This window comes from Lutjanus erythropterus, chromosome 6 (assembly GCF_056507025.1).
Source record: "Lutjanus erythropterus isolate fLutEry1 chromosome 6, fLutEry1.hap2, whole genome shotgun sequence".
NCBI classification, from domain to species: Eukaryota; Metazoa; Chordata; class Actinopteri; order Lutjaniformes; family Lutjanidae; genus Lutjanus; species Lutjanus erythropterus.
In genome coordinates, this window is record NC_139322.1 from 36667480 (window position 1) to 36955837 (window position 288358).

Consider the following 288358-nt stretch of genomic DNA (forward strand, 5'->3'; position numbering starts at 1 on the left):
CTGCATGGTGTTTTTTGAAGGGCTAATGCACTGAGAGAAAAAGACTGCAGTGAGTTTTGTTTCTTCTGCAACAAATATATTGACAATTTCTAACTGTGGACAAAGTGAGTTAAAATAAAGCTTTTCTACATTTTACTCGTAAAGTGTTACCTTCACTTTATCTGGTTCACTGTCTCCATCGCTGCCTTTCTGCTCTGCTGTGTGTGTGTGTGTGTGTGGGTGTGTGTGTGTGTGTGTGTGTGTGTGTGTGTGTGTGTGTGTGTGTAGGAGCTGAGCCCTTCCCTCGGCCAAACATACAGAGGAGAAGGCAGTGAAGTTAGCACAGCCATAAAAGACAGCAAAAGGCGGTAAAGAACATTCTTTTCATTTTTGTCTCTGTTGTTGTTGTTTCTGTTTTGTCTGACATATAAAGCAGCCTTCATTCATTCACTAAAGAAACAAACAAGACCATCACAGGATGTGAATCGTTTAATAAAATCATACAATACATCACAGGTTGGATGAATTAAAGTCATGGCCAGGATTACCTGAGCTTATCCCTGTGTTCTTAAAAAAATACAAAACCATTTAACTCAAAAGCAATAAAACTCCATCAGTTCTTCTTTCAGTCAGAGATCAAAACAAGGACGGCCCCTCTGCACTCCATTCATCTCACGTCTGAAACTCCTTTCCTTTTTCTTCCCAGTCCAACAAAAGCAGCAGAGGTTCGGACGTAAACTGAATCTCACATTCAGATGAAGGAGGAATGACCCTGAATGGATCTGAGAAATACTTTCTGCTGATGATGTAAAAGACTGAATTGAAGGTGCACTGACTCAGTCCATGAATCTAATACCCACACTAACTTTTTCAAAAGCTTCGCTGTAGCTGTGCAGAATAATAAAGCAACTTTACCAGATGATACACAGGATAAATAGCATAATTATAAAGTTTTAAAAAGAAGGCATGCTAACAGCAAATCAGCTCTCTCATATGTCAAAACAGGAATGCAACAGGTGCTGCTCTTAGTGCTAAAGTAAGAGTCTTCATCAAATAATTGTTTTACCCTTTGCCTCTCTCTCTTCATCCATGGTTGACCAGGAGGTTCTAGGAGAAAAAGAGAAAAAAATAACTGAGAATTAGTCCATTCGAACTTCTGCCACACCCTCTGACCTTTAAGATGCTTTTAGGTGTAAGAACTGTCTGTTTTCAGCAAACTTTCATGGCTTTAATTGACCATAACTAGAAAGGTCAGACGTGGTAATAGTAGGGATTATCTCAGAAATGGAGAGAAATGAATCTGTTGACTGATGTTACGCAGCCCCACATCGCTGCTCCACAGGCTTTTTCATGTTGCAACAAACTGCAATTAGAGGAGGCAGACGAGATGAGAATTTCCTGCTTGGTTTTTCTCGTCCCTCTCTGTTGTTGCAGCCTGTTTTTAGCATTTTTTGTCAGGATTTTAAAGGACTGCTCTCCTTTACATACTGAGTAGTTTTGCAACAATCTGTCAATAAAAATTGATTAGATGATCAAAACTGGCAACTATTTTGATAATCGGTTAATTGTTTCAGTCATCTTTCGAGCAAAAATGTCAAACAGTTGCTAGCTTCTTCACTGTAAGGATTTGCTGCTTTTCAGTCGTTACTTTGAGCTCTGGGAAATTATGACGAGCATTTTTCACATTTTTCTGATGGATTATTGGTCAATTAGCCCTACTGATGCAGCCCTATTTGTGCAAGGACGTTTTTTTTTAATCTACTTGATGTCTTGTGCTACTGTGCTTTTTTTTTTTTAACAGCCGGTTAATTTTGCTCATGACACCCAGCCTCTTTATCTGTTTGCATAAGGTGGGTCTTATCATTGTATGTCTGTCAATATATTTCCCCTCATTCCACCACATTCCCAACTCTTAAAAATACCAGATTGTGTCACTGGCTGGCATCAAACACACATCAATCATACAGCTGTACTCATTTTCTTTCATGAAAGTGCAGTCCACACAAACGCATACACCATATGTCTCATAGTGGGAGGACAGTGACACTCCAGAAGATTTTTAGAAGAGAGTTTTATTCTGAACGAAAGAGATTCACACAATAACCCTGTGCAGCTCTAACCTTGTTGTAGCAGAGCCCGACTGATACGGGAAAATGTGAGACTGAAACATTTGATAGTAAAAAAATCCTGGTATTGTATGAGCTGTATAAGAGACATTTTACAGTTCAGTGCTCTCTGTTGGACACACTGTAATGGCAATAGCATTTTTAAATTATCATAGGTGTGTCTATGACAGCTCTCTCCTGCAATTTTTTCTTACTCATTGTCAGACATAGTGTGTATTAAAAACAATATGTGAAATATCAACCAATAATAATTGTCAATTCATCAGTTACACTTTATTTTGAAAAGCAATAAAACATTGTAAGTTTCCATAATTTAACTCTCAAAATCACAAGTGTAAAGTAGAACCATTCAAAATATTTTCTTGTCCCTATAGAAAATCTATTTTTAGTGCTGAAAAGAGGGACTTTAACATTTTAAGCACTGTGAGGTTCCTGAATTTGGTGGCCAAAGCAGATTTTTGGTGGCCCATGTGTAAACGTATGTAAAAGCAATAAAGAAAAAAAAAAAAAAATTAATCTGTGACCCTTGTCATCCACTTTTCCCATGGATTCAGATGTGATGTTTCCTGAAGGCACTGTTTCTGATGAAAACCGAGCTCCTTGGCTAGTTGAAGAATCTGACACCATGCACTGCAGCACATTACATCTTTGGATGTGTCATATTCCAGCATTTAAACTCCTGTTTCCATTCACTCCTAAATTTACGTATTGTTTTTTTTTTCCATAGTCCCCCTTTGGTGTTTCTGGTTCTTCTGTAAGGATTACATTAGCATTTGAGTAAACTTAGTAAAACCCATACATCAGTAGCCCCGACAAATCAGCAACTAGCTGGCATCATATAGTTTCTGCTGTTGTAGAATGTTCCACTAAAAGGCATGAAGGAATTGGGATGATTGTGGAACTGGAACTTTGGGTTGGTGAAGGATTGCAGTACAGGAATAAAACTCCTATAAAACCATAGGAGGACACCTACATGAAATATTTGGAGGCCACCGAGTAACATTTCGTGGCCATTGGACATGGTAAATGTCGAACCGTGGCTGAAAGGAATATTGTTTTATTCTAACTAGAACTAAATAATCAGCACTCCTCGCTGTGCATAAGACCTACCTGGAACCCATTTAAGATAGATTCAGGTAAATTCTCATGTACAATCTCCATACATCTTAGCATTCTGTTCCACTAAAGAAGATTCCATTACTACCACAAGTGCCATAGGCCATCAGGCCTACCTAGCAGCTACATGCAATTGATCCAGGCAGTTCAACCTCCATCTTTCAAGCAAAGATCAATTAGGGGTTTGAACCCTTAACAACTTATTGTCCCTCTGAGACCATGATCCCAAGCTACAGTGTACAACCTTGTCTTAAACTCTGTCATTCAGATCATGTGCTCTCCCAAGAAACGGTTATCATCAATTAACACCTGGGAACATGATCCTGAGAGGAGACAGCCCATCAAGCCAAGGTGATAACTTGCCAATCTGAATGGAGCCTTGCCGTTATGCACCCTTGTTCCTATAACCTTGCAGTACAACCCATCAAAATGATCAATAAAAGATAGGTGATATGCAGCACCTTGTTAGTGAGATGGTCTCGACAGGACATATTGAGTATAAATGGGATGTTCATGGGCATTTAATAGTAGGAGATTGGCCTTCTATGTGAGGGTCAATAAACTCTTTGAAGCCTTATTAGTTTTTACTTATGCTTTCTAAGAGAGACAATATCTAATACGATGACTCCCAGGTATGATTATATAAGCTGATTACAACAGGGAGGCTTGACCCTGACTACTTCAGCTTTAACACAGAATAACAATGAATGGAGGGCCAGATACAGTATTGCTTTTTCAGATGCAGATGTGACGCATGCAACTCCAGACACATGCAGTGTACTTATCAATCATGTGCACAAGCCTCTAGTCCCAGTTTGTGGGTCTTTTTGTTGGCAAGGTGTATGTCTCTCAGTATTGATCATTTAACAGACAAACCCCAAGTGTGCTCCTTTTCCAACCAAGACAACAACAAACTTATCGCCTTAGCTGCTTCCAGCAGAGTGCACAACATGTCGTCAGCCATGAGCTTCATCACCACTAATTGTCAATATTGATCAATATGAAACTTCACTGTGTTGATAGTGATTTTTTACAGGCCTGGTCTTATGCAAGAAGGGTCAACAACACTAGTTTTGCTTACAGAAACTAAAATTGTTGTGTCCACTAAAAACGCTCTTAAAGAAGCACTGCAGCAAGATTATAGGAATCAAACGGGTTGGTCTGTCTGAACTATTCAAGAGACAAGTGCTGCTGAAAGCCCAGGCCATACTTGTTGATGATCATCCACTACATGTAGGGTTCTAGACTCTTCTATCAGGTACCTGTTTCAAGGTACAAAGGATTACAAACAGCCACAAGCACTCATTTGTTTCCAGTAGACATTAGCTTGTTAAATAGATAGGCACTCACACTTAACTGTCCTATTCCATCACTGTAATGCCTTCCCATGCAGAGTTTGAGTGTTCTCCCCATGGGACTTAACGTTAAGATAATTCTGCTGTCAAGTAATGGTTTCGAACTGGAGTTGGTCCATGGGCGCCGTAAATGCTCCTTAGCACGAGAAAAATGCAGAGATCAAATTGCACAATACATTGTACACCTCATGACTGTGTAAGTGACCAAGAAAGTTGATTCTTCTCGAACTCGTCATTCAACAAACTGAACTCTCTAGAGACTCCAACTGCACTATTTTTTTCTTTTGATAAGAGGTTAACAGTGAGTGCGTTCAACACACCTCTCTAGTGAGATAGTAGTTGTATCAAAAGCATCTCAACCTGATGCAGTCTGAGCTGCTGGACCTTTTCAATCACTCCTTCACAAGTTGTGGTAGCTTGTGTATATTGTGTGCCGTTTGTGCGTCCTGCTATATCACTTCATCTCCTTTTCATTTCCCATGAAATCTGCTTGACCTCTATTGCATTAGAATTTAAGACTGTAATGTTATCATTTTATCAATAAAAGTTTTATCAAGTGGAGATGAAGTTTGGCTGAAGTAAATGTTTTGGAATCATGATCATGATGTTATCTCTTTTCTGAACTTGGTGTTGTCAGACAAAACCCACTATTGAATCTAACGTGCTAGAAGCCAGTTTTAGGGATGCCAATATAAGGTGGTTGGAATATGTCAAAAAGTAATAGATGGATGACCGTTAAGGTTTGCAGAAAAATTCATGGAGGATATATTCTCAAGAATATGGTGATTCCCCTGAGTTTTCCTCTTGCTCAGTCATGAGTTTGACATTTTTGGTTGTGAATTAATTGGTTCAACAGCTATCGGAGGGTTGGACATGAAATCAGGTACAGATTCATCTTCCCCAAAGAACATAACGTTGTTCATAAACTTTTTATCTGGCACCATAATCAGGTTAAATTTTTACATTGTCCATTACTTCATTGCCTGATGAAATACCTGCCAACGACATCACCATCAGCCTCAGTTGTACTGGTCTGCCAATTAGCTAATGTTTGGCATCCAAACACACTAAACTACAAAGGTGAAGAAGGTAAACAGAACCTGCTGAACATCAGCATGTTAGCATGTTGTGGCAATGAACATGGTGGGATTAGCATTTAGATTTACTACAGCCCACTGACCTATACAGAGATGGACAACACCTAAAAACAGCTACCCAAAAGTGAAGTCAAAACATGTCGCCCTCTCTACCCTCCATGCTAGCAGATGGGACATGGGTAAAAAGTTCTTGTTAAATTAATTTTTCTAAAAGACGTTTTTTTGTCATTTTAGGTAATTCTTATTACGCTGATGTACGCTCAAGTGTTAATTTTTGTTTCAATTTGGTCTTGCTAGTTTTTTGATGCTCTAAAAAATAAGTTTCATGTCATGATTGACAGCTGAACTCTGCTTGGGTTTGAGTCAGCTGACTGTATGGGTGAGAACCTTAAAGCATGGTTCCAACACTGATCATCACTGCACAGGCTCCAAATGAATCACCAGTGAAAGATGGGAGTAAGAGAAGACACGGCCTCCATCTTCGCTTATGTCAAAGGAACAGCCTCATATAGCTGTTTGCCCGGATGTAGATTCTTAGTCTTGATATCTCACCAATGATTTACTGTATTTGGAAAACTGAGGAAGACATAAGAATAGTCTCACCGACTGTAATTCTTATGGCAAATATTTAAATTTATGCTTTCCTTGATTAAGACAAAAACTTAAGCCACATCACTCATTCCATTAATTAATACAAGAATTACATGTACTTTTAATCCAAGGTTCTTTATCATAAAATCAAGCTAAAATCAAAATCTCTGGTGAATTTGCTTTGGTTCCAAGATCAAAACAGATCAGACTCAGCCCTGCTCGGCTTCACAGGCTGGACAGCAGCAGGCAGGAGGGCTGTTTCAGGATGACTACTGGTCCCACTGACGTCCTGTAGCTCCAGCAGTCCATGTGGAACGATGCAATCAGCTAAATTGACTGAAGACCAGGGGTGCATTGACCTAGAGCCAGCTGGTAGAGAGACAGGCCGAGTGTAAGTGCATGTATGTGTGTGCAGACAGGGCATGGTATCCGTTTTCAGCACTGCAGAGTTCACTCCAGCTGTGAAACTCACACCATTAAAACCACAGCGAGACTCACAGGGCAGTGTGATCAATATGGCTCCCCTCCTCTGTCCTCTCATCTCATCCCTCTGTTTTCCTCTCCTCACTTTCCATTCACTCCTCTATTTAATATGATAGGTGTTTATATACAGTAATAAACCTGAGAAAATATCATCTCTCTTTTTTTTAATCTTAATAAAAAAAAATGTTTCAATTAACTTTGTGTGTTCTGTGTGTATGTTCAGGAGTCACTACTCTTGACCACTCAAAGAAAAAAAGTAAAAAGTAAAGTATAAATGTGTTTTCATGCAAATACAATCATAAACATTGAAGGGCAGGAGGTGGTAACATCTGACCTATACAATCATGATTTCTATGTGTTTGTCAGTAAGTCACCCATGTCTTGCATGTTGCCTGCGACTCTCAAAGGATTTTGAGGAATCTTTGCTCACTGTTCTTATTTTTTCCATTCATCATCAGCTGTAGTAAACCTCCATTTGAAAAGCATTCCTGATGTAAAAATGGTCTTTGCAGCAAAATGCAATTATATGTAATTTCTAAGGTCAAGAATCAACTTTCAACCTCTGCATTTAAGCGAGCATGAAACGTGCTCGGGAAGATGGAAATCTGAACATCTACAATTCTCCGTGACAACTGGAAAAACTTCACCAGCTTATGAAAAATCTTGATATGACTGAAAAACTATATGTTCCATTGGCATAGTTGCATTTTCACTACATGAAATTTATTAGTTTGCTTGAAGGACAGGGTTGGTATTTGTCTGTATTTTTCTCATTTTTAAAAATGTTCATGAAGACCTTAACCAACAACATGTGAGTAAGTGTCTCAGCATTTTGCGACTTCTCTTTCCTGTCTGTTGCACTCAGTTCAAAGCTAAATGCTTCCTAATGAAGACATAAATCATTAAAAATGGTAATAAAAATTTTGCTTCTATTTTTAAGAAGCTATTTCCTAAAACAGCTGGACACTAATCTTTAAAGTATTAAAAATAAGACAAAATAGTGTGTTCTGGGGAGTATTTTCACATGTGGATTAATGCACAGTCTGGCAGGTTCTAGTAGCATCTGACAGGACAGTGTACGTGGAACTGAATAAATAAAGAACAGTAGCCATGTTCATTGTAATGACGGGACATGTCACCGAGTGACAATGGAGCTCTAAGTCACAGATGAAAAAGCTCTATCAAGCTCTGGAAACCCAGACAACGAATTAGTTAGCAAGATAAATTCATGGTTTTGGTAATGGCATTTGTTGAAAAACACAAAATATCATCACCTTATCCTTTAATTCCTTTATTAGAAAATATGCGTGTGTTCACAAAGCAAAAAGGAAAAAAAATGGCTCCACCAGTGGAACCTGACATCTTTGTCTCGCACTAATTTGTTTGCTTCAGATATGACCATAATTAGTGAGTACTACAAACGTTCCATGTGAAGAAAAATGTCCGTCTGGCAAAGATTCAATGCCATTTGACAAAGGAGACGGCGAAACGATGAAGATGGAGAGGAAAGTAGAGGAGAACAGAGCTGCAAAGATTGTCTCCACTAACAAAGTTCATTTCAGGCTACTTAGATAATCAGCTTCTTCCACCTCTTTTAAAAATACAGGAACTAGGAGAGCAATTACTGAACACTGTCATTATCTATTCATCTGTTCATTATTTTTTCAATTAATCAATTACTCCAAATCACAAACATACTGAATTTGTGATGATACAAAGCAGAGAGAAGCAGCAAATCCTCACATCTGCTTAGACTTTTTTGCTGGATAAACAATGAATCACTGATCAAAATACTGGTCATTTTGACCTCAGGAAGACTAGCCTCTGCTCTGATGAGTCTAATAGGGTTTCTTATTAATTAGATATATGAAATATAAAATGCTTGGTACCCCAGGCTATGCTTTGTGTTTCAGCTTATGAGCTTCTGTATTAATATAATTGTTTAATAGTACACTGTTGACCATGGCATGAATAGCAACAGTGATTAGTGTTTTGACAGATTGTGGTATTAACGCACTTCTATTGCATTACAAAAAACGGTAAACAACTCACCCACTAGCAAACTAATGGATTTCTCACCTGTTGGTCTAATTGAAGATTCACCCGAGTTTAAGAAGTCACTCACTAAGACGAAGACTTGCTGGGGTTACATCACCCTGGCTCACAAATAGCGCATCGGTATCTGGGCTTTTACAACGACAACCTATTTTCACTTCATGTGGCTCCGTCCAGCGGATCAGAGAGACAGAGTGAGGGGAGCGGAGAGGGAAGAAGAGGGACAGAGGCCGAACACAGTAGGAGATAGAAAGAGAAAAACAAATAACAAACAGAAAGAGGTAGAGGAGCAGCAGTTCTCCATTCTGCCTGACCTAGCCTGGGAGCCTTGACTCAATTGGAAATCCATTTTATCTGATGACTGGCAGGCAATTGGGGCTCCCAGGTGATAGGCTGAGGCTCTGCAGTTGATAGGCCCGACCACTCCACTGCTGAGGGATGGAGGGATGGAGATGGAGGGGAATGTGGAGGAGAACACGTACCGCAAAGACTGTCTCCACGAACAAAGTTCATTTCAGGCTACCTGGATAATCAGCTTCTTCCACTTCATATCAAAAATACAGGAACTGAGAGGGCAACTATTGGATTTTTTCATTATCTATTCATCTGCTCATTATTTTTTCAAATAATCACCCACAGGTATTCAATTTGCAATGATATAAAACAGATGAGAGCAGAAAATCTTCACAGGACACATGATGAGAATTCTTGCTTGATAAATGAGTTAAACAATGTCTTGTCAAAATTATGGTCAATCAGGACATAGACTAATCAATCATAAAATTCATACAGTATAACTTAATCAATTTGTGCTATACAGATTAGGCTTGGGTGGCATCAAGGTATTACGTTACAGCAGGATATTAAGAAACTCTAAAGGTATGATTTTCAATATTGTCAAAAATACTGACAGGGTTCTGTCTATTAAACTGATGTATTGTAGTGCAGAGCATGTGCCACTAGAGGTCAGTTTCTCTTACTGATGGACAAGGCAGCACAGCTTAGCTGAGAAACATGGCGTCTGGGGAATAAAGTTTTAGGACTATCAAGTTAAAAAGAAAAATGCCTCTGTCCTCAAGAGTATTTTGGATTTAGTGGATTTAGTGAGCATGAAGGAGGGCGAGTAGCAGACTAATTATTGTCTATGGTGGCAGAGAGTGATGGTCAGTGCGTGCTGAGTGGAGGAAAAGGTGAGCACCGGAGTTGCCCGTCTGTCAGTAAATGTACAGCGACAGCGCTGTAGATGTACAGCGTAGGTTTGAGTTTAGAGCTGCAACAATTAATCGATTATTAATTAAATCACCAACTGTTTTGATAATCGATTAATCAGTTTCAGTAATTCTTTAGGAAAAAAGTTCATCTTCTCTGATTTCAGCTTCTTAAATGTGAACAGTTTTTGGTTTCTTTACTCCTCTCTGACAGTAAACTGAATATCTCTGGGTTGTGAGTAAACAAGACATTTGAGGACGTCATCTTAGGTTCTGGCAAACACTGATCAACATTTTTTCACCATTTTCTGACGGCTAATAATCGATTAATCAAGAAAATAATCGACCAATTAATCGCATATGAAAATAATTAGGCTGCAGTTTCTCAAGACCAAAGCAGAGTTCCCGTGTGTGTTGTTTCCCAGATGAAAGAAGAGCGTCACTGCGTTCCGCCTGCGTTAAGGGAGCACAACAGTGCAGAATGAGTTGAGCCATCATGCAACTTTTAAAAGTCGAGATTAAACATTTCACCATGACATCAGTCACTTTCCTTTCTCTCTTAACATCTGACTGTGGTCTAGTTACTGGTTTGATAACGTTACAGGCTTTTATTTTTACTTGTCTTATGAAGGTAGGGTCTTAGGGTCTCGAAGATCACAACAGTGCCCTTTCATTTGCTCCCCACTGTTGAAATTGCCCAATCACAACATTGTAGGTGAGAGTTAAGAATAAAGGTAAATGCTCAAACAGAAACAATTCACAAAACATGTTGCCAATCGGAAAAACAGGCAATGGCAACACTCAAAACGGAGTGAAAAACTTGCTGTCGGAGAGAGGGGAAGAGATTCTATATCATTTAAATGCAGAGAGACATTGCTCAGGTTCCACTCTGAAAAAAAAGAGCTTGAAAAGGAAGTTTGAACCCTGGCTCCCCTCCTCACCTCCGCACAGCTGGCCAATCACAGTGTGAAGTGGGCGTGAATGTCAGATTATCGGTTTTGTAAAGTTACAGAAATGTCAGACACCCCCTAATCCGACGTTGGAAAGGTGCTGGGGGAAGCAGGTTTCCAAAGCTATTCAACCACCCGACAAGAATTTCTGACAGAGTATGCCGGCAGCTTAAGGACAAAACCTTGCTTTGCCACGGCCAAAAAAAAAAAATAAATAGCTTCAGTACATCTATGAAAAATGGCAACAAGCTTGAATGACAATGATATATCAATCAAAGTAACAACTCCTAAACACACAAATATTCTAGGGCACTTGCAAAACAAGAGAAATGTAGCACCACCGGAAGGTCAAAGTTTTTATATATAAAAATATCTCAACATCTGCTGGATTGATTGGCATGAAAGTTTGTACAGACGTTACAGATTTCTCCATGAGTCCAAACGACATTAGCGGTCACCTGAATTTATTTCTTTAGTGTCACCACAAGGTTCTCATTTGTGCTTTTTCTACAATAGCCCCTGTTTGGAAGTTAAGGGTGAGATGAGTGATACTCGGTGGCAATCTACAGCCTAACCCCTCAATGCCACTTTAACGTAGGCATGTTAACATTTGAACTGTTTGCATGCTAACATTAGCAGCTAGCTCGCAGCATCGCTGTCCCTAAGTACAGCCTAACCGAGCATTCTAAATGAGTCGCTTTAGACTCTCAGTCATCTTATATAAACTACTGAGGGGTTCATTTTTCCTGGAGAACAGGAGACTTTTGATTTAGAATTTCATCTTACTGCTTGAAGTGTAACCTTAGCCTCTGGCCACTAAATGCACCATGCAGCAGTGTGGGGAAGTTAGCATATACAGATGTAGCAAACAGATATAGCTGACACTACCCTCAGGCTAATTGTAGGGCCACAATTTTAATTACGTTACTTGGAAGCACAAATGAAGAATGGACAAAAAAAGAAAACATGTCAAGTTCTTTCGTCATATTTTTAGTACAATACAAATAAGCAGATGCCTTTGAAACATTTGCTAGACAAAGAATTGTAAATAACTGCAGTAAAACTATAAAAACAATTTCAAAGTTTCACATGAAAGTGAACTTGTCAACACAGCTCTGGGAGCAAACAATAACACAATGGTATTTATTTATTTACAAAAAGGCCAGAGAAGAAAAAAAAATCAATCTCTTTGGGAGTACAGGGTGTGAATTGGAGCGCAATCACAAAGGGGAGGCAGGCCTCAACTCATAAAGAGAAAGAGGAGGTGGAGAGACGGATGGATTGAGTGACAACAGGACACAAAAGAGAGGCTGGTACAAAGTGGACTGTTCCGATAATGTTGCGGCTGCTTCGAGGCAACAAAAGCCAGTGAAAAACCCACCTAAAAGCCCTGCTGTTGTCCTCTCTTATCCCAGCTGGTGGTCTTGGTTCCACAAAACCTCTTGCTAAGCGCGCAAGAGAGGGGGCGATAAAATTCTGACCGGAATATCGGTGTGAAATGTGTGTGAAAAAAAAAACAACTAAAAAAAAAAAAACAACTGTGTGCATCAATTGCTTACGCAGCCGAGGAGGCTTTCAGCTGAACACAATACAGGGCTGTGTTCAATTATTATCGGGACCCCCATCAGAGCGCGCAGAAAGACTGGGAGAGAGCAGGGGGTCTGGTGGCGCGAGCCGACAGGCGTGGTGGCACTCTGAAAGGTCAGGGTACAGTGTGCGAGGGGTACAAAAGCCGATGGAAATGCCTCCCTCAGGAGGCAATTGTGAGTACCCTCAACTCAACCCCCTCCCCTCCCTGTCTCCACACAACCCCCCCCCACGACTCTCAACTCGTTTGAAAGCTTTGAGGCGTCTGAGGGCCACCGGGGGCCACGAGGCGGATGAAAGAGGAAACAGAGGCTCTAGATTTGGCTTCATGTGCTGTTCGATCGAACACTGCAGCGCAACAAAAGACGGGGAAAGGGAAATGTGGGAAAGGGAGGGTGAGAAAGGAAGAATGGGGACAGAGAGCGGTGGCAGATAGAGACGCAGCAAGTGTTATATCTCTCAAAGAGAATGGAAGAGGAAGTTCTGTGTGTAACACAACAGTGGTGAAGAGTGGCGGGGATATGTGCATTCATTGTCAAAGTCAGCTCACAAACACAGGCACACACACAGACAGTAGAAGTTTAAAGGAGAAATCTGGAACATATTTTCTGCATTTAATCATAAAACAACCGTGACATGTCATCAGAGATTGAGGAAACATGTTAAGTTGAGATAGTTGCTTCTAGGACTCTACAGCCACAATGTCTCGCTGGAATAACTGTTTTTGTTTGCCTGTTTCAAGTTAATTAGAGCTCAAATTAGTGCCGAATGTTTGCCGAATGAGTGAGTGTCCATTTATGAGGCGTAAGAAATCATTAATAATCTTTTAGAAGGAGTAAATGTTTATAATGGTTAAATTAGGCAATAAGTTAATGGAGTCTGGCAGGCAGTGAGACTTGCAGTGACCTAACTCCAACTCCAGAGTAGTGAGCTTTTGTTTTCAGGGTAATGTGCTTAAATTAAACATTGAGAGACGATAAACAACTTACGGTGTACTTGTCCTCGTCCTCGAGACTGGGGAGGAGGGGGCAGCAGGAAAAAAAACTTGCGTAACCACAGATAATCGTCCTGCTATTTGGACTGCTGTGCTCGCACCACTGCTGCATGTTGCTCCTTTAATTTTACTGCAACAACAAGAGTAAGGTTCTGACAAGTTCTTATGAAAGTTTTGTGAAACAGATGAAAAGCTGAAGGCCTCTAAAGAAAACTGTGTGAGCTATTTTTCACAACACTTAAGATTTTTCACAACACTTAAAAGAAGAAGAAAAGAGAATGCTCTACCTTAATACCTAAATGTACAGGGCTGTTATTTCACCGGAGTGCTGAATCGCTAGATTAAAAAATATAACCCACAGAGCACACAATACAAGACAGACGAACAACAAAAGAGAAAGAGCGAAAGCAGATAATGACGCTTGCTGGTGATTGGTTGTGATCGGCTCTACAATGATCAATGCCGGCATGAAAGGAGGCAACGCTGATGGTTTATGACGGAGGGAACAACTGCCAACAGTATGAAAATGAAATCAATAAGTCAACCGCGGAGCAAGGAGAGAGAAATGAAGGAAGCGGCCGGGGAAAACGGAGAGAGGGGTTTAGAAAAAGAAAAGGGGATAGGAGAAGACTGAATAAAACAAGAGAGACAAAGAGAGCGGAGTAGACACAGAGAAAGGGGGAAAAAAGAGTCGCAGACAGACGCAGAAGCTAGATGAAAGGTGTTGGTTTAAAGAAAGCAGAGGCAGAAAAACAAAATTGACAGATGAAGGAAGAGTCATTAAAGATAGATAAAAGAGGCTACAGCAAAAACAAACTGACGAAAAATCAGATAAACCAACTGACAAAAACTTTTCGGCAAACCCTCTGCGCCGGTGTAAGTACATGTGTGTTGGTGTGACTGAATTTTCAGGTAACCAGAGAGTGAACATCCATCATGTGCACTTCAACAAGCAGGGAAACAATGACTCCTTTTAAAGAGAGGAATTACTTAAGAAAGGAGAATTAATCTAGAGCAGTATAAAATTCATAATATTCCGTTTAGCAATCTTAAAAATGCAATTAAAGAAATAAATTGGAAAGAGCATCTTTCACATAAAAGGATGGTTGATAACTGTAATTCTTTCATGGCTGAACTTCAAACGACTTTATGAGGAAAGTGAAAAGTGTTTTTTTTTTCCCCCAAGGTCTGCAGATACACAGCCAGACCCACACACTGTAATGCAGGAGTTTAAATAGTTAGATATAGGAACAGATTTACATCTCACATTCAAAACACGACTTTAAAAAGCTGTGAACAGAATCAAACTGAATTTAGCAAAAATTAGACACATTAGAAACAACAGGGGCCTTGAAGTACACATACACACACACACACACACACGAACCACTGTCAGGCAGAACCAATCAGAAGAAAGACTTTACTGTGGGCTTTGAAATCAAATTAATATCATTATTGTAAAATTTGAATTAAATTTGAGTTTTTGTAAACTGGGAAAATTTGACAAAACTTGCAAATATTTTCCACAGCTTTCCGTTAGCTAGCAGCTCTCATAAATACAGTTGAAATGCCAAAATAAACAGTCGAAAGCGTGGCTGTGTCTGACTCCAAAGCATTTGAACGGCCTTTCCTCGGGTTAACAAATATGATCATGTTTCAGCAGAAGAATTGCCAGACTTTGAATCCGGATTTTGTAGAATACCAAGAAAAATCAGCTTAGTATTTATTTTGCTGTTATAAGCACTGTAATTGTTATTCAGTGCTAAATTAGTTCTGTTATTTAGTCAGGAAAAGAGAGACGAAATACTCCACTGGAAGAACTGGAAGTTAGTTATGTTTTATTTGTAATGTGAAGATGTTACATAAATTGTGTTCATGTATATTTATATATTTAAGTAAACTTTTAACTATAAACAGTTAGTATATGGTTAAGGTCATGTTTTCTTTAGTAATGCAAAATATGTTGCTTAATATCTGCTTTGTCTGTGCTTATGTTTCTTTGAATGTTGTTTTAGGGCTGACAGTCGATGATTCCAATCATTAGTCGGAGCCCCCGTCATTGACTGAGATTCTTTCAGTCAAGCAGTCGTTCTTTTCTTTTGTCAGTGTACACAGTCAAAGGATAAAACAGAAGAACCTTTCAATGAGGAATTAAAGGGAATCATCAATAAATTATCAAATTAAAAAATATCCTCAGGAGCACGTGCACTGCCGGTTGACTTTTATCTGTGCCGCTGTGCACGGAGCAATTAAACAGCATGACAGGCTGTAAACTTTACAAAGAGAGTCTCTAAATCACCACAAACCATAACACTAACTGTGATGGGAGAAAAGAGCGACAGAACCGCAGAGCAGCGTGACACACTGTCAGCCACCTCATCCATGCAGGCGCACCTATGGAGGGCACACAGCAGGCGGTGCTTATTTGTTTGCTGGTTGTTTGTGCCTGTTTTTGCCACCGGCAGGCTCAGATTGTTACGTGAGTGAAACTGCTGTTAAAATGCTCTCGCCAAACACACCGGAATCCTAAAACTCACCAAAAACGTCTTGGTTCATCTTTCCACTCTCCCAACAATCACCAACTCTGGTTTGGTCGAAATAAATCCTTAATTCATGGCGTAAAAGAGCATGGAGGATGCAGCGCAGGTGATGCTGGACAGCAGCTGCAGCCTCGGGAGAGAAGCTCCGCAGGGCCGCTGATTTTATAACTGAACTACAGGAGGATGCACACTTTTAATTTCTCTGACTGTGTGAAAATCTGGTATTTTCACATCACAGATGACAAAGAAATGCATTTAAATCATGTTTCATGTCGGCTCATATAGGAATTTAGTGTGGCGTTCTGCACTGTAAAAACAATAAATAAATAAATTTTAAAATATTCGTATAGGACGACCAAATAAGGAAAATCTTAGTTGGGGACAGATCTTGTTATTTTTAAACGTGTTTATAAGCCATTAACCTGCCAAGGACTGCAGATGAAATTAGCCTCAATCTGGCACATTTACAGGGTGGACTTGTGTGTTCATGTTAATTAATGCACATTGTCCCTTATTAAATAAAATAAACAAACACATTTATTTGAATTCCTTGAACAGACATGTCCCACACAGTATTTCAGCTTCAAGGTAATTTTGCCTTGTTTCTTGTCTCCTGTCTTTCTGTCAGGAAAACTGGATTCAGAGGTTCACCAGTTATGGCCCGCTGTGTGTGTGTTTACACTGACATTAATGACTGTCCTGAACTCTGTCCCTGCGTCCCTGGCTGATTTTCAATGAGACAGAAACCATAACACACACAGAAACACACACACACACAGGCCATTCAGTCAAAGTACTGTGACAGTCTAAAAATTCACAGTCCAGGACACACAGGACAAAGGTGTTAAACTACTGCTGTTTCATGTTTATTTGAATTTGTGGCAGCGAACACCATAAATGAAACACAGAGCAATGAAGAAGAGACGCTTACTAAAATTTCATACTGGGGGCAAAGTATGATTGAGAGATTTGCAGTAGAAAAATCTGAACACCCTTGTAATCGCTTGTATTGTGTTTTTGGTGGGATGAATTCGATTTGTTGAACATATGCCTCACAAACCCAATCAAATAAAAACCAAAGCTCACATCACTGTAACAAACCCAATTAGGCTAAACACTGAGTGCTTTGTTTTCCACTTTCTCTGTTGTAGGCTTTCTTTTTCACTAAACTCCCTCCTGCTACCAGCAGCCTTCATTATGTTTTAAGTCAACACTTAGCTTGTAAGAATCAACCACGCTTGCAAAATACAACCTTCCTGAGCGCTCACACACTACTGCATCATCTCCGCACGACTTTCCATGGCAACTGGCCCAAATTTGCCACACAATCAATCTTACACTTCTATATCAAAGTCACATGAACCACCTTGCTGCAGGGTGTGGAACGGCTCAAACATCCTCGGTTAATTATTTGGATATTTTCGAGCATACTGGCGGATCACCGAAGTGTAAAAGCGAGTTGAAAATGTTCTAACTTGAGGAAGAAATTCATGCTTATTCCATGGGTATGTAACTTCACTTCATGAATGTACAAAAGGAAAAGGGAGGCTAACAAGAAAAAAAAACGACAGAAAGAACTGCAGATCAGAGTGTGAGCTGTAAACATATACAAACACATACGGGATGCTCCCATAGCTCAGTTGTTGGAGCGTTCGCCCCATGTACTGAGGCTGTTGGTCCTCTGCAGCGGTCGCTGGTTCGATTTCCGCCTGTGACCCATTTGCTGCATGTCATTGCCCCTCTCTCTGCCCCCTTTCCTGTCATATCTTCAGCTGTCCCTATCAAAATAAATGCAAAAGCCCAAAAAATAATCTTTAAAAAACAAAAACAACAAACACATATGGATAGTCAGTACATTGTGTTTTGTGGCAAAAACACAGATGGTACAAAACAGTCTAGCGGCCGAATTAGTGCAAATGAAGCAAAGTGGAAATTAGGCATTCAGCTCCGGGTCAAATGACTCTGCAGTAGACAAGGGTATTCAAAGTCTCCACCTCTGACCGGCGGTGCTCAACACTTTACATCCTCTCATTCTTCATAATGAAAAGTCCCTCGTTATTTTGTTTTCTATAAGCTTTTATTATGAATCGATGTGTGTTACTGCAAAACACCACTAGAGGGGACAACAGAGAATTCAGACCATAAACAGTACGTGGAAACAAAAGATGCTTTTCCATCATCTTCCACCGTGCATGTACATAGCTTAGAACTTATCTGTTGCCAGCTGTTGCGGCAGGATTGTCTGTAGTTGGGGGTCGATGTGGACTTGTTCAATGAGGCTGTCCTCAAACTTTCCACCATTGTTGTTGCTGGTAACTATCTCCTTACTGCATTCTGCCCCTGTCGGTCATGTGTGTCGCTTCTTTGCGGACGTGAAGCGTTAATTCCTGAGGACGTGCACAACCAACGCTCCAAATGGACCCAAGATACGCAAAGCAGAAGTCGTGTGTAGGCGAGCACGTAGTTAAAAGCAAGGATATCTCTGACTCCTATCAGCTGAAAGTAAACACGAGACAAGCCATTTCAGTGTGAGTGACAGGAAGAAATAGAAACAGAGTGTCTGACAAAAGTTCAGGTCAAAACTGTGCAGCAGTGCGTCATTTGCAGCCAGGACATTCCCATAGGAAACATTTGTATTTAAACTCTTTTGTATGACACGAATTGAAGGAAATGGTTGGATTAAATTTCCCTGTGATTGTACTTTATATGATAAACTTGATTGATTCATTGAAGACTTCTGAGGTCACCTGTTGGCTTGTCACTCAGAGAGGCAGCAGATCCGTGTGAATGAATGAAAGAGCGTCTGTCCTTCATACTTTGAGATTGGGCTGTGTGGGTTAGGCTCTAATTAACTCAAACAAATCACATAAGATTTAATTTTTTCATTCTTGATTTAAAAAAAATAATCTGACAGCCCTACCCTTGATTGTTTGCCCCTGCAGTAGCAACATCTTGACCCGTATCAACATGTCAGGATATTTTTATGTTCTATGACCATCAAAGTTCCATGAATGCAGCATTATTATGCCCATACTGGTGCAACCATCCACCGTACCCTGATTGCTTCCTCTGTCTATATGATGCATCAATAATCTGCACGTTCTAAGAACATCAAATGAGACATGGTTGGTGGGTTTTGCACTTAGAAATGGCCATGTAGATAGTTCCAATTAGATTTACAGCTGCAATTTGTTAAAAAATAAAGCTTTTTTTTTTTTTTTGGCACACATCACCGTATATAAATAAACACAAGTAAAGAATGCAGAATAACTTCGTTCATTGGTGCATTTCTAGGAATAAAAAACATGTAAAAAATAAAACTTTTGGTCAGCAGACCTTCATCACTGCACTGTGCTTTCTACCACTGTGTTCTGGTGACTCTTAATCAACTTTTGTGCAACACTGTGAGCTGGGGAGGGAAAAAAAGTTCAATGATTCTTTAAAGTTTTTTTTTTTCCCTGTCTGTAGGCAGTCACAGCTAATGAGGCACAAACAGACCTTCCACTGAGAGCAGAAGGGAAACAAGAATCAGACAAATATGTTCTCTAAATGAATGTCACCTTTTTAAAATCAATTCAACACCTTTGCGAAAGCAGCGGAGAACAACTACTGAACAATTTGTTAAGATTTAAGATTTTTTTTTACTTATAAGTTTCATTCCTGTTTCCTCCAGCGGGCAGGAAATCACATTGGTGAAAGCACAGAGTCACAAATAGAGTGTCAAAGGATAAAAAGTGCTATCTGCTCCATGGTACATCAACTTTGTAGAAAAGTTCTGCACTTTGAAAGAGGGTATAAAGACACCGCAAGACTTTAGCCCCAATTAAAGCAACCTACACTTATTTAGAAGCTTGGTGTGGAACTCCAGAGTTTTTAATCTGAGACATTTTCTCTCAGAACAAATCTGAAAATTGAGAGAAACTCTGTTCCTTAATTAGGCCTGGTTTAAAGAAAGCTACAAGACACTTTGTAATATTTATTCACGCATAGCAATGAGGTGAATGTGGAGTTCGACTTCTAGTTCGCCTCATAAATTTTGTGTCAAAAATTGAGTACAAGCTTAAATGAAAGTGTGTGTGAAACTTTCTGTGTGTGTGTGTGTGTGTGTGTGTGTGTGTGTGTGTGTGTGTGTGTGGTCAGCAGCAAGTCCAGAAAGCAGTGATAGCCCCTCATTCTTCTTCATTAGTGTCGACTGCTGAGGGGCCTGCCATCTCTTTCTCGCTCTCTGCATCTTTTCATCCACTGTCCATCTCTGACTTCCTCCATAACCACTTATCTCCTCATGGTATCCACCCATCTTTCTATCCCCCCCCCCCCCATCTCCAACTGTCTGATATGTCCTCCACCTTTTTGTCTCTCTTACTACCCCATTCTCCCATCATCTCTCGCCTGCCTCAGCTTCTTCTCTTCGGGTGTACACCTCCTCTTCCTCATCATTCTCTCTTCATTTCCCCGTTTTCTCCCCTCGCTTCCTCACTGCTCAGCGTACGCCACCATGTTTTTTATACTTCCTCTAGATTTTACTTATCTTTTTCTCTTTCTCCATACTACAGACTCTTCTGTAGAATTTTCAGACCATATTTGACATCTAGCTTTTTTCTACAGTGTGAAATCCTTCCCCAACCAGACTTTACATTAAGGATTGTAAAGTCAGCCCTCAGAATACGTCACCCACTGTAGCTGTTGAGTTCATACTCTTATGCAGAATGTTGGATATTCAACTGTCATATATCTCTGCCCAAAGAAGAAGAAAACCTACACTCATATTATTTTCCCTTAACATATTGAATAAAAAATATTATATTATTGTCCCCCCTAGGGTTGGGTGATTGGATGAATATATCGTCTATCAACAGCAGGCTGAATCCATCGCCGATTGCTTTTTTGGCCGATTTTTAGGACGATACTTGTCATTTTATTTTACTAATGTAATAGTCTGCAGAGTGACAGCCTCTGCTCTGCACTGCGCTCTCATCCAGCGGCGCAGTTCACACCCACTCAGCCGACCATGAGTGAGCTGAACTGGGTGACGAGTGAGAGGAAAACAGCCTGCAGTCAGACTCTTTTCAGGCGGTGAATTAAGGATTTATTTTGACCAAACCAGAGTTGGTGATTGTTGGAAGAGTGGACAGACTAACAAAGATGGTTTTGGTGAGTTTTACACGAGTTTGAATTAAGTGTGTTTTCCGACGATTTAATGAGCCAATTAATGCCGTCTTGTTCGGTAAAAGAGAGAAACTTGAATTCAGAAAGTGTTCTCCATTTAAAATGGAAAATAAGTGTAAGAACATGTAATTTCTAGACACTTTCTAAGTTTATTTTGTCTACTGGACGCAGCGAACAGACACAGCATACGTAACATGAACGTGAATTCCCAGCTGAGACTGGAGACAACGGGAGGAGGTGGGAGGGGGGACAAAGATATTGCCAATCGACGATGGATGGGCTGACAATGGTCATTAGGAAAATTTTTAACACACTGCCCAACTCTAGTTCCTCACTCTATTTTTTACATTATATTTTATTCTCTTTTACAGATAAAAACCAAAAATATGCGGAAAAAAGGTTTTCACAGCATCTGTGCAGCCTTGTTTATTCACTTTGTCCAGGGAAATGGACACAATGAATGCAGCAATAAAGGTTTAGTTTCGTACACAGAAAACATTTAACTTCTATTTTATAGTAATCGCTCCATAACTCATAAATCGGGCTTTCTAGATAGAGTAACCAGCCCCCAGTCTGAGGCCACGCCCCCATGGGGAAAATTCTGGCTCTAAAAGCATAACCTTGGGGGCCTCTGGTACATTCTAATGCCTCTCTTAAATCTTCTATCAAATGCACTGATCAAATGAATTATTACATAATTTAATGAGTTTGCCAAACCAATTCCAAACATGTAGAGAATTACTGTCAGGGTTCAACATTAATGTCTTTTTCACTTGCCCTCGTCCAGGAAGTGCGTCAGAAATCAGCTTGCCCAACATCAGTTTTACTTGCCCCTGTACAAACTGTTTTATTTATTAGCAGTTATCAAATAAAAAAAAAAGACTAAAGTTGATTATCATGTTTATTCAAGAGCTGTGACATCTGTAAAATGTCAAAAAAAAAATCTCTCTCTTCTCCTCTTAGCTTTTCAAATTCCCAGGTGATGTCTTTAAATATCTTGTTTTGTTAGTCTAAAACCCAGAGATATTCAGTTTAATATGACAATACGATGGGAGAACTGTTTTAGAGGCTGACAACTGCATTGTCTGCCATTTTTGGGTGAAAATTACATTAATTAATCAAAGAATTAATTAATTATCAAAATAGTTTATTTTTTTTTACAACGCAAGTCAGTAGCGACTGTAGGTTTGCTAGCTCGACATGACTTTTTACTTGCCCCAGACAAGCAGACAGACCTAACTGCTGAGCCCTGATTGTTAAGGAAAACTAAAGCTCTTGTGCATTTTAGGCCACACATTCTGTAATAGCCACATTATATATTTTAAAAACACACCTATCCCTGACTGATCAGAACTTCTGTAATTCAGAATCATTAAGCCATGGTTCAGGTCATCTAACTGATCAATGACAATAAAACAAAAGTGTTCTACAACACTTTAAATAAATGATAGTATGAGTCTGAGACACAGCCTACATTTTACCAATGACATAGGCGTGTTACTTTGACAGCCTTGCCTGTTTTGGTTCGACATGAAAAACCCTCTCTTTGTACAATTTTTTTCTCAGAACTTCTGTTTCATATTTTATTAAACAGAATAGAAGCAATAGGCTGGAATCAAATTTTTTTTTTTCAGACTCTCTTTTCTTTGTTTCCATACTTATCCAGCCCTGGAAATACTAAAATCAAATTTCATACTTTTATATACTGCATAGAAACTCTGTTGTAACGTCTCTCCATCAGTTCTTATCACAAGGTTCATGTCACCTTTTTCTTGACTCTTTTTTTTATCTTTCATACTGCCTATAGAGGAAGCCTGCTCCATTATTTGTTTCACTTGAAGCGATCTCCAGCTTCTGCCTGTCAACATTTAATCTTAGCCTTCACTTTAGACCTAATTGTTTCTTCTTTCACTGTGCTCTCGTCATGGTTTAGCGCTGTCCTCCTCTTCTTCCTTTCCACACTTATTTTTCTCTGTCCAGTGTTTCTGAAGGCCTTTCTGTTTACTTCTCCTTGGCTTTCACATCTACTGCCTTTATCTAACAGTCTCGAGGTCTCTGTATATCTCCAGCGTATGTTTTTCGTTCTTCAGCACAGCTCTTTGTCCTCAGCCTTTCTCTTTGTGTTTTTCTTCAGGTTTGTTTGTCTATATTGTTATCTGCCAGCAGAGTAGCTGTGCTGCTGTGATCTTTGTACCGGCATGACTCCTGTTCAATCAACAATAAAACCGAAGGTAAAAGAAAAAAGAAATCAATATTAGGTTTTATACTGCTGTGATTCACTGGCTTTGCGAAAAGTCGGTGTGCATTCAGATCGGCAACAGATACAGATTTATTATCAGCATATCAGTATTGTCAATAGGCTTTTTCTTTGAGAATGGACTTATCAAAACTTGATGAAACTATTTTCTCTTTCCCCCTTATCTTCTGCTGTGCTCTCCACAGGGAATCATACTTGCACACTAAGCATGCCTCAGAAACAGCACACAGGCTCCTGCACGATGCTGCTGGGCCATTTTGAATCACAACAGTGATCCTAAAAAATGCTATACCATCCCTCTGTGGGTCTGTGGAAAGCTCCCATGCATTAACCACAACACCGCCCTGCTCAAATGGACAGAATATTGCAAAGACCTCTCTCTATAATGTAGTGCAGCACATATAACCCCAATAAAACCCTGCTATTGGTTATAAGAGGACATTACCACATAAAAAAGTTGATTTTAAGTGAGGGATTCATGTGCAAATTCTGCCATTTTTAGAAAAACTTTGTCTTTTAATGCAGCACTTATTAACCTGTAAAGTGGCCGACACGTCAAACCTCCTACCCTCTACTGTACCTACCCGTAGCTCTGGACGGCGTGACTGTCAACGACTGAATGGCTAAATTAACAGCTAAGCACAAGGAAGGGGAATTAGAAGTGCATATTAATGCCCCTCACGCAGGAGGACAGTCAGTCTTAATGCGCTGGGTAATTTTGGAGAATGTCTGACAAATCTGACATCTCATCAGCAAGTCCTCCTACCCCTTCACTCCCTCCGCTTGGCTGCCAGAGACTGAGGAGTTCAACAACTTGGACAGCTAACCAAGAACACCTCAATAGAAAGATTACAAAAATCTAATTGAGACATAAACAGAAACATTTCTGTGTAATTGTTGGGATATTTCCTTTCCTAATCGCCTTATCTCTTGATAAATATTATATATATATGTAAGTCTCCAAACCAACTGCTACCCAGGCTACCTTGCTATCAGACATGTTTTTCTCTACTGTACTGCGAATACTTCACCGTAATATATTGTCTTTTGTCAGGCTGATGTCTTGCTTTCACTGTAAAGCACAAAATGATCATCCAGCGAGCACCACAAAAGAAATTCTGGAAGCACACACCTTTTTCTGACATTCCAGATATGCAGTAATCAATCGGTTCAGACTTCTTCAGCTCTTACAATTAATATAAATACAACAGTCGCATTCCATTTATATGTTGAAAGAGTTATTGGTCTCTGTAATGTCACTCCTAGGTCCAATGTATATCCACTTTAGGCAGATTTGACTTTTTGGTGGTGTTCCAATCAACATGTGTATTACACTTATTATTTACATTTATTTTTCATTTTTAATAAATACTCAACATTATTATTCATGTTTATTTTCAATATGCCTCACTGATTAACATTAAAATGTGTTTTTCCCCCTTTATTACCCAGTTACATGTCTTTCATTATCATCTGTTATTAGTGAACATTAGAGTACCACACAGTCAAATAAAGAGCACAAGTGTCCTTTTGCACCTGGGTGAGAATAGGTACAAAGTCTCTACACACAAAGAGATTTTGGTAGATGAACGACTTAAATGCAGGCCTCTTGCATGAGGAACTGACACTCAATTCCAGACCCGATGTGTGTGAAAGTAAATTACTTTTTTGGCCTTAGTTAACTTATTCTTTTCAGTTTGTTTAGTATTATTCTTCTTCCAGGTATGAATAGCATCCTAGCCCAAATTCTAGTGTCTGACAGCACTGCCAGCGTTGACCACGCCGGGTGGCGGTAGATGAAGTAGCTTAGCTGACTTTCCTAGCATTCAGTGCTGGAGCTGAGAGCATCGGAGCATGCTGTTCTTTTACAACAGCATGGATCGGCAGGGGCTTCCTGAGCGACTCTGTGGATCATCGAAGTTTAGCAGGCAAGAAACTTGTAACAGCAAGGAAATATTCCTCCAATGTGGCAGCAAAGAACACAGTCTGGAGAAGCACAAAGACAGCATTTTGTGCTAAAAAGAATAATTTGGCTGTCGGAGCCTATGGAAGCCTCATATTGGCTTTGGATGAACTTTAGAATGCATTTTTTTGCAAGGAAAGAGGACTGCAGATGTCCCTCATTTCTTACAATGTGGTTGGATGGTCAGTAAGAAGACGAGGAATGACTGCAGCGACCAATAGCTATTTAAACACACACTTTCATTTCAGTTTAATTTATTCTGTTCTATTGTGTTTTTGCATTTCCAAAATCACATCCAAACGCATGAGAGCAAAACATGGAAATGGAAAGACTGTCTCACATGTATCAAGACAAAAGAAAATATCCAGGTACACAGAAAGAGTGTTTCCAAATCTCTTTCTAAATCACTCTGCTGCTTCTCAGCACTCTCTAAACTTTGTAGCTTCAGGTTGTGCCGCACTCTCTGATTCTACCTCTGTTTGGCTCTGTTTCACTCTGTCTCTCCAGTCTGACAGGCAGCTTTTAACTTTAGGAGGAACTCCCTGGGTATTAGACCCGAAGCCTTCTATGTCTGTACTCCACAGCGGGGCTCCGGATACATACGTGTGAGTGTGTGTGTGCACCCCTGTAGTAGGCCTTGCTGAAGGGGAAAATAACAGCATTTAAAGTTTCAGAGGTCTCAACTTGCAGCTGGCCAGATCCCGACCTCACTGCAGCTCCACGTGCATCCTGTGATTGGACATGCTGCTGTAACAAACTTTTTTTTTCTTTGTTTTTCCCCAATCTCTTTTTCTGTTTAAACTCTTTTTTTCACATTGGTCAGTTCTTTACATCTCTGCTCAGATTTTTTAAAATCTCCACTTTCCCAAATCTCCTTTGTACCTCTTTCGCACTCTCCCTCATTTTTCAGCCTGTCTTTTCTTTATCTCCTCTCTCCATTGTGAGCCGCGCCTCTGACATTGATCAGCATCAGAGCCAGGCTCTCTCTCAGATTGGCGCTAAATGACTTCAGAATCCCACCAGGCGTGTAGACAGTGCATGTGCGCGTGTGTTGTGTACGTATTTGCATGTGGGCAGCGCAGATAAATGACTGGAGGATCCCACCGAGTGTCTGAACAGAGTGCATGTGGTACATGTAGCAGTGCCCACGTCAGGCTCAGCCTCCCAGCGGATAATGACTCGAGGTTGTCTGCTCCGTCTCTGCGAGCTCTGTGGGATCCTCCCCTCATTTGCCATCAAACACACGAGCACGTACACGCGCACGCATAAAGACGGCAGCGTAACCCAGCAGGAAGACGTCTGTGATATGCGGGCCTGTCCACTGACCCGCTGTGACACTGATCAAAACACATCACAGTCGCTTCTGCGAGTCTGGAAAGACAAAACAAGAACTGAAACAAATTCAGTCCCAATGAAGTCCTCTTTCACTCAGTTAAAAGCTCGGGAATGAAAAGTCATCGTCTGTTTGTTGTCGCCCCACGCTTTCTTATATTGTTTCATTCTTAACTTTGATTAAGTGAATACGCAGCGGTCTCTCTTGTAGGCCACTCAAAAAACTTAAAGAATTAAAAGTTATATTCACAAAACAGAAGACATCACGCATCAACTGTGCTTAAAAATTAGATGAAAACAAATTTTCCCCAGGCTCACAGCACACTGACTTTCCTTAAGATGCAGTCATTTAATATGCATTACAAAGACGAGTTGAAAACGATGTTTGGCTTTTATCAAATGCACACAGTAGAATTATCACAGCATCAATATTTATGCTTTAAATGATTTAAATGAATACAAAATATTTTCCTGCACTTCTGATATAGTGTTGAACAGACTGCAAAGGCGTGAAATTTTAAAAGTCATGAGCTGGATTCAGCACATGCTGCACAGTTTAGCTCACTGGAAAAAAGTTAAAGGGGCACGTCACCCCAAATCAAACAACTGTTTTTTCCCTATAGGCCCCCATTATAAAAGACATGGCTGTAAAACCTTTGACAGGATACCAAGAACTACAAACAAAGTCAGTTATGACTGTATCTGTAAAACTTTCCTCGAGCCAAAAGGAATTTAAAAGTCTGTGACATCACCATTATGTAAACTCTGTGGGCCTAGTAGGGAACTTGCGGGCAGGGTACAAGAACTACTGCGCATATTCAACAGGCTGTATAGCCAGGAAGTAAACCTGGAAACTAGAAAACTTTTTCAGCTTATGCACCAGGCAAACAACTCTCACTGGACTGAATGGGCACCATTATCTAGTTCATCATGTGTTTGACACCCCAACATTACAGAACAGAGACAACTTTTTTCCATGATTTTTGGACCTTATTTTATATACTTAGCATTTTTTTTAATCGCTCAAATTTGGCTTGGTGGTTAATAACGCATGTCTCTGTGGTGTGACAAACTCAGAACACACATTTATTGTTGCTTTACACGATTTTTAAGTCTAGAGTGAGTGCTCCTAGAAAATACAGTAGAAGTATTAAGGTATTAATTAGCACTCATCACTTCATAGTAGTTCTGTGTAAAAAGCTTATTTTGTTCTTAAATACAGTAATGTAAACATTGTGAGCTGCAGTGGTTTTCTGTTTTGTCCCACAGTGTGTCAGTACATTTAGTATGTTTGCAGCCTACGCAGCGTCTACTACACAAGAAAAAAAAAAGTAATCAATGATAACCAAAGTAACTGTGACAGCTTTTAAAGACACAAAATGGAGGAAGAACTTTATAAACTTTCAAATAAATGGGGGGAAAGTCAGGGAGATGCCTCAGGGGCTAATCAAGAGGCAAGACCTTGATGTGTAAGTTGTAACGTGGCAAGCTGTTCACGCACCACACACACACACACACACGTAGACATATACACATATTGTGTATGATCTGCCGTGGTCTTTAAAAGACAGTCTTCAAAGAATCTTCACTTCACTCCTTGTTATCTCACACCAGCTAATATGAGGGAGAAACACATGCACAGGCGCACACAACCACACACACCACACCGATGGATCTCATACGTGCAGTATGAGAACACAAACATAGGATCGGCTGTGTGTTTGTGTCTGCATGAGTTTCATGCAAGACAGATACAAAGCTACAGATGCTATTGAAAGTGCACACACGTAAAGGCAGCCACACACACACACACACACACACACACACACACACACACACACACACACAAAATATCAGTACAAGAGCAGAGGAATCAAGTTTCAGTGAGCTGATTATCACATGCTGTATTACTGTATGCCAGGGGAAGCCTCAGTGCCCCTGAGCAGCGCAGAGGAGATGTGAGCAGAGAGCAGCATGAGGCAGAGTAATACGCTGCTCGGGTGCATGATGAGCAGCTACACCTTCAAATGCCTCTACTGTACAAACTTTGGAAGGGCAAGTTTCCAGCATTCTGTCCTCCAACTCCCCTCCTTCTTCTCCTCCTCCTCCTCCTCTCGCATATTTCCTCGCTAACTTTCTGTGAATTTGTAACTTAAAACTGCTGCAGCGATGCACAGGCGCGAGGAGAGGAGCTTGTCTTTGCTTTTGAATAATACAGCCGTTGATCCAATTGAGGAATGCGAAATGCCGGAAACGAAAGCACAGAGGCTAGATTTTACTGAGTGCATGCATAAGTAGTGGTTCTTAACTGGTTTTCACCACGGATAAAATGCAAAAAAAAAAAAAAAAAATGACAAAGAGCAAGAGGCAAGATCTCCTGACTCCCATCTCTGGAGTGAATACATAGTTTATAACCTGACTTGACTGCTGAAAGACAAAAACAGTTCTAATGGAAAAAAACAAAGGCAAAAGTACAGCAACTACATTTCCATTTCTTCGGAAAAGAGCAGGAAACCACGATTATCTTACTCAGTAGAACTGCATGTGCTGTGTTGCTTTGTCTATGAAGCCCCATGACATGTCAACATGTTATTATACAAGCCAAAATTAGAAATGAATACATAAACAAATAAAACTGTTTGTTAATTAAGATGGAATGTAAAAAGATACAACAGTTTATAACCTTTCATTTAACCTCCAAATAAAATATTTTTATCTAGTTTTTTCTGCAAACAAGTTGCAAAAAAATATATTAAAACTTTATTCATTTAACACTGGAAAATACAATTAGCATCATAATAAAAATAGTACAAAACAGTAAACAATAAATAGTTTGAATTTATTTTACAAACTTATTTGAAGCTAATTAAAAAGTAAGAGCACTTTGAATTTTTTTTCACAATCATTTTAAATTTGTTAATCAGACAGATAGATGTTTTATTAGCAGATAGCTGTTTATAGTTTATTTAGCCTCAGGGGAGAAATTATTTTCATACATTATATTGCATACATAAAGCAAACAGTTAAGAGATATGGAATTATACAGAATACGGGATTTACAGGAATACTTAACTACAGGGGTCACACAACAGAGACACTGAGTAACACTCGACACATCACACACTCATTTCTAATAACTTGAAGGTTCAGTGTGTAAGATTTATGGGGATTTATTGGAGGAATTTGGCAGCAACTGCAGAAGAAAAGTAAAACAATATTCTTAAGTATGTTTTCATTATTGTATCATAACAAATACAAAGAAGAATTGCTGTGTTTTTGTTACCTCAGAATGAGCTGGTTATATCTACAGAAGACAAGGGTCCCCTATCACAGAAGCTGCTATGTTTTAACGCCATGTTTCTACAGTAGCCCAGAATGGACAAATCAAACACTAGCTCTTGATGCATCCTTTCACGTCTTTAGCGAGTGTGGCAGTCACTGTGGGCTCTCCTACATGCTTGGAAGGGGAGAGTGGGAGGAGATGTTCGCTATCTGCAGGCTCACCACTAGATGCTGCTAAATTCTACACACTGGCCCTTTAAGGCAAGGTTACTTATTGAAAGCTCAAAGCTCTTGAGCTTTCTGTACCTTGAGCGTCTATTAGGGCTTTTGCACTGTTACTTTTGGCTGCACTGAGTCAAACTGTGCTGTGCTGATTTGCATTTCTGTGCAGATCTGTGCAAAATGATGCCAGAGATGGACAATCTTTGGAGTGAAGTGCACCTGACCTGCCTCCAAGCGTCAGCGTCAAGCGTGTTCAGCTCTCAGTACTTTTCTAACTGAATCTGTAGTTTGAGGTTCAGTTTCTCTTGTGAGGCACTGTTTGTTCTTTCAGGTATCTGCTTTGCTTTCCTGTTTCATGTTCACTTTCAGCTGTGTGACTTGTTTTAAATTACTGCTGATGAAAAGCTAACATTGCCTGATTTTACAGCCTCAAAATAAGTGTTTTTAAGTAACACAGGCCTTTTATTGTGAAGAATTTATGAGAAATTAAATGTGTTTATCCATGATTTTACAACTCAAGCATTCATTCATCATTTGTTAAAGTGGGTAGACTTGTTGTAATGGAGATGCAAAGCCCTGCTGTGCAAACCTGAGTCAAACCAAACTTGCACATGTGTATGAAAAAAGGGGCTTATATCTGTTTCCAGAAGGAAGGGGGGTAATATGCTGGTAGAGCGGATGGTCTGGATCGATCATGACGTGTGATTGTGAATGCTTTGCAGATCAAGGATGAGGGGGCACAATCTGATAAGTAGGGGGTGGGAATACCAATGAGTTTGCTAGCTACATGAGTCATTTTTAAGAGTTTATTCTTATTGGTGACTATATTATTTATTGATACATTCAGCTGTTTTTTCTGATGAGCTTTTATTTATTTCTGTTAGTTCTCGAGCTCCATATTTGCTAGCATTTGTTTATATTTATCGGTCTCCATTAACTCACAAATCTTCATTTAAAAAACCCAAGACTTAATAAATAGTTAGGTCTGCTTTGAAATTTCCAGTCTCACATCACAGAGTTGTACTATTTACAATGTCAATCAGCAATGGCACATTGTCCAAAATCCAATCCAAAATCTTACTTCACAGCTAAAAAAAAAACCAGCAAAGATAAATATGAATATAAATATGGGTCATATCAACAGCATTACACTTGTATATACAGTATGTCCTCTTCTTTTGCTATGATGAGGGACTGGGCTGAACGATGAGTTTTCAAACTTGAAGAAAAGCAGAAGCCTAATGCAAATAAACAGGAAAAAAAGTATTTAAACAGGGCCTGAGATTATATAATCCTGTTTACAGTCTACAGGGCAAGAATTCTGCTCTCATACACTCCTAGAATTGATGAGGCTGCAGACATTATTGCTGCCTCTGACTGGACGATCCCACCAGTCTTGTTTACTTGAAATCATCTGTCCTACTTTCAGGAATTCTTATTTTTCAGTTTTGAGATGGTTTTCTTCAATTCAAAAATTAATAGAACACAATATATCAATGGAGATGTTTATATGCTTCTATATTCGGAAAATGTCTAGTTTGACTCCTTATTTTCAGATAACAACCTGCTTTACTTTCTGTCTCACTTACTTTAAATGATCCTGTGTCTGTAAACTACCTAAAATTAGAAATAAGAAATGGTGAAGGCTGCAGTGACAAGCTGGAGTGCCGCTGAGGACTCATTTCACAGCATCCCAAACTGTGTTTGCCTTTGAAAAGGTGTCATTTTCAGTATCGGTAGGAAAACAAGTTTGGTAGCACTGCAGAACTTGGATTTCGTACTTTTACATCAGACATTCACTCTGAAAGCTGCTTCTAATGACAAGATTTTTCTCTGTGTAAAAACCTAAAGTGACAGCACTCAAAATCCTATCAATCTGATTTTTTTCCACTCCTTAACTACCCCAGAATAATCTTGAGAACATGAAAAGAAATGAATTTCTTTCTTTTACATCAGACAGAGTGCTGCTCTGAAAATAACAACATATCTCTCCATGGAAAACTTCAAAAGCCACCAGTCAGGCTGGATTGTTATGTCACAAACTTCCCCAAATCAGAGCTTCTTTAAGGGGCCATATGAAGTACAATATGATATTATGAACATTATTAACATATCTTTATCATGTTTGACAGAAAGTTGCTATTGACACAGCTTTAAAAAGCGATCTTCATAATAGGATGTCTTTCTTGTCAGCTTTCTTGTCAGCTTCACAGGAGTGGTGACACAATAATACAACTTGCTATAATGCTCCTGTTCCAGATATATTAATCCATCAGATCTTTAACGATCTCCCAAAACTCACACATTACAGATTTGAAAAAAGCTCTCACCTTCTTTGCAGCATTGATACACTGCATGTATTCTTTGGCCAGGTCTGAACACCTTAGGGTCTGGTCCCTGTTTTCCCTGTAACAGGATAAAATCTGAGCCTGCAGGCCAGCACACACCGGGTCTATATTGCGAGACCTGCAAAAGACAGACACACAGATACAGAAAGATGAAATTAAAAAAACATTAGTACTGGTCCTCCCTTTCTCACTGACAGTGTAAATTTGGGCTTGCAGACAAATAATGCAGACTGAAAAAACTAGAAGTGCTTTAAAACACCAGTGAAATCAAAGAACTGATGAGCGTCAACATGTGAAGCTTGAATATTGGACCAGATGGATCAAATACACTGAATCCACTGTAGATATCACTTTGGCTTGGGTTTGTCGAGGATTTTTATTGGTCGCAACAAATAAATACACCTGAGTGCACTGAGATTAGATCTCAGCCAAGCAACAGATGGCGAAACACCTACTGCAATGCCACCACAGCTGGCAGATGCAACCAGTGGAGAGTCTCAAAGTTTTTAATAATGTGTTTTTGTGTAGTTTCATCTCAGTTTTCTTTAATGATAGTGTGGCCTAATGGTTTTGCAACCAAACATCCTGGGTTTGCCCAATTGATAAGGTAACAAAAATTGAATGATATGTCTTTACTTCTCAATTTAAAAGACCAGTGTGTAAGATTCAGTGGCATCCAGCAGTGAGCTCGCAGATTGCGAACATGTCATCTAAACTTTAAAGTGTGCGGGAGAAGCTACGGTGGTTGAGAAATTTGCGTAAGATGTGAAAGATCATATCTAGACGGTGATTGGTTTGTCCATTTCGGGGTACAGTAGGAAAAAATGTTTTTGCAACATGGTGGATTTCATGGAGGAGGAACTGCTCCCTCTGTGGATATGAGTGGCTCATTCTGTCATCAATATAGCTAGAGAAATCTACATTTTTGGAGATACTCACAAAAACTAAAATTGAAAATAATTTACACTTGATGTTGCCTATTCATAGGTCAGAGCCTGCATGTCCCAGCCTATTCAGAGGGTTGATGTTTTGTCACAGAGTTGATTAGATCGTCCCCAGCAAATCAATTTCATTCTAACATGTCTCCACTTGTCAAGTTTCAAAAAATGATCTCGCTACAAAGAAACTGCTACAATGGGATGTAACATCATCACACATGAGTACATCTGGGCTCAGCTTTCTTGACATATCCAATCTATACAATTCCAATACTTTTTTAGAGACCCCGGTATGCACTATTGGAATACATCATTTATTCCAAGCCAAAATTAAGCCTTAACCTTGGAGCATTACTTAACCTCCTCCCTGACAAGCTGGCATGACATGGTTGGTACTAGTGGATTCCTTAGGTCATCTAGTTTCAAAGGATAGACACTAGCTTTAAACAGAGCCATCTACAGCCTATGAAACACAGGCCAAATGCAAGATCCCGTCCAGGTTTAGACACGGCAGAGATAGTAAAACCCCTGACTAAAACAGGAAGAAAGGACGGAAGGACAACACTTGGGCCACATTTTTTTTTTAATTTTCATGTCTATATATAGCACATAAATATTAAATCAGCATTTATGTTGGGCTTAAAAATCTGCATAAGTTTAAAATTTTCTAGCAGTGGATTACTGATTAACCTGTTCATCTGTTGAATGAAGGAATTTTTTTGAGAATTCCACAACTTTCCCAGTCCTTTGTCTCAACTTTTTTGAAACGAGTTGCAGCCATCAAATTCAGAATGTGTGTATATTTATTAAGAAACAATCATCATCAGTTTCAATATTTATTTGAATAGAAGTCGAAAAATATTTGCACATTGTTACATTCTGTTTTTATTTATGTTTGACACAATGTCCCAGCTTTTTTGGAATTGGGGTTGTACATATATGGTTTCTATCACCCACTCCTAAGAAAGAAGTAAAACACTTTTCTCTTGTTAAAAAAAATGGAGACATACCTAACAACAAATGTAACAACAGCCATTGAAAAAGTTTGTAATAAAAGCTTTGTACCGCTGGTACAGTTCACTTCATGCATGTCTTAGCGACAACAGAACAAAAGAAAATGAAAAAACTATTAAAACAAAAAAAGAAGAAAAATATTCATAGGAAAGAAGAAGTCTGATGAAATGAGGCAAGACACAGATGAAAAACAATTAACAACCTCACCCACTGCAACCTGTTTAACAACCAATGGTGGGTATAGAACGTGCTTCATTGCAAATCATGCAATTAGGGCTAAATCACATTTAATTGAGTGGGTAGGATCATTCTGATCAAATACAGCAGAAAAGTGTGCTTTGAGAGATTGAATCAGCCGTGCTTAATTTGATATGTAGGCTGTATTATAATTGGTCTTTGCCTGTCTATCTGTGTGATTGTTAACTATGACAGGCTCGCTGCCTGGGTGCCTTGCTGTAATGGATTCTGACTGATTGAAGCAGAGACAAGCGAGTTATGTTCGCCCACGCAGGTATAGAAAGGCACATGCACAAATGCACGCAACCCACACACAGCTGATAGGACACCGTAAACACGAAGGCACGCTGAACGTGCGCGCGCACACACTAACACACCGACACGTCGATCACCCCTACACCGCGCCCCTGCACACACACGCTCTCTGTGAGGAGCATTTAACACCGGATTTAATTGAAAGCCAAATTAAAGGCTCTTTTTGGCTTTGATTCACAGAGGAGAGCTGACCCCAGCGTTTCAATTACAGCGTATCCACATCCACACAGGCGCACAGACACTTTATCAACAGTATCATAGCTGCGATGACTGAGTTTATCTGAGCGCGGGTGATAGAGGTTAAAGAGGAAAATGAACAGAGACAGAGAGAAAAACATATAAAGGAAGGAAGTGAGATAAAATGATGAAAGGAGAAGGAATGAAGCATCCATTGGTGTTCTCTCACAAGACCATTTTAAAAAGATGACAGCCTATCAGATTCCTCTGTTCCCCCCACCCCACCTCCAATGTTTTATCTCGCCTGTTTAATCTGTCTACTTCCACTTTTTGTCTCTGTCTTCTCTCCAACTCGCTCTCCTTTCTTACTTCTGCCTCCTCGCCCCCTCCTCTCCTCTCATCACATTAACAACGTAGAGAGGACGATGCCGAGGCACGCCATCTTTATCTCTCTCTCCGTTTGAGGCCGCCGAAGATAAGGAACTCTCCTTTAATTTGAAATAAATGGCCTTCATCAGGGAAGCCAAAGCCTCCTGATAGCGCTGCATGGTTTATTAAAGGCGCTTGAAGCAGAAAATTGGTTCAGCCACGGCAAAAGCTAAAGCTCTGTCCACATGCTACACCAAATTGAAGGTGAGGTCTTAAATCAACAATATTAACTGAGCCGCTTACAAAAATAAATAAATAAAAATAAAGCGGGAGAGGGGGAGGCATTGGTTTTTAAGCTGGAACGAGGTGAAGCAGCGTCCCTGACAGCCCGTCGAGCCATGTATGGGGTTGTTGTTGTTAATGTGTGTGTGTGTGTGTGTGTGTGTGTGTGCGTGCTGCGAAGGCATTTTAATGTGTGTGGGAGCAGTCATTTTTGGGGGAGCTCTCTACGCATCTGTGAGCGGTAAATATGACAAAACATAAACAGTTAGATTAGTTGCTTAATTAATGGTGCTGCCCATTATTTTTAATCTCCGGCAGCGAAGGCGGAGGCGGACGGAACACAGAGGCCTCAGACTTCTGGACCACGCAGACCAGCTTACCGAGACAAAGAGAGGGGGAGAGAAATGAAAGGGGAGAAATTGGAAAACGGAAAAGACACAAAACACACCAGAAACTACAAAAGCCTCCGGCAAAGCTACGAGACTGATAAGGAAGATGCTTTTATCGCCTCTAAACCATGCTTCTCTCGGAGTTAGAGTGATGTTTTTTCGTGTTTTCCTTAATGGCCTTGGCTGCACATATGAAGCATTGTTTGTCCTACATGGCATTTTATTTCTATCCTGTCAACTACAAAGTATTGGTATCTCAAATGTGTTTCAGGCGACTAATTAGAAAATCTTGTTAACATCTCACAAGAAGTAGCGCCCAAGGAGGAAAAATGAGGAGAATCCAATATTGTGACTGACTTGAGGGCTGCACACAATTTCAGTGGAAGTCTGCAACATCTTGCCTGCGTGCCGACACACTGGGCGTACAGTTGTATTACAGGTTTTGATATGTTATGAATATAGTGTGTCCTCTACTTTTTTAAAAATAATTCTTGGTTCAGGCATTATATTCCAGTATTAGCTTGAAACAACTGCATGTTTCAATGTCAAGGCAAAACATTAGAGGTAGTAAAAAGATTTGTGTGGCACAAAACTCCTAATCGCGATTCAGACGGCTCGCCAAGTGGCAGCCAAATAGCTGACTACCTGCTTCATTCTGGCAGCCACTTTCCCTTAAAGTGGTTAAGTCACACTTTGGGGGGAGAGGGAGAAATCAGAGCAAAGAAACAAGGTTACTGACTCAACTTTTAACTGTTGTTGTTTCTTGTTTTTGTCATGTATGTGAAACAGAGCTCATCCTGTGATGCAGGACAGTGTTAAATGATGCAGTCTAATCCTAGTCAATTTGATGAGCAACTGATCCTTCATCTAAACCAGTTTAATTACCAGCCTTGACTCTCACAGCATTGTCGTTTGGCTATTATCATAAAGGGCTGTTAGAGTGCATAATTGTTATTACATGCAATTTGTTGGCAACTGATGTCGTACCTAGGTCAGATCAAATCTCTGAGCCCGTCGATTTAGCCGATGCTTCGGGGCTTCTGGTGCAGCCAGTGGATATCCAGAAAATGAACTTCAAGTCATTGTTCAAAGTCTACAAACAAATCTGCATATGATTTTTGTTTTAAAAAGCTAATAAAACGCTAAATTACAATGAGACAACAGCCGATGGGTTCCAAGAGTGCATTTCTCTCTACATATGGATTGTTTACCTACATGCGACCGAAGCTTGTTGTGAATGTGATTGGTTAATTCTACTTGGACTACAAACAGAAACCAGGATCCTTCAGATACCAAAATCATGTCTCTTACCCACGGATTCTACATTCATATGCAGATATTTTTATCTATTAAGTCAGCAGTTTAAGTGAAATTTTAAACTCTGATTGAACCTGCTTTTTCTGCCAAGATGAATCCCAGGTGGTTCTATTTAGCAGAGTTAGTTTCAGCGTTCAAAGTTCTTGAATCATTCAATAATGAGGTTTAAGCTGAACCTCAAATTTTCTATTCCAACTATATAAAATAAGACTGAATAAAATATTATTTCACTCATTACCAGGGTAAAAAAAAAAACACATAACATCAAACAAACATCAAGACATTAAGTTAATGTGTGTCAAAATCACAAAGGCAATGTAAATGAGAGAGCCATCAGTTTATCTTGAAACTTGTCTGCCTACTGCACAGCCACTGGCTTTCTCCAAAAAGTCCTGCAAGAAATGTCTTAATATCAAGGCACTGCATGTCTCTCAGACCAGACATCACACTCACATCACCAACCAGTACAGTAAAGCATTTTCTCTATCTTTGTCTACCTTCTATTCGTGGAGTCTAACGCTCCTCTTAGTGAAGAACAACTTGAGCCTACACTGTCAGGATTAACATCATGTTTGAAATTCTGTTTTACACCGTCCTCTATTCCTCCCTGTACAACTCTTGTGGATCCCTTGTCTAAGCCCTCCTGTCAAGGAGGCTTCTGTTTTTGTTGCTGCTACACTTCTCTCTGCAATTTTTTAGCTACCCGAGTATACAGGCTGTTTCTAGAGGGAAAAAATATAGCATACACAAAGTTAGCCACAGGTTACTCCACTTGTGTTCATATGTGGATGTTCAAGTGAAAAACTGTGGCAGACAGAATTAAATACAACTACATTTGATGATCCAACATTAAAGGAGACAGCTAACTTGTTAAACATTTCATAAAACATTAAAACATTTCTGTGGCCTAAATGTAATTATCTAAAAAGAATACAGAGAAGGCAATTTAACACAACTCCCTGCATGTTCTCCACAGAACAGAGCAGACAGACAATTCTGGGACATGTTGCCACATTGCAGGTGGAATAACAAGTGCTATGTAGCATGGCTGCGATAAGCCCCATGATGCAGCTGTGCCCAGTGGAATCAACCAGTTAGTAAATCCGTACTATGTAGCCCTGATATATTAGTAAATATTTGGTAACAGGTACTGTTTGCTGTTTTTGTAGAGTGCTGAACTTAAAACTGCAAAGGAATCAGTATGTTTGCTACAAAGAAACTTTTTGATGGTCACGGGCCATCAGGCTATGGTAATGTTGAACCCTAGACTGGAAGTACAGTTTACAATTTCGATTAGCAGGCGCTTTTATCCAAAGTGACATACATCTGAGGGCTGATACAGCACAAGCAAGGATCTAGTTGGGAAAGAACAAGTCTAAGGAAAGCTCAAGTCTGATGGGACATAGGTGCCTTTAGGCAGTGCAAGAGATAATACATAGGGTACATGCAGGGTAGGGTTCTTTTTTTGCAGCCAATCAAGTTCATGAAAGAACTGCGTCTTAAGCCTTCTTTTAAAGAGCAGAGGGACCCTGCAGATTGAACAGAGTCACCACTAGCTAGCAACCAAGGGCCCTGTTGTGGTGGCTGAATCAGGGGCCTTTCCTTGGCAGGATGTAGTGAGCGGGAGGGAATGAAGCCCTGAATGAGGGAGTTCATGTAGGTGGGAGCAGTTTTGAGTTGCCCTTTTGTAGACGAGTGTCAGGGTTTTGAATTTGATGCAGGCAGCGACTGGAAGCCAGTGGGGCGATTTGATCAGCGGGGTGACACATGCTGACGGGTCGCCATGTTCTGGACCATCTGCAGATGTCTGAATGTACATGGTGGGAAGCCTGCAAGTAAGGAGCTGCAGTAAGTAAAACTTCCAAAAACTTGGCCACAGGGGACCACCGACATATAATATTTAGTGATCACAGTAATAGCAAGTAGGGGGAAACAGCTAGCTGTTGTATTTTATCTGGCTGTAGCTTCATATTTAGTGTACTGACATGACAGTGGTATCAAAACTTCTACTTTAACTCTACATGAAAGTGAATAAATGTATATAAGTCTTTCCATTAGCTTAAATCCATCTTATAGAAGTGTATGCTTTTAGCATTGTTTGCACCATTCCAGTGATTTGCTTAAAACTGGATAGGTCCTTGATGTTTAATCCCTGGTGTAAAGAGAGAGAACGATTCTCACTCTCCCAAAAGAAACCCCGACACTCTGTAGGGAGCACTAGAGAGTCTGAGGTAAACAGGTCCATCCTTATCTACTGAGGCAGGAAATGGCATTTGACATGTCAGAGGGTCAGAATTCCTTAACAGACTGCTTTACCATTACCGGCTTGATTAATACTGGTGCAGTGGTGAAGTAAAAGAGAAAAAGAGAGATGATAACAAGGGAGAAAGAGGGCAGGAGAGGTGAAGAGGAAAACAGCTAGAGAGACAGAGTTGCCTCTTATCTCTTGCTTGTAGCTTGTATGCACCTGCACCCTGACAGCTTTTCAATTGACTGAGGGCACACATCCTCTTCTCCCCTATCTTGTATCTCCACACTCCTTCACTCGTCCTCTCCCATCTCTCCATCCCTATCACAGCCGAAACCAGGAAGAGAGGGTCCTCTACGTACTAGCACTCAGACTTCACTTTGTCTCTCATAAAACACTGGAGTGGAGGGAGAGAACTTCATTTCTCCCAGTGCCTCACACATTTGCCACTCCTTTGTCAACGCTCTATTGGTGAATATATTTTGTCTTAGAGTTCCACAGTGGCTCTGATGAATATGCAAAGCTTCTACAAGTGGTAGAAACATTTCCATGACCTTAAAATAGTTCCCGCTAAGAGTTCGTTTATGTTGTTTTGCTGCTTAGAAATGTTGTAAAGGGGTAAACAGCCTGCTTTCCATCACATTCTGACACATTGGGGATAAGAATACTGTAAAGAATGATGTTCCCTGACATTGCCATGTATGAAATATTCATTTACTGCAAATCAGATCTTAAATACATTAACCCCATCTCATTTAAAATGAATACCTCAATCTATCTTCTGGTTTTCAAAATTATATAAATTAAATAGAAATGTTTTTTTTTTATGCTTTTCATCCTCAAACCGTTCTTTTAATCAACCAGCCACTTGTATATCAGACTGCAAACTGCTGCCATCCATCACTTTATAAAGGGAATCAATCTCATCATCCATCTCTACATCCATCGCTACATGCCCCTATTGATACTTCTTTTCTATCTTCACCCTTTCCAGGGTAATGATTCTCTTTAAACATTAAACATGCCATCATTGCTCTCCATAAAATCAAGGGCGCGATCAATGCTGTTTGCAGGCCTGACGTTTATAGATTTTACAAGCCATATGAAGATTTCATCTGTGAGTTAGCAAACCTACAAAATAAAACACATAGGTGGTTACCCAGTTGCATATATATGTTATATTTTGGACAAATTCTTTGTTTACAGTAATTTAAAACTAATCAAAAGGTAGTTATATGTCTAATATAATTTGTACACTTGGATCCTTGGATCAAATAGTGAGCCCCTATAAACTACTACTATGCCCAATTGACTTCCCTCCCAAACAATCACATCTTCAAAACAATCTTTCTAATGAAACCACTCACCATTCAGCCTCACTTCCCTGTTTTGCCTGTGTACCCCATGTTTTATATCTACAGCAACAGTATCCCAGCCAGCCTGGACCCTCACCAGCTTGCATTCAGAACCAACAGAGCCACAGAGGATGTGAAATCCACTGCCCCGTACTCAGTCTCACTCACCTACACCAAAATATTTGTTGATTTCAGCTCAGCACAATCTCCCCCATGAAGCTGACTGGTAAACTGAACACTCCTGGCCTGAGAACCACACTCTGCAACTGGATATTGGACTTCCTCACAAACAGGTACCAGACAGTTTTGATTGGCAGTCTCACCTCATCCACTCTAGTGTTCAACACCAGAGCCCCCCAAGGCTGTGTGCTCAGCCCCCTCCTGTTCACGCTGTACACCCATGACTGCAACACCTGACATGAAGAAAACTCTATTGTGAAGTTTGCAGAAGACAAGACTATCATCGGCTGGATTTTAAAAAACAATGAGACTTCATGTCGGGAGGAAACCAACAGTCTTGTAGAGTGGTGCACAGAAAACAAACTACTGCTCAAAGTCAGAAAAACCGTGGAAGGACGCAAAAACGCACACTCATGTCTACATCAGTGAGGCTGAGGTGGAGCAGGTGAATCTCTACCCTGATAAAGAAGCCTCAGAAACAGCTGTATTTTTTAAGGGAATCTAAGGCGGCAAAATGTATGAGCCATGTTCCTGTCCGCTTCTACAGAGGAGTAATTGAAAGCATCCTGACAGGACACAATCACAAACTGGCATGGGACAGAAAAAACCTCTACACCGGGTCATTAAAACCATCCAGAACATCACTGGTACCCTTCTGTTCATTTTGTTACCAATGGACAGGAGATACAGAAGTATCTGCTGCCGTACCACCAGCATGAAGTGCAGCTTCTTCCCCCTGTGAGACTGCTCAATTCACCCTCAGCACTCCACCATATTAATTAAATTGTTCTATATTATTATTTATATTTTACCAATTGTTTAAAGAGGGAAATACAACTAAATCTCATTTTACAACCTTGTTGTTAAATGACAAATAAATCGCCTTGTATCCTTGTATAGAACCTTCCTCTTTGATTGCTTTACTGATATAAAGTAGTTACCATTCTCCAGTTGTCATTAAAGGCTTGAACAATGTTGTCATTAGACTTACTGCAAAAACACTCCATGCACTGCAGAGGGAAGCATTTATTTATTTTGTTACATAACCTGCAGGAGGGGAGCTCCCTACAGGTTAAAGGGGCAGGCTTGTGACAGGAAAGTCGGTGGCTTAGTCGCCTGCAGTCCTATAATGCTCTCATTAAAAAAACAATATGCGGCTGAGGTTATACTGAATACTGGCCTGGGGCCTAATATTGATCTATGTGATGAAGTGTGTTGCAGCAAAAGCCCCATTTATGCTCAATGTAAGTAGAAATTTAATATAACATTTCTGTTAAACAAATTTATGTGTATATTAATTTATTTATGGGGCATTTTTTTAAGTTTAGCTACAAGTTAATTAAGATGGCAAAATTATTTGGTAACAATTTATTTGAATGGGTGTGCATAAGATTACACTGTCATAACCATGTCATAACACCTGTCATGAACAAGAATTAGCCTTTATCAATGTTTATGACTGTTGCCATTAAGTGTCATCCAGTCAGTTCTGCCATTTTTAATGCCAAATTGACATTGTTTGAGATGTCTTTGTTACGACAACCTGACAAACCTTAGCTTATGTGGTTGGTTTTGACACTGGCACTTTTGACAATGGACCTTCATAAGTATGTCATTCATTCATAAAGACTTCTTCATGTTTATCACAGGTGTAATGACATTGTAATGACAGTGTAATGACGTCCCCCTTCAAATAAAGTGTTATAAACTATTTCTGTTTACCTAGTTTGAAATGTATTTGAGTACAGGTTGCCTAGTACTAATGACAAGACATATTCTTTGGTTGCATTCACTAATTCTAATTCCTGCAGTGTTTGTATCCTGACGGCCCCCTATGTAACAATATTCATTTTGGTAACTTGACTTTCTCATATTTATATCTTGTGAGAGAGGCTTGGTCACGTTTGCCATGTCAGACTGAGGAAATGCTGCAAATAGTTATAACTTGTCATTGGAAAAGTTGTGGGTTCATCTGGAGTTGGTGTGGAACTTCGCTTGAGTCCCCTTGATGACCTCAATGGCATAGCTTTTTTAACACTTTTCCCCTTTCCACCCAAATCAGGTTGCTATATAACTGTTCTCCTCAAGCTGCCGGTTGAATGTTCAGTGGCATGAAATTTACCAGGGTCAGTGAACCACACACCATGTTTTTGGTTGGCCTTTCTCTTACAGCACAACAATAATTACCAAGTGGTCTGCTTTTTAACTCAGACTCTGAGCTTGTCAATGTTTCCAGCCTTATCGCACAGTAATCTCCGTCGGCTGGTATCCTCTGACACAGGCTGGGAGGATCTGACAAAGGCTGGCTATTAAGGCTAGTTCGACCACGACTGTAACAGACAGAAGGGCTTGTTAAAATGCCTTGGATGCTGACCTGAGCGGTTTGACGTGGGTATCTCGCCTTGTCCGTCTCCATCTCGCTCCTGTTCTATTACTTTCAACTCTGAAGAGGAGGCTGTCTCCCTCACACTCTGGTACATGAAATGTATCAGGACCAAAAAGACAACTGCTTCCATCCTCGTGTCTCTTTCGCTCTATCAGTAATTCCACAGCTAGGTACAACCTGTCGAGTTAGCAAATGCAAATTGTCTCTGCATTTGCCACCCTCATTAGTCATACTTGGTAATCAGTGCTTCAACATAGGTCAGTTCAAGAATGGCCTGCTACCATGGACCACTGGTAAGAAGCATCTTTTTTTGTGGTGGCTGACCAATAGAGGGTGCAAATGACTCACCCCACCAGTCATAAAGCTGAGTAGCTGTAATGACCTATTGCCGAAATCCTGTTTTAGTTTGTTGTAGAGCTAATGACTGATTCTCAGCACAAGATTCTATCTCAGTTTGACTTTCAGTGTTCATATGTACAATACTAATGGCCAACAGATTTGAGGCCCATTTATGCTCCCTTTATGTGCAAAAACAGATATGTTAGTTTTAAAAAATATAACTGTCACTGCCCACTTTTTTCCATACGTCCTTTACATTGGTATGGATCTTAAACAATACAGAGTCAACATCGCACAAAAGTCAAAAGTTAACCTGAAGAAGAAGAGTCAAAAGTTTCCCTGAAGATGAGGAGTCAAAAGTTGCCCCCAAGAAGAGTCAAAAGTTTCAGACCTGGTGATGCTGGAAGAGGCTTCAATAACAAACCTCTTGAGAAGGATGCAAAACAGACACAGCGTTGTAGATGGAGGTGGTCTGTGCACCATTTAATACATCACAATGTGTGGACAGGGATTTTTGACACTGCCTATTTGACAATGAACGTTATTTATGATACAACTGGACTTTAAAAACTTGTCTCGCAAGTCTCACTTGAACTACTGGCTACGCTGCCCCCACTACTACCGGAGGTACCGTTCTGTTCGAACCATATCCACAAGCCCTCAGAGAACATGCAGAAGTACAGACGAAATGAACATAGAGTATGGAGAGAAGGCTCCGTCTGCATCCATATGCGTAACTAACATGGAGCATAAATAAGCCTTTAAAGTTATTTCAGGTGCCTTGACAAAGATTACAGCTGTATACTATATCATATTTTGATGATGCCAATGTGAGATCTTGTTCGGACCCGACTCAAAGTGAGAGAATTCACATCTGGCATTATAATATATCTCAAAATGCACCTTGAGTTACTACTTGTGATTGGATCTCACTTCTTTGCTCTATATGAAAAAAAACCCCATCCATTTAGCCATTCCATGTGAAGATTCACAAGGTTATTTAAATTTCTCCTCAACAACTCTAAACTCTAAATCGCTGAAGGTAAGAGCACCCAAACACATAATTTATATTACAATGAACCAAATGATGTACTTGGAGGATGCCAGCTGAGTGGGCGGTCCTTCAATGTGGGCACATTGCACACACACATTACTAAAAGAATGTGGTCATCTGAAGCCCAAGGGCGAGCCACCTGTGAACGCGATCTGAGCGATTGGACCTCGCGTGCTTCCCGGGTGTGTGTTTACACCTGTACTTAGAGCTGTCCAGCTGTGTGACTACTGACCCATGTTCCAGTTTGTTTTAGGTCTAAGTCTAATCAATTTTATCTATACAGCCTGATCACACAAATCACAATTTGTCTATTTGCCTTAATGGGCTTTACGACCTGTACAGCCTATAACACCCTCTGTCCTTAGACCCAAAATAACAATTTTAAAAAGCACAATTATTTTTTTGCATTTTAGCTAATTTTTGGGTTAACCTTGTCTTTTTAAATACAATATGTATTTCCTTTTCTCTAGTGTGTTTTTGTTTCTGTAGCCGATATTGCATTTTAATGATTGCAAATTTACATAATTGGTTGGTCATGTGATTACCACATATTTTATCTATGTATATAACACCTGTGATAATACTCTCAGTCTGATAAGCAAAGCAAAGGCTGACATTCACTCCAAAACAAAGAATAAAGAATTTATTTTTAGAGATCTGGTGTGCAGTGAACTTTTACAGTATGGGAAAAAAAATACATCTGTGCTCTGGACAAAGAAAGCAAAGCAAACAGAGAGAGTAAGGGAAAGAAATAAAGAGAGGGAGAGAGGAAAGTTATTGAGGCTGGTTTATCATGCTCCATTGAGTTTGGCATTTCAGAGTGCTACAGGTTGTAGCCTTGTGTGCTCTGTTCATGTTTCTCTTTCTCTCATACACACACATACAGTACACACATGGTACAGTGACACACTAGCCCTATGCTCTGTGGTTTTCCACAAACCGTCGCTGGCAGTGCTGGCAGCCAAACCCCACTTTTCATTCCAAGGATTAAACTGTGGATTAACACATCACACACATGCAGTTTAGGCATGTATACACACATACAGAGCACATAATAACACAGACAGTGGAGCCAGAGCACCATGGAGGATGGGGTTGGAGGGTGGGGCGGCTTGGGATTCATCCACATCATATTTTACAGTAGCTTTGTTCTACAGCTCTGCAGCGAAAGAAACTTCACTCAAACATACATAATACCAGAAGTTTCCTACAGATTACACAATAGTTTTGGCAACTGAAAGTGTTAAAACACGGCACTGTCTGTTGTTCTGAAATACATGAAAGATTCAAAGTGTCTCTCAATGCCCAGACTCTGACTCTCTATTACTAACACTATATCAGACTCCCTGCGACTTGCATTTTATCAATTTAAGACGATTCACACACTAATCAAAACTACAATGGATGCAGCAGATGCTCACCCAATTTGTGCACTTGTTTTACAGGTCCACAGTGTAAGACAAAAATCTGAATAAATGGAATATAATATTCACAAGTATGTTTCAATTAGTGTATCATGACATAAAATAATAAGTGTTGTCTTTTTGTTACCTTGAAATGAGCACTTTATATCTACAGAGGGCGCAGCTGCTCTTCCATGCAAAGTGCTATTTTGCACCGCTATGTTTCTACTATAGCCTACCAACATCGGGGCCTTTCGCTGGAATCGAAGGCTTTATATGCTTGGAAGGGGACAGTAAGGAGAGTGGCAGTTGGTTGCAACCTCATCATGAGATGCCATTAAATCCTACAGCCAGCTGTAAATTAAAATTAATCTGCTACAACCCAATATTAAGCCTGATTCACTGACTATAAGTATCCTGGATGGATTGAATCATGGTCACAGTGACAACGTAACATCCTACAGCTGTAAGTCATAGTTTTTTGTTGTTTTTGATTGCTGGTATCCCAGTTGATATGTTGCAGGGTTTCCCTTGATATTCTGCAGTGGAGGCGGAAAACCTCCCCTAATAGAGATCATGTCCCAACCTTGTAAAAAGGGGCATAGGTGCTACTTCAAACAGCAAGTGCCACTGAATTAATTGAGCGTGGCTGCACTTTATGCTGCCATCGACTAACTAAACTGAACATGAGATGAAATGCTTCAGGGTGGTTCAAGTTTCCCAGTAGATAACCTGTAACTTGTCATGGACTTTTCTCGCACAGCTTTCCATAGAAAAAGGGAAGCTAAGCTATGTACAGCTTTAGACAGGGTAAGTAGCAAAAAAGTATTTTAGCCACCTAAATAAAATAAATATCAGTTTATGTGTATGCTATATTCAGAATATTTTCACCTTGTTACTTAGCTGTCAGACAACCTTTTCTTATGGGAAACTGCCATTATTTATGCCAAATATAGCTCTCTCCGAAGCCCCCAGACTCATCTGGCAAAAATAGTAATTTTACGTTACAGAACACGGGAGTTGCTCATCTACCTCAATCTGCCTCAATCAGTTAGTTTTTCTGTATTATTGTGTGACCTTAGTGAATCCAAACTGGCCCTTTAAAACACAGTAGTGCTACACACTAGCTACCAACAAACCAGGGGTGGAACGGATCGTCGTCTACTCATTGTCTGTAAGGATCAACTGCCACGGTTCCGCCCGCATGTGATCCACGGACTAAATGAAACCATCATAGTGTGAAACACAGTTTTACTGTCACTGTTAATTTTCAGAGTAATAATTCCCTGAATCTCAAAGCAGAGCTGAAAAGACAGATGAAAGGATAGATGCACGTTGTGTTTTATTCTGTGGCGGATAACAGCGGATTCTAACAAAAAAGGAAGGCTGACTGATTTAAAAGCCGTTACATCGTTTCTATTGAGTGAAATCATAACCAGGACGTCAGGCTTTTTTAGTGGTGTAACTGCCAAACTGCTGAAACTTTGGCAATATCTGCTGTCTTAACTTCAGTTACACACAGCTCTGCTGAGCTCACCAGTGCAGATCTCTGTCTACCAGTCTACGACACAGCCTTCAGTGGTGATTGGCTATCACATGTGACTTCTACCCAATCAGACAGTGCTGTGGGCAGGACACTGAACCAGACTACAGAGTGTTGAAGTGTATTACACATTAGTAAGGTGATGACGATGAACAAAGAGAGGTAAAAACCATGTGCATTTTTTAAATAATTTATCCATAATCCCACTTTTTTCCCCTTTCTTTTTCCAGTAGAAAGTCTTATAGCAAACACTTTGACTTATTCTAATAGGAAATGCACGTGTTATTAAAAACATTAACACATAGAAGTGAACCATTCTGTAGCCACTTAAATATACTGGTCAAATACACCTCATTTAGTTTGTAAATTTTGCCACCATACACACAGACACACTCTTGTCCTCACACCTTAATCCTCATTAAAGTAACACCAGTGAATTCCCCGGAGGTTAGGGTTAGACCAGATTACAGAATGAATGGGAGCCTAATCCACTTTCCTGCAGAAGCAGTATATAATTGACCATAAAGGTAGTGCCATAAAGGAACCTCAAATCGTTTTATCTTCTCTGATAAAACACCCATGGATTTAGAATACCTTCCGCCCCCCTCCACACACACACACCCACACACACACTACATCCCAACAAGGAGAGGATTAGCAGTATTACTGTACAGTATTCCCCAGAGGTGGCCTTCAGCATCAGCACAGATCAAAAACATGTTGGCACTGCTTTAAATCTGACGTTAATGGGGTCTCATAACACTAAGCTGCTGATAACAGCATTCAGTCACTCCAGATTACCATGGAAAGGTTGTATTAACCACAGGGCTGGCACACAATCAGTTGTGCATGCATGTGTGAGCGCGGGGGGCCCAAAATTCTTTGTCATCGCCAGCTTTCGAGAAATGAAGCGCAGGGCTTTGGTGTGAGTGTGTGGTCAGCAGGTGATCCTCCGTTCTGTGGGAAATACGTACCATTTTCTATTCTGTTATTTTTTTGGAGTCATTCCAGGTAGAACTGACTGACCATGAATCTTCTTAACCAGTAATGCTGTGTAATGCTTCCTCATGTTTGCTTACAGGGAGCTGCCCAGTACACCCACAATACTCTACTGTGGAATCTTCTCCAATGAAACAGTACAGGACTATTTTTTAAGGAATAAATTTGGTTGTTCACAATTAGGGTTTTATTTAGCAGTTTTGGCCATCATTTGGGTTGGTTATAAACACACTTTACTCATGAAAGTATATGCTGAGATCTGGAAATATGGCAAGGTTGCCACAAACTCCAACAAGCCAGGAAATAAAAACTGGCAGGTTGCTGGACCTAAAATCCAATGAGAACAATCCAAAAGATTTAAAAGGTAGCAAATCTCAAGTCTCAAAACAGACGCAGTTTAGGCAGTTTAGTTTTACTTGATGGTGAGAAAAATGAAAGTGTTCAAGAATCAGAGTAAAACAGCACGTGAGACAGACAGGCAGCTTAAGCAGCATGGCGGGAATTGTACCGGACAGTGGAGGCTCTTGATTTGTAATCAATCGATCGCAGCTGCAAGCAGCCAAAATGAGGAGCTAAACTAACAGAATAAGGAGACGAGGGGAAGGAGATCAGACTTTAAAAGCTGATCCTTCACATTGAAAGAAGTAAGCTGTGCAAGAGCTGCAGACACAACACTGACATATTATCACCTCTGAAAGTTTAGATGGCGAATGTGTCCACAAACAGTGGCTAACATATTTACTCATCATGCATACACAGAACAACATTAGCATTCATTTGGAGTGCTAATCGCGCCCATCTGGTGAGCATAAGTCAAATATTCACTCTATTTTTCATTCTTTCTTTCTCTCTACAAACTCCTGAGTAGGGGTGGGGGAAATTTCTGATTCTTAGATGCATCGCGATTCAGACGTGGATGAATCTGAATCAATTTACAAACATCCAAATTTTGATTATTTAAATCTGTTAATTAAAGTAATACAGAAGGTTATAAATAATGCGGAACTAAGAAGCGCGGTACGCGTCATCTCCGGGACACTTTGGGATGCGCACCTGGAGCGGACAGGCTGACATGTGCACAGAGGAAAACAAACATGGCTGACCACCAGCTACCTCGCTGTGAGATCCGAACAGCTCCTTCTAATTTAAAAGCAGATGTGTGGAAAAACTTCAGCTTCTACAACGTCGACGGCGGAAGCGAACTGGACAAGAGCCACGTTATATGTAAGCTGTGTCGTGCTAAAATAAAATACTTTGGCAACACAACAAACATGAGAAGCCATGTAACTCGATTTCACCCGACGGAGGAGTCGGGGAGACGGCAGGCTGTTGTTACTGCAGCTACTAGTGGCGTTACTGACCAGAGAACAATCTAGGAAACAATGAGAAGGCTGCCACCCTCATCGGAAAAGGCACTGTTTTTAAAAATTGCAAGTGATGAATGCTCATTCAGTGAGACAAAAAGAAATGTGTGTTGTGAAAAAGTGCATCAATATACATAAATTAAAGATGCATCAATAATCGTTTTATAATCGAATCGTAGCCCCTGAATCGTAATCGTATCGGCAGGAGCCCAAAGATTCTCACCCCTACTCCTGAGGTACCTATCCGTTATTTTAGCTGCTAAATACTCACTAGTTAGTTAGTTAGCAGGTTTTAGAGCTTTTTCAGTGATAATAGCTACCTGCTGCTGCCAAAAATGACCCTGATGAGGGTGAAATGACTTTTGTGGAAGACCGTAAAACCAAAACAACGACCAAAAGTTGCTAAAATGCTCCACAGACCTGAGGGAAACTGGCATTAAGAACTATATAGAAGTGACTTCTCACTGATGGTCTGACTTACATAAATCATACAGAGGCATCAGAATTTAAGTTAAAATACCCAGTTCAAATCATAAAATCATTATTCAGCCAGGCATAATTTCACCCCATACTGTGTGATACCAACATTTCCTCAGTTTGTTATCATTTTGACTGTGAAATAAGTACACAAATCTATATTTACATTTTCTCAAGTTTATATCCCTATATTTAATATTTCATCTTGTTTATATTGCTCCTATCTTTTATACTCCCTCCTGTTTATTATTATTTTCCTCCTGTCTTGTTTACTTACTCATTATTTGTTTTTTTTAATGATTCCATTTCTATCTTGCTATCCACTTTGCTGCTCTTACACTACAGATTTCCCTGTTGTGGGATTAATAAAGGAGCATCTTATGTTATCTTATCTTAAAAACTCATTTTAGTTGCTTCAGATGAATGCTGGGACATTAACTTAAAACACGGATGAACTTTACTAACAAAAAGCTGGTCACAAGCTAAAGGCTGTTGTCAGGGATAATGACACACTGAAGGACATGCATAAACAAGCATTTGTTATTTTGTCCTCCCCCATAAATACTCGCGCCTTTCAGTTAGCTGCTCTGATGACTCTTGTCATTGGTAAGCCTTGTTACTGGTGTTACACAAAATTTAACAGCAAGTCAAGGCCGGGTCTCTAATGTGAATTTCAGCTGGGTGTTTTACAGACTGCAGTGGCAATAATTAGCTACCTTCTCCCTGGCTGTGGCTCATTACAAGTCCACAGTGAGAAGCGAGGATGGTGAAACAGGGTATTGTTAAACTCGGCTTAATTAAAGCAGCCAATTAAAACACTTATCACATTAGTCAGGTGTGCTCTAGAGAATGTATGCATTTAACTGGTTAAAAAATGAGGAAAAGAGCAGATCACTATCTGTCGCTGCTTATTAGTCTGCTGTGTGCGTGTCCGTGTGTGAGTTGGTGGGTGTGTGTCAGAGGCTCCGGGGAATAACATCGCCTCACTTTTGGAACTGCAAATTAGTTTGTGAACGTGTGTGTGTGTGTGTGTGTGTGTGTCTTACCTCACGTTTCCTTCCGTCTTGGAGGCAGCTTCGTGGAATTGCTCCTTGCTCTGTTTGTATCTTTCCAAATTCTGAAGACATGCAGGAGGACAGCACAAGAGGACAAAAAACAACAATCATTAGCTGAGCCTGTTTTTCTTCAGTTTTTAACATGTACGGTAGTGTGTCCCGTTTTCTTTTCTGTCTTAAATGGACAAACAATTTAACATTGATTTATTGCTCTGTATGTTCACAGCATAATCACAATGTTTTCTTGAGCAGCGGCTTCATGCGGTTCACTTTCTTGTCCTGTTTTTGCGCCCATGAATACAACATCTGAGGTCCAACAAGTGTAAAAAATGGTTTATTGTCTTACAGCCACAAATGAAATGTCTTGTCCTGGTTGTCCATGAGTCAGAGATACAAATACTTGTTTATAGAAACCGTGAAGAGACCTATTTAGAGTAGAATGAATACATAAAGACACATTCGCAAAATATAATGAGATATTAAGGATGGCAAAAAATGTCACAATACCATACCAGACTGTGACAATATCTACTGGGCTAGTAATTAATAATTTTACTTTATTATTTTTGTTTAAATTCATAAACAAACTGCTGCTGGCTGTTTTTGTTTTATGACTGTATATCCATAATTAAAGCATTCACTGCCAAAGACAATTAAAAAAAAAAAAAAATCACCTGCTTACGTCATCGATTGCTACTTTTACTTTATATCTTCAAAGAAGGAAAGCAGAAACACTTTAAATTAAAAGGAAAAACAAATTTCATATGACAAAAATGTATACATCAGCCTTATTATTTAATAAAGTCATCAAGTTTTTGCTTTTCTTTGTTTTTTAATACTGCGATAAGTATCAGATCATGGAATTAACACAGTATCACTGTACCTTGAGTTTTTAGTATTGTTACATCACTTCCGAGATTAAAAAACACTTTTGAATAAATAATGTTGGGGAATTTGTACATATTTTGGCGTGATGTCCAATATTTAAAATAACATCGAGACAAAGTTCTGGTAAAACAAAAGTGTTTTACTACAACATTTAAAGGCTAGGTTGGAAGTTTAGGAAACCTGCTTCTTTACTTGCTTGCACGAACATCAATGAGAAGATAGAAACCTCGCTGTCCGTTAAATATGAAGTTACAGTCAGCAGTAAGTTGTAGCCAGTTATGACTGGAATCAGGAGGAAACAGTGAGCACGGCTCTGTCCAAAGCTAAGAAAACACTTCATCAGCCCCACTAAAAACACAACCTTCTGTTTTTATACTTCCATTTCTATATGTCTCAAAGAAAACAGATATACAATGTCCCTTAGTGAGCTCTAGAGGTGCTGGTAGTACTTTTTGACAGAGCAAGTCAATTTCTAGTCTTTATGCTAATGCTAAGCTAACTAATCTGCTGCTAGTAGAAGCCTCATAGTAGCCTCACAGACAGACACAACAGTGGAACAGATCTTCTGATTTAACTCATATCACTTCATATATTTAACAGCATATCTTTTATTGAGACTTTTCTGCACTGTGAACATACATACAAGATACTAACCACTAAACCATCACAGGTTTTTAAGTAATCCCACCCTTCTGTCTCTTCTTCCTCCTTAAACTCATATTTCATTGGTTTATTCTTTAGAACGTCCCCGTGTGTGACCAAATAACTTTTTCCTCTACAGCATTTCTTCATCTTTCTCTTTCCTTCACCTGTAGCAGCTTCCACTTTGTGCCTTTCATATTTTTAAGTCTAAACCACTTCGTGAGTTATCAACTTGGAATTTCATCAGTTTTTGTTAACCGGAGTACTAGAACCACAAAGGAAACCCCGGGTCCAAATTCACTAACACTCCTCGAAGGAAAAGTTGCATCTTCATCCATAGACTTTGCCATTCCACCCTCTTTTAGCGAAACTAAAGCTCGTCAGTAATAAGTTCCAACATACATTTTTTTTTAAGAAATCGTGATTTCTGCCTTTGCAGCTTGCCCGGTGAGCACCAAACCCCAAGCAAGCAGGCAGCGGTATTATGATAAAACAAGCAGCTAATCCACAACAACTGCAGCCTTTCCTCTGCTGATCCTCCTTAGGCCTTCCTGCGCCAAGCATCCCCCCTCAAATATTTAACCAGCAAACCGCACCAGCTGGGGAGGGAAGGACGGTGGGGGGAGAAAAGAGAGAAAAAAAAAGCTAGAAGGGAGGTAAGAGAAGAATAAAGGAAGAGAAGCAGCAGAAGGCACCAAGGTAAGAGGCGAGAGAATAGAGAGGGGGGATTTATTTATTTATTTTTTTGCAGGTAAAACAGTTTGCCCTGACTACTTAGGGCTGGATTGGGCTCTGTGTATAATAAGTCTGTGCATGTTTACATGTAAGAGGGTATGCAAGGTACAAAAGGAGCCCTGCTGGTGACAGATGTATGCTGGATTGCTCATACAGGGGCAGTTAAAAGGGATTAAGCAACACTGTGTACGGCTTATGATGGCTGAAAGAACATTTGAATTTCATCAAGTCTTCCACAGTAGTACCGCTGGTCATGCCACGACTTTTAATTTACTCTTAGTTATCTCGCTAACTGTCTAACACAACAAACGCTCAATTACAGGATGATTTGCAACTGTGCTGCTGATAATAAAAATAGGATGGTTACCAAGATAAATTCATTCTGACAGATGGAACTTGGAGAACTATGGAGAAACGAGTTGCACTTGTTAAGTAAGAAGAAAGTAATTAAGGAAAGAGCATTGACACTAAAGGTCATATTTAAGATGTGCAAAGGTGGTAGGTATGGTCTTGTGCAGGAAAACCAGTCGTAACCAACTGGTCAGGCACATTTCCAATCTGAGACTGCAGATTGATCAACTTATCTGGCTGCAGGGGTTTAATGAAGTTTTTCATACAGGCTAAAGCAGCTGTGGGCAACAGATACTGGAAGAAACACGTATTTTAATTTAAAGATAAACGCAGGCCACTTAACCAGCGCTCTTGCTTTAATTGTATTAAACGCTATGTTTAATACAGACTGTTCACCTTGGCATTATTGTGTTATTTATGCTTATTTGCTCAAAGTAGTTTGACGCTTAAGAGATTGAAAACATGCACAGCATCTTCGACACGTTTTCCACAAAACTGCCAATAAAAAAACAATACGTCTTGTTTGAATAAACCCGGTCTTTAAACCCATTGTATATCATCTGATGACAATTTAGCCTCTGGGGGCAATGGTCGGTTCAGAGACTCAAGACAGTTTGTATTTAATGAATTTATGTGAAACTATCAAACACTTTATCAAACTACGTTCTTATGGCTATTGATGACATGTCTACTGGCGATACATATCACTATCATTTTATTGCCCAGGCCCAATAACAGATAACGGATATCCAAGCCAAAACTTCCTCGTCCAATTAGCAACCTGGCGTGAGAACAGAGTTGAAAGCTAATCCCTATAAACAGATATCTCTGTATGAATACATATGATTTAAAAGCTAAATAGTCTTCAGGCAATATCTGATGTGTTCTGGTATTGCATTTCGGCCAATGCATTCCGCCCGTTTTGCTCTCCACACGGAGTTTTTAAATTGCATGACACCAAAGCCAACTAAAATGAGACTTTCAAAACTCAACCTGAAAGCATCCAATGCCAAAATCTTGGCCCTTGAGATTCTACATTTATATGCAGCGATCTGCTTACAGAGATTAGAATGAACCTCACACCTGTGGCACGGGCAAAGCCAACTTCAGGGTCAGGAAAATAGATGGTCGGAGCACTGCTTGCGTTTGCTGTTGCAAAGCTATGAAAAACAGGGCTCTTAGCCTAATCCACTCTTCCTCCGCCTTAGGGAACGAAGGCGGAAGAACTGAATGAGGAAATAAAACATCCAGTTTACCTTTAATACCCATAATGATATTAAACATTCTGGGGCCAGGTGTAGCCTCAAAGCTACACTCTTAGTCACAAAGAGACAGAAATACTCTACAGTATGTACTATATCTGCATGTTTCCTGTTTTAGAAATCTCATTCATTGCGAAACCCGCCGCATGTGTACAAGGCCGACACAGTTTTCAATAAATGAACGTAGACATTCCCTCAATTAATCACACATTTGCATATCAACACATCCGCCTGCTCTGCCGCTCATTAGACCTGTAAGTGAAAAGGAGAGGAAAGATGTAGTTCAATTTCACCGTTTGTGTCACATCGGGAAGGTTCTACAGTAATGTCAGAGCGGCTGTCATTATGAACGACACTTATGTACATCTGAGGCTATTTATAACACCCACATCGTTAAATCACTGCATTTGTATTTACCAGCAATATATCAATACATTAATACAATAAAAATGCATTATTAACACATACTCATACAACAAAATGATAACTCCACTGTCAATGAAACAGTAAAAAACATAGTAATGGAATCTAAATTAAGATTAGATTAGATTAGATTGATTTATTTATTCATGTCACCCTGTGCTCCGTACAAAACCATGTGTATGATCTATGGTACAACCTGTTCATATAAATAACAATTTCTGTGTGGTAAAATGGTGCAAGCATGCTTTTCTCCCCTTGTTTGCACCACTTCCCATGATGCACTGGTGAGAGTTTAAGTTTGTTATTTTATGGTCCAGAATGCAAATCTTACTTTTTTTGCTACTGCTTGTAAAATGTGTTTGTTCAGAACATAGTGAGTTCATGTTTGTACTGGTTTATTGATACACAGTAACTGAGGTAGCTGGCACATTTTTTCACCCCAGCTGTATATTTGATCGATCATTTGGGAGACAGATCCTTTATGGTAAGTGCCAAAGTGAACATGACATTCAGTTTAATGTTCATCATAATTATTTTTAAGTGCACAGGTCTGAATTTAGATCAGAAAAGGGATCCGTCATGTTGGTCCAATATCCGAGGAGTAAGATATGTCCGTATCGGCTTGGGATCAATCTCTGATCAGATTGATCGGTCCTATCTCTAGCCTCAAGGCCATGGAGAGATAAATCACAAATATTGACTGACAAGGAGAAGAAATGTTGCATGCAAGGAACATACTGTAAATGCTTTGATTTTACAGAGTTAAGGACATTTTGTACTACTGTCATCCCAGTACATTACTCGCATCAGTGTTTCATTTTTCAGTTCTGGTATGTGTCTTGAAAGTATGTCTTACATTTAAAGCCCAAAGACGAATAGTCAAAGTCACTTTCCCTTTGGGATGAATCATTATTTTCACCCAATTCAAAAGGGATAAAAAAAATATGTGTGGCATAACTGGTTGCCATGGTGATGCTAGTGAATTAAGGGGTGTTTACTGGGCTTCTAATCTAGCAGCTGGCATCTGCAGTGCTTACTTTTTACACTGGCGCTGAACTGTCACCATCCCCCTCTTCCTGCTGTTCCACATACCACTCCTTTTTTTATTTGGATCCTTTTAAAGGTTTTTCACCTCCATGCACAGATTACATACTGTACCCTTTTCTACAATTTCCACCATTCACTGTATTTATTTTCATTACCCTCTGTGATGTACTACTGTATATTTGCCACAAAATTGTGCAATTTTGCTATGCAATAAATTGGTAGTTAAGAATAAGAGGAAAACATACTGGCAAAAAAAGCTGTCTGCCACCATTTCCGTCTCAGATAAATACATAAGTAGCTATTCTTTGAGAACCAGGAAAAACTTTATTTAAAATGTTTTTATGAATCTGGAAATCAAAATCAAATAATGACAGGAGGATGAAAAGAGGACTTTTGTGAATTCATTTTGTTCGTTAATATCTGTTGCTTATCTTCCTCCATCCACGCTATTACTTCTTTCTACTTTGGTCCTGCCACTGTTCAAATCTTCAAACTTACTTTCCTTTTCAACCTGCACAGAAGCTCTCATCAATGACAGCTTACAATGAATTAGCAGATAAAGAAGTATCTTGAAGTATCTTGCTAGATGAAATCTACAACATTCAACATGTATCGCTGAGAGCATTCTGTGCAACTAAACCTGAGTCACTCATTTGTCAGAAGTCTTCAAGGGTTATTATGTGTAATGCCCATGCAGATCCAAGAAGACTCGCGATCAGACAGCGCTGACCGTGATCGAAGTGGTGTGTGTCTTGTAACTCAGCATTGTAATTCAGCAGCTACAAGCAGAGTGCAAAGTGCATCTGTGGCCACAAGGTAGTGCCAAATGACCTGCACCAGCGACTGTCCTGCACAGGTGAGGTGTCAGAGAGCAGAGGTCAGCAATCGTTATTACACGGCAGAAACTGTCCCGTATAAGTTTATAGTAATAAAGTAGTCTGTACCGTATGGAAAAACAACTTGAAACTATAGTAATTCTTTTTTTTTTTTTTTTTTTAATTTACTCATGATATTTTGCCTGTTGGTAATCCGGACTTCCAGCTGGCTACCTGAGGCTGCTGATACGTGAACAATGGGAAAATGGGGGAAAAAAAAGTAATTTTCTCTCAATTCAAACTTAGTCTCCTAGAAGTTTATGATAAACTCCCGAAATGATCCAACAAGAGTGAGCAGCAGAACTTAAGGTTCTTCAGGTTACTTATGTAGTCAAACAAGAAGAAACACTTCGCTGCCACCGTGAGCAGGCCCTTGGTGTTTAATAACTTTATGTTCATGTGATAAAAACACAATTGTTAATTAGATGGTAATCCACATGAGTAATAAAGACCAACAAAACAATTTTGTTACAGTAATCACTGCTTATGAAGATCAATTTGACCTGGCCAGACGTGCTCACTATAAGATCTGTAGTTCAAAAGCAAGTATTAATAAATACCTCATCATTTTGTATGACATTTCGATACCCATGGAGTAAATCTCATAAGTGCTGGTGAGAAAATAAGCACGCAGCATGCTTGTGCCAAGTTCTAATAATGCTGCTGATTCGCCCTCACATTTCATGTTACAGAGGAATACAGGAAAAGCAAAACAGATATGGGGATCACTGTTTGATTTTGTACTGCCAGCAAATTGTCTGCACCAATCACCTGCACAGAAAACTCTGTAAAGTAAGCGCTGCTTATCGACTAGCCAGTGCAGCTAAGACGTTAGCTTGTCAGTGAGTCCGTTCATCTAAATGTCCACTTAGATGGGAGTCCCAGTGCATCCTCTCCTCGCCACCTCGAGCGTTTCTGACAGCATGCATGGTGTTGATTACAGAGCAACAGGTCAAAGTAGAGAAACACCTCAAGCTGATCAGACCGGCCGTAGCTGCTTTTTGTGAAAGTCACTAACACTATTTCCCAGTACCACAAACATCACCTACATATTCCTCTCCTCTTGTTTGGATTAGATGGTCTATTGTTTATTATTAATGCTCCTTTTGACAGTTATTTATATTTCTATATAGTTTAATACTGTACAGATATTCCATTACTCTCTTCATTTCAATCCAGTTAGGTTCAGGTAAGTGCGCAGAATAAAAAACAATGACTTGTTGCTAAAGTAGCTGACCATAACTGTTAGCTCCCATTAGTGGGCAACAGAACCAGAACCCAGCAGCCTCCCATTGCACATAATCAGTCAACAGGATGGACACAATGTCTGTGAGGGACAGGAAATGCAGTACATGTTCTTGCTGGATTTAGCTCCTAGCATTCCAGTGCTAACCAAACTAACCACGGAGCTAACTTACTTTAGGTCAGAACTCCCTGGCTAACTGCAGTTAGCTTGGTTACCATCGACTCAATCCTGGGCTGCTTCAATTCAAACCCAACGAGAACACCACTTCCACACTGTAGTCTATTCTCCATCATCAAATTGGCCTCGGAGGACATGTTGGTCTCGGTATGGCCGTGTTCACTTGGAGCACTGCAACAATTAGCTTGTAGCGTTGTGGTGGAAACTTTCAGGACAAGTATTTACTACATGTGTGCCCAGTTTTTAACCTGACAGGACCATGTGGTAATCCCAATGATTTCCATGGAACAGGCGATCAGCACTAATTATTTAAGACAAGGAGACATGCACACTCACTCTCCGTCATATTCACCTTTGTAAACTTTGCTTAGTTTCCCTTTTATGTCAATCTAGCCTTCAGCCAAAATAAATGCTCCAAAAATCACGGCTTCACTGAGGCTTCCTTCTGTATGCTTTCAATCTGAATACTCCAGTCACGATTATAGTGGTGTATGGTCGATATTTTGACAGAATGGATAATTGCTGGGCCGGGGCTAGGGATAAAAGCGAAGAGAAAACTTGTGTGTATGGTATAGAAAAAAAAATGAACGATGATGCAAATGTCTATGATGGAAAACCACTGTTCATTATTTTCAAAGATGGCCATCAAAAGTAGCAAAATATTTACAGAATTGCAGAGAGCCAAGCAAATGTGTGGAGTGTCATCAAGCTTGTTAGCTGTGAAAGGTGGCAACAGCTGTACTTTACAGTCATCAGCCATCAATAGCCAAACACATTTCTGCCTCCCTGCTGTTGATGATTGCAGCCATTCTCCCCAGCTGTCTACACATGTTTACAACTACCCCTGCAACTACGGGAATTGGAACATTTCGTAAACTCTGTGCTTGGAGAAGGTTGGAGTCGATGGCAAGCTCGAAAGTAATTAGGCAGATTTATTTTTACTGTTTATTTCTGTGGCTGCTGCCTCATTAAAACGACGTCATTTCAAAGGTACTGCTGAATTGGAAAAAAAATAAAATTTGAGGCTACAATTGGTCAGAGTGGATCATCGATAAGGTTGTTGTGTTGTGGTCGGTGCAGTGACTTACAGTAAACACACCGCAAGGCAAAATGAGAAAATACACAGGGCACATGCCAAAGCAACAAAAGGCTTAATTTTTGCAGACATCACAAACATTGGTCTACACGTGGGTGGTAAAAAAAAAAAAAAAACACACACACACACACACACACGCACACACTGGTTGCTCTTTGATCCAACTGTAAAAGGAGCAGTCTTTTAACCCACACACACTCCCACTTCATCTAACCTTTTGGTCTGACCTGATGGTGGCAGCGGCATTCACTGAACAACACAAAAGAATTCTCTATGGTGTCATACTATTGACCCTGGGCCCCGTGTGGACCTGTGTGTGTGTGAGCTCTGACAGATATGTCTGACAGTCACAGTCTGTGTCCTGTATGTTTAAATGTATGTACTTGCATCTACTTAAGAATTCTTCTTTTGTGTGTGTGTTATATTCTTCTCTTGGTCTGCAGCCATTGAGAGGTCACGGCAGTCACTAATGGAACACCTAGAAGGCTGATGGTTCTGACTAACAACTTGGTGACATTAGCTGGGACCCTCCAGCACACAGACGATAGCCATATGCATGTTGGTATCAACTCTTTTCAGCAGTGCTTCAAATTCTAGCAGGATTTAGCTTGTTTAGATGTTTGAGAGGTAGGACTGGGACAGGATTTACTTCTTAAAATTAAACTTAAGTCTTCTTGCATGGTCTGCTTTGTAAATTGCATTACCCACACTCTCTTTAAGGAAAAGGATCATGACAGTGCCTCGGACTGGGCGATACATCATTATTATATCGATATACTATTTTCCCCGTCTTCCAGTCTCTGTGGTGAAGCTAACCATTTCCTGACTGAAGCTGCATATTAAGTGCATAGAAATAAGAGTTTTATCCATTTTTTATTTACTCTCAGGAATAAAGAATTTCCAAAAATGTCAAACTTTTCCTTTAAAGGTGCAGCATGAAAAATTGGAATATGTCAAAATGCTAAATAATATTCCCATGTATGTCTTTCTTAACATACAATCAACTGAAAACAGGAATCATGTTTTTGTTGGAATGAGCCTTTGATATCTACAGCTGGTGCACATCCTCTTCCAGTGTCCGCCATGTTGGACCTCCATATTCTACAGTAGCCCAGAATGGAAAAACAAAACACTGCCTTAAGATAGATAGAGCCTTTCATGTATTTTTGCAGCATGCAATCTGAACCCTAACTACTTGCTGCTACTAAATCTTGCACATGGGTCCTTTAAATTGTAACTCCGTCAGGGAACAAGTAACCTTCATCGTTCTATCAGCCTGCAACACACCAAAAAAGAAGAAAAGAATCAAAGAATGTGCAAGGGAACTTTATGTTGCACTTTGTCTTTCTGAAAAAGTAACATCCAGGGGAAAATGTGCACCTCTAATGCGCTTTTTTAAAAGTTAGCTTGTTACCTAGTTAGCTAAAGGACGAAAAAAATTGCCTGCAAGTGAGTTGAGATGTTAAATTATGTGGTCTTCATTTGTCCACATCACTGCTAACACACTTTCTGTACTTAGCTTGTCAGCTAAAGTTACCAGCATAAGCCAGGCTTCAATGTCAGTGGGTTATTTTTCCACTTGCCCAGTTGGGGAAATACAACTGAATGCTTGCTTGCACTTCAGCTAATAAATTTTACCCACCACCATTTTCTTGTGGGTGCCTGTTGTGCCCCCTGCATGTGCAACTCTGTAACTTCTTCCATCATCAGCTCCAGAAAAAACAATTCTTTTTTCCCCACTGAGTTACTAGGTGTACTAGACCAATGCAACATTTTACTTGTGTCCAGTAATCCTGATTTTTGAGGCCTGTCCACCCACTCTTGGCTGTCCCATAGCAGAAAAGCCGACTTGCTCACAACTGCGGTCAGCGCCATTCCCCATCGCTTCAAGAAAATAATAAACAGGACACGGAGGTGTAACATTAACACAGTGACCAGCAGCAACATTTTCTCTCCAAAATGTCAGCAACGGAACTTGGACAACAGCTCTTCCCCTACGGCAACTCTGAGGGAACACACTACCTCAAATACAGAAGGTTTCTTAATCACAATGTTATGACGGTTAAGGCTGTCAGCCCAACGCTTTCATCCACCTGAAACTTCAGAAAGCTTAAAAGTTACACGACATACAGTGTAAAACCTGTTTAAGCAGCAGCAAGTTCTGACCATGTAACAGCACTGGGACTGTTAGCTACGTATATCACTTCGCTTTATAGGCGTTCTAATAACCATTATTACACGGTTTTGTTAAATTCTCGATTCTGATTGGTCAATTACAGCATTCTACGATCTGTTATTTCTGTATAGCAGACCATTGCTATGAAAAACATTCAAAAATTGTTTAAAAATTAATACTCTGTCAATTTTTTGCGTAAATAACCATGTAATAAGCATGATAATGTACATTATCCCTTACAAATGTTACATTACTGAAATGGGACATGATAGTAATCAGGAAATGGCTGTAGTTTATTAGCAGTTTCTATTATTATTTAGCCTGTTTTCTGTCACCTGCTTACATTGGTAATAGCTAATAAAAGAGACTGAAATAAAAGAGTGAATGACAGGGAAAAGATAAAAGTAAATTAAAAAAGAAAAAATGAGCAATACGAGCTTACGTTAAGTCCCTGGTAATCACCCTGTTGGTATATATTTTGCCAGTCCAAATGGGCAGTTGTTTAACTTTTTCCCTTACATGATTGTACGATGCAGAAGTTAAGTTTCACAGCGCTTTGTTGAGTCCAAAAACTGAAGACAAATCCGTCACAATCCCAAAACAACAGTTTGCTTTGCTTGTGACTCACACAACCCTGTGCTGTATGTGCACTGTTGGTGTAGCCAGTAAAAAGATACATTCACCTTGAACTGTCAAAAAATTTAAACATGGACATTCAGTCCATTAAGAAGAGTTAATAAAATCTTGAGGCAGTTTTATGGATGCATCACAACAACTAACTGAGAGCTCTGTGGTAACATGTAAACTAACACAAAGTAGGTATGAGGCTAAGGTTAGTGTACTGGAAAATGTTTGTGTCGCTTGGCAATAGTACAGTCCAAGGCCAGTCATGGAAATATCTGTGTAGAAAGAGCTAAAGAAATGAGTAAATAAACAAATAAATCATAATCTCTTGTTGCTACTGTAATATTAAATGGTGTTTGTAAAACTGTTGTATAAAAGGTCATGCTGTTGTAACTGAATTTCAGCACGGCTGTGATTATCTTGAATTATCTTCCTATGACCAAATCACACCTTATATTCACTACAGCAGCACCACTCTGAAAGTGATTTTTCTTAAATAAAACACATTTTCTAGCCAAAAAGTGATAGAAGCTCTTTGTCACCATATTTTTTCTGTGTCACAGTGCCTTCATCTGGACACTTTGCACTAAAATCACAACAAATGTAGCTGGATGGATCTCACTGAGTGTTTACCACTGTTTGAGGAATGTACACAAGCACTTTTTTTTTTTTGCTCAGGCAAAATAATGAGGCAACTGGAATGTAAGCCGCAACTCTGCAATGTTTAGTAATGTTAACTTATTATGAAATTCATATCTTCATCTCCAGATGGGTGCAGCCTCAGTGGAAATATTGCTAACAAGCTAAACTAATAAGCAGATCCGAAGCCCTCGCTGCAGCATATTGAGCAGATAGCTTTCCACAGGATGAAAGCGTTAAACTTTGACTCGGTCTACATAAGGCCCAGAGTGTATGCATTTCCATAAGAAAGTGCAACACAGCAGAAAAGTGAAGTTTTTAATACAGAATTACAAAAAAAAAAAAAAAAAAAAAAAAAAAAAAAAAAAAAAAAACTTGAGTTCCAATCAGAGAGCCTACCTACCTCCACCGTGTCAGGAACACACACACACATCCAGTATGTATGTGCATATTCATGTCAATATATGTGTGTGTGTGTGTGTGTTTGCGTGCACGCCATCTTAAATAAGTCCTCTGCCTCTCTGTTTGGCCAGGAAAAAAGGTACTGCCATTGGCATTATTTGGAGTAAAGGTGTGTGTGTGTGTGTGTGTGTGTGTGTGTGTGTGTGTGTGTGTGTGTGTGTGTGTGTGTGTGTTTAGTGTGCAGATATTTCTGGTGCACTACATTGAGTCCCCTGCTGACAGCGTGTCAGGCAACCTGTCAGACTTGGAGGAGGATTATTATCTCCTTCTGTACGCTCTATTTCCACCAGCTTCAAACTCTACTCTACTATGACAAGAGTGTGTGTGAGAGAGGAAAAAGACAAAGGGGGAATTAGGCGGTAGTGAAAGCTGCATATGAAACCAACAAATGCTACTATATATTGTATATACCCCCTCAAATAAATGTTACTACTGCTTTTCTTGACAGTTTGCATTAAATGGAAAGAAGGAGATAATCCAACAAGTAGACTTCTGGATTGTCAAAACAGTGGAAAAGAGAATCTGAATAGTTGGTGTTTCAGGTCTTCTGTGTCAGCCAAACCTCAGACTTCAATACAAAAACTAGCCCGGGGACCAGATGAATCTGCTAAGCTCATCTTTTCTTTTGCTCTGGCAAATGAGTCCGGCGCTCCCAACCAATCAGACACGGGGGTCGGCATAAACCGTGGCCCAAAGGCCCATGTCAACAAAGTTACATTGTGGCCACTGGATATTCCATGTAGGTGGGTCACAGTTAAGGAGGCCCGTGTCAACTTGTGCTAAAATCCTTTTTCTTCTTGTTTTTGCATAGGTTTGCATTTTGGCCACCAAAAATATACTTTGGCCACCAAATTTCAGAGGCCAATGCTTAAAAATATTAGCGTCTATCCCCGCAGACAGAACTCTACCAGAACTGCATTTGGTCACAACTGTTTATTTAATATGGGGTTGGTTTCTATGCGATCCTTGACAGAGAAGCGTCACCAGTCCAGATGTTTCGTTGCTCTGATTGGTTCTGGGTGTACCCTTTCGCGTCCAATCAGCAGGTCTGTCCAAAGCAACACCTCAGGCTCACGAAAATCAGACTACTAAGCAGTGCTGATGAAATGAATCAAGATTAAGTTACTACAGTTCCTATTTATTACCTCAAATGCTCTCATAAACATATATTAATGTACTGTTTAGCAATAATATGAGAAAAATTGCGACCAGGAAGCCACCATTTTGTGTCCTGTAGGTCTATCCAGTTGTGTCCAGAGGTATTTTGGTCTACAAACACTGATAACTCCTCTTGGAAACTGAAATTAATTCACATTTGCACATTAGTCTCATAATGCCAGGCCAATCAGAAACACAAGAAGCATTCAGCAATATCCTAATCCACCACTCATCGAATGCATTTCCGTACACATTTCTTTATGTTACCCAAAGGATAACATAAAAAGTAAGACACTATGTCTTACTTTGTTAAAAACCAACCAACAATACTTTTATTTTTAACATCATTTCCACTCAAAAACAGTCATATTTGTTAGTTTTAGTGGTCTGGTTTAAAATTATTTCCATCCAGTTTTTCCTCAGTTATAAGACTGCAACTAAAAAAATCCCCACCCAGGACATATGTTAATGTAAAGGGTGAGATAACATTAACATAAGCACAGCTCTGTTTGACTTGACTCATCTTGGTTCTGCTCAGCTGAGTACTTTGAGGAAACTAAACCTCGAGCACTGAGAACATTTTGAGCAGTCAAACAGACCAAAAACCGAGGCATTATGTGGCTTCTGGTGCAAACACACTGTGCCTGCAGATAGACACACAAATCCCCGCATTTACATATACAGTACATGTGCACCTGAATATACAGTATGCATGCAGAACACATCTCTGTCCCTCTATGACTGTCTGCCTCTCTGCCGCGTGCACACACTCGCACACAGAGGTCTGTCTACAAACATCCTAAGCCCAACAGCAAACACAGCTTGTGCCACCCGTATGTCAGCCTGCCAGTCTTCTACTCCCTCTGCAAACCCAACCTGTTACTAATGAGACTTACACAAATAACCAGGCATCTGACACTAAGACCTGTGTGTGTGAGTGTGTGCATGTTTGAAATGTGTGTAGACACTATTGATCAAGGTAATAAATGTTTATCCAGAGTGACTGCATGGTAATTACAATACAGATATTGTGTTATGGTGATGTTAGCCTGTGTGTGTTTGTCTGTCTTAACCTGGACATCTACAGAAATGGAAGGAAGGAAGGAAGGAAGAACACAGGAAAGAAGGAAGACACAAAGAAAGAAAGAAAGAAAGAAAGAGAAAAGGAAAGAAAGACCTCCCTCTTGTCTTCTCTTTAGCAGGACAGGATTGGACACGCCATGCCTAAAAAGCCCAAACTTCAGATTTAACCAAACAGAAAAAAGCTTATTGCTCGAGTCAGTGGCTACCAAGCAGTCTATCCGCTTATGTTAGCTTATGGCAGACACTAAACATAACCTCTACTAGCACACGCACACACACATTTTGCTACCGACTGGGCTGGCCATCAAAGATTCATTCCAAACTTGGATAGATACTGTTTTTTTCTTTCAATTTTCCAGCAGCAGTCACAAACAAACGAAAGACAAAATGCAAATCAGTACAAAAGCGAACAAATTAAAGGCCGAGTGAGTGATTGAGAATAAACAATGTCGCCTCTTGTGACTCTAACTGCTCCTTGTTTCAGGCTAGACTTGAATTAGCCACAGTAAGCAGAACATAATACTAAGATTTTACACATAATGTCCTGTAAAGGTCTCCTCCATCAGAGAACTCGGCGAGGGCTTCCCCCGGAGAGCCCGTGTAAAGGTCCTTCTTGTGTGGTGCCTGGTGAGGCCGAGACGTAACTTGAGACCAACAGCTTCCACACCTTTCCTGCCTGCTAAATGTCAGACAGATGAAAGGGAAAGAAAGGGCTTGTAAGGGCTCTCTGGAGATGCTCAGGCTGGCTAAAATCCCCTTTGAGTCACATTTACAGACAAATCTTGCACAGGGCTTCTCCTACAGATTTTTCTGTGTACTATACTTGCTGTAATAGTCAGCTGTGGCATCTACTTGAAATGTGCTTCAGACATGTTTATATGTTCAGAAATATATGGTTGCTGCAGTTTACATTCATGTCCTCCATACTCATAAAGTGTGAGAATGTAAAAGAAGGTATTTTTGGGATAAATGTAAGTTATGACTATACTGACATGTCTGATTTCAGTGAACAATTTCCACTGAAATTCAACATATCGTCTTTACTTTACAGAGGAATACAGAGAACTGATAGGATCCCACAGTGAAGTTGACTTCTGAGTGTATGAATTCACAAGTTATGGCCAAGAACAGGTTTTGCGAGGCCACAGTGATCTTAACCTTAAATCTCCAAATTCCAATCAGTCCAAGTGGACATCTGTACCAAATTTGAAGGAATTCCCCTGAAGGAGTTCTTGACATATCACATTCACAAGAATGTGACGGATGTGAGGCCACAGTGATCTTCATCTTTAACCTTTGACCACCAAAATCTAATCAGATCATCCTTGAGTCTAGGGCTGGGCGACTGAATAAATATATATCGTCTGTCGATGATGGGCTGAATCCATCGCTGATTGCTTTTTTTGGCCGATTTTTAGGGTGATATTTGTCATTTTATTTTGTTAATGTAATAGTCTGCAGAGTGACAGCCTCTGCTCTGCACCGCGCTCTCATCCAGCGGTGCAGTTCACACCCACTCAGCCGACCATGAGTGAGCTGAACTGGGTGACGAGTGAGAGGAAAACAGCCTGCAGTCAGACTCTTTAAACTCTTTTCAGGCGGTGAATTAAGGATTTATTTTGACCAAACCAGAGTTGGTGACTGTTGGAAGAGTGGACAGACTAACAAAGAGTTTGGTGACTTTTACCCCTGTTTCTGTCCAGTTTGAATTTAGTGTGTTTTCCAATGAGTTAACGAGCCAATTAAGGCCATCTTAATTCAGTAAAAGAGAGAAATTTGAATTAAGAAGGTGTACGGTTGTATTTTTCCATTTAAAATGGAAAACAAGTATAAGAACAAGTAATTTCTAGACACCTTGTTAGTTTATTTTGTCTATTGGATGTAGTGAATGTATGCAGCACGAGTAACATAGTGAATTAGCAATTTACGCACATCTCCCAGCTGAGACGGGAGAGAACAAGAGGAGGTGGGAGTGGGGATGATATCACCAATGATCGATGGATGGGCTGATTGCTTGGAAATTTTTAACATATCACCCAACTCTACTTGAGTCTGTATGGAATTTGACAAAAAAGCATTTTGAGATATCTTGTTTGCGAGAACGGGTCAACAACATAAAGCTTCCAGCCACAGCTGTCGCCGGTGTGGAGGCACACAAATCCTCAAGGGCAGAATTGCTTTTATGCACAAAGGGATGAATATCGACAAGTGTCCTCCCATCTGAGAGGTTTCAGCAAACTGTGATTGTCACTTTCTGTCATTTCACAGCAGCTGAGAGAACATGCATAAATCATGAGGATAATTATGGTGGGGTGTAAATGCTTATGTTGAAATGGCCTGCATTTGTGCGATTGTATAATAGTGTGTGGGTTTGTTACCCCTGCCAAGCAAGAATCCATTAAATTTTGGTGCAGATTAGAGCTGCAATGATTAATTGATTAATTGATTCTTAAATGAATCGTTTTGAGGGCTTTTTTTTAAGGAAAATAAAGTGAATTCATGATGCATGACTGAACCCAATAATTAAAGTGAATGCTGTGTCATGACTAAACATACAAAATAGCCACCTCAAATATCACTATAGAAACAAATGCAGCAGGTTTCTAAGAAATAAGCAATCAGGGATGTGTTTTTTCTGGATAAATCCAGAATTGAAGATTTTCCAACCTGAAAATGTGACCTACGTGAATCATTCAGATCCTTAATCCTTCATGTTCATGCTAGCTTCTCTGACCTCTCCTCTACGTGCTTGACAGCAGAGCAGGAAGGCTGCAGTTGAGACTGTGAACCAGCCGAAGTGAAAAAAAAAACAAAAAAAACAAACACATTTCCAGGCTTTGTCCTGAGCTGCTTTTGTTACAACCACAGCAGGCTTGCTAGGCTAATAGCAAGGTGTTAAAAATAATGTGAGACGAAAGCTGGCTTCATGTAGCCAAACTGGAGGGGCTAATACTGCTGCTCCAATTTATCCAGTTTAGGCATGAATATATACACAACTATTCAAAAGTTTCACCTGCCACAAAAGCTTGATCCAGTAGTCAGATTGCTGAGAGGACCACCCTTTGTATCGAGGGTTTGCAACAAAAGCAATGCTTAGTACATGGAGAACAGAACGATGTACAATGGTTCAATCAGACTGACAACTGAAAGGGTAGAAAGAGAAAAAGACCTCTGAACAACAGTTAAATAAGAATAGAACAAATCACCAGTCACCGGTTAAAGAATTTGGAAGCTAAGCACCAAAAATCCCTACAGAGCTTCAGTGTCAAGCAAACAGTCATTCCTATAAAAAGCTGGAATTAACAGGTGTGTTGTTTTAGCAAAAGTTTTCTTAAAACTAAAAGAAATAGAGGTCTAAGGTTAGAACCATTGGAATTGGATCACAGAATATTAGCTGAACATACCACCATCTAACCACGGAGTAGACTACAGAGGGCCCAAATAAAAACAGGTTCCCAAAATATTTAGAGCCCAGTTGCACCATTGTGGTTCAATAATGACTGAGGGTCATGCTTTTATTGACTGGAAAATCAATTCAAAATCTAAGGAGATCAGAGGGAGAAACAATTACAGCAGCATTCTCCTGTCATGCAATACACGGGGGATACTGACTAAAGGGAAGTTTTAATCAGTTATTTATTCTGCTTTGGAGGCTGAAATTGTTTCAAATGCAAATAATAAATTTGGTGTCTGAATTATGCTGCTCTATGTTAAAATAGCTATTATTGAAAGAAAGAAGGACATCAAATTAACAGGTGATTCCAGACTATTGCAGGGTAATGTTCGTGTGTGTCGCAAAATTAAGTCTGTAGACATTGTGCATGTGGGTATGCATCTTTAGTTTTGTGCATGCAGTATGTATAACTCTGGGAGTCTGTGAAGGCTTCTAATAAAGTCTTTAAAAGCCTGTTTGTGTTTGTGTGTGTGTGTGTGTGTGTGTGTGTGTGTGTGCATGAGTGTGTGTGTGTTTGTGTAAACGCTGTACCCTCTCCTCCAGTTGTGCCAGCTGCTCCTTGTAGAAGGCGTCCAAGGCTTTCAGCTGTGAATCTTTCTTCTGTAGCTGCTGAGCCTGCAAGACAGCACACACATGGACAAACACAGAGGAGGGGATTAAACACTGTGTAACGCTGTGTTTTCTCACTATATGGCAGGAGACTGGTGAAGTTGTTATGCTGACTTTTGGTTTTGTTTTGTTTTCTTCAGTTATTAGTAAAGAGGCATGATAAATACCAGGACAAATAAATTACAGGCTGATATTATCCATGACAGCATTGGTCAATATCAGGATACATTAGCCAATAAATACTGACTAAAACATTATTTGATTTGATAGATTATGTCAAAGTATTTAAACTGAATTCTTAAGCAAAATGCTCTATAAAGGGGAAAGTATATTTCTGAAGTTTTTGATGAACCTTACTAGAAAAGAAAGTGAACAAAGTCAAAAAAAAAAAAAAAAGTCAAAACTTTTTGTTTTTGTCGTCATGTCAGTTAGATTTGGTTTGATCAGAGCTGTGGAATATTAAATCATCCATCTACTGTGTAAAACTTAAACGAAAAGAGAATGCAGCTGAATACAGTACAAAGATAAAATATTTAATGTTCAAACTGATTAACTTCATTGTTTTTTTGTGAATAAACTGACACGGTCATTGTGAATTTGATGTCTGCGACACATTGAGACAGGGTTTCCCTCTGTGTTACATCACATTTTCTCTCACACTAAGTAAGCGTTGGGAACCTGCGACACTAAATGTTTAAGTTTTGAGAGTGAAATTCTTTCAAACTCTTGCTTCATATATGACTTCAAGCGCTCAACAGTGTGGGGTCTCCGGTGTCGGACTTTGCGCTTCCTAACGCACAACAATTCAATGGGATACAGGCCTGGACTGCAAGCGTTAAATATTTTTTGGTTTTTACGCAGCGTCCCAGCTTTTTTTGGAAATGGGTTTGTGCTTTAATTTAGTCAAAGGAAAGAAAGTCAACAACCATTTTGTTTAATGATAGCTAAAGTGAGGGGCTCTGAGCTAAAAAAAAAAAAAAAAGGTTTAATCCTCCACAAGCCATTAAGAATGGCAGGTACCCATTTATTAAAGAGTGAATGAATAAAACCAGTGTGGATGAGGAGAAAATGGACACAGAGCACATACATACACACATCAGTGTGAGAATGAGATCAAACCAGTGCTGAAAGAAAATGGAGCATGTTCAACACATCTGAAACGAAACTTATGGATCCGCCTGCACATTCATATACACACTAGCATGTCAAAGACACCCAAACAAGTGGGCCGACACACACACACACTCTTTTGATTTGGCTGTGTAAACTCCAGTAGTAAGGCACCCTGCAGTATAAAGAAATCCCACAAACAGCGAGCCTCAACCCTCAAATTATACGTCTTTGAAAATCTTCGGTTCCCACCTGCCACTCTCTATTCAACCGCTCATCTATCCATCTATCTCCATCCATCCATTGTGCCTGTGTTTGTGGTGGCACAGAAAATCATGCCACACGCTGTCTCACCACAGATCATATGTTATTTTCAAGTAGTTATGAGGCACTGAAGGTGACAAGCATTCACATGTGTTCACAAAAAACATGCGCATGCACACATGTTAGAAAGCATGCTGACAAACGGGTTCGTACGTTCACATGCAAACACAGTCCATGGCGACTGACTGACAAGTGAAAATAAATACAGCATCTGTGGGGCAACTACACAGGAGAAATGAAAAAGAGAAAAAGAAGAAGACGAAGAAGAAGGAGAAGAAGAAATAGAAGAGATGAAGTGGAATCACAGATGCATTATACATTTTTGCCAGCTATAATTTGTCAGTTTGCTTTCCGTTAGCATTTAATTCAATAACAGCTTTGTTAAAGCAAGATCATGCAATTTTTACCTTAAAATAACACCTCTAAAATCATTTTGATGGTACACTGATGCCTGTTCTCACTATGTGTAACTTGGGTCTTCAGTCTTCCATGAAAAGTGCGTCTCATGGCTAACAGGACAGCTTCTCAGGGTCCTGGGTGCCAAAAGTGATCTAACCTCAGTTCCATCTCACACTATCATGCAAGTAAATAAAGTCATGTCATGCCCAAAAAGTGTGGGTTAACAGGCCTTAATGCATTTTTTAAAATAATGTTCTTGGTGTACACTTTGATTTACAACAATGCCGCAGTATTCACATAATTTTCTTGCAACTCTCTGCAACTTAAAAATTATGGGGGGAAAAAAAGTTTTAGCGAGGACAGCGGGACAGACAAACAAAAGTAGGGAAATATGTATTCAGGATAAAGAGGGATGAAGAGAGAGAATAAAGAGGGACTGATGGAAGGATATGTAATGGTTAAACAAGTGGGAGGAAGGGGTGGAAGCATTTGGAGAGAGGGGCAGAAAAGAGAATGAAAGGAGGAGACATACCGACAGAGAAGAGCGGAACAAAGAATAAATGTGAAGAGGAAGGAAGAGAACAGGGAGGGGTTTCACTTTGCTTTTGGATGGACGGATGGATGGACTTAAGAGTAGTGCTATGAGGTTTACGATGAAGCTTACCATTGCTTTTATCTCATCTGTAGACTAGAGAGGTTGGGAAACAGAGAGCAGACAAAGAAAGAGAGGAATAGGTAGAGAAACAAAGCAGGAAAAGAAAAGGAGGGAGAGAGAAGCATAAAGAGTGAGAAAATACAGCACAGTACCTGGATTAGGGCTGTTAAATGATTATTAATTAAATTGCAGTTAAAAAATTTTTTGAAAAAATGTAATTAATGACAATTAATCACATTAACGACTAGATGACACTCCAAGACAACACAATGCTATTGTGTTCATCTGTTCAAAATGTATTTAGTATCAGAAGGAATTCTGTTATCAGAGGTATAAGAAAACAATGTTTGCATTTGTTTGTGTTTTATTTGCAAGGCCACAGGGAGACGGATGTCCAAATGGATTATATGGAAATGATGTTTTAATGCAAACTTATTTAATTTGTTTAAAGATTAACTAAGATTAAAAGAACAGCTGCAAGAACACATTTACATATTCATGATGTTTGGCCAAATTTTTCAAACCTGGCAGAAAATATGTTGCATGTTTGCTTTGGATATTCCCCTCGGTGTCAGCACCATGTAGCTTCAATAAAGTGCTGGACAGAGCAAATAATAAATATGTATATGATAATGCATGAATAGTATCAAGAATGTTTGAAGTGTTGTACAGTATTGTGTAGAATGTTAAAGATCCGCTCTAGGCAGGAAAACACTCTGCTTTGAAGCATCTGATATGTTTTTTTTTTCCCACAAAAAAGTTAAATTACCAGAAAGTTTTAGAAGTACATCTTCTCCTTATCCCTCCCTGAAAAATTCTGACTCTATGAATAGGCAAATAATTTTCATTTCAAAAGTTGAACTGCTGAGTGAGATGTCTCCCACTTCACTGCATAGTCCATTCTCTGTGTATGTGCCCCGAGGGCTTAAAGTTTCCACTTGTGTAAATTGCATATACTGGACCCAGACTGGCTTCCAAACTAGTTGCGATATCACAAATACTGTTCAGACGTACTCTCGTCTCAAACTCAGATTTTAAGGTGGTGAGCGGAGAGAAATCTTCCCTCCACAGCAGATGCATACGAAAAGAGTGCCAAACTTTGCAGGTACATCAACTGCACAGTGAAGTTCAAACATATAAATGAAGTAACTATAAGCAAAACATATTTTGACATTAATTTGCTGGGTGTAACATTTAGTACATTAGAGTACTTCAAATAGTGTCTAACACAATGTCAGTCTTAGAGGTAGTTTGCAGTTATTATTTCAACAGCAGTGTTTCCCCTACGTGGACTGCTTTAGGGGGACAGGGCTGCTTGTGTGCGTGTGTGTGTGTCTGTGTGTGTCTGCGTGTGTGTGTGTTAAATGTTGATTCTACCACCTACCATCACAATGAGGCATAAATAGGAGCCAACACACGGCACTTATTTATCACAAGAAAACTTTTAAAGCTGGTTCATTTTTTACTTTTGTTTTTTCCCTTCATCCAAAACAGTGGTGAGGAACAGCAGGAACAAATGACAAGCGTTTTAGTTTTCATTCAAATGGTGTCGACTGGTGTGTTAACTGAATGCCAAATTAATCAGGGCACACAAGGGCAAGGCTAATGCTAGTGAACATGCAAAGCCAACAAAGACGGTGAAAACCACACATATCTCCATTAACAATTTATCCGATGAGATAATTAATCACCTAAAGATGTCAGCAAAGTTTTGTTGTCCATGGGGGGGTTAAGTTACACTGTTTAGATGCTGGCTGCGAGGGTGTTAACGTTTTTTGCTGCTGCTGCTGTGGGGGACTTGGCTTTCAGGCAATGAAAGCGGTGCACTCTTACACTTTTAGTTTGGTTGATTTTGGTTGGCAGCTTTGCATTTTACTTCACATATACTTTCATCTCGCTGCTGTCAGGATTCACTCACTCCATTCGGTGACCGAACAAGCTGCCGCTGCTCACTCTCACACCATTCCCTCTCTTTTTCTTTATACTGTCTATTACTCTCTCACCCTGATGAACTCCCACGTATCAAAGTTTGGCACCGATTGATTTGACAGGAATTGGTACATAGTGGTACCAGTTTAATCTGGTCGGTACCATACCCTAGCACCGTCACTCACAGTCTGCTGTGCTTGCCATTAAAGGAGCTACACTAAGCTTTTAACAGCATCCTTCAATAGAGTTCAGTAAAACCTTATTATCTGGGCAGTTGTGTTAAACCACCATCTGGCAGGAATACGTTGTGTGATTCAAAAAAAAAAATCCATACATTCACACCCCTATTTTGGCCTATTCTAAACACAACACATTGACACAAACAAATGACTGCACTGATTGCTTTTATTTGTTTCATTTCAAATGTAGTTATATTTCTCTTATGCTTTACACCAATCATTGCCAAAGCCTAGGTTGGGACCCACGTGTGGGTCACAGGAGATTTTATTTGGGTGCCCAAATAAAGAAGACTATGAGGGAAAATTTTAAAATTTATAATTTATATCTGCAGTCCAACTTTTATAAAGCATTTAAAGTCTGTATACTGTTTTTACTGATGAGAAAAAAAAACAAAAGCCTGTTAAATCTGTCAAAATTCACTTATTTTGTCTTATTTGTGAAGTAGGGTAAAATGTCCAAGGTTGTTTTTCTAAGGGGAAATAAAACAAATAAAAACAGTGAGATGGACTGTTAACTCATGCAGAAATGGCAGTAAAAATGGTTTAACTTTAATTTAAACATGAACGAACTCTTCACAGAAGTTACTGATGAGGCCAGATCACAATGGTTTGTAATTTTATTTCATTCATTTACAAAGTGGATCCCAAGGAAAAAAACAAGTTTGGGAAACACTGCTTTACACTTTCCGTATGCAATTAAGGCTACAGGTTAATAGATTTTCTGACTCAATTCTCACTGGTCAAACTGTTGGCTGTTGACATACTCTCAGAAACAGGTCATTTGAGATAAGTTAAGAAATGAAAGTGCAGCAGTTGTACCTGAATAGCATTCAGCCTGCATACACAAGGCTCCTCTCTTTGCAGTGCTTTGCCAATAAACTAGACTAGCATTTTACCACCGTCCCATCAGGAGATGACTGCTCAGCCTTGAATCTTGTTAAGCTGTGCCAAACCATATGGCATCAGAATGTATCAACACTTGGTAAACTTTTGACTTTTGATTATTTTGACAACGGATAGATGCGTTTGTCACACAGGGAAAGTCAACATGAAGGAAGTCGAAATAATAACTGCAAAGCATCTCTTAGATTGACAGCGTGTCAGACACTATTTGAACTACTCTAATGTACTAAATCTTACGCATCTGGTACACCCTGCAAATTAATGCCAATCAATATCTTTAAAGCTCTATTGTGCCAGGTCTGACTAATGGCACTGTGGCACCGAAAGGGAGCATCAGTGGAGAAAGGTGAAGAGAGTCTACACGCACACATGCGCACACACAGAGAGGGAGGAAGATTCATCATAATTATCAGGGCTGCTGAACGCCAAATCAAATCAGAGCAGATCGTCTGTGTTTCATAAACAGACCTTAACTGAGGAGAGACAAAGAGTGAGAGGGCTTCTGATGTGAGAGATACTTACACCGCCGGGTGAAAGCTGCAGCCGGCGCATGTTAATGCAGGTGAAAAGAGGTACTGAAGCTGTTCGTGTGCTAATTTTATATGTTAGGTGAGGATCTGCTTGGCGGGGATTGAGTAGAAACAGAATGGATTTAATTAAAAAAAAAGAAAAAAAAGAAAAGAAAACAGCTTCCTATCTGTGTCTCTCTGTGTTGGTCCTGTTTTAATTTGCAGTCAGGGAAGAAACTGCAAGTGAATCAGATGACTCCTCTGGTGTCCCTCCAGGGACCTGTGAGTCTATGGTAGATAACAGCCAGCCAGCCGTGACTTTACAGAGAACACACCACACCAGACACACACACACACACACACACACACACACACCCACACACACACACACACACACATGCACACACACCACGGCACAAATGCACACGGAGGATGGCTAAGGCTTACATGCTCATGTTTGTTTAGTCTCGGTTGGGATACCTGGCACTGTCTACTTGTGTCTGTCATTCTTTTTTTTTTTTTTTTCTAATTTTTTTGTTTCTGCTAATGTGCGTCATTGAGACCATCTGTAATTCAAATTTCCTGCTTTAAACCGTGTTTAGATCAGCATTAGCACTTCCAGAAAAGAAAAATTAATCATTTATTTCAATGAAACAGTAAACCACTGGAGCACGAGGCTCCACCAAAAAAATTAAAGTTGGCACAGATCTGGTCACACACAACAGTCAAATATATGCAAGAAGATGTTGTGTGAAGACTGTTTTGGAACATTAGTATATGATTCTACCTTTTACCTCAAGACAGCAGATAAAACAACCGGTGTCATTGTAACTTTACAGAGTTGTAAAGTCCTTCCTCATTACATAAATCTGACAACCCTATCAATTTTTATGATTATTGGGTAATCTCAACAATGACTGGATGGATTTCCATGAAATCCTGTACAGATCCGAAGTCTACTAAATTTTCCTGTAGCACCAACATCAGGTTGTCTCAACACACAAAAGTGGTGGTGTTTTCACAGTAATAACCACAACATGTCGCGTCACAAATGAAATGATCTAAATAAAAATCTCGTCCACAGCGAGCGTTCCATTTCAGCTTTTGGTCCTTGACCATTTTCGATCAGTCAGGTCAATCAGGTCAGTGCCAAAAAATACCAATGTTCGATATCTAATCTCACTTGCAGCCAAGCGGATACTCTCAAGACTTTTGAAATAAAAAAAAAAAAAAGCTATGGAAGAAAAAGTCAATTTAAACATGACGTCTCTGTCATCTACTATGGTACAGCAGCAGCATAGCTCTTGTAGGGATACACAATGAAAGAAGTTTTTACTCAGAATGATGAATAAGCCTCACAAACACACTCTAGTCCACTCAGGATCACTCGCCTCATTATCTCAATCTAACACATAAACTGAGTGTGAGAGCTGTGCATTTTTTCATTTTATAAAGCCTGTTTTGTTTAACTCCTGTATGGTATCAGAATCACTGTCAGCCTATTGGCCAAGCAAGCCTGCACACAAAAGAAATTCAATTTGATGGGATGCTCAGTCACAAAGTGGTGTAAAATTACAGGGATATCAATCAATGTGCTTTTAGACATACATAAAAAATAGGCACTGTTGTAACAAAAGAAGTGTTTCATTTTACTCTGCACTTGAATTAAAATGGATAGAAAATGCAGCTTTAAAAGCACTATTAAGATCACAATAGACAAACTATACCAGAATACAAACTTGTTTAGCTTTGCAATATCAAATTAGCTGCTTGCATTTAAAGAAAGACTTACTATGTTTACTTTTATTTACTTTTTATGATACTGAACAATTCCTGTTTACCAAACAGGATATCAAATTAATTCTCTTGGACTTAGAAAAACTGCTCTAAAAATATTACAAATGATTAAAATGAAAAACAAAAGAGATAAGAAATCATCCCCACTAATCACACACAAGAGGCGGGAGGAAGCCCAAATACATAACAAATGTAAACAAAAATAACTTGAGTTATTACGAAGGTGCATAATTGAATAAGGCAGCTGCTAGCCATGAGCTAAACAGGAGATTAGCTTACAAACGTATTATCGCACATTCTTCCTGCTCCAGGCACCTTCTGCATATGAATCAATTCAGTACACAGCTAGAGGTGTGAAGCATCTATTTAGAAGCTCCAGACAGAGGGGGAAAAATGTGTAAATGTAAGAGACGGAGAAAGCAAACAGGAGTAAGTGAGGGAAAGATAAGCTGAAAATGAGACGGAAAAATGAGAGACAGGTTGAACAGTTAACATCTATCAAATAAAAAAAAAAAAAAAAAAAAGACAAAGTGAGACAAAACAAAATCACAGCTAGAGTGAGTGAGCGAGTGGGAACAAGAGATGAGAGCGTCTGTTGTGGAAACATCTCCCAGCAAAAAACTCAAATCTAGCAGAAAGGTTTAGGCAGTCCTTGTTGTTTGCAATGCAGTTTTGCTTGTTAACTGGAGACAAAAAGAAGTGACAGCAGGACCACATGTCTAAAAGCTCCAACAGCAGTGCCAGGAAGTTTAACATGCTCACCAAATGGACTAAAGGGGTCTGCATGCAGGCAGACATCCAAAACAACCAGTCAGCGGAAACTTCTGTCACTGCTGACACCCTGTTGACTTGCTATAGACATTGATTGGCATACAGTAGCCAACAGCACTGTGTGTTACCCTCCATCCCTACCATTTAACACTAGGAGGAAAGCAGTCATATTAGCAGTCATATTCCCAGTGAGTAAGACCAGACCAGGACCAGAACAGCTTCAGAGACCAGTGGAGGCCAGGTTGATGACAAGGAATAGGCTGCATTACCGAGCTTCCAGCACCGAGTCATGGCTAACCAAGCTTATGCCAACTTACTTTAGCAACAAGTAAATATCTTCCCATCAGGAAACACTGGAAATGACTGTCAAAGCTATGTTGGTCATAGTGACCACATTCATGACACCAAGCTCATTCATAGATCTATGCGGACCGTCTGTGACCTCACTTCAAACTCGAAAGCTTCAAGTTTTGCCACATTCTATGTTGTTTAGTATTTATTTTGCAGGCTATCCTGTTGAATTTGGCGTTAGCATGTTGCACATTATATCCATGTGATAGTGGCATAATGTTGTAATATTGAGGGACAGTCAAGAGAAACTGTTGTTAACGTTAAATCTCATTTGAAGCCAACTAAATATCAAGTAGTTGGTCAAAAAAGAAAAAAATGGAAATCAGAATCAGCCAAGAAAATTGGAATCAGTGCAACTCTACTATAATTGGCTATTGGTTGTGATGGCAGTTGCTTACAAGAGAAGTACTGTACTCACACAAACTGACAGATTTACAGCTGATGGCCAGCATCCACGGATCGACAGTGCTGCTGTACCTATGCAGAGAAAACGGTCCAGCAGTGAACTGCATACACACCACAGTGACCATAAATCAACCTTAAACCAGTTCTGCTCTGTGATCACTGGTGTGTGTGTGTGTTTGTGTGTTTGTGTTGCTGCTGTATGTAAATTTACATGATAGTCATAACCTGCAGGTAATGATATAGCTACACATGAAAAAGAAATCGTCAGACTGAAGGAATTCAACCTGCAATGTGTAACTTGAATTATTAACATATATTTAGGCTGACAGACTACATTTAGTGCACTGTGGCCAATTTGGTTAATCTAGAGATACTGTGAAGAATTTCATTCCCCTCATTGTCCAATGGATTGGTTGAGTAGTAAGTAGAATTTCCATCGACCGAGATTTTCTTTGGTTAACTGTTGCCCTAGTAAATTCTTGTTCCATCATAACAAGAGATCCCAAACTATTGTCTACAGCAAGGCACAATGTTTTTTAAACACAATGACTCACTTTGTATTAAATGTAAAAGGTTACCTTATTAAAATGATATGGAAGAAGTCAGTGAGAAGTGTCATACTGTTTCATTTCAGCTTTGGCCATTCATTGTTTCATCTTTGCCAGCTGGCTGCAGCTGTCCGACTACATGTGCCCCTGCCAGTTGCATCTTGGCATGGACCAAGCAACCACACTCAGAAGTTGGTGTCGGTCCGCCTCCAAAAGAACCTCTGATGTGGTTCATTAGTGGTAAGAAGACAACCAGCTCTGACTGATATGTTGGACTTGTGGGAATTCAAAAGTTAAACAAATCTGATGATGTCCCCCATCATGTTCTGGTGAGACATGCTGTCTGCCTCGTCTGTCTCAAGAAGCCCATCATCATTTATAACAGAGAGAGTCCACTTGGAGTCTCAGCTAATGTTCATATCCAGCTGGGATCTCTTTGCTTTGTCTGACCACCAGAGAGGACACATAGAGCCTTTGATCACAGTAAAGTGCAGCATTACCTGCTGTCGAGCCAGATGAATAAACCTCGTTTTGATCCCCCCTGATTTGTCTGTGTAGCACTGATGACAAGGGTCATTAAAGCCATCCAGTGAATGAAATACCCACAAGTCTAATCGGGCTACTGTAACCATGGATTTATATTAAGAACTGCATACCAACGTCCAGCCATTCACTTCAATGAAAACTGCACACTGAGCAGCAAAAAGAGGTTTTACAGCTTGCACATTTTCCAATGCACATTAAAACTGCTTTCATCTGCTCTGAGAAAGTTTTATAAAAATAAAACCTCCATGGATTAAAAGGTCATACTACAGAGATAATTGACCTTTTTTGCAGTTGCAGGTGTCCCATCAACAGTTGTAAAGAAGTCTCTTTTATAATGGTGGTCTGTGGGGACTATGCTTTCTGGGCTGCAGGGCACGGGCAGCAGTTGGCAGCTGTATACAGCTTTCTTATGTGTTTAACCCATAATCCTAAGACACAGTGTACCTCTTCCTGCTTTGGTCCAGACCAAGATAACTGAACACACAACCATATTGTACCAAAATGGTTACAACAAAATACCTTAACATGTATTTGGTGCTAACAAATTGGTTGAGTATCAAAAACTGTCAAGCAGAGCTGATGTCAAATTTATGATTAGTTTCATAATTTTCTGTAGCCTACTTATTCTTTGATCAGAACTTATTTAAACTGGACTATTTTATTTAGGCAAAGTTCCCGTAAGGCTGCCAGTATTACAAAAGTGACATTTAAGAATATTGGCTTCTTTTGTTCAACGACTATGCTTTCTTTTTAGTCAAATCAGATTTGGCCATCAAATACGAATATTCGACATATCTGCCTAAATAGATTTTACCAGTAAGATCCATGTTTAATGTCTTTTTTCGTTATCTGTGATGTGAAAACATGTGTTTCTGAATCAAGACGTTTTTGGTGAGGTTTATTTTGTTTCAGTCGTGTTCGAAGGAGTCTGACAAGTTGCGAGAGCAACAAATCATCAGTTTCTGGTCAAACAAAATGTATCTTACTCGTAAGAAAAAGGTCTCACACCGTTGCGGTCCTTTCCATAATGTTGCCAGACACTTAAAATAACAATCTGAGCCCGTCAGTGACAAAAACAAGCACAAGCAAACAACCAAGTGTTACCTTGAAGAAAGTTTTAACACATCTATATTTCATTCAGAAAGGTATTGAAAATTACATTTTGGAATTGTTAAAGAAACAGAAAAGGTATTGTATCGGTGCCAGACTCTGATAAACAGAGCCAAACCAAACCACAAACATAAATATTCTACATTAAATGTGCCCACTACTCAAACTCAGTTAAAGCAGAACATATTTTTTACAGTGCTTCAGCTCTGCTCTACAACAGCCATACCGTGCTGCAGGTTTTGAGGCTAAGCTGTAGGGACAACAGATGGCGGCTGGCTGAGCTGTTAGTCAGTGTGTCTGCCGGGTAGACATCACAGTGATATCAGTTATGGAGGGCCAACTCCCTGATCCAGTACAGAAGGAACACATGAAGAGAGCATCTGAGGGCAGTGCACCAATGTTAATAGTCCAATGGATCATCAACACAACACATGGGCATGGAACACTGGTGTTTGGGCTTGCAAGCATGCCTGGGACAGACAGACACGTATAAATATAAACTCACACGTCTCACTCTTCCCCCGTGGGCAGCGTGTGCGCTGTGTTGCCATCTGATAGCAGCAGCAGTCTGTTCTCCCGTTCCCTCCTTCCCCCCTCTCTTTATTTACTCTGCTGCGTTTATTTAACACATAGCTCCCAGCGAGGCAATAAATTAGCACTCAATAATAATCTGACTGATAATTACAGCCAGGCAGCTACACAAAAGAAGGAGTGGGACAATATGGGCCACTGGCCCTTCTCCTCCTCCTCCTCCTCCTGCTCCTCTTTCCTGCTCATCCTCCTCTCCTCCATCTATGGTTTTACTCCTTTTACTCTGACTGCTCCCTCTTTCCTATGACACTTATTCCTCTTTAATGTTTATATTTGTTTTAATACTTTCTAAATGACTATGAGACGAGGTCTAATGTAGTTCTGTGGGGTGAAGAAAATCAGCAATATTAAAAAGAGTTTTTTTCAACTGGAAACATACTGTATTTTAAATGTACTACCAAACAGGGTTAACTGCTAAAAATTATGATGTTGTTCTTGCCTTTTTTTTCCATATTGAGAACCTCAGCAGCCACAATCAGGATCTCAATCAGAGTGATCAGAGCAGTGACTGTATAAAGATGGAAGACAGGCAGGGCAGGCCGATGTGACTCATAAATAGTAGCTTTAAGTTTTTAGGCTATGATATACAACATATTTTATTTCATTTTATTTGAATTAGGGCTAGGCAAGACAAAATATCACAATCTTTTTGACACAATATCACAGTATTTTTGACAATACTGAAGTGATGACTATTGGTGCTTCCATAAAATATTAATACAATGGAAATTTTGAGAAATAATCATTAGTGATGTGGATATAATGATTAAGGCGTAAGTTCAGAGAATTACATCACTTGACTGTGATGCAGCATTTAAAACCAGGAAAAGCCAACGTAATTTCAGCAACTGCCAAACCAAACTGGTCACATTTCAGGAAATAGCTTAGCTCTGTTCGATTCAAGAGTGACAGTGAGTCAGCATGTACAAAAACTGAAACTCTGCCAACATTTATTGATTATTTACACCTGTCTTTTTCTACTGTGACATGTCAAAGTGTCCTATCTATTCAGCTGCAATGTAATATAATGCAATTTAACTATATCCATTTGAGTTGGTATTTTTAGTGGCTCGTGATTCATAATGATTTTACGATCATTACCAAAATAAGATGCTGCCAACATTGCTTTTAGCCAGGAGATGTAGTGCTGAGACCATGTGTTGGACAGGTCTCTGATCAAAATGACATTTAAGTTTCCAGTATGAAAGGATTTTTTGTTGACAGTGTTCATGTGAAACATCTTCATGTCTACTCATGACTGGTGTTCAAGATCAGGCTAAGTTGGCATTAGTTCGGTGCAATCGACAGTCAGATAATCATTACAGTCAGCGAGAATTAAAGAATTAGACTGTCTTGCAACAATTTAATCTAAGTTTAGTTTAAATCAGAATTCAGCAAAACTAGGGTTAACAGGAACAAATGCAGATGCAAAATTAAGTAGAACTCTGTTGCAAAATTAAAAACTTATTTCTGTTCAGTGAATGCAAATGTCTTGATGTAAACCAAAATTAAGTAGCATTTGATCAATACGAAGACACTTTCTTACTTTCTTATAATTAAACGGGGAGGGGGAATGTTAAATTTCAGTATAATCTCACATCTGACAATAAATATTTCCTAGCAAGATAAAAAGTAAAAAACAAACATTACATTGCCTACTATTGTTTGCTAGCTAGTTTAAGTAAGTGACCTAATGTCGTATTGTTAGACAGCTAGCTAAAAAGTTAGATAACTAAGATAAGTAGGCTAACTTAGAGCTCTATTTTCTCCTCCTTTGAGAACAACAGATTAATGAAGCAATATGGCCAAAAAAATTTAAAATTAAAAACGGAAAACAGCACAGTAAGGAAACAAAGACACTCATGAAACTTAACTGGGTTGAGTTTATCCTGTAACTTTCTTCAATGAACTTCATTATTTGGTAAATCCATCTCAAAAAGGCAGTCATTGTAAAAGTTAAACCTCTTCAAATGTAAATTTGAAGTTAACACTGGATCACATTTTGAATTGGAGTTTTGGTGCAACAGAATTAAATTTAATATAAGTTTAGAGTGAAAACTAAACTTAGGTTTAAAAAGGTTTAGATTTAATCTTTCCCAATTTTAAGCTATGTTAAGCAGTTTAGTGCAATGTAATCTAAAGTTAAACCACTATTTCATCAGGTTTAAAACTTAATCGTTGCTGGCATAACCCAGGATTAGAGACTTAAGGAACAGATCCAGATGTTTAGTCATGGTACTTGTGGAGAACACTGATTTTGCAATCATAAAACGTGCGTCCTAGTCCAGTGAGGAACACCGTGACTCCTTTAAATTCTCCAAGCTGTATTTACATTAGTTTAAAAATATATTTAGCATGATGACACAGTATTACCCATTACCTGCTTCAATGAGCTATAGCATACTCATCCCTTATGTGAAAATGTGACTTTTCGTCAATTACAGACCACTGTAAGTGTGCTAGATTCTGGCTGATTTTGCAGCAACGTTTTCTCTAATAATTGTAGATAAAAAGCCAACTCTTATGTCCGCTCTTTTCTCAGCACTGAGATTTACTGGACTCCTCATCTGTGCGCCTGCTCACTCAGCTCATCTTACCCACCGACTATCTGACAGTGCAGCGAGGGAAGCTGGCTTTTGAGCACACAGCCAGTTTAATAGCTTTACATGCAGAACCATGTCAGCTCCTGCAGATTACAATTACTGATACAACTGCAGGCTTATCTGTACCCCACCTTCACTCACCTCTTTCCCTCCATTTCCCTCAATGCCACTCCTGCCATCTCCCCATCAGTTCTGCACCCTCATTTCCCAACGTTCCCCCTCCTTCTTCTCTCTCTTTTTCCAGTCCTCCTTTCTTTTTTAACCCCTCTACTGCATTGCATCTTCTCTTTTCCTACCTTACCCTTTGCTGTTCTTATTTTTGTTCCTCCTCGTTTTTGTTGATTGAGATAACATGGAGGTAAAGGATTAAACACATAGAACTACAATTACATTCAGTAACAACTGCTTTTCTTTGTAATGCCAACTCCAATACAGCATCCAAAATGTGTTGCAGGATGTAGAGGGTCTCTGGTTTTGGCTACAAGAACCAACACAAGTGAAGTGAAAGCCCAGTGGATTAACTTTATTTCTGATGGAAATGCCCCACTACAATTGAGAAATTCTTACGCGTGTTAAGTTTTCCATTAATTCATACGTTTTTAGTACAAGGGCCTGTATTAAGGGAAGCGTCTCATGAAAACTGAAGTTCAATCAATTGATCGATACTGACTCATCAATACAGCAAATCAAAGTACAGGTCATTTTCATGAGAGCCAATCACAAAAGAGGTGGGTTTTACAACAGGCAATCACAATACCTTGGAATTTTCCAACAGTCAGTCACAACACAGTTGTTTTTTTTTCCCAACAACCAATCATAAAATGGAAGAAATTTTCCAACTGCCAATCACGGTACAGGGAGATTTTCCAACAGCCAATCACAGCTCATGGGCATTTTCCAAAAGCCAATCACATCACAGGGGGACTTTCTAACAGCCAATCACAGCTCACGGGCATGTTCCAACAGCCAATCACGACACAGGGGCATTTTCCAACAGCCAATCACATCACGGGGCATTTTCCAACAGCCAGTCATGTCACAGGGGGATTTTCCGGCAGCCAATCACAGCACAGGGGGATTTTCCAACAGCCAATCACATCAAAGAGAGATTTTCCAACAGCCAATCAGAGTACAGGGAAATTTTCCAATAGCCAATCACATCACAGGGGATTTTCCAACAGCCAATCACATCACAGGGGATTTTCCAACAGCCAATCACATCACAAGGGGATTTTCCAACAGCCAATCAGAATAGAGGGGGATTGTCCAACAGCCAATCACAGCTCAGGGGGATTTTCCAACAGCCAATCACATCACAAGGGGATTTTCCAACAGCCAATCAGAATAGAGGGGGATTGTCCAACAGCCAATCACAGCTCAGGGGGATTTTCCAACAGCCAATCACAGCACAGGGGTATTTTACAAGAACCAATCACGTCCCAGGGGGGTTTTCCAGCAGCCCATCACGGCACTGGGGGATTTTCCAACAGCCAATCACATCACAGGGAAATTTTCCAGCAGCCAATCAGAATAAGGGGAGATTTTACAACAGCCAATCACTGCACAGGGTGAATTTACAAGAGCCTATCACAGCACAGGGGGATGTTCCAACAGCCAATCACATCACAGGGGGATTTTCCAATAGCCAATCACATCACAGGGAGATTTTCCAATAGCCAATCACAATATAGGGGGATGTTCCAACAGCCAATCACAGCACAGGGGGATTTTTCCAACAACCAATAACAGCACAGGGGCATTTTTCAACAGCCAATCACAATATAGGGAGATTTCCCAATAGCCAATCACAGCACAGGGGGATTTTCCAACAGCCAATGACGGCACAGGGGGATGTTCCAACAGCCAATCACAGCATAGGGGAATTTTCCAACAGCCAATAACAGCACAGGGGGATTTTCCAACAGCCAATGACGGCACAGGGGGATTTTACAACAGCAAATCACTGCACAGGGCGAATTCACACGAGCCTATAACAGCACAGGGATTCTCCAACAGCCAATCACAGCAAAGACTGTTTTTCCAAAAGTCAATCACAACACAGGCGGATTTACAACAGCCAATCACAGCACAGTAGGATTTTCCAACAGCCAATCACAACAGAAGGGTATTTCCCAGCAGCCAATCAGAGTAGAGGGGGGGGTCTTCCAACAGTCAATCACAATACAGGGGGATTTTACAACAGCCAATCAGAGGGCAGGGAGATTTCACAGTGGTCAATTACAGCACAGGGGGATTTCACAACAGCCAATCATGACACAGATCAGGTTTTTTTTTCTTTGCCAAATAAAAGCTGTTGTAATGTCTAGTCTTGTCTAACTCTCACTCACACTACTCCTACTACTCTGCCCAAAACACATGTAGGCCCATATCTCATTTTAATCCCTATTTGGAGCCAATAAACAAGTTTTTTAAAATCATGTTTCTTTCATAAGATAGGTTCCCTTACATTACCAATAGAGTGAAATTGAGTGGTGTATACCTTACTATTACTGTACTGTACATATTTTATTTTCTGCTCTATGTATCCATATGTATCCATATTAAATAAAAAAAAGCATAGTGTGTTTCACATTCACACAGCAATAATCCTTAAATGGCTTTAAGGATGTAGATTTATTGAAATTCAAGACAAAACCTGCGCGCTAAACAAAGCAACTCATTTAAACTGTTTTTCACTCATCTAAATGGCATAATAGCAGTGTATTACCATATGTCTGACTAAATAAGCAGTCAGAGGAGTACATGATAAAACATCAAGCTACTCACCAGCTCATATGTACTGCTATAATGAAGCATGTCCCCATCTGCCTCAGTCTGCTTCTCTCCTCTGTGTGTGTGTGTGTGTGTGTGTGTGTGTGTGTGTGTGTGTGTGTGTGTGTGTGTGTGTGTGTGTGTGTGTGTAAGTGTGTGTTTGTGTGCATGTGAACACAGCTGTTTCTCTTACACCCATAACCAAAGTCTGAATGAATTTCCTGAGTGTGTAAGAGAGAGACAACACCATCGCTCCATCAGCACAGAATCTCCAGCTGATTACATGGGTTTAGGTATAAACAAGAGAGGCAGGTTTGTCCAATCAGAGCCAACATCTGGCTCATTCCAGCAGGGCTGCTTGACAAACAGACAAACAGACAAGAGGGATCCCAGCCCTATCTTGCTCTGGAGTGGTGCTGCCGTCTCACAATCCCATCTGGGAGTAAAGCACTAAGAATTTCGCATTACGTTTGGCCCTATTTTGGGTTGGTGTAAAACAGCAGTTTGTGATGCTCAGGGGAATACTCCTCAGACGTGACGGGTATTCTGTGCAAGTGCTTTTGATACATAGTACTTAGATGACAAGTACATCAATACAGTAGATATGTACACAGAATAATCTAAACAAGCACAGACTGTGTACAGTCCCAGAACACATTTCTAACAGTGATGATTACGGGAAAATATAGTGAAGATGTGATATATTTTCACAATAACTCATTTTTAAACCAAACACAGGACCATAATGAAACAAAATTATGCAGTAATTGTGATTATGTCATAGTGATGTCATCAGGTACATCTTTAACAAACGCTTGCATCACAAACATGGAAAATTAGAAAGATGTGGGCGTTCACCAAACAAGGAGGGTCTAATTGAGGATGCTACTGATTTGGACTATAGGAAATGTAGGATATAGTGGTTTGAAGCTTCACCCATACTAGGAGCTAAAAATGGAGATATCTTGGGGCTTTGACGCTTTGATTTAAACCATTCTTTTGGTGTCGTGTTAGTTTCCCAACTTTATTACAGCACAATACTGGACGGCTGCAGCAGCCCTTTAAACAAACTCACTGGAATATAATTATTTCACTGAATTTAGGGCTGGGCCATGTATTTATCATGATAAAAGATTTTCAGTTTAGTAGATATAGATAATTATTGTTAATTTTTAAATACCTGTTTTTAATAAAGAAGGAAAAACAGGTTGAATTTAACCATTTGATACTGAATTTAACTGCCTTACTTTGAATTGAACCACTTTATTTACCAAGGCACAAAGGTTATATGAACTGACTTTTTTCATTAACAGTTTCCTCACTGTCAGCACTCATTTTGTCACTCCACGCTGTTCCCATCACATGTCGATGGTGCTACTGAACAACACGTCTGTTATACGATTGCCTGTCTGAGTGTCACTTGTAGCTCATGCTCCATTATCAAGGGATATGAATGGCTGTCTATGAGCCAGGGGGTATTTGTTATGTACTTTTATGGTGGTTTGCATTTAATGCATTTAACTGAAACTTTTGATCACTTCATTAAACAATTTTCTAATTGATACTGGTGCCATGTCTATTGCCAATACATACTGTATAACAATTGTTTTATTGCCCAGGCCTAAAAGCTCACTAAACTCAGGTGGCCTACACTGAAAACTGTACTTGAACACATCCCAAGCACTGAAGTTGCTGTTCTGCTACCCTGCTGCTCACTCTGCACCTTCTATGTACATATGATGTGAGTCTTTCACCTTATTGTGGCAATTGTGTTGGAAGTGCAGTTGTTACTAATAAGTTTGAAAGTGGGCTGACCTCCACAGCCAAATGTATGCAAATGAAACACTGCTGTCTGAAATATTTATCAACAGAAAGCTAACTTTCTGTGACTCATACAAGGAGTGTTATTAAGCCAACAAAGAATTCCAAGCATACACAAAGGTATGGACCGTCACAGGTAGTGAGAGCAGTGAAAACACTAAATTAATACTAATTTAAATAAAGCTAATTACTTCACATGGAACAATACAACATTTTTATAATCCCTACAAAAGCAGATGAGACAAAGAACGTCAACGGCTCTTGGCATCTGGCAACGTCCCTGAAGACTAAAATAATAACACTACAATAAAATACTCCCTGTCACGGTGCCACTCTACTGCCAATCCTGAAGTAATAAAAATAACAGGAGAGATGAAAGGTCATTGTACGAAGAGCGATTAGGTAGATTAAATTAACATGTGCAATAACATTTGTGACTGGCTTTCCAATGAGAGAATTTCACACTTGAAATTTAACTTAATGTAGTGCATGATGGGCAGAGAGACAAAGCAATAAGAGAGAAATAAAGAGAGATAGATGCTTCCACCTTGATGCAAAATCAGTGAAACGTGGAATAGGCTTTTGTTGCCATCTAGTGTCATTTGGAGGAACTGATGATCCAGAATGTTCAACAGATGTGTCATTGAGAAAACATGCAGTAAATAATAATTTTGCTGGAACTGAACTGAACCTTTGTCCTTGGAAATCAACACTTCATCTGTGTCTTTATCTCTACAGTCTGTAAGCAGTTCTTGTATCACCTCTCACATTACACTGTTCCCCTGTGGTTTACATGACAACTCTGATTTCAGTACCTGGGAGAGCGCCACTAGCTTGCGAGCCTCTTAAACTGTGCATCGTGTGGAGGTTCAACATTTAGAATGCAACAGGCAACTGTTGGTGGAGGTGAAATTCACCCCCTGTTAAATTCACCTCCAAAAGTTTACCCTCATGGGTGTAGCTGTCAGAGACAGCTGAGCTTTCCTGTCAATCTGTCCCAGCCATAACATTTAAAATGGAAGAAATAACCAACTGTTTAACAGTCACCACTGGGAAAAAAATTCTTACATATGTTCATAAGGTATTGTAATGTACATAATTTGTATTAAAAAATGCAAATTTCAGGATCTTGCACTACCCATAATGCATAACATTTTTGCCAAACTCCCTGACTGCTAAATCCCCAGATTAATGAAACACAAAAACCTCAGTTTGTAATGCAAGATTCAATCCAATTCAAACTTTAGTACAGACTCAAAGTCCAGATAAGACTTTATAAGACTTTAAATCTAACAAATTACAAGATAAAAAGCACAATAAAAAGCCAAGATTAAAAGAGTTATGTTGATAAGCTGCTATGATCAATAAATTCATTGACAATGACAATGTGAAAACACAGTGACAGGGATCACCTGAAGTGTTGAACCTACAGAGAATTATCACCAAAATCTGAAGCTCGCCTCACCTTTAAGCATTATAGCGTCAGTCAGCTCATTGTTTAGCCTGTCAGCAACTTCACTATCCTATGGGCAGCTGTTTTCAGGAAAAAAAGGCTCTAAAAAAACAACTGCACATTACCTGCTCAGCACTGCTCATTAAACACCAACCAGCAGACACAGTTTGCCACCGGCCAGTTACACAGTGGAGCATTTAGCGAGTAAATAATCAGATATTTCCTTCAGGAGTTGGTGGAAACCAAAACTGAGCTACAAGGAGAGTGAATATTAGGCCAACGTGGCCAGAAAATGACATCTAATCAAATAAAAAGTTGATTGATTTACCATTAAATCTAAAAAATGCTGAAAAACAGTGAAAAAATGCCTGTTTGCGTCTTTTGGCCAAACACAAAGACTCTTCACTTACTATCATAAATCACAAAGAAAAGTTACATTTAAGAAGCTGGAAACAGAAACTGTTTGACATTTTGGCCTGAACAAAAATGACTGAATGACTTTTCTTCCAACTGACTAACCAGTTAATTAAGTTATCATTGTAGCTCTATTTTGTAACTGCTGGATGTGTAACTAAGCAACTGTTGTCAAGTTTGGATATCGACTTTAAGGTTGGGTGAATTAATAACATTTTTAGTTTCATAACATTCAGTATCTTCACATTAGTGTTCCTGATGTATTCAAATCCAAACATTTAAATTAAGGTCGAAGTTTGTCTATTTTAGCGCCGAAATGCTATTTTTCCAAAGCTCTACCAAAAACGTTTTTCCCCGTGACCTACCGTAGAATTCTGCGTGATGACATACATATAAACTCCCTAGTGCCCATCAGTACTACAACTTACACCACTGCAAACAGCTGAGAGGAAGTTTCCATTTGAAAAGCACAGATGGAGATGCCCTTTAAAAAGATGATGAACTGTCAGTGTTGGGTAATATCAGTTAAGTGCCTCTAGTTTTAATATGTGAGGCCCTAAAGAATTTTATTAGACAGTATTCAGGTGTTGGACGCCATAAAATAAGACCAGAGCAGTGGTTTTCATTTTTTTGTGCCCAAGGCACATCTGTGTTCATATGCTAAATAGTCTTGATAACCAACTTCACCCATGGAGACAGTGAGTTGCATAACAGCCAATCTGAGTGCAGGTAGTGAAAAACATTTAGGCATTAATCAATCAGGGCCTTTGATGAGGCATACTGTAATAATGCCCACCTTCAGACAAAAACTAGGGTTCACTTTGACGGAAGGTTTTTAAAGGAATGTATTTTGTAATGGTAAAGAATTTACCTCTGAGTCGAAAAAATAGTGCATACAAAAGAATGACATAGCAAATCAAAAAATCATTAACAACTGTGTCAGAGCTGCAACGATTAATCAATTATCAAGCAATTATTAAATGAATTGCCAACTATTCAAATAATCGATTAATCAGTTTGAGAATTTTGGTAAGAAAAAAGTCAAAATGATCTGATTTCAGTTTCTTAAATGTGATTATTTTTGTGTGTGTGTTCACTCCTCTAAGACAGTAAAATGAGAATCTTTGGGTTGTGAGTAAAATGAGAGAATTGAGGACCTTCAGGAAACTGACTGACTTTAAAAAAAAACAAAAACACTGCAACTAGAGTGCACTGAATTTCTCAGGAAGCGTTTCATTGATTTTCAAACAAACAAAATATGCTATTAGCATAATAATAATAAAAAAATAAGCTATTATGTACGCACAGCAGCTTTAACCAGCTCACATTTTTCCTTGTCCCATTGTGTCCTTGTAAGATGCAACCGGTTCACTTGTGCTTTACAGGTGTGACTCAGGAAAGCATGGATGGCATTTTGTATAAGCTGAAGCTCCATCAGAGGAAGTTAAAGGGCAACTAATAAAATAGGCTTCCTAATTGTTCTGCAAGAACAGAGGCAGAGGGAGAGAAATTTACCATATGCTAATGTGACTTATAACCTTTTTTTTTTTGCTTTCAACAGGCACCAAAAGGCCATTAATACATTATAAAAAGAGAAAATCCCTTTTAGCCTTTTAGTTCGACTTCCTTTCTTTCCATTCTCCCGTTCCCCTCTCTCATTCTGAAATTAATCTGTGGAAGATTTGCTATTAACAAAGACCATTCACAGAGCGCAGCGCAGTGGGTGAGGGCCTTGGCTGAAAGATGAAGAAAGAGCCAAAGGAATAGCAGGATCAGGCAGTTCACTGGGAAGAGGACAAAAGACAGGAGGAAATGAGCGAGAGAGTGAAAAGACGCAACTAAATAGCAGATGCCGCGCATCATTGTCTAGCTCTCTCTGACTTGTGACTCAGTGCTGCGCCCACGCGTGCACAGGACAGGAAGCACTTAGTCACCTGTCTCGCTTCTCCTCACACCTTTGTTCCACACTGAGGTCTAAACTCTGGACCTTGTCTGTGTTCGCTCCTCAGCCTCCAGCGTTTCTTTACTGACTGACTGATTGGCCGCACATCTATGCTATCTTATTTTAACTATCTCCTCCTCTCATGCATCTCCCACCACTCTTCCCATTTATCTGAAATCTGCAGGTCATCCTCCGCCTCCTGCACCTCTTTATTCACATCATCACCCCCTTTTCCTGCACTTATTCTAAAGAAAACAATTAGTTCTGTTACAACTAGTCATCATAAGTATGATCTGTCAGTCTCTGTAGCTGGATGCCACCACAGGAAATTATACTCATCTGTCAAACATCATCTGATTCTAACTGGGGGTGGGTATCATTTAAAAAAATTGAAATTTGAGTACTTAATTTGATCTATTTCTTTCAAAGGTTCTTTTTTATGAAGGACACTTGCAGTGATTGGCTGTGACAAAAACCAGATTTTTCTAGATCTGGGCACCAAAACGATTTAATGCAGGTATTGTTTGACTGGAGAAGTTTTGAGACATACTTGGTACTGGATTGTTTCTGCCAGCTCTAATACTAACCCTCCTTCTCATCTGTTTACTCTTATTTCAAAGTAAAAGACTCACAAGTCAGTCTCTAAGGACTTATAATGAATTAGAGCAGTTATTTTTTGAACAATTATTTTTTAGATGAGTCAAATGCAATTATTTAGAAATTAATTGCAACTGCTGCCTTTTAAGAGATGAACTCCTCCCTGTTAACTGCTGACAACTCTAGCGTGTGCGTGCTGTCGACTGTCCAGGAGTTCTGCCTTTTTTCACTACGTCGACATCACGTTAATTTGCATTTAGAAAATCGATTTCTGAAATGTATGAATCAATGCACCTAAGAATCAAATATTTCCCTCACACCTTACTTCAGATGATGGCGGCGAGGGTTTGTTTGCTGCAGCTTGATCTCTTGATCTCTGACCCATCTGTGCAGGTTATGGAAATCTGCATACTTCCAAAATCGATGATGCTTATTACGTTAGTGAATCACCCCAACTGCTGCCATGATGAATCAGTGTATCGATTATTAAATTGATTGTCTGAATACATTTTTTAAGGAAGAAAAAGTCAAATTTCTCTGATTTCAGTTTCTTAAATGAGATTTTTTTTTTTGGTTTCTATACTCCTCTATGACAGTAAAAAGAATATCTTTGGGTTGTGGACTAAACAAGACATTTGAGGACATCATCTTAGCCTTTGTAAAACACTGATTTACATTTTTCACAAAAACAAACAATTATAAATCGATTAATCAAGAAAATAACTGACCAATTAATCACTTTTGAAAATAATCATTCAATAATACATTATTAATCAATACATTATTAAGTGTAACTTTTTCTACTCTGAAATAAATGTTCGATTGATCAACAAGTTGTTAGTGACACTGTAGCTGGAGATCATTCACAGTGATCCCGTCCCCAGATCAATGAGGTTTTATTGCGGCTATTGTTGACATCGTTGTCATGGCAACGCTAACTGCTGGACTGACTGGTCAGTTCATGCATTAACTTTACACAAAAGAATCTGCAATCAGCTCCTAAATCTCCTTTCCTCCGACAAGGCTCCAATGTATTTTGACTATACTGAGAGACTGAGGACAATGTCCCAGCTTTCCTTATTAAAACTGGATGTAAACAATGACAGAGTTTAACCAAATTCTTTAGCGTGGCTCTTCATATTGGGGGGGTGATATGCAGAAGTTGTGTGTTTAAGCAACTTTCCTGTCACTCTTGTGTCTCTCATCTATCGAAAACCTGGGGGATCTGCCATTATTTCTCTCTTTCCTCCTCCTCCTATCCTTTCTTTTCCATCGTCCTTGTCCACCATAATTGATCTGTTCTGTCAGCCACTATTTTTCACCCTGCATCCTTCCTCTCCTAATTTTCTAAGTCCTCTTAATTGTACAGAATGCTTAGTCATCTTGTAAACTTCTTTTAAATCCTATTTCACCCCCTCTTCCCTCATTCATCCTCCTGAAAGAGTCAACTAAACATCAGTGATAGTCACTCCTTCTCATCCTCCCACTGTTGCTCGACTCTTCCACCTCCTCATGATCCTCCAGGAAATGGTAAATCACTTGTGAAGGTTTCCTTTTCACCCTCTGCTTCATTCCCTCCTCTTCAGCTCAATTCAGGAAGCGCGTGTCATCTCCTCTTTCGCTCCCATTCATTCACGGCTCCTCGTCATTCTTCATCCTAACCCCTTCGCAAAATGTTCAGTCACTTCTTTTTCATCCTCACATCCTCCTCCCAATTACTGTGTCAATGCTTAATCAGCTGTCACCTCTTGCTTCGCATATGTTCAGCCTGTCTCGTCATTTTTTCCTCCAGGCAGTACTGCATTACTCTTAACTTTTCTCTCAAAGCGTGTGAAGCGAACATGGTCCATCTGTCAAATGTAAAGTTGGTTCAGACCATGGCAGCTCACTAACTTTGTCAAGATACCAGCCATGCTGACACTTCAGCTCATTTTGGGTGCTCTATTATGTTGAATTCTTGGTATATAAAAAATTCACATACATGACCAGGCAACTGACAGCTGTTTTAAGACACAATGAACATATTTACCATTCATGGTGATCTTTTAAGCAATATTTTCATAGGAACATTAGCTCACATTACTGTATGTAATGTGAAACAAGTCTTTTTTAAATTTTATTTTATTTTATGGCCCAGACCTTCAAAGTTTTGGTCTTGCTGCTCTCATCAACCTTATTAACAACTGTAGCCTACAGCTAGTTTCAACAAAAAAAGGAAACACGTCTGTGAAGAGTATACTACCAGCCCAGCACCAAGCAGCAGACAATGTGAATGTAATGCAGAAGTTAAAAGCTCAAGACCAAGTTAGATTTCTCAGGAGTTGGAGACCAAAACGGAACTAAAAGGAGATTGAACATTAGATTTACTTTCATCGGGTGGTCAGAGGCACAACTCGAAATAAATGTTTATGTTGCTCCATGTCTGCTGGATGTTCAAGCAATTTTTGCAAATAACAACTTTACAAGGCAAAAATATGTCAAACCAACATGATGTTCTGCTTTTTGTGGAATTTGCTTTAGAGCGGTAACTTAACTTTTGGGCATGGTGGGTCCTGTTTAGCAAGATTTACTTGGGCTTGCCCTAAGTTTCATCAATAACTCTGTCTGCTTTACTTGATGAAATCAATGATTTCCCCCCACCTTGGTTAGCTCTTAACTGTCGGGTGCCCTTTGGGGAATATGGGTAATTTAGTAGCACTTCACATTGCAGCTCATAACAAAGAAAATAAAAATGTAATATCTTGGTAATAACATCATTTTAAAAGGAAAAGAGGGTAACAGCTGGGTATTAATTAGGACTGCACAGTCTCATTTTTTTCATACTGATAATTACCTGCTTCTCAGGGCAGATAGTGATAAGATAACCAATAATATCTTGTATGTATGTTTGGATTTTAAAACAGAAGTTCAGATAACTCATGTCACTTGCAGAAATAAAGTTCTGACTCTTCAACAGTTCATCAAAAAACTTTGGCTTTTATAGAGCATTTTGCCTAAGAATTCAATTTAAATGTCTTGACAAGCTGTCATATCAGACATTAGATATAGATCCTTATAGATGGACAGGTCATCAGCTGGTAATTTACCAACCTTGATAGTTATCATGCATCCCTAGTAATAATAATAATAATGGAGTAATATCCCCAAAATGTCTTAATTCACTATAGAAATCCTGCCTCCCTATCCATTTTAAACATTTCCTCTTTTGTCAACTTAAACTTCAAACACCTTCATGTCTAAATACAAGTCTGTTTACATAAAACTGACAGTTTCAATGTTTTAATAATGAATCAGAGGTAGAAAATACAAAACTTATTGTTCACTCTTCATTTTATCATTATAGTATTTTAAAGCAAAGGGACGTTACATGGAAACACAGATGGTAGTGTCTGTAATATCTATGACTCAGGAATACTTCATTTTGATACATATACATGTTTAAAAAAATTCTCTCATCTCAACAATATCTTAGCTTTAGTGATGGGAATCTGGAGGAGATGAGCACAAAACATCCACTGTGGCACAAAGAACATAGAAAGGGCCACCTGAAAACTTTTCCTGCTTTCACTTGAGCCCAAAGGGTGTCATTTTTTTTAGTCAGTGCTGATTTGACAGGGCCTCCATTCCCAGAGTTTGAAGAAAGTGCCCTAACCCGTTGTGTTGGTGTTACTGAGCTGTAAAACATCACATTCTCGATAGTTTAGTAAAGCAGCTGTTTTACTTGCTTAACTACACAGTCATTTTGCAGGGGTTGCATAGGACAAAGAGCCGTAGATGATGGGGTGATCATGCCCACTGATGCCACAACAGGGAAACGAATCTCATTTGAGATGAGAATATGAGCAAATCTGCCCACATTTCACGTGGGTATATGTATTCATAGCACAAGAAACAGTAATTACAAGGAGCCCTCAGCATCAGGAGGTCTGGTCCCGCTCGACCGGTCATTCTGTTCACGACGTCCCTCCAGCGGCTTTCTATTAGCGGTGTGGGAGTGTGTTGGAGTCGAGATAAGACAAGCACTACAGCGTGTCTCAACACGAAAGGGGAGGAGGGGGCAGCGGGAGGAGGAGTCACGTGAAACAGGCGCCGGCTGGTGTGTAAAACAAGCTCTCCCCTTCCGATGACTAAACCTCCAACCCCGCACCACTCCTATCTCCAGCTCCAGGAAACTCTCAGGGTGCAATTTACCGCTTGCACTGCGCTGATAATACTGTCTCCAGGGCAGGAAGGAGAGAGTGATGGGCTGGGATAGAAAAGAGAGAAAGACAGAGGGAGATAGATGGTTGGGGGGGGGGGGGGTCAGACAGCAAGCAAGGAAACGAGGGAGAGAGAAAATGTAAAGAGAGGGGGAGATAGGAAAAGAACATGGATGTAATAGGTGAAAGGAGGAGGAGAACAAGGAAGAGGAGGAGGCAGGAGGCAGGAGAAGAATCATCATGGAAATTACAAAATCCTAGACCCAAGATCCAATTTGTGTCTGTGCAAAATCACACGTGATTAAACCAGAGAAAACCTCACGGGACTGAATCATAACTTGACCTGACACAAACTTATCTCCGGCTACTGAGAGACACTCAAATTAATCCTCTTTTACAGCTTTATCACCAAACTCGCTGCATGTCAAGAAAAATAAAGGTCTTCAGTCAAAAAAGTGCCTGGGAGACTCCTGAACAAAACTCAAAGGGAACGGCGTCATTACACACAGACTGCAACAGCTCCGCCAACAGGTCACTCATGGATGTAACAGTGCAAAGAGGATTTTTTTTTATATCATCCAGCATTTCAATCAAAGGACACATCTGAATGACAGACATAACACAGAAGGGCTGTCCCACTGTCAAATCATCAAGTCCATGGGGACTGTCTCACAGACTTTTTGAGCCCTTTACACACACTCTCCAGAGGTCCTCATTTCTGCAGACTTTGCTTTAGGGACATTGTGACATTAACAGTGAACTCCAGAAGTTCATAGATGACAAAGCTCTTGAAGATCTGATTAATTCAATTATTCAATCTGCAAAGCTGTTTAGTTAGAAACAGAAATATTCTAAATCAATACCATAGATCTCTATTTTTCTCTTAGAACTGAATTTTGTACTTAAATCACTGGTTTCATAAAATGAAAACAAAAGAAATAAGTGTTGAAAATTTTCCCTGAAACCTCAGACTGATATTTTTGTATTTCTGCACATCTGTACCCTTGTTCTTTTTAATTTTTATGTGATTGTCTTTTAATATCTTCATTTTATGTTATTCATATGCTATTTGTGTCATTGTGATATGTCCCGAAGTGTTGTCCCAGTCCTCATTCTACCAATGTAGGGCTCTTGTAGCTTTAAGCACAAGTCTGTTACGGTTCAGTGAGGGAGGACGTTGGGATCAGGCCCAAGTATAGGAAGCTAAGTGATGTACTGCTGTGTTCAGGGTCAGCAGCAAAACATACTTTAGCCACCTAAAAAAAAAAAAAATCTATCAGTTTAAGTGTACGCTAGATTTAGAATATTTTCACCACTTTACCTTGCTGTCAGACAACCTTTTCTGACAGGAAACCAATAGCCCATATATAATATATGAGCCAAATATCACTCTCTCCAAACCCACCACACTCCATTGGCTAAATCAGTCATTTTACTTTGCAGAATACGGGAGTTGCTGGATGACTGCCTTGACTGTGTTAATGTGTGACTTTGGTGTTTTAAAAGTTTAGTTTGGAGTCACTTAAGTCACACAATAACACAAACTAACCAGTTGAGGAAGCAGCAGACTGAGTCCAAGTTATGCAAGGTAAAATGTTTTTACCAGTGGAATCAGGTTGGGTTGGAGAGTGCGATATTTGGCTTATATAACAGCAATTTCCTGTCAGAAAAGGCAGTCTGATCAAGTTAAGTGATGGAAATATTCTAAATATAGTGTACACTTTAGAGGATACTGATTTTTTCCTCTCTAAACTGGGGGGTGGGTTGACCACCATCTACTGTAGGTAATACACTTACTTTCAATAAATACCTCATACAACCCCACCTCAAATAATCCAAACTATCCTTTTAACCAATAAGGGCACTGTTTGCTTAGTCATACAATTCTGTGTGTCCTGGGAACACAGAACAGAAGGACAAATGTCACCCAAACATTGACCAAAAGTCGGTGACTGTTCACAGCTTGAGGTCTTTTCCTCAGGCAGCAGCACAAACTGCAGGGGTGTCACAGCTATTCTAGAGCTGCCAGGGATTGTAAAGGCAGCGCCGCACCGGGGGGGGACAACATATTAGCTTCAAACAAGGAGATCAGAACTTAACTGTATTCAACATGCTTTAATTCATAACCACATTCATTAAAGAAATGATATTAGAATTTATGTTTACCTGTTGTAGCTGGTGAACAAACTGCATGGAAATGTAACACTAAATCATTTTATTAATAATCAATTTGACAGAGGTCATGCTCATTAGCATGTTCTCTGACCCGCTACAGGGGGCTGGGATGGAGCCTGCCACTGTGTGTGTGTGTACTTATTGTGCCCCATCTGTTATGGGTGTGTTATTGTGCTGCACACCATGCTTTAAATTGATGAAATGCACTTGGATGTTGGGTCTGCATTAAAATAATAGCATGTACGTTTTTCTCTCAGAGATATTTACATTTTTTTGTATTCAATTTTAATTCTGGAATTTCTGGTGAAATTTATTTAGATTCAGATTCAGTCAATACTAAATTTAGTTTCAGGTCATTTGGTGATTTCTTTTCTTTTTGTTTTGTTTTACTTTGACCTGTAGTTCAATCATGATGTCCTAGACTGATGTCTATGGGTGTGCAAATATTTTGTGTTTTCTAATAATGGACTTTTTCAGTTCAAGAAAATGTACAAAGAAAGAATAATTAGACTAGTATGACATTGTCGGATAGGCTCACAGCACGCAGTCTGCACACACTGTTATTCTGCTATAAAGGAAAGGAATGGCTTTTTCGTATTTCTCTAAACCAGTCAGTCATCTTGGGCAGCGCAAACCCAGGATGCAGCGGTGCCTACACTAAATAACGCTGTGGGGAAACCTGTGTTAGTAGGACATTTGCAAATTGGGAGTCTGACCTGACCTTAAACGGCATCACGTCTAGCTTCTAGCTTCCTTCATTTGAACCGTCAGCGACTCGGGTGCTAATTTGCCATTTTCAGTGAGTAGACTGATAGATGTGTTTATGTGCTGAATTTCGTGACTCTTGTTTTTTTGTTCTTTGTTCTTTTCTTTTCTTGTGTTGCTATAAGAACTGATAGTTAATGAGGCTGTCAGTGGTATTGATACTTCGATACTCATTCAGTGCTACATTTGGAACAATAAAATATCTCTTACTTATAGTGTAAAGAACACTCAAGCTACAAAAAAAGAAGACCTGAGTGTTCATTTAGGACCTTAGTCTTTATCTGCTTAGGATTTGGCATAAAGCATTTTTTGTTGTATCAAGGGTTGAAATTGTGGTATTGTGACAACTCGAGTTGTAAAGTAACCTTAATGGACAGACCATCCATTTTATTTAAGTTTAAACCTTTATTTAAGGTTTATTTATGTTTGTCATTAGATGTGCAAATGGATTTGTGTTATGATAGTGACCTACTTTTTTTTATTTTTTCCTTCTTGTTGAGATGTGCCTTACATTAGCAGAACAAATGGAAATGAGTTAATGAACATATATTTACGAAAAAAAACAAAACCTAATTCAGCAGCCTGTTACTCTTACTGCTGATTTCTGATTTGCTGATTTCTGGTGTGACTGGTGTTCTTTGACCTGTGAGTGAGGATCTTAGAACTGCATCACCCTAACACATCACCATCTAAAGATCACCGCTTTCACAACTCTAAAAAAACAGGTACTGAACATCATCAGCAGCAGCAGCCAGTGTCTCATTTCACTGCATTTTGAATTTTGCTACTGATATGTAGATATGGGTTTGTGTTGTTGAAACATGCTTTAGACTAACAACCACAGCTTCAGGTACTTATGGATTCTCAATGCAAAAATAAAAATCCCATCACTACTTAAAAGTTATGTATGCTGTCAAACTCCCATATATGAATATGACTGAATTAATGTTGAAAAAAACAAAACAAAGAACAGTTACTTTGCTGATTATACTTGGAGAGCAAAGCTAGCTTCCCTGCCTTTACCGCAGTAGCACAACTGTTTATCAATATTATGCAATATTTATTCATCAATGACCATCATGCAAGACAGCAGTGACATGAAGTGATTTTGTGTAGCTGTCTTTTAAACATGATGGTCAGATATTTGAAGTCACAATGTCAGTGTTCAGGGGGTATAAGACAGAAAAGAAGACATAACTTTAAGTTGGGGACACGAGATCTGTTTGACCAATTACACAAATATGAGCTTCTCTGAGGGTGCACATTTGTGTATTTGTGTGTGTGTGTGTGTGTGTGTGTGTGTGTGTGTGTGTGTACCAGTTGCTTGGCCTTCTCAGCTTGCAGGCGTGCGCGGTGTTTTTCCCTGCTCATAGCTGCCTCACTCTCTCTCTGTGCCACCTTGACCCACTCCTCCTTCAACAGTGACTGCTGGCGTTCGTACCTGAAACACACAAACACACATGCACAAATAATAATGCTGGCATTCTTTACATATCATCAGGTTCTGCTTTCCAAAGTCCTCCTATTGCAAGCAATATGCTTTACACATAATCTTCCACTAGGTGGCAGCATATACCATATTTCATCAGAGCAGTCAAATACATGTATCTAAGCAAGATGTGCTCTTAAAGGACAATATTATTCCTACTACAATGAGAATAATAGTGAGATGGTTGAGAAAATAGCAAAAGTAAGGATGTCCTGAATCTGTTAGGGTTCAGTTTGATCTGATACAGAGTTTATCAAGATAACTACAAGTTTTATCAAGTGAAATTTAAACTTTCCTTTGTTCGTTTTTATCAAAACCAACATTTTAAATCTTCAGTTTGTGTTGATGGTTGCAATGAAGCATCATTGACCCTGTAGCCAGTTTAACCTCCATCTCTTTAATGTCAATCTGTGCTTCCCCAGAGTTTGAACACTGAGGACAATCTGACCCCAAACATCTCACTCTCAAAATGTAACTGCAGATTTTGGCTCCTTTACATAATCACTCATGAGCCCCTTGACATCACAACACTTGTTCTTCAGTAAACTCGCATTTCCCAGGAATCTGTTAGCAAACTAGTCTAGACTGTGTGTGAACATGCATGCATTTATATTACACTGAGCCCCATGGCCCCACAAACAGGAAATATGGCATGTATTCATACAAGACAGTATGGAATAAGTAACTTGGAGATATTCTCATTGTATTTATCCTCGCTTAACAGGTGAATTTTTGTTGTCAGCAGTTTCAGTCTTGCACACCTCAGAAACCTCTTTATACTTGCTGAATTTCAGAGGAAGCTCTGCTATGTCCCAGGTTGTAAAAATATGTCTCTGAAACATCACAATGTTGCATGGAAGCCATTGATTTTAGTTTTTCTGACTAAGCCTCTACAAATATGCATGTACCACCAGTACTGCATTGAAGTCTTTTTGAGCAGGGCAAACAAAACCAAGGATCTTAAAGCAGACAAGGGGCCCTGTTACCTACAACAAACAATGATAGTGAATTCTAAGCAACACATACAGCTATGATGTCTATTTTTATACATTAACCTTTAAAGTCACTTTTATCATCAAATGTGTCAACCAATCAGAATTTGTATCACAAACGCATGTTGTCTTTGACTCACCTTCTCTGTTCTTCCTTGGCGTAGGAGGCTGATTTGCCTGTGTTAGACTTGGGGCTGGACGGGGGCCGGTGCTGTGGGCTCTGCTTGGGTCGGGGGCTTGAGTCGGCGCTGTGAGAGGCACCTGGACAAAGACAGAGTGGATATCAAAAGGCAAAAAGATGATGAGCTGATATGAACTGTGGCAGCTTGGTGACTTAAAGTATTATAGATTTTTTTAAAGATTATTTTTTGGCTTTTTAGCTTTTATTGAGCTGTCTATCTAAAGCTGTAAAGGAAATCGGGTGGTGAGAGGGGGGAGGCACGTGGCCGCTGCCGAGGACTGATAGCCTCCACACATGGGCCGCACCCTCCACCAACCAAGCCACAGGGACACTTGACTTAAGGTACTATCATTTAAATATAATAAGGATAAACTTAGTACATAGTGTAATTAAATGTCCCAAAACTGATACCTGATAACTGAGACAACAATGTTCGGTGTTCTTTCCTTGGGAAAACTGTTGTGAAGAAAACGCTGTAAGCTGTGTGATACCTGTGTCTGTCTTAGGGCTTGAGGTTGATGATGGTGTGCGTTCTGGAGCAATGTTGGCAACTCCTCTCATCCTTTGGAGGACATCTTCTGAGAGCTAGACGGACACACAATAAGACAAGGATGTGTAGGCTACAGACACATAATCAACACAGAACTGAGAACCTAGGATTATTCCAAAGGTTTTTCAATCTTTTGTGGACGTTTACAAAAAGTTTATCCATCTGAACATTAAATATCTTTTCTTTTGCTGATTAAATAGGTCTAAAGGGATTTGCATTTGTTTTAATTTACATTTTACACAGCTTCCCAACTATTTTGGAATCAGGTTATAACTGAAAACAAAGCTATATACCACTACTGCCCCCCTTGATGGTACAACATGAGTTCTTTAGCACATGATGCAAGTAAAGTGGCATTTCCCAGGAATCAGCTATCAAACTGGTCTAGACTCTGTGTGTACATGCTTTATATTGCACTGGGCCCCACAGAAAAGAAATACGGCATATATTCATACAAGACAGTAAGGAATATGGATATTGCATGAAAGGTTTTTTAATCTCCACTCAGTTTTCTTTACAACATAAACAATGAGAAGCCTTTCTACAAACTTAAACATAGTTTGCAGTATAAAGTACATCATTAACTCCATGCGGTGCCATTTTTATTCAAATATCATTTTAGCCTATCTTTTTTACCGCTTTGGGGAGGACAGAGTAACGTTGGCCTGAGACAAAACACATGAATCAGCAAAGTGTGCCAGAAAACAGTGGGTCACTACAGCTCTATTTTAACTGTATGCATTTGGGTGTGTGTCCAAGGAAATGATTAAACATAGCTACACCAAAAACCACAGTAGGCAGCACAAGCTACTGACTCACCATTTCTATGACTCACAACATTTGAATGTGCAGGCAAGGCTGGTAAACGCGATAGCCTGCAAGTTTTTTATTTTACATTTTTACATACATTTCTACAAAGTTTTTCACAATCACTATCATGCATGGAAGTACCACAACTATAAACTCTTAACTTGCTTGAACTGAATTTGTTTATCTTATATATTCCAGAACTGGTATACTTTCCTAGCTTTCATATGGCTGGGTCTGAAGGTGCCTTCAAATGCCACGGGAAATTTGGAAATTACATCCAACAAGTTCACATACATCTCAGAAAGTAGATATGTGTGACGGCTGCAAGCACAATGCAAGCATTTACACATTTTCTGTGAGTGTGTGCGTGCATGTTTCTGACTTTAACTATTCGTTTTGAAAGCAGCCTGTAATCAAAGATTAAAGATAACATCAAGCTGAAAAGCACTACGTCACTGACCTCACCGAGTTACATGTTTCTCTGTGTTGCACCTGTTGGGTGTGGTCAGAAGAATGTTCTACCTGTAACCACATTCAACAGGCAGTCAAGGTCAGGGTGCACTGAGTACAATTATACATCTCTACTGCAAGGTGAGAGTCTTAACCACTGGAATTCAGCAGAAAAAGACAAGACAAGACAAGCAACATTTTACACTGGCTTGGTCTTTACCAGTTAAAACAAACCTCCATTATTTAACAAAACCAGTGAGGCCACAAAGAATATTAAGTCTTCACAGTCTATTTTGGAAATCAATGAAATTACATTCCATTATCTAAGCCAGGTGAGAATGCAGAGGTGACAAAAAGGTGTATTCTGTGAAGAAACTAGTGGTTTTCACTCAGTTTAAAAGTTATAGGATATTGTAATTTTTTTGTTTCTCTATTTGTTGCTCATGTTCATCTTTTTCTTCCAGTGTCACACAGTCTTATTGTTCCTACTACGCCTGCCAGTACACCAGTCTCCATGTAGTGACATGAAGTCTTGTCCTTTCTAATCAAGTCTAGGATTAGGGGTACTTGCTTTAATGCAGCAAATCTCTGTAATGCAAATGCAGCAGAATCACTGTCACGTTATGACTTGACTGCATAGAGGTAGCCTATCAAAAGACCCTATTCACAACAGCTGTATGGATATGAAAGGGGAGGGTAAACAATAGGGTTGCAAACTGTAAGCACTTACCTTAATTAATCATTGGTGGCATAAGCAGTCAATTAATTTGCCCCCCCCCCAATCAAAGCCATACTTCCACAGCAACACATTGCATATTCTCTAACAGCATTACAGAGCCTATGAAACTTATTAAGACCTTCCCACATAAACACATCTGAAAATAAGATAACATGCACAGAACTCATGTTACAAAATATATATATATATCATATCTTTATTTTATAGTAGATTGAGCAAAATTTTACTCAATCAATTAAACTCAACCAATTAGTTCATCATCAACTAGTTGGTAGTAACAAATTATAATAATTAAGGTCTTGATCCATTTAATGTACCAGAGCCTTTCCAGTGTGTCAACATGCACAACAGCAGCACCCTGACACTGCCTGACATGCATGGAACAGAACCTCAATTAATTATTATCACTGGTAACACCTGTGTTACATTTTACCCTACTGTTTAATGCCCAAATGTCTGCAACCCCCCCCCCCCCCCCCCCCATTATAATATGATTTATTGTACAGCCTCAGTGAAAATAAGCATAATTAATATCACTATTAATTACATTAAAAATTACAAAACACTGACTTTTTTATATTTTTAGAGATGCGTATAGTTGTATTACAATTTCATATGTTGGTCATGACTTGCACTAGTAAAAATTCCGACATTTACAATGGTCCTGGAAGGCAGCAGTGTTGGCCAAAAAATAGTACGCCAAACTTCATTCGAAATCTGTCAATTTAAACGTAACAAGGAAAAAATGTTCTCATGCACTGGCTACAAAAACATTTGAGGACGTTGAGATATCACTGTGAATCTCTTCTTGATTCAGCAATACATCCACTGAGCACTTGACAACTTGTTTCAACAAAATAATAGCGAAGGTTAATGATTGGTTTGCCTCCTGGCTGCTAGCTGAACGCTGTTAGCCAACGCTAGGCAGCAGCAAGTGAAATGTGAAAAATGTGGGATTCATAATACATTTAGAGCTGCTTTATGGATGTGGTATACGCCGAATTTAGCAGAAGACCGTGGTGGTTTCTAAAATATGTTGGTCACCTGTTAGATATGTTCCTTTGCTTGATAAATAAAGCATATTTCTACCTGTCGCTTATTGTGACTGAAGTTTGGCGTGACGAAAAAAAGGGCATGTTTCAGGTCGTATGTCAAGTTGACCCAGCCCCTGCATCCCTTTCCATCCTCCTCCTTCACGGGTCGTATACTTAACGTTAGTTCAACCCATAAAAATCCGTGAGAGTGTTGCTGTGTAGCAACAAGCTAACGGCTAGTTAGCGCTGAGCGTAAAATTTAAGTTACGTTAGCATAGCTTATCAAACGCTAGCTAAAATAGCATTACCTTGACTCCACGAAGAATCCTGACTCTGTCCTCATCATCCACACCGAAAGACACTTTTCTGGTCGTACTCTCTCCGGAGCCCATGGTTTCTGGTATTCTATAACAGCCCTGCTAATAACTCTACGTAGAGTAATGTTACTAACATGAAATAATGGTAGTGTCCTGCCCAATGACAGAATAAGTGACAGATGGGATCTGGGTTGCCAGATTCTTCATAAACCATCCTCCTTTCACAGATCTGTGTAAATCCAGGAGCATTATTTCTTATTAATTTATTGATGAGATGAGGCAAGTAACTTAAATCATTCATAACACAATATGTGTGAAAAATTATGTGTATATTATCTGTTTTACGTGTGCATTTGGGTAAAATAAAATCTGTGAAATCGCTGTTAGTTATCTATTTACAGCCCAACCTGGCAAGCCCAATGTCTTACACAAAAGCATGCTGAAATGAATGAACTGTCAAGAGCCAATCATACAAATACTGTCACACACACAACTACAGATTCACAGCCATTTTCTCAACAGACACACAAACATTATCATCAGTTTATTTGTAGCATAAATACAAGCATGCCTCATATTGTTTGTGCACATCATTGTTTACTGTTTACAAACACAAAACTTTCAATGGACATTCCATTATATTCCAAAATACAGACAAATGGAAACTAAATGTAAAATAAAAAAAATCCCCAAATTCTCTATACTTCACAAAACTCATCCTAATCATGAATAAAAGTTTAAGTTTTGTACAATGTGATTAAAATGCTATAGTTCTGTTATGTATTAATTCATTCATTCATTCATGAATATGTATTTATATTCAGATAGCAAAGAAACACTTTTGTATAATAACATGGCAATATAAAGCATTGTTGGGGCTGAGAATTTATTTGTGGTAGCCAAAGTTCTGAATTACTTTTCCATAATTTCTGATTAAGGATGTAATTCTTCCACTACAGTACAATAATATTTAGGGTTGTTCCAATACCAATACCAGTATCAGTACTGGTCCCCAGTAATGCCTAAAATGCTGGTATCTGTATTGGTGAGTATGTGTCTATGCATCAGACCAATGCCACATATATACGCCATGTTTTTTGTTGTTGTAATAATAACAGCAATCACATTACATACAGGATTAGTATAGGGCTGCATGATATGGTAAAAAAAAAATCATAGTCTGATTATTTTTGACAAATATTGCAGTTGTAATATGATTTGCAATTAGTGGGGATGATTATTTTTGCATCACAATCTTTATTTTCACTGAAACAAAACCATAAAAATCATGACGATGTGACGTTTGTTGGTGTCTGTACCAAACAAAGAAACAAAAAACTGTAGGCCAAAACATCTTTGCAGCACTACAGTACTTACCTTAATAAAAAAAAAAAAAAAACTGCAGCTTCTGCAATTTGTGATAATTTTTTATCACAAATTTTGCTAATGCACTGGTATCGGATCGGTACTCAGTATAGGCCGATACACCAAGGTCAGGCACTACAATCATATTGGGAAGTGAAAAAATATCGGAACATCTCTAATAAAATAATTACAATAATAATAAGAAAATGTATTTATACAGCACTTTTTTAAAATCAATATTACAAAGTGCTTTAAAAAGAGAAGTAAAACCAGAAAAAGCAGATAAAATGAGAATAAAACATGAATTACACATGAATGCACAATTTTGGCAGAATTGTGAGTCAGTCTGCACCTCTCACTGTATTTCCATTCACCATTTTGGAAAAAAAAAAAACAGAAAATATAAAAGTACAAAGGATTTCACAATTTACTTGCTTGAACACTAGGGCTGGTATTGGTACTCAATACCTTTAAGGTGTTGACCAAAATAACCCAGTACCAAGTAGTATCAAAACTTCTCCAGTCAACTGATACCTGTACCTGCATTCAATCCTTTTTGTACCCAGATATAGAAAAAAATGATTGTTTGTATGGTTTTGCTCACAGCCAGTCACCACAAGGGTTATATGATTTAATACAATGTGTGGTTGGCCCACTCCTGCAGCAGTCAAAAAGTCAGCAGCAGGAGCAAAAACTTTTTAAAGTACGACTATACTACCTGGCATCTGATAACAATAAATGCACAAAATGTGGAAGGATCATTTCTGGAATTATGGGTGCCGAATGAAGCAGAAAAAAGGCATCAAATTAAGGACTCTCTTGGTATCGGCATCACTTCAAGGGTACTGGTACTGAAATTTTTAAACAATAACTGGCCCTACTGAACACCCAAATAAATTGTATGCATGGGAAATATTAAACAACAGAAGCTGTGTTCACACCCCGCTCTGCAGTGTGATCCAGGACTCTGGTGTGTTTGAATGGATACTGAACGCTGGATAAACTGGCTCCTTAAACGCAGCCCTGAAGGTGTGGAGGTGCTCCCTGCGCCCTTTGGTGCTGTGGAACATTAATGTCCCCCCCTCGTAGTCCAGCGCTATCTCAATTCTCAGGGGGTGATGGGCAATTTCCCCCAGAGCCACGTTACAGGAGGACTGACACACCGTCAGCTTGCCGTTCTTCCACTGCAGGCGCCAGGACACGGAGTTGTGTCCTAGACGACTGTGGTCACCACGGCGAGGGATGCTCTTGTAACAAACACCCAGAGACCACATGGTGTTGGCACCCACCTCTACCACCCACACATGCTCGCCACTCGAGAACCCCTGGCTGCACAAAACCTGGGGTGCGCTTGTGAAACGCTCCGGGTGCTCCGCGTACGACTGCTTGGAAGGGCTGTACTTGACTGTGCGCAGATCATTGGAGATTATCAGGCTGGGGTGGGCGGTGCACAGGTTGAAGGTGAGGTCCAAGGGGTTGAGGAGGATATGGAGGGAATCCAGGAGGCGGATCATTTCTGAGCGGAAGTCTTGAGTTTTGAGGCCTGCCTGGAGACGCTTGGTGTTGATCGGAGCCGTGAAGGGGATCTTGGAGGGAATGGCGCCTGTGACAACTTCTCTCAGCTTGTTTTCAATCAGAACGAACCTGGAGGGCAGAGGAATGTCCTCAGTTGATCTGTATTGTTTTACCATGCTACCTCATGCTTTGCTTTGTTAAATGGTATCAACATGTTGTAGGCTGTGTGAAAGCACAGGCATATCTTTCCATTATATGTAAAGAATGTGTGTAGTCTTATATTTCCATACTGTATATGTAAAATCCTTATACTGTATGAGCACTAATATACTCAACAAAAATATAAATGCAGTACTTTTCCCACTTTCCATGAGTTGAAGTAAAAGATCTAAGACTTCTATGAACAAAAAAGGTTTAGTTCTCTCAAATGTTCCTCACAAATTTGTTAATTTTGTCTTGTTTCAATAAAAAAAAACTGCATGTCAGAGTGCTCTTTTATTGTGACCGATCCAAAGCACACCTGTGCAATAATCATGCTGTTAAAAAAAAAAAAATATTTTAGCTTTTATTGCATATTTTGGAAGGGCAGAAATCGACTATTTAGAAAAAAAAGTACAGTATAGTTTCTATTATATAGATTATAAAGATTATGTTGACTATTAGAAAATCTAGTTCAGATCATTTCTTAACAGAACGTTGGCATGGCAGATCACATTTGATTGACTCCCTCAGGAGTCCCAGCACAGAAGCTAGGGGCGTTTTCACATCTACCTTGTTTGGTCCAGTTAAAACAGACTGTGGTCACTGTGTTTTTTTTTTTTTTCTTTTGGTCTGGACCAAACGAACCAAACTACAGGTGTGAAAATAATGTAGTTACAGCAGTGTGTGGACCACTGTAGACACGGGCTGCAGTTAAATGTATTTTAGCCACCTCAAAAAGGACCACAGAAAAAAAAATCAATATTGGTGTAAGTGTATGCTATATTTAGAACATGTTTGCTGCTTTACATTGTAGTCAGACAGCATTCTCTAATGGGGAACTGAAGGCGCCGTCTTCAGCTCTCTTCACAGCCACAAAACCCCGTTTTAGATTGCTGGACACGGGAGTTGTAGGACTACCACTGCCCTGATCTGTTAGTTTGTTTGTGTTGTGTGTGACTTGGGTGTATTAACACATTTGTTTGGGTCAAAACTAGCGGACTGAGGTGGACCAGGAACTCTTGTGTTCAGCAAAGGAAAACGAAAAGGACACAGTTGGCGGCCTCAGTTCCTCGTCAGTAAAGGCCGTCTCACAGCAGCGGTGAAAATGTTCTGAACAGGCTTAAACCGATATTGATTTTGACCAGGTTAAATCATTGTTTGTGTGATATAAAGGAGTGATATATCGGCCTCAGCTCCCCGTTGTTGACTTGTCTGAGTCAGAGCAGCTGCAGCAGCGGGAGCAGAGACGTTTTATTTCACCAACATAGCAACTGACATAGATTTTTCATGATGGGTTTGTGGAATTACTTGCATAATTTTTGCAATAAACCTCAGAGAACGAACCTTCCAAATTCACTCCCAATACAGGAAAGTATACAAAAACTACATTTTTTCTGATTTTTAATACTTTTTATATGCTTAAGTTTATGTACATGAACCCATAAATTACACTACAGTTGAATTGGGTGTCAAATTGCGGGTCTGTGCTCTGATGTGCATCTATTGTGGGAATCCTTGACTTGTAAAAGTTTGGGAGGCCGTGCTCTAGAGAGAAGTTTTGAGTTATTCATATTTCTGTTGTACCTGTTAATGAATATGCATGTGTCTGTCTCCTTCAGGGCCTGTGTGGCACTCTGCTGGGCCTCCAGTAACTGGTGGTGATGCTCTTCGAGTGCACCCAGTCCAAGCTGCCAGCTTTTTCTGCGCTGCCCTCTCTCCTCCTCCAGTAGCACACCCAGGCGCTCCCTGTACCTGAACACAACACAACAACAGCACATCAAGAAGGATAAACTGAGAGCTCCAGTAACAAACGTCGTCATAATGGTTTTCCACTGACCACTCATTCTTGAGAATTGGGACAAGACCGTATTTTGAGGGGGTTTCGATTGTCACTCTTCAATTATACTAAAAAATATATTTCAAAAGATCAACTCAAAGGTTGCTGATAGTTCTAAAGCTAACCCTTTTTATGGCTGATCCAATCATGTTTTTGTAAAAATCTGACAGAGCTGATGGAAATCTGGGAACCAAAGGGCATTTTAACTTATTCATACATTCATTTGTTGACTGCATGATTGAAAATGCTCTACAATGTTTAATTGCTGCAGTGGAAATTCCTCTCTAGCTGAGCATATAGAGAGCTAAAGTGAAACTTCTGGGTTCTATTCAAGAAGTAAGAAAACCTCACTTTATTCAATATTTATGATTTGTCTTTTTTAGGGTTTAGGGTTCTTTAACAGATACAATTTCCCATAACATCAAAAATGATTTTACAAGAGAAGTTTGTTAAGTTTTATGGATATTGTTACTTGTTTTATTGATATTCTATTATAACTGTAGTTTTTTTCGTGCTCACAAAGCACTTGTTTTGTTTTTTTTTTACTTTGTTAAAACTGCTGTAGAGGATGCAGATTCATCTTAGAATACATGCTAAGTAAACGCACACATGAGTGAAAGAAATGCTGAATGAGAGATTACAAAAGGCTAGTGGAACAGAGGCTAACCCAGAACAGACGTCATTACTGTACTAGCGCTTACCATTATTTTTCTGTCTCAGTGATGCACCATCATGAGGCTGACATTTGTTATTTTGAGGTAAATGTCTCAACAACTATTGTGTGGGTTGCTATGAAATTTGGTGCGGGTAGTCATGTCACCATCAGGAAGGTTCCAGTTGGTAGCATGTCAAACTACTTGATTTTTAAACCAACATGCTTCAGCTCTGGCCTTCATCAGGGACATCCAGAAACTAGACACCCCTACCTGGCTTAAAGGCTTTAACAACTCTGGTGATGCTTGAACATTTAATTTAGCACCATCATCAAGACAAACTTTTAATTTATCCAATGCTTTAGTTTGTGTTTAGTGCTAATTAGCTAATGTCCTCATGCTAATATATGAAAATAAATAGTGAAAATTTTACCTACTTACCGTCAGTGTTAATTATGTCAACAAAAATTTTGATGATAATATTTATTGATGTCCTTTTATTTCTTGACAACAACATAAATGTAAGAAATGTTGACAAAAAATGGGACAAATTCTCTGTTCATGATGCACTGACAAGTAAAGACGAGGCAAAATAGTTGACCCTGTCTGGGACAACATGATAAGATCACAGTAATGAGTTATCTCAAAGCACTGATAAATCTAGCAAAGTATGTCTCATCTTCGCCAGTGGCCTATTAGGTGGAAAGAAAAGAAAGAGATGACCTGTCTGTATTTAAACCAAAAGAAAGATGGGTGTTATCGTTCCTAATTAATACAGAGCACATTTTGGATTAAAGATGTGCAGAAATAACACAAACAACACCTGGTAACACACCATTACATGTCGAACTAAAGTAATGTTAATGTAGTTCTGTGTGGATTCAGGACGCGATGTTAAATTTAACAGAGCTCACTGTGAAATATCTAATCCTAAAAGATCATTTATGACTCTCATGATTCATTAACAGACACTAACTCATTTGGTGAACATTTAACATAATTCAGTGTTTGGTTTTAGCTCCATTAAAAGTGAATAAAAAAAAATAAAAAGTCTGTTTCATCAGGTAATAAACATTATTAGTGTCTGATAACCAATACTGAAGCGTCAGTAATGAGTTGTGCATTCATTCTTATGTGACAGGGGAGACCTACAATGGTAGTAACACTTATTGTTTGAGCATCCATATCTCAGTGGTTATTTAAACTTTTAAACATAGTACCAGATTATGTGAGTTCATGTCAAATATGAGGAGTTCAGTGGATACAACTTGTTCTACTTCCGGGGACAGATTCAACAATGAGAGGTAATTTGCAGATTTAAGATCCACACTATCCACCTCATGAAAGAACTTGCCCTTCACTTTTGAACCAAGAGAACAATTTAAAGTGACCAAAAAAATAAATTAGATTAATTAAATTAAATTAAATTTAAAATTTACTAAAACAAAACAAAAATAAAACTAAAAAGTGACTTAAACTTACTAATTTTTTTTAGTAAGCCACAAAGACTAAAACTAAACTTAAGATTCATGTCAAAATTAACACAGCTTACTATCAGAATATTTGCTGTGTCATTGTTAGCATGCTGATGTTAGCAATTAGAGGGGAAAGCTTGTGATTTAATAAAACTTCAGAATACTAAATAATGGGATAAACTTAAAAAAATAGTTGAGCTGTTCTTGAATAGTCCATGACATTTTAACATTATTACTTTGGTCATTTGCTGACAATCTAAAGATGCTAATCACGTTACATAAAATAAATACTACACTGAGTTTTGGAATGCATTATTATCTGCAGATGTCACTGCCCGATCCTGATTTTCAAGTCTGAAGGAGAAACTGGTAATCTGATGCACATCCTGCAAACTGTACTGTCACTGACTTTACACATAAACTGTGATTCACAACACAGGGAGGATACTAAATGAAATCCAGTTCGACCAACACACAGAGTTTACCCAGCATTTTTTTTAACTAGCACAGTACACCTTCTTACTAATTTTTGACATTGTGTTTTCTTTTTGTTACTGTCTACTTATGCATTTATTATCCTCTTAAAGCCACTGAAAACATGGTTTACAACATTAAGTCCTTAGATATTCTTCATTAAGAGTTTCACTATCAAAAATGTATGGGTAAATTTTTTTCAGATTTGATTAACATTAACAAACAAACAACCCCACAGCCATTGGTGCATGAAAGTATGTGACATTGCCTTTGTCCAACTAAGTTCTGCCCACTTGAAAACCAATAAGATGAAGACAAAGAAAACACAACAGGCTCACTCATGTGAAATCACCAAAACTGCTGGGCAGAAAATTGTTACTTTAAAAAAGCAGCATCACTCTCAGCAAACATGCAGTGTATTACCTGTCCACCAGTGCAGCCATGCTGTCCATGACAGTGACAGCCTTGTTGACCAGTTTGTCTCCGACAGCTTCAGAGGCTCCTTGCTCCTGTGCTGTCTTCTGTAGGAGACTCTCAGTTATCATCAGCCTGCAGGAAACCACCTGCAGACATAGATTTAATATGTTTTTATGCAGATTTGTGTGTTTATCACTTTAATAATAAAATCTGGACTAACTGGATGTAGCCTATTCTTCTTGTGCCGAGTTGTTGAACAGGCATTCAGCACCGATGTAATTTAAGCATTTTAATTAGTCACCTGGAACTGAGAACTCACTTTAACCCTGTCAGATGTCATTGCGTCTTTCTTGTCAGCCAGACAGCTTTAACATTCTTTTCATTAATCAGGTTCAAAGCACAGTGGCAGTGTGCCAGATTGTTGTCAGCCTTTTATTCAACTTCGAATGTCATGTTTTCAGTGTCGGTTCCCACAGGCATAATAAAACCTCATCATTATTACTTAGCAATCTGCACTGTGTTCTGTTTGGTAACAATTAATTGTACAGGTCCATAATAATACATCTTAATACATTTAGTGGAAAGAGCAATATAGTTTAGTGCTAATTAAATGGGAAAAGAGAAATTCCTTGAAAGAAATGTTTGATTTAAACAAATGTAAGCATTCAGTCATTATTAATTTATTATTGGAAACATTATTCTTCATGTATGTAAAACTGTATGTTTACCTGTAGACAAATCTAAACCTTTGTGCATGTTCAGCTGACCTATACTGAGCTAGAACCTCAAGGTTACCAGTTCAATTTAATTACTAACAAATAGCATAGTTCTTTCCATATGCAGACATAAATTTTATATATAAATTTTAACACTGCCCAGCACCAATTCCCAATACTATGGCTGTTAGCTGTAGAGTGCAGCAGGACTGAGTCCTAAAATGCAGAAATGAGTCAGCATATTTGCATCTCTGGTTCAAAGTCAATGGGTTTTTTGACAGGGTTTTTGGTTAGACGCCTAAAATTAGGTCTGTTTAACACAAAAGCTAGAGTATGTCACATTTCTACATTAAAATGTCTAAAAATGTGAGACATATGTGACATATTTTGTTGAGTTGGGTACTTACATTATTATTATCACAAATATTTCCAACAATTTTCAAACGCAGTTTTCTGCTAGCTAAAAACGAGGGATAAGTTGACGAACATAGTTAAGTCATGTCAGATAGATTTTCATTGGCTGTTGTGCCTGTTTAAAAATGATGAAGATAACAACTCCCATGTTCCCCCACTACTTGACAACACAATTAAACTCTCTTTTGTTATTCTTTTAATGTGATTGAGATCCCTAGTGACAGAGCTTAAATATTGTGCATTTAAGAGATTTTAACATTTTATTCTAGGACATAAAATACACAAGTAGATACTCTTCCTCCTGAATTCTGATGCTTGTATGTGTTTCATATGAAATAAAACATATAGCTAAATTATACACTAGTCATTTATTTTGATAGTGAAGTCATGCAATCGTGGTGTAGTTTATTTATAGCCCTTTCGCTTCAAATATCCTAAAAGTGGTGTTCATTTGTGAAGATTATCTTGCTGAACAAAATGTGTAAACATCATTAACTTTTGCTTACCGAAGAGCTTATTTTCTGCACCAAAGCAATGCTAACTTAGCCTCCAACAATACATCATCCCTACAGCACTCTATAGCTGTCATCTCTCATGCTACAAAACAACTGTAACAAGAACATCTGTGGAAGAAAAGTTTGGTCAATGTAACTGAAACAACAACATTACCTTGGTGCGGCTCTCCAGCGCTCGCCTCATCTCTTCCTCAGCTGCACTGAAGGTGAGAACATCGTGGTTCTGGTGATGGCCTTCTATGAAGCACGTGGCGCACAGCAAGGTCATGTCGCTGGAACAAAAGTACTCGAGGGGACGGTGGTGGACGGAACAGCCCTTCATCCCCGGTTCGTTCAGGGGATCCACCACAGTGTGTGTCCTGAAGGACTCCTTCTCTTGGTGTCTTTGAAAGTGCCTGGAACACAGCGACACCTCACACTTGAGGCAGGTCTTCACAGCCAGCGACTGCTCGTCTATACATTGGTCGCAGAAAACCTCCATCCTCTCGGGCTCAGCCTGCGTGTCCAGCTGCGGTGCGCTGGCTCGGAAACCCTCGATGATGCTGCAGAGTTTGAAGTTTTTCTGCAGGGAATCCACACCGTTGTACTCCTCGCGGCACTCCGGGCAGCGTGGAAAGGTTTTGTCATTTTTGATGGCAGTGTTGGCGGTTTTACAGATACAGGCTCGACAGTAGTTGTGGCCACAGGGAAGAACCACCGGGTCAGAGTAGAGCTGAAGGCAGATCGGGCAGCTCAGCTCGTAGGCTAGTTGCTCCACCGGCTTGGACAAAGACATGGTGAGAAGTGATGAGGTTGGTAGCTTCTTTAGTTGATTGTCGGTTATTTCTCTTCTCGTCACTGTTTTTGTCAAAACTTCCAATCCATCTTACCTAACCAACACCTTTTGTCTTCTTTCGTCTTCACTCTGTCTCTTCCTCACAACCGGCAAGGCTACAGGTGAGTCTGCAATGACAACAGGTAATACTGGCAGTATATAGAGCAAACAAGGAAGTCAGCAGACTTACCTATTTATCAGAAAGGCTGTAGGTGTATCCACAAACATGTGCAGGACTGCATTCCTTTCTGAGAGGCCCTGTTGTCTGTGCTACCAGGAATTCACACTGCCATAGGGGTAGTTGTTGATGGTAAAAATACGCTACAGATGACAGTATTATACACAAGTCATCAGAACACTGTTGGTAATTGGAAAGGAAGTTGAGTTTCAGGACTCTTCTTTACTGGAAAACCACAGAGGAAGATGCACAAGCACATCTTATTCAAATTTTAGCCATTTTCCCATTTGAGCTTTAGTATTCCTCAAAATCCAACTCATCTAATGTATAAAGCTCTTCAGAGACTATAAGAAATGTATCTGAGAAGAGATTCAGGAACAGCATTGTTATTCGGTTCATTGTGGGCATGTAAGGTAAGTTGGCAGGTGTGTGTATCGTACACAGAAAGAAATCACATGCGCTGATGTCTCCTGTTGACTGTAAACTCAACAGGGAGAAACACTCATCGCTTTCACCTCCTTTACTGATATGTTGATTTATTTAATAAAGAATCTAGACAGTGTATTCAAGGGACTTTTCATTTGAAAAAACAAGGTCAACTACCAAGAAAAAGACAAGCTGTCAAAAGCATTTCAGTAGAAGTGAAGAACATTCTCTGAAATTGGACACCAAGCTGTTTGAAAATGGTGGCTTCAACTGTTTTCAAAATAACAGGAGGTACTGTATCCTTAGTCCTTGTTTAACGAAAACAACACATCTCATGAGTACTATATTTAAGCATTGAACAACTTCTATTTATATCTGCTAATTACCAGGGCAGAGGCCATGCCTTTTGCAAAACTTGTAGGGTTGATTTTCTCAAAAATGAAGTGAACCATGACGGGTTGATGTATTTACCAGTATTTTTTTTAAGACTCCCGTATTTTGAAACTTATAAGTTAGCTGGTCAGTCACACTGTGTAACATTGCTCATGTGTCTCACACCTTTCCACTGGCATGTTTGTCTGCAACTGTTGACCAAGTTGAGGGATCATTGCATCATGTATATATTCACTATTCTGTTTATTATATTCTGTATATTACATGGCTTTGTTAAAAACTCAATTCTGATTGGCCAGTTACAGCATTCTATGGTCTGTAATTTCTGTAGACCAAATCAGTGCAATGAATAGCAGATCGTTGTCCTGAATCTGGACACAGTTCTGATCATACACTCTGGAGGAGCAATAAAATCATTGTTAAATCACTAAAATCATTTTATAATTAATATTTTGTGTCAAATTATTGTTTGATGTAATAAGCAGGATAATGTACAGTGAGCAGGTCATGATTATAAAATAAAACACATCACCCTGTTGGGGTTTATTTTGCAATAATGACCTGCTCACTGTATATTATTGCTTATATAAAGAATATCAGTCAATATTTCACTATCAGGATTTTGTGCTCCTTAATATCAATATCAACATGTGCCCCCCAAAAAAGGCCTTGTTTACATGTTTAGATGCCATGAATTACAGGCTACAGCGCGCAATGGGTCAGACGCCTCATAACCTCTGCTGTGTCTGATTGATTCATTATTTATAAAGTTGGTTAGGTGTACCAGAAACACTTCTCTATTGCTGGGCTTAATTATGACACCAGCTTTGCAATACTAGTCTTGAACTTTAGAGAGGCAAAGCTTTACTATTTGGTGATACTGCCAGCCTCCTCTACTAATGAGACGGATAGTTAAACTGCTGTTTTGGTAAGGTAAATGTAACAAAAATATGTTTCACACAAAGGCTGTTAAGACAACAGAATTTAGAATGTCCATACAATACTAATTAAATACACAATACTCGACTCTTTAAATACAACAACAAAATAAAAAAATACACACACACACCCAAAATAAAACAATGCTGTTTAAAGAGATTTTCACACATACATTCAGGAAATGTTTCCCTGTTCCTGTTAAAGAGTTTCTTGCAAGTAAAGTGAGGTGCCTGTCACCATCATGTCACAATCCCACCCTCTGTGAAAAAAGGCCTTTAGTCAATTGGCTGGTAGGAGGGCCATTCCTGGAAAGTATGCCCATTTCATATTTTTCAGAATTCTCTGCAGAATCCAGCATAGTAATTCTCTGAACAGATCTCCCACAGCTCCCTCTTTCTCTTCCAACATAGCCAAAAACAAAACAAAAGCACACTCTTGATTGGCTATCCTACAGCATTTAGATTATTTTTGTGTTTCAGGCATTAAAAGTAATGTTTTGTAATCAACAAGTGACTACTGAAACAGCCATCATATTTCAAAGCACAGTACACATACCTGGCATGCAGACAGTAGCACTGCAAGCAGGTCATCAGAGTACACACTTTTTTAATAGATGTGCAGCTAGCTACCTCGTATAAGCTAGTTACTGCGTCACACAGTGATTCACAAATTCAAGCTAACAATACAAACAAATACAATAATGTTAAAAAAGTTACACAAATGGCAGGGGAAAAAAATGAAAAACTTATTGTAACGTTGACATTAGTTCACTAATGACATTAGCATACCAAGCTAAAGTTAGCAAACTCATGAAGTTAGTACAAGCAGTATTAAAGTTGTATTGTTAACTTTGGTGTTATTTGTGACCTTTAATGTGGCATGCAATCCTTGGTATTGTCCCCTCTGCTGTACACAACTTCAGACATCACTTACTTCTCCATGCTCATGACTAGAAAATGTCTGATGACAGGGGTGGACCTGAGTCCGGAGCTCTGCAACCAGACCCTTCTTGCTTATTTGGAGCTTTTGACTTGGTCTTCATCAGCAGATCAAGTTCGCTAAATTGACATGGAATGTCTTGGGCCCTTGGTGGCTTAAATACGGAAAGTGTTTGTGACAAGAATTCTGGTCAAAAGCTCAGAAAAAAGCAAGGAAGCAAACGCTGAATCAAGATTATATTCCTAAAATTTGTTTTGGACAAAAAAGGGATGGTACAATACTTAAGAAATCAATCAATCGATCCATCACCAAATAAACTCCTGAATCAAAAAAAAGATCTGTTGTGAAGTAGACAACAGAATGGAAGTGCTGCTGGGTTTCTGTTGATCATATACAGGTGCTGTGGATACTTCAAGTACACTGAGCATCCTCGTGAAGGGCTCATTGAAAAATTAAAATGTATTTTAATTTTGCACAAATCCCACAGCATGCATTGGCTTGTTTTTTTGAAGGGAACTTGCCTTTTTGTTCTGTTTTTTAATTGAAACTGGGCTTTACCCATGTAATGAGCCCTTCACAAGAAGAATAGATTTATTAAGACTTGATAAATAATAAAAATGAAGCATCAAATAATCAGTGAAACCTATAAACCAGTTTGAAAATGCAATTTTAGGTTGTAACCCTAAACCTAAGTCAACAAACATACTACTGTGTGTTGTATGTCATGTAATTGCAAATAGATAGAATCCATCAGCACCACTAGTGAGGCGTCAGGTATCATCTTTGGCTCCACCTTGTGTATTAAAAGAGTCAGTTCAACCACATCAACAAAAATAAAAATGGTTTCTCACTTACTTCTTACCTACCTCAAATCACATATACACATAAATATATATGATGATCTTAATGTTTCTTTTAAACGGGTGCCACGGTTTAAAAACTTTGGTTAACACTACTCTAATTTATATGTGCTAATCAGGAAGCTTTGAGCTTTAGATTAGGTTAAATTAGAAAACTTTATGAACCCCCAGTGGGAAAACAGACACCAAATCAATTCATACACACAACAAACAATATAGACAGTGCACAACACATAAATAACACCACGCAAAAGCCATTTGTGGATACATTTGCGGTTCTTGGTAATATTAAAAGGAGCCAAGCTTTTTCAAGGAGAGTCTCACCTGAGCCTTCTTGATGCAACCTCAGTGTTCTTTTTACAATTTAATTTACTGTCCAGGAAGACAATATTTTAAGGCCGGACAATCTCGACCTGCTGACCTTTAATCATCACCCAAGCAAAACCACCAGAAAATCAAAAAACAGAATCCTAACAAAGCTGGCAGTTGTTCCCAGATGGCTGTACTTACCTATGTCATCTACTCCCACTCCACACAGGTGACCCAAGACAACTGCAATAATAGATCTGATATCTTTCCAAAGGCCCCTTGTGTTACTATCTATTCTGTCCTTTACGCTGTCTGAATATTGCTTTCAGCTTCTTTTGAGCAGTTGTAATTTTATCTCTGTCACAGATAAAGAATGCCTAACTCTATTAATAAGTACTAAATTCAAAAATGTCTTTCTCTTGCCCTAATATTTATTTTAATTCCTCCATTTACAGTAAAAGAAAAATACAGTTCCTGAGTTCCTGCTTCCTGATCTGTGGAGAAATCTCTGTAATTGAATCAGTTTGTAAAGAGTTTGTTCTCCTCTGGGGATCTCATGCTAATGACTCAGTAACAAAAGGAGATGGGCTGAGGAGAGTCTAACCCACCCTAGCCCAACCCTTTGGCAATATTCCATCCATCAGTATATTTTATATTTGTTCAAATTTCAATGTATCCTGGAACAAAACACTTCTTTTATCCAATTATTCTGAACTGTTGAAAATACCAGCACAGTTCAAATGACCAAAAAGGGTTGGGGTTCAAAAGGTTTGCTCCTGATCGCTGGTGACTTACATTTACATGTACTCTTTATTCATGAAAATATTTAGTAGACCAGTGGAACATTATGGTGGTGGAAATGTTGGAATATTGCCAACAGACCCTGCAAAACCACATTTCCTTTGGTTATCAAGTCACTGTGACTATCACTGACACCACTAGTGTGACAAATGCTACTGACACTACTGCACTTTTTTTTAAATTCCTTTCAAAGTTCAATACATGAATCACTTCTCATCAAAATAAGCTAAAAAAGAAAGTCTGGTTTTGTCCGGATGTTTTAGATCAGTGGTTCCCAACCTGTTTCCTTAAGAGACCCCTTTTCTATCACTTGGAAAACTGAGGGCCCCTGACTAAGTGACATTTGATGGATATTATGTTACGTTCTGAACTAAGGCCTGGACCCCGGATGCAGAGACTGAGACTGAGAAAGAGTTCAAAAAGGTTTATTTTCCCACACGGGACAAAAAGACAACAAAAGGTGAGGGCAGGTGCAGGCAGTGGTTGGCTGGCTGGCGAAGCAGGACAAAGGCTGAGCAGGCAACAGCTCTGGAGCATGAGGGCTGCATAAACGGCTGGACAGCACAAAAACACAGAAGAGTTAACGTCTCAAAAACACTAGTAACCCACGGGAGCGCAAGAGAAGAGCTATGCTGCTTTACCGACTGGAACGGTATAATCCGGCACAGGAGTGGTGTCTTGACCAGGCTTATATTACGGTAGGAATGAGCAGATAAGAGCCAGGTGTGTCTGATTGAGATGAGCCAGCCAATCACTGCTGCCGCTGCACACACACACTGCCCTGGAGACAAAAAGGAGGGGGAAAGGGAGACAGGGAAAAAACACAAAACATGCCAGACAAAAAACAAAAAATCCTACAACCATGACATATTACATATATTCAATTAGGGTGACACAAATATTTTTTAAACAACTGATCTGTCAATTATCGATCAAGCTAATGATTATTTTTAATTATTTAATTATATAACAATTCATTTACCTAAAATTCACATAAAAAACATGTCTCATTAATGTTTCAATATTTAATTCAACCAAGATCCTGAAAAATAGACACATAAAGCACATTACAATAATGATAATAGTGGCATATTTTAAAATTAGTCCATTTTCCACACGATTTAATAGACTCCATGTCAGATTCCTGATCAGAAAAATACTGGACCTCAAACCAAACAGAGTTATGATGCATGCTAATTTAACAACTAATCATTGTAAAGCCTTCACTGAACTGACCATGACATAGAGTTATTTCATCACTGGAGTCATATGCAGGTATGACTCCAGTGACGACCACTGGCAGTGTATTTTTGCACCAGTGTGGGCCAAAGAAAACAGGTTTTTTTTTTTTCTGGCAACTGAATTACAGACATCTGTAACATTAGTTTTAGCCATTTTTGTCTCACACGTGGCTGATGGAGTGAATTGAAAGTACAAAATAGTAGAATAAGACTGATGACGTGCGGTGTAAAGTTAACAGCAATGGTGCACATATCACTTCACAAGGGGGTGACAAAGAAACATCTAGAAAATCTATCTTAAGTGACTTCAACTAAAAGAAACATGTTTCACATTTTGACATTCTTCATATATCATGTTTGGGTGCTGACAGAAAGTAAACAGGACAATGCTGCTGCTGCAGCCTCAGGAGGTGGACAGGTCACTCAGTGCTTCACTTCCAGCACTTGTGCGGAGCAGTTTGTCCTGCTGTGATGTGTCACATCCAGCTTATGGAGCTAAAGAAAACAAAACTGTTGTGTCTCAGTCCCTGCTCTGACTGGGCGTACCAGTTCATAATGACGCATCGACACATAATATGCAAATCGACAAATTTTCGTAATCAATTACGGCGATTATGTCAACTTGTCGCCCTGAATTCAATGAATTGCAATTACACAAACCTAATGAAATTAACCCAAATAATGAAGTGCTCATACACATTTTAAAATCAAGAACGTCTTGCAAACCTCCATGAAACTTTGGTGACCCGAGAGGAGTTTGGGACCCCCAGATTGGGAACCAGTGTTCTGTGTTTTCCATGATGTGGGTGGATAGATGAAAGAGAGAAGTGTTCCCTTTCGATCGGTACACTCAGTACAACACATGAGTATGGGGATTGCATCCTAGCAAGACCAACCTGAATAACTTTATCAACACGGCTGTCAAAGCCAATGAGACTGTAGAAGGCAGGGGAAGCCCCGCCTTCCCCTCGGAGAATAAAACACCCTGCTCAGTCTCATCCCCTCAATCTTTTTGCATTTCATCTTGCAAACCTGACATGGAACTCTTGCTAGCAACTCAACTGTTCTCCAGGAGGTGAGCTAGCTCCCTACCCAGGGCGTCATTAGCAAGGTTCATTTTGTGCCGTGGTTTAGCCTGCTAACTGGCCGTACTTTTAACCGTTTAGCCGTGCTAACGGTGTATTAGTTTAGCCACGCTAACTAATACGCTCTGCCACACCACTCTCGCCTGTTTAGCTACACTGACACGAGACTGGAATGGCCCCGGAGAAAAAGAGAGGCTCACCTAGCGCGTCTAACCAAGCTAGTGTGTCTAGAAAGCCCAAACCTCGTCTCTGCCTGAGTGCCTGCGGTTACTCTCTGTCGGAGACGGACACACACAAGGTGTGCCCTGTCTGTCCTGGCAAGTTGCACGCTAAGGCGGCACTTGCTAACTTGTGCACACTGTCTCTGGCTCCATAAATCAATTCTGGAGAGACGCATGGCTTTCTTGATGAAAGTGTTAGGAAGCCCGGCTGCTCAGGAGGACCCCATGCTGTCCAAAGCCACCGAGTCCCCCGCAGGTATGGACCTGGCAGGTGGAGACTATGAGTGTGGAGCGGGTGTGCTTTCCGATGACAAGCTGTCTCTCGCTGCCTCAGGGAGTTTCTCAGAGGGAGAGGCTGAAGCTGGAGGGGAAGATGATGGAGAGGAGCAGTGCCAGGCCATCGACGCCGGGGATTTTCCGACCGAGGCGGACGGCTCCACCCCAGCTCTGGTCGACTTGTGCCGGTAAGCGGCTGAGCGCCTTGAGGTGCCGTAGCCTGCCCCTCCTCCCCGCCAGCAGCAGACCCGGCTCGCAGGCAACTACTTTCTCCCGCAACAACCAGCAACGGTAAGGCACAAGCTGCCAATCTTCCCCGACTTTACACTGGAACTGTCGCGGTCCTGGGTGCCCCCCAAGTCTCCACTCTCCCAGACAGTGCAGATTTTCTGCCTCCCAGCTGGAGAAAATTTACCACGCCCAGGGGCTCACCACCTGTGCACTCAGTACAGCCTCCATGCTGCAGGCTTTCCAAGCAGAGAAGCTGCGGGACCTGCACAAGGCTGTTGCAAAGAAGGAGAGTGTGGCCGGACTACTAGATGAAGTACGTAGGACAGCCAATTTTATTTTGAGGCTTTCTAGCATTGCAGCGGTGGCTCTGGGAAAGGGCATGGCCGACACTGTGGTCGCTCAGCGTCATCTGTGACTCATGCTGACCGAGCTCCCCGAGGCGCAGTGCTCAGAGTTCCTCCACCAGGCGCGCTGTGCATATACATAAACCATACACAGGAGATGCAGCGGATGGACCAGCTGTTCGTCTGCTTTGCCAAACCAGTGAAGGAAAAAGCGCTATCCAAACAACGCCTCTCACTGGGTGGTAGAGGTGATTTCCCATGCTTACGCGTGTAAGAACGCACAAATGCCCGGTGGAGTGCACGCCCACTCCACCAGAGGCATGGCAGCGTCTTGGGCTCTCTTTAAGGGAGTGTCAGTGGAGGATGTCTGCTCTGCCGCAAGCTGGGCCTCTCCTCATGCGTTCATGAAATTTTACTGCCTGGATGTGACAGCACAAGATGTCATTCAGACTGTGGTCTCAGCAGGGAAGTGAAGTAGCTACATCGCGGATACTGCTGTGCCAGGGCCGGAACTTCTCAGTCTAGGTGGTAGGGTGCCTCGTGGCGTGATGCTAGATCCCCATACTCATGTGTTGTACCAAATGTACCGACCGAAAGGGAACTGGGGGCTATGAATATAATCAATGTTCCCTGAGGGAGGGAAATGAGGTACAACACAGGTTGGCCCCTCACCACCTTTTTCTCTGTGAAGTGCAGTTTAGATTGAGGGGATGAGACTGAGCAGGGCGTTTTATTCTCCGAGGGCAAGTCGGGGCTTCCCCTGCCTGCTACAGTCTCATTGGCCTTGACAGGCGTGTTGATTAAGTTCTTGAGGTTGGTCTCAAGAGGACGCAATCCCCATACTCATGTGTTGTACCTCGTTTCCCTCTCTCAGGGAACATTGGTTATATTCATAACCCCCAGTTTTTCTTCTCGTAATTAAAATAAGGGGGAAAATTAAGAGTTGGAAGATATTTTAAGATTTTAAAAAGGAGAATAGGGTTTTTTTTGTTTCCTTATGTTTTTTGTTTTAGATAAAAGGAACACATGTAGGAAATAATTTCTACTATGACAGCAACGACTAGTTAATGTAATAAGCACTGTGAAACAAGAAAGAAAGTTGCAAAGAATTGGAAGATTGATATACAAAGAAGATAGTTTTTTGTTGTGTGTTTTTGTAAAGGAATGGAACAGGGGCAGGAAAGACTTACAAGAATTTCTACAACTACAACAAATACTGGTTGAACTGAGAACCAAGTAAGAAATTTGGAACAAGTTGGAAGATTTTTAACATAGTGTGTGTCTGTGTGTCTGTGAAGGAAGGGATCTTCAACTTCATCTATCCAGATGAAAAATATTTGAGCAGTGTGAACAGGAAGGATAAAGAAATGGCTCAGGAACAGAGGGAAAGGGATTGAGGAGGGTCCAACCCACCCTAACCCAAACCCTTTGGCAATATTTCATCCAATAATATGTTACTTATTTGTTCATATTTCAATTTACACTGTAGCAAAACATCACTTTTATCCAATCATTCTCAACCATTGAAAATTACCACTTGAACTCAAGTGTTTTAAACTGGTTCCCCTCAAAATGGCTCAGGAGCAAAAAAAGTTAAAAATTCAGGGGTTCAAAAGTTCTCGCTCTGGTCGTTTCTGGTTTAATTTGGGTACTGCGTCATTTTTCATTCCATCATTAATCAATACATTTAGTAACCTGGCACTGTCAGACTAATTCACAAATATGAGTAAGTCTGGAACCTCAAAGTTCATTTTTCATTTACAAGGATTCCCAGATTATATATTTAGACTATAGACTGAAAACATTTTGGTGAAACACTGGAAAATTATTATATTGCACCTTTTCTTAAACATACTATATTTCTTAATGATCACTGTTGGAGGAAACCAGTTTGAATGGAATATTGCCAACAGACCCTCCAAAACCACATTTCCCCCTGTTATCAAGTCACTGTGACAGGAGGACAACAACAACTACACTACTACACAACTACTGGTTAAAGTGTTGACTTGAGCCAAGAAAGAAAGCTGGAAAGAGTTGGGAAAGACTTAACAAGAACTACTACAACTACGACAACTACTGACTCAACTGTGAGCCAAGAAAGAAAGCTGGAAAGAGTTGGAAGATTTGGAAAATAGAAGATAGGATTTTCTGTTTTTTTTTTTGTTTGTTTGTTTTTGTTTTTTTTATGGAAAGGAACAGGGATAGGAAAGACTTAACAAGAATTACTAGAACTAAGACAACTACTGGCTTACTGTGAGCCAAGAAAGAAATGCGGAACAAGTTGGAAGATTTGAACACAGTTTGTGTCTGTCTGTCTGTGAGGGAAGGGGTCTTCAACTTTATCTGGATAAAGAGGATAAAGAAATGACTCAGTAACAGAGGGAAAGGGATTGAGGAGGGTCCAACCCACCCTAACCCAAACCCTTTGGCAATATTTCATCCAATAATGTTACTTATTTGTTCATATTTTGATTTACACTGTAGCAAAACATCACTTTTATCCAATCATTCTCAACCATTGAAAATTACCACTTGAACTCAAGTGTTTTAAACTGGTTTCCTCCAAAAGTGCTCAGGAGCAAAAAAAGTTAAAAATTCAGGGGTTCAAAAGTTCTCGCTCTGGTCTTTTGTGGTTTAATTTGGGTACTGTGTCATTTTTCATTCCATCATTAATCAATACATTTAGTAACCTGGCACTGTCAGACTAATTCACAAATATGAGTAAGTCTGGAACCTCAAAGTTCATTTTTCATTTACAAGGGGCCTCATCAATACACAGAGACCAAAATGCCTCTGGACACACTTGGATAGACCTACAACCAATCAGAGCACAGAAACGTGAGGTAAAGGGACTTTGTACGTTTCCAAGCACCACACAAAATAGTGTCAGCCTGGTTGTGATCTCATATTAAAGCTTAATGGTCCAATAAAATACGTCTCTACAAACATTTTAGGAAGAAATAGAAAATACAGTAACAGATTCTTGATCCACATTTGACCAGCACTGCATAGTTTGAAAGTTTGATCTAAGTGTTGTGAGTTTGAGGTGACCTGCTGACTGGTCACAGTGGGACAGATCTACAATTAATCAGAGCAGTGAAACATGTCATGCCACTTTTCATGGCTGGTGAAATTCTGTCTGAACTGACGGGAAAGGGAAGACAAACCTAACAGAGTCAATGAAAACACAAGCTCAGCAGATTTGCCTGATTCCCAGATTATATATTTAGACTATAGACTGAAAACATTTTGGTGAAACACTGGAAAATTATTATATTACACCTCTTCTTAAACATACTATATTTCTTAATGATCACTGTTGGAGGAAACCAGTTTGAATGGAATATTGCCAACGGACCCTCCAAAACCACATTTCCCTCTGTTATCAAGTCACTGTGACAGGAGGACAACAACAACTACACTACTACACAACTACTGGTTAAAGTGTTGACTTCTGTGAGCCAAGAAAGAAAGCTGGAAAGAGTTGGGAAGACTTAACAAGAACTACTACAACTATGACAACTACTGACTCAACTGTGAGCCAAGAACAAAAGCTGGAAAGAGTTGGAAGATTTGGAAAATAGAAGATAGGATTTTCTGTTTTTTTTTTTTTTTTTTTTTTTAAGGAAAGGAGCAGGGATAGGAAAGACTTACAAGAATTTCTACAACTACAACAACTGCTGGTTAAACTGTGAGCCGAGAAAGAAATCTGGAACAAGTTGGAAGATTTTAACACAGTTTGTGTCTGTCTGTCTGTGAGGGAAGGGGTCTTCAACTTTATCTGGATAAAGAGGATAAAGAAATGACTCAGTAACAGAGGGAAAGGGATTGAGGAGGGTCCAACCCACCCTAACCCAAACCCTTTGGCAATATTTCATCCAATAATATGTTACTTATTTGTTCATATTTCAATTTACACTGTAGCAAAACATCACTTTTATCCAATCATTCTCAACCATTGAAAATTACCACTTGAACTCAAGTGTTTTAAACTGGTTTCCCTCAAAATGGCTCAGGAGCAAAAAAAGTTAAAAATTCAGGGGTTCAAAAGTTCTCGCTCTGGTCGTTTCTGGTTTAATTTGGGTACTGCGTCATTTTTCATTCCATCATTAATCAATACATTTAGTAACCTGGCACTGTCAGACTAATTCACAAATATGAGTAAGTCTGGAACCTCAAAGTTCATTTTTCATTTACAAGGATTCCCAGATTATATATTTAGACTATAGACTGAAAACATTTTGGTGAATCACTGGAAAATTATTATATTACACCTCTTCTTAAACATACTATATTTCTTAATGATCACTGTTGGAGGAAACCAGTTTGAATGGAATATTGCCAACGGACCCTCCAAAACCACATTTCCCTCTGTTATCAAGTCACTGTGACAGGAGGACAACAACAACTACACTACTACACAACTACTGGTTAAAGTGTTGACTTCTGTGAGCCAAGAAAGAAAGCTGGAAAGAGTTGGGAAAGACTTAACAAGAACTACTACAACTACGACAACTACTGACTCAACTGTGAGCCAAGAACAAAAGCTGGAAAGAGTTGGAAGATTTGGAAATAGGATTTTTTTTTTTTTTTTTTTTTTTTTTAAGGAAAGGAACAGGGTTAGGAAAGATTTAACAAGAATTACTACAACTAAGACAACTACTGGCCAACTGTGAGGCAAGAACAAAAGCTGGAAAGAGTTGGAAGATTTGGAAAATAGAGGATAAGATTTTTTTTTGTTTGTTTGTTTGTTTTGAAGGAAAGGAAAGGAAAGATTAAAAAGAACTTCTACTTCTACATCTCCCGCATGTAAGGTGACCAAGGTGACCAGCTCAAAAAAGCGTACAAGTCCGGCTGCCGCCGGTAAGGCTCAGGCCAGAGGGGCAAATTCATAACATCATCAAGATAAATAACCTCATCCTCTCCCTCAGGGCTGGGGGCCCGGGGGCTAGGGTACCTGTCTGGGAGGAAAGAGTTATCAAGACTGAACCTGTTTTCCTCAAGCACTCTTGATGAGGTGCCCTGCTCCTCGCCTTCATCCTCACTGTCCTCAGTCTGTTGAGATGGAGAGGGGGAGAAAACAGTGTGTGATTAGGCAGAAGCATTGTAGTTACTAATGCTGAGGGATTTAAAATTATTCCTTCCCAAAAAATAAAAAAATAAAATGATGCTTATTTTAATTTGCTGTTTTTTCTTTAATAGTTATAGCATTTTTTCTGCTTCAGTGTATGTGGTAACAGAACAACAGTTCCATTTAAATTTGCAGTATTTGCAGTAGGACAAAGACTCTCAGTCACCTGCTGAAAATGAAAATGTCCTGACAGTTCTGCTGGAGCTCATAGTTGACTGAGGACAACTATGTAACAAATTAGTTCACTGTACAAACTTGAAATCTGTGTGTAACTACTCACTGGTCTTGTGTTTAGAAAAACACAAAACGTTAATTACCATTAGATCCCCACCAATCTCGTTGCTTTCATATGATACAAATAATTAATGACATTCCCCCTTACCACTGCTAAACAGGCATTTAATCAAGTCAAAGGAAAGTCCTATATAAAAATTGGATTACAGATGTACATGGAAACATCACTGGTGGGTCTCAGTAAGTTAAAGTGTTACAGACTCTGTCTTATCCATATTTTATTTGAATTTTCAAGACATTTCAGGCAAAATTGTAGATAAACATGAAAAAGGTAAAACCTGACATACACAAAAGCTTAATTTTCACCATAACTATGCAACATTTGCCTGCTTTAATGTGACTTCTAGTGTAAACAGAAAAGAGAAAACAGGGACAGCTCATTTTTTGTTGATCAAATATAGAATTATAATCATTGTCTTTGTGCACTTCTACTGGAAAGATGTCTGTCCTCTCTCAAATATAGGTGAACTAGATGGCACTCAGCTTGTGGTATGAGAAACGGCACAAAAATATGTAGGAACTATTTTCTTACTGTGGTACCAAGAAAGTAGCTCCTACATGAAACTGCTCACAACAAAATCTGTGGATTATCTTGAGTAATCGTGTCATAATTTCTAGAAAGACATGTTGCTATTGAGTTTATTAAATGTATTTCTGTGTGCTTTGAGCACCACAAGCTGAGTGTCATATATTCAAAACAAGGCAGATATCTCTACTGCCAATATCTCCAGGATTTGGCAACTCACACCAAATATATATATATATATTTATAGTATATATATTAATCTATAAATAATTATTCTATGTGTTTTTGCTGCAAATGAATACCTCGTGCATGTCAAGGTATCTGTCTGAGCTTTCTTGATACATTTGTTCATGTTCTTGAATAAATGGTTACTTGCATGAACATCCCTCCTTCTGATATTTTCATAAATGAACTATTTCAGTTGTATCACTTTTTAGAAGACCATCAGATCTTCATGGAAGATCAATTCACCTATCTATGCAAAGCTCTGTGTTTCATTCAGGTACACAGCAGGTAAGCCCTCATGAAGATCAACATAAATGTTTTAAAGGTTTTTGCAATACATGCTTTCATGTCAAACTATTATTTGTCATTTGCATGAGAAATCATGGCTTCCAAAACAAAATTTAAAATTAAACAACATTAAATTGTAAAAACAGTTTTCTGACAAGTCAGCAACTAATCAATCATTCATTAACTCTCTCACTTAAAAAAACAGCAGTCAAGTGAAGTGCAGGAAAATGAAAATACTATAAATTCTCAAATGATGGCCGTGGAACATGGTTTGTTCCAGAGTGTAAGGTTCTATTGAAGTCTGGCATACAAGATATCAAATTAGAGTTGTTCTAAAATTTTCAAGTTTTCAAAGTAGTCTCTACAGACAAGGTCATGTTTAGTCCATATCTGAACTGGACGATGTAACTTCTATTTATGTGGATCTTTATCAACAAATGAAATGGTTTGTCTTAATTATTGAGTTCTTTTTGTTATACAGGGAACAGCAGAAAACATTGTGCATGAGGACCTGAAAGCACACAGCATCAGGATCTATGCTTGTGAACCAGATGTGTTTCTATCTCAAAGGAATACTTCACTTTTAGTGAACTTAACAGTGCCATCACTCAGCTTCCTTATATATGAACTGACAAAAGTGATTGTCCTCAGCCAGTGCATGCAGCCTTTTCCTCACAAGAGAAGAATATGCATACAAAAAGACATCACTGTGAAGGTGTACTAGTGGGCTGCATTTTTATGCCAATTTCAGCATTTCTGATATGTAAACTGTTTAATGTTAAAATGTTTTAAGGATTTATATATATGCACTACTGTAAAGGTGCTCTAAGCTGCACTTATAAGAAGAGTTTAGAGGTTGGACAGTGTATGGCAGTATTTTTTGGTGCTGTTCAATAAATGTAGAAGACAGTTACATCTCTTTTCTTAAAGTTTAAATGTGTATGGTTATGTTTTCTTTAAATTTATGGCAATGCTAACTAATTGTGTATTATTAAGTGTATTAGACTTAAAATATTTAAAAGATAAGAGTCGGTCAGATATTTAGTACATTAATTCAGTGGATATAAATTATGGGTATTTGTGACTTAATTTAATTGAGTGTCATGTAGTTAAATGCTGATGTTTTTGACAATGCTTAGACTTGATTTGTTTCCTGTTTCCTGTTAGATTGTACTAAATTTTTTTAGCATACACTCAAATACATTTTACTGAGTTTAGTCAACTCAAAATACTGAAAAGTTCACTAAACTTAAAAAAAGTGGTTGGAAAATGTTACCTTAATTTTTTTGAGTTACATCTAAGTAACAGTTTTTACAATGTCCATCTCCTATTAGATATAACAGAGACCACAGTATGACTTATTCTTAAACAGAGCAATCCAATCACAGACACTCTTTTTCCTAAACATTACCACAGTGTAATTCTCGTAGTTTGCTTATTCTGTGATAGAATATACTACTAATAATAATACTACTACTAATACTACTAATAATACTTACTCAATTTAGGCAATATATATAAAAAAAACTTTTGATTACTTTTTAGGGAAAAGCTTGTCACGCTTTTTTGACTTCAATTTCTCAGTTTCAGTTAACCAGTCACTCACTTTACATAGTAAATTACAGAAAAACTTTTGCACACACATATGTAATGAACTGAATACAATATGTGCATTTTATCAATCATTAGTTACATTTTCAAGTTATATTCCTTTTCTTTTGTTTCAGTGCTAACAATAAGAATTCAATAAAATCAAAGAAACAGACTAGAAGCTGTAGAACTCACCGGCACAGCCATGTGTGGTCCAAGCTGTGGGACAGCTGGGGCAGATGAGCTGGAGTGAGGAAGAGCTTCCGTCTCCTATTAGAAAGAACAGAGACCATAGTATTGTGTATTCTTGAAAGAATAAACCAAACACAGACACACTTTTCCCTAAATATTAACACACTGTAATTTTCATCACATTCAAGGGTCTACTTTTGAGGTGTGTCAACTTTCCCTGCACCTGCTTATTCTGTAATACAACATGCTAACATTTACTAACAGGTAAACTGATGGTTCACTTAATTTAGGCTTTTGATCCTTAGTTGTGTATTTTATTATTTTGATCTTCTGAGTTAGTCTGCATTTGTTAAAGTACTGTGAAATTGTGAAAACTTGGAATCTACTATAAAGGTTAACTGAAAGATGACAAAACTCTGTTCTCAGATAAGAAACTCTGTACATTTTTTAAAAGATTTTTCGAATGAGTTTTAGATTATCTCCATTGAAGAACATTTTCGGTGTGGTCTACATGTTTAGCGGTATGTCAGAGCTGCCTGCTCACCTCCATGCTCATCTGTGGGGCAGAGGTGGATGGCTGGGGCGAGGGCTGGCTTCTGTGCAGGGGAGCATCATCAACAGCGGTCCTTTTTTGTGGGGGCTCCTCGAGGGTGTCCTCCTCCCGCTTCCTCTTAGTCCTTACTGGTGCCTATTGAAGATGGAGAGAGGGGGAATGAATCTGTGATCAAGGTCAAAACATTGACTAAAACACAATCACATTGACTTTTCTGTCAGTAGTATGGACAACAGGAGGGTTGGGACATACACAAATGAAAAAAATGCTGCAAGAATAGCAATGGTGTTTAGTGGTGAAGGGAATAGAGGCTATTAACTGCTGATAATTAAATGCTTGAGCAAAATAAGCAATGAACAACCTGAAATGAAAAGATTACAGAGCAGCCTTGCCATGCTCAACGCAACAATCAGCTGAATGGGAAGTGGTGAACTTTGACAGAGAGGAAATGCACCAAATGGGACCAGTTCATGCATCATTTTAACCAAATTAATCCAGTTAAACAACCAAACGAACATGAAATAAGTTCTGTATTTTACTTTGTGTAAATTTAAGACAGAGAGCAAGAGGGACAGGAAAATTTAAAGCCTAAACAGTCACAGTAAAAGAGAGGAGGTGATAAAGTATGACGGACGATTCACAACCAATTAGGAAAAACTCACCTGTTAATGAATTGCGCAAAATACCAACAACAAAGCTTCAACGTCCGATACAGAATTCTGTTTACCAAACCGGTTTGTTCGGTATCGATTCCTGACGGCTGAAATGAAAATGCATAGAGTATGAATATTTCTTTCTCGCTGTGAATTGTAAAAGTCCTCGCACAGTTCAACATTACACAGAGGTCCCAAGTCACCGCTTCCACAACACTAACTGTGAATCAATTGCAGACTGACAATCATATCAAAGGCAAGGCTGAGGTTTAAAACCAAGAAATTATGATCAAAATTACAAGCCAAAAAGCAATTCACAGTTATTACTGACACATCTGAGAGCTAATGTACAACCAGCAACACAGTTAACAGATATTTACATAGAAATTCATGATTTTGACTTTCCTGTAGCTTTAACATGGCTCCAGCACTGCTCAGTTCTAATATAAAAGACTGAATGTTGCTATAATATGAAATTAATACTGAATAAAATATGTCCATTTTATGTTATCAATCATTCGCTACTTTCTCAAGCTTTGTTCCTTTACTTTTGTGTCAGAGGTTACAATAAGAATGAAATAAGAATCAAATAAAAAGCCTAGAAGCTGTAGGACTTACAGGTGGAGCCTGAGCTGGTGCAGATGAGCTGCTGGGAGGGGGAGCCTCCGTCTCCTATTAGAAAAAAACAGAAACCACAGTATTATTTATCATTAAAAGAATGATCCAATCACAGACACTGTTCTTCCTAAATATTAACACAGTGTAATTTTCATCACATTCAATGAGCTACTTTTGAGATGGACCAACTTTATCTCCACGTGCTTATTCTGTATGACATTTACAAACAGGTAAACTAATGGTTTACTTACTTTAGGCTATCAGTCAGTAGTAGTGTAGTTTATTATTTTGATTTTCTGAGTTAGTCTACATTTTTAAAAGTACTACAATTCCCACAACTTTGTACCATTCTAAATGTTTCACACGTCTAATTTCCCTTTACTTTCTCAACACTCTCATTTTATTGATGACATCTCGGCAAACTGATATCCAACCAGCTACACAGTTAACAGATATTTACATAGAAATTCATGATTTTGTCTTTCCTGTAGCTTTAACATGGCACCAACGCTGCTAAGTTATAATATAAAAGACTGAATGTTGCTATAATTTGAAGTTAATACTTTATAAAATATGTCCATTTTATGTTATCAATCATTCGCTACTTTCTCAAGCTTTGTTCCTTTACTTTTGTGTCAGAGGTTACAATAAGAATGAAATAAGAATCAAACAAAAGGCCTAGAAGCTGTAGGACTTACAGGTGGAGCCTGAGCTGGTGCAGATGAGCTGCTGGGAGGGGGAGCCTCCGTCTCCTATTAGAAAAAAACAGAAACCACAGTGTTATTTATCATTAAAAGAATAATCCAATCACAGACACTGTTTTTCCCAAATATTAACACAGTGTACCAACTTTACCTCCACCTGCTTATTCTGTTAATACTGAATACAATATGTACATTTTATGTAATCAATCACTTTCTCAAGCTTCTCTCCTTTAGTTTTGTTTAAGAGGTTACAATGAGATATAACAAAAGGCCTTGAAGCTGTACAACTCACCTGTGGAACCACATGAGGTCCAGCCTGTGGTTCAGCTGGAGCAGACGATGCGGGGCAAGGACAAGCCTTCATCTCCTATTGGAAATAACAGAGACCACAGTATGACTCATTCTTAAAATAATAATCCAATCACAGACACTCTCTTTCTTAAATATTAACACAGTGCAATTATCATAGTTTGCCTGTTCTGTAATAGAATATACTAATGCTTACTCAATTTAGGAAATATGTAATAAAACTTTAGATTACTTTTTAGGGGAGAACAGGGCATCTTGTCACACTTTTCACTTCAATTTCTCAGTTTCAGTACATCACAGTCACTCAGTTTCCATATTTAACTGCACAAAAAATCTTGTGCACACATGTAATTAAATAAATTGTTGCACACAAATGTGTAAAGTGTTTTTTTGTTTGTTCGTTTTGTTTTTTAAATGTATTTATTTTTTATATATTATTTCTGTGACAGACATTTTTGCTCCAACATCACATTCACTGGCTCAAATAAGTCAGTGGAACATACAGGCCTTTTATTTTTAAAACAACTAGCGTAAAAACTCACAATTTTAACCTAACGTTAAATGAATCACATTTAACTCAGTCTTTCAACACTGAAAATGGCATTTAATGGCTTCTTTTCGCTGTAATGATGTTACTAGCTAGCTAACGTTACATTTCAACGTGTACAAATGTTGACATTTAGGCTAAACGTTTAAGAAAACTTTAAAAAAATAAAAAATAAAACATACCTTGTCCATGAATATGTAGTTGCAGTGATGGAAGTGATGGAAGAGGGTGGCTGAACGTGGAAAAAAACTCTGGTTTTTGATGAAATCGTCGAGTGAAAATCTTTATCCGTCTGTGTCTCTGCGAGTCTCAGTGGAAAATCTTTCTTTTCGAATCATGTTCATCTGAATGATGCGCGTGGAAGGTGACCGTGGAATGACGTCAAAGATTCTGAGACGAGACGAGCTGCAGCAGCTGCGTGGAATAATAACTTCTACTCGAGTACAAGTACTGTCACGTTATTTAAATACTACTCAATTACAATTTAAAGTACTGGTGCTTGAAAAACACTTAAGTGAAATTTCAAAGTATTCCTCTAAAAATACTCAAATACTTAGTTACTTTGTAATCGTTTAATCGGCTGCAACTAACAATTATTTTCATCATTTCATTTCATTATTTTCATCACAGGTTTGGTCTGCAAAATGGTGAAAATGACGTCCTCAAATGTCTTATGTCCAAAACACAAAGATAGTGAGTTTACTGCCATAAGAGGACTCAATAAATCAGACAATATTTACATTTTAGAAGCTAAAATTAGAAAATTTGGACACTTTATAAAAAATGACTCAAAACCATTAATCAATTATCAAAATGGTTGGTGATTAATTTAGCAATGATTAATAACTGATTAATCGTTGCAGCTTTATTATCAGTTACTTGAGCAGAAGACAGTTGCTAGAATCTGCAGGTAGACTGCAGAAATATTTTTGTTTTTGAGGATGGAACAATTTTACATAAATACAGGGAGTCTAGACCAGAGGTCTGCAACCTTTACGATCAAAAGAGACACTTTTGGACAAAAAAGGGGGAAAAAATCTGTCTGGAGCCGCAACTATTAAATATTCTCCCCAAGAAGACGAGCCACCATCATAATTTAGAGGAAAAGACACAGAGCCGTAGACATAGTTTTTGATATTTTAGTTAATGAAATATTAACACATTTTTTGATATTTGGTGTACAACATACTGGAATAGATTTTTGAGTTTTGTGTCCAACTCAAACTTTTACAAACTTTCTGCTGACCTTTAGTTGACACAATTTACAATTTTTCCTTAGATACATTTTTAGTAAAAGAGAAACTTAAAGAATATGTTTTTCAAAATTTAACAGTGAACCTGATTTGTTACTATTTTGTTGCCTAAAAACTAAATTGTTTATGCTATAATTTTTTTAACTACAACATTTTGGGGTTTCTAAAATTCAAATATTTAAATTTATCCAAGGAAGGAAAGTAAATTATCTAAACAAAAGATCAGTAGTTGGTAAAACTTTTTCAAAACTGAAGAATTTGACTTGGGCTCAAAACTGATGTACTATGTATGGAATATGTTGGCTTGAAATTTTGAGCTTTTTTGCAGAAATCAACAGCCAGTCTCAAAGCACAAACTGGGTCTTCTTGAAAGGCTCAGGGAGAAAATGATGACAAGAAAGGAAAACAAAGAAAGTGGAGAGGAGCCACAAACCTCTTAACCTCATTCCAGACGATAGTTAACTACACGGACTATTGAGATAGGTTGGATACACCAAGAAAAAAATGAAACCAAACAGGTTAGAGCCAAACAGGGAGGGGACACCAGAAAGGTTGTTCTGGACATCAGTGCTGGATTTAATGAGATCCTGAAAGAGGGGAAGAGTCTTTTTCCCCCAAAACTCATCCAAAACCATGATCAGGTGAACATGCCTATAGCACTGAACTCAAAGGAGGAAACAATTTAAATAAAATTATATGTAAGTAAACTTGTGATCAGAGCACATTAGAGAAAGATTCAACATGAACCTGAAAGCACACTCAGATCAATAATAATGTCAGTAATAAGGATAAAAACATTACATTCTGAGAGTGAGGGAACTACGCATCCCACACTCCATTGTGATTCCCTTAATTCATTGCGAATGATCTCTTTTACAGCTTTTAAAATACACACACACACACAGCGTTTTAAGTGCACTGGTGCTCATGGCGAGATTCAGTAAGACTATCCAACAATTTGCCAACTAAATAACCTATAAATTAATGACAGTGGCATTTGTCCAACATTTACTTCACATATACTTGTATGTATAGCCTCTTGTATGTATGATGAAGGAAACCTCAGGTTGTGTCGAATGTTTTGTTTTATTGCAGGATGAACTTCCAGACATGTACGGCGCAGAAGACAATCTCAAGACTGTAGACATGGATGAATTGGCCCTTTGTAGGGAGGAATGCACCCCAAAAAGTCAATATCCATGTGATGAAACTGTATTTGATCTCTGCTGTCTTCTGATGCAGAAAAAGGGATGGGATGCTCCTACAGATGCATTTCCCGCTGCTGAGCCGTACACCTTATTGAGAACTGAAATACTGCAAAGTATCTGAGGGTAGACGATTCTCTCTGCACAAAGGAGAAACATTAGTGTAGGTTTAATTATATTTGGGACTCACATAGGCCACACAATCAAAGTACGGTTTCCTCTAAATCATCTGATCCAGACCTGAACTGAAAAGGAACGTCCAGTCAGTGTTGATGGTAAATGTATCAAGTGAATTTGTGTAAACTTTCACCTTTGTTGCATTGACAAACGTTATGTAATAGTATCAGTCTGAGAACTGATTATTGACTGAACATGTTGTCTCACTAAAGAGTCAAAATAACCACTATGGCAATTCTAGTAGTGATGGAATTCTGTTATCCTAGTGTAAAGTGATGAAAACAAATAAATAAATTATTGAAAAAAAAAAGTTTTGCTCACAGCCATTAATAAAGAACGACCTTTTAAAAAAAAAAAAGGTATCAAATGAAGTACTCTATTGGTATTGGTATCACTTTCTTTTAGGGATGTCCCGATACAACTTTTTCACTTCCGATATGATACCAATATTGCAGCCTTGAGTATTGGCCGATACCGATCAGCACAAATCATACATACTTTTATTACTTATTTTGTAGTGTGGAATGTTAGAAAAGGCTTGATCAAGTGATGTTACTCAAACAGAGAACAATAGTCAGCAACCAGAGTCACCTATGGATAGAAGTGCTGGAGCGGAAAATGGACTGCTTATCAGAGCGCTTATATCAGAGATTTTAGATGCAGTCCGATAAAATCCCATACTCGTTTTTTGGCTGATATCGGACCGATATCTGATATCAATATCGGACCAGGACACCCCTACTTTCTTTAATGATACCCTGAGAAGGAGGGGAAGTGGGTGAATTTTACCCATCTTCACAGCACCCACTCCCACAAAATAGTTGCAGTGTCCCTGAGATGGTGTGTTGTCAACAAAGAGGATTTCTTATGCAACTCTTAGGAAATAAGCATCATCAACACAACACTTAAGCCCTTTAAATTCCCCCCTGCTCACGCTCGACCCCGCCGGGTCCTGCTGTGGAGAAGTGACACCTGACACTGAATGAAAAAACCTCTTTCACTTCCAGGTGATTAGGTCTTTCCTGTCTGCCTCTGTGATCTCAGTAGCCATTGGCTAGCTCCTGGGTCAACATGTGAGGCTCTAGCAGGTCTGTCAGCATCTCAAAAGCAGCACCAGCACATCCGTCAGTCCCTTATCGATGGCCTTACTCGTGTTAACATTTGTAGTGAGCAGCTGCTCTCTCCATGTCTCCACCGGCGAGGCGAGATGTTTAAGTGATTATAGAGGATGTTAAAGTGCATGAAGATGAAACTGTACTCGAAATGTTGTGAGTGAAGCCAGAGTGCTCGTAAAAAAACAGAATTACCACCTCGCAAGGACAAGTTGCTGTTTCACCCACTCCAGAAAATCGGGACAAACTGAAAAAACTGAATTTCAACATTTGAAAATATATTCTTCAATGATTTATATATTGTCACCTTCCTAAAATAATGGCCTAAGTCATTTTTTCAGAAAACACAATAATTGAATTAAATGAAACGATTTTAATAATTTCACTCAAAAGGTTATACTAATAACATGTCACTTATGTAACATGAGAAATAAATGACTTGCCTTTGTGACTTAAGCAATTTTAAACCTTTACATTTTTTGTTTAATGTATTGTCTACTCCATCTGAGTCTTGGCCTGGCACATGCTGCTTCATGGACTTAGCTATTTTGCCAACTAAAGAGACTAAATAACTACGCCATATTTACAGACAATATTAGAGTAAATCTCATCACTTACCAATAGGGGACAAGCCCTGAATCATGGAAATAACTTCAGTGGCTGGGTAGATTTTCTTTCTTCTTGAAGTAGCTGCAATCTCGAAAAGCTTATAAAATTGCCTAAATCCCATCGTCTTTTGACTTATGCAAAATAAAACAGCCTTGACATTATACTACTACATTACACTACAACAAACTTTTTTTTGTCAAAAAATGACTTAGGCCATTATTTTAGGAAGGTGATGATATATGAAATATGTGTAATTATTGAAATGTTTTGGTTTGTTTTAATTTTTTAATTTCTAAATTTGCTTTGTGCCAGAAAACATTTTTCCAGACAACAATTCAGTTTCAAACAATTTAAAAATGTGTAAAAAACGTTCAAAATCAAAATCTAACAATATGTACTCATAATGTTGGTATAAAAATGTGCTTGATCTCTGTCAACGTTGCCAGATTTTTTTTTACAATAGCATGATTTAATCAGGCATAAAAAGGGTCAGCTATACCTTAAGGTCTCACTTTCTGGTTTAAAAAAGGTGGAAATACTGTTCAAGCACTGGTAAACTTTGTTTTTCAACAAATTCATTAAATCAGATGTGTGTCAACCAGAACATGTCAACTCTGTAGCCCTGCTAAATAAGAATTATGGTTTAAAAATTAAAAGGCTGCTCACTACTTTGTCAACTCTGGAAGACATCAACTCAGACAGATTTTCCATCTGACAGTTTACATTTAACAGAAAAATATAATCACTAAGAGGTTGGCCTGTTACAAGGTTTAATAGTCAATGATTTTTTTTTTACATATATTTTCCAACATAATTGAGTAGAAATCAAAACCCTCTCAAAATATGGTTTTGTCCCAGTTCTCAATAATGAGTGATTTGCATCCATGTCTGTCCAGACTCATAATGTCTGTAGTGAAGACAGAGAATTTAATGAGTGTGTTTTTTGGCAAAATAGAAGTTATCATCAACATGTCTGATTCCAGTGAGAAACATGCCGTCTTCACTTGGAGACTATTTTTTACAGAGGAGGACAGAGGACTGATAGAGAGCTGGACATTATGTCACAGTGAAGTTGACCTTTGACCTTTTGGATATAAAATGTCATCACTCCATCATTTTATCTTATTGTTAAGTGAGGTCACTGTTTATTTTTGAGTTCAAGTGGTCATTTGAAATTCCCTCCAGGAATTCTTGAGATATCACATTGACAAGAATGGATGACCAGTGAATACAAAAGCTGGGGGCTGTAAATAAAACTAGTTGACGATTATAGAATTTCACTTCTGAGTTATTTCTATACCTCAGTGCCTTCAACCTGACTCTCTATTGCCCTCTGAATATTTCTGACCGCATTAAATCCTTGGTTGTAGTCAGGTGAGACAGAGTCCGATTCATTACCAACTTGAATTTGTACAAACTTTCATCTTTGTTGCAGTGACAAACGTTATGTCATAGTATCAATCTGAGAACTGATTATTGACTAAACATGCTGTCTCATTAAAGGGTCAAAATGACCACTTATGGCATTTCTAGTAGTGATAGAATTCTGGCACAAAATATAATGTGTAATCTGTGGCCATAAAACATAAAGGCATATAAATCATAAAAAAGGGTTTTCAGGAATTCTGAATCACAGAGGTCTTTCAGTACAGTCATGAATGTACACCAAAAAAATTGGGCTGATCAGTCCTGGAGTATTCGAGATTAGCTGCGGACACAAACACACACACACACACACACACACACTCACACACACACACACTCACACACTCACACACTCACACACTTATACATGTTCACTTCGCAGCTTATGATGGACAGAGACAATAACATTTTTGACATTACTGCAGTGTTTAACATGAGACCAACAGTGAATTTCAGGCTATCTGGAGTCACTCTACAAACGATGTCTTGTGAAGAAAACGGCTTATTGTGCTGTGTATCAAACTATATATGACATATATAACATACAGTTTGATACTCAACATCTGAGCCGTTTCCCAAATCCTGGGAGTGTCGGAGGTATAATGTAGAGGATAAAACCTAAAAGTGGCAACCATGAGAATACACAAAGTCTCAGTCAAGAACTGAAAGATGTTTCTGCACAAAACTGCTGTTTACACGAGGCTCACGCACAGAACACGTTCATTTTAAAGACTTCTTTAATGGAGCGGTCACTCCTGTACAGCCGATACCATAATGACTGAATTTAATTCTTAAGTGTAACATGAAGGAACAAGACATACAACAACTTTGCAAATATAAAAAATAAGTGAGAGTATATAACACACCATTAAAGAGGTCATATAAAAGAGGCACTTAACAGTTTTTGCTGTTTGTCATTTTACCACTTTAGAAAATCTAAGTACTGCACCTGCCTTTTTGACAACACAACAATAAAAGACGACAATCTTGGCTAACTGTACATTATATTTATGCATTTATAGAAAACGATTAAAGAAATATTACATGGTTTCTTGCAAAAAGTTAGATGAGAAGATTCATGCTAATCTCATATCTGTACACTAAATAGGCCTGTGAACCTAAAGCCACGAGAGCGTTTGCTAGGCTGAAAAATCAAGGACTGTACCGAATCATAAGCGGTTGTCCCAAATCCTGTCCTTTTAGTCCTGAAAATGAACCCTTTTAGTAACAGATTATATTAACAACGTAGGAATTTGTGAAAATATTCTGATCAAATCACTTATGTAGGCTTTAGCTTCTGCTTTTAGATATCAAAATGTCCTGTTTGTTTTTGTTAAATAGGTCAGAGTACGTTGATACATTTTCACTTGTCTGTTGCACTGGATTGTGGGAGTGATTGATCCATTCTAAAGCAAAGAATTGGTGAAATCTAAAATATATATATAGGTTTAGGAAGATTACTTTAAAAATGTATTCCAATACAATTACTAATTATCTGTTAAAATATGTAGTCAGTAACGTAGTCCAAGTATCACAGTATTAAAGTGATGTAAACTGATAGTTTCCCATTACTTTTGGATTATCTCAATATAAAATATGGTGAAACTGTTTAGCCTAATCCAGGGTTTGTTGGGCTGAACACAATCTATGCTATTTAACCCAAACCATGAGTTTTTTTCCCCTCTTAACCTAACCAAGAAGGGCCTTCTGGCAGAAGGCCTTAAAGGCAAACTTCTCCCAACAGCTCCTGTTTCCAGTCTTTATGCTAAGCTAAGCTAACAGCTGCTGGCAGGAGCCTAAGTTTTAAAGATATGAGAATGGTATCAATGTTATCATCTAACCATTAGCAACTACAACAAAAAACATTTAAAGTGACAGTTAAATCTCAATGTTATACATTCTTTCAAAAAAATATTTAAAAAAGACATGCATCATAAGAAAATCATAATTATGAGATAAGAATTGACTTTTTTATCTCATAATTTTGCCTTTTTTTTTTTTTTTTTAAATCATATTTTACCATATAAAAATGACTGATCTGTACATCAGATTTCTTCCTCTTTTTTTTTAGGTATGCTGAATGAAAAAAATGATTGTAAAACATAATGAACACATCTCATATAAGCCATAGGTTGTACATTATACATTAGATAATACATACTTAGAAGACTTCAGGAACACACATCAGTAGTATACAATTGGATTACACTTTCTTTCAGTACACTCTAAAAAATAAAAAAAAATAAAAAAGCTGCGACAACTAAATTTCAAGGCAATGTACTGCTATAGATTTTTGAGTTCTGACAACCTGTGATCTTTAGTTGAGATAATTTAATTTTCTTCTTGAGTTTTAGAAACTCAAAAAAAAACAAAAAACTGAAAAGGTCACAGGGAGCTGTGAACCTGATTTGTCATTGTTTTGGTGCCTGATAATTAAATGGGTTTATCCCAAAGTATGAAAAGTTTTTACCATTCACTTTCACTTCAATAAATTACACAAGTTTTTGAGTTTCTAAAACTCAAAGATTTACATTTATTTTAAGAAGAAAAGTACATTATATCAAAAGACTGGTAGTTGGTAAAACTTTTTCATTTTTACACTCTACAGAAGTGCATCAACATGTTGTTTTGCCTTTTGAGAAAATTTACAATGTTGTTTGTTTTCAACTCATATTTCAGATTATGCATAATTCATGTGATTTTTGCATCATTTTCAATTTATATTAATCACTTAAGCAACTTTCTGCTGCATCCAAAGATACTTTACAGTAATATTGTTGGTCTGTAGGACTTTTTTGGTAAAGTCTTTCCAGAGTTGCATGGAGCTGGGTTTTATGGAAGACCCACTTTGCCAGGTTAGATTTTATTTCAGTCAGTTTTAAACCCAGTTTTGGCTCACCCGTCTTGGTCCGGCACCAGGTAGTCCTCATCGCCTTGCACTCGTCCTGGTGGTGCCGCTGTGACGCTTTCAGATGTGGTTTCGTGGCTTGCGTGGACTTCAGCTTTAGTCTGAGAGACTTCAGGGACGGGTTCAATGTCGTCGTAATTCTCCTGCGGGTCGTCCACCTCGTAGGTCACCCCATCTGTTAAGAAGAAAGACAGCTGCAAGTTAAAATGAGCTGGTCTAGCCTCTGATATCACATCTGTCCACAAAAGTGTGCCTCAGGGCTCTGTATTAGGTCCACTTTTATGTACTATTTTATTGAAATCATCTGGGTCATAATGTGCCAAATGCTAATTCCCAACTTTATGTGGATGACACTGTATAAAGTTATGCGACAACTTTTGTACAGGCCGCTGAATACTTGCAAAGTGTTTTTATTGTTATTAAAAATACACTGCTTGAACTAAAACTTGTTTTAAATGCAGGTAAGACCAAACTTATGTTGTTTACCAACTCAAAGCACTGGTCACAGTATATACGTTCAGTGATCACTCTTGATGGAAAGGAGATTAAGGAGAGGTTGTCAACTCCTACACATCCCTGACTTCCTACACCGATAATCCTGCTGCTTCTCCAAACTGGAGTTGTGTTGACCACCATCTACTGTAGGTAATACACTGACTGTGGGTAAAAATCTCATACAACCATAAATGAAATAATCCAAATTATCCCTTTAATCTGATTGGTGTCGATGTGAGAATTTGAACTGATACTAAAGTGTGAAAAAGATGTGATCAAACAAAACTTTCCTGTGCTTTGGTCGAGGGTACCATCTTGAAAGAAGCTGTCTATTGGAGCGCCAGCTTTAGAGGCGGCCGGAGAGGTCAGAGGCCGAGTCTCGACCGCTTCATCAATATCATCGTAAGGTAAGGAGGAATTGCTCCGTGCGTCACTCTCCATGAAGACTTCAGCATCTGGTCTGAACTCTATATGAACAACAGGAACAGAACATTTTTATAAATACTTTTACACTGCCTTACTTTTCAAATTACTACACCTTTATGACCCACTATTAAAACATTACAACTATTATACGTCTGTGCCTTTATTTACTTTGAAATCAAATTTCAATATAAAGAGAGGACCTCACATGTTACAACAGCACAAAGATAGAGAAACATGAAAAACAGATAAAATAAAAAATAAAAATGAGATTTAAACAATTAGAGAGGTGACATTAAAGGGATAATTAGGACTGTTTGAAGTGAGGTTGTATTAAGTATTTATCCATAGTGAATACAATGACCGCCAACAAGCCCCTAGTTTGGGGAAGCAGTAAGAGAACCGGTGTAGGAAGCTCAGCAATGTACTGCTGTGGACAGGGTCAGCAGCAAACTGTATTTTAGATAACTAAATAATAAAAAAATCAATATGTGTATGCTTTATTTAGAATACGTTCCCCGCTTTACCTTACTGTCAGACAGACTTTTCCAGTGAGAAAACCTTTGCTACATAAGCAAATATGGCTCTCTCCCCAAAACTACCAAACTCCTTTGGAAAAACTGGTTGTTTTGCTTCAGAGAACACCGAAGCTGCTGGTATATCACTGACTTGACTGGTTTGTTTGTTTGTGTTATTGTGTGACTTCAGATAATCCGAACTAACCATTTAAAACACAGAAACCACATGATAAAAAGAACTAAACAACCAATCGAGGCAGCAGAAGACAAACAGGTCCCCTGTTGTGTGAGGTAAAATTACTGTTTTGCCAAAGGAGTCTGGTTGCTTGGGAAAGAGTGAAATCTGATTTATATAATGACATTTTCCTGTAAGAAAGGCTGTCTGACTGAAAAGTAAAGTGGTGAACACTTAAACTGGTGTTGATTGTATAGGCTAAAATACATTTTGCTGCTGATCCTGTCCACAGCGGTTCATCGCTTAGCTTCCTACACCAGTAGGCTTCTCCAAACTGGGGGCATGAAGTGAAGTCAAAATATCCCACATACGAATGAAGCAATTACCAGCATTTGAGTTGTGGTTGATTCCTGCTCACATGACCAACTCAAATGCAATCATAAAACCCTACTTTTTACATCATCAAATAACTAATGAAAACCAAACCAATTGGAAAAATAAATGCTTGAACAAACATCAGTATAAGATCTAAAATGATAGAAACCGCCATCTGGAAAAATTTCACTTCTGGGTAGCTGTGATTCTGTCCTGGTGTCAACTGCCATCCACTGCGGGTAATACACTAATACACATCGACACTTCAAATAAACCTATCCCTTTAAAAAAGTGTTTTAGAGTACAGTAGACAATAAAAGTGAATTTTGCAAATATTTGTGCAAAAGAAATCAAGTAATGCAACTATATTTGATATACATAATACAACAAGAAAGTATAGAACGTTATATAAAATGTATGTGCAGTATTTATAATATACACACTAAACATTTGAAGTATATATCATAGAAATCTAAGAGAATGCTGTGATATAGACTTTATACAATGATATAAAAGAACAGAAATAGCAATATTGTAGTAATGTAGTATTATATAATGATAAAAGTTATAAAATAACATTTAAAACTAAATAATGCTTGATATGTCATTACTTCTATGATCCTCTTCTCATTGTAGAAATGATACCAGTGACATATAATTAAGGACAAGGAACAGTCTGTGATTAGGGATCACTATTCTTAAAACTGTATGAAAAAAATTGAGAAAAAATGAATACATGAACAAATGAATGAATGAATATCTTGTGAGACTCACTGCCACGACTGAAGTCTTCCATTTCATTTGCTTTGTTTGTGACGTCTTCGTAGTCGCCACTTTCAAACTCTTCTACTTCTTTTCTTGAAATCATCCTTGCTACGTTGAAAGAGCGTCAGACAGGTATTGTTATTAATATTATTATTATTATTATAATCTCACACAAATGTAATAGAGAAGAGCCAGAAAAACAGTAAGAGCACATCACATATTACAGCTCTGGACTTTTTAAAGAGTGATGTACTGCCATTTAAATGTCAAAGAGTTTCTAAGAGCTGAAACATAAACTCTGGAGACAAATGTGGTCAACCTGCAGAAAGACTGGCCTCTTGTGGCAAACAGGCTCCATTACACCTTTTTTAAGAATTTATTAATTCATCATTATTATTATAAACCATTAATGAAAAATATTAATACCAATATTCTAAATGAATTTCTTTATGAAAATTTAAACTTTAAGGGTATATATATATGGAATACATAAAATTTAGGAAAGGTTTTTGATTGCTTTCATTTTTTTTTAATTTTTTAACTTTTACATACAACTAGAAAACATTCAAAACAAAAACTAACATAATTTTTTTAATGAAAATGTGGCCCTCTAAAATTGTGTCTCAGGTTTCTGTCAGTTCTGTTACAGTTTTATGTTATGTTAAGGGCTGGATCTTTTAAAATATAATTTCCTAGTAATTGAGGAAAAATCAAAACCTCTTCAAAATCTGATTTTGTCCCAGTTCTCAAGAATGAGTTATTCAGTTTTAACTGAGGCAATAATAACTAGCAGAAGGTATGTGTAATAGAACAATATACTCACACGAGGCATTCATGGCCCTCTTGGCTCTCCTGGCTCTCCTGGCAATGTAGACTCGTACGAATACAGCAATCAATATCACCAGAACCAGAATAAGTCCTACTCCCACGATAATAGGCACGATGGGGGGCGGGGGCGGGGGAGGTGTTGGTGGGGGGGGCAGCACATAACCTGAAATCAAACACAGCCATGTTGCCTTTACTGCATTTACTCACAGAGTGTGACTGGCACTTACTGATACAAGTTATTATGAGCTGAGTTTTATGTTAAATAAGTTACAGAATACAAAAAGCTGATTCTTACAATACACAACTGATATGCATGTTTTGAGAATCAGCCTGACTTGTTGGGAGAGGCTTCATGGTTTTGGTTACCGTCACAGTAGATCTCAGCTGGTACTTCTTTACAAGTCCCAATTTTGACACAGTACTTGTAGTCCTTGTAGTCCTTGTCGCAGACCACTGTCTTCTGAAGGGTGAGCGGGGACAAAAAAGGAAAACTTTTTTTTAGACTCGGCCCAATACATTTTTCATGCAGCATACAAAACAACAGATATTTACCTAATTGCTAAAACTGAGAGCTGGATGAATTATTTAAAAAAAACATACAGTGAAACAGAACAAGATCACAGTTATATTATATAGATGTCATAAGACTACTGAGGGAGCTCTTGTCACAAACAAACAAAAATACATGCAAAGATTTACCTTTTGTTCTCTCTTCTTTGTGACTTTTCTTGCAACGGTTCCATTGTAACTACCACACCCAAGGTCTTTACACAGGTTATCCCTCAAACGATTGGGAAAATCACACACTTTTTCCAGCTTGTCTTGATAACGGACTGATATCTGACCTCCACATTGTTCTGTGGTGTTGAATTTGACAGTGTCTATAGAAAAAAATATATAAAAATAATTCAACCTCAACTTTGGGAAATAGTGGTTAAGAGAGTAGTTTTCTCTGGCATGTAGAGCTATTTGTTCATCTAGATAGTTTCGGTGTGAGATGCCAAAATTTGATATCAGTTTGTGGTCCACAAAGCACCAAAAAATAGATTTGAAAAACTCAACATCAGTGTCTCTTTCCAGTAATCATGACCTGGTTACTTAAGATAATCCACAGACCTTGTTGTGATCAGTTTCTTGTAGGAACTACTTTCTTTTTGCTGTAGAATCTACTGGGCTTTTCTCAGAACTCTCGCTTTTCTAGTAGAAACAAAGTAGTATCTACAAATACTGGTCTGTGAATTATTTTGCGTAACTGAGTCATGAGTTTTGTAAAGAGACATTGCTGTTTATAGCAATAGTCCTGACACACCTCCTCTGGTGCCCTTTGACTGGCTGGCTGCATCAGCCGGGTACCACTTTTGCCCCTTTAAACCTGGAACATCTCCTGGTGGTGACTAAAGGCACCACAGGCTGAGTGCCATTTCATCCCATTGTATTAGTAAGAATGCAGTCATCTTTATGACCGATATCTCTAAAACTCTCCAACTCACACACACACACACAAAAATCCAGATGTAGCACTACAATACAGTACACTACAGTAGCACTACAGGCCAGGGGAAAAATATGCATTTTTGGTTTTGCAGTGAGCGGTCCCATCAAGCTAAAACCAACCATTTTCTACCAAAGTAAAGGAGTGAACAAACCAGGTGCTGTAACATATCAATGTGTGAGCTTTATAGCTGCTGATATACTTATTCTTTTTTTACTTTTAACTTTGGAGAGAGCCAGCTGTTTCAACCTGCCCCGTCTTCATGCTAAGCTAATTGTTCTTAGTTATGCTAATTGTTGACAAAATAATTAAGAGTAAGTATATCTTGCAAATTGTCTAGAATTTCTGTCATATAAGTAACTGAATAGATTTATTTTTCTTCTGAATATGAAAATTTGACAAAATGTATGCTTGCTTATAAAACTAAGTGTTTAAAATGGAAACATTAACATTTAATAGGCAATCAAGTAAATTAGACAAAATATAATGAATAAAAGTTACTGGCGAAAAGCAGATGTTAACCATTAAAACGCTAAATCTGAGTGAACAACTGTGCTGCCTGTGTCACACTCTGTCTCCCCACAATAGTTTTCATCTAGAAAGCACATGCATACATACTTACCAACACAGTAAACAGAGACCAGTCCACGGTCACACGTCTCCTTATATCTGCTGCACTCGCCAAGTTTGTAAGACTCAGACACGTCACAATTGACATGGTACATGGCATCTTTCGGTTTTCCTGTTTCAGAGAGAAGAGCAATGCTGCCACACGCCTTTTCCGCACAAAGCCGGTCTGAATAATAGTTGTTCCAGTTAGAGCTGCACACAGGAGTATTATTTATCCGCACTTCACCATGACATCCCCCTGAAAGGGTGACATTGGGATCTAGGAAGGAAGCAAGAAGAGAACATATCAACTCCATGCAGAGTTATTTCAATTCAAGTAAATCTTTCTGGCACCAAATCACAACAGAAGAGTGAGGGCAGGTCTATACAGTCTCTTTAAAAAATTCTGGAGATTTTACGCAGATTACGCACTGAACAAGATCCACCGACCGTATCACCACACAGAAGGACGTTCCTTCTGTGAGATGACATAGCTGGTGGACAACAGAAAGGACATAGTTCCTCCTGAAAATGCTCACAATAAGCTCTGTGGATTATCTTGAAAAACTGGGTCATGATTTCTGGAAAAAGACATTGCTGTTGAGCTTTTCAAATGTATTTTTCGGCACTTTGTGCAATACAAGCTGTGTGCCATCTAGTTCCATTATATTTAAGAGCAGAGGTGGGACTAACTATTGTACTGTTACTTGAGTATTTATATCTCCAACAACTTTTTATTTTCACTCTCTACATTTTACTACAAATATTAGCATTTTCTACTCCTTCCATTTTCCAAACAGGCTTGTTAGTTTAGTTTTAAAAGGAAAAGTTATTGATTATTTTTAGTTTGCAATATTGCGCTTTGTCTTCCCAACATCAAGAGTAAACTGATTTGCCTGATTTCAACCCAAATGGATGGAACAATAGCACACAGAAAACACTTGGTGTATCCATCAATGCATATCATGTATGGCAGATGGTAACAAAACGAAAAGGACATAACAAGGTGTAACAAGACTGATAAACAAATCACACATGTATCTACAATGTGTTATAATATTTAACAAATGAATATGATGCAGGGGAAATAAACAAACAAGGGTTTGCTAATGCTATCATTCTAACTTTTCAATAAAATTAAAGCCTCTGTAGGTGGGCATGCCAGAAAAAGTCTGGGAACCACTGAACTAAGATCTGCCATTTTCTGTTATTTGAAAGAAAAAGCGTGACCTGCTGTCTTTGGAATTCAATGAGAAAATCTAGACCGTACTCATGGCAGTGTGTTAAGTAGAAATCTACAGCCACAAGAATAGTTACCTTCTCATCCAAGTCTTGGCAATACAGCAAATTAACATATTTCCCAAATTGTCAAACTCTTCCTTGAGTGGTCAACAATTTCTATGATTGTCTGACAGCAGTGCCTCAGATATAAATTTTACCTTGACATTCAACAGAGAGATGCCGCTGCTGTGAGGGCTCCCGTGCCGTTTCACATTTCCAGATGTTTTCTGGTTTATCTCCATATCCACAGCTGAAGGTTCTGTTCCAGAAAGGCGTCTGACTACTATTCTTATAAGATGACTTGATGAACTTGCCACAATTCAGATCCCGGCAAAGCGTCTCGCTCGCAGTGTTTGTCCAGCCGTCAGTGGAGACAGCCATTAAACCTTCCTCTGAGTGCACAAACACATGTCCAGTGCAGGCCTTCTCACGTAACTTCAGCTCCACCTTTCTCCAGCCTGTCAGTAGCATTGACAGGTGAGATAAGATTCAAAAAATACAAACATTACAAAACTTGATATGATCAGCAGGAACTAAAAGATGCAGATTATATGTCGTGGACTCAAACTAGTGAGCATTATTTTGCACATTCTTCCAAAAAACTAGATTATTCCTCCATAAGAAATAGTGTTGGGGTAACGCCCTAGTAACTAACTCGTTAGAATACTCAGTCGCTCAGTTTTTCAATTCAAGTATGCAGTTAAACACTATAAAATACAGAAATTTGGAGGAATCGACTGATCTTTTCTTACTAACTTGACATAAATGTTTTATTTATTAAAGTTAATGAAACTGAAAATTTCTAAGGAATTTACAGCACTTATAAACATGAATTATTCTAACAAAAAGTTGAATGAACGTGCGAGTTCAATCAACTAATTCAATTAAGTTTCTAAAGAAACACGATGAGCATATTAGTAGACTTCCCAGGATGCACTGAGGGTTAAAAGTTAAGCTAACTGAACATGCTTTCTCAAGTGCAACTGAATTCAAATCAAATTTATTTCACCAACCTTGAACTTTTTATTTGTTCTGAATCATTTCAATGTCTTTTACTATTCAATCAACTTAAAAATTTAAGGCAGAATGAACATTAAGTTAAAACAAACAGTTTTGTTACAGTGTAAAAAAGAGTAAATGAGAGATTGTTGCATGGATCTATGTGATTAGAAAACCCTCCACATTTCAACAGTTCTGTATGGACACGTGTTTTGAGAGGCTAACAGGTTTATTAGTTGCAACATTAGGCACTACAGGCTGTACAAGTGGGTGTTTTATTGTTGTCATAGAGACAGCTGTTTAGGCTAATATGTCTCTGCCCAGTTCACTGTCATATTGTCATAACAATATAACTAACACACGCAAACAATTTCAAAGGAACCTTAATTTTTGGTAATGCAAAAGTACAAAATAATTACTTTTCTAAGTAGGTAGGGTTGTAATGTGACAAGTTAGTTTTTTAATGGTATTAATCTTGTCATGTAATGAGTTACTTAAAAAAAACACCCCTACCTAACACTGACGAGAATGTCCCATGTTTGAAAAAACTCACCCATACATTATTCTGACCTACTAAATACATCCTACCTTTTACAACATGCTATTTCTTCTACATCTCATGTCTATGGGCCATATTTTCTTGATGTAATCATTTCTTTTAGGTAGAATGATGACAGAGTAAAGGGATAATGAAAGAATTTTGAAAGCAATAAATGTGAGACAAAAACATTTCACATACTGGAGCACTGGAGGCCACCGAGAGCGCAGTCCTCGCCTTCCTTGCTACGATTGACGTTACATGCTTTTAATGACTTGGCATTTTCAGGACACACTATTTGGGAAATGGACAAAGCATTTCCTGATTTCGGTCCGAAGTAGTCCAGCTTTTTGAGAGCCCGGCCACATTTCATCTCCTTGCAGATGGTGTTTTGTGTTTTGTCACTGAGAGCACTCGAGCACACTGGGACCAACTGGCCTTCATAGGATGCCACCACATTTCCAGAACATTTGTATCTGGAATTGAAACCATCAAACTTGGGCTTGACACTACCTGAAAACAAAGGTACAGAGTCAGAACTTCGTTATGCATGTTTTGTTTTTTTTTATCATCGTCCTTATTATAATTTATTAATATTTTGTTATTTTAATAAACAAACCAAAAAAAGATCTGTATCTGGATCAAAACAGTCACAGACTGGCCCATAGTTTAGCTATAAAGAGCAACAAAGTCCCTGTAGAGGATGGGAGGTTATGATAGGTTCAACAAAGGACTCTCCTAAGGAGACTGGGGTCCAAGTCCCAACCTGAGACACTGGAGTTTGAGTCCAGTTTGTAAATATAAATTAAGGATTTAGATTAGCTGACTCATTTCTGCTGTATCATTATTGTCAGTTCTGAGTCGTGGTTTTGTTAGGTTTCAGCAACAAAACTACTTTTTACATTTGGAAGAGATCATGGTCTAAAGCCACATTGGTGATTTACACCCCGGGTGCAAATAGCATTGTTGGCTACTTACACTCTGCTAGTCACATTGGCTATTTACACCCAGGATGCAAATTGAACTGTTGGCTAAGGAAATTCTCTGCAACCAAGGTGTAAATAGCCTTGTTTGCTGTAAATAGCCACATTGGTTATTGTTAAAAAAAAAAGCCACAATGGCAATTTACACCCAGGGTGCAAATAGCATTGTTGGCTATGGACACTTTCTGTAACTGTGTGCATCAAATTTGACTATGTACTTATTTAATATAAACGTTTTTAACTGTGTTCAAGAGTTGTCTTGGTGTATCTCAAATAAAACACAGCTTTTAAGAATTTTTATAAGAATTAGGGAAACGCAAGATCCAGATTAAAACAACAACAACAATTATTATTTAATTTGTAGATACATTTGTACCTAATTTAATTTAAAAGAATTTGACCAAAGAGAGATAAATGGTACTTTAAGGTGGTAGGAAAACCTTTGGGCCAATCTAATTATGACTGAATTCTGATGATCGAATATCTGAATATTTTATTCTGAATAACAATCCATTACCTGAGCAAACGACATAGGCTGGCTCACAGCTGACGTTTTTTTCATTGTTTCTGACAAAGTTGCACTCGGTCAGGTTGACGGTCCGCTTTGTAGTGTGCAAACTCATGAAGAGCACTTCTGTTTTGCCAGGTTTGTTGTGGGCATGTAGGACTATATCCCCACAGTCTAGCTCTTTACACAACATCTTAGATTTTTCTTCTGTCCAGGAGTCTTGACACACACCTCCACAATTGCCTCCCATACAAACATTGACCGTCCCCCAGCACCCTTTGGTCAGCTTCATTGTGCGGTGTTCTGTTGTGGAAAACAAAAGGCATGGGGAATTTGTTTGCATCAGCAAATCTTTACATAAACACGTAGTTCTTAGACCAGTTTAAAGGGGCACTTCACATCCCAGTGAAAAACAAATATTTTTCCCCTGACCTGTCGTGCTATTTATCCATCACCAAAGTTTCTGTGTGTATATATTGGGACTAAATGGCAAAAAGTAGATTTAAAAAATTCAAAACCAGTATCTGTTTCCGAAACTCATGACCCACTACTTAATATAATGATCCACACACCATGTTGTGAGCAGTTTCATGTAAGAACTACTTTCTTTAGTTCTGGTAGATTCTACTGCAGAAAGTAGTTCCCACATGGAACTGCTTACAACAAGGTGCAGGGATTATTTTGGGTAAAGAGACACCAGTTTTGATTTTTTTTTTTTTTAAATGTATTATTTTGGTGCTTTGAGCACCACAAGCTGAGTGCCATTTAGTCCTATCATATTCGAGGCAGACATCTCTACAGCCGGTATCTACAAAACTTGAGCAACGCTGCAACTCAAGAGGAAAAATAAGTATTTTTGATTTGGGGGTGAACAGTCCCTTTTGGACAAATGCATGATATTCTCAGCAGTTTCAGCAAAAATTGACCAATGCTTCATCTCTTCAAACTGAACCACCAGCATAATAAAAAATGGTGTGACAAATGACACATTTAATCCAATTCTACATTCTCTCAATGTCACATTACCTGAACACGTCACACTGGCGATGGTAGTTTCATTGTAGTCTGACGGCAGTTTTGTAGCCTCACATCCGAACAGAGACTCAGAATTAGATGAGCATTTGTAAACGTCTTTCCAGATATTGTTCAAATTAGCACTAGGGACGGAGTCCCAAAGCAACGCTTTCCCACATTGCATCTGTTGACACACTGTGTGTGCAGTCTCGTTGTTCCATGTGTCGTTGTACCCTGATAGCCAATAGGAATTGTCGCCATGCTGTATCCCCACCTTGCCAGAACAGGTACCTTCCAGAAATACCACCTTGTGTCCTGACAGTGACAAAAAAAGGGAAAGAGAAGTAAACAATCAGTGCAACTTGTCTAGGGTGTCCCCTTCTTCCTTCACATTGCATGCTGGGATAGGCTGTAGCCCCCACACAAACTTGAACAGGGTTAGCTTGTATGGAAACTTAGCCTACTTTTACTTAAAGATACATTTCAGGATTTTTATGATTCTTAATGTTAAATAATAACTCTAAACTATACGTTGTAGAAAAGAGATAGGTAGGAATAACGTTAACATGATAACAGACTGTGAAAATATCTACTGTACTATGATATGACAAGATTATTTCATTTTATTATTATTATTATTATTATTTGATAAAAGGACTTCTACTGAATGGTGTATTGTTTTTGTTTTGTTGTACACAACTGATAATTCATGCCAAGCTACTCTAAGTTAAAAGGAAAAAAAAAAAAAAAAAAAAAACTTATCCGAACAAAAAATGCTGCACACATCATCATATCATATTAAGGACATTTTTTTCAAGTTATCGTTTTTTAAATACTGCGATAAGTATCTTATCCTGGACTTTTTAAAGGTACCATTTTAGGCCACGGAGATCAGCTCAAGTGCAATTTAAGTTTTGAGATCTTGTGTGAAGTATATTCTGCCCCCCTCCAAAGTCCTACTGAGGTTTTCAGAGCCAAAATTATGACAAGTATTCTCAAAATAGTGAGTTAGTACAGCAAAATATGAAGTTAGAGTTCAAAATAATGAGTTGTTATCTCAAGTTAATAAGAAACTTTCTCAAATGATGACTTGGTATCTCAAAATACTACATTATTATTAGTAGTATTTTCAATACTAACTCATAATGAGTTAGTTACCCAAAACTAAAGTTAATATCACAAAATATTAAGTTAGTATTTCAAATTAGAAATGAGTTTATATCTCAGAATAATGAGTTACTATCTCATGACAATGAGTCACAGTCTTAAAATAATATGTTAGTATCTCAACATAATGGGAAACGTCCTAAAATAATGAATTAAGGTCTCAAAATAATGACTTACAAATCTCAAACAAGTTAATGAGTGAGTAAGTCAATGATTTTCTAGCATAAAACATTAAGTTAGTATTTCAAAATAATGAGTTTGTATCAGAAAATAATGAGAAAACTTCTCAAAATAACTTACGTGTCTCAAACTTATGAACTAGTATCACAAAATATTAAGTTGGGATTTCAATATAATGAGTTACTATCTTTAATTATCTCAAAATAAAATGTTGGCATCTCAAAATAATGAGAAATGTTCTCCAATAACAACCATCTCAAACTAATGTATCAGTATTTGTAGTATTTTGCAATACTAACTCTTTATGAGTAAATGTTGCAAAATATTAAGTCAGTATTTCAAATTAATGAGTTAGTTGCTCATTTTAAGAAATCTTCTTAAAATAATGAGTTAGTATCTCACAATGATTTATAATCTTAAAATAATGGGAAACTTCCCCAAATAACTTACTTATCAAAACAAAAAAAGTTAGTATTGCAAAATATTTGGTTAGTATCTCAAAATAATGAGAAACCTAAAAACATGAGTTAGTTAGTCATTATTTGGAACTCTCATTATTTTCAGATACTATCATAAAATAATAACTTATTAACTTTTCACAAAATATTAAGTTAGTATCTCAAAATAATGACAAACTTTTTTCAAATAATGGACTAATGTCTCAAAATAGAGTTAATATAGCAAAATATATTAGTATTTCTATTGCAGAGTTCAAAGGGTTTTTGCACACTACTCGAACTTCAATGAGACAGATCCCAGTTCACTTCAGTGCCTTGATACACACCTCTGTACTGCAGGCTAACAGTCTGAAACCAGTCAGAGACCACAAAAAAACAAAACAAAACAAAAAAAAAACTGCTCACCCTCACAGGTTACGGACACTGCCTTGGGCTTGTCTCTACCGGGTCCCCCAAACGTCCTCGAGGTGGCTGACTCTGTTATAGTACACTCAGATATGTTTTTGGCACTTCTATCGCATTCTAAAGTCTTAGCCAAGAATTCACCTGAGCCCTGGATGTATTTTTCACTAGTACTTCCTGTTGTCCCACAGCCGTGTTGTTTGCAGACAGTATCTGAATTGGCCTCATCCCATCCTTGTTCTGTGGCGCTCTGCCATCGCCCTTCATAGTAGATCTCCACTCTCCCAGCACATCTTCCAGAACCATCCATAAATCTCATGTTCATGCTATCTGTACCATAACAACAAGAGAACTCTCAAACATGTGACTCACACCAAATAAAAAGGTCTTGCTGCATATAGTTGGGCAGAAATAACTAAACATACATACATATGTTTATAATTCCTCCTTACATCTAAAAAGGCATAATTGTGATTACAAACAGGAAGAGACTATGATCGTTACCATATCTCACCTGAACAGGCAACGTAGGCCATCTTAGTACATGACAATGTGGGCTTGTTGTCATGCTTTGCATTACAGTACCACAGTGAGGACTCTGTTCCTGAGCAGTTCACATTGTCCATTATCCCATTTCCGCTTTGCCCTAGACTATTGAAAGTAACAGCCTAGAAGAGAGCACTGGTGATCATTTGGATATCATGCCATTCATTTGTATCGTCTGTTAGCAGAACTGCCCATGTATTTGTCATTTGTCGAGGAGAAGAGGAGGAACAGAGAAGGAAGAAGGAAGGAGAAGAAGAAAGAAGGAAGAAGAAATCATGTGTCTCTAATCCCCAAAGCATAACACTTAAGTAAGCATTAGCACATGGTGTAAATTGCAAATGACAGATGATTTGTTATATCCAAAGTTTTAAAATTTAGACAATTGCTGTAGCGATGAGCTATGAGTTAGTCTTTCAAAATAATTAATTGTCTCAAAATAATGAGAAATCTTCTCAAACCAATGAGACAGTTTCTCAAACAAAATTCTAACGCATTATTTTGAGAATGTTTCTCATTATAATGTTCTTTTCCTTAAATCTTATTGGATGAAATGGGTTTTTCCATATGGACCTGACACTTAAAACTCACACTCCCGCAGTCTAGCTCCTTGCAGACCACTTCAGCATCCTCCTTGGTCCAGGTGGAGGCACACACAGGATGAGCTTCACCATTCACTTCAATATGAACTGTACCATAACACCTGCTGGGTTTACCTTTGTCCTTCAGAACTACTGAAACATTGTCTGTGGGAAATACAAATTATAGGAAAGTGTTTATACTTATGACCTAGATTATTTTGAGATACATGATTTAGATTTTCAAGTGGTGGGTAAATTAAAAATGAATTTGACTTGAAAGACTTTATTTTTCTTTTGATGTATATATTTATCTGAAAATACAACAAAATGTAGTTGCTTGTGAAGAAGATGTGGCTGAGTATTAATTAGTTGAATTACCTTTGCAAGTCAGCAATACGTTGTTGTTGCTGTCCAAATCGCAACCGGTCACCGCACCACACAGCATTGGGCATGCAGTCCTGTTACATGTGTTAACATCAATCCATCTGTTGTTTTGCTCTTTTTGCAGGTACCCACTGCAGACATTCGATGTGTTTGCTTTCTTCTTGAGCTGTAGTCTCTCATGACCTGTTTAAACAAACCATTTTCTCAATTCACTGTTGCCACACTTGAGTAAACGTGTTTCGCTTTTTTCTTTTTCACTGACAACAAGATAACAATCAGGGTGGTGAGACAGCACATGCAAATGAGTAATAAATTATATACATATGAGACAAATAATAATTAAATAAATAAAAGAAAAATAAAAGAAATTTAATTTAAATGAATACTTGATACAAAAATATCATATATAGAAATATATAAAAAGGCAAAGCGAGATATAGCAGATATATTTAAATAATAGGTTTTGTAATTCTTTTGTTATCAATAAAAGTAAGTGAGAATTCAGTACTAGTTTAGCACTTTTAGTACTATAAGAAAAGTGATGAAGAAGAAAACTTCTTTTTCTGAATAGAAGATTTTGCATATGGAATAATGAAGTTAATCAAATACTTATTTTATTCTTTTTTTCCATAAATAATGAAATGACAGAGAATTTAATTTTATTACCTGACTGAGTAATCATGAGTGTGTGTGTTTCAAATCATTTTTTATGTTCCTGTTATGGTTAATACACCAGTATGTAGAAGCTCTTTAATTGAAATGATATTTTTAGTGCTAAAATATAATTATTATTGTTATCCATGAATTTTCAAATTTACTGTTTTACAAAAAAACAGAAAAAAACAGTAAAGCACATTATTATTTATTGATTAAGATGTCAAATTATAATTATTTACTTGTATTCCTGAACAGAAAAATTAGTTTTAGTGGTTGAATGTTAGGCTTGATTAATTTCTGACTTCCCAGGGAAGCCCAGTGACTCTCTCTGGACTCCTGCTGCCGCGCTCACACAAAACAAGCGCTCCCCCCTACCTTTCCTGTGTCTCCTCTTCATTTGCTCATAACAGACGGAGCTGAAAACAGCGACAGAAGTGACACTGTACTGCGTCACACCACCAAACTTTCAGAACGCACAAGTGTAGAATAAGTTTTGAATTTTGTAAGAAAGATGAGAAACGCTGCTGCAGATCATTTATGCAAAACATGTCAGACAGCAGAGAACAGAGACACGAGTCTGACCCACAGAGACGTCATGTCACTGTGAGAGCAGGTAACACTTCACTGTTCCTCCACACTGATCAAAACCATCAGCACTCTTCATATGAAACAGAGCAGCACATCATCTTACTGCAGAAATACTGATATTTTAAACAGTTTTAAAATTTGTTCACAGATTCTCATTTAGGCTACAGGATCTCATTTACACATGAGACTCATAATAAGACGTTAACACCACTGTAATGTCTCCTTGTCTCTGTCTCTACTGTTACTATATTTAGTAAAACTATCAGGATTTGTTTTTGCAACTAACAGCACTCTACAAATGTGGTGTTAATTGAATCAAAATGTAAAGATTCAGACATGGCATTGTCTTGTATTGCATTATATCATGCCATATCGTGACAGAGCTGAATCGTATCGAACCAAATCATTGGCCATTTAAAATTTTTTAAGATATAACATTTCGTTGAATATGTATTGAGATACGTATCAAGTCGGTCTCAGTCAGTGACATACACACCCTTACTTGCAAGGTCGTACGGGGATTTTGAAGTGACCTTCAATTTTGAGATATAAATCAAGATTTTTGAGACATTTCTTTAACCAGTTAATGTCAAGGGTATTGACAGTATCAAGGAAAATCCAGGACCTCAAGACCTCCACCTGTCTTACTATTTGAAAGAACTGAATTCTTAAGCTGTGTGTGTGTGTGTTAGTGTGTGTGTGTTTTACCTGTACATCTGACAGACACAGGAGTTTTGCACTTGGATGGTGATACATTGGTGACACACTGCCACAGATTCGTATAATCTTCGATGCCTGAACAATCGAGCATCTTCTTTTCCGAGTCTTTGAAGTCTTTCCATAACTTCCATTCATCCTTACGAGCCTCCTCGGCTTGTCCACACCCAAGAGTTTTACACAAAACATTGGCTTCATCTAGTCCTGTATGGGAGAGCAATCATACATATAGTGTTAAATAATTATTACAATCATACTAAACATTTAACAACACTGATACTAGTAATATTATAAGGATTGAAAGAAGAAAAATGACATCAAACTCCAACAAATTCATCCCTAGGGGGTCTTCAGAGTTACTGCAGGGGGTTCTCCTAATTATTGCATCATAGTTTTTTTGTGTGTGGGGAACCTTTATGCCTTTATTTATTTATTTATTTATTTAAAATGAAAATATGTCTCAATACACAGTACACATTAACATGAATCCAACATAGCAAAAGACTGCTCATGAATCCTTGTGCATCTGTGTGAGGTAGTTAACCTACTAAACCAATGTGCAACATCTAATCCATAATCAGGCTTGGGGAGTAAAGGGATTACATAATCAGGATTGTATTCAATTACATTTCCAGAAAAAAAAAGAAGAAAAAAAAAGGACGTAATCAGATTACAGATATGTTTAGTAAAAATGTGGATTATTAGTAGGATTGCAATTTAAAAAATAAAGAATGATATATGACATATATATTTCTGGTGAAAATGTATTCTTTTAGGAGTCATATATGTAACTTAGAAATTAAAAGAGCATGCCAAAACATTTCATAAACTTGCCAGGAATTATACAATTTAAAAATGTGTAAAAAGTATTGATGAAAACTAATCAATGATCGATCAAGGAAAGAGTGTACAACTTTCAACCCTGGTTAAAAGCATTTACAATCTAAATCTAACAATACCTATTGATAATATAGGTGGAAAAAGGTGCTATGCCCTTTAAAATTGTGTCCCAAATTTCTGTTTTTACAAAAACAAAATTTAATCAGGCATAAACCCTAAGGATCCCTGGGTAAAAAAGGCGAGAATACTGCCCAAGGACTGGTAAACCCTTTGTGTTTCAAAAAATTCATTAAATAACATGGTTATCAGATGTGTCTCAACCACAACATGTCAACTCCACAGCCCCTCTAAATGAGAGCTAAATAAGAATTGTGGTTTAAAAGTGTATTTTGATGAGCATTAAGAGAAATCTTCGCAACTCTAATAAATAAAAATCGATACTATGACTATGCTGTGAAATCAAAGAACGTAACATTTTGTCAATTCCATACGACGTGAACTCTGTCAGATTTTTCTTCTGACAGACTCGATGTCTACAGTTAAAAAATATATTTAATCACTAGAAGGTTGGAGGTCGTTACAAATTTTAAGAGCCCGGAGTTTAATTATGCCATGAAAATATATCACAAAAGATCAAAGAGTAAAAATCGAAACCCCCTCAAAAAATTTATAAAATAAGATTTAAAAAAAAAAATCAGAGACATATGGGGATGTGCTCAGAATAATGAGCAGATGCTGTTTCTTGTCATGAACCATATTTTGTTTGCTGTGTGTTGTGGTGGAAAGGAACTCATTACATATAATCAAATACTCAACCTAAGAATCATTTTGTGGCACTTGAGACTTACTTATACTTCTACTCCACCACATTTCAGTGGGAAACATATTTTTTACTTAACTTCATTTATTCTAGTTACTGAGTACCTTTAGATTAAGATTTTATATTACGAAAAGGACATGATAGTCTTCTAAAATACATAATTCATTGTTTGACATCAATCTTGCAATCTTGTCACGTTCTCCTCTGAATGTCTCACTTGGCGTCATTTAAATAAGTAACTGTCTGAGATCCAAAGAGGTCAAGTTATCCAATATTTGACAAATAAAAAGAAATTTGAATGCAGTCTAAAAAATGGAAACATTTTTTTTAAGGAGAACTGTTTTTCCTTCCTTTCCTTTCCATTAATCATCTACTGACCCATCACATTTATTTTGTGACCCTCTGGTGGGGTCCAACCCCTAGATTTGGAATCACTGGACTAAATTACCTAATTTTGTATATAGTAGATAAACTACTGCACTTCCACCTTTATCAGCTACAACATTAAAATTATTATTTTATTATCATGTCAGAGATTATTGGGGATAACATACATTATTGCAAAATAACCTCCAACATGTTCATAACTGGCCAGTTCACTGTACATTATCCCACTTATTGCATGGCTACATTAAAATTTATTTTATTGATTTTAAAAATATTTTTGTTGCTCCTCCAGTCATTGAACAGAACTGTATCCATAGCAGTCGTCCTTTATTCAAAGGAATGATCTGCTATTCAGAAATATCAGACCTTGGAATGCTGTAATCGACCAATCAGAATCAAATATTCAAACAAATCCATTAATAATTCCCCAATAATGACCTGCTTACTGTATATTATCACTTAAATTATTTATAATTACAATTGAAATAATTTTTCAAACATCCCAGGATATGAGTGGAAAGTGAGATATTGTTCATTCAAGTGCTTTTATAACTTTTTCTTTTTTTTTTTTTTTTTTACTAAAGCACAGCTTAATCATGTCATGTGATATACTTCACACACTCTAAAAGGGACAGTTCAAACCATCCATCCACAAAATCAAAAATACATGTTTTTCCCATGGCCTGCAGTACCATTTATCCACTTGTGGGAGTTGCAGAATTTGGAAGACATCAGCCGTAAAATTGTCTGCTTTTTCTCCAATATAATGGGACTAATGGCACTTTGTGTTTGGTGGTCAAAGTACCAAAAAACCACACACACATTTGAAAAGTAAAAAAAACAGTGCCTCTTTTCTAAAATCATAACCCAGTTAAACAAGATAATCCACAGATGTTGTTGTGAGCAGTTTCATGTAGGAACTCTACAGGTCAGGGGAAAAATATGTATTTTTGATTTTGGGATGAACTGTCTCTTTTACAAAAAATGTCACTGGGACAGCTGCTGGGGACTGAGATGATTGGGATTACAACAGTGGGATTACTCATTACATTTGCACATTACTTTGACAAAATATTCTGTTTTTTTCTCCTTTGAACAGGTGTACTGTTAACATTTAAACAGCCTGAATCTGTTGATGAGCACAGATGCAAATTCTTACCCCAGTTTTCAGCACAAAAGTAACCTTTTTGATTAACCTCATTGATGGAGTACTGGACAGCCCCCGCACATCTATGTCCATCCAGGCTTATTTTAATTTTATCTAGAAGAGCAAAAACAAGTAAAAGCTACATACAAATCAAATCAATAAAGTCATTACATTTTATTCAGTCACATTTTACATGTTTTGGATTACTTGCAGCAGCTCTTTCACGGCACAGAATCTTGAATACATATTCAACTTGAGTAAAAATGAAAAAGTTCAGCCTTACCTGAACATTTGATCTTTTTCAGTTCGTCCCCTCTGGGAGGGATGACGCCCCAGCCTGGAAAGTTACACTCCCACAGATGGTTCTCACTTCCATTGCACTTTATATCATTGAGCCACACAGTTCGGTTGCGAGGTTGTAATACAATCTCTGTCATGTCTGGCTTCCCACAGTGAGCACTCCTGCACACCACTTTTTCAATGTTGTCATTCCAAAATGTGTGTCCAACATAGCCCAACACGCTATTATGGTAGATTTCAATGTGGCCTTCACATGGTTTGTCCCCCTTTAGAACCAGCCTGTTTACATCATCTGATGACCCTGCATGAGGTTTAGAGAAGTCTGTAAGTTTACTTTTTTTTCTCATTTGCTGTGATTTTTTTTGATTGCTGTCAGTGTTTGCATACATGGCCCATATCTTATTAATGATCCCTGTACTTACACTCTGTAGAGAGTTTTTATTTTCTTTATCTTTGCAAAAAATAATAGAATCACTTAGTATTCCAGGTATTCCTCAATTAACTCATCTTTGATCATCACACATTCTTTTTTTCATTTTTCCTTTCCTTACTTTTTAAATAAAAATCATTTTTGTATCACTATCCCTCTAATGCACAACATGGATCTAAAAGGTGTCAGTAGCAAACAGTGCAATTTGGGGTGAACTTGCTTTGTGGCTATTTACACCCACGTGGCAGGAAAAACTCATCGTTTCCTAGACCTAAACAAGTCGTGCCAAACCATGACATCGGAGACACTGAGCCCTCGCCTCCCCCAAGAAGAGAAGGGAGAGTTGGGTGCTCAGAGGTAGCGGAGAGCAACTGAAGCGAAAACGACAATTTCATTGATTGTTAATTAATATTACGGATATTCAATGATGAAACAAAATTATTCCCGAACATAGACCAAAGAAATACTCTCCGACGCATAAAATCACATTGGAAATGAATTGTTGTGCATTAGAAGGCGTGTGGACAGCCTGTGCATCAACAGGGTTAACTTGAAAAAGTTGGTGTCCGAGCCGCCTTAAAATTTTAAGTTGACCGAATTTGAAAATACAAGGAAGTAAGATAATTATTATTATAATGACTCCAAATGAATAATCTTTTCTAATCAAATAAATGTGATATTAATTCATTTGTAAGAGAACATCTTCAATAAGCTAAAGATATGAAGTTGAATCAACAACTCTTCAGTCACACTGATAAACAGCACAAACAAATTTGATTTCCTAAAAGATAAAATCTAAGGCACTCTGGTGAAATTTATTCTTCTTAAAAAAATCAGTTTGGGGGTTTTTTGTATTTAATTTAATTCATGTATTCACATGCATAACCCCTAGAGGGCAATAGATAAATGCTTTAGGCTTCATACACATTCATTCCCCCAAAAATGGAGCAATTGTGACAGTGATTAACATTGAAAATACATCAAATTCTGAAAATCAAACAAGTACCAATAAATAAATAACATTCAACAATTTGAAAAACATAAATGAATAAATATGCCCCTAGGTGTTTTTTGTCTGTTTGTATGCTTTACCTACTCTATTTCAAACAGAGAATAAAAACAGGGACTAAAACGGTTGACAATGACAATAAAATAGATTCAAAAGCCATATTCATAATATATAATAAAAAAGAAAATACCAAACAAAAACAAATCAAACCAATACAAAGGATAAAAACAAAACAATACTGATAATAATAAATTAACAGAATGTTAAATAAAGAACAAAATTAATAAAACAATCATTCTTGAGAATGGAGACTAAACCATATTTGGAGAGGGTTTTGTTTTTTACGATAAATCTGAATCATGTTTTTGTAAAAATCTAACGGAGCTGACGGAAATCTGAGAGTGCCATCATCTTCATTTGGGAAAAAAAAGAAAGAAAGATTTTAAATCAAAGACATAATGGCACATTTTTATACCTATATTATCAGTAGGTATTGTGAGTTTCAGATTTGAATTATTATAACTATTAATATATTTTTAAACTGTCTGAAGTTGTGGATTTTTATCTGGGACAAGGTTGTTTTCTGGAACACAGCAAATTTAGAAATTAAAGGAAATAAAACAAACCAAATTATTACATAAATTACATGTATTTTATCTATACAAGTCCTGAAATAATAAATTTTTACCAAAAACTTGGAATTAGAGTTTTGCTATTAATATTTTTTTGCTAGGACATCAAATCAAAGGATGGACATCAAATAAAATAAAAATAATTTAATGGTTATGCACCATTCCTAATCAAAACATAGACTGAAGAGGTAGGCTTTAAGTTTGCGCTGACAATTTCCAACACTTCCAGCAGACGTCAGGAAGAGCGTTCCTGAGGCTCGCTGCTCGTATGACTGTGAAACGCTTTAAAAACAACTAAAAGAATTTTAAGATCAATGTGGACACTATCACGCAGCCTAAACTTAAAAACTAGTATGAAGAGTTCACTCCTGGTTCTGGTGAACATGTGGGCTGTAGAAGTCTGAGCCCAGAGAGGAGAGACTATTGCAGAACAGTCCAGCCCGCTCGACAGAAAAGCGTGGATCAGTGAATTTATTACATTTTTAAGTCGGATCAGGATCGGGTCGGAACTGAATTCAATAACCTATATCAAGTTTCATAGTGTTTTTATTATTGTGAAAACCAACAATGACTTATCTGAAAGTGTTTTAGAGACACTTTAAGTTTCCATATGTTTTCTCCAAATTACAAAAAGAAGGGTGTGAGGAATTCTAAGTAAAGATCTAAATGCATGCTGGGAAGTCTGCTAATATGCATGTTTCTATAGAAACTTAATTTAATGAGTTGACTGAATTCTGCACAGTACATTCATTCAACTCTTTTCAATTTAAGAGCTTAGAAGAACTCATGTGTTTAAGTTCTGAAGTGAAAATAAATACTGGACATTTTTAGTTTAATTAACTTCAAATAAAACTTGTATATTAACAGTTGAGCTAAATTACCAAAATTCCTAAATGATTTTTTACAGTGAGTCAAATTTCACTTGACTCACAGTTAAACGTTTGTGATCTCTGCTTTTTATGACTTTTACAAATCCTAAAATCTAACTGGCATGAAAATCCGTGTGCTTTTGAATTCCTTTTCATATGTTGCCATTTAATGATAAAGGTAGCCCAAAATCTACAATTTTTCATAAAAGTTAAAGATTTCAATTTCCACAACAAAATCCTCTTTGATGTCCTGGATTGATTGGAATGTCATTAGGTACAAATTAGGTAAAAAACAATAAGAATTTCTTTGGCAGAAAAGCTCAATTTAAACCACAGTGCAGTAAATACTCATTCAGTATCCATTATTGGAAACTTTATCCCCCCATATGCTTAAACTAGAACAGCCAAGATGGTCATTTTCTATTTTCCATTTAAAATGTTTTCTTTTAAAATAAACTGAATGCATGGATGCTGTGGTTATACTGTTACTTCTTTACCCACTTGGAAATACATCTTGGCTGCTTACTAACTACCATTTTACAAAGAAACTTGCCTAAATACAAATAGTTTGATTAAACTGACCTAATCAGGAGAATGATTGAGGAATCTGAGCAGCATAAAGTAGAGGAGACCAGGGACACTCGTAAAGCTTCAGCATCTAAAAAAGAATTTGCGCCTTACAACTCTAAAATTTCAATACAACATTGCTAGTGCAGTTTTCATATCCAACTTTTTTGTTTTATTTTTTACATAAAGAAAAGCAGTAGCACTTGGTTATTTTGATTGATACCTTAAAGAGACAATTTTTTGGTGCTTTGAGTGCCATTTAATTCCATTATACTGGAGAGAAGGCAGACATCTCTCCAACTGATCACTCTGCAACTCACACCAAAAGAAAATGGATAAACAGCACTGCTGGCCAGGGGAAAAATATGCATTTTTGATTTTGGAGTGAACTGAGCCTTTAAAGATATCGACCTCTCTTTTTGTCAGAATTATTTACATAAATAAAAACTGTTTTATAAAAAAGAAAAACGTGTACATTAACTGATTTTATTATAGAAATTAATGGGACCTTGACTATGCATGCATCTTTTTTTTTTTTTTTAACACATTAAGAAATTTCAAAACAACTGACCACTAATACTTTTCAACAGCCATTCAGTATGATTTCTTATTCATATTAACTCAGTAAATTCTGATCTTTTTGTGATAAACTACCAATATAATTATTCTGTTCCATTATTTTTACATTCTTTTTTTGTACCTGAAATAAAAATGTCCCAAACTTAACAGAACAGTACAGTGTGACAGTGTTATCTAAACTGATGCTGACACAAAACACCAAGAATAATGTGTAGTAGCCTATTGCAGGATTATCTAAATATTCAATTAATGATTTAAAAAAAACTTTAATGAGGGTGAACAAAGTGAACTTAATACAAGTTCTGAGCGAATGCTAAAACTTTGTTTAACTTTTTGCCCGTCATGACTAAATTGCGGGACTAGACCCTGGCAGCTATGATGCAACTTAGAGGCGTAATTGAGGAGTTCATTTGCAGAAACAGACAGACACCACACTTCTGATATTCTCCTGAGTACTACGGCCACACAATATGGTTAAAAAAAAAAATGATTGGAACTGCAATATACCATATGATCATATTAGCATTACAAATTTCATTATTACTAAAAAAAAATATTAAAATCATGATGATGCAACATTTGTTGGGGTGTGTATCAAACAAACATTTTTCTTTCATCTTAAGAACAAAGACCAGGCCATCTATGCAGCTCTACAATACTTCATTATAATTCTGTTTTTTTTTTTACACATTTAACCTTTTTCAAAAAAAAAAAAATTGGTTCTGCAATTTGGATATTGTCATATTGCGATTTCAATTCAATTGCAGTCAGCTGTGGAGCCCTCTGAGTACACATAAAAAAAACAAGAGCAAGAGAACAAGATATGCCATTTAAACAACAATGCACCTGTTTGATTGAAAAAAACAAAAACAAAAACAAAAAAGAAATAAACAAGACAACAAAACTCAGATATCTGTTTGGTTATATCTCATAACCCTCAAAATCTCAAAATGTGTGTAGCCAGACTGTTGACCACTGCCCACTTTAAATTAGTCACAAATACAGAGTTCAGTCTAAAGAGAGAAGCTGCAACTTGCCTTGTGAGATCACCGACTCAGTGCGAGCTATGAAGAGCAGGAAGAGGAACCACATCATCATCACAGCTCATGACTGGAGACTGAGGCAGATGAACGATCAGCTCAGCTTTATATTGGCAAGGACGTGCCCACCAAACAACATGCAGATGAGCTGTTACATGCATTATTAAGCATCACAAGACTCACTAATATTGTCTCACAATGAGAAAAAAATTGACAAAACCGACAGACAAGCTCATGAAAGAAATGAGTCCAAACATAACTCGTAAAATAAATTTGCATCTTTTGTGTCCAAATGATCCTTAACGGACATACACGTACCAGAGTGGATTCATGACTAAATCAGTGGGTGAAGGAAGAAAAACAACATCTTATGTAACGCTCACATACTAATACTTGTTTGAAGTAAATATGTCAAATTCACTATGATCATGAATGGGACATCAGTGGAGATACTACAGCTAGATTCATTTTTAAACCCTAACAAGTCATGATCTATCTTTAAATTAAAAATGATGAAAGATTCAAAACTTCAGTTTAGTTTTTACTCTACACTTAAAATAAATGTAACTCTGTTGCAGAAAAACTTTTAACTCCAATTTAAAATGTGATCCAGTATTATTTGAACAGACTCAACCCAACTGAGTTTTATGATGCGTCTCTTCTTTCTCTCACTCCAGTTGACCCATGAAAACAGTCTGCCAGTTGCTGCCAGTCTGTTTTCATCACTGTACTTATGTCCATTCTTTAATCTTCTATATGGCTATACTGCTGCGATAATTCAGGAGACAAGTTTCTCTCAAAGAAGGAGAAATTAGAGCTGCTGCGCCATCAACAGCAGGCTAACTAGGCCAGCTAACTTTTTAACAAACTAGAAATAATTTTAGCATACTAGGAAATATTGCAATGTTTTAACTTTTTTGTTGTTTTTGTAACATTTTATCAACTTTTTAGCATACAAGAAAATGTAATGTTTTGTTAATTTGTTTTAGCTAGCTAGCAAACTGTGTAACATTTAACTTTTTAGCTAGCTAGTATGGCTGCCTACTAATGATTATTTTAATAGTCAATTGGTTGACTATTTTCTTAAGTCATCGATTAATATACAATTAATACCTTAAAAATGTAAGAACATGGTGAAAAATGTTGATCAGCATTTCCCAGAGCCAAATATGATGTTCTTAAATTTCCTTTTATGTCCACAACCCAAAGATATTAAGTTTGCTGTCATACAGAAGTAAAGAAACCAGAAAATATTTACATTTAAGAAGCTGGAATCACAGAAATTTGACATTATTTTTCTTAAGAAATTACGCATACTATCAATCTATTACGAAAATAGATGGTGATTAATTTAATATTGATTAATCGATTACTCATCGCAGCTCTATTGAATAGCAAACAATGTAATGCTTTGTTAACTTTTTAGCTAGCTAACAACAGTTTTCCCTCTCTTAAATACAAGCTCCCACCAGTACTCAAATGTATCATTTATTTTAATTTGAATAAGCAAGCATCATCTTTATTATGTTCATGTTTACATCAATATACATGGATTCACTAACGTGAGATTAGTTTTTAAATTATGCAAAAGTTTTGCTACAGTCAAACTCATCTCAGTTGAAATTAATATTTGTTGGTGCAACAGAGTCTAAGTGCAACAAGTGAAACAAACCTGTGTTGTGCAAGAGCAGTGACTGTGGAAAGTTTCTTAGACACACTACAGATTTCATGAGATTATTTAATGATGGCTGTAGATAAACTGTGAGGGGCGGGTTAAAGTTTAAATCCTGATGCGTGTTATACATTTTCAAAACTGTTCATGCTGTGTTTTTGTCTTCTAACAGAGACTGAATATAAACATGTTTTTTTTTATTATTATGAACATGTTATTCTTTGCAATGCAACAGCAAATTTAATTAACACCCATTACATAATTCATATCCAATCTATTTATATTCTCCTTTTAACTATGGAAAAGTATTCGGGCCAGGAATAAGGGGAAAACATGACAGGAGGAAGCTTTTTTTCCTTTTCTAATTTCAGGATAAAGTTGAATTGTTAAGAATTAAGATGAAATATTTGGTATTTAAACCTTTGTCTTCTTGACATTTACAACTACATTTTTTCTAAACTTTTAATTTAATTTGCAAAATGGGAAAAAAGAAGGGAATCTTCCACCTTTGACTTAGTTTTCAATATTTTGACCTTGTTATTGATCCAAACAATATATATATTCTTGTAATTTTTTTATTTTCCTCATTCCAGGTCCTAATACTCTTTTTTAAAGAACAATACATCTATAGCCCAATAAATAAAACATTTCGAATTTTCTACTTTAATTTCAACATTAAAATTAGACTTTATTCTTATTCTGGTATTTCAACTTTATTCTCAATATTTCCACTGTATTGTCAATATTTCAACCTGTTGTCTACATTTGGACTTTTTCTTGATATGCAAAATTTTAAAAATGTATTCACTGTATTTATTTTATTTCCTTATGCCAAGCTCTAATACTTCTCTGTAAAGCACAATACATTTAAACCTTATATGTATTCCATTTTTTAAAGGTTGCATCTGATTAAAATGTCTTTGCTTACAAGAAGACCACAACTATCTCTTTCACACGGCAACAAAAAAGGATGTTAATTCTCTGAAGACTGGGAGAATCACATTTACTATTTTCACTAAAATTAGCAATAGTAAGTTAATAACTGTCAATGCTTGATCTAAAACTATCATTTAAATTAAAAGCAATTGTAATTACTAAATGTAATTAATGACCTACAGCTGTAAAAATATAGTGTAAATATTCCAAAACTACAAACAGATTTAAACAAGTTCAAAAAACTTTTTTCTTATTATTGAGATCTTAATCACTGTCTTTACACATGCAGACAAAATATCTTATAGTCATCCTAAATTGATGCCAGTATCAGTAAGAGAAAAAGTTCAATTACTGAAAATATGAGCCACTTCCACTAATCCTGCCGTCTGATGTGTTAGATAACAAGTCTGTAATACACACGGAGCAAGACACTCTGCAGTCATCATCACAGAAATGTCAAGCTATTAATATTCTTAGAAAGGTAAAAGCTAACTATTATCAAAAGCATCTAGAAACTATGGAAAGTTTGAACAGCATCAGAAGAAATGTCTGACTTCCTCGACAAAGAGACATTTTAAAAAAGACTTTGAATGACATGAAGGTAATTACGTTGAATGAGCATTTTTTTTATTTTTTCTTACTTTTTTTCCCCCACAAATAACTCAGATTTAACTCATAATTGATATTTTCTGCATTCATTCAGCCATGACACACTTGTGTGGGCATGTTTAAGGATTTTTTTTTTTTTAATTTAATCCAAAAATCATGGTAACACTCAATATAAAATGACCATCATTAATAAATTATCAATTGATAATAATGAAATAATTAAACCTTACTTAAGAGTTATTTTTTTATTTAAAAAAAAATAAATGTTTATATATGCTTAATCAAACACTTATTAAGAAACTAACTTCTTATAAACATCAGACAAAACTTTATAATAATAGTAATGACAATAATAATAATAAAAATACTAAAATAATGTTTTCAGACAATACGTTCTCAAACAAAAAAAACAGTTTTGCATGTGCAGTGCTCTGCAGTCACGTTAGCAAGAATAAATATGCAATGTCCAGGTAGACTGGCACAAAAACCTAGAAAATATTGTGTTTTGTGTTTAAACAGTGTGTTACATGTTGTATGTTACACTAGTTCATGCATATGTGACACAAGCTAGGATAATGTAACGTAATGCGAATAATACCTACGTAGGCCTACTTATGTAACTTAAATACATAGATACATATGTACATATGTCAGGTATTATGATCAGCTGTTGTAGAGCTGCAACGATTAATTGAAAAATCAATTTTTAAATTCATTGCCAACAATTCAGATAATCATTTAATCAGTGTGAGTAATTTTCTAAGAAAAAAGTCAAAATTTGCTGATTACAGCTTCTTAAATGTGAATATTTTCTGGTTTCTGATAGGGATGTTCCTGTCAATTAAACACAATATTTAATAAAATAATAAAATATTGATCAATAGTTTAACCAACTCGTATTTCTGCTGCCAATTAGCGAGAGTGGTGACGTGACATCGTGAAGCCGACTAATCGCGCACATCCCTTGTTTCTGAGGACACCATCCTGGGCATATCATTTTCTGACATTTTATGGACCAAACAACTAAGTGATTAATCAAGAAAATGATCAACAGATTAATTGATAATGAAACCAATCATCACAGGGAAAACATCTATGATCCAAACGTGAAGCACACGCACGCCTGCACATTTTTTTTAAGTGACAGGACTGTGACAAGATTATTAATTGAGAAAAAAATAGATTAATGATAGATTAATCGATAATGAAAACAATAATAAGCCTGAATGGCACTTTAAGAGTTGCATCTGATTAGGGATGCAACTCTTTAATAGCCATTCAGGCTTATTATTAAGGTGTTGCAAATATGTGGTCCATCTATCTATTTAATGATTTCTTAAAGGTTTACAGATCATGTGGTAATTATTAGCAAACAACTAATATAGGGCTGAATGATTTTGAAAAATGATCTAATTGATCTAATTGACCGATATTGACATTGCGATATGATTTACATTATTGGAAGGAATGCTAATTTTTACATCATTGTTCTAACAAATGCTGTTCTTGCTGCAATTTCAAAATTGCAGTAGGCCATTTTGCAATTTCGATTAACTGTTCAGCCCTAATGTAATATATAAAACGTTAGAATGTGTGCAACAATAAACTGTCGTAAATAAACTATATTGCCATCAATTAAACTGCACACAGTAATGACAACATAAGATCAATCTGTTTATGCTGAAATCAATTTTATTATTACTAATATATGTTGAATTAACTATCAATTTACCATTTATTAATGATTATCGTAAAGTGTTACCCAATCATTACCGTGAAACAACAAAACATGATTCCAGCTCCCCTGAAAACAATATTAAACTTAAACGGCAATTAGATGATCAACAGCCTTTTTATTTAAAACGTTAACTCTATTAATTGATGAATTAATCAATTTGAAAGCATCATATAGTCCCCTGCCTGTATGAGAATAACAAAATTAAGGGAAGGGGTTTAGCACTGCGCTGCATGTGTTGTTATTAACATTATGTCTCCAGCAGTGAGGAGCAGCCTCTCTGCTGCACCATCAGCTCGGGGAAAAGCCATCGCTGTGCAGGATGCAGAGCAGCCGCAGGTCTTTAGTGGTGAAACAGACTGAACACAGAGTGATTTTCTTCATCACAGACTTGGTTGAAGTTGTTTAATGCTGTAAGGTGCATCACTCTGCCATTCTCGTATGTTACATTTGATTGTTTCTCTGCTTGGTTAATGTGAAGAGTAAAAAGTATTCTTAATATGCTTTACACGTTTGTCTTGCAAACACAATTATTTAGACAAGAAATCAAAACATGATTGTAACCACTGCCTTTTGAGAAGATGAAATACATCTCTGCTTTACAAGATAACTTGTAACTTCGTCTGTGCTGCAGACTGTCCGAGTGCTGAGTTTCTTTGCTTGGTCATCATCACATTATTAACTCTCCACATCCACATCGTGATGCATTTAAGAATCAAGTACTCCCCCATGCCTATAGTTGTCACAGCCAGCAAATAGCAAAGTTTAGAGAAATTTGTGTAGCAGAAAATCAGGTTTCTCCTCTAACCTCTCCAGTCAATCATCTCAGATTTATCTCTGGAAGGGGCCCGGCCAATGACTGTAAATAAAGATGGACAATACTTTTCCACTTTCTCCTACAATACAAAACTGATACCAAAATATCTTAGACATGAACGCTGCGGTCTTGTGCTGGTGTCATCAACTGGAGCTAGAGTGTACGCAGTGGTGACCGCCATTGGAGTTGTGGTATGGAGTTCCTGCCTGTAGTCACAACTATTAATGTTATATGTCATAAATGATAATATTTCACCAACAGGGGCCACTTTTCTTTAGAATGAGTACTCATAGGTTTGATATTTTAAGTACATTTTGCTGACAGCTTCACTGGTAACTGATCATGAAAATGATCTTTTCTATAAGTTCAAGTTTTATTAGAAATGCATTCATGTTTTTATGACAAAATACTTTAGTTTCAGCCATAAAACAAACTTTCTCACCATATTAACATAATGGTGATTTCATGTGCCAACATGACATCAGATTTGACATGTGAATGCTGCCTGGGTGTGGACTGTGGTTGCAGGTGCAAACTGAAGAGCTGTGCTGAGCTGTGGCTTTGTGGCTTCAGACTTTCCAGAGCTGTAACACACCAGTAAGCAAAAATCAACCACACTTTGCTATAGCATGCAAAATACAAATAAGAAAGAAAATACTCTTAAGTGCCCTTTACTTAGTTGCCAAATTGCACTTTGAGTCAGTGCTTTCCAGCAGCTAACCTCCAACTGCTGTTGGTGACAGTAAACAGCAGTAAAATAGTGTTTTACTAGAAAACTTAGAGCTAAAAGTTTTGCAAGATTTATGTGGCAAGATGGAAAACTTACCCTCGGCTCAGTGGCTCCTATTTAATAGAGAACAGATGCTTCAAACAGCGTATTTTAGCTTTTTATTTTCAGGTGCACATTTCTAAGTGGTTGAGGATGTATTCAGATCATTAACTCAAGTAAAGGTTGTACTGTAAAATATTATCAGTAAAGTAGTGCATTGATTTTTTTCTAAAACTCAAAGATTCAAGTTATCTAAAGAAGAAAACCAATTTAGCTCAACTAAAGATTGTAGCTTGGTAATTTTTTACTTTTTTTACTTTGTTTAAAAACTTGAAAGTTTAAGGTTTGAGCTGGACTTAAAACTCAAAAATTTCTTACAGTAAGTTGCCTTAAAATTTTGAGATGTCTCAACTTTTTTTTTTTCTTACAGTATCAAACTGCAATATCGCCTATTTCACATTTATATGCTGTATATATACACACATTTAAAATGTGGTTTATAACAAAGAAAAATGTGGTTGTAGGCAAATAAATAACTCCTCCTGTGTGCAGTCATAAGTGGAAGCTGCTGTGTGAACAGATAATAATTGACAATAAAGCACAGTGGTTCTCAAATTTTGTCTTGCATGCCCAGCTTCAGAAGCTGAAAAACCTTCACACCTCACAATCTTTTTTTTAATCAATGATAAGGGACGGATCTAACAAAAAAAATATCCTTGCTGAATTTTAGTGAAATAAAGGTCAGCAATATTAGCATCAGAAAATGTTTGTTAATTTTACTCCATAAATCATATTAATTCAAACAGATTTAACCATTTTCCATCTGGTCATCCATATCCCACCTGCAGTGGCTTTATGCCCCACAGTTTGAGAACCACTGACTTCAGAGAAGAACTTACAAATACTGTAAATTAATAAACAATAAAAATACATTACATATCTGTATACACCTACACATTGCAGTGTGTTTATTAAATTATAAAATTTCATAAATGTTTATAGCTTTTTAAAGCTCAATACATGAGACAAAAGTAAAGTGTTTATCTGAAATGTAGAATGTAGTGAAGTATATTATATATACAGTATGTCACAAAAGTGAGTACACCCCTCACGTTTCAGCAACCATTTTATTATATCTTCTCATAGGACAATACTATAGAAATGAAACTTGGATATACTTTAGAGTAGTAACTGTATAGCCTGTATGGCAGTATAGATTTTCTATTCACTGAAAATAACTCAACACACAGCCATTATTGTCTAAACAGCTGGTAACACAAGTAAGTACACCTCACAGTGAACATGTCCAAATTGTGCCCAAAGTGTCTATACTTTCTGTGAGCACCACTGTTATCTCACACTGCCTTAACCCTCTTGGGCATGGAGTTCACAGGTTGCCACTGGAATCCTCTTCCACTCCCCCATGATGACATCACAGAGCTGGTGGATGTTAGACACGTTGTGCTCCTCCTCCGTCCGTTTGAAGATGCCCCACAGGTGCTCAGTTGGGTTCAGGTCTGGAGACATGCTTGGCCAGTCCATCACCTTCACCTTCAGCTTCTTCAGCAAGACAGTTGTCATCTTGGAGGTGTGTTAGTCGTTATCATGTTGGAAAACTGCCATGCGGCCGAGTTTCCGAAGGGAGGGGATCATGCTCTGCTTCAGAATGTCACAGTACATGTTGGAATTCATGTTTCCCTCAATGAACCACAGCTCCCCAGTGCCGGCAGCACTCATGCAGCCCCAGACCATGATGCTACCACCACCATGCTCGACTGTAGGCAAGACACAATAATCTTGGTACTCCTCACCAGGGCGCCGCCACACATGCTGGACACCATCTGAGCCAAACATGTTTATCTTAGTCTCATCAGACCACAGGACATGGTTGCAGTAATTCATGCTCTTGGATTGCTTGTCTTCAGCAAACTGTTTGAGGGCTTTCTTGTGAGCCAGCTTCAGAAGAGCTTCAGAAGAGCATTCGTGCAGCACTGATGCATCTGTTTTTTGAAGCCAACTTCTGGATATGACGCAGAGCACAAGGACTCAACTTCTTTGGTCGACCCTGGCGAGGCCTGTTCAGAGTGGAACCTGTCTTGAAAAAATGCTGTATGACCTTGGCCACCGTGCTGCAGCTCAATTTCAGGGTGTTACCAGTCTTCTTATAGCCTAGGCCATCTTCATGGAGAGCAACAATTCTATGTCTCACATCCTCAGAGAGTTCTTTGCCATGAGGTGCCACGTTGAACATCCAGTAGCCAATATGAGAAGTGTACCCAAAGCACCAACTTTAACAGCTCTTATCCATGACACACAAATTTGTGTGGTCCAGTCAAGCAGGCAAAAACATGAACATGATGAATAGGGCATGTGGCTTTGCATGTTTGAATGACATGTACAGGTATCACTAAGGGAGTACTCATTTGTGTTGCCAGCTATTTAGACAATAATGGCTGCGTGTTGAGTTATTTTCAGTGGATAGAAAATCTATACTGCTATACAAGCTGTACACTGACTACTCTAAAGTATATCCAAGCCTTCATTTCACTTTAGTATTGTCCCATGAGAAGATATAATAAAATGGTTGCTGAAATGCTTTTGTGACACACTGTATATAAAATTGATGTAACTGTATAGCAATTATTGATGTTATTAATTAATTTTATACATTTTGAATGATAGCTGATGGTTTTGGTTTGGTTTTCAAAATTGTGCTCCTTTCTATAATTGCTTTGACAATGAATTATAATGATTGTGTAATTCTGGCTATGCAGACTTTTTATTTTCTTATGAAACTCAAAGCAAAAAAAATTAAGGTCGAGTTGGTCAGTACAGCACAGGATTAGCATAAATTACTTATATATACAAAACACTGGATGCATAACTCAAGCTATATTGATGGTATCAAAATGCTGTAGTTTTTAGGCTTATCTACACCACACAAAATAAATTATTTATATATTTGTGTGCGTGTGTGTGTATGCTGTGGAAAATGTATGTAGGTGGATTGTGCCCCTTTTTCATTCCTGTCAGACTGACTCAGGTACAATAACATACTGCCTTAAAAGTTATAGTATTAAAGTAGCTCTAATAAGCAGGAACAAGCTCCTTATCAACTATTACTTTAATGCAGCCTAAATTAACAAATGTCTTTTTAAGATAGACATGTATCATAACTTTTCTTATTTGGATAATGGATAATTTCTCACCACCAAACATTCTAATATTACAGCAGAACATTGTGAAAGTTTGATCTCACAGCGATGTGTATGACTAATGCAGAGGAGTTTTGACCACGTTTTTCACACTTATCAGTGAGGCGATCAGAGATTAAGTGTAACTGACTCCACCATCAGTTTGCAAACGTAGCTAGCTGAGCAGAAATAAAGCCACAAACCTCTGGGTTGTGTATTTGAAACCAAATCTTCCATCTAGACAGGAAACAGTGATCTCACGCTTGCTTCTGCCTCAAATGTACAGGAAACATGAAAGTGTTGACTCCTAACTGCATTTATTAGAGTTTATTTGAAGAAAAAATAGCTGCATACATTCATCTAGGCCCATAGTGTTTTACTGACACAGGAAATCCGTGAATTATTATTTAATGTTATCTATGTTCATCAAACTAAATAAAGAGTAAAAGGGCACCGTCAACAGCAGCCATCCCTGTTCTTGGGGTATCAACATTACAGAACACCGTGACATCCCACGAGACAGCGTGACATTTACACTGCCATAGCATACCATCACATACTGCAGCAGGACAAAATGTCTCTGTGGAAATTCAGTGCACACACCAAGAGACCACTTTCAGTGGGTTTTCAACAGAGAGAGTTAAAACAAGAGCCAGTCCTGACTGACTTTATCCATTTGTGTTACTTTCTCAAAGTTCAGAATTTAGTGGAATCAACTCATCTTTTCTCAGTACCTTAACATAAATATAACATTTTCTATCCAAGTTAATTAAAGGAGAAATCTGTAACATATTTACTATAATAACGCATAAAATGACAATAAAATGTCATCACAGATCAAGGAAACATGGTAAGTTGAAATACTCACTTCTCTGATATGAACACTGTAGCCGCAGTGTCCTCTGAAATTTATATTCTGGGTTATTTAGAGTTCAAAATAATGCCGAATTGTTTTCAGGATAAAAGGCTAAATTGTAAATAACTGTCAACAGTCAAAGACTCATCGTCATATTAGGGCTGGGCGGTATGACAATATTTCCATATCACTTTTTAAAAAAAAATCATATCCTTTTCACGGTATTTGATGGTAATTTTTTTTTTCATGCAAGTGTGTTCTTACCCACATTTTCTTCTAATGAGAAAAGAATTACTGCAGTTGATTGGCTTTAAATCCCACGCTAGTCAGCACCAGAAATACTAGTCATTTAAAATATTTATCAATCTTTCATTCATGCACAATGTCAGTTATCTGTTGCCTCTAAGATTTTATGCAGCCGCACGCCACTAGTCGGGGTTGCAGCACTGTCAGACGGCAGCCCCTCTCACCAAGCGCGTATGAACCGATCGCCCTGGCAAATACGGATGTTTATATCAGCAAAGTTGGACAGATGAATGTAGACTGACAGAATAAGCTGATATATATTAGGGCTGGGCAATATATCGATATAAAAATTATATTGATATATTTTTAAATGTGATATGGAATTAGACTATATTGTATATATCGATATAGTTCAAATTTGCGCTGTGATCCTTGCTCTGCTGCGCCGATGACCTGGAGCTCTCTGCACTGCTCCGCGTGCCCCCGCCCCCGCCCCTGCCCCTCCTCTTTCGTACACAGAGGAGGGACGGGCAGGGAGATACACTCCGGCACTCTTCAACAAGCATGGAGGAAGCAACAACGGCTGCAGGGCGCACGGAGGAGGAATTGGTTAGTAAACGAAAAAGCAGTGGCTCAGTAATTTGGAGATGGTTCGGTTTTAAAGTATCAGATGACCAACAAAATCACGTTATATGTAGGGAGTGTGGTAAACAAGTTACAGCCAGGGGTGGAAGCACTACAAATCTTTTTCACCACCTAAAACAGTGGCACAAACTGCAGTACGAAGAGTGTGTGAAGCTGCGCGCTGCAGAAGCCCCAGGCGCAAGCCATCCACAACCCCAAAAAGCTCCAGCCCCGAAACAAAGCCCACTGCAAGCCTCATTTTCCAGCAGTGTGCCTTATGAAAAGAAAAGTGACAAGTGGTGTACTACAACGAAAGTGGTGTCCTATCACATTGCTAAAGATATGGTCCCTGTTGCAACTGTGGAACAAGTCGGATTCAAAAAGCTACTGAAAACTATGGACCCGAGATATGAGCTTCCCAGTCGCAACTACTTTGCACAAGAAGCACTGCGACAAATGTACACTGAAGTCAGGCAGAGCCTTGCTGACCAGCTTGCTAACGTGACCCATTTTACGTTGACCAGCAACATGTGGTCAAGCAGGACGTGTGAGCCGTACATGAGCGTGACAGTTCACTTCATTCAAGACTGGGAGCTGAAAACAGCATGTCTCCAAACAAGTTATTTCCCCCAGGATCACACCGGTGAGCATATAGCTGAGGCCCTGCAGGACGCAATTGCAAGCTGGAAACTCAGAGAAAAGCATCTGGTTGCTATAACAACCGACAACGGGAGCAACATCGTTAAAGCGATTGAGCTGAACGAGTGGCCGAGGATGCAGTGCTTCGGTCACAGACTACACTTGGCTATTGGTGAGTGCAGTGTTGTAAGGAGTATTCAGATATTTTACCTTAAACAAAAACATATTAAAATGTTAGTTTTTCCTTATTTTCCTTTGTGTGTCTCTCTGCAACTTTGTTTTTTTCATGAACCAGGTGAAGAAACCTGTTTAATATTTATTCATTTGATTTTTCCACTGTTCACTGAAATAGCCGGTTTCAATAAAACAACTTGTTACATGTCATATTTAGCTTTGACGTTGACTGAACATTTGCTCTCACTTTGCGGAAAAATTATTGGGATATTTATCGTATATCGATATTCAGCCTAAATATATCGGGATATGACTTTTGGTCCATATCGCCCAGCCCTAATATATATTCACTCAACTGGAGAAACATGTGACCACATTAAGCACATACACAGACATAAACCTGCAAGCGGAGCTGCTGCTGCTGCTGCTAGCACTGCTAACGTTAGCCACACTGTGTGTCAGGCTGGCAGCTAACGTTAGCTCTGGGTCCCTCACTGTGACCCTCTTCAGTCTGAAAAGGTGAAGCGTTTAGTGAGTTTTTTCAGCAGCATTTAAAGTATGATTTGGTGATGGTAGACTGTGACTAATGGCTTGAAATGGTTCTTAATACACACAGTATTTTTTTGGACATTGTTTAACATAGATGAATAAATTCTGCTAAATTTTAACTGCTTTCTGAGTGTTTTCTTAGTGTTAGACTACTTGACTAGTCTAAATTAAATTTTGCATTTAATTGACAGGGAAATTAGTTGCCAGGAACATCCCTAGTGCACACGCCCAAGCAAGCACGCCTGTGGTGTTGGTGTGCAGCAGTGAAATGGGTCCCAGCTGAAACACTTTCCCACTGCGCATGTTCCGGACGTTGTTTGGGCTATTCACCAGTATGGCGGTATATGAAAAATTCATATCATAATGAAAATAAAGACCGGTTTTTGGTACAAACCGGTATACCGCACAGGCCTTCGTCACGTTATTATCAAATTACGATTTTGCACATGTCTTGCGCTCCTGCAGAGCTTCCTCAAGTCTGGGAAGGAAGAGGCAGGGGGGGAAGCAACATGAATCAACCATAGATCATACACTAAATATAACTTCTACCTATTTAATATACAGTCTATGGCTCCAACTCGCTATTGGGACTGTTGTACTGATTTTTTGTAAACCCAATTGCTAGATATTGCTCCTTTAAACTAACATTTTCGTATTTATTTTCAGAAAACATTACTTTTTTTAATTTGACATTTGTTGACTATAAATGATGACTTGAATGAATGTACTGTACAGTGTTCAATCAACTCATTAAATTAAGTTTCTAAAGAAACATGATCAAATCTTTCCCAGCATGCATTGGGAGCCAAAACTCTTTTGAGAGCCTTCTTTTTGTTATAATTTGAAGAATATGATGGAAACTTGTGTTTCTCTAATTTTCACCATAATGAAAACACTGTGTACAATGATGAAGGTTAGTATTTAATTCACCCTCCACCTCCTACACTTTCAAATATTTTATTTGTGCCAATGCCGAAACAAAGTAGCTTCATCAGGAGGAAATCAAAAACCGTTCATCAGTGTGACTGAAGAGTTGTTGGTTTAACTTAATATATTTAACTTATTGAATGTTTTCTGAAGTATAACTGAATTAATAGGGATGTAACGATACATTCAACTTAGGGCTGGGGGGTATGACCCAAAATTCATATCACGGTATAAATTGAATCCCTTCACGGTAACGGTATTTATCGCGGTATAAATGTTGCGGTGTAAAACCTATAATGGAAGTGTTTCTGAAGGGGTTTTGTAGTCCCTTAGCAAAACTAAACTGATTTAAACAACAACAACAAAAAAAGCAAAGATATAATGTAATTTTTTGAGTATTTATTGTGCAGAAGAACAACAGAAGTAAGGATAGTGCCTCAGAAATACAAAAATTCTTACAAAAATAAAGTGGATATTGTAAACAGTACTTCAAGTGAGAGAGGTTTTCTGTAAGTCCTGTAAAAATCTGTAAAAAAACACCTAAGTAAAGAATGTGAGTATTTTTTCCATCACAGCAGGTCAGTGATCAGTGTTTCAGTGACACATTAAAAAGATCGGCACTACGACATGATTTTCTATTTTTGGAGCTGCGCACCTGTTTTTAGAAGGTAACTCTTTATTTGCAAAATTCTACTAAAATAATCAAACTCGCACGATCTTTCACAGGTCTAGGGTTCCCTTCTAGACACGACCCTCTCTGTGTCTCTGTCAGACTACAGACAGCAGACTGTCTGTAAACAGCACAGTGTTTCACTCTGCAGTGTTTTACATAAAGACTTTATTTGTGTGGACACACAGGTTTGGTTTGTCACCAACTTTGGCATTTTTATTTTTTTAATCAGTCCAAGAGGACGACGGTATCAGTGATTGATTAGTGATCAGTCTGCCCTCCTCTCCTCCCTCACCTGTTCACTCTGCTGTGAGAAGGTCTGAAAGTTTCTCACAGAGAAACACAGACTCTCCTGTTTTACGTATAGGCAGTTGTTTAATTTTATAAGAGCATCTGGTTGGTGTCGATGTCATTAATCATCACGTTAGTTTCTGTTGTAATAAACTCCGTCATTAACAACAGTCTCCTCCACACGCAGCTTCTCTGCAGTTGGTCTGTGTGTTTCCTGATCAGATAAACCAGCGCCGGAAAGACTAGAAAAGTTGCGCCAGTTAAAATAGAAGCGTCCCGTAAAAAAATAAAATCTATTAATAATTTATTGGTTATAGGTCCGGGTTCGTTCGATGGCGTCTGGGTCTTTGTTAGCGGTCACAGTTACTCCACACATCTTGCAGATGACATTTTTATGCTCAACATCCAACTTTTTAAACCCGAACCATGTCCAAATCACAGATTTTTTTTTTTTTTTTTTTTAAACCAGCCCCTCCTTCTCCACCGTTACCGTGCTTGCGGCCATTTTCACACAGAGGCAGGTGCGATGACGTCATCGACGGTATGACGGTAGAGCAGAAATCTCTACCGTGGCCAAATTTATACTGTTTTCTACCATCATACCGTGTATACCGCGCAGCCCTAATTCAACTCGATACGATTCCATACAATTTCCGATGCGATTTCTGATAGTGGCTTCACAATACCATTTTCTCACTTTTTTTTTTTTTTTTTTTCTTAACAGGATGAGCTTGCAGACAAATTATGACTCCTGTCATTATTTCTCAGACAAAAAAACACAACATTTCTGAAGTAGGGTGTAGCTGCAAAACACAAACTATGCAATGAATGTATATTTTTAAAAAAACATTTAAATATAAAAAACTACAACATATATTTTCTTTTATCTTTAACAAATTAAAGAGAATCCTTTTTAATTTATTTTTTATCTCCAAGGTAGGGTAAACTGTGCAAAACGACCCACATGTCCTCTTCTTAAAAGTGCCAGTGAAATTATATTTTATATTAAATAACGAAAAATAAATAAAATTGGATTTTTAAAACAAATCACACATCAATATAACTAAATGAATAATACAAATAAATAAACTAAGGCTTGCATGTGTTCCTAGTTTGCAAATCTGCTTGTCAGCGTGGATTGTCCTTAACAGTTTCTTTGCTCAGGCGGTGATGACTTGAGCTTCTCACTATGTTTCCAGGTGACATGCTGCATCATGTTGGTTGTGCTACTTGTGTAGATCATCACCCTCTTGCAATATTTGCAAGTAGCCTGTGATCTTCTCGCCCTCTTCATTTTTGAACACGGGTAGCCCCATCTCACACTGATCTAAAGCGCAAGTGGAAAGTACAAGGCGCAATGGATTTAATTTATTCAAGGCATGTCCAAATCCACTTTTGCCATCTTGCACCAGGGGTGCAGGGATATTCTGCCCTGTCCTGCCCCTTGCGCCACCAGCACACAGTGGGATACACCTATCAGACGTGCCCAAGCGCCCTCCTTTCTCTCTAGGTCGGGCTGGTCTCATGCAGTCAGATATGAAAGTAGATTATGCACTCTGCTCTTCAAAATGGCATTGTGATTCATTTTTCATCTCAACTTACTTCAATCATCACACATTTGTATCAATTTTTAACTGTCTCACGATGCATCCTTACAGCCCTATGAATTAATATCTATCTAATATCAAGTTTATTTTTATTGAAAAGTTTGCTTTGAATCATTACAACTTAAACTTTCAGCCCAGACACTAACTCTTTTTTTTAAGTTAAAACGGTTATTGTTTTTATTTTCACTGTGTGTGTTGCTGTCAAATATAATCTATAAATATGTAGAAATTAGGGGTGGGGGAAATTTCCGATTCTTAGATGCATCGCGATTCGGGCGTGGACGAATCTGAATTGATTCACAAACGTCCAAATTTCGATTATTTAAATCTGTTAATTAAAGTGATACAGAAGCTTCTAAATAATGTGGAACTAAGAAGCGCGGTACGCGTCATCGCCGGGACACTTTGGGACGCGCACCTGGAGCGACACGCGCACAGCGGAAAACAAACATGGCCGACCGGCAGCCACCTCGCCATGAGGTCCGAACAGCTCCTTCTAATTTAAAAGCAGCCGTGTGGAAACACTTCGGCTTCTACAACGTCGACGGCGGAAGCGAACTGGACAAGAGCCACGTTATATGTAAGTTGTGTCGAGCTAAAATAAAATACTTTGGCAACACAACAAACATGAGAAGCCGTAACTCGATTCCACCCGACGGAGGAGTCGGGGAGACGGCAGGCTGCTGTTGCTGCGGCTACTAGTGGCTACTGTTGGTACTTTCCAGTTTGCACATATTTCCAATAGTTTAATAAAATATAATCGAAATGAATTCTTATTACAAATGCGCTGTTTTTAAAAATTGCAAGTGACGAATGCTTATTCAGTGAGACAAAAAGAAATGTGTTTGTGAAAAAGTGCATCAATATACATAAAGATGCATCAATAATCGTTTTATAATCGAATCGTAGCCCCTGAATCGTAATCGAATCGGCAGGTGCCCAAAGATTCCCACCCCTAGTAGAAATCTATTTAAATAAATCATATGTAAGGAGGAAAAAGAAGTCAGTACTTATCTCCTCCTGTCCTTTTTTATATTTCATCAATGAACATGTTCAACATCTAACTTTCCACCCCAGTGTTCATCACTCACAACTCAATCAAATCAAACAACACACATTTAAAAAACAAGACAAATCAAAATCAACCTACACATCCTGTCCCCTGTCTCACTATGTCAGACATAACTAACATACAGGCACCAAACCAAAAGTGTTGTGATCCTTACTGTCATCTGATAACTATTAAAAAAACATCAGTGAGCCACACTGGCTGATGTCACCATGAACACACACACTGCAGTTTATTTTTGACTCAGATACACAGACACTGTCAATTGTGCTGCTGGAAATACTCACTAGAGCAACGAATCTGTTGCTGAAAATAGTCCTACAAATGCAGTATTTGCTCCTGTTTGAATAACATCTGTTAAAAACCACAGGATGCTGCTGTTGTAGGAAATCATTTAACCTTTATAACACAACAACCACAACAACAACAACAACTTACATTTATGCTTGTGACTCATTTTTAAAGATTAACGTCTGCAGCAGGAACCAATGGGCCACAGACAGAGTAGGGAAATCTCATAGCACTGCAGTGTTTCCCCTAGCTTTTTTGCTTTGGGTGCCTGGGCTGGAATGAGCATGGTCATTCCATATATATATATATATATATATATATATATATATATATATATATATATATATATATATATATATATATATATATATATAACATATCGATATCGGTAAATATCGGTCATCGGCTATAACAGCAATATTAATATCGGATATCGGTATCGGTCAGAATTTTCAGATCGGTGCATCCCTACTTCACAGCTCAGATAGTTAAGTTTATGAATGAACAGCCCATCACACTGCACTCTCTTTCCTGTTAAAAGTCATTGTAGCTCACCCATTATTCTGATTGCTTCGTTTCTGCCTCTCCTTACAATCAATTTAAAGAGTAATCCAGCCAGATCAAATGAAAATGCATTAAAAAAGGAATAAAATAACAGTTTTCTTATGAATTGATTTACTGATCTATATGATCCATAGTGAAAACACAGAAAAAGAGTTATCCTGTGCCATTTGAAATAAGTATAAACTGCAGACTGAAACTCTTAAAAAGATTTTAAAAGTGTCATAATCAACTGGAAGTACTAGTCACCATCCACAGTATGATACCAGTGATTTTTGTTAAAGTGAGATTACCAGTTGGAAACAGTATTAACTTTTGTAATTAAAAGGCCCAACCGAAGTTACCGTGGCCCACCCAAAATTAAAATCTAAAGTAATATGTCAGTGATGTAACAGTATTTGTACTGGAACACAGAATTTCAGCACTCTTTCCACCACAATTTACTTACACTAATGCTTCATTAATGGCACTCACCAACCTACTGGGTAATTGTACAAATAATAAATTATATCAAAACGTGTATTTCTATGGCTGGGCTGTGTTCACTGAGAGTGAAAGTACAGTAAATAAGATACTGATAGTTGTGGCAGATAAGAAGCAAGATGAAGCAAGTTCTAATTCTAATCTACTAAATCAGTCTTTTTTTTCCTTTTACTAATTTGCGTTTCTCACTTCGGTTTGACTTTGGCATTTTATGTAATTCCCATTGCTCCTGCTGATTTTTGTCCCAGATAATTTATGGGCCCCATGAAGAGGCAACCACATCACTGGAACTTAATACACTCATAAATTCATATAGCTGATTAAATAACAAGGCAGATTTATTTATACATCATATTTCATTTTAGGTGAACTCAGTGTGCTTTACATTGAAATGCATGCGCAAACACATACAGAAGCCACATCCACCTGACAGGCACAAACCACAGACACATACACCCAGCAACTATTCAAAACCCTGACAAAATAGAAATGTTCTCAAGATATCAGATTATCTGTTCCACAGAACAGAGCCCTCCTTCACTGATCTGGATCTCAACACCTGAAGACACAAGAGATCTGATTACAGTAAAGGAGCAAGTCAACCAATCAAAATTACTGTTAAATTCTGACAGAAACTTCACTACTGTCATCAGCCTAATGCTGAAGAGTTTGTATTCATACCATCACTTTGAAAGGCAGAAGCTGGACATTTTAACCATGCATTTTTTGAAATAGTTTTCCTCATAACTTAATCAAATCATTTTTTTTAATTAGCTAAGCAGCCTGCTACATTTCAAGGGGAACTATTTAACTTTTTGAGCTGTAGTTACTATTTAATGTGTCTATGAATTAATAAATAGTAAAAATTTAGGGGTGGGGGGACTATTCGATTCTTACATGCATTTCAATGTGGACATGGAAGATTCTGAATCGATTCCTAAAAGTCAAAAAAGGGTTTTCTAAATGTTAATTAACATGGTATTAGCAGAGCAAAAAAGGCAGTTGAATTGTAATCGAATCAAAATGTGAGGTTCCCAGAGATTCCAACCCCTAGCAAAATTAGTCCTACAGAAAAATAATGCATTTACATTAATAATACAATATCTTAATGATATCACACTCTTGAAACGTACAGAAGCCCTGAGAGGCAAGTGAGAAAAAAAATCTGGTAGTCCATTCTCTAAGTCTGCTCTAAACTGTTCTCTTCTCCTGTGTTTACGATGTACAAGCAGTTAGAAAAAAAATGTGAGGATAATCCTTACGAGTTCCTTGAATTAAGAAAAATAAATAGAAAATAAGTACAAACTTGCTAGCACAATATATGTAACTAGTGTTTAGGTACATATTAGAGCTGTACAATATGGTAAAAACATCATATTGCAATTATTTTCCTAGATACTGCAATTGTAATTTGATTCGTGATAGAGCTGCTACTAACAATTATTTTCATCATCAATTAAGTCACCTATCATTTTCTTAATTGACTGATTAGTTATTTGGTGTCTTCAATATGTTCTGCATGAGAAAAAGTCTTTAAGAATCATATGAAAGGAAAGATTGAAATTGCCTAACTATGGTCCTAGTAAAATGGCAAAAAAAAAAGGATGAACCTCATGCAAAATGTGTAATTTATGAATAAATCTGACAAATGTTTATTACTCATAAATTTTTCCTGATGCAAAAAAGTAATTTAAATCAACAACACTATACTTGTGTTCTCACATAAATTAGCATTCATTCAAATAAATGTCAGCATTGATTAACATAAATTTAAAATAATTATTTAAATATCACTTAAAATTGCACTTCTAGATGACTTACTTACAAAATATTTGTGACTGGCAAATCTGCACATAACTAGGTTAGTTTTGACCCTCTTATGCATCTACGGGTTAGGGATTTCCTCTTGTATACTCAGTGTACCGCATCCAACTCCATGTCAAAACTGCAAAACACAGTCTCTGGTTGACTGAGGACAGCACTGAACCCTTTGTGTGGACATCAGACAAGATGAAATGCATGAATATATTTTTAACATGAGCAGCAATGGAAATTGTGGCATCATTGCTTTAATTTTAACGTTTTTCCCCCATTTGGATTTCTAAATACTTCTGATGTGCTGCCATATTTATAAGAGAACACTTGAGTGTGTGGACTTATGTTATATAATGCCTGTATTTAGAACATGGGGTAGTGATGCACTTCAGCCTCTTGTGGCCAAAATGAGCATAACATTATTAATCAACACTGATCCTACCAATTTTTTTTTTTTTCCAACTGCCTTAACTTTTTTCCCACCATCTGTTTTCACATATGAAAACATATATTCAAAAAGTAAATTAGAAAATTGATTCAGGCAAAACAGATGTAATATAAAAAAATGTAATATAAAATAAAAAATAAGGGAAGATTATCTTGGCCAGACCACAACAGAGAGGGGTCAAGCTAAATCATTAGTGCAGCAGGTGTAATGCCAGGAAATGCAACCCCTGAAACGCCCCATGCGTGAATTGAAAAACACATGTCGGCCTTCCATAGGCTCTTACTGCCGGAGAACAGCTGAAGATCTATTAGACATACCAACTAGTCCACTGCGTTCTGATTATCGGTTGATTTTTAATAATTGTTCTGCAGTCGCATCTAAGTTGCCCATAAAACTTTAAACACGTCTTAACTTTCCCTAAACAGACGATAAATTAATAGTGTGATGAGTCTGTGTCAAAATCGACGTGAAGGAGATTTAACAACCAGCACGTATTTGAGTGAAAAATATTCATTTTTGAAACTGGTCATCTCTCATTATCACAGGCTACTCCCACTAGAAAAGCGCAGCTGACCAGCGTAAACTGGTCGAGCCAAGTCATAAACTGTAAAGTTTGCAGGGAAATAGTTTATCTTTATGGATTATAATGATGCCGAATTGTGAAGGAGACTGTCGACATGTGACGCCTTTTATCTTGTATTTCTACAGACTGTGTGTTTAACGAACACGTAAAGAATTGTTAAAATGTCCATATTTCATGAGGGGAGTTCGGTGTAATATTTTCAGAGCAGAGCACAGAGAGCTTCTATTTCATTCAAACTGTTTCAACGCACAATTTTACCATGTTGTTATGTCTACAGAAACGCTAGCTAACTGCTAAAGTAGATTAGGATGTTGTTCGTCATTGTTAGTAAATTATTTTATTAATGGTTTATCGGACTGTCCCCGCCTAAAGCTTTTCTTCGTCGCCAATGGTCGCCAGTTCAATTTAAGTTTATAAAGTTTATAATATTAATTTAATTATTTAAATGTGGTGACGTGAATCCTGTGACAGGACTCCAAATGTGCCTAAAAACAGAAGAAGACTGAATATTTAATTGGGCTAATTTAACAATTTGAAGCCACTAAACCCTCACACAACGGTCCTTGCTTAAAACGCAGGAATAAATAAGCCCCGATGGCACAAAAACACATACTAGCGAATTTATCAACAATATGGACGATGTGTACTCACCAACTAGCTTAAGTCGTTATGTTACGAACTCGCTCCTGGACCGCTTCCCTCCTCCTGTCCTTGCCTGAACGCGTCGCCTTGTCTTCATCGTCCCTGGAGTCAGACTTCGGTCGGAGCCGCTGTAAGTTAAATTCCTCGGGTGCTGTACTCCCTCTCAACTGGCCTCCATTGATATCAGAAACGTCATTGCACCGCTAAAAAGGCTAAACCACTAATGGCAGCAATGACGCGGTTCTGTTTCTTCTTCTTGTTTTTCTTTTACTGGTTTACCTACCAGGCGCAGCATTATCGCCACCTACTGGTAAACACCACAGCACAGGTACGAGCAGTGCTCCGGAAAAAGGGTCCGCGATGCAACAATCCGCCCAACGGCAAGTTTTTTTTTTTTTTTTACCCTTTCAAAATAAACATTTAGTGTACAAAACAAACACAACAGAAGAGCCAGTGGTAAATAATATATTATATAAAATGTTAAAAGACATACATGGATATTAATAGCCTTTTTTTTACCATACCCCCCCCCCTCCCCCCCCAAAAAAAAAAAAAAAAGTTTTTCTATTTTTTAATTTGAATCGGAATGGGAAATTTTGCCAAAATTATTAATAGATTTAATATGAAAAAATAAATACTATATATATTATTTATTTGTTTGTTTATTTATTTATATTTATATATTTATATATAAACACAACATTTTCCCATTATAAAACTAGTCTTTGAAAATATGGTCAATGACAAATCTGCAAAGGTCTTCCCAGAGCTTCTTAGTGAGTACCTTTGAGATACAAACTCAATATTTTGACATAGGGGAGACCAAGGGCAAGTCTAACTTTTTTTGTTTGTTTTAAATTTTCCCTCCTAGCTCACAGGCTACTTGACATAAACTACTCATCTTCTGAGATGAGAAACATACCGTATGTGCACTAACTAATAATATAATTGATATATTTTCTCCAAAAAGGGCAAGAATGTAATACTGAAATTCATGCACGAAGTCAAAGTGTTAGCATTGCCGTGGTGGGGGCAATTGTTACAGTGGTCACTGGTTGGGGGCAGTTGAAACACTGAAAAATTAATGATATTACCCTCAATATGTCTCAGATAAAAGCACACCTCAAAATAATCACATTACAGGTGTAATGTTTAATAATGTTACTGAAATTTTTAGGCTACTATTTTAAGATTTTAATTATTTGAACTAACCACCATTTAGTTCACTGTGTAGACTCAAGCTCCCTGGTAGGACGAAGTTCTGTCTCAAATTAAAGTTGTTGTTTTTTTGTTTTGTTTTTTTTAAAAAAAAGGAAATAAACGTGAACTTTTTTTAACATGTGAATTATGAACATGAACTAGTTGGTTTCAATCTGAATTTTGAGGCAGGTCTTTTTAAGTGTGAACTTGCACAACACTGGTTATAGTCCTCAGTGTGGACAAGACTTAACGGTTTAGTCAGCTATTAGGGGGCAGCCCCATAAGGCATGTATTGATTACTGACAATGTTTGACTGATTGCAATTTATAGTCATCCTGGTTTGATCATCGGTTGACCGTGAAGTCTTTATTGTCTTCAAACATAAAAATTAAGAAGAAAAAAGTTAGAGGGGATTCCTTCAGACAAAAACATCTCAACCCCAACCGCTGCCCCAAATAACAACAAGTCTGCCAAACATGTCAGAGAAAAACAAGAGAGACATCTGGTGGAGAACAGGTTTTAATATCCAGGAATTCACATTATGGAAATTATGAGTGATTACCTCTGTAACAAAGTGGCCATATTGACTATATGTGGTCCAGCCATATACTAGATTTTGACCTAGTCTTCTTTCACCTGTTCTTTAGTTTTTTTTTAAATGACTGATATCAACACTCTAATTCCATTTTTTTTTTATTTTCTAATCTTGCTCTGTGCCAGAAAACACCCTTGTCCAAAAAAGAATTAACAACTTCAAACAATTTAAAAATGTGTTAAAAGCCTAAAACTAACAATACACATTGATAGCATAAAACTGTGGTATTATAATCATCTTTGTTCTAATGTATATTTCTTTTATGTGAACATGTTGGCCCTTTAAAGCTATGTCCCAGATTTTGTCAACTCTGTCAGATTTTTACAAAAACAAATTTTAGTCAGGCATAGAAAAGGTTAGGTATACCCTAAGGACCCCTGTCTCACTTCCTGGTTAAAAAAAGGACCAGAACACTGCTCACTGCACACTGGTGAGAGCTCTTTTTTTTTTTTTTTTTTTTTTTTTTTTTTTTTTTTTTGACAGTTTCTTTAAATAATATTGCTATCAGATGTGTCCCAGCCAGTGGTGGACAAAGTACTCAACCCCAGTACTTGAGTCAAAGTATAGATACTCCTGGTCAAATATTACTCAACTACAAGTGAAAGTTGCTCAGTCAAAATTTTACTTGAGTTAAAGTACTAGAGTTCTTGCTTTTAAAACTACTTAAGTATTCAAAAGTAGTTTTTAAAAATACTTTACAAATTACAAAGTACATTTTCTAATATCAATACATGCTGTATTGTTTTCATGATGCATTTACAGAAGCTTGTAACTCTCTGAAACCATCTAATGATGCACTGATGCTTGTAGAACCACTCTGCTACACAAAGTTTATAGAAACACCTATAAAAACTTCAGCATAGAAATTTAATCAAAAACAAAAAGGACAGCTGTTGTCATTTTCTGATGTAACTGTATTAAAATCACATTATAAAAGCAGATTGATGCTAACTGTAAGAATTCTCCAAGTCTGTTAAATAACTGATTTCTTTCTGTCCTCAGAGGTAGTATATATACATGAATTATGTGGTATTTTTCACCCCGATAAAAACAATCTAACTTTAAAAGCTACCTGGAATAATTAATAATTATAATTTTGATTTAATTTTGTCTTTCTCCTGCCGTCACCATTACCGCTTTTTGTTTGAATGAAAGAGGCAGAGTTTGCTTGTTCTTGTTACAGACGTCTGGATGATTTCCACTTTTACATCAGTCCCATTTGAGAGGAGCTACTGTGATTGGTTTTCTTCTGTGAGGAACACAGCATGTGACCAACTGCATTTTAGAAAAGAAAAAAACACCAACAGCTGACTTCAAAGCTCAGTCGAAAAGTAACAACAACCTTCCTAGAAATGCAGTGGAGTCAAAAGTACAATATTTGTCTTTGAAATGTAGAGGAGTGAAAGTAATAAGTTTCCAGAAAAACAAATACTCAAGTAAAGTACAGATACTCAAAAAATGTACTTAAGTACAGTACTCAAGTAAATGTACTTCACTACTGTCCACCACTGGTCCCAGCCACAACCCGTCAACTTTCAAAAATGAAATGGCTGCTCACTACAACTGAGCTGTGAAATGAATAAAATGTAATATTTTGTCAACTCTACAAGTCGACATTTAATAATAAAATTGAATTACTAGGAGGTTGGCATGTCAGTTCACCCCCAGATCAAAAGAATATATTTTTCCCCTGCCTGTAGTGCTGTTTATCCATCCAATCCATTTTTTTCTAGTAGCAAAGAAAGTAGTTCTGGTAGATTCTACTGGAGAAAGAAAGTAGTTCCTACATGAAACTGCTCACAACAAGGTCTGTGGATTATTTTGAATTACAGGGTCCTGATTTCTGGAAAGAGACGCTTGTTGTGAATTTTTCAAATGTATGTTTTTGGTGCTTTGAGCACCGTAAGGCGAGTGCCATTGAAACCCATTATACTGGAGAGACGGAAGACATCTCTACGGCCAATATCTCCAAAACTCTGCAACTCACACCAAAACTATTTAAATAGTTAAATAGCACTACAGGCCAGAGAAAAATATGTATTTCTGATTTGGGGATGAACTGTCCCTTTAATAGCCCATAGTGTGACCTTAAAATATTCTTCCCACTAGATGAGCCACCAGGCACCAGGCCATCCTACCTGAGTGTTTTTTCTCACTTGCTTTTCAAAACTCCCATAGAAAGGAAGTATAACTAACTTTTACATTTTATACTTAAAGTACATATCTTTTACACACAGAGAAAAGAGGGTGCTTATAAGCAGGGTGACTTTGCAAAGGCATGTTTGCACCACTAGGTGGCAGAAACAGACAACTGTTTGCAATTGCATCAGCTCAACAGGAGAAGCTGTAGATGTCAAAGGATTTTTAATAAATATCAATGATGATTTAATGAAAAAAATGTATTTTAAAAAGAGAAGTCATGTATCATCTCTAAAAGCCTTTGTTTTTTTACTTATGTGGGAGGCAGAGTGACTCCTGTGCTGTTTGATTTGTTATTGCTAGATAACAGAAAAAAAAACAGGGTACCATTTAATTTTCTTTCAGCAGCTGCCTTACGCCGTAAAATTTGATTTCCTGGTTTCCTGCTCGGTCGTGGCCTGATGTCAACCCTGTTAAACACAAAGAGAGAAATCGTGGAAAGGAGAGATAATGGGAGCTGGTGAAATTCAAAGCGACCTCATGATCGGCTTCCATCCCTAATGGAGCCGGAGTGGAGCAGGCAGAGGAGTGGAGGGCACCCTGTGCTCGCCGCTTCTATAAATGAACAGCTGTGCTTCTGCAGGGCTCCTGTATTAGTCATATCCATGTTCACAGCAGAAAAAAAGTTGAAAATGCACTACTCATATCCACGCCTGAGAGCGAAAAAGGAGGGTGTTTTGTAAAAATTTCCCTATGACACTCTCCAGATCATGTTTCCTGGTTTTTTTTTTCACATTTCATACTTCCTAACAAAAGTTAACAAGTTGGATTTTGTCACAGTTTTTGCTGAGATATCCATTTAAAGGAAAAGTAGTAGATGGAAAGCAGCAAAATTAGCCACTTACAACAAAAATTCTCTCTACGTTTGGAATATTTTCACTGCTTTAGTTTGCCATCAGGCAGCCTTTTCTGACAGAAAAGTGATGTTACATATACTAAATATGTCTCTCTCCAAAGCAACCAGACTCCATGGGCAAAATCAGTAATTTAAACTCGTAGAAAACACGAGTAGCTGGTCCTCTGCTGCCTAGATCTGTTGGTTTGCCTGTGTTATTGTGGGACTTTGGGGTTTTAAAAGGATAGTTCTGATTAACTGGAGTCACACAATAACACAAGCTAACTAACAGATAGAGGCAGCAGTAGACCAGCAACTCCTGTGTTCTGTGAGGTAAAATGACTAACTTTATCAATGGAGTCTGGTTAATTTGGAGAGAGGGATATATGGTTTATTTTATTTCTTTTTTTTCTTTTATAAGTGGCCAATTTTTAAGCGGCAAAATTACTTTAGCTTAGCTTCCATACTGGTACAACTCTCCTCTATTAGGAAATACTGTGACTATGGATAAGTATGTCATACAACTGCACATCAAATAATCCATACTGTCCCTTTAAATAAATAAAAGGACATTATGAAACAAAAAATCTTCTATAAGTATACAATAAATTGTATAAAATATAAAAAATGAACCAACAATTTGTGAATTAATTTTAAAAAAATATTAAAACTCCATTATTTCATCATTCATTTTCATAATTAGGGGAGACTGGGGATGGTTGTAACAAAGGGATAGTTGTAAGACTCTCAGTTTGACCAATCAGAAACGAGCTGTGGTGATGTCATGAATACAGTCCATGCCCACTTACAAATTGAGCTCACTGGTGAAGGCTCATGTCTCTGAGATGAAAACTGTCTGTTCTGGAGCCAAAAAACGATTTTTCAGGTAAGAAAGTAAAAATTTTCATCACAAATATTTTTTGCATAGTGTCCATTGTGTTGTAGATAAGTTATGTTAACATTTTGTACTGGTCTCCTTTTTACAGCATGCCTAGGCAGTGGAAGCGTAAAACAGACAGGGGTTTCCCTGCAGAAGTTCTCCAGAAGGCAGCAGCTGAAGTCATCCACAGAACATCTTTGAGACGAGTCACCAAGGCCCACAACATCTGCCACGTTACCTTGTACAGATACTGTAAAGCTGCAGAGAAGAGAGAGAGAGGGTAAGAGTGAGAAGCCCCATGTAGGCTACCTTAGTGGCCAGAAGGTCTTCAGTGAGGAACAGGAGGAACTTGTGGCTGAGTACTTAAAGGAAGCAGCTGACATGTACTATGGCTTAAACCCTCGAGAGGTAACAAGATGTTGAAGTGCTTACACTTTGCAATATGATACACAAAAAGAGTAACAGTAATAAATAATAGCAAATAAATAGTTGATAACATGTATTTCTGATCTGTTTCTTAGGTCAGGAAGTTTGCCTACTAGTTGGCAGTTCAATACAACTGTCAGCACCCCTAGTCCTGGGAGGAGAACTCCATGGCATTTTATTTTATTATTATTATTTTTGTAGTCTTACATGTTTATGGTTCCTTCTTTATTATTCTTTAAAGTGCTTCCATACATTTATTAGTGTGGATCTTTTTTAAGCATAATAATTTAATTGTTACATCCATCCAAGTAGTGTTGCAACTCACCCCAGTACTGGGGTAGGTTGTAACAACATACCTCTTTGTATTTGAGATTAATTTACATAATCTGTGATGGTGTAGTAGAAGCCCAAGTGTATATCATTTATAGCAGACAAATATGGGTACCATATGTCAAAATCTGAGATCTCTAGCACAAAGAACCACTGAGTAACCACTTGCTCAAACAAAAAGTGTTACTATTATCCCCGGTCTCCCCTACTGAGTTTTATTATTAGATATAGTTTATTTCATTACAGGCTAAAACAAACGTCACTAATTTTGTAAGAAAGTGAAAATATTAAGCAACAATACACTAATTAGGCCTTGATATATTATTAATTATTTGAAAGTGTGATACCCACAGTGTCTGCTGAGAAAATTCTGGCCCTTAGACAAATGTAGTCACTGACCCCTGATATATATGGTATTTAAGTTCTGTAAACAGATCAATACTTTGATTAATGTAGCCCTCAATGTTGAATTTTGAGCATGTGTATTTCTAATGCCTTTCAGGGATTTCTTTAAACAAACTGACTCTTCTCTAATAACTCATTCATTGGAAGGCATTTTTCTCCTCTGTTTTGATTTAAGGTATAAAAGCAGGAATATAAATATTAATTAATATGCCTTTGTTTAAATATAAAGGGTTTATTTCTGTGTACTCAGTGCATATAACATTATTAGTACACCTCAATGTTAGCTAAAATAAGATAAAAGAAAAAGCTGAGAAGTTGATATTCTGCCTAAAACTGTCACTTTCACAAAAACACTGTTTTCTCAGTTATTTTGTCTGAAAGGAAGATTTCTTTGATTCAACCAACGTTCAAGTGATTATAAAAAATAATGACTGAAGCTTGAACAAAATGTTTCTTTTGTGTTTGAAACTAGAAGATCTGTTTTTTTTTTCTTTTGATATATTTCATGTTAACACATTCATAGAACTGAATATTCCCTGGGTGTTGAAAAATAAGTGATTTTTGTCAAAAATTCAGGCGTTGGCTGGCAATGTTTTTTTTTTTTTTTTTTTGTTATTATTTTTAAAGAATGCTAGCAGGGAAGGACGTAATATGACCAGCCAGCATTTTATATGAATGTCAAAGAGTGAAGAAAAGCATCAGCTCTGCTTGGTGACGGTGACACAAAGTCACATTCATTTGTAGCTTTAAATTTTTACTTCTGCTTTATGCTTGAAAAGTAATAAATGTTGTTTGTGAAGATTATGAACAAATTGTGTATGTATTTTAAACTTTTGTTTGCTCCAGAGCTTAATTTCTGCATTAATCCAAAAAATCCAACAAAAGCATGTCATGCCTGCAGCACTCTATAATAACAACCTAATTTATTACTATCTGAGGTGTTAATTAGTAGCATTTGTGCTGAAAAAAAGTACACAAATCAGACTAAAATACTTAATATTTTGTATATAATGCTGAGTTGATATGAGGTTGGTTTATGCACGCAAGCATGGCAGACATATTTCAGGGTGGCTTGTACAATCTGTCTTGTACGTGATGTGTGTGTGCCGTTTCCCTGCTCGTGTGAATAGACCAGGCCAAACAAAACACAACAGTCAGGCTTTGTACCACAGAGATGTTACAAATAGCTTCTTGATGCCGTAGGTCGCTGGGAGAGAATAACAACTGTCTTGGATGAAAGAATTTCATACTCTGCCAGCATGTTCATCAGACCCAGACTCATGATTTCCTGGTGTTTATCTGTTTTTTTTGTTTCTGTTTTGTTTTTTTCATTCCTCTGCCTGGGCAAAAATAATAAGTTTGCAGCAGCCATACATACAAGTCAGTGTGCATGTGTCCCATGAGAAAGAAACCTCATTATTCTTGGTCATCAGCCTTTAAAAATCAGACAACAGACTTTAGATGGTGTTTAATGTGATGCTATTATCTACCAAACTCATATCCGGCTTATTTTTCTGCATTATTCATCTTCTGTCTGGCCTGTTGAGATCTAAATAATCATCTCCAACAACATGTTTATCACCATTACATGACATAATTGGAGTAATGCTAATTACGAATCTGTGTCAGACCAGACACCAGGGACTGCCTGGTGAAAGAGGTGATAGGATGATCATTAATCTTTGATTAATTATCATTAATCATTTGTGTACCTCTCAGCGTTCGGCCCGATGTTACATCTGACTCGAGCTAACGCGAGGCCGCGAAGAAGACCTGACTGGGAGACATTCCTCTCATTTGCAGAGCGTCACACATGCCGGCTGAAAGTAACAGAAAGCGGTGTTCATCAGTTTAATTGCTTTGCCCTTCAAGTCGGTTTGGCGTGACAATGGTTCAGCAGTTTCTGCGGGGGCGTCTCTTTTTCACTTTTTCCTCTCTGCTGTCACTGTCACCTAATTTGCTCAGTAGTCAGCGAAGGCTGACATGAAATGGATTTTATACTGCAAATTTTTCGATGTAGGATCTCTGCTCCGTGTTCTCCTGCGGAGTCGTGTATTTACTGGTGTATTTTATGTTGTAGAACAACACATTAAAATGTCTTAAGCTTGTGTTGCCGCAGACGTTATTTAAGGCATCTAACAAAAAACCCTAACCTTAACACAGACTTGGGGACAAAGGAACCGGAAGTGCAAAAATACTAACTCATTTCCAGGTTTTTTGATTTAAAGGGACAGTTCACCCCAAAATCAAAAATACATACTTTTCCCCTGGCTCATGAGAAAGTGATTTGCCATGTTGAATGTTTTGAACATGATGTCTTCGGCAACACGCAGTTTAATTGGTCAGATCTGTACATGTTGGAAATGAAACTGAGGCCTGAAAGAATGAAAGCTGCAGTGTCGCTCTTAAAAGCTTACACTGGCTGCATACATGTTCGAAAAATATTTCTGACGAGTGAATTATTTGCACCAGCCATCTGGTGTGAAAATGCCTTAATTCCTGCAGCACTCTATTAGCTATAGCTTATTTGTCCTCACAGGGAGAGTTTTAACTTCAAATGCAAATCTGACCTCTGTCTTACGTCTGTCTGAAGAGTCCATAGTTTCAAAAATCATGGACAAAAAAAATCCTGAACCGCTATCATGGTAACCATTTATGTGCCACGCAAGAATGGACAGCTTGACATGTGTAGCAACAATAACTAAGGGTGACAAGGCTTAGGGACCAGGCAGTTAATGCTTCTTGGCTTCCTCCTGCTTTTTTCAGTTTTGCTCCAACCTCTTTTTTTGCTTCAAAACATCCACATGATGCAAGCATGCGCCTTCATCTGAAGTCAAACTTCAATTAGAACAACAAAAATGATGCTCAGCCCCGACTTGGTGGAAATTCACTGGAGGCCGAAGTTTATGTGCGACCAATTAACGTGCAGAAATGTTTTGTGATCGTCTAAAGATGTAGGAAAGCATCATCTCACTCATCACATCATAGCATTAGCAGCTTTTTTTCTCAAGACTGCAGCTTGTATTTAATGACACATATTCTGTGTGACAGACTGTTCCCTTGGAGAGAGTGAAGAAGAGAGAGGAGAGAAGCAGCTGACCATGGAGTCATGCATCCAGTTCGTACCGCTGCTGGAAAATAAACGCTCGTTCTAATTTAGTTTTCTCTCTATAGGAACACACCATTGATGCACTGCGTTTGAAGTGGGTTTTGATGTCAGCTTCATCTATTATGGATCGCGTGACATTTTTCTGATGACACTCTCAGATACACCTCTGAAAAGACAGGCATGGAAATAGGCACATGAAAATAGATACCCTTGTGATCTTTCCTGTCATTATCTCGGGTCTTTTTCCTCTCCAGGAGAAGGAGTCAGACAGGGGGGAAAAAAGAGTACACGGGACATATGGAATCAGACAGCAAGTCAAAATAGTTTATTATAGAACAGGATTCATAGTCGAGGCACTACCTCACATTTAGTATAGGCACTGAACTACTGCACTGGAGTCACAGCCACGACTCGGTCTGAAAACCAAAGCCTGCCAGTCACGTTGATGCTGGTTACAGCTACATGTACAATATCACCATGTTGATAAGACATTTTTGGCTCTTTATGTATTCCCTTTAAGGTGGTAAACAGGGTGTTATCATTCTTATTTATGAGGTGGAAAGCTTTATGTAAACCCTCATTATCCAGTTTTAACCAGAGGTATGTAGCTGCTTAAGGGACTGATGGAATCCTGCTCTTCATGAAACATTAACCCTCCAGTAACCCTTTATTTGAAGGGCTGGCTTAAGGCTGTCACTACACTGTCATAACCATGTCATGACACCTGTTGTCAACATGACGGAATCTCTATGAATGTTTATGACTGTTGTCAGTTAGTCAATAGCGTCATATTTAATGTCGAGTTGTAATTTTTTCAGATATCTTCCAAATGACAACTTGATATTTATTAAGCTAATAATGTCTTTGTAAGGACAACTTGCCATCAGCCAAGACAACATAACCTGTCAATGTCTTTGTTGTGAAGAGATGACATATCAAACTTTCGCCTTGCATCTAGCAAGCTGACACTGGCCGAACCAAACATGATTAAGCAATACAGTACCAAGGTGTTTTTTCTTTTTCCTTCTTTTTTTTTTTTTTGCTAGGTTTGCCTCCTAGCACCCTTGGACTGAGTCAGCTAATTAGGTGGCTAGCTCTATAGCTAACTAAGCTAAGTAGCAAACACCAGCTACAGATAACAGCAGACAGCAGTTAGCCTACTTTCAAAAAGTAAATCTATCTGTCCATCAGGTAACCCTGCAAGCTAAATCAACTTAGTACTGTACTCCGTTGTCAAACTGGCCTTATAACATGTATTGTCATGCAGCTAGCAAGCTGACTCTGGCTGGACTGAGACATCTCAGTTAACCTGTCCAGTCAACACAGTCTGGGTGATTGACAGTGTCCAGTGTGACAGGGAATACAGTACCAAGGTGGTTTTCTTTCTGGATTTGGCTCCTAAGGTAACTCTGCAAGCTTAAATCACATTGGTACTACACTCTGTTGTCAAACTGGCCTTATAACATTTAATGACATCTTTATGACAAATCCTAATGGTACCACTTCAGCTGACATCAAGTATCACGACACATACAATTTTCACAACACACTTAAAATGTTCTCATGGCGGCCAGTGTCAAAACCAATTATATATGGCAGTATTAAACATAAACCTTAATGGTTTCTTTCAGTCTTATAAAGCTGTCATGACAAAGACAATGACAGGTTATGTTGTCTTGATTAATGACAAGTTGTCATCACAAGACATTTTTGCCTAAGTTAATGGCATTTTCAAAGACATCTAAAAAAAAAAAAAGTCAACTTTGCATTAAAAATGATGTGACTAAGAAATGTTCACAAAGACTACTTCATGTTCATGACAGGTGTCATGACATAGTTATGACAGTTTTATGACAGTCTTATGCAGACCCCTTCAAATAAAATGTAACAAACCCCTCTTACTGTTTTGAAAACCCACTGATTGTATCATTGGTATAGCATAGTGCCTGGCAGGCTTTGGTGAGGGGAGGCAGCCTTTCCATGTGTAATACTCCATCATCCTACACTCTTAAACTAATTCAGTCTTGCCTTGCCCTGGACTCTTAAATACATCTTAATACACTTTTTATTCTCTTTTCCCAACCAACAGTTTAAGAACACACTGCAGTGGCACATTAATCTATCACAACAACCACAACAAATATCATTATGATTACTATTATTATTATAATAAGAATTATAATAACAAACGTAATGCCGGCATATCCCCTCTTGTTTCGCTGTCTTTGTCTGTGTGAGCGGGTAATGAAAAGTAAACACTTTCCTGTAAACAGGCAGTAGCCTAATCGTGTTAGTTCTTAGAGGGATTATCAAGTAGCATAAATTATGTTATGATAACTTTGTACATCTGTGGTGCAGACTAAGCACCTCGCATTAGCATGATTAACAGCACAATGTGTTGCCTCTTGTGTTTGCTGCTGAGTGATGCCAACTGGGGTCACGTCTGACCACAGGAAGGAGAAAATAAAACTAAATAGAGCTCTTGCCATGGTTTCTAGTTTGCCTCGATTTCTGCATGTATGTGATGGTATATCTTATAGGCCCACTAACAGTATTAGTCAAAAGAAAGAATTTCTCAAAGTATGTGTTTTTTTTAAAGGAATAGTTTTACATTTTGATATATCTATTTGCACCTGGGTGAGAATAGCCACCTGCACCCAGTCCCCTATTTTAGCTATACAGAGTGACAAAAGTCTCTGTTTCTGAGAGGAGACTGTGGTGGATAAATAGGTCAAACAGGTTTAGGCAACAACCCTACTTGGTTGGTTTAGGAAAAGATCTGCCATGCAGGTGTAAATAGATACATTAGCCATTTGCCCTGTGGGTGCAAATAGCATTGTTGGCTACTGACACCTGGGTGCTAATTGTATCAGCCTTGATGATTTGGAAAATTTGCTTATTAGCTTTGATAAGTTTCACGTCTGTGCATAATGGAGCACGAGCCAGGAGGTGACTAGCCTAGCTTAGCATAAATACTGGAAGCAGGGGGAAACTGCTAGCCTAGTCCTCTCAAAAATCTATTGAAACAGCACTACATTTAACTAAGAAATACATTGAATCTCTTTAGTTTAATCTGTACAGAATACAAAAATTACAAACAAGTACAGTTTGGGGTTTTAGATGGAGTTAATATTTCCTGGCAAACCAGCTGGGTGCAGTGATTTCCCAGAACAGGCATACAAGACTGCTGTTTGTCAAAAAATAGCTTCTCCCTCTAAAACCACAAATTGTGCTTTTTATATTTATGTTTGTCTATGAATAAACAAACAAGACACATTGCTTTAATTATCAAAATTTAATAAGCTTTCCTTTAGATGCTGATAGAAGTATTTTTGACCTTCAGAAAGAACTGTGCTATTGGTTTCCTCCTGCTTCCAGTCATGATGCTAATCTAATGCTAATCACCTCCAGGCTCTAGCTCCATAGTTCATGTACAGACATGAGAGTGGGACCAATTTTCACATCTAACTCTCAGAAAGAGAGAGAAAGAAAATAAACATTTCAATCAGTCAATCTGTTCATTTTAAGAATAATCATCTCATTTATCAGGAAATACAGATTTCTGTAAAATGGTCTCTCCAGACTCCATTATGTTAAACACCTTATTTCAGAGGTAGTGATTGTGAATGGGTAATTGTATATTTGTATAATGGTATAATTTCATGATACAGTTTTACAATTTTATAAAATATTAATTTAATTTAAATGTAATGCATTTGACTGCAATTGAGCAACTGATCAGCTCATAAATTCAAGTTTGACCCTGTGGTCACATCTGACCACAAATCACTTTTTTATGTTGTTTAAAGGGTGACTCCACCAAGTTACTATTGCACTTCCATAGACTTTTGAGGGACTCAAAAGAGCCAGATTTTATAAAGAATGGTCAGAATTGACCCTTTCTAAGTCCCACCCATTTTGTACTGCTCCATATCTTTACAGTTAGCAAAATGCTAGCTACCTAACAATTGATGTAGATTACCTAGCTAGCCTAGCAATTAACACATCTAAATACAGGAAATGGAAAATGCTGAATAAGGTTCTGCTGGGTATAAAGCTTGCTCAACTGTTATTGGAGCACACAGAAGAAAGGGGCGGGGCTTAGGAAGAGTCTATTGATTCAGGAGAGGCCAATTTTTATTTTATTTTTCTGCTTGATAAATGCCAACATCTTCCAATCTCCATGCCTCTGGTTTGGAATACAGGCTTTATAATCAAAAAAATATTTCTCATCTCCAAGCCATGATGACTAAAGCAAAATTTGTCACTGTTTTACAAGCAACTTCACGTGTAAAACTGGTGGAGGGCCCTTTTGAACTTCTAGAAATTAGCGTTTTAAAAATTCTGCTGTAAAGCAACTCAGAATGTCAGTCATCTAGAATTTTATTGTCAAGTTATTGATAAGTGAACATGAGCTAATTGTAATGAACAATATATCATTGTGTAAAACTTTGAAAAATAAATGTATAGTTAGGCTGCATTATTTGTTTCTGTTATATAAAGTTAAACTGGATAAGCTATATGTATGCAAATATGTATGACTATTAGGGATGCCCAGAGACTTTTTTAAGTGCGACTGCGGGTCATCTTTTTGTTGTGTTATAGCAGCTGTGTAGCAGTGTAGTCAGACTGTGTGAAAAATGTATGTTTTGCTATTATTTTGCTATTTTAAAAACAGAGTTGGAGTCAACTTAAAATCTGGGTAATGTGTTTTGGATTCTTTCTACATTCTCATGGATTTTTGCATCACTCGAAAGCGGATTTCATATTTTTACTTTATCTGCGGCTGTTCAATCTGGGCACCCCTAATGAATATATATGTTCTCAGCACTGTTAAATTGTAGTCATATCTGACTCTAGCCACTATTAGTGTCACTTGAGGGTGAAGTCAGCGCTGTATTGGCTTGGTTTACCGTAAGTGCATAGTTTGAAGTGGCAGAAGTTTCTGTGTGTGAAAGGGGTTATGCATTTATTTCTACAACTAAATGTTTACAGTCATTATAGGGATAAAATACAAATTGTAAAGCATTAGAACATAAATAAAGTTAGATTTAACTTTTTAGTTTTTCACACACGCTGCCTTACACCTCCCCACACATGCCATCTGCATGAGTCGGGTCTTCTGTCTTTCTTATCACATTGTGTACATTTCATTGTGTTCAGTTAACCTCCCAAATCACATTTGTACATACAGAGCACATGGCAATACTGATCCACTGAGACCACAAAGCAGTTTACCAGGTGTCAATCACTGTAGGGAAACAGCACAGTACAGCGAGAGAGATTAGAACATGAGTGCGATTCTGGGTTTGCGTTTCCCAAAATGTCTGTACAAACTAGTTTCACTTGAACACTCAGCAGGTAAAATGACAGACTGCACTGAAGGCCGGCGGCTCTCGAGCTGTGTGGGTTTTGAGTGATCATTTTAAAAATCTTTGTTTGCCCACAAAATGAAAAAACATATTCTGTGTTGAAACTCTTTTGTATTTAGGGATGCACCGATGGCACTTTTTTCAGACCGAGTGCAAGTGCAAATACTTACATTTAAGTATTTGCCAATATAGAGTACCAATTTAAGTACTTAGAGATTGTGTAAAGCGACAAAACGTGTGTTCAGAGTTTGTCACACCACAGAAACATGTTATTAATTAAGTATATAAAATTAGGTCTCACAATTGTGAAAAAATTAGCAGTTTTCTCTGCTCTGAAACCCTGGGGGCGTGTCCACTCCGTTGTCTCAGTTTTAAACACCACTACAACCTGAAAATGACCTGAAACTTGGACGCTCCATCTAGCAGCTTTATTCGACATGTCCAGACATGTTTGAGCCACCAGAGCCAGAGGACAGTGACAGGATGGTATTTATTTTTTTCTGTTTCGGGTTGTTGGAACAGAAGTGAGCTGAAGTGAACTGCTGGGTTGCGAGAGTCAGTAAAGGTACGTTCATAACAGACTGTTAAGGGTGTTTGTGTGGCAGTTCGTGGGGCTAATATAGTGTTGGGGGGAACATGGCTCCGGCATGTCACCGAGCCATGTTAAAGCTCCGCCTAAAAAATCCTGAACTCGGGAACAACAGTAACTCCACAGCTCAGTACTACATAGTTCTCAGTCTTTTCACATGTTTTCAGCACCTATGTTCTAACAATTATGTGTTTAGACATTTACAGAGACTTTAATAATTCCAGTACAGTTCTCACACTGACTTTAAAAACTTGTTTTATTTCCATCAGAGGTTCCTTACTTTCTAAATGTAACAAATTGTTGTTGCAGTTTCCTGCTGCTAGTGTAAGTGGTTACAGTACAAATATATTTTGGGTTATATGTGTTAACTAAATAAATCTGCTAAATCTGTGCTCCTTATTAAGCTCTGCAGTTTATTGTTTACATTAACTACTTGCTTACTTGCAGAATTAAGTAGTGTCACATACAGTGTTACATATAATAATCAGTACATTTTCATTGACAGCATTTTACTTCACGTCCTTGGGGCTAGGAACTAATTAATTTGTTTCGGTTTTACATAGACTGTTGACAAAGTGAGACGCAGGCCAATACTTTTTCCCCCGGCAGTTTAAGTTGGACAGTACCTTACAGCATACACCTGCAGTCATTGATGGGTGACGTCAAGGACGAGTCTCTCCCTGAACTCTGCACCATTGGAGCTTGTGTTGAAGCATCTACTCTTCAGTGTCACTATCAGGTGTGGTGGTATCGGAGTAGTTTTATGAGTACGAGTATTGGATCACTACCCAACGCTGGTATCCATATCGGTGCATCCCTGTTTGTATTTGTATTGTTTTGCTGCTGGCCGTTCAGGTCTGAAAAGAGAAAACTAGAAGGATATAAACCAATCGACAGATTAAAATACAATTAAATAACATTAGCTTGTTTGTTCAAATATATCTCTGCTTTCTTTCTTGTCATTACTAAATATAACCTCTACTTATAGCATTATTACATATATCCTCATTCCCAGTATTATACAAACTGTGTTCCTATGTATCTCTCTGACCAACGTAGTGAAAATAAACAGATTTATGTATATACTTCTATTAAAAAAATATCTGCTGCAACATCTGCCCAAGCGAAGCTTTGTAACAACACACAACTAGTGACAAACACTTTGGGGAACCCAGCTCACAGCTGGACAACACCACGACACATCTGTCACCTCACGACCTCAATCCACAACACAAACAACTGGAGGGCAAAAGAATGAACAAACATGAACAAAATAAGAAAAAAAAAAGAACAATTTTATCTAATCCTGATTATCTAAGCAATAACAATCAAGGGCATGTTTGATATATATATTTCTAACTACACACAGGAAACAGAAAACAACAAGAACACAAGGTTATGCTGATGTAAGAGGAACACAATTATGCTACCTGCGGGTGTTGACACTGTTCCCTGTTGCCCAGGAAACTGTGTTCAAGTTTGCCCGCAAAAAAAAAAGAAAGGAAAGAAAAGTAGAGTTTTTTTCTGTCAAAAATAAGACACAATAATGCATTGGATTCATAAAACTGAAAACACTGAATTCAGCATCTTCCACCTCCATCTTTGCACTGTGCTGAATGCAACCCCGTTGTTTTGTCAGAACCTGAGTCTGTGGGCCTTTCTTGTATGAAACAAGGCACAGAACCTGCCAAGCACAGTGTGCCTACACTAACACAGGGCCCTGAATGTGTTTTGGACAAGAGGGTATGTTTGAGAGGTGATGATACACAAGGCAACTTTTTGGGGCAATACAAGTCTCATGTGTTCAACTCTAGATAATAAAAACTTGCCTGGAAATGAAAGTTGTACTTCCAGTCAACATTGCTCTATACTGTAGGGTAATAAAAACTTGTGTTATCATTTTAGGGCACTTATTGCTTGTAAAATTGCCCTGCGCCTCAGGTTCTGCAGACTTTTCCAACTCAGTTTGAGAAATGTCACCTACAAACTCATGCTAATTAAAACCGTATTAATGCTCCTGTCATTGAAAGCAGGCCCACAATAAATTTTGGTTTTCAACTAGTCCTGTAAGAACACATTTACATAAACATTTACATATGCTTGTGCATCATCTGCCCATGGCCTGCGAAAAAAAAAAGGTACAGCATGTAATTAAATGCTACCTGTACTGAAGCATCCTGCTCTTTTGTTTGGTGTTTCTCAACCTGCTGTCAGAGGCAGCAGAGGGATTTCACTCCAATGAGTAAACAGCTTGACGCGGACGTCACATCAGGAGCCAGGAAAACAGATTTATGAGGCATCTTCTCTATTGAAAGAGAAATTTCCAGATTTATGAAGCTTCATCTCGAAAAAAACAGCCTGACACCGACAGGGTCAGAGAGGGAGTGGGAGAGAAAAGTTGAAAAAAAAAAAAAGGAAGCTAAACAAACCAGACAACCCAAAAGAGAGAGCTAGCTCTCTGGCAAAGTCCCAGAATTCCTTGGGGACTGCAGTGTGGCATGTAAACAGTATTGAAGAGCCAGAAAAACTGAAAGACTGCAAAGGAGACATTGTACAACCTCCAGACAGCTCGCACAATAATAGATGGCGAGGGTGTCTTGGTGTCAAGAATTTGCACACACATAAGCACCCACACACAAGAACAATAACAATCGTGCTCACATGCGCCCACATGCAGTCACACAAATGCACATATACTGGCACACACAGGAAACCATGTCTAAAAGCTGCCCTAATGTGTTTATATTAACAATGAAGGAAATGACTACTTGTCATGTGAAAGGTATCTTTTGTAGTGAAAAACCCATTGACCCCTTGCTAAGCCCCGCCCTCCTTAGTTACTGTTGCTATGTCTGTCAAAAGTTTTGTTCTCGCACTGCACATTTAGTTACATGGCAGATTTAAAGTCCACCTCCAGTCATGTTTTCAACAATATAAAACGCTCTGCAAGAAGTGATAAATTGTGTCTAATATGTTTTCTTTTTTTTTTTTTGCAAAATAAGTTTCAAGGATTTTCAAAGATTCCTGAATATGCAAATAGCCCCCGCCCTCTCCACACACTCATTATTAACATTTGATGAGGAAGGGCAGCGCTAAGATTAAGTGCAGTGGACTAGAGCAGCCGGTCTGCAATCATGTTAGAAAGAGAGCCGGGAAAAGAGCTAAGCTAACTCGTCATTGAGCCAGAGTGAGATATGTCGTCACTGGCCAACTTTGATTCTGCACCGGCCCACATCCTCCTCCTGAAACCCCAACATAACAAATCCCAGTGTAACCCCTGGAAATAAATGCAGTGGTATCTAATACAAGCTTTGTTGGAGGTAACGCTGCAGGTAGTAAGCTAGCGTTAGTTAGCCAGACATGCTAACCTTTGCAGCTTACATTAGCACTGATTAAGAGAGACTATTGCTCTTCTTGAACACGTAGAGAAATACAAAGCTTGATGAGCCTGTGGTGCCCTAGTTACCTTTACTAATCAATGATTTGGCCGTTGCAGTTTGGAGGAGGGGCTTAGCAAATGGTCAATTAAAACTAGCCTTTGTTGCCTGATGCTTTTCAGCCTCCTTTTTAGCTTTTGCTGGTAAATGGGCTGCATTCATATAGAGCTTTTTCTAGTCTTCCAACCACTCAAAGCACTGTACACGACATGCCAACATTCACCCACAGCTCATTATTTTGGTTTTACAGCCTGAAAATTCTGTTTTTAACAAACTTGTTTCCAGCTGTGAGCAGGCAGTTGTTTTCAGTGTGAACACTGATAAACTCGCTGTACACCACCTATCCAGCATCAGACAACAGACAAAATAAGTTAGCTCATTGTACATCAATACAAGCTAATGGCATGTCTTTCTTGTGGGGTTGGTGGTGACAAAAACAAAGATAAAAGGAGAATTACAATCAATGGTAAGAAACACATTTGAATGCTAATGCTCTGCATCTGAGTTGGACATTGAGGAGGTTGTAATAGTGTACCTTTTGAGAAAGATGCAAAAACAGTGGGCCAGATGGATGGGTCAAACAAACACAGGAGTTTAATGAAGGAGACAGTCGCTTGAGGCGCATGAAGAACCAAAATTTAACGTTATCTAAAGTTTGAAGTGACATAATGTTGCATGCATCACGTAACTTACTTACATACTAATTTTAACCCAAACCAAGACCTTTTCCCAAACCTAACCAAATGGTTTTTTGGGGCCTAAACCTAACCAAAGTTTGACCATTTCACAACATTGACTACATTTAAAAAGGCTTTCTGGCAGCATATTTATACAGAAAGTAAAAAGTTCCTTGCAACAGTACGAGACACTGAAGGGCGTGACAAGGACGCTGTTATCTCATGACCTGGGATGAAAACAGGATGGACCAGCACCAAAGGGCAGACAAAGTTAGCTGGTGAACATATGGTGCATTTAGCAGCTAAAAAGCCAGATATTTCCTTGGAAGCTAATAGAGACTATAGCCTTAGATTAGATTACACTTAGGTAGCCAGTAACAAGACTCCAAATAAATGCTCAAATTGCCCCTGGTCTGCTGACAAGTATGTGTTTGCTTTCAAGTTCAATATGTATGTGTTGTTAATGTAGCACTGAGATCCAGTGTGGCAAGTTTACCCTTGAAGCATCACCCAAGTCGCAATACGTCATCTGCCAGCTCCACGTACTGCTCATGCTCTGGTTGCAAAAACCAAGATGGCGACCCCCATAATATCAAACTTTTGCCTTTTACAATGTTAGCTCACAAACCAACGGGTGACATCACTGTGGCTGTGATGCAAGTTCTCCACAGTGGTCAATTGAGGTATTGTGACACACACAACAAAAATCCCCTCTGGCCCCATTAAAGAGGCATTAACAACCACACACAAGTCCAACTATTACCTTTTGTACTGTAAGTCTCACTATAACGAATCAGATGGATGGCACCCTTACTCGGGTCTGGCATGTTTGTATGTGCACGGGTACATATGTGACGAGTGTGTGGCCTGCACCTAACACACTCAATTAGGTGCACAGAATGCAGGCCCAGAAATAACCAACTGTCAGCTGGCATCACATCTGAGCTCCAGCAGCTTCAGTGCTCTCTAACAGCAATAGATGTCTGACTCCGTTAACAAGGTCTGCCAGGGTGCTGAGCAGGAAAATATATGAAGTGGGGCAAGACAGTGAAAAGGATGTGTGTGTGTAAGAAACAGTGCTTATTTGGGGGGCCAGAGATAGCTCTCTCCTCTTGTACAGTACTTATCTGTGTCACCAACTTGTCCTGTCTTTTCTTTCTCCCCTCTCTGTATGGTTGAATGCATATGAGTCTCTTTAAATAGAGTTTCATGAATTGGGAGATAAGGTTAAATTCCATTAGCATGCTGCTTCTCAAGCAACTGCAATTAATTTTCAAGTTTCTTTCCCACTTTGAGACTCACTCCCATTTTTTATTTTATAGAGTACCCTACCTTTAATCACCTAGTTGTCAAACTCTACTTGAAATTTTATCATGACATAACATCTAAATTCTCCAGGCAGCGAGGAAGAAAGATAGGGCAATTGACCCTTCCTAAGTCCCGCCATTTTTTGCTCTGTGTTGAGCAAGCTTGGTACCTAGAAGGAAACCTTGTTAACCTTCCTTCTCTACTGTTCCTGTACTTCGATATGCTATATGGAAGGTTTGTCCATGATGAAATGTTCCTAGGGGACCTGTAAAAGTGAAAGCAAAAGATTAGCTGGCTAGTTAGTTACACAGACTGCCGCTCAGCCTTGCTTCCATTTTTTCCCAGTGCCCACTTGCAGTATTGCAACAAAAAGTACTCTGCAAAAAGGACACCTTGAACTCCAAACTTTTTTTGATCCCTCAAGTTGAGAAAAGCAATTTAAAGATCACTAATGTCATCACAAAAGCCTATGGGCCAAGCGGGAAAGCCTGCACGGGGGCAGCAAGGGAAACACTACTGCGCACTGTGAAAATAAGCCTGGAAGCAAGAAAACTTTTTAGATGTATGCACCAGTTGAACAACTCTCACTGAAGTGAATGGGTACCATGGTTGTTTGGGCTGAGTGTAGGTACTCAGTACCTAAGTATCAGTGATATTGAAATGTCTCCAAACAAATGATACCTGCATTCAATCCTTTTTGTACCCAGATATAGAAATAAATGAGAATTTGTGTGGTTTTTCACACAGCCAATCACCACAAGTGTTCTTCATAAAGAAGAACCATCAGAAAACAGCGTGGAAAGAAGTACCCCTTGGTATCAACATTACTGGGTACTAGTGCTGGTATTATAATTTTTTAAACAATACCCAGTTCAAATGTTTGCATCCAGCATGCTAACATAAGCTATCAAATGAATCTAGCAAGCTAATAACAGATGTAGTTAGTTAGTCACTGTTTTGCTCATATGAGCTAACTTAGGATTTGACTATGTTGCTTTCACAGACCCCTAGCAACATCTTTTAAACATCTTCAAAATTTGGTTTTCTTCCCAACATAGATGAGTTTAGCACATAGTATATCTGACTACTGGAAACAGGAAAGGGGAAAGTTCTGTGAAAAGAGCTGGGAGACAGGAGGGATCATTAAGGTTGGTAGATCAATCACTCAATAATGCAAATTTTAGTCAAAGTGCAACTAGTGTATCAGCCATTTCAGTTGGAAAGTAAACCTATCATACAATGAATAGATTAAATCTCTTTGAATCTTCTCTGCATTGTCTCTATAAAAGGTTTTAATTTAGCCCATCACTCTTGGGGTGTACCACCATCAGATCAGCTGGGATTTGGCACGATTGACTTTTGAGTTACATATTAATTCTGAATGGAGGGGCTGATTACTGGCTCTTCAGGTGCACATCGGAAAGACCAACCTAGACCACATGCCACATAGTAACACACTACACTTCCCCTGTTTCCTCCCTGACCTTGTCTGCTATGCACAGGTCACTGAATCTGTCACAAAGCATTCAGCTCTGTAGCTCCCTACGTCATCTCTACACAAAGACTCACCTCAACCCAAACAAAATAAATATCCAACAAAAATATGTCTTTTTTGGTATTACTTGCTCACCCTCTGCAGGATTGAAAGTGGCTCTAGCAGATGTAGTCAACTCAATATTCAGAGCAGTTAAATTGTATCTACACGTTGATAGAAACCTCTCACAGCTCACAGCCATTGATCTGTGTTCAGTCTGTTGCACATACACTGTAGTTTTTACACATTGAAAGCCATCAGTTAACATCTAACAATGATTTAGGCTCTGTTGACAACGGCCAATATGTCAGGACTTTGAGTGTAGCCACCCAGCCGGTCCTCACCAGGAAAACATGCGTGTTGGTCAAAAGTACAAGCAGCCTCTTCCATCTGATCTGTTAGGCAGTGCCCCCTAATGGACAGAGTAATTATAACAGGAAAAGTATAAGCAGCGTTGATTGTTGGGACAGAGAAAATGAGAGAATGAGAAAATGAATGAGTTTTACCTCAGTTGGTGTGCGCCACCATCACTTGAGTCATCAAACATGTTTGATATGGCTATTACATATCCATGTTGGGGTTAGGTTCATTTTAAGAGCAGTGGACCTTCGGAGAAATGGCTGTTTGGACATTTTTCAGACTGTTGGGGTTCTGAAATAAAGGGCCATTGGGACGATGGCAGGGCACCCACTACACTACCCAAACAGGCTTTTTCAGATCTCTTTTACTACTATGCAAAAGAATAATTCATGGGGAAAAAACTGAATCAGTATAACCACAATTATGAAACTAAAACTGAATCTGCACATAGTGTATGATTTTTTTCTTTACCAAAACTAGTGAGACACAAAATTGCTTCAAAATGTTGCCAAGGTATCATCACCTTATGATGCTCTTCTCATTGATCCATCATCTGGCTGACATCAAGTTGAGGTAAAGAATATGATGCTTTGCCATCAATCATTGAACTCAGGGGAATATATCATGTCAGAAAGCTGATGTTCAAAATTATTATTTGTCCGTCTGGATGCTTCAGTGCAGCAGGAATGAGTAACTTTGCATTCACTCCACGAGCAACTACATCCCTGTGCTACAGTGTGAAGGACCGCATGAGCTTGGTGATTGATTGCTGTGGTGTAATGTTTGTAGCAGGGGTGGGTGGATGTGTAGCAAAGCAGAGGTGCCGACAAGTTCGACCACAGTCAACTTTTCTGCAACTGGAAATAAAGGAAACACAGTGACTGTGGTCAACATCAGCCAACGTTTCACAGGTTTTGAAAATGGATGGGCTTCTGACTAACAGCTGCTTGAGTTGCTTGCAGTGTGAACGCATGTTAAGGGCCGCTGTTGTTGACACTGTGGTAGCGGTTGCTAGCAGCGCTAACTTTCACACACATATACAACACTGCAACGAAAAGAGAGGAACCGAAATAGACATTCACTTTCCCAGAACGTCACCGTCTAAAACTCAACTAAGTGTTGTTCCTAAGGTCATAGAAAAGTGTCCGAGCTTGCTGTCGCAGCAGCAGGGGAGAGCAACGCTGCTGCAAGAGATACAGATATGGCCCTATGTTCCTTTAATATCCAGAAAAGTACCCTGCTTTTATTCTGAAAAATGCTCAACAGTTCAAAGGCGTGTTGTTTCTTTAGACACCATGTGTGTGTGTCTGTTTTTTGCGCTTTTTTGTTTGTCTTCCTCTGATTTCCCCAGTGTAGAAAAACTGTCAGCAGTCAGATTGAATGTCCTTAAATCGTATTCGTCCAGCTCTGTCACAAACCGTCTCTGCAGCCCACATTTGAAAATGCTTGTTGAATGTGAAAAAAGAATTTCTTGCATCCCCGTGTCAGAGGAATCCATCAGTCGGACAGAAAGGTAGAAAAGTATCTGAGTGTGATCTGTGGATCCAATTCATGTGTGTCTTTCTATGCACATACATGAATAAAATATCAATGCCGGTTTGCATTTATTCCTGTGTTGGTGTGTTCACGTGTCACACAGTTTCAGGTAAGCACAGGGCTTCCACAGCATTACTGGGTCCCTGGGCGACTCCGCCAATGACAAAGAGCATGCTGGCTATCTGCAGGAGGGCAGAGGAGCAGCGGGCAGTGGGCATGGGGGCAACATACTCCCAGCGTCGCTTCACCGGGTTGTAGCTCTCCACCGAGCCCAACGGCGCCGGTTCGTTACCTGCGAAATGGAAAGCAGCATGTTAGAATGACAGCAATTATTTTTCCAGTTCAGCATTACCCACGTCCACGGACGAATCATGAGACAACAAGCCTCTAAGCCCTCCACTTCATATAGGAGCACACTGAGGTAGAAACAGACGCAGTGTCTCTTTGTAGTTGTTTTGTTGCTCTTTGTCGTAGTTTTGTATCCCTTTGTTCTTGTTTTCTGTGTTTTGTAGTTGTTTTTTGTCTCTGTGATACTTATGTGTATCTTTGTAGTAGTTTTGATGTTCTTTGTGGTAGTTTTGTGTCCCTTTGTTCTTGTTTTGTAGCTGTTTTATGTATGTGATACTTGTGTATATCTTTGTGGTAGTTCTGAGCCTCTCTGTAGTTGTTTTGTTTCTCTTTGTGGTAGTTTTGTGTCTTTTTGTGGGTCATATACTGTCTCTTTGTAGTCAAATAATTGACTTTTGCTAAGAAATGCTAGCAGTCACTTCAAACAGACACTTTGGTCCAGGGGCCCACTAGTGTATCCCTCCATGCCAAAGTCTTTACTTCAGTTACAAAAATCCTGATACAGTTATACTTCTTTCTTTTTCTAAGAGGGCAATGGACACATATGATGGCTGTAAACATCTGAATCTGAACAGCCAGTTGTGAAATTGAACCACTGCTGAATATTTGGCCCTTTGACATTTTAATATTGTTGCATATAAAGCCTATAAATCTTTTATGTTGCTAACTTTCTGTTTTACTAAAACCATTGGGCACAATTGCTTCTGATTGACATCTGCATGTTTAGAATTTTACATCTTATACAAGAAAATCTCAACTTGACAAAGCCAATTTGAGCAAGCTTTTTGTTTAGTTCAGTGCTATGAATTCAGTGGTTTTCAAATAGCAATTAAAATTCAGATCTTTACAGCCAGTATTTGCATTCATTTTGGACACACGTCACATCACACACTGATACTTCAGGATTATTAATGCGTACTCATCACACCTCTCATCAGCCGCGTGTCTTCTAAAAAGACAACATGTCACCATAAACTGACACTCATGTCACCTCCAGGCAGGTGTGACACACGGGTAGCTGGATCATTGGGAGTGGAATGAACTGGAATCAACTCACACATCACACGAGCACTGAGAGCTAATATACACACATGTGAAGACACTAAATCCAAGATAACACCTCCTACAGCAATGTGATGAAGAATCCCCATGACTCCATCTCCCCCTGCTGTCATAAACACACTAAAATAGTATCACTACAATAATCAGTCTTTTCCTCATGGAGCTTTTATCTGCAGCTATAGAGGAGGTTGTTACAGCACAGCATGTGGTAAAATGGAAAATAAACTTGTTTAGAAACAAAGTAGATACAAATATCTGCATATATTTGCATTTGGGCCTCAGTTTTATATTTGTAAAACTTTTCTTGAGCTGAGAAAAGCTATTTAAAAACCTGGAAGGTCATCACGATTTAAAGTCTATGGGCCAAGCGGAAACTTGCGGCCAGCGCTACTTCATATATTCAGTGGGCTGTGCACCATGAAAGCAAAACTGTGAGCTAGAAACATTTATGGCATATGAGCCAGGAATTCTCACTGGACTCAATAGGCCAAGACTTAATAATACATCCATGGTTTATACCTACAGAGTGAGTGGGTTCTCTTCCATGGAGGTTGCCAATTTGCACCACCATGTTCCTACAGTGGCCCAGAATGGACAAATCAAAACACTCGCTCTAGGTACTGCCGTTTGAGCCCACATCAGGAAGGGGAGAATGAGGTGACATGCAACCTACAAGCTCACCACTAGATGTCTCTAAATCCCACACATTGGTCCTTTAAAATTTTATTTAGAACATATTGATCTAAACTTACTTTAAATCAATATTTGTATTTTGAAATGAAAGCAAAATTCTAATTCTCATCACTTTCTGTGTTGGGAGATATAACTGTAACTGTCACAGAGAAATGTTTCACTTAGATGTTTATTTACGATGTTTCTGTCATATATTCCTGAATGTTTGAGTTCATGCAATTCTTGAAAAATAATTAAAAATGTGATAAATAAGAAGTTTATAAGAAGACATTTTGATTTAAACAAATATGTGAAAATACCACCATAAAAAACGTAAAATGAAAAAAGTAAAATTCCGTCATGTCACAGGTTTGAATTGGGCCTCTTGCAGCCTGTTCATAAAATATCTCGCCTTAAATAATAAAAAATAGTATATTATATTATCCATATATTGATCTCTGATCATGATCAATCTGGATTTTTTTCTGACCACATTTCTTCCTTGAAGATGATGGTTCATCACTATCCTTCAAAGTTTTAATAATGTGTTGGACAGTTCTTAACACAGTTTTAGTAGTTTCATCAATCTCCTCGTTTTTTTTTTCTTTGCTTGATGCAGGTCAATAATTCTCTAAGACTCTTCTCAAACAAAGTAACATCTTTTCCTCGACCACAGGATATGTCTTCTGACATGGTTGTTTAAGAAATGAGAAGCTCCTCACTGCATCAGTTAGAGTTCAATAACTTGTTACCAGCTGAAACATATTAATCACTGCAGTAATTATACAACGAAAGGCTCTTATCTATTTGCTTAGTTCAATCTGAGTAGTGGCTTTTTTTTGGGCCAGGAAGTGTATAAACCAGATAGTTAGATAAGGGCAAAACTGTGGCTGTGGAAATGAAAGAGCCAACATGCAATCAAGGATGTACAAAAACATGCATACATTTGTGTATAATGTTTGTTGAAGTTCTTTCACATGGGCATGTGACACATTTTCATTTGATTTTGCTTAATGTAAATTTATGTGCAAATGTTGCAGGATATAAATTCTGTGTGTTACTGCATTTAGCATGTGCTCCAGGAGAGGCTGGCACCGAGAGGTTTGCAACAAAATCATAATAACTCTAAACTACAAAGACAGAGGGCTTATTTAAGCATTTAGTTTTAATTTCATCTTCGACATTACAAGTCACACCAAGGACTCCTTTCCTTTCTAATGTGCGCTGTGATCTTCTTTTTTCGCCCTCTATTTTTCTTTCCCTCCCCCCAGTCCCCCTCTCTTTCACCTCGGGTGCTATGCTCACTGTCATTATACATCAGCCAGCTCTAAGTTGTTGCCGTTTCCATGGAGACCCACATCACAGCAAGGCCCCAAATGATATGGAATGGTGAGTGTAGGGTGTGTGTGTGTGTGTGTGCGTGCGCGCGTCTGTCTGTCTAAGGAGGACTGTTATCATCATTTTGTTGGAAGAACAAAGTGACAGCGCCGAGTCGGCCTTTTCAAAGCAGCTCGGGCCTCGGCTCCTTTATCATTTTTTATGAAGACACACGTGTCCCATCACCCGTGGCTACGCACACACACACACAAACAGAGCACAGAAACATGCTCCACGCTACTCCTGGTGCTCAAAGGCTTCCTGTCGTTGCTTTGATTCATGTCCAACAGGCGTCGTGTCAATCCTCCTTCCCACCTTTTCACCTCCATCACTCTCTTCTTTACTCCCATCCATCTTTGCTGTTATCTCCTTTGCCTTTCTCCATTAAGTTCATTCTTCATTAAAAATTCCCCATCTTTCTTGTTCTTATCCATTTCTAACCCTTTCTTAGAAACTATTTTCTTACTTTTTAACTCTTAACCCCGACTCATCTGTCATCCTCCTCCTCTGTTCACCTCCAACCATCCTTCTTCCCTACTAAACCTCCTCTCAACTCTCCTGCTCTCATTTTGGCTTCCTCCTTGATGCCTCTTGTCTTCCTTTCTTCTGTTCCTGTCACCCCTCCAACCTGTGTTGCATTATTCTTCATTGTTCTGCTGCTCTTTCCTTCCTCTAGAAAGAGGTTGCACAATATATAACCAGCAGGTACAGCTAGGGTTGGGTACTGTTCAAATTCGAACCAATACCGGTACTGGACACTGCACCAGGTAATCTGGCTGTCTGCAAACTCCCAGAATAGATTTTACCTCAACAAAGCTGTTGAGTTTAGTTGCCTCAGCAGTATTTTAAGCTACGCTGTGTTAATATTTTCAGACATGCAGGACATGGAAATGAGATTATTTACATAGAAAATGCTGTGCAGTTTCAAGTGAAAATGAAAATACAGTGATCACTGGGAAATATTTGTATGCTTTTATTATTGCTTCTGGAAATACTGCAAGTTGAATATTGTCCCGTGCATAGATATAAATGGAAAGATCCCAGCCGTTAACCTCAGCACAGTGTGTGTCTGAAAATTTTAAAACTGCTCTTAAAACCCATCTGTTTAAACTAACATACTCACTCTAACGCCTCTGACTGCATCTCATTTATATTTTTCTGTGCTACAAATATTGATTTTAATTTATTTTCATGTTCCGTTCTGTATGTTTCGCTACTGTTGCTACTGACTGTCTGTTTTTTATGATGGTTGTATAATCTATGCTGTTGTCGATATCTGATGTCAGGTGAACTTGAGTGTCATGAAAGGTGCCATTAAATAAAGTGTATTATTATTTTTATTATTATTATTATTATTATTATTATTATTATTATTATTATTAGTAGTAGTAGTAGTAGTAGTAGTAATAGTAGTAGTAGTGGTAGTGGTAGTGGAAGTATTATAAGGGAGAACTTACTTTTACACAACATGTTGGGTTGCTTGTAACTACCCAACATGTTAGGTAAAAAAAAATCAGTGTTGGGTGTCACTTTACCAAGCATGTTGGGTAAAAAAAAAAAAAAAAAAAAAAAAAAAACAGCGCTGGGTTGCTTTTATGGACAGTGTCAGGTTGCTTGTACTATAACTATTCTGAGTCAAAAACCCAGTGTTGGGTTACTTTCATCAGGCATGTTGAGTTGATTGTAGTACCTAACATGCTGGGTCAAAAACCCAGTGTTGGTTTACTTTGACCAAGCATACTGGGTTGCACAATCAACCCACCATGGAAAAAAAACAGTCTAGATTAGTATGTACTATATCTACTATCATTCAGTACCAGTTGGGATAGACCCCAGTTCTGCTCCACTCTGCAAAGCAGAATGGATGGATGGATGGATGGATGGATGGATGGTTGGATGCAGTTAACATGTACTATTGCCTTGGAGCATGTCTTAAGTCGAAAATGCTAGCTGGATTATTAAGGTTATTATGTTTGCATCTGTTTTTTAATCTTTAATACATTTGTTCATGAAGGATTTTTTAACATTTTTGCAAAATGAAAAGCTTAGAAATAAGCCTTAAAAATCCAAGGCACTGTCATGAAAACTTTTAGTGTTGATTTTTCAGAAAGACTGGATTTTCACTTTAAGGAGAAATATTACTTTTATGCTCCTTCAGTATAATACTTTGTGCCTTTGAAGCGTGGTATCCTCATCCCTTATCCTCTTGGAGATAATGCCACTCTCCTACTGTCACATGTTACAGTTGACTCTCAGAGTCAGAGACCTGCTTTTGTCAGTGAAAAGATAAAGCTGGGAACAGACCTTAAGATTACTGAAACCTCGAAGACTAGATACCCCATAAATAAGCAATGTCCACTGTACTGTAGGTGGATTATTATTTAAGAGGCTTGACAAAATGTAAACTATGTTGAGAGTTGCGAGGCTTGGCAAACAAAAAAAAACAAATATGAATTTTAATGTCTTCCTATAATTACAGAAACAGACATCAATCACAAATTTGTTCTCTAATCTTTGGATACATTTGCCTGGAAAAGTCAAAATGGATAAAGAAGATTGAAGTTGGATTTCATGTTGGGTGGACAGACAAGGGAAAACTGGACTAAACCGTATAGAGAGAACTGCAGGTGAGTGAACTTCATTAAAGTGAGATCAGCTGCACGTGAAGTGTGGCTTTGTGCTGAGATCAGATGAACTAAATTGTAAAGTAATTCTCACTTCACAATATTTTATCCTTTGCTCGCTTCTCTGAGTCTAGAACATAAATGAAAAGTCAGAGGATCACCAGAGTTATTCCATTTCATCCTGATGGAAACATAAAGGGCTGTAGAAAATTTCATGGTAATCTATCCAATACATTAGAAGATATTTCACTGAAAACCACTGCTGTGATCCTCATGGTGACACAGCAGATAGTCGGGGATCACCAGTGTGAGGCAAATACATTGTCTTGGAACCATCAATGTGTGTACAAACTTCTGCGGCAATTTGCCTGGCATGAGTCATGTAATGGTTTTAGTGTGTGCGTGAGTGAGTGAGTGTGTGAGGAAGTGATCACTGGACCTGCAGCTTGTCTGGAGCTAATCTTAAGATACTACTGGAACGATGAGCCAGATATTTTCTGTGCACATTGATGACTGTATGTTGACGGACCTCTGTGATTCAGAATTCTTGAAAAACCTTCTGATATGACTTTTATGTCTTTATGTTTTTAAGGCCAGAGGCATTAAGTTTTCAGGTCATCCCATTCTAATGAACACGATATCTGAAGAACGCCTTGAGGGAATTTCTTCAAACAGACAAATGTTCACTTGGACTCAAAGATGTACTGATTACATTTTGGTGGTCGAAGGTCAAGGTCACTGCAAGCCAACAAAACTTGCTAGCTATTGTTAGCCATTGTGTTTAGGGAGTTGTTTCAATTGCTCCACTTAAGCTCCACCCAGCTGAAAAGGGGTCTATACTGAGAGCCTACAGGTTGATGGTGGTGTGGATGCGGGGCTTTCAAAGTACAAAATGAACATCAAAAAATTACTTCCAGATGAGTGGTGTAGCAGCAGGCATGCAGCAGAGAGTTAGCAGAGCATGGTTAAAACATAAATGGACCATGATAATCATAAGTATAATTTTGTTACTGTATACTCACCTGGAAATAAGAATCGAGTTTTTGTTATCTTAGAATGAGCCGTTTACATCTACAGAGCAAGTGAATCCTCCTGGACAGCGTTCGCTATGTTGCACCACAATGTTTCTACAGTAGGCCATATAGACACTGGCTCTAGATAGGGCCTTTCAAGTATTTTGCAAGTTTCATGGCCATCCTAGTTTCACCTACAGACGTGGAAGGGGAGGGTGAGGTGAGCGGTATTCAGTTGGTTGAAATGTGCAAACTCTTGATGCCACTACATCCTACATTCTGGTAATTTAAGTTCGCCACTGTGATTAAAAAGGTACATTGGATACATGTTGCAGTAAAAAGAACATGCTAAAAAAACGTAGCAGCACGAGTTAGATTCACTTTTGGATGATTAAGATTCTCAAACGCCACATACTGATTCAACACCACCACCAACTTGAACAGACTGAATGGTCTGATCTGTCATGATGTCTTATTGTAACAATATTTAGCCAGACAATGTTAATGTGTGTACCCTGTCATAAGTGACTAATTGAGTAATATCATCCTGAATGTAACATCACAGCACAAAATTTACAAATGAACTTCTGGTTGCCACAGAAAACTGAACTGTTTCTTTACTTGTCTTGCTAAATTTTATTGACCATGATATTCTATTACTGAGGCTTGAACATATAATTGGCATTAAAGGAACGGCAATAAACTAGTTTAACTCCTATTTAACTGATAGACCTCAGTATATACAATGAATCTTATATGTTCACCAAAGTCACAGAGTTCCACAAGGGTCTGTGCTTGGACCAGTTCTATTTACCCAATATGTGCTTCCTTTAGGAGACAATATTAGGAAACACTCCATTAAGTTTCATAATTGTGCAGATGATATCAAATTAGCATGCTAAATGAATATAGCAGCAGATTTGAGTTAGCTTCACTTCATAGATTTTAATGAAACAAATGATTAAGATTCTCGAACACCGCACTCCACAACACCAATTAGAAAAGACAGCAACTAGTTTGGTATAAGTTGGTCATGATGCCTTATTATAACTGTATTTGTCCCATAATGTGTGCCCTGCTTTAAGTGACTAACTGAGTAATGTCCCAAAAAAATGCTGTGTTTCTCTCAATAGTCACAGTTATAAAAACAAAAAGCCCCAGACAACATTTCCTGCAATTCACAAAGCTCGACTCATTCAACATTTGTTGCAGTCTGTATCTTTTGCATTTTACAGCTTCAAAAACAATTTTATCCTCTGCTGTTTCCATTTCTATTCTTCAGTATCACTTCTTCTGAAGCTACCAAGTGTTTATTTTCTGTCTTTTCTGTTCACCTCTCTCTGACCTCCCGTTGCTTCTGTTTTCAGAGAGCGAGACAATAGCACAGCACGGCAGGTCAAACAGAAGCCACAACAAACCTGCAGCGGCGTGTTTGCTAATGTTTGATCCCGGCTGTAAATAGTGTCATTACATGGCCTCTTTTCAGCACTTATCATATTTTAGCCAGCAATACACAGCACTCCTCCTTGACCTTTTTGCTCACTTTCCTCCAGTTCTTTGTGACTAATGTTTGTGGGGTATAAGAAAAATAAGTTTTCAGTGGTCAAAGTGGTTCAATGTGGTCAATATGACTCACCAAGAGCTACACCTGCAGTCAGGGACAAAATGACTGAACCCTGATGCACAGTGAAGCCTGGATTTCCTCCAAATCATCATGCTGTGTCTTAGCAGGGTTCAGGTCAGCCACTGGCCAGTTCCAGTTGGTTACGGATCTACACCCAGAGGCTGACTTTGGGCAACTTAATCTAAACTGTTGATTGGTCTCAGAATGGAACCGAAACCTGGTCTCCTGTGTGAAAGTCCTGTGTTTGACCCACCCATCAACGATCCTCCACCCTGTACAAACTTTTTTGCAGTTGACACTACGTTTGTTCTCATTAATTTGATATCCATGCTACAGTCATGAAAAATATAGATTATACAGAAATGAAGTTGCTCCCCTTCCAACGGAGCACCACGGGACCTGACTCCGGAAAAATGTGCATGGTATGGTACGTTTTTTTTTTTTTGTGATCAACTTTTTTATTGACATTTTATGTCTGTACATGGGGTAATACAAAATGAAAACAAAAGACCTGTGGCGATCCCTCCCTCCCCTCCCTCTCTCCCTGGGTCTCCATAATCCATATTCAGTGAGATGCGCAGGATATAAGGAAAACAATTTTTTTTGTTGTTATTGTTGTAAAAAGACAATTACATTAACTCTTTAATTTTATCTGCCATATCTTGCCATGCCAGAATAGTGCCAGATCGCGCACCATGCATCCTCGCCACTGAAAGCTCCATATTAATGATATCACTAAAAGTGTTAATCCACTGAGATTTTGTGACTGTATGTGGTGGTTTCCAGCGTAACGCTAGCATCTTTTTAGCAGCAGTAATGCCCGTTAGGAAAATACGTCTACCAATACATGTTAGTTTCAGTGAGGCAGTGTCATTCAGAAGTAGTAAGATGGGAGAGCATGGCACAGTTAAACCCAAAACATCAGACAGAGTGGCACAGACCTCACCCCAAAAACGTTTCACATCCCTGCATTCCCAATACATATGCATGTAGGAACCTGTGAGTCCATCTGTGCACAAGGTGCAGTTTGGGGATGATAACCGTTTCATGAGATAGGCCTTCCTTGGTGTGAGGTAAGTCCTATGAATAAAATTGAAGTGAATCTGTTGGTATTCTGGGTTTTTGGAAGCAATGACAATTGAAGACCATATCCTCTCCCAGTCGAGCAAATCCTCTCCAGTGTACTGTTTCAAGTCCTCAGACCATACTTGTATAATGGGAAGAGCCTTATAGGAAGCATTCCGGAAGAGTGAATACAGTTTAGAGACCACTCCTCCTTTCCGTCCTCTGTTGACCAAAATGGAGTGGAAGGGGTGAGTGGTTAATGGGGTGTTCCATGGTACTCCATATGCTTTCATGGATGACCGCAGTTGGAGGTACAGAAAAAAGGAAAATCCTGGTAAATTGTAAGTCACTCTTAGATCATTAAAACTGCAGAGACCATTTTCTTTGTAAATATCTGTAAATGTATTAACCCCTTTAGTGCTCCAGGATGGACATGAAAATGGGACCCCCCCAGTGAGAAGAGAGTAGTTATGAAAAATTGGGCTCTTAAGGTGCCATTTACATGTTATATTAGATTCCTTTTCTGCCACCCGCCATATTGACAACAGAAAACTCATTATGGGGCCAAGGCGCAACTTAGCCCGTTTCAAGGGAACAGCAGAATAAATCAGGTCTTGTAGTCTATGTGGGTATGCTAAATTGACCTCTATAGCCTTCCAACAGGTGACAGAATCAGAATTCAGCCAAACTGATAATGGTCTTAAGACAAAAGACCAGAAATAGTGCTTGAAATTAGGAACTGAAAGGCCACCTTCTGATTTATGACGCTGGAGAGTTATCAACTTAATGCGTGGTCGTTTCCCACCCCAAACAAAATTGGATACCAAGGAGTGAATTTTATCCCAATAATCAGTTGGGGGAGGTAAAGGTAACATGGAAGAGAAAAAATTTATCCGCGGTAGTATATCCATCTTAACTATTGATACACGAGCTTGCAGTGATTTTGGGAGGTATGACCATCTAACAAGATCTGATTCAATTTTATTATAAATTCCTTGAAAGTTTTTATTAGCAATACTAGTTAATGAAGGGAAAATGTCTACCCCCAAGTATTTAAATTGATTAACAATAGGAATATGCTGGGGTAATGTACTGGGATCCAATTCTGAATTTAATGGAAAAAGTGCTGATTTTGTCCAATTGATTTTATACCCCGATAGAGAACCAAATTCCTCGAACGTGTCTAAAATATGAGGTACTGACATGGCTGCTCTGTCGAAATATAAAAGTATATCATCAGCATACAACGATATGGAATGGGTGGTATTATTAAAAGTAATGGGGGTGATAAACAGATGTTGCCGAATTCTCTGAGCGAGGGGCTCCAGTGACAGAGCAAATAAGAAGGGACTTAAAGGGCAACCTTGTCTGCAAGACCGTGATAAAGCGATTTTGGTTGATATAATGCCATTAGTATTTACCATTGCAGATGGGTTACTGTATAATAATTTAATTAATTTAGTAAAATTCGAGCCCAATTGGAAATGTTGCAGAACTTCCCATAAATATTCCCATTCTAGCCTATCAAAGGCTTTTTCGGCATCAAGACTTAACACTGCGCAAGGGGAAGCAATATCTTTAGCATTGTGAATTACATGGAGTAATCGGCGAACATTATCAGAGGGGAGCCGTGTTTTCATGAAGCCTGTCTGATCGCAATGAATCAATTTTGTTATATGAGGTTCTAAACGGGAGGCGAGAATTCGTGCAAAGATTTTAATTTCAGCATTTAGGATGGATAATGGCCTATAGTTACTACATTTAGTTGTATCTTTGTAGGGTTTAGGCAGTACAGCAATTAAAGCACAATTCACATCATTAAAAAAGGCACCTATATCAATAGCTTTGTAAATCATGGCTAACAGGTATTGTCCCAATTCATCCCAAAAGGCAAGATAAAATTCTGGGGGGATCCCATCCCATCCTGGTGATTTGCCTTTTTTCATCCCTGCAATAGCATTCTTTAATTCAGTCAGAGTGATTGGTTCACCAAGCCGCTCATTGTCTTCTTGAGTGAGAGATGGGAGATTGAGACCTTCCAGAAAGGACTTACATTTATCATTGTCTAATGTTATTTCAGATCTATAAAGTTTAGAGTAAAATGAAGAAAACTCTGCATTTATTTCTTTAGGAGAAGTAAGTAACCTCTGTTCTGAGCTAATAGCCATGATATTAGCATATTTTTCGCATTTCTGTAAACTCAAAGCGAGGAGACGACTTGGTCTGGATCCATGAAAATAGTAATTCTTCCTAACCCTATGAATTTGGAATTCTGCTCTGATTTTTAGTAACTTGTTGAGGTTCACTCTGACTGAACTAATTTCCCTCTTTCGATCTTCAGTAAAACCATCTCTCTGTTGTTCAAGTTCTAGTTTTCGCAAAACGTGTTCAAGTGTATTAATTTTGCTCAGTCTTGTTCGATTAAGGTAAGAAGCAAAAGAAATTGTTGTATTTCTGATAAAACCTTTAATTGCACTCCACAGAACTCGAGGGTCCTCTACTGATTTGGAATTCTCTGAAATAAAAACTTTAAGAGTGTTTCTGAAGTGGTTACAATAATCATTGTTTTTAAGTAAACTTACATTAAAGCGCCATCTTGTGGCTCTAGTAGCAGCACCTGCTAATGTAAACTGTGATGTAATCACACAATGATCAGATAAAGAGTTAGGGTGGATTACAACTGAATGAATTTGAGAGATTGAAGTTACAGTAGCCAATAAGTAATCAATCCTTGAGTAGCTTTTATGCCTATCCGAATAGAAACTATATTGTCTTGCAGAAGGATTTATAGCTCTAAATAGGTCTGTAAGATTAAAATCGTTTATCAGCCCTTGGAATGCTACCATAGATGGATGAGTATTTTGTGGAAGTATGTTAGATCTGTCCAAAGATGGATCAAGGATGGCATTCATGTCAGCACCAATAATTACAGAAAAATCCTGCAGGTTACATAAAGTCCTACCAATGGTTTCAAAGAAATCTGAACTAAACTGATTGGGGGCATATATACAAAGAAACGCAACTTTCAAACCGTTAATATTTGTTTTAATATATGCGATTCTGCCATCTTCACTTCCATAGCTTTCAATTGTTGTTAAGGTCAGACTACGCCTTACTAGCACCAAGGCACCACGGCTTTTAGAATTGAATGCAGCAACAGCTGCAGTATAGTAGTATCGATTTACTAATCTGTATTTATCAGCGGGTTTAAGGTGCGACTCTTGAATGAAGGCAACGTCTATTTTATGTCTCCTAAGCCAATCCAGACACATTGAGCGTTTAATGGTAGCATTTAGGCCATTTATATTCCAGCTAGCAACCTGTAACATAGACATAATTACGAAGAAGACTGAGCAAATAATTACATTCCTGCAGATGTGTGACAATCATAACTGTGGAGACCCAAATTTCCCAACCCCATATCGCCATACAGCTACAAACAAAGAAATAAGTAAACAAAATAAAAACCCAAAAGATATTATTACCCAGAGTGGCAAACGGCCACTAAACAAACGCCCACTAACTGGGCACCTGAGCTGAGAAAGCTGGCTATTACAGTACTGCCCTAGCCATTACCCCGTTGAAATATTCAGTGTAACGAGTCACTTGACAAAAGTGCTTTAAAGTTACCTTTAGTCACACTATGAAATAAACATCATCCATCCAGTTTAAAAGTAATTGAAAATATTAACCGGATAGAAAGGCGGTATTTCCATAAAGTAAACAGCATACCCTCCCAAGACGGGTAGCTCCTATAATAAAATTAGGTCACATGCTGTCTTGAAGAAAGAATAACAATAGAAGCAAAGTCAGAAGAATCAGGGAACCTTAATTAGTAAATCGTCTTTCATGAATCCAGTCACTAGACATCTTAAACACCACCTTCAGCCTGCTGGGTCTGTGTGTTAAGAAAATCCTCAGCCTCCAGTTGAGACTCAAAGAGGTGCACTTCTGACCCGCGGGACAGCCTCAGTCTGGCCGGGTAGATCAGGTAGGGAGTGAACCCGAGTTTCCTCGCAGACTCCATAGCTTGTGAAAATGACCGGCGCCGTTTCATTGTGTGGTTGCTGTAGTCAGCTGCGAAGCGGATCATTCTGCCGTCAACCTCTATCCAAGAACCCCTGGCCGCCTTCAGGATGCGGTCGCGGTCAGTGTACCGTAGCATCTTGCAGATCAAGGTGCGTGGTCCCCCCGTATTGCGTTCCGGTCCTATACGATGAGCCCTCATCACCTCCAGTTTTCCATCGGCAAGAACAGGGAACCATTTAGGAAGCGAGGATGAGACAAAGCCCGTAGCGTTGTTGTTCTCGACTTTTTCAGGTAGGTTAATAATGCGAATATTATCTCTGCGGGATCTGTCCTCTAGCTCCGCTATGCTCGCTTCGAGTCTGGCACATGTGTTTTGAAAGGTTTCCTCTGTCTTAGCCAGGTGAGTGGACAGCCCTTTGTGATCCGCTCTCAGCTTTTTTATGTCATTTGAGTTCTTTGTTACCTCCGTTTTGATAGTGTCCAGGCGATCTTCAAATTTGGCAAACTGCATCTCAATAAAGGTGCGTTGTTCCTTCAGTGCAGATGTTAGCATGGAGGATAGAGCTAGCTTGAGTGACTCAAACTTCTCGTCGTCTTTTATCGGTTCTTGAACCGTTTTGCTTCTTAAACCATCCGCCATGAAAGAAAGTAGGTTTAACCGCTCTTCAGATACTGGATGCTGGACTACAAGTCCGTGAGAGATGGATAATGAAATTAAAGTTGGGGAAAAGTTGGCGAGAGCAACTGCACTAAGCAGCCATCTTATCTGCAGGTCACGTGACCTATCTCCAGGTCACGTGACCTATCTGCAGGTCACGTGACCTATCTACGTTTTTGATCCCCTTTGAATTGTGCCATAAATAATTTTACAAGTCAAGAAAGTCCCCATTTGTCATGAAACACCTGATAGTTGTGTAAGTGATGCTATGACTTTCTCCCGCCAAAAGCTAGCGTTAGCTGCTGAAGCTACGATGCCTGTGTGTTTTGTACCGAGGTGTAGTCACACAAGCAACAGGTCTTTTGCTTTCTGGCTGATACAAGGACCAGAAGTCGCTGGATAAAACTTCTGGTAAGATAACGTTACAAGGTATATTGTGAGAGACGAGAGATGTAGTTCATTGAGCATTTCGACATAGAACTAAACTGCCTACCTATGACAAACAGCAACTTTCTTTACATGTAAAATTATGTTTTAAATTGACAAACATCTTAAGCGTAATTTCTGGCACAATTCAAGCGGGAACAAAAAAAAAAATATTTGTCTCTCTTCAATGACTACATTTCATATTTTTTCCAAAGGAAGGTCCCATTGGGCATGAACATTATTTCCTTTTAACTGCTATGATACTTGGCTGCCTGCATCAGTTGCTCCAGAGTGAACCCTGCAAGCTCCCTAGTCTAAACTCTGAGTAAACCACATGTGAGAATAGAGCAGTGCAGTGTTGAGTGTGTGAGCTGGTGTGCTTATGATGTTGCTCGTGGTGTGCAGCTGCGTCGTCTCTTTTCTGCTTGCCTGTATGTCACTTTCCACTCTTCCATGGATTGTTTGGTTTTCAAACAGACTATCTGCCAATAAATTTTCTTCGTCTTCACGAGTCTCTGTTTTTGGCTCATGTTTTAACACCTTTCTTCACAATTTATGATGTGAAAACGCCTAATTATAGTCAGAGAAGGTAAAAGTGTGTCCTGCAATTCTCAAGTCAAAAGTCAAGGCAAAGTTTATTACAGCCTGACATCACAAATGATATCACTTCAGTCATATGCACCACAAGGCGTCTCTCCTGGTAGGTAGGCAGACTGGAGTCATACCGACCTCTGTTTCTATCACTGTTCTCTGCTTCCATCACAGTTCATTTTGAGACCCAGCTTGTATTGATATCAACAGTATGGATGAGTCCTCTTACTCCCGCTGCGTGCTCTGCAGGCATCATCGTCATCACCTAAAACACTGGTTCCCAACCTGAGGTCTGAGCTCCTTTTAGGGGTGCATCAGAAATCACATGCTGCTCTGAGGTCATCAACATCAGATTTGCACATGTCCACTAAAATCACAATTTCAGGGTTCCTACACCATTTCCAAAGTTATATTCAAGCTCTTATCAAAGTGTATTTTCAGTCTTTTCCAGCACCTTACAGCTGGTAGATGACAAATTTATATACAAAATGATTATTTCACCTCTTCATCACATTAAATCAGATGTTATTGTGCTTCTATCAATCAATATTATGTTTTATGACAGAAAATTTCATGTTTCTAAATGTGTCATCGGTCTGTAAGAAGACTTGACTTCCTGTTAGGGTTGTGAATTTTGTGCATTTTGTGATGCTAACAATTGGTTAATTGATTTATCATTAATAATTAACAAGATAGAAAAACACTTTTCTTATTTGGCAATTTAACGATAACTTCCCCTACAATCTGGCTCAGCAAATATCTGACCTATTTTATTTCTTTATCTAACAAGTTAAATAATTCTGTCAGACAGCAATTTATTATGAAAATAATGTGATTATAATTTTCATTAATTGCAGTTTCAAGCACAAAATTCAAATGCTTTCCAAGGCCTGGCCTAAACCATAGGTCAGTCCCAATATTTTAAACACGTGAGAGTATGTGTGATGCAGACAATCTCCTGTTGTGTGCTACATGTGTGAAAGGGCAAATTCAGACAGTGTCCCGACTTAATTCTCAGGAAATTGTTTTGGAGTTCAGTTTCTCCCAACTCTGCCAGGTTGTTTTGTGAATATGGCCCCTGAACCACAATGTTTTTGAACTCTAAATTAACATTTAATATGTTTTTCATTTGCCTGTCATACTGTAATGTTATCGGTGGAAACCTTGGTAGCTCCATGATTTAAAAGCCTTAGCATTATGAATGGTGCAGTATCACTTTGCATTATAAAAGGTCAATTATATTGTGACTTCTGGCATGGCTTTATTAAATACTCAATTCTGATTGGTGAATTACAAGATTCTGAGGTCGGTTATTTTTGGACAGCAGACTGTTGCTAGGCAGAAGAGGCCACTGCTATGGACGTGGTTCTGGTCACATTTTAAAATTCAGAAAATCATTTTGAAATTAATATTTTGTGTCAAAATATTATTTTTTTTCACACTGGGGTCCTGTATTAACTTGTCAGGGTTTATTTTGCTATAATGACCTGCTCGCTGTACATTATCCCTACATATACAACCATACAAGGTACAATTATACAGTCACAGCAGCACCACGCCCGTGGACCAGCTCCAGTTCTAAACCAGCACCTTGGTTAGGGGTAGACCATGCAAACAGGGATTTGAACACACAACTCCAGAATTCAAAACCTCTTGTTGTGAGATGAAAGCACTAATGACTGCACCACCACACTACCCAGGCACCACAGGATGGCACAATTAGTCAGAAGTTAGCTGTAGATATAGATCCTGTCAAAATGTAAACATACAGTGATGTCGCTGGTGATTTTTTTGGGTTTAAGCTACATTAAGTTGATATATTTTTATGTTTCTGTCACTGTGCTATGTCTGTCTTGCAGACTTCCTTTAATAATATCATCCGCTGTAATAGGCCTCAAATTTTTCATGAAGGAGTGAGTTTTGTCAGAGATGATGATGTTAAAACCAAGTTCAAAAAGTCGAGAGGCGCAGATGAAGAAAACAAAGTATGAATGCATGGAGGGATGAATATGAACATGTTCTGTTATGTGAGCAGCTGACATACAAGTATAAGAGCGCTGCATTTGATTTTGTGTGTATGCGAGTACATTTGTGACAGTAATCTAATAATAAAATGATATGGTTGAGCACATAATTGCATCTCCAAGACGAGTTGCATCTAATTACAATTTACAAGCAGATATCAAAGCTGTCGAGCGTTCATCAAGGACGAGGTCGAGGCGCAAAAATAAAAAGGCGATGAAGAAGAGATGGACTGGCGCAGGGTGCGTGGGAGGGGGCGGTGAGGACTGTCACTCGAACAGAAAAACATATACAGAGAAATTCACATGGACAGCCAGACATATTGACAGTCACTGAGTGGCTTTCTACATGTGCCTGAGATGTTTTCGATGCATTTTCTACAATTTACACTTACTCAAGCACAGAAGAGCAATAAAGAAAAACAAAGTGCAGGACAGCTTTTACATTATAGAATATATTATATTAGCTACCAAAATAAGAGCTTTCAAAAGAGAAACATACCATAATTAATTCTTTTTTCCCCCCTTCTTTTTAAGTAAAAAGTATCTATTTTGAACTCTGGCCTCTTCTAGTTCTTTTTACATAATTGTATGGTAGGCTTACTTAGCTTCAGTTTAAGCCTTTATTAAAGGGACAGTTCGCCCCAAAATAAAACCAAAAATACTTATTATTCTTCTAGCATGTAGGATAATTTATCCATCTATGCTGTTTTAGTGTGAATTGCAGACTTTTATTGGTCGCAGAGATGTCTGCCATCTCTCAAATATAATGGGACTTAATGGCACAAGTCTTGTGTTGCTCTAAGCACCAAACAAATACATGTGTAAAATTCTGAACTAATGTCTCTTTCCAAGAATCATGACCTGGTTGCTCAAAATAATCCACAGTTTGATCTAGGAACTACTTTCTTCCTGCAGTAGAATCCACCAGATCTACTTCCTTCCTAATAGAAAACAGAGAAAACTGCTGATCTTTGCATTAGTTGAGACCTAATTTTGCACACTTCTATATTTTTTTAATCATCTAAATTTGTCTGGGTTGATAAAAACACATTTCTGTGGTGTGACAAAGTCAGAACACACTTTTCTCGTTGCTTTGCACGATCTTTAACAATCAACAATATCAAATGCCCTGCACAGATTTACAAATAGTGTAGAATAATGCAGCTTTTTAATTTATACTGTACGTATGTAAAGCTTACGCCAAGACAGCCTTAACCAGCCTTAACCAGCCTCTATCTAAATCACGTTAACCCTTCATCCTAGCCTATACTGTACACGTATATGATGTATATGGGCACACACATGCAGTTTAACTGGATTTCAGGTGCTCTTTGATCCTTGTGGATACATTTTCCTCTTTTATTTCCCAAGTCAAAAGGCAGAGGGTTGGTTGGAAATGTGCCATAAACCAGCTATGACTCACAAGCCCAAAATATCCCCGTGGATTAGATGTCGAGCCAGCCTCACAGCTGACACTCACACAGAGAAAAATATAACAAATCTTCCTCCTTTCCTTTCACTCTCCCCTACTATGTCATTTTCACATTAGCAAACACACACGCTCATTTTTTTCTTCGTCTTTCTCTTTTCAATCCTATCTTTCCTTTCTGTCTCTGTGGCCTCCCGAATATCTGTCACTCTCAGCAGGACAAGATTGGTGTTTTCCTCTCTTTCTGACACACTCACACACACACACACACACACACATTATTAACAGATGTCAGGACACATTATTGACTGTCACTCTGAGCTGTGGACAGAGAAAAAACTCCTATAGTGTATCAGACCCTATCAATAAATAGTTACTACAACGCTGGTGATGCAACTGAGTGTAGCCTATTAAGTTTGAATAAATAAGACTGTAGTTGAGGTAATTCTTAGCCTCAGTCTCATGCATTATGCATAGTTTGTTCAGGCTAGTGTTGTGTAATCTGTTAATTATTGTTGCAGAGAAGATTTATGCTTCTTTGGTCAGGTGTTTGGTCCTTGACATTACTGACGAGGATAAACAAGGTGGAAATTAACTGTAAGGTGATTTAGCTCCACTGCTTTGTGCAGCAAAACATCACAAGAATAATTTACAAGTGTAAGACTAGAAGACGTCACTCAGTAGGGTACAGATCCCAGCCAGGAAACAAATGGTGAAGCACGTACTGCAAAGGCACCACAACTGCCAGATGCAACCAGAGGAGATGTGCAAAGTACCACCAACATTAACATATCTTTTTCCAAGCTGAAACCAGATTTTAAACTGAAGCAGTTGTTGATCAGTTGGTCGATTAAGAAGAGTGAGAAGTCAGCTGTCAGTGGTTGAATAAAACAGAGCAGTCAGAAAATAGAATTACTGCCTCACAGTTGTTTGTCTCCACCAACCAGACAAGTTACAGTTTACATCCATGTCTGTTCACACTCATATAATGTCTGGGGTGAAGACTCTGAAAGAATTTAATATGGAACTTATCACTATATTGACCTGTAACTTTGAAGGAATTTAATAAAATATATTAAGTGTTTTTTCTGGTAAAATGTAAGTTCTCATTATACATGTGTGATTCCAGTGAATAATTTTCAGTGAGAAACATGCTGTCTTCATTTAGAGACTATTAGAGGACAGAGGACTAATAGAGAGCTGAACATTATGATGCCACAGTAAAGTTGACCTTTGACCTTTTTGGATATAAAATGTCATCAGCTCATCATTTAATCCTATTAGATATTTGTGCCTAATTTTGTCATAATTAGCTTATCAAATCTTGAGTTTAGCCCAAAAATGTATTTCACCATTCACTTCCATTGTTTGGGAGATTCTGCAACATTGTCTTAAACTCCAGCAGATTTTTGTGGACTAAAGCTAAATCCAACCTTCAATCGACATGAGGGTGAGGAGATAATGACTGAATTTTCATTTTTGGGTGAATTATCCATTTAAGGCATAAAAAACATAAAAAGATTTTTCAAGAATTCTGAATCACAGAGGTTTTTCAGCATGTATAAATATGCACTAATAAAATTGGTCAAGTAGTATTCAAGATTAGCAGCAGACAAGATGTAGTTCCAGTGATTACGCACACTTCACACATTCACTCACTCACACACAAAAGTGATGACATTATCCCCTCCTGGATCACATCTGGCGGGGATAATAAGAGTGTGAAAGCTGCTCAAGGCTGTTAATGACCCCAAAAAAGGCTTCATATTTTGACACAATATCTCAAAACTGATTGTGGTTGTGATTTATACATAACAAAATACCACATTTATCAAGTTTGATTGCAATGTCATAGTAAAATAATTCCCATTTATCATGTTGTTCATCAAGCATGGGCTGTGTGATCTATGTCTAGAGGCGGTCTTGTGGAATCTGTCAATATTTTTCATTGTATAACTTCAGGGATTAACACCACTTTGTGTGTATGTACAGTATACGTGTGTGTGTGTGTTCTTGCTGATGCACGCAGGCCTACAGAAAGGAGAGTCGATATCTGCTTAACAAGCATGTCATGGAGGATAAAAGCTGACCTCTGATTAATTTGTAGCACTGCTCAGTTTCTCTTCACACCATGTTTACTTTAACAAATGCAGCTCAGTCAAGGAGAAAATGGAAAGTTAATGGAAAATTAATTTGATTGTGCGTGTGTGTGTGAGAGAGAGAGTGAGAGAGAGAGCATGTCTATGGTGTGTGTGGTGTTTGTGATGAATCAGAGTTGAGGTGTTTGATTTACAGCGAGCAGTGAAGTCAGCACAGCTCGTTCTCACTCCCAACGTGTCAGATATCTCAGCTTTGGTCAGTGGCACTACGCTTCAAACTATGAAACTCTAGTTGCTCCTCTAGTGTTTTTTCTGGAGACGCCCCTCTACACTGTTTTGATGTGCTGTCAAAGTCAGCTGATGTAGTATAAAGAGCGAGAAAGTCCCTGTATGAGGAGGTGGGGTTGGGATGATTACTTTAAAAATGTATTCTGATACAGGTACTAATTGACTGTTTAAAATGTAGTTAACATGTTAATCCAAGTATCACAATTTTAAAGTAATGTAACTTGATTACTTTCTGTTAGTTTTGGATTGCTTTAATATAAAATATGGTTAAATAGTTTATCCTAATACAGTGTTCTGCTACTAACAATTCATTTCATCATCAAATCAATTAGTTGTTGGTCCATGAAATGTCAGAAAAATGGTAATTAAAGCTGAAGATTATGTCCTTAAATGTCTTTTGTCCACAAGTGAATATTCAGTTTATTGTCAGAGAAGAGTAAAGAAATCAATTAAATTAATTACTTAAAAAATTACTCAAAACAATTAATCAATTAATTAATCCTGTCACAATCTTGTCAGTTGGAGGTAAGTCCGTGTGCTGTGAAACTACCATCTTTTTTCCAGGTAATGATTTCAGTTTTTGATTTGTGTCTTGGATAGAGTGTCATCATAAAAAGATCTTTTTTTGTCATTAACCATCCTGTGAAAACACTTGAATAATGTCTTCTCTGAATTAGGACAGAGTTTTGCAAAGTCAAACAATAATCTCCTGCTTGGACTTGGAGGCTTCAAATTATTAATGGGAAAGTTACAAACTGGCGGAAGACTCACAGGCAGATAATACACCGGGGTACCCAGAGGAAAACTGTGTTTTTCATAATCGTCTTTTCTTTGTCTTGTGAGAAATAAATGAGATTCATATTTTGAGCATACTGAAGTCTCATCTGTTTCTCTAAACCCCCCCTTAGGAGCAAAAAGGAGCAAAACAAAAGAAAAGCAGGATCTTTTGTTGAGCTCATAGATGTCTCAGAGGTTTCTTTTAGATCTCAGAGTTATCTTAATAGCTGATTATTTAAGATACATTTAAGATAAGTGCAGTGAGACCAAAAAAGAACATTTTAAAATCTTCAATTTGGGCTCAAAGTAGTCTCACGCTGAGACGAGACAATAGAAGAAGTATGAGAAGATGGCCAAAGTCTCACACTGGTCTTAAATTGAGCTCATTTATGTCTAGGAGACACAAGATAGAGATCTTATTTTGAACTTTTCCTGTCCTCTGGGTGAGGCCATTGTGAGGTCCATTAAGACACAAAAGGTGCTGCAACATTGGAAATCAGTCACAGGATGACCTGTGTTGTTGTTCTGTTTCTGCACTCTTTCTTTCCTCCCGCGCCACAATCAATTGATGGAAAAGAACAATAGAAAATGATAAGAGAAAGAATGGACGTGCTGACCTAGACCACCAGCTGCGATTACTCTTCCTCCCAGGCAGCCTGCCACGAAGTCAGCCCTCTTCTCCCTCATCCTGGACATTCGGCTGGGTTTGATCCAGATACCTGTCAGAGGTGAGAGGACACAAGTACAGTAAGTCTATCACAACGGAAAACTCGAGTTTCTCATTGCCATGGGATGTGAAATAAAAAACCTCACGGCCAAATGTGTGTTGACACCTAAATATTACATCCATATTTAAACATTTCATTTTATAACCATGGTCATTAATCTGCCTCCTCCAGACTCCTCTGGCTTCAGGCTTTTCAGCAGATTTTAGGATTCTGGCTCCAGGGATTTGTTCCCATTCAGACACAAAAGCACCAGCGAGGGCCAACACTGATCAGGTCTGACTCTCAGCTGGTGTTCCAGGGGGGTATTCCATCAAGGCTGATGAATGAATCTGCGCTTAAAGCGTCTGGAAACTTGGCTTGAAGGAGTAAAAATGCACACGATATCAAAGTTTAGTTTTTCATGAAGCATCCACAAATATCTGGGTGAAAATGGACGATTAGAAAACCTGGTTCAAAAACTGCTCCCCCGCTGTTGATTTTTCACGACTGCGTGGACGTGTCAGCTTGCGTTTGATTGACAGCTGCCTCAGGAGTCCCAGCAGGGAAGCTGAGTAATGCCCTGCTGTGTGTAGACGCAGGCAGGAGCCAAACATATTTTAGCAACATATATTTGCAACTTAATGTTGTTGTCAGGCAGCGTTTTCCAACAGAGAACTGAAGCTGCCGTCTTTGCTCTCTTTGCAACCACCAGACTCCAGGGACAAAAATAATCTTTTTACACTGCAGGAAACGGAAGTTGTAGGAATTTGTGTTTATTAATTAGTTTGTGTCATTGTTTGACTTTGGCATGACTTAAGCGTTTTGACAGGTTTGTTCAGGTCTAAACTAAAGTTACTTGCAGCAGATCAAGGCAGCGGTGGACCAGCAGATCCCGTGTCCTGCGAGGGCTTCATTCTTCTGTTTGTGTTAATGGAGTGATAAATTGGCTTCAGCTCACTGTTGAGTTGGCTAACCCAGTAATGTCCAGTAAATATGCCGTGTTTTTCCTTTATCAACATTGATAGAATACCCCTCAGTTCATCCCAAATTCAACAAAGAAATCCGAAACCAAACTCAAACCATTTCTTTATGGACTTGGCTATGTTCACTGGGGCATTGTCATGTTTACAGGAAAGGTCTTCTCCCTAACTGTTACCACAAAGCCTTTGTTTAATTTTTTTTAACTGATTCTTTTTTCTTTTTCTTTTTTTTTTTTTCTCAGAAAAAGCCAATATTTGTCTTGCAAATGCATGATATGTGGTTATAATACAAAATACTAGTACTGCAGAATCTAACAAGATTAAGTTTTGGATTCATGGTTTTTCTTAACATGACAAAGTGGCCTCGTCCAAACAATTAAAAACAACCCGAGACCAAAAGTACACAAAAGAAGTGGCCATGGATTTGAATCCCACCCATGTCATATAAATTAAAGGCATAAAATCCACATAAAAAAACAGAAAAGTACACAAAAACATTAGTCATATAGTGTATACCACACTTTTACTGCAACCTCTTAGCTTTCTTTGATGATTTTAGACACACATGCTCTTATTCTGTGTTTGTTCCTCGGCACCATTGTAAATAATGGTTCTCCTTCATTGTGTATTCGAAGGATTTAAATAAATAAAATGATGCTGAACGATGAAGTGCTGTCTAAATCTTCATTTTAAATGGTGCAATTTCACACATCATTCCAACGGGAGATTTTAGGCATTAATCACCATAATTGAAAATATAAATGAAAAGGAAGCTACACAGGGGACTGGAATTGCTCAGCCATATTTAAATTAGCATTTGTTTTATTTTCTCCCAACAGAGATTTTATGTATTTTGACACCAAAATGGGTAGCCAAAAAAATAAAAATGTGTCTGAATCTGTACTTAAAGGGTGGCTCATCTGTCTTCTTCCCTTTCAGCCATTAAAAAAAAAGAAAAAGCAGTGATGAATCTATGTAGATCCATAGACTGTCTTTTCACAAATCAATGCTATTGTTCACCCATTACACCTGTCTGTGGGTTGTATACATATTTAACCTTGCAAATGTATTAAAAAAAGAGCTTCTAATCTGACTAAGCGCCATTTAATTAATTTAAACACAGAATTTTGTCATTACGGTAAAGTTACGGTTTTAGACATACAATGTTTCTGCTCAACAGCGACGTAGCAATATCAGCATGCAGACATGTTTTTAGGGCGACTTGGGAAAATAGCATTTTAGTGCTAAAACATAGGCTTCGTACTTCAACCAAATTTGGTTGTTCTGATTTGAATTAATTGAGAACACTAGTGGAAAGCTACAGAATGATAACCCTAACCTTAACGGAAGATCTTCTCTAACTTCCACTTCAAGATTTTGGGAAATAAACTTTTCGCTTGTCTTGTTGAGAGTGAGCTGAGAAAATTGATACCACTCATGTCTGCATGGTTACACTGGAGCTAGCATGGAATTAGCATTAGCTTAGCATAACAACTTGACGCTGGGAAAACACCTAGCTTCACTATGTCCAAAGTTGGAAAAAAAACCACAAGTCTGCACCAGCACCTCTAAAGCCCCCCCACCTCCATTTCTACTACCTATGCTATGCTAAGCTAGCTCTAGCTTCATATTTAGCATACAAAAATGAGAGTTGCATTGAATTTCACCTCATGATGAAAACAAATAAGCATATTTCCCAAAAAGTTGAACTATTGCTTTAACACAGTGCGTGAAAGAATGTATTTTGCCAAAGTTTTTAGCATCTTTCTCATTGTCTTTGTCATGACTCAGATAATGCAAAGTTGTCAGTCCTTGGTTTGCTTATACAGCTGCCTTTGTCTTTGTGCAAAACAAATTGACTAATAATGGACGAGGTCACTACCAGATGGAGGGAGAGAAAGCAGGAGCCAAAAGGAAGATTAAGAGGAAAAAGAGGAAGAAAGAAACTGAGTGTGTTACTGAGAGATCTGTCAACAAGATTTGTGTTTGACAGCACAACAAGCTCTGCCTCAGGAGCTCCCTCACTCTCCACCTTCCCTCTTTCTCTTCCTCTTTCTCTGGCTTGAAACCCACAACCCCAACAGCAGATTATATTTCTATATTTTGGACAGTGATATGTAGTGACATGTCCCCTCTCCCCGCTCCACCATGTCTCCTCTGCAAAGAGCGTCAGCGAGGGGATAAATGCAAATGCAACAAAATACACTCCAGCACAAGTAGTAAAATGTGCAGCACTGATATCAGTTAATGCATAACACTTTAAATTAGAGCTGCAATGATTAATCAAGTATTCAATTAATTGCAAACTGTTAATAAATTATTATGAGTCAATTTTGTAAGAAAAAAATGTAAAAATTTTCTGATTTTCATTTCTGAAATGTGAATATTTTCTGTTTTCTTTAGTCCTCTTTGACAGTAAACTGAATAATTTTGGGGTTGTCAAAAAAATAAGACAAAAATAAAAATGTTGTACTCTTTTTTTCCTGTGCTGCTGCAGCCCACCAGCTTTAATTTGTAGTTTTTCCACTCATGGATGACAGGTGACATCACAGAGGAAAGGAAAAGTTCAAAATAATATGTTGTCGTGTAGTCCGTTCCTCCTTGACATGAATGAGCTCAATTTAAGACCAATATGAGACTTTGACCATTTTCTCATTAAATTTGGCTCCTGAGAAATAGCCTTTGTCTCGTCTCAGCCTGAGACAAATTAGAGTCCAACTGAAGATCTTATCATTTTCTTCTTTTGTCTCACTGCATTGATCTAAAACTTATCTTAAATAATCAGCTCTTGAGATAACAATGAGATCTAAATGAAAACTTAGTGGTCTTAAATGAGATCTTAAATTTGGCTCGGTGGTCAAATTAAAGTCTTGTTGCTCAGAAACCTCTGACACATAGCAAAAGATATCCTGCTTTTATTGTTTTGCTCCTTTTTTCTCCTCGGGGACGTTTAGGAGGAACAGATGAGACTTTGGTGAGAAAAGACAATTGTGAGAAACACTCACATGTGGACAGCATTTCACTGGACGCCCTTTGGTTTGGACAAAGATCACGTCACCCTCATCCCAAGTAGAAATGATGCCCTGTGGCATATTTTTCTGGAAACAAATCTCATTCCAAGCTGAAGTCAAAGGTTTACAGCCTTGCCTACAGCGCTGTGCATTGCAGGACTCAACGCTTTTTGATTGGTTCTGTTTTACCGCAGCATTGTTTTCTCGACAGTCTTTGATTGTTGAGGCAGTTCCCTCAAACAAGTGTTTGTCCCTCTTAAAGCTAGACACAGAAACAAGACAAATGTCTCTCCTATATTCAAATGTTCCTTTCCATGTCAAGAGTGGAACTAGTAGGTGGCACAATGACCATCACTGAATATTGTCATGTGTGGGGCAGATCAGACTATGTGAACTGAAGTTACAACAACTTCCTGTTTTGTAGCAAAACACTAAAAATTTGACACTGCAGAAAAACTTGAGCTTCTAATAACTTATCACAACAAATGTCTCTAAAATCAATGGTCTAGGAGGAGTTTGTTAAAGTACAATGTCTGGAAAAAGCCAAAAATATGCTAAAATGGTGCAGTGAATTCAAAATGGCAATCTTCCTGTTGGGTTTAGGCTATGAGTCCAAGAGGGTTTTTACGTCCATCTGGGTATGATCCATGAGCCGACTGATTTTTGTGCATCTGGGTGAAAACACGGGCCTGCTATTTAGGGGCCATGGTCAATGCATTTAGCCACACCCACCACCAAAAACCATAACAGACATACATTTTATTCATGATTGATGCTTTTGCCAAGTTTCATGAGTTTTTGAGCAAGTTAAGCCCCTCAGAAATGTGACGGACTTGGAGGAATAATAGATAATTAAAATATTTTAGCTAAAGAGATAAGTTATAGATAAGTTACATCATTTACAAGGTGTTAAAAAGATACATTTTGGTAACTGTGGTCCTGAAAAAGAGTGTGTTTGTACATTGGAAAATAAACTATACTTTGTTTCTGTTGTTATGTGACTGAATACAGAGGAGTGAAGGCGAGAGCTGCGTGTGGTTGTCTTCCTTCATCCTTCGTCTGTACTATTCTCCTTCTCTTAAAGGCACAACTTATTCACAGAGCCATGCTGCTAACACACCTAAACGAATCCCCCGAGTAAAATGATACAGTGACATCCATCAGCTGCAGGACTTCCATCAGATTGTGGTCGAGCTATGAGTATTTACTCACTGATCCTCGCTTGAACCCTCACATACGGTCAAAAGCTCTGCAAAGTGGCCACTAAGCAAATGCAAGCGGATGAAGCCAAGCTCCTCAGGGTGGCTGCCTCACTCTCTCTGACAGGGTGAAAAGTGAATCAACTGCACACAACCTCAGAGTCCCCCCCCCCGCCTCCCTAACGCTGAGAGGAGCAGGGTGACCTGGTTGTCTTCCTGTAGAAGTGTTGCTGGAACACCCCGGACAAATCCAAGAAGCACTTACAGGAAGTGCTGGAGGACACTGCTGTTGGGGAGTAAAGGGACGACTGGTCTGCAAGCCTAAGCAGCTTAGATGGCATATGGAGGTATCGATCAGTGGATAGATGGATGTGCGAACAAATGACAACACAATAAGCTTAGTTTCACATTGTCTCACAGGCGTAGCAGTGAATGGTCACCAGAGAGCGGTTATCTCACCTAACAGAAAGGTGTTGTTTGAAAGTCTACTTCTGCTGCAGCCAAGTCTGTCTGCACTGGGAAAAAACAGGCTGCCAATTAAAACTTTGCCAACACTGAGCACAGTGGAGGCTGGAGAGAAAGCTGGCTGTAAAGTACCATTAATTTAAAGCTACTAGAAACCCAAACCCACAATTGTCTTTCCACAATGTGATTTAGAGTCTTGCACAGATATTAGTAAGCATCTTGAAACTATTAGAAATTAGTTTCAATCCAAATTCAAAATACTGTCATTTAAGATTTTGTACACTTCCTGATATTGGGTTTGAATTGGACATGCTTATCCTTAGACATTTATATGAAAATCACACAAATTATGTATTTTCAGAAGGCTTTTTTGCTCTGTATTCCACTCAACAACATATATTAGAAATGTACATCTCCCGAAAAGTGAAGCCGAAGCATCTTTGTCACCCTCTGGTGGCTGGCTGCAGTACAAGTCATTAATACGGCCTCCTCAGTGTTAACAGGTAGCTCATGGGCAGAACTAAAATGTCCAAGTACAGATGACATAAAGTTTTCCTAAAAATAGTTTCTGCCATTTTAGGTAGTTCTTATCAAGTGGTGGTTTTTTTCTGATCATCCATCCATCCATCCGTTGTCTGTAACCACTTATCCTTGATGGGTCGCAGGGGAGCTGGAGCCTATCCCAGCTGTCACTGGGCGAGAGACGGGGCACAACCTGGGCAAATTGCCAGTTTATCGCAGGGCTGACACATAGAGACAGACAACCATTCACGCTTCGAAGCCGGAGTACCCAGAGAGAACCCACATGGACAAGAGGAGAACGAGCAAACTGTGCACAGAAAGGTCCTGCCCCAGTTACAAACTCCCTGATCAGTTTGGTTTTAATCAGTTATTTGATGATAAAAACAGGGATTCATACCATGATTGACAGCTGAGGTCTACTCGCGATTGAGTCTGCTCCAGTGCTTGTCACTACTACGCTGACTCTGGCTCCAAATCACTGGCGTATGACGGCAGTGTTGGTATTCGCGATATTTTGACTTAAATTTTCTACAGTGAGAGGAAGTGGAGACGTGTCGTCCATCTTTATTAACTGTCACTGGTTCCAATAGACCACTTTAATGAAGTTATTTGTGGGCGAAACTTAAGTGGAGGCAAAACAAACCTGTGAGCTAACACTAGCTAGCAGGTTTTATTGACTAATTTCTTAACAATGGCTGAAGACAATCAGATTATTTCTGAAAATGTATGGTCACTCACTCTCCTGTGGCCAGTTGCACCAACAGGACTCACAACAGTTCTTAAGCTAAGTTGGTCTTAATTTAGTATTCTAAGTCCAGCTTAATAGTTACACCAGTTGCACCATCTAGGCTGAAGCCTTCTTCTTGCTAAGACTGGGTGTAAACCTTAGGTACGGTAGCCGACAAGTGCAAACGCGCTGCATATACAGACAGGCACTGCAAATACAGAAACGCGCTGCATATAAGAAAACAGATGCAAAAGGAAAATACTGCAAATACAGAAACGCGCTGCATAAACAGAAACGTGCTGCAAATACAGAAACGCGCTGCATATAGGAAAACAGATGCAAAAGGAAAATGCTGCAAATACAGAAACGCGCTGCAAATGAGAAAATAAATGCAAAAAGAAAACGCCGCATATACAGAAACGCGCTGCAAATGAGAAAACAAATGCAAAACGAAAACGCCGCATATACAGTCACACAACGGAAGTGCTCCAGGCCTCTGGGGGCAGTGCTGAGCTTTCCCCCGAGAGACAGACAACAGACGAATCAACCTGCGGAGGAGAGGAATAGGCCTACGTGAGAAGTAGAAAGTTATTGGTGAGAGGAAAATTGAAGGCGGGAGAGGCTACATGAAAAAGTATGTATTCTTTTTTCTTTTTCTTTCTTTCTTTCTTTTTTTTGTCTGTCTCTTGGTGAAAAGCTCAGCACTGCCCCTAGAGGCCTGGAGCACTTCCGTTGTGTGACTGTATATGCGGTGTTTTCTTTTTGCATTTGTTTTCTCATTTGCAGCGCGTTTCTGTATTTGCAGCACGTTTCTGTTTATGCAGCGTGTTTCTGTATTTGCAGCATTTTCCTTTTGCATCTGTTTTCTTATATGCAGCGCGTTTCTGTATTTGCAGCGCCTGCCTGTATATGCAGCGCGTTTGCACTTGTCGGCCACCGTACTTAGGCCTAGTGAACAGCAGGCATAAAGTCAGAGTCTACCCTGATTAACATAGTTACTCACAAACACTCCAAGAGGTGTGTTATTCAACAGAACTGTGTAGAAAATGAAAGTAATGCAGGTGGGAAATGAATGATATTCAGTCAGACATTAGTATTATAGCAGAATTTACAAGAAGGCCCACATAATTAAAAATTTGTCCTTGACAGCATTTCACAAAGTTTTTTAAGTTTCTCTTCACTGAAAAACTCTCAAAACTACACGATTTTTAAAGGAGTGGGTGGAGGGTGATTTTTGTCATATTTTGTCAATACTGTTTTTTTTGGACATTTTGTGAGTTCATTATGGTAATTTTGTCAGCTCCTAGTTTCCATCTTATCATGTTTAACCATAGTTGCCCTTTATTTGACTGGCAGTGGCAGCTGCTAAGCAACAAAAACTAAATTCTCAGCCATTACTACTGCGACTCTGGCACTGACAATGACACAGCAAGATGATATTTTCACTTGGTTATGTGGTCTGCTATTACTACTACTACTACTCTGAGGTGATTTGTGTTCGCTTCCAGACATTCCTTTGTTTTGACTCCAGCTAACACTGTGACAAATTCATGACATCAGCACTAAAACTGTCTATTACAGTTCACCAAGCTTGGATCCCGGAGGATCCTGTCAACTTTCTCATTTCCTGTTTCCTGTACTTAGAAATGCTAAGTGGTAGGCTCATCTATGTTGAAAAGAAAAACAATCTACAGCAATCCTTAGCTTGCTACTTAGCTAGCATTTTCACAACATCAGCCAATGCTGGCTAGATAACTAGCTAACTAGTGCCTTCATGTTAAAAAAAACTGTAAAAGTGCCCTAATTGATGCTCCTATGGGAGATAAAACATAATTAATGCCCTCTAGAGTGGCCCAGTATCCAAGATAATATGATAAAGTCCCCATCCAGTGTAGTAAAGTGCCTTCTAGAGTGCCCTTTGACTGGACAAAATTTAGTAAAGTGCCCTCTAAAATGCAATTCATATCGAGGAAATATGGTAAAGTGCCCTCTAGAGTAACCTTTGAGTGGACAATGTATAGTGAAGTGCCCTCTAGAGTGCCCTGCCAGTGGACAGATCATAGTAAAGTGCCCTTTAGAGTACCCTATGAGTGGACAAATAGTGAAGTGCCTTCTAGAGTGCCCTTCAAGTAGAGGAAACATGATAAAGTGCCCTCTAGAGTGCCCCTCTCAATGGACAAAACATAGTAAATTGCCCTCTAGAGTGTCCTTCAAGTAGACGACACATAATAAAGTGCCCTCTAGAGTGTGCTTTGAGTTGACAAAATATAGCAAAGAGCCCTCTAGAATGCCCTTCCATTGGACAAAATATAGTTAAGTTCCCTCTAGAGTGCCCTTCTCAGTAGACATACATAGTAAAGTGCCCTCTAGAGTGCCCTTCAAGTAGAGGAAACATGATAAAGTCCATCTAGAGTGCCCTTCCACTCATGACTACGTGCTCTTCAGAGTGCCTTTCCAGTGGACAAAACATGATAAAATGGATTATATGTTTTGGAGCACTGGTGAGCCTCCACATACAGCGGGTGCCCTTTATATTGTTTTGCCCCTGTCCCCCAGACAGCCTGAGTCCTCCACTGTGCATTTTCACTTGTTCAATCCAAAAAGGCTTCAACAATTTAATTTTTAACAGCTGAACAATTGTCTAAGAAACTGGCACTGTCGTACATCTGTTGTGTGAACTTTAATGCACACATCTCACTGACACGTTCGTGTTTACAGGAATGTCTGAACGGCTGCTAAAATATGATATACATCACTACCCAAGAGCATTAAAAGAAACATCACTTTGGTGGAAAAACTCATTTTCTCGTTTCTGTTGGTCAGCAGTAACGAAATGGAGGGATAAGAGGGGAAAAAAATTAAGCTCTTATGAAACGAAGGAATCAACACACTTTCAAAGATGTTCCTCATGTTCAGAACTAAATACATTTAGTAAATTTGATTTCCTATAAACAGAGGAGAGGAGAGGAGAGGAGAGGAGAGGAGAGGAGAGGCATATTTTTCAAGATAACACAGGTGGGTGGCAGAGCTGCTGTCTTGCTGGCTGTAGAGAAATGGTGGCAGAGTTGCAGAGCAGCTAAATGGTAATCTCTGAGTCAGAGGAGAGGACAGGAGAGCCACCAGCAGCTCACTAATAAATATGCTGGCTGCAACACATCAGCTATTCAGCCGTGGAAAATGGAAAGGCCAGATAACATGCAAATATAGTGCAGATATATGGGAAGAGAGGAGTGAGCAGTTGAGCTTTCAAACAGGCATGCAAGCTTGTAACTTCTGCTGCTTGCCGCCTCTTCCCGATGCCGCCTGTAGATAAATTGGCAGAAATAGCCGTCACAGTGTTGCTGTCTCAGTGTCTAAGCTATCTCTGGAGTCAATTCAGCCCTTTGCACCTTTTCTCTGATTGTCTGATAAATGGGAGTGGGTGTTTATTTGTTTAATCTTTATTTTTATATGGACAAGCATCATTGCCACATACCATAGCAGTTATAACCTAAGTTACTGTAGTTTACAAGAAGAAAATACACAAAAAAAGCAAAACAATGTGAACCATTAGAGGGGCAATGTTCAGTATTATTGCTGCCAGGCGTTAGCTTGTCCGCAGCTAATCTCACATACTGCTGGACCGATCAGCCTAATTTTTTTTGTGCACATTCATGACAGTTTACTGAAAAGACCTCTGTGATTCACAAGTTTTGAAAAACCTCCAAAAAACCTTTTTCTTGGCTCCACCCTGGCAATAGCTGTGGCCACAGGCATTACGTTTTTGGGTCATATCATCCTTGTGAATGCAATATCTCAAAAAAACTTTATTCAAACTTGGCACAGATGTCCACTTGGACTAAAAGATAAACCAATTAGGGTTCACTTGGGTTCACTCTTGTGAGCGTGTGATCTTAGGAACCTGTAGAGGTAATTTCTTCAAATCTGGGACAAATGTCCACTTGGACTCAAGGATGACATACTTAAACTTTGGAGGTCAAAGGTCACCATGACACTCACAAAATATGCCATTGGTCATAACTCAAGAATTTATACACTAATGACAAAATTTCCCCCAAATGTCTGATAGAATACCAGCAGTGCTGGAGAGTAACTAGTTACAAGCAACTGGTTCCATGTAACTAATTTACAAAGCAAAAATAATTCTAATCCGTTTCAGTTAGTTGAAAACTATGGAATTAAATCAAATGTTGGTAATTAAGTCCAGATTCTTTTTTCAGGTTGTCTGGTGGAGATCTGCACTTTATCTCACTCTATCTCACCTGTAGTGTTATTTATCCATCTATACTGTTGCAAACTGAGTAGCTGAATTTTTGAGGTACTGGCTGTAGAGATGTCTGCCTTCTCTCCAATGTAATGGGAAATCCAGAAATCATGACCTGGTAACTCAAGATATTCCACAGAGCTTGTTATGAGCAGTTTCATTCAGGAACTACTTTCTGTCTACAGTAGAATTTACTGGAACTATTTCCTTTTCACCAGTAGATCCTACATGAAACTACTCAGAACAAGGTCTCAGAATTTTCTTGAGTAACCTTGAACAACTTAACTAATCAGTGAAAAAGACGTACACTGTGCGTAAAAAAGTCGTACACTGTACGTATGGACTGGCTCAGCACTACAGCGAATGTTTTCACCAGACAGCAATCAGCTTCTATTAAAAGTCTATTATTAAAAGTCTATTCTCTGATGGAGGATACATGTTGAGTCTATTTTTGATGAATGTTGTGTCAGACTTCACAGAGCAGATCGAGCAGACGGGAAGGAGGACACAGCAATGAGCATAAAAACAAACAAAAAAGAAACTATTTAACTATTGTTTTAGTTTTAAAAAGTTAGGCATGGGCTGCCTTAACATTTTAAATGTATCAAATAAAAGTTTATTAATTCAGTTGTACTAAACTTAAGATATTACACTATAAACAAGTTTGTTTTCCTTTCATATTTCCTCAGCTTGAAGAGACAGTTTAGACTTTTCTTGAAGTGTAGACACACTGCAAGTTCCCATCATGTTCTTTTCAAACTATGAAAGACCAGGTCTCATGAGAGTTGTAAGTCTGAGAAAATGCATCCTGGGAAGTCTGTTAATATGCTGATCACATTTCTTCAATAACTTTACTGACTGAGTTGACTGAACTCTGTACAGTACATTCATTCAACTTATCATTTCAAATTAAAAGAGTAAGAAGAACTCAGGTTTCTAAGTTCTGAAGTGTAGAAATAAAGTAGTAGTAAAGAAGGAGAAATTCTGAGTTTAATTAATTTGAATGAATAAAACTTGTATATTTATGTTAAGTAAAGGAAATATAAGTTGATTCCACTAAGTTTTTGTATGTTTTTTTACAGTGTACTTAGCCATGATAGAAGTACAAAAATTAAGAAAAAATGACTATGGATGTTCGTAGCGACAAATTCAATAAATGCAAAATTTAATTTAAACTAGAAAACACCCAGAAAGTAGTTAAAACTGACCAGAATTTCTTAATTGATAATGTTAAACACTGTTCGAAAAAATTAAGAGCCATTTGAAGTCCATTTGAAACAGTCTACAATCAACAAATCATATTTGAAATGCTACTGAAATTTGTGGCACTTTGCGCTGTGCAATACAAACTCTGCACATAAACCTACAAAATACAACAACTCACTAAATGCTTCAACTTTTTCAGACTGAAGAGAATCACATCGTCTGCGGGTAAACGACCAGAAGATGACGTTAGCTGTCAGCCTGATACACAGTGTAGCTAACGTTAGCAGTGCTAGCAGCAGCTGCTGCTCTCCTTGCAGGTTAACGTCCATGTCTGTGCTGAACGTGGTCACATGTTGCTCCAATCAAATTCATAACAGCTGCATAACACCTCAGAGGCAACAGTTAACTGGCATTGTGCCTGAATAGAACTGGTAAATAGTTTAACCGAGTAGTATTTCTGGTGCCAACTAGCAAGGGTGGTGACGTTTAATTCTTGTAGGCGAGTAATCGCTCACATCCCCACGGACAACGTGCCCAGTGGAATCAAGTTGGCAGTGTCTCACCCAAAGACACTGACATGTGGACCCTGTGATCAGTGGATGCTCACCTCTAGCTCCTGAGCCACAGCCGCCCCAAACTAAAATATGTAGCCTGTCACATGTGTGTTTTCACACACAGCTTCTCACAAAGCTTGTCATGCAGAAAGCCACCAAGAGACAGAGTGAACCATTCTCCCATACTGAAAGGACAAGTCACATGCAGCATTTATTACTCCCACTTTAACCTACAAAAAGACAAATGAGTCATTTTGAGGAGGGATTTCTGCCATTTATCAGCACAAATTATTAATTCTGTTGCCCTAGCCCACTACAAACTTTGGGGAAGAGGAATGAGTGGGCGATAATTTACTTTGGCTGACATTCCTCTTGTTCCTGTTGGACCAAGTGACTGCCAAGGCTGCGCACACAGACAGGCAGGCATACATCAACCCTGTCTGTGGCTGTGCGTGAGAGGGAGGGTGATTTGAGTGACGCGTGGGGCAGATATGTGTCTGGTGGACTCAGCTGGAGGAATAGAGAGTGTGTTATTTAAAGCTCAGAATCAATCCTCTTCTTTTTCCTGTTTCGCCCTCCCAGACACCAGCGCTTCACTCTGTGCCCAACGCAGAGCTCGATAGGACAGGCACACACACACTTAGACAGGCATATGTGACAGAAGCAGGAGCACACACACACACACACATAAACCTTTCAAATAAATTCAGATGCACACAAAGGCGCAGATGAACAGATTGTAGGCAGATGTGGACACGATTACGCACAGTTCCACCTATGCATACAAAAACTCACACACACTTGCACACACACGCTCCATCTACCCGGTGGAAGCATATAGTTACACCCCTCCTCGCCCCATTTCGAATCACAAGGTAGAAATGGGAAGATATTGGCCAGGAAATGAGCTGGTAATGACAGCAGGGCCTCTCTGGGATCACATTCTGATAGACGGCCAGAAATACATGGAATATTTCAGGCACAAATCAAACAGCTAGACTGCATGTGATCATTGAAACACCAGTCACCAGATGTTAATTTCTTTCATAAAATCAGAAAACAAACAATGTTTGTTGCATTTTTCAGCAGCCTCATCCTCCTTTTTAGATGATTGACATTTTAAGGCATGTTTAATTTCAGTTTCACTTTAAAGAAGAAATTTGTAAAATATTTACTGCAAGAAATCATAAAATTACCACGATATGTCTCCAGAGATTAAGTAAATATTTTAATTCGAAGTATTTGCTTCTCTGACATCAGTGTCCTCCTTGGAAATTTCTATTCTGGGCCTGAATGATTGTTTTTGTACGCCAATTTCATTAGTGTTAAAATTTATGCAAATCTGTATTTATTGTCTTTTTGAATAGATATACCATAGTACTGTACATACTAGGGATGTTCCTTGTGACTGATTTCCCTTTTGATTAAATGCAAAATTTAATTCAGACTAGTCAACGAGTGTAACAGTAAGAAAACACTCAGAAAGCAGTTAAAATTGATAATGTTAAACACTGTCCATGTATTAAGAGCCATTTGAAGCCATTAATCAGTCTACAATCACCAAATCGTGTTTTAAATGCCACTGAAATGTGTGTCACTTTGCATTGTGCAATACAAACATTACACATTAACCTACAAAACATAACAAAAACTCACTAAATGCTTCAATTTCTCAGACTGAAGAGAGTCACAGTCCCAGAGATGACATTAGCTGCCAGCCTGACACACAGTGTGGCTAACATTAGCAGTGGTAGCAGCAGCAGCAGCTGTTCTGCTTGCAGGTTAACGTCCATGTCTGTGCTGAACATGGTCACATGTTGCTCCAGTTGAGTGATTTTATACCAGTTTATTCTGTCACAGTCTACATTCAACGGTATTTCCATTTTCTATATCAAAACACTGTCAAACTGTGCTGGTTTTACGAGCTGTCATCTGTCCGACTTTGCTGATAGAAACATCCGGGGTTGTCTGGACCAGAGAGGCTGCTGTCTGATGGGGCCACAGCTCCGACTAGTGGCGGGCGGCTGCATAACACCTTAGAGGCAACAGTTAACTGGCATTGTACATGAATGAAATGTTGATAAATAGTTGAAACGACTAGTATTTCTAGTGCCGACTAGAGAGGATGGCGTGATTTAATTGCATAAGTGTCTGTTTATGAGTTGTAAGACATCATTAATAATCTTGTAGAAGCCCTGGATGTTTATAACGGTTAGATTGAGCAAAATGTTAATTCAGTCTGGCAGGCAGTGAGACAGGCAGTGACTTAACTGCAACTCCAGAGTGTGTATTTTAAGAGCAGTGGCCTTTTGTTTTCAGGATAACAGGCTTAACTTAAAATTAAACAGGATTCAACTTCTCTCTAGTAGAAAAGAAAGCGGTTCTGGTGGGTTCTACTGCAGAGAGAAAGTAGTTCCAACATGAAACTGCTCACAACCAGGTCTGTGGATTATCTTGAGTAATTAACCCTTCACAAAGCCCCACCCTCTTTAGTTACTGTTGCTATGCCCGCCAAACTTTCCATTCTCTCCATTCTCTTTCTTTTTTTTGGAAGAAGAAAGAAGTGCCTACTGTTAAACACTGGCTCACTGATCTAACAGAAACTCTACATTTAGAAAGAATTTGATTTGTTTTCCAAGAACAAAACTCAGGGAATTTGATAAGATTTGTCTTAATCTCCTATCTGAAAGGCTAAACTAATTCAAATCCTGTACATGAAGTACGCTACATGTAACTTTAGGTAACACTCCAGGGGAGGGCTGAGGACTTGATTGGGAAGGATAGGTGGATCTGGGCTTTTTTTTGTGTGTGTGTGTGTGTGTGTGTGTATGTTTTGTGTTCATTCTATGATGTGAGGACTATTTGTTTGTTTGAAGGAAGAAGAAATATGTTTTTCTGTCATGTATGATGATGGGACTCTTCACAATAAAATATTTGAAACAAAACAAAAAGAAAAGAAACACTTTCTCAATAATGAAAGTTTTTCTTCTACTGCAAGAAAAGAAACAAAAACACTGCGAATGATTTCTTTAAAGAGAAACTAGCCTTGAGTTAAAAAACACAAAACAAAACACTTCTAGTTCCATCATGGACTCATCGTGGAGAGAAGGCAGACATCTCTACAGCCAATATCTCCAGAACTCTGCAACTCACACAAAAACAGTATAGATGGATAAATATAATAAAGGCCAGGAGAAAAATATGTGTTTTTGATTTTGGGGTGGACTGTCCTTTCAAGTAAACATTCAAATAGGCAAAAAAGCTGAAAGAACAACCTTTGTTTGCAGATACTGTATTTTCCCCTTTATTTCCCTTTGTTTTGTGAAGAAGATGAGTGCATCGTTTATGTTGTTGTTGCCCCATATTGTTCTTATAAACAGAATATCCATCATTTAAAAATGCTGCCATGAGGATAACTGTTATAAAGGAAAATATCATTCGATGCAGTTTGTGGCTATTATAAAATACTTATCTGTCTGGGATATCCTAAATTCTATTTATGAAAAAGTTCAATCCAAGCTAAAGTGAAAAATGATCCACATTACGAGGATACAGTTTCACGTTATCTCATCTAGAATGCAATATATCACCATTATGATATTCCACAACAGTGTTCACCAGACTAACCCAACATGAGCATCTCAGCATGTGAATCATCACTGAAAAGTGTTTGTAGAATGAAGAGGAATGACCTCGATTTATCTGAGGTGTTAAAACTGAGGTTGATCCCTGTCACAAGCGTTGTGTTGTCTCCACACACTCAGCTGGGTTACATCAAGGTCTGCAGCGTGTGTTCAGATGCCGTGTTGTCCCCATATGGTCGAGTGCACATGCGTCTGCTCCGTGACAACACCGACGGTGTATCCACGGCGACCTGAGCAGGCAGGTAGGCTGAGATTTCATCAGCGTGATGTAAAAAAAAGACGTAGGCTGCTGCCTCTGAGGTGCTACCACTCATTCAGCCAGCAACAAACACGCTGAAACTAAACTGAATGCTGTGAAACACCCACATGCTCACAAGCTGCTGATGGAATAATCAACCGTAACAGGCTGTCATACAGACGACTCAAGGCCAGTCAGGTGGCTGCAAGTTAGTGTGAGAGGGGGTCAAAATGCTATAACTGTATAAGCAATTTGAATGGTCAGACTAATATTAAAATAACACCCCATATTTACATATTTTACATATTTTTCCTGACAAACAGCACAAGCTTTAAAGTAATATGTAGTAATACAGCTGCAAGCGGCATTAAACAGGTTCCAAGCAGACTGAAAGTATTTGGATGCTTATAAGAAACAAGCATTGATAAGACACATGACACACAGTCATGCAGAGGTTGTCACATTGTTGGCAAGTGGGACTTGGGCACATGGGGATTTGAACCCTGGACCTTTGGATCCCCAGATTAAAATACTATAACAGAAGTCAAAATCTTGGTGATAAAATTCTGAAAAAAATCACACATCATTCTGCTAATTTCAGGTGTTTCGTCAAATATCCTGTAGACATTTCACCAAAACACTGAGCTAAAAAGAAAATGCATACAGTACAAATTAAAGAAAAGATATTGAATATCACTGCGGACTCACCGTTCAACCGATCTGATCACAAAGTTTGGTGGCATTTAAATGAAACCTTCTGAAGATACAGATGTTAATTGATTTTTTCATATTTTGATAAATGAAGGACTTCTGAATTGAAGTTGCAGAGGCAAACTTTTGTCACAATTCAGCAGATGTGCTGAAGAAACTTCAGCTCCGTAGGACAGATCTTTTGAAGTCTGGATTGTGAAATGACTAGAAGTTTAGATTTGTTGTAATAAGTCACACCCACTTACATCAATTATTACCAAAGTTCATGCCCCGACTGAGTCACGACCTGAGATCATGTAAAACAATTTTCATACAAATCCATGCAGCCAATTATGAGATATAAACTTTTCACATGAGTGGCGTGAAATGCAATGTGCTTTTATATGTTAGGTTAGCGAACGATCCCTTATTACAGATTTTTATTTTATTACTGAATGGCCCAGTGGTCTAACATGAGTTCCTGAAAACTGTTTTTTGATAAAACTGAGAAAAATTCATAAAAGTTGACATTTTTAAAATAGAAGACTGATTGAGAAAAGATGAAGATTAATTAAAAGATCAAAATGATGGAAGAATTTTTAGTCTACTTCAAGCCATTTTCAAGGTAATTACAAAAAATGCAAACGAAATTGTTACAGCGCCACATTGAAGTCTTTGAGCGTCATTGCTGTTGCCTGAGTAGTGGGTGGAATTTGCAAACCACCTGCCAATTTTGGTGAAATCTCATCTCACAGTTTTCGCTGCACAAACACTTTTAGAGAAAGAAAGAACAGTCAGAATAAAAACGACTGAGGTCTGCAGCGAGCGATGCTGCTTGGATTCGTAATAAAGAGCAAGAGTGGATAGATGGACCAAACACTGGACTTATGGGAAATTTCGTGACTTTCACAAACTGCCAGGAGGACTCCCTAAAAACTTGGTATGTTGCCTATGTGAGGTGCCTCACATCCAGTGTTGTGTGCCTGATGCACATTCTAACCAGTTCACATGCTAACAAAACGGTAACCTAAAACGTTGTCTGTTAACCTAATTGTTGGCCCTTTTAACCACAAGATTAAACTAGAAGGAAACCTCACCTTAAAGCAGAGTTATGACAGTCTCTTGACAGTCTTATGCACACCCCTTTAAATAAAGTGTCACACTCTTGTCCATAAAAATTATCTTGCAGTTCACTTTAAAGGAGACTAATCATGCAGATGTTGAAACAACAACAGCTCAACCGTTTGATAAAGGGAGGGCTTCCTAATTAAAAGGTGACAGTTGAAACAAGTTTTTATGTTACTAACTAAGAAGTTATTTAAAAAAGTTATCTCTCCTGCTACTCAGCAGGTCTTTTTAATGCTCTGTTGAATCACATGTTACATGCTGCTATAAAAAGCCTTCAAAATTCTTTGTCTTGCCTGTTCTTTCCTCGCTTAACCAGGTTTTCTGCTGGATCTGCTGGCGCAACACAAAGCTTCTAAAAAGTCTCTCTCCCTCTGCAATTTCTTTATCTGGCTCTCTTGATAGGGAGTATTTATTCCCCTCTCCTCTGCAAGTGGATTTGCATCCCGGACAGGCAGATAATCACATCCACTCAGAGCACCACATACACACACACGTATACACATTCAGGAATGTTGCAGCTTGGGGGCAGTTGCTGCAATGCAGGTTTGATTAACAGCACTCTGCTATCGATTACAAGGATCGATGCACTTATCCGCATGTCTTAGGAGGATTGAGGGGATGTGCACAGTAACTGGGGAAAACAGTACACCCTGCAGGACTTAGAATAATTTATGTGAGCACAGAAATAAAAGTATGTGCTTATTTCTTTCATGCATTGATAGCAAATTAGTGGACAGAGCCACAATGACATCATCTACTGGTTTATGGATGACTGTTTGAAGTCTTGAGTTTAGCATTATAGGGATTGCCATCTTGGTTTCTGCAACCAGAGCATGCTGACATGAACGTGGAGCTGGTGGGTGCTTGCTTGGTCGCAGTCATTCTGGTATTACACCTAAACAGTACACTAAAATATGTTTCTGAAAACATACTAGACTGGCAAAACAGCTCACAAGAGTGATCATTTGATCTTGCCCTAACCCTAACCAAGTCTTCTTTCTCCCTAAAACTAAGCAGATCTTAACCACAGTGTTGTTATGTAATAAAATAAAATTCATTTGCACAATGTTCACAATAAAGCAGTGGTGGACTGAGGCTTTCTGAGGGCCAGGGGTGAAAAAAAAAGGAGAGCCAGATGGTTAAAAAATGTGACCGTGTGCAACTACTACACCTCTGTATTTAAATATTTTGAGGCACACAAAGGCCAACTAGCATGAAGGACAGCTTATATGGAACTGCCTTGCATTTTCAAGTCACCCTAAAGGGCGCTTTGTCACATTTTGTACACTAGAAGGGCACCATAGAGGACATTTTATCATGCTTTGTCTACCATAGGGGCAAACAAGAGGACACTTGATCATGTTTCTTCCTCTGGAAGGGCACACTAGAAGGCACTTCTTGTCTTGGATACTGGACCATTGTGAGGACAGTTTGTCACATTTTGTCCACTAAAAAGCGTCCCGGAAGGCACTTTTTCACATTTTATCTAAGGCACCCTAACCAGCACTTTTTCATATTTTGTCCACTACAAGGGCAACCCAGATTGTCTTTGACAATGGGCCCACTGAGTTGGCACTTAATCATATTTTATTTACCATAAGAGCATCCAAGAGGGCACCCTTGCTGTGTTTTTTCAAACACAAGGGCACCAGGAGAGGCAATTGCCCACTAACTGTGTCCACCAGTGTAATGAAGAAACAATACATCCAAATCTTGCGAGAATTTTGCAAGTCTTGGGTTCCCTTCTAAACACAACCTGGCCATTTGATTGTGATCTTTATTGTATTGCAACTAAAAAGTCACAAAATTACCTTTTTCAAAGCATTTTCAGCAAGAAATAGACAATGTAGCAACAGAATCTTGATCCATATTTGATCAATACTGCCTAGTTTGAGAGTTTGATCAGAGCTTTATGAGCCCACTGGATGAACTCACCGAGAATGACCAATCAGATGGTAGCCCTGCCCTAAAGCATACCCAGCGTTATCATGTATTTTACTCTAAATGAGGCCATAATTTACAAAAAAATGAACATCACACTACACTGACAAAGACTTGAAACAAATGATTGAGATCATAAACTCAGAAACTTGTGATACTGTTTAATAAGGTCATAAATCAAGTGAGAGGTAGTGCTGCACAATTAATTGCGATATTATTGCAACCACAACCTGGTCAAGTCCATCATTCGAATTGTAGAACCAGAACCAAATGCCAGTTTTTTGAAAAAGGACAAATGTGTAAGAAAACAGTATTATAATGGGGTACTGAGGTAGATAACCTGGTCTAGATTTATTTTTTTTTCCAGATTAAAGAAAACATATTTAGTTTGGGGGTTTTTTCTTAGTAAAAATGAAAATTGTAAAGCAAAAATGATCAGTCCCACTAATTGTATCACATATCACAATTTGACTTTGACTTTTTCACCATATCGTGCACTCTAGTGACAAATAGTTTTTGCATATACTCAGTACACTCAGACCAGTGCAGTCGAGAATTTAAGGCACTTCTATGTTGCGTTTACTTTTCAGACCTGGAAGTTCAATCCGCTTCTTCTTCTGCTGTCAATAGTTTCAAGCAGTACAGGCGAGTCCCTCAGCACCATGGACAGCTCCACATGAAGAGGACAGACAGCTGCCAGAGCTCAATGAGGCTCTGGAGACTGAGAGACAACATTACCCAGCTCATTTTGGAGATATTTCAGGACAAACTGATTACCGTGGCTCAGTCTTATCCAGCAGGGCTTTAGGCGAACACCAAGAATGGCAAGGGGTGGAAGATACAAGCTGCAGAGTTCTACTAGGTCTGCTAATGAGTCTTCTTGGCCTCTCTGTAATCCTATAAATATTCATGCTCTGTGGGTGGGCGTACAAGTTGATGTGGGCCTTAATCAGTTCCACTGTGATGACCATATCATGCACCCTTCTGAACCACTAACAGATCTCGGAGAGTTCCCACGAATGATAATTCCTCTCCACTCTGATTCTTGTGAGCGTTCTTTGCTCAGGTGGTTGACGTGTGCAAGAAAAGGGAAACGTGAATGACCTTCCTCAGCGCAAACAAGGACAAAATCAATCAATCAGTCAGCTGATGGACAGAATACGCACATCCACCCACTGAAAGTAGGACACAAGTGGATGCACTCATCAACTACACCTACATAAAGATGAGGAGCACTCATCTAGAAACATCACGTGATAATAAATAAAGAAATCTCTCTCTACAAACACTTAATTGCAGCAGTCGGCAACGTCTCAGAGTGCTACTTGAGCGCATCAAGAAACCCTGTGACCTCAGTAAGAAGCTGCACCATCCCCACTATATTCTACAGAAGGAGTATTCAGAGCAGCCACATCGCTGCCTGCTTTGGAGCCTCTCTGATTGCAAGACACTACAGCGGATATTGAGGACAGCTGGAAAGATCATCGGAGCATCCATCATCTTCCCTCCGTCACAGACATTTATACCACACGCTGTATCTGCAAAAAGCCATCAGGGCTGTGGGTGACCCCCACACAGCTCTCAGATGAACTCTTTATCCTCCTGCTATCAGCATTCAGGCCATCACAGCCTGTGCAGCAGTTTCTTCCCCCACATCATGAGACCCCTCAATACTGAGTTAGTGGAGTAAGCTAAGTTTGTCAAGCATAACTCTACTAAACCCATGTATTTAAGTTCACTCAAAGTGATATTTTAAAACTTAATATTACAATTCAGATCTACTCATGTACTTAAGAAAACTTAACCTGCTCACATGATTAAGTTCAGTCAGTGGACTAGTTTAAGTTTGTCAAACTTAACATCACTATTCTTATCTATGCATGTAATTTAGTTTCATTAAAGTATTATTTTACATATGTCAAACTTAATATTACTATTTAGATCTACACATGTACTTAAGCTCACTCAAGGTGCTATTTTAACTTTGTCAAACTTAATATTACTATTCTGATCTATGCATGTAATTTAGCTCACTCAAAGAGCTATTTTAATTTAGTAAAACCTAATATTACCATTCAGATCTATTCATGCACTTAAGTCAGTAAAGCTCAACTTATTCATGTAATTTAGTTCACTCAAAGTACCATTTGCAGCTTGTCAAACTTAATATTACTGTTCAGATCTATTTACAAATGAATGACTCCATGTGATGATTGGAAACTGTGTTCTCATTTGACTACTGTATACTACTAGAGTAAAGTCACACTAACATATATGAACACCACTTGTATTTCAAAATATAGCTAAGTTTTCTGGACAACTGGATCTTAATAGTAATGTTATGTTTGACAACTTTAAACTTTGAGTGAATGTCTCAACCAAAGTTGACACAACAAATTCAATTAAGTTGAATAAACTCAAAACTGTTTGCACTCCTTTTTTCCTCATCTTTTCTCTTTTTAGTGTTTACTGAGCCTGGCTGAGGTCTGCGCTCTCCAACTGCCCTTCTAGTTGCCCTTGTTTTTAGCTGTCTGTCTGTTTCTATCTTGCTGATAATCTTGGAACTGCGTGTTAGTTGAATTTGTATGTTTGCTCATACTTGGCCAAAATGCTAAATCTGATTCTGATTAATTGCACCGAAAGTTGTATTTTGATCGACATTCCAATATGTGCTGAAATAAAAGTCATAGAGCAAAGTAAGAGGCAAAATGAAACACATTTTGCACTTTTGGAGGTGTTTGTGTGTTTGCGTGCCTCTGCCAACACACATTCTCTGCTGCAACTGCAGCAAAATTCTAACATAAAATCAATATGAATACATTTAAAATTTAAATGAAGATGCAGTTGCTTCAGCTTTCATTTAAGCCCATTTTCACAGTGACACATGTGGTTCACTCTTTAATACTGATTAGTATAACCAGAGGTGGCTAATCAGATGCCAGAAGGGACCCACTGGCCCTGCCATTGCTCATAATGGATAAATGCACCTCTCCGATGTCTCTTTAGACAATGCATAAGAGAGCAAAAGAGTATCAGCTCTACAGCCTTAGAAACAGAACAGGAATCATCTATTTTCACTGCTTTAACAGGTTTTCAGATGAAATCTCAATTGTTCCCATGGGGACACTGTATCATTGCAACAGTATAGAATAGTGTTAGAGATGAGTAGTAGAATAAGGCAGAGTGGGGGAAAAGTTGGATTTCTAAAAGATGGATTGTTACCTGTAAAATTTCTCCATTTTCAAAACTGTATTCTTCTGAAACACTACTACACTACTCACACACTAATGATCCATCCATCCATCCACCTATGTTCTTCTGCTTATCTAGGGTCGGGTCGTCATGACGGCAGCCTAAGCAGGTTATTCCAAACGTCCCACTCCCAAACCATACTTTCCAGCTCCTCCTGAGGGATCCCAAGACGTTCCCAGGCCGGATGCAGCAGGTAACCCCTCCAGCAGGTTCTGGGTCTACTCCAGGGTCTCCTCCTAGTGGGACGTGCCCGGAAAACCTCCGAAGGAAGTCATCCAAGAGGCATCTTAATCAGATGCCTGAACCACCTCAGCTGGCTCCTTTTGACATGAGGGAATAGCGGCTCTGCTCTGAGCCCCTTCCAGATGTCTGAGCTTCTCACCCTCTCTATAAGGCTGAGCCCAGACAAAGGAAACCCATTCCAGCCACATGTATCCAGGCACCACTACCCAAAGCTTATGACAATAGATGAAGGTCTGAATGAAGATTGACCAGTAAATTGAAAGCTTTGCCTTCCAGCCCAGCTCCCTCTGCATGGTACACTGTTTGCATTTACTGCTGACGCCTGGCGATCTCAAACTCCAACCTCCTGTCACTCAAGAACCAGACTTCAGGATACTTGAACTCCTTCACTTGGGGCAGCAACTCACTCCCATCCTGGAGGGAGAAATCCACAGTTTTCTGGCAGAGAAACATGGCATCAGACTTGGAGGTGCTGACTCGTACCCCTATACAACTCTAAAAGTCTAGTGTTTTCACCTGGACCAGGGGTCAGGAACCTGTGGCTATGGAGCCACATGCAGCAAACAGTTATATGGAAATTAACAGGTATTTATTTCACACTAATTTTCATTTATAATGATTATAGGTCTGCAATAGATTTCTGAGCTTTGAGTCCAACTCAAACTTTTGTTGTTGTTTTTGTTTGTGCACACACACTTGAAAGGGAATAATGGTTACTTTTTTTTTTTTTGAGTTTCTAACCCTCAAAGATTCAAGTTTATCTAAAAAAAAGAATATTAAATCATCTCTAAACTAAAGATTAAAGGTTGGCAAACCTTTAAAAAGTTTAAAGTTTTAAAATATTGGACTTTGAGTTGGGCTCAAAACTTCAATCTATTGCAGCACGTCACCTTGAAATTTTTCAGCAATGTATTTTACAGTCTGAAGTGATTATTACATTTGCCAGCTGTAAAAATATGTAGCCTATACAACAAATTAGTAATATTTTATCAACTAAAGTGTGCATCATAACCTTCGTCTATGGCTTGTTGCCTTTTCCTCAAAATTGTAATAGTGTCTCGTCTTCTTGAGTTTCCCTGAGCTTTTAATGGAATCCAAATTAACAAAAAGTTTTCGGTGAAAAGAGAGAATTTAATAGTTGCAGCTTCAGACTGATTTCTTTTCTCTTCTTTGGTCAAAAACGGCTCTATTGATTATAAACGTTGCAGACCACTGACCTGGACAATGCAGCTCCACCAAAGCAGACTTCATTTGAAGAATTCCTGTTCCTTAAAGAAAGTTTTAAAGGAAAGGGGCATGCAAAACTGATGAATATTAGTTTATGCCAGACATTTACGCAAGGTCGCACTAGAAGGACAAATTACTCTGTATAATTTACTGAGAATTCAAGTAAATTTAAAAGTATTCAACATAAAAATGCTGTTGCAGTGCACTTATTGCTTTGATATTTTCATTCTTTAAAATCACCAGAACGCAGAAAAACAAGTCCCTCTTTTTTTTTATATCAAATTCTTGAATTAAACAGCTGGTCCACCATTCCACAGCCAGGACAGAATCTGCATGTCTCCTCCTGAATCAGGGTTCAACAATCAGCCGGAGCCTCCTTTCCGGCACTAATGATGTTGGATATTATTTCACTGGCTTGGCTTGCATTCTGTACGATAGAAAGGGAAAAAAATGAGCCCAGAGAGGTCTTTCATTCACTGTCACCCCTCGACTATCACTGATTTATACAGCGCTGAATGGTGAAAGAGATCAAAAGACAGACGTTGGAAGGAGAGCCCTTCGTTGGAGCTCACAGCCTCTGAAACAGCAGGGGGGGGAAAAAGTGTGGGAAAAAATCCAATACCAAACATCAAATCTTGATCTGTTCATAGAGTAGCGAAGAGGAGACACGCAGGGGAGAGTGTAAACATGACAGAGATGATTCAGCGTGAGAAAAGCAAGTCTTTGGTTCTGAAGGTCTGACAGCGGCTGACGGCTTTTGAGTCATCGCTCCACACCTCTACGGTCTCCTCGTCTCTCCCCCCGCCGAGGGAGAGTATCACTGATTTGCACAGAGTAATTATTCTGCAGATAGTGCTTTAATAGAAAGAGATGTAATCAGCAGGAGGCCTGACAAATCTATTCGGTAGTCTGTGGAATCACGAGATAATATCAGCTTTAGAAGCGACTGGATAACAAGAGCGGGGACGACAGCTGATGTTTTAAGGACACCATGGACCGTGAGGACAAAATGGAAACGATAACTTCTATCTGCTCACTCATCTTACTGAATCTGCTTCTGAAAACTGGTCACATAGAGGTTCTATCTCTTGATCTCGCCTTTCTTTCATAAACTCCCTCACACCTCCATCCAGCAGAAAATGAAGCTCAATTACTGTGTGAAACTCAGTCCACAGGGGCCGGTTCAGACCAGAGTCTGTGTCCATTAGACTCTCACCGTGTGTGTGTGTGTGTGTGTTCACATGTGTGTACACACAGATAGGAGACATTCTGTGGCATGTATGAGTCAGAGAGAAACAGCTTTGGGAATGTGTGTTTTTATTTTTAAAGGGGTGGTTAGGGTTGGGCGATATGTTATTTTACGTTTGATATGAATGGGAAAGAAAGGAAATATTACACCTATTTTCCGCAGGCTATTAAACAGAAAAATGCAGATGATCACCTTCTGATTTAAGGCAGAGACAAAACAAAACTCCCCAAAGCCATCTTGATTAGTCTTTCTACCATTATAACAATCAGCAACTCTGGTTTGGTTGAAATAAATCCTTAATTCACTGCGTTTGATGTGAAAATATGGAGCGTTCCATTTACCTCAGAGGGCGGGAGTCGGAGAAGGGGATGACATCACACCCAAGTTGACTGTGTTCCGGTTTAACAAGTCAGAAAAAATATTTTTTGAGGTTGATAACACTTTCTGCAGTATTTTGCACATCCAAACAATACAATGTGCACAATGTGCTGACAAACAGATTTACTCCTGTTGATGTGTGGAGTAGCCATATTGGATTTTGTGGTTGGGGTTGCCTTGACTTTCCGAGTCAGAAACCTGACTTTAGGGGGCGTTCTGGTTGAAATTTCCAACTAGGAACTTGAAAATTCCAACTTCCCAGTTCAAATGGAACACACCAATAGTCGGCTCAGAAGGTGTATTGTACCACTGAATGAGAGTGTGGTGTTGAGCTGTGGCTGTCACTCATGCAGACCATTAAATGTGGCAGAACCTGAGTCGGTTCAGACACCAGTTTGAGAGAGGTGATGTGCAGTGGCCCTGACCAGAAGTAAAACTCCGGGCATGACAAGACATGGCAGACAGGGACAGTACAATATCGACATAATTATGGAGTGTAACTTATTTTTCAAACTCAAATTAATGACTTAACTAGTTAAATATACAGTCATTAGTGAAAAACTTGTGTTTGAACAACCGTAGACTAATTGCATGACCCCTACAACAGGTCTCGACCACAGTGTGTGTATCTCAAAGAAAATTCAAAATACGCAGCAAGTTATCCCAAATCAAATCTGCTCATACAAGTGGTTCTTGCATGAGGCTCAACGTGTACAGCCAGAATAGTTTTACATATAACTCAAATTATTATGGTTTATTTCAACCACATCAGAGTTGGTGATTGATGGAACAGTTGAAAGATGAACCAAAATGTTTTTGGAGATTTTGAGTTTGTTTTGTGATGAGTTAGAAAGCAGTTCAGTAAGTCAAAATAATAACAACAGAGATGTGTTTAGGAAACAGTGATGGTCATGGTTAAAAGAAACTAATAGTGAATGTTAGTAAGAAATGGGAAATGAACAGGCATCTCCGCAGTTGAAGTCCAACATTTTGTTGACCCATCCATCCACCTTGACCTCCCACTGTCACACTGTTTCCTTTTTTGCTTCAGACAAACAAGAGTCATAATTCCTTTGTCATTTGAACTTCACAAATCATTAGTGGGCATTTGCTGAAATGACTGATGATGCTGCCTTTCTTGGGAGACCATCTTTTCCCCAAATCTTGTAAATCTTTTTAGAAAAGGAGGATGTCCGATGGCCTGTTGTTTGAGATGTGTGTCATGTAACCATGGTAACCACAGTTTGAGTCTAACCAGAGACTTATGCTTGATATTATAACCCACTCTGTCCTTGCATTTCCTGTTTGCATTTTTACTGTCACTATTCAGTAAAGCCAAAAATACTATTTTCAGCCATGAACATGGTGCTGTAGTTACATCAACGACAGCAGGATGGTGTATGTGGTATTGACTTAAAATAAACTACAGTTCATTCATGTTCATCTTAGTGAAGAAACATGACATCTGTATCTGTGGCTCACTGTGTTTTTAATACTTTTCATGAACAACTCTTTTGTTTCGATATTTTTCAACCCTTCTGCCTCTGCATTTTCTCTCCTACTTGTGGATGGAGAGGGAGGGTAGCAGGTTAACAGCGAGGTTGGAGGATGCATTTGGATCATTTTGCTAACAAGGGGAAAACAATTCATCGTTCTACACTGACTTTGTAAAGCATGAAAGTGCCTCTTATCACTTTCTATCTGCTAGCAAACAACAGAAAAATGTTTAAACACTGCTGTGTGGTGGGATGAACTACCAACAGGGCAGAGAACCCAAAACTAGGTCTTTATGAGCTGCTGAACCAAAATGCTGAACCTTTAAGAAGGCAGATGTGGATACAAGCGTGAAGCATCAGCGGAATGGATGGAAGTTTCTAATTTGTCCAGACAAACTATAGAGCTTAAAGCTAACCAAGCAATGAAAGGCTTGGTTTTGATCTATATTAGGTTAGACCTAACCTGAGGTCCATGTCCCCTCTAGGGGGGTGACGAAGATCACAGGGGGTCCCTAAGGCTTTGTCTGCTCTGAGGTCAGAGTTACACATTCTAATTTAATCACAATGTATGCACATGTTATACAAATGGTATAGCTTGGAAATAGCCACCCTTATCCTGTCATATGTACTCGTGTGTGGGCTTCGGGGGTTCAACTTTTCATAGACTGAAGTCGGGGGGCTCCTAAAGAGGTTGGAGATCACTGGGTTAGATGGTTATCTTGAATAGAGCTGGAGAGATCGGCACACCAAAAAAAGCTCCCATTTTAAGTATTTATTTTTGTTTAAGCAGGAGCTTTTTGGTGTGCAGATGTCTCCTTATCTGATCAGGCATTTTTTATAATCCACCACCCATCCCATTAGGTTTATGGATACACATTACCTTTTCTTTTTATTTAAAACTCATGATCTTCGCTGGAGATTCAATCACGTAGTTGTAAATATCCAAGTATTTCACTTCTGGCCATTCATGGGATCATTTCTACTAGAAAAGCAAGGTAAAGAGGAGGGATACTGAAATTTACAGGCAATATTGAGTACATCAGTATAACTTTTCCTTTCTGGTAGACAATAGGGTGCAAGAATAATCCTTTAACACGCTGAAATCAAAAGCCTCTTTCACACATAATTCCCAGGCACCACAAGTATATTTCACTATTCACACATGCAGCTCCATTCCTGAACACTCCTGTCTTACGTCTGTTCATGCATGACATGGCGGTGATAGGTGGTGATGGTAACCTCACCTCAATAAGTGTTTTAGGGTGCTTTCACACCGACCTTCGATTCTGGCTCTTATTGATGGAGGACCCTTTTCAGGGAACATGCTGCAACATTTCTTGGAAAGGCTGCATGTGTGAATGAAGCTTAATATTTTGAGATACCTTAGTTCGTGTTATTTATTTATTTCTCAGGGACAGGACATACTAATAAAAACATTGTAAATATGCCAGAATTAGCCAAAATGCTAGCTTTCATCTGTAGCCAAATGTAAAGTTGGCAATTTAAAATCAATATAAAAATTTATATTATTATGTCTTCTCTATTTATACTTGAACTGTGCACCTCTGACCATCATACAATAACTGCAATAATTCACCATGCAACATATATAGCATTGTTATTACGCTGTTCTATATGATTGTAGCTTGATGAACAGTTTTGTACACAATTTTACATCCATTCTTGTATTTCTTTTTTAAGGTTATTTTTTTTTGGCATTTTTGCCTTTATTGACAGTGACAGCTGAAGGTATGACAGGAAAGGGGGGTGAAGAGACAGGGGATGACATGCAGCAAATGAGCCGCAGGCGGGATTCGAACCAGCGGCCGCTGCAGAGGACTAACAGCCTCAATACATGGTGCGTACGCCCTACCGACTGAGCTATAGGGGCGCCCATTTCTTGTATTTCTATTCATTGTTTATTTTCCATATATTGCAGTTTTAGATTTATACGTTATTGTTACATATTGTAGATAAGGCATATGCACCTTTACACACTTATTATTGTATATATCTATGATTATTGTTATCTTTTTTTATGTATATATTTTTACATACTTCCCGACTTAATGCTAAGAGCACCACAAATAAAAATCCACTGACTTCCACAGGGTTGGGGTTGCAGCAGAAATGTGGCATGGCTGGGTGTCACTAGAGATAAATAAGAAAAATGTGTTTTGTTTTGTTATTTAGACAAAATGACCCTTCAAAGTGATACAGTGGGAGAAGGGCTATCTGTTCATGTCAGGGAGACAGATTGGATCAGAGAGTAAACTGTGGGATAGAAGCACAGGATCAAAAGGTGGGACGATTCGAGTCAACACATCGCCTCTGACAGGGATGTACTGTACACGCTAAAAGCAGCCTGGAGGAGGATGGATGGTCTGATGTAAACACTCTTATGGAGGACACACCACCAGGGCAAATCGTTTTACCCCGACAAGGTCATTTTTGAGAGATGATGGAGTTCTGCCCATTAAGAGGTTGTGTTCCCGTCCTTCTTCTCGGTGTGTGTCTTTGAATGAGTGCTTGGGGCAGTGGGGCGTGTCAAGTGTTTCCTCAGACCTCTTGATAAAACCTTGACTTTGTCTGACAGGCGATTTAATCACTCTCTAGTTCACCTCCTCTTGCCTGGAACAAACGGAGTCTAACGAAGAGCCCTGCGGTCAACAACTTAATGTCTTACTGAACTCAAATTCAGCACGGATATAGTGGCTTTGATATCAGTTTATGCATTGCACATGAAGAAAACAGAATAATCTGATAAATATACTCATCCCCAGCATTTTTGTTATTGTGACTACTTAATTGACCAGGCACAGAGCTGCTGTCAAAAGCACGCAATCTGTATTTTATGCCCCTGAAAGATAAAATGCCTCTTTTTTTGTACTTGTAATAAAATGGGATTCATGTCACTGGGGTCACAGATGCTTTTCAGTGCTTAGTGGGGCATGTTAACCTAGAGTGTTAATAACAAAAGTAAATCACAAAAATCGCAGCAATTAGCTTTTCATGCACCTACTGTGGGCGGTACTTCAGGCTCTTCTGCAATTATGTGCTGCCATGTTTGATTGGAGTAATGACTACTTTAGATGTCAGCTCTTGACTAGACACCTCATCTCTGTTTGTTGGCTGCCTGATACATGAGTAAATATGTTACATTAACTCTCATCCTTTTCTATGTAGTTGTACACAAGGTATATTAACAGACATTAGATTTACATCTAATGGCAATGTTAAGTACCAATGCAAGAAAGAGTGTGCCCTTCATATAGCAAGGCAGAAAGTATTGGTGTCAATGTTGGGATGATGAGCTTTCCCTAACCTTAACCAAGTGTGTGAAGGTGCTTTCACATCTACTTCATTTAGTCTGAACTTTTGGACTTTCTAGTCTGATCCAAACCAAATTCCAGGTGTGAAACCTCTCCCAGACCACGTTACGGACCAAACAGCCAAACTTTGGTCCAACAAAAAGAGGTGGTCTTGGTCTGGATAAAACTGAACCATGGGTCGGTTTGGTTCTGGTGGGAAAACATCTTTTTTGAATGGTTCGGATCTCTGGACCAATTACATAACGTTCTGGCAGGGTATTGTCACAACACAAGTAGGCTGGGGTAATGCATGGAGCGAGGAGGAGACTAAATGTTTACTTGCACATTTGGTCTCAAGACTTTATAAAGAGTCAGTTTGAAAAAACTCAAAAGTTGAAGCTTGTTCAACTGTTACTGGAGCACTGTTCTGTTCTTGTATTTTATTTCTGTACAGCACTTTGGTCCACTGCGGTTGCTTATAAAGTGCTTTACAAATAAAGTTGGATTGGATTGGATTGGACAGAGAAAAGGGGTTGGGACTTAGGGAGCATCAATTAAAAGGTGAAATTAACTGGATCAAATGTAATCTGACATGCCAGATGATTTGTTACACAGAACCATCTGGGAAGTCCTCCTCAGAAACTGTTTGGAAAAGGGCAGGACATTTCAAAAAACATATGAACCAATCAGATCAAACTCCTGCCAAAGCCAGTCAGGAGATGAGCGAAAACATCTTCTCATTGTTTGTTGGAGACAAGTCGCTTCCATGGACACTTCTCGCTGTTGCCACACCTAAAACCACGCCTGCAGCTGCCAGTTATCCCTCCTAAGACGCTGATTGGCTGCACCACTTTCAGTGCGGACACAAATGAATGACTGGTGACAAGCTGGTGGTTGAAATGACCACTGCGTTAAAGTAAGTGTACTTTTGTCAACTTTCTTGGTAACAATAATAGACCTGTGGTGAAGGTGATTAAGGTTCAGCAAGAATGTTTGTCATGCTTTAAGAAACGCTGTGAGTTTGTAACAGGAAATTATCAGTGGTCTTCAGTGTTAAGTTCAATATTTCCTACAAGGACTTTGTTGCTCTGTAATGAAGCTCAGCATAAGTTCAGTCAGGAAGACTACTGCATCTTTACGCCTCATTCATTCACAGCTCTCTCTTACTCCCTTTCCTGCTTATTCTCAATCTGCTGATTATGGGTGTTCACCTGTCAGTTAACCAACTGCTCCATCAGTTAATCACGTCATTGCAGACAAACTTTGAAATCTGTTCACCTCTCTGCTGTTCTCAGTTGTCATTTCAGTGCGGAATCGTTGCGACCCTCCTCCACCCCAGTCACCTCCAGTTCTTCATAACCAGGGCCCCGGTTGAGTCCACTCCTCATTATATCCTGATCATCAGCTATCCCTTCACCACCACCAGTGTCTAGACTCCATCGGGGGTTTCCTACACTACTCAGAATGAAGTCTCTCCTGATTGAAATGAAGTGGGGACCTGGGCACCAAAAGTTGTGACAGATTTATGGAGAAACAGTTCCAATCTCTGTTTAGATTAAAATAGTTTTATTACGTGAAATTAAGGACAAGAACTCCTACAACACACAGGGAACTTGAGTCCACCAGTGCCTGACTTCCTCCTTAGCTTCATATTTACTGCACTACGGATGTACTCAATGCTGAAAATGTATGTCATTTTAGGGCACTTGTTGAAACGAAATTAAATGATTAATGCTGTCGTTCCTCTTGATAGGATAGTCTGACAGCTTTGCAAAACTGTGTATTACTTGAATACTGACACTCTTATGGTGATGGGGTTTCAGCATGGATGAGAAAAAATATAGCCTAGAGGAACACTCAGCACCAACTATAACAGCAATGATGGTACTTGTTATCAGTTCAAAGTTGCCTCAACATTTAATTGCGGAGAAGGTAGAGAGAAGTATATGGTGTTCAAACGAAATGGATCGTTGCACACCAACTTCACAAAGCAATTTGGGAGGTGTACTGTGGTGGGAAAGTGGGCAGGATTGATTTGAACTTTTCCCCCCAAGCTCTCCTTTGTCATTCTTCATTAAGACAACTTCTTTTGTCACTTCGACTGTGTACAGATGTGCAATACTGTGGCTGTCTTCCTGAGGAGACTGTCTTCTGAAATGTGTGCTATTATCCCTAGTGGGACAATTATCACATCCTGTCACTGTTCAAAAGAAGTATGAGCGCTTTTTCCTTTAAATGTGATCAAACACATTGCATATATAAGTTCATATCAAGCATACTCTGACCTTTAACTTTGACTTCAGCCTTGTGTGACATACTTTCTTTTTACAGACAATAATTCCCCAAGAGTCTAGCCCAGTGTCCAGTACCAACTTTATTTTCTTGCAATTGTTAAGTCAAGTCATTTGTATAGCCCAGTATTACACATTTGCCTCAGTAGGCTTTGCAATTTGGGGGGATGTTGTGGGAAGTGTCAGTGAGTCTTTCCCAGATGAGAGAGAAGTACTAACGGACCCCCAAAGAAAAGTGCTTGATGCTTTCAGAGGCAGTTACATTGCTTAACTCAGCTGTTAAGTGTGTTGATAAACTCAGATTATAGTAACTGACAGGGTGTGTGTCGTGTTCGCTGCCACAGAAGAGAAAAAAAAGTTGCCTGCGTTCTTCACAGCAGAGTTGTTCCAGACTGTGAAAAGCTAATTAGCAGCTACGAGCCAGGCTAAATCAATTAAAATAGCCTAAAACCAGACGTCATCTGGCTAGGGTTTGGAAGCATGGATCTCGAAAGGTAACATCCAAACACATCTGTCCCTGAATCATGCTTAACAAACGTGTTGCCCAGCAACAACAACAACTAGCCCATAGCCTGTGGATGACTGATCAGAGCCACTGGAGCCCTTCACTGCACTTGCAGGACACTGGTTGATTCCACTGGACACGGCATGTCTGTGCCACGGTTTTGATCCGTCCTCCTCAAATCTGCAGCCCCCACCAGCAGGGTTTCAGAAGTGTTTCAGCAGCAGAGCCTTTTGCCCGCCTGATGTTTATTTGCTCAGATTTTTTTTTTTTATTTGGTCCTCTTTTCTTGTTCTTTGTGCTTCTAACATGGATAACAACACTTTGTAGTTAAATAGTTTCTCTTCAGTCTGTCTTTATGATCGCGAGTTCTTTTATTTTGACCAGATTCTCTCTGCCTTTTCTGCATCTGACTTCTTGCCTGCTTGATCTTCTCTTGCCAGTTTGACGTAGCATCCATCAAAAATTGATGCGTATTTGAAGTGGAGAGCCACTACTGGGACGTGCCGAGGCGCTGCTGGTGGAATCACAAGCATTGTGTAGAATAGCTGCTATCAGCTCCAGCTGCCGCAGCACTTCTATTGACACAACATAGCCACATCTGGTGGAATTAAGACAACTGTCAAAAACAGCCCAAACTCAGGTGGAGCTCACAGAGTCTAATGCCATCTAACACAACATAGTTCAAGATTTTTTGCCCCACCTCCAATGTTTAATCCAAGTTGGTGCCCATGTTGATATGACCTGGTTTAGGTTAAAAAATATTTGGTTTACTGGAGGCTGCTGGGAAGTAGCAGGGTCCTGTTTAGGAGTTAATAAATTCCGTTAAATCATATTAGTGCGTAAACTCACTTGTCGATACCCAATCCAGCACTGTAGGCTGTATCAAAGGCATGTCCAATACTGCTATCTGTATGTCAACAACCTTATCTAGTACAACATAAATATAACTAAACATGGTGACATTTAAGGAGGCTGTTAAAGCGTTAATGTTCTATTATTTTCTCTTCAAAACTTTCCACCATTGTTGGTGTTTTTGACCATCTTCACACCCCTGTGTACTTCATGAGTCATGTGCTGAATTGGTTGGTATGTTGGTAAAGATGAATATTTTTCTATTCCCAGAAAAGAAGCCAATTTTGCCAGGAATCTTGGCGAGCTAAACTTTTTTTTCTCAAGGCATAATTTCAGCTAAGCCCTGGTCATTTCAGGCAACGGTTAATGCAACAGGAAGAATATATACATATATATATATATATATATATATATATATATATGTATATGTATATATATATATATATGTATATATGTATATATATATACATGTATGTGTTCCTAACCTGACCCTTTTTTGTGTATTATTTTGATTATTATTAAGGCAACAGAACACAATTTATGTCTATCAACATTAGCATTAATAGAAGCTTCACATCCAGCTTGAACTGCTGCTTGACTGCGACTGCTAGAATTATGAAAAGTTTAATGTCTGTGATTTGTCTTCTAAGAATAGCAACCTCATGAAAGTGATATTTAACAAATCTTCATTATATAAACTACTGAAATCCGTTAAAGCAAGTCATTTGGTGTTTTTTCGATGCTATTCTATTAAACTAAGTATTCTACTGCTGCTCCGCTGGTGCGAACCGAGGCTGCGGCTGCTAACCCTAACCCTATTAACTACAGTATTGGAGCAACCACAAGAGGTCAGCCTGCAACAGAATGAATGAATGAATGAATCTGATGGGCCAAAAGGTGTTACCGTACTACCTACAATAGAGGGGCAATCCCACAAGGTCAGACTTTTGACAGACATCTGCTTTTTAATCATAGTACTTTGTGTTAATTCATAGGCTGTATTGTGTTTAGGGTTTTTAAAAAATCCTGTTTCCCAGGATTAAACCCTGGAATTAACACGTAGTGTTCTGACCCTGCTAGTTATTCAATGATCTTTAGTGACTTCTGCTGGTCATTTACTGTAGTGCAGTGTTTGAGCACTGACTTTGTATTTCCTGTCTAGTCTGTACTCCAGTGAAGCTGTGTCCATCCTTTGTTCATAGCCCTTGAGAAGGCATTACCTGTAAATTTATACATTGTGAGATGATGCATCTTTGATATGAGCACATTTCTTGACCACATTTAATGTCAGGGTGTTTGTGAATTTAGTGGTTTACTTGCGATAGCCCTTTTCTAAAACATCTCAACACCACTTTGTGGGACGTGTTTAACTTGCTGGATAAGTGAAAGGGGGAATTCAGTGAGGCTAGTAAACGTTGCATGAGCTTCTGAGCAGGAATACAGTCATACACAGGGAGGCCACTGTGAGAGTGTAAGTACTTGATTTAAAAGTGAGTATATGACAGGCCTTACATTGCAAATCTGTGATTATTTGTTGCCACGAACATGCTACTCATCATGAGCTGGACCGAGTGGTTAGAGATGGAGCTAAAGGGGCAGCCAGCCCAGACAACATGTGCTGTACATGGCTTATGGTCAGACCGGCTTTGGTTTGAGGCCACTTGGCATGACATATGGCATTGCATAATGAATATATCTTCTATGCTTCCCTCCCTCTCTCCATCCAGCCTCACTCATCTGACCACAGCTGGGAATCTCCACAGCAAAGACAAACGAGGACGCTGTCTGTCATCATTTCAGTCAAAGAACTGATTTCTACTGCTGTTAGCTCAGGGCGCATGCATACACAAGCAAATTCGCACACACCCAACCACAACATCATCACCAGCCCTCCCCAGGGTCTATTTATAGGCCTCCAGTGACAGCATGTCCTAACCAATAATAGTCTAACCAGTAAGCTGGTCTTTTAATCACACAGTTAGACAACAGATATGTAACGCCTATTTTGCAGTGAAACAGCTTCATACTTCGCATAATTACAGCTCTTTGCAGCTCCCGTCAGTTGGAAATGAATAAATATGCATGAATATAATTAGCATAAAGCTAGTGTCTTCATTTGCATATGATATGTCTGCAGCGTCACACCTTTGCTGCCACGCGGCACAGTGAGTGAAACATGTAGGAGGAAAACAAATCACTGAGATGACCTGTTGCATTTCGGCGCCGCTGCAATCCCCTGAACGAGCACTGGAAGGCCACTTTGGGTAATGAAACTCATTATCGGCGTCAGAGGAGGGAGCGAAAGTGAACGAAGGAGAGCGACGCGGAGTTAGAAGACGAAAGCAGGAGAGGTAAACAGAAGAAAAGAGAGCCACCAGCTGTGGACGGCCTGTTTCTCTTTGACATTTCACAAGCTAAACTTCTCCACTAATCAACAGACACTCCTCATGAAAAAAGCACTAACGTCAACTGTGCTGATTACTGAGTAATTGTCTGTTAATCAGCGTTGACATGGGGAGCAGTTACAGTGAATGTGGTTTAATACAAGTGGGTAGTGAAATACATTGTGCAATGTTTCCATTTTGGGTTTCATATTTATCTTTACTATAAAATAAATGAGGAGACGATATATTTCAAAAGATCAAACTCTTGGCTATTACACCTTGTAATGAGCCAACCCATTTCAAGTTTGATTAAAGTTTTTATTAAATGTACACAGAGTTGACGTCAAGTGCTGGGCAGGTTGCTCAGCCAGTGTAATGAGTAAATTTTTACAAGTTACTCCTTTAAAAAGCAATATTACTTTACATACTACTTGGTATCAAAAGTAATAAGTTACCAGGGGTAGAAGTACGTAATTACAAATACTCAAGTTACACCTAGGAAACATAACAAACATGAAACTAAATCAGAGTTCCAGGGAATTCATTGTTAAAGCTCCTGCTGTTTCCAGAAAATGTTTCGCATTAAGCAGGAAGTCAGATTCCACCCTCTCTATATCGGAAACAATGAACTGTATGCTCCTGGAGAAGGTCACCTACATTCTGACTAATACATATGATGCCATTTTAAAGATCTGGCAGGCCTTTATTTAATATAAACTGTGGATTCGCTGTGACCTTTGACCTGGTCTATTGTAGGCTCATACTAACATTCAAGTACAATGGATGAGATATTTTAGTGACAAGTGTGTCACAACATAATAAATGTATTTGATTGTGTTGCTTTTTTTAATTTATTTATTCATTTATTTTGTAATTAAATTGAATATTATTATTATTTAGTTTATGTAATTATTCTTTCACCACATTGCCTGCATCCACCTAGGAGAAAGGCACCACACCCAGTGTCTTTTTCCAGAGTGCTCTGCCTTTTTTTTTTTTTTTTTCAGGCCACTCAGAGCTCTTCAACTTGAAAATCCCAGATCTTTTCAGAAAGGAGCTGCTGTTGTCACCATTGCTTTTTTTCAGGCAGCCAATTATATACAGTATTAAATGGGGACTTGTCACCTTGACAACCAGGACAATGGAGGACAGTGGGAGTCCAGAGAGAAAGGCATTTTTAAAAGTCTCTTTGTGTTCAGCTCTCAGCACTTTTGTAGCTTCTAACTGAATCTCTGTGGTTCAAAGTTTAGTTTCTCTGCTTTGTTGCGGTTTTTACTTTTAAGTATCTGCTTTATTGTTTGCTCTCAGTTGTATCGGAGTCATGTTAAATTACTGTTCATGAAAGCTTAACTTTTCCTGATTCTGCAGCTTCATAATAAAAGCTTTTAGATAACAAAATATTGGTGGGCAGCTTTTGTTTTTAACCGCACAGCCGCTTCATCCCAGCACTGGTTCTCAGAACCTCAATTTATTTCTACATTTGTGCTTTTATGTAAAAACCTGTAGCCAAAGATGTTTTTGTGTGTGTGTGTTTCCAGAGTTCCAGTAGAACATTCTGGTCAGTGTCTGTGCCCCTGAGTAGGTGTGCACCAAAAAGATGAGAGAGTGAATTATGTGTGACCACAGCGGGGCCACTGAGGACAGCGGCAAGAAAACTGTCAAAGAGTTCAATGAGAGAGAAAGCAAGAAAAAGTGGAGACATTTAAAAAGTGAGAGGCCAGGGGAGATGGATGGGGAGGTGAAAGTAAGAGGAGGAGGAGGAGGTGGACAGTCTGAATGGACAGGATATGAGAGCAAAAGGCTGAAAGGAAATGGCTGGGGAGACTGAAAGGCTTTTTAAAAAGCCTGATTGATCATCAGATTCACACACATAATGGATACGACTAGAGTGCAAAACAATTAACAGTCATCAGTGAATCAATTATAGCTTATAATCACAGGTGAGCCTGTCAAGGTTTGTATTTCATAATTCCCAAAATGGTACGAAATATGCATAGAATGTAGTGAACCTCCATAAATCTCTGTAATATGTAGAATATGTAGGCATGGGACAAAATTTTGGTGGCAGAGGAATTCTGGTTTCCATGTAGTCTTTCTGACCAGTCCCATTGGGTGGACTTCAGCTGTATGCAGTTAAACAGTCCATGTGAAGAGCAAAAGAGATGAAATGCATTGGCTTAAATGCAATCTTGGAATCCATCGGCTAAGGTCTGATGATGATTTAGCTTTTTATTGCCTTTATAAAAATTTATTTGGATTTACGTGCAGACTGTAAACATTAGCCGGTGGACAGAAAAGCCTTGGCCCAGATATCTGCTTGCTACACAGGAAGCCCTGAAATATTAGCATCACTCCCATACACTAAAATGCTGTCAAATGATAGTCAGTGGTAGTAGTAATGAGAGTGATATGTTGTGTATAAGCAGTGGTGTCTTTCTTTAAATAAAAAATACAGGAACAAAGGTGTAATAAGTGGCTTAAATGGCGTGTTAATGTAAAATGCAAACATTAGCATGTGTAGCTAACTAGCTCAGTGCCTACAATACTGTAGCAACCTAAAGGAGCATTCCTTCAAAGACAAAACAACATTTCATGTTACATTTTTTGTGGGCTAACAAATTAGGCACTAAAAGTGAAACAAAAATACAATCAAAAAAGCATAAATCTAGCCTTTGTCTTGTTTGCTAGCTAAAGAGCCAAACAGTTTGATGTTAGAATAAAGTGCTACACACATGAAGCTAACTAGCTTTACAGTGCTCCTTTATGTACATAACTTATAGTGCCTTTTTGCCTGGGGCAGTTAGCACAAGCCTCTTTTAGCACAATAACGTGTATCATTAAGTGCAGTTTCAGACTCTTCAACATGGTTTTCATAAAAACAAGTCTACTTAAAATATCAAAAAGAGGTTCACCAACTGGAAAATGGACATTGAAGCTTAATTAGCTAGCTAGTGACAGCTAATAAAATCTCAGACGGTTGTCATTTCAGCTGACAAAATTGATGATCGCCAGAAATGCCTACTTTTGTCTGCCTGTGTCTGACATCAAATACTAATTGTTACCAAAATGACTAAGAATTTTGTGTGGTAAATGTACCACCACTGGTGTAGCAACAGTAAATTAGGGCAATTGGGCTTAGCGAACAGTCATTTAGGCAAAGGTGGACTATTACACGCTTGACTATAAAACTCCTCTTGCATCCTGGTACAGCAAAGTATGCCACTGATATACAACTGTATAAGATTCTAATCTCAAAGGAACATAATTATTCATAAACCAACATACTGTATATTAACATGCAAATCAATGCAGCATACACAGTATAATCACTACAAATATACTTGGGAATCTAGAATCTAAAGCCTGACTCTTCAGTAAAGTTGGAAATGAGAAGGATTTATCAAAAAAAAAAAAAGTGGGACACCGCAGCTGTAGCTTTCATGTCAAGTGAAGTATTTCAATTTAAAATGTTTTCTTGATTTCTGGTAACGCATCATGATCATTTTATGTTTTATTACAGTAAATAAATGACAGATTTGCCCTTTAACTAAAATCTCAGTTTATTTAAACGTCTGTATATAAAAGGTTCTCAGAATTATGACTACACATTTTTGAAGGAAAAGCTTTGGAATTACTCATTTTTTTTGGTATGTGTGTGTCTGTGTGAGCTCGGGGGCTCAGCTGTTCTAAGACGGAGAACCACTGCTCTAACTTTTCAGTATAACTTCAAAATTTGATGTGTCATCGGTGATCTACAGATCAATCCATCTATTTATCCTCATAAATCCAAATGTCATGGTAAAAATCCAAAACCTTTGACATAACCATTGAAGTTCAAATCAGTTTGCAAATTCATTCAAGCTTTCAAAATTTAGTCTGTAAATGCTTCACTTTACCTGATAATTGCTGCAGACCATCAGGCCTAACTGAGATCGAGGGGAAGGATGAAGCGACAGAGGAAAAAAAAAATGAAAGAAATGGGTTGACACAACTTTCCCACTACAAGCGATCTGCTGGCAGATCAAAGCCCTGCATCCTAACCCTCTGAGGAGGGGTGTGCTTGATTGGCATGCCATTTTTGCAAAGACGGTTTACAGGCAGGTGGGGTTAAGGCTTTATAGTCTGTGTGAACTCTAAAATCCTTATTAACTTCCACGGGTTTCAGACGAACAACCCTGCATGACTTTTACGCTGCAAAAGGAGACAGATAGAAAATATTAAATCAACCCGGTGACCCGGTTCAGATGGCAGAGACATGGACAGGATATTTTTCAGCTGAGGAGAACAGCGGACCACTGTCAGGTGATGATTAAATCCCAATGAAGGTGAAATGATGAGATGTAGAGTGGAAGAAGGAGCAAAACACAAAACCTTCACTATCAACCAATAACCAATTCATATGAATGACATTTAGAAAATGTGGGGGTGTTTCACTTGTCAGCAGAGGTGGCAAAAGAATACATATTCTTTACTCAAGTAGAAGTACAGATACTTGTGTTAAATAGACTCTGATAAAAGAAGAAGCTTTGATTCAACTGAAGTACATGCTTTTACTGATGTAAAAGTGACTCTGAAATGTACTCAAAGTCAAACGTCATCCTCTGAAGGACATTTCTATTAGCTGTTTCTGTCCAAAGCTAACTGAACCTCACTTTTTCTCAAGGTGAGTCTCCGTCTCTGGTCTGTTTCTTCTTGTTATGTGTTATGGCATCTTTTTCACCTCATTAGTTTTTCATCTTGTTATGTTTTTTAAGTGTTTTTATGACTTTTTCGGGCTCTGTCTCATGCTGATCTAAAGCACAAGTTGAAAGTGAAAGGCGCAGTGAATTTTGTGTGCTCAAATCCACCTTTGCCCCTGGCACAAGATGGCAAACGTAAATGGCGTATTTGTGCTTCAGCCAAAGGTTCCGGTCGCTATCTTGTGCAGACAGACCTGTTTCAGCACAAACTTTGCACTTTGCACCAGGTTTTAGCCAGTCTAAGGCGCAAGCGCTTTCCACTCCAATGTGCCAAGCACAAGATAACAAATATGCCCTTGTTTTCCCTTCATTTTTAGACGTCCGGGTCATGGCTGCACAGACAAGGCACGGGTTCATTTGCAATCTTGCAGACGAGGCAAAAATGGCAACTGCGCAAATAGTGAAAGATACCAATGCCACATGCACCACTGGCGCATCCACTTTGTGCCACGTGCAAGATAGGGCGCTTCATCTTGTTATGTCTTTTACCTTTTTTGTCTTATGTATTTCTTGTCTTGATATATCTTTTTCCATTTTGTTAAGTCTGTGAGTGTGTGATGATGGATACACCATTTAGGCTGCAATTGGTCTTGATGTTGGGAAGACTACACGATACCACACACACACACACACACACACAAAAAAAAACAAAAACAAAAAAACAACAACAAAAAACAAAACACCAATCAATCAATTCCACTCAGATTCATTAACAGAGGCAGTTTTGGGTTAGTAGCAAGGACAGACATGTTTATTCAAATGTAGGGAATAAAAGCAAAAAGCTGCCAGAAATATAAATACTTGTGTAAAGTACCAAAGTACAGCAACAAATTATTTGTACTTAGTTAGCAATTGAAAGCCAGAGTAAAAAGTACTTGTATCTGTACATAGACCTGGCAAATAATGCAGATTGTGATTCTTAAAAAAATAATTAAAAAAATATTTAGTCCAATGCTTTTGTCCTCTTTTTCCTTTTTAATGTTCAGTTTGGTTAAACAGATGTTCACATAGCTGTGGGAATAGAGACTACATGCTGAGCGGACGGATGCTCAATTAGTTTGGCCATCTTTCTCTCAGTCTAATCGTAGGTGCTACTGTCCATTAGCAAATGAAAATGAAACAATCAATGTAATTAAGCTAAAAGTACTGGGATGATTCATGAAATGTATATACGCTTAAGAGAAAACACTATGTAAATCCAGAAGAGCACAGCCATATTATGTTCTCACTCACTTCTCATTTTAGTCACCGTTTCATAAAGTCAGATGTTACAGAGGCTGGAATGAGGTGGGATGTAGAAGCAGTGTGGATGAGGATGGTGTTTATCTCTGTATTATCTGCCAGCTAAAAATATCAGCATCTCACATTTGTTTATAACCACTGTCACATGTGAGCATACAAGTACACCCACTAGCCCCATATAGACATTACACACCTTTAACCCTCATTAAGTGGACTTCCACCACACACACACACACACACACACACACAGTTTCACTGTCCATACAGCAGGGTTCAAGGGGATGTAGGTGGATATGGAAAACAGTGCCTACACAGTGCAGCATGTTCTGCTGATAATTATGTGTATATATACACACACCAAGGCATTACCAAGAGCTCCCGTCAATAAATTACTAACACTCTCTCTATTACTAATACACCACACACTACATCAATCTGTTTGCCATGTGGTTTAAAGGCCCAGGCGCACCAGCATTTAAAATGGATCAATTTCACAGCAAAGTGAAGTACGGCGGACCACAACAGCTTGTCAATGGGCGCTGCAAACACAAGCAGTTCTGATCACGTCCTCAGTCCAGTCAACATGTTTAATAGCTTGCAGCCGTAGATACCGCGTGATCCTGTCGGATGCACAACTTAAGTCAACCAGTGGAATATCGATTCTGACGTATTGTATACACAACAACCAGACATAAAACATTTAATTCAACAACCGCAGCTTGATAAATCGTCTGGATGACTGGGGGAGACTTCTGCTGCTGAGATGCACATGCAGCTTTTCAATGATGTCGGCGTAAAAGGGTCTGTTGGGTTGCACAAAAAAACTGTCTAGACTAGAGCTACAGTGGTTTATTGATTATTAATCAGTTATTAAATAAATTGCCAAGTATTCTGATAATTGATTAATCGTTTTGAGTAAGAAAAAAGTTGAAATTCTTTCATTCCAGCCATTTCCATTTCTTAAAACTGAATATGTTTTTGTTTCTTTAGTCTTCAGTGACAGTAAACTGATTATCTTTGATTTCTGTGAAAAACAAGATATTTGAGGATGTCACTTTAGGCTTTGATGAACCATTTTCTGACATTGTATAGACCAAACAACTATTAATCATGGAAATAATCAACCAATTAATTGACTATGAAAATAATCATTAGTTGCACTCTAGACACTTCTGTCCCACTGACATAAATAGATGGATGACACGTCTCCACTTCCTCCCACAAAACTGAAGTGAAAATATTCCAGATACAAGCGCTGCCATCCTGGTGACATCATTTAGAGCCAGAACCTGTGCAGTAGTGATCAGGGTTCGAGCTGTGGAATCAGGCTCCCGCTCAGACACCTGGCCGACTCAGCTGTGAGCAGAGCTCACCCATCAGTCATGGTGTGAAACCCCCTTTCTTTTTATTGCAACAAATAACTGATTGAAACGAAACTGATCAGAAAAATCAACATGTGAAAAAATATCACTGTGATTAGAACTGCCTAAACTGACAAAAGCCATGTTTGAGAAAATGTATCTGTCATGTACTTTGATGTTTTAGTTTGGCCCGTGTGTCCTATCAACTAACATGACCTATACTGCAGCCAACCACCAGGGGGTGATCAAGATGTTCTGGCTTTATTTTTTGGGAGCTGTCATGTTGTCCACCTGAGCTGTCCTCTGAGGGAATGGAGAACCAGATCAAAAAATTAAAACTGAGGACGCTATCATAGATAATTAGCAGACTGTTAACATAGCATCAACACAATTCTGATAATAGTCAATAAAATCATTGTTAAATCACTAAAATCATTTTGAAATCAAGATTTCAATCATCCTGTCAGGAATTATTTCACAATAATGACCAACTCACTGCACATTATCCCTTACATTATAAACAAAAAAAACAACATTTGATGGTACCAGTAATTAGCAGTTACTTTAACACAGTTATCATGTTTACACAGGTGTTGACCCAAAACAGGCATCATCCACTCAGAAACTAGTTCTGCATCATTTGATCTGCCCTTTTTC

The 288358-nt window shown here is 38.6% G+C and overlaps 4 protein-coding genes across 6 annotated transcripts in view; all 4 read right to left on the reverse strand.

Annotated features, from left to right (window-relative positions):
* Positions 1–453: 453 nt before the first annotated feature.
* On the reverse strand, positions 454–108711 carry LOC146325666 (MICOS complex subunit mic25a-like). Of its 3 annotated transcripts, none has more exons than XM_084721797.1 (9): positions 108521–108710; positions 105121–105214; positions 104589–104709; positions 103285–103408; positions 73537–73560; positions 70962–71045; positions 52084–52154; positions 32634–32769; positions 454–1086 (listed from the first exon to the last, which is right to left on the reverse strand). In XM_084721797.1, exons 1-9 carry the CDS (start codon positions 108602–108604, stop codon positions 1063–1065), a joined length of 762 nt encoding a protein of 253 aa, XP_084577923.1. In that variant the 5' UTR covers positions 108605–108710; the 3' UTR covers positions 454–1062. The 3 variants fall into 3 exon arrangements, with proteins under 3 accessions (XP_084577923.1, XP_084577925.1, XP_084577924.1); XM_084721798.1 differs by lacking the exon at positions 454–1086 and adding an exon at positions 31395–31541 and having other exon boundaries at positions 108521–108711; XM_084721799.1 differs by lacking the exon at positions 73537–73560.
* A 1262-nt stretch (positions 108712–109973) lies between these two features.
* LOC146325667 (E3 ubiquitin/ISG15 ligase TRIM25) lies at positions 109974–119348 on the reverse strand. The gene is made up of 4 exons (XM_084720066.1): positions 118266–119348; positions 116473–116612; positions 113195–113362; positions 109974–111538 (listed from the first exon to the last, which is right to left on the reverse strand). Exons 1-4 carry the CDS (start codon positions 118884–118886, stop codon positions 110830–110832), a joined length of 1638 nt encoding a protein of 545 aa, XP_084576192.1. The 5' UTR covers positions 118887–119348; the 3' UTR covers positions 109974–110829.
* A 27857-nt stretch (positions 119349–147205) lies between these two features.
* Positions 147206–168080, reverse strand: LOC146325668 (scavenger receptor cysteine-rich type 1 protein M130). The gene is made up of 16 exons (XM_084719881.1): positions 167648–168080; positions 164162–164374; positions 162203–162391; positions 161835–161989; positions 161215–161368; positions 160704–161030; positions 158506–158808; positions 157489–157782; positions 156190–156501; positions 154610–154909; positions 153180–153450; positions 151436–151560; positions 151065–151232; positions 150251–150349; positions 148276–148452; positions 147206–147665 (listed from the first exon to the last, which is right to left on the reverse strand). The coding sequence occupies exons 1-16, from the start codon at positions 168051–168053 to the stop codon at positions 147478–147480; spliced, it is 3681 nt and encodes a 1226-aa protein (XP_084576007.1). The 5' UTR covers positions 168054–168080; the 3' UTR covers positions 147206–147477.
* A 50399-nt stretch (positions 168081–218479) lies between these two features.
* klhdc8b (kelch domain containing 8B) overlaps positions 218480–288358 on the reverse strand; it is a 252440-nt gene continuing 182561 nt past the window's right edge. The window contains exons 4-5 of the mRNA XM_084720067.1: positions 242513–242614; positions 218480–220081 (exon numbers count right to left, since the gene is read on the reverse strand). Coding sequence (XP_084576193.1) covers positions 219885–220081; positions 242513–242614 — 299 coding nt within the window. The 3' untranslated portion in view covers positions 218480–219884. The remainder of the gene's footprint in view (positions 220082–242512; positions 242615–288358) is intronic.

What these genes read in the sequence shown, in the direction of transcription:
- LOC146325666 (XM_084721797.1), bottom strand. Translation starts at nt 108,604, where the DNA reads ATGGGCTCCGGAGAGAGTACGACCAGAAAAGTGTCTTTCGGTGTGGAT. An exon ending in CTGAGAAGGCCAAGCAACTG is followed by an intron (nt 73,561 to 103,284) that starts GTACACACACAC and finishes CAACCTCTCTAG; the next exon opens with TCTACAGATGAGATAAAAGC. An exon ending in CAGATGAGATAAAAGCAATG is followed by an intron (nt 71,046 to 73,536) that starts GTAAGCTTCATC and finishes GCTGTCTTGCAG; the next exon opens with GCTCAGCAGCTACAGAAGAA.
- LOC146325667 (XM_084720066.1), bottom strand. Translation starts at nt 118,886, where the DNA reads ATGTCTTTGTCCAAGCCGGTGGAGCAACTAGCCTACGAGCTGAGCTGC. An exon ending in CGCTGGAGAGCCGCACCAAG is followed by an intron (nt 116,613 to 118,265) that starts GTAATGTTGTTG and finishes CTATGTCTGCAG; the next exon opens with GTGGTTTCCTGCAGGCTGAT. An exon ending in ATGGCTGCACTGGTGGACAG is followed by an intron (nt 113,363 to 116,472) that starts GTAATACACTGC and finishes TGTTGTGTTCAG; the next exon opens with GTACAGGGAGCGCCTGGGTG.
- LOC146325668 (XM_084719881.1), bottom strand. Translation starts at nt 168,053, where the DNA reads ATGTATGCAAACACTGACAGCAATCAAAAAAAATCACAGCAAATGAGA. An exon ending in AGTGTCCGTAACCTGTGAGG is followed by an intron (nt 158,809 to 160,703) that starts GTGAGCAGTTTT and finishes TGTCACTGTCAG; the next exon opens with GACACAAGGTGGTATTTCTG. An exon ending in TCTGTTTACTGTGTTGGTAA is followed by an intron (nt 151,561 to 153,179) that starts GTATGTATGCAT and finishes TCTAAAAAAAAG; the next exon opens with TTTTCCTTTTTTGTCCCCGC.